The 288,358-nt window shown below is 41.0% G+C and overlaps 6 protein-coding genes across 7 annotated transcripts; 3 read left to right on the top strand and 3 right to left on the bottom strand.

Annotated features, from left to right (window-relative positions):
* The first annotated feature begins 56,028 nt into the window (after positions 1 to 56,028).
* Positions 56,029 to 62,438, top strand: LOC124283465 (peptidyl-prolyl cis-trans isomerase B-like). The gene is given in 5 exon segments (XM_046719528.1): positions 56,029 to 56,085; positions 59,004 to 59,049; positions 59,052 to 59,204; positions 60,101 to 60,220; positions 60,847 to 62,438. Coding segments are annotated over 5 exon segments (609 nt in total). The 3' UTR covers positions 61,080 to 62,438.
* Positions 62,439 to 70,879: 8,441 nt separating this feature from the next.
* Positions 70,880 to 87,987, bottom strand: LOC124283476 (peptidyl-prolyl cis-trans isomerase B-like). The gene is made up of 4 exons (XM_046719538.1): positions 87,684 to 87,987; positions 77,236 to 77,437; positions 72,452 to 72,571; positions 70,880 to 71,939 (listed from the first exon to the last, which is right to left on the bottom strand). The coding sequence occupies exons 1-4, from the start codon at positions 87,738 to 87,740 to the stop codon at positions 71,716 to 71,718; spliced, it is 603 nt and encodes a 200-aa protein (XP_046575494.1). The 5' UTR covers positions 87,741 to 87,987; the 3' UTR covers positions 70,880 to 71,715.
* A 2,061-nt stretch (positions 87,988 to 90,048) lies between these two features.
* LOC124283474 (ankyrin repeat domain-containing protein 11-like) lies at positions 90,049 to 136,516 on the bottom strand. 2 transcript variants are annotated; one of them, XM_046719536.1, is made up of 14 exons: positions 136,472 to 136,516; positions 134,734 to 134,890; positions 133,064 to 133,154; positions 131,783 to 131,962; positions 130,817 to 131,008; positions 130,078 to 130,220; positions 129,057 to 129,282; positions 126,887 to 128,668; positions 106,377 to 106,621; positions 104,987 to 105,115; positions 97,332 to 97,430; positions 96,238 to 96,381; positions 94,603 to 94,692; positions 90,049 to 94,178 (listed from the first exon to the last, which is right to left on the bottom strand). In XM_046719536.1, exons 2-14 carry the CDS (start codon positions 134,800 to 134,802, stop codon positions 93,999 to 94,001), a joined length of 3,570 nt encoding a protein of 1,189 aa, XP_046575492.1. In that variant the 5' UTR covers positions 134,803 to 134,890; positions 136,472 to 136,516; the 3' UTR covers positions 90,049 to 93,998. The 2 variants fall into 2 exon arrangements, with proteins under 2 accessions (XP_046575492.1, XP_046575490.1); XM_046719534.1 differs by lacking the exon at positions 136,472 to 136,516 and adding an exon at positions 135,954 to 136,121.
* Positions 136,517 to 136,583: 67 nt separating this feature from the next.
* LOC124283475 (paraplegin-like) lies at positions 136,584 to 211,603 on the top strand. Its single transcript, XM_046719537.1, is given in 20 exon segments — positions 136,584 to 137,209; positions 143,212 to 143,326; positions 175,064 to 175,156; positions 180,149 to 180,306; positions 192,883 to 192,963; positions 193,570 to 193,697; positions 194,737 to 194,839; positions 195,074 to 195,223; positions 195,850 to 195,994; positions 196,456 to 196,564; positions 197,415 to 197,541; positions 201,621 to 201,726; positions 201,729 to 201,788; positions 202,758 to 202,868; positions 205,056 to 205,171; positions 206,716 to 206,799; positions 207,161 to 207,233; positions 207,496 to 207,656; positions 208,911 to 208,988; positions 210,186 to 211,603. Coding segments are annotated over 20 exon segments (2,412 nt in total). The 5' UTR covers positions 136,584 to 136,990; the 3' UTR covers positions 210,381 to 211,603.
* Positions 211,604 to 219,889: 8,286 nt separating this feature from the next.
* On the top strand, positions 219,890 to 230,276 carry LOC124283472 (ATPase WRNIP1-like). The gene is given in 9 exon segments (XM_046719532.1): positions 219,890 to 220,567; positions 221,313 to 221,453; positions 221,455 to 221,508; positions 221,978 to 222,219; positions 223,618 to 223,850; positions 226,883 to 227,038; positions 227,610 to 227,689; positions 228,370 to 228,535; positions 230,016 to 230,276. Coding segments are annotated over 9 exon segments (1,824 nt in total). The 5' UTR covers positions 219,890 to 219,913; the 3' UTR covers positions 230,114 to 230,276.
* Positions 230,277 to 238,860: 8,584 nt separating this feature from the next.
* LOC124283473 (sodium-coupled monocarboxylate transporter 1-like) lies at positions 238,861 to 274,815 on the bottom strand. The gene is made up of 11 exons (XM_046719533.1): positions 273,134 to 274,815; positions 253,989 to 254,054; positions 250,946 to 250,997; positions 247,350 to 247,417; positions 246,999 to 247,156; positions 245,242 to 245,382; positions 244,478 to 244,607; positions 242,355 to 242,443; positions 241,501 to 241,628; positions 240,174 to 240,330; positions 238,861 to 238,997 (listed from the first exon to the last, which is right to left on the bottom strand). Exons 1-11 carry the CDS (start codon positions 273,467 to 273,469, stop codon positions 238,988 to 238,990), a joined length of 1,335 nt encoding a protein of 444 aa, XP_046575489.1. The 5' UTR covers positions 273,470 to 274,815; the 3' UTR covers positions 238,861 to 238,987.
* Positions 274,816 to 288,358: the final 13,543 nt, after the last annotated feature.

The raw sequence follows: 288,358 nt of genomic DNA, 5'->3' as shown, positions 1-288,358 counted from the left end.
CCCGACGGTCGGGTTAAAATTTAGACATGTATATAAAGATATTCATCATATTTCAGGATAATAAATCATTATTAATTCACAAAATAGAGTAAATAAGTAAATTAGTATTTTTTGTAGGCAGGTAAGTTTTGGTCAGGGCTGGCAAGTTTTACCTCTAACCAGCCCTGTGGACTGGCTGAAATTTTTGGGAGTTTCATACCCTGGGTATATAAACAGAAGACACTATGTGTATGTATATTGAGGAAACATTGTGTGATTATATAAACGAGAGACAACGTGTATCTATATAACCAGGAAACATCGTGTGTCTGGCGATATTGTGTCTATCTCACCAGGAGACGGTGTGAGTCTATGTTACTAGAGTGACTGAGTGAGTTTAGTTTTACGCCGCTTTTTAACAATGTTCCAGCATATCAGGGCGGGGGACACCAGAAATGGGCTTCACACATTGTAACCATGTGGGGAATCGAACCCGGGCCTTCGGAAGGCGTGACGAGCGAACGCTTTAACCATGCACTAGGCTACCCCATCGCCCCTATATCACTAGGGGATACTGTCTCCTAATAGGGGCGGTGGGGTAGCTTAATGGTTAAAGCGTTGGCTCGTCACGCCGAAGACCCGGGTTCGAATCCCCACATGGGTACATTGTGTGAAGCCCATTTCTGGTGTCCCCCGCCGTGATGTTGCTGGAATATTGCTAAAAGCGGCGTAAAACCAAACTCAGTCAGTCAGTCAGTCAGTCTCCTAATAACCACGAGACACTGCGTGTGACTATACAACGAGACACTACGAATCTATATCCAGGATACACCGAATCTATCTAGACATCGAGACACTAGGAGACACTACCTTTTGATAATATAAACAGACTATTAAATCAGCATGTCAAAAATGATTAGAACACAGAAATTGATAGTGTAATACAAGATTTTATAGTCTATAGGTTCGTCTACGGTGCCGGTAAAAGAGGGTTTCAATGATACATGTCATGACATTCAGATTTTCTAATTTCTGCAGATGGATGGGGCGATCCGTTCCTATGATTCATAACGTTTCATTAATTATCCGACTAATACCGGGGCCAGTTTTTAAGCTATTAATATTTGCTGTTTCCTTTGAAACCCAAGTATATGACCATAGTGCGTAGATGGGAATTGCCAGTGTACTAGAATGTGCTGGTGTCATTAACGACGGGGTATATTGTGACTGATTAATCCATTTGTAAAACAATACATCAAACGATCACATACGTCAGTCTGTGACATCGCGGTAGATTTCTTCACGGAATAAGGCATCACTTGTGGGCCTGCGTCAGAAGCAGGTGACGTTTATTGCTCAATTAATGTCATAATTCAATCAGGTTCATGGTGATCAAAGTTGGAAGATATAGCGTTAAAGCATTTCCCAATATTGGGAGGAGGCCCTGTCATCTTATCTTATGCCTCTTAAGACAATCTTCTCCTGGGAACCTGTTCTATGCTGGGTCGGATTTAAGTCAGTGGGTGAGAGAACAATTGAGTTTCACGCTTGTGAGTAATGCCTCTTGAGTAATGAGTAATAGATGCGGATGTTTTGTTTGTTTGTTGTTTAAAGCAGTACTTGGCATCTATCCATCCATCAGTCCATCGGTCTGTCCGTCCGTCCATCCATCCATCTATCGATCTAGTCAAACCGACCGTCGATCTATCCATCCATCAGTCCATCGGTCTGTCCGTCCGTCCATCCATCCATCTATCGATCTAGTCAAACCGACCGTCGATTTATCCATCCATCAGTCCATTGGTCTGTCCGTCCGTCCATCCATCCATCTATCGATCTAGTCAAACCGACCGTCGATCTATCCATCCATCAGTCCATCGGTCTGTCCGTCTGTCCGTCCATCCATCCATCAATCGATCTAGTCAAACCGACCGTCGATCTATCCATCCATCAGTCCGTCTGTCAAACCCATCATTAGTCGGTACATCAGTGCATTAAGCCTTCTGAAACGTACAAACAAACACATTCGTAGTTAAATAAACTCACAAACCTTCACCGCGATCCACGCCCCATGTCAGTGTATGAAATAAGCCAAAAATCCAGCCAGACATCAGCCCCAAATGTATTTAACCAGACCAGACACCAAGATATGGGTGAATTTACCCAGATGTATGGGACATCTAAAAAAAATTACCAGACCATCGGGCTGGCTAGCTGTAAAAAGAATTTCGGTTTGGTTGCATGAAGGCATCTCGATGCAATTGCTCGCTATGTTATGTTCACAAGTTTACAAATCAAACCTGTATAAAGGGTTGAACTACCCGGCTACAGGGGTCTAGATTTCGTTACCCGAGTGAGTGAGTGACGAGGGTGATTTACGCCGCTTCACCTCCTGAAACAAAATTCCAGCAATATCACGGCGGAGGACACCAGAAATAGCTTCACAGTTATTGTACCCATGAACCTGGAGAATCGAACCCGAGCCTTCGGTGTGGTGAACGATTTGGGTTTTACCGCTTTTAGGTTACCCCATCGTCCCCTATTCCTTACCTAAACATATATCTAACTCCCCAGGGGCGGTGGGTAGCCTAGGTTAGTGGTTAAAGCGTTGGCTCGTCACGCCGAAGACCTGGTTCGATTCCCGAAACCACATGGGCACAATGTGTTAAGCCCTATTCTGGTGTCCCCCGCCGTGTTATTGCTGGAATATTGCTAAAAGCGGCGTAAAACTAAACTCAGTCAGTCAGTCTAACTCCCAATAACAATACTTATACCTGAACTGATTAAAAACTAACAAATACAACAAACTAAATTAGCTAATAAACTAGCCCCAAACTACCTGGCCCACCTCTTACATCGCTAGTACTCCCCTATCAACAATAAGACTACACAACTAATTTTACACATATACAGGGGATAGTAAAATTAGAACTGGGATATATTGGAAGTCCAGGTGATTGAGATGAAATAATTCCACACCATTCAAATAATAAGATGACCTACAGTCTAGCGGTACATGATTAACCTAATCACACAGAGACAACGTCTCGCTTTCACACATGACACTAATTACTACGCGTCTAGATCAAGATTGGTTATTAGATCCAGGCCATAAAGATCAGTCTCTCTCGAAGTAAGATAGTGTTCATTTTCCTTGGTTTCCCTAAAATCCTGGATTTTGGAACGACTTTAATGTCAACCATCGACATTACTGCCATTGTCTATCCTGCGGGGCTTGATGACGTCAGAGTAGAACCAAGTGTTTGCTTTACATGCCACCAAGCTGTCTGGTGTGCCGCAAACTGGTCGTAAGGAATTACGACATAACGTCAATTAGCACCATATCCTGTGTGAACTTTTGAAACATTTTACAAATTTCCGTTTATCACATCCATAACGCTCCCTCTTCAAACAGAATTCAGGTTTCTGTGATTTTCGCTCGGGTGCTTATACGACAGTGGACGTTAGTGGTAATTCCGAGTAATTATTTCTACTTCAAAACCCTCTTTTCCTTTGTGCTAGGATTAATTGCAAGGTGTCGACGGAAGATTATGAATTTTTTATCGTTCTAAAAGCGTGTGTATGATATATACCTATTTCCACGTCGGGTTGAGGGTCTCATTAATTGCCGAGTAACACAATTACAATGTAGTTATGGACGTGCGTGCCATGCGCAGTGAAGCCAGCACGACGCCAATGTCCGAAATATGCTCAAGGCACACGTTCTCGCGGTCATAATTTTGTCCACTTTAAAGATAATCGTGGTCACTCCTTTTACAATAATGAGGGTCATCATTATCACCCTTCCATCTTAAGGACTGGTCACTTCGTGTCGCGTGCCCACAGGCCACCGATTGGACTTTACGTGCCCATGTGCAACATCAAAGGCACCGCTGTTCCAAGATGGCTGCCGAACCGTTTGATGACGGAAGACATGACGAGGCTATTGCTTTGATATACCGAATTAGCCCCAGTGATAGATTTGTGCACGACAGCGGGATCAGAAAAACTACCAATAATGGTCAATCCTTGTCACTTTGCAAATCAGAGAGGTAATAAAAAGATGCATTTTCCGAGGACAATGAGTGATCATATATCTATCAAATCCAGGAAAAGTGATTATGATAATTGAGTTTCGGGAATTGTCGTAGAGATAAAAGCAGTTTTCGATGTGTTATGATGCCCGCCATATTGTATCTCCTCATCAATCAGCACGATTATAGTCGTTTGTTTGATCTACACATGCACAATTTACCTTAGAAAGGCTAATGCGGACACAGCACGATATTTACCTTAATTACATCGCTTTAAACATCTCTGGCACTTCTTGCAAGAAGAAAGCATTTGCAAATTATTGACAGTTATAACTAGAAGAAAATGGGATGAACGAACTGATGAAGGTTATTCTCAAATGCCAGTACACCTGGCTATTTCCGTGCCTTGGTTGCTTACAGTGAAATTAGTCAGTTTAATACCTCCTTTCCGTGCTGGGAATAGCTTATGACGGAATGTCTACATATCAGTCGGTCGTGCTTTTGAGAGCGCCTCCTTGGTCGAGTGGATAACGCGGCCTATAATGGGGGAAGGCGGTGGTTCGATCCCTATTGTTACCCGGCTTGGAGCGAAAAAAATGGTTCGGAGTCAGTGTTCTGTGTTTATCCATGTTAACCCGTGGCATGGAATCTCGGTAGGCTAGCATTTTTGTTTGTGTGTTTGTTGCTTCACGCCGCACTCAGCAATATTCCCGCTGTATGGTGGCGATACTTAAATAATCGAATCTGGACCAGACAATCCAGTGATCAACAGCATGAACAGCGATCTACGCAACTGGGATACGATGGCATGTGTCAACCAAGTCATCGAGCCTGATCACCCGATCCCGTTGGTCGCCTTTTACAACAAGCATGGGCTTCTGAAGACCAATGGGGAACATTCCTCAGTTATCTCCCTTTACTGCTTCGCCAATAGATGGCGCCAATCACTACGGTCCTAAGTGTACTTCCGGCATAATGATGGCGTTCAAAGTTTGTTGCACGGTCGATTTCAAATGCGCAGCAATATTACGATGCCGTGCCTCGGGATGCTGCAATAGAGGTTCGACGTGTCCGAGAGGTCAAAACTTGCTGAAATGGTGGTTGACTATCTTCATGGGTCAGGCTGGAATTTAAACAGGTATTAGTCCAGACTAGTACAAGCCGGCACACACGCATGTGCATACACTTCGCTATAATTACCCGTGAAGATCCGGGTTAGAATTGGTCTTTAGCAACCCATGCTTGTCGTAAGAGGCGACTAACGGGATCGGGTGGCCAGGCTTGGTTGACACATGTCATCCTATCTCTGTTCCGTAGATCGATGCTCACGACGGCAGTCACATGATTAGGGTGCCCGGATTGGAATGTTTACAGATCGACATTATATAGCTGTAATGTGTGGCGTTAAACAACAAACAAATTTGGTTATATCATAATATATATGTATATTCAACAGAACCCAAGGAAGTTACTGGTATAGACCAGGGCGCCGCTTTACCAAGCTATCATAGCGCTACGACTATCGTAGGTATAGGTTACAATACAGGAGTCACGAAGCATGGATCTACGCCATTGGGACACGATGACGTCTGCTAACCATGTCAGCGAGCCTGACCATCAGATCCCGATCCGATCCGATCCCGAGAAGCCTGGGTTGCTGAGATCAGTTTTAACACTAGTCTTTAATACAGACCCTGAAACGAATATATCCAATTAGCCCACATTAGCCTTAGATGTATGGCAAGTCTAGATGTCTGCAGTTTCATAATTAAGGTTTCTAGGATCCTTTATACATTTTATCAAATAATTCAAGAACTTTGTTTCCGTAAAATGTGTTCATGCCATGTACTATAGATGTTTGCCTGTTCTAACCCAGAATCCGTACGGGGTCTGAGGGACAGTGAGTTACTCCGCGGTCTGTATGCGTTACATGAGAGGAACCCCAAAGTGGTGGAGTTTGTACATAGGCAGATCCAAGGGGAGTTTGGGGTGGGAGTGCAGGGGTGCGCACCCCACTTTTGTGCTGAAAGTTTGTTAAATGACCATTGAAACTCTGGTGAAAATGAAGTGTGCACCCCTCCTTTTCTCAATAGTGTGCACCCCCCCTTTCCTTTTTAAAATAGCTGTATCCGCCCCTGTTGTATCTGTTAACCATTTTAGTAAAAGCCCCGAAACCGATATGCATGGTGCCAAAAGACCCAGGGTATGAACACATAGGATGCCGGAGAGATAAACGACATTTAATCTCCGATTAACTTGTCTACTTTAGAAAAACATGTCTGCCAAAGTAAAGAATAATGAGAACAAAAATAGGGCAGTATTTCTACATTTCGGGCTCTAGGCTTGAGTTGGACTGGTTACATATCCACTTCCGGTGACAGTTATAGTCTTGACCAACCCGTGAAGGTCCGGGTTAGAATTGGTCTTCAGCACTTCATGCTTGTCGTAAGAGGCGAACGGGAGGCTAACGGGATCGGGTGGTCACCCTCACTGACTTCGTTGACACGTGTCACCGTATCCCAATTGCGTAAATCGATGTTCATGACGTTGATCATTGGATTGTCTGGTCCAGACTCGATTATTTACAGACCGCCGCCATATAGCTGGAATATTGCTGAGTGTGGCGTTAAATAATGCACAAACAAACAAAACAAACAAAACTAGTTTGACGCTACTCAAGTCTAGAATGAATTGACAAGTCTAGATTGCCTAAGCAAAATTAAGGATTGCTCTGGTCTCCTTTTGGATTTGTTCAGTTGGTTAATTTATACCTTTTTTAAATACGATAACTTAGTTTAGACCAGTGTCAGTCTAGAGAGAGTACCAGCATTCACTGTCTGCTAAGGGCATGCGTGGGCACTGAGAAATACTGAACAATAGTATAATGCTGCAGAAAGAAGCATTTTCTTTTGTTCCATTGTGTCATTTAATCCAGAGTATTTCTGTAAAACTTTGACGGCGTACTTGTGTCACGTGTCGTTTTTAAATGAATTCGGTTTTTAAAATGTATTTTTGGCGATAAGACAATATATCCATGCCAATGTATTATTTGAATGAAACAATTCAAGTTGCTGAATGAAATGTACATGTTGTATTGTCTGTTCGTTTTACCCTAACATTTGATGTGCACAGATATTTAAAATATTAAATGATAATTTTCGGTTTTACGTCTTTGCAATAAGAAATTCAGAGATAAGGTTTTTGTCATTTGGAGACTTCCTACCAAATTGGTTAGATTACTCTCGATCTTAAATTAATCACACATTTAGGAGAATATTTTTCTATCTAAATGAAACAAGGTGCGACATAATCAACAAACTCGTCATATTTGAGCAAAGCTTGATTAAGAAACACGCCCCCGAGGAAATTAGATCCATGTATTTAATTCAACAATAATCGCTACATGGATTTTAATATTTAATAACCGAAAATTAAGCTGCAATTCGTTTTTCTGAAGCCCAAAAACACGACGTGGCAAAGTATCGCATATTTATGGCGAATTCATCTCGAATTTCAATTAAAGCTGATTTTCTTAATTCGCTGCGGTAGTTCCTCCAGGGGCAAAGCAGAACGCCTTCCGACCATTTGCTGGCGGTTCGTCACCAGTAATTATGTCCCAATCTGTGCCCCGATAATCAATGCTGACTACGGTTAGGGGGGACAAATCCCCCTAAAAGGTTTTTCTTGACGTAGGGCGTAACAGCAGCTGCTGGTTTCACGGATGTACGCAAATGTCGACAGGGACGCCCTGTACTGGTAACGGATAATGAGTGCTGTTCAGACACATGAGGCATGTTAACAGTTTCCAAGAATATAAAAGAACACATTTTGGTGTACACGCCATATCGATGTGTCATTTACAGTACGCTAAATGTAGTAAGTGAGTGAGTGAGTTTAGTTTTACGCCGCACTCAGCAATATTCCAGCTATATGGCGGCGGTCTGTAAATAATCGAGCCTGGACCAGACAATCCAGTGATCAACAGCATTAGCATCAATCTGCGCAATTGGGAACCGATGACATGTGTCAACCAAGTCAGCGAGCCTGACCACCCGATCCCGTTAGTCGCCTCTTACGACAAGCATAGTCGCCTTTTGTGGCAAGCATGGGTTGCTGAAGACCTATTCTACCCCGGATCTTCACGGGTTCGCTAAATGTATATCCAGAGACCATATAATAGGTCTATCCTATGGTCTCTGGTATAAAACAATGTGTGAAGCCCATTTCTGGGCTAAATCGGCGTAAAACCATATTCACTCACTCTCTGGTATAACGAACACATTAATACAGAGCTGGAGGATATAACGAACACACAACGAACTGGGTGCCGTTGTACAAAGCGATCTTAGCGCTAAGGTTGTTTGTACAACAGCACCCTGGACGATATAACGAACGGGATTGTTTTTGTCCCGATCACCTGCTTTATAATGCTGTAAAAATGCTGAGTGAGGGAGGGAGTGGGGGACATATATCACGTGAGCAATATCACGACGGGGGACACCAGAAATGGGCTTCACACATTGTACCCATGTGGGGAATCGAACCCGGGCCTTGTGCGTGACGAGCGAACGTTTTAACCACTAGGCTACCCCACCGCCCCCTATTCGTTACCTTAACATATATCTAAATCCCAATAACAATACCTACACCTGAACCGATTAAACACTAACAAATACAAGTGAGTGAGTGAGCGAAAGTGAGTTTTCCACACCATGGATATTAACATTTTCAAGGGCTCAAAAGATTACTTTCCTATATCTAAACAATGTTGCAGAAGGGAACCTCCGAGTAACTTCGTTTGTTAAAGACCCCGCGTCCCTGTGGTGACTTTTACAGTTAGACAAAACACTGGGAAATATTTTTTAAATAATCTGGAACTCCCTGTATCCTGTGGTTCCGTCCTATTGGGCAACTTAGTACAATAACCAGTCCAGAATTTTTAGACTGACTCATTCAGCTGGATATATAGATATTAATCCGTATTATTTGATACATCTAATCACTTGTATATTGCAACACTACGGTCCTTCCAATCCTTGAAAACACGTCGTGCATCGTGTTCTGTCGTACAGCATGCTCTGACAAAAGGAGATCTGGAAATCGTGGAAATTTCAAAACGAGGCTCGGCCGCTAGAAATGTTTGGTGGTCTGGTACGGACTTGATATTATATCAATCACCTTGTACGTTAAAAAAAATACACTTAATAAGCGCAAAAAACAGGTGTAACCAGTGAGTCAGATGGATTGTGAATCATTGTACGACCTCTTCAAACAGGGGCAGTCTGTGACGTCTTAGTTAACGACATGCTGCCTAAACCGCGCAATAAAATATAGAAATACGATTTTTTTAAACTTTAAATTTAAAATTAATTTGTAGATACTATTTTCTTATGAAACAAGAAATTGGAATTTAGTGTAACCATAGTTCTTTGTAGTGTCTTTTTTCACTTTCACACGAGAAAATTCGGATCCGCTGAAAAGTAGGTCATAGTCTGAATTGGTTAATGATACTCATGTTTCGGTTTTTTCAAAATTTGAAATCATTCATTGTCAAAATGAAAAAGAAATACTTCGCCCATTTCAAGCGTAAATTGAGAGAAATGTTTCAACATAACTTGACAAACAACTTTCTATCCCTGACAAATATTGGAGCGTTTCAATAGTAGAATGATGTCACAATCTTTATGTTAATTGTTTTTAATCGTTTGATTCTATTCTGGAAACTTTATAATTATGAACAAGGTATTTCTTCTCAAAGTCAGTCCAAGCAAATGTGGCCACGCCTATATTCACAAGGTCAAAGGTTATTTAACTGGCTCTGGGTGACAACGTTGAACCCGTTGACCTTGACGTTACGCACGTGAAAGGACGCCGTATTTTGACATTGGCGTTAATTAAAACTCCCAGCTCACATGTATAATTTAATTATTACAAACGGAAGTGGCTGGGTGGTTTATGCATTGAGAATGAACAGCTTACGCAAGAATACCCACGTGAAGTAATATCCCTCCGCAATGTGACAAGTGACCGCGTCACTCGCACGACTCTGCTGTTGTTACGTAATGGAGCGAAGTGGTCCGAAAAATAGTGCACATTACACGTGGGTGACTCTATAGATAACGCGACATGGGCGGATATGTGGGGGACGTGAATGGGGTGACAAGGGGGTCACAAACGCTCCGTGAACCGGCAGTAATGGGCTCGGCGAATGCGGGAACACTCGTGTGAACAAGTGCGCGGCCTTCGCCTTGAAAGGCGATTATGTAGAGTAACGGTATGACAAGGGTTAACGCGAAGACTGGGTTCAGGTGACTGATGATTAAGTGATGGCTGTTTGACAACATGGTGACACGTCTTGACACCTCTGACAGATGGGAGACGGCGGATGAGCGTTAATTATGTAACGCTGACAAATAAAGACATCACTGCGCGCTTGACGTGTTACCTGTTTACCTTTACGGCTACGCATGGCACAGGTGAGAAACTTTTGAACATTTCTAAAGGTGTGAACGAGCCTTTTCCAAAGAACACAGGTGGCGAACGGCTGATAATTTGTATCATGTTCTTAACATCAGAAAGACATTTTATATACATTTTTTTCAAATATAGTTAAGTGTGTTTGGTTGGAGCATGCCTAAATGTGGCATATTGCTACAACGAAAAAGAAGTGTGTTGTTTTGTATTCCACCATTTAGATATGAATAACTGTCGTTCATTCGGCAAATAATGTTTTGACAGGAACAATGGAAATACGGAATCGGAAATCTGCTTCAAATATAACGTATTAATAATGTGTCATTTTCAGCGTTATAAGATCACTCGTTGTGGAGTGCATTGATACACGATGCCAGGATGAATGGTACTTAAAGGGGCACTAGAGCGATTCATGTTTCGTGCCGATAATCAACCCCTTCGTCAACCCGGTCAAGAAGAATTGTGGGATATCATCCTCTTACTCGCGGGGAATAAACAATAACAAAAGCAACAACCAGTCCCGGGGAACTGGTCTTGATCAGTGTCCCTTTAAGACTCACATAACCCCGTGATTATTCGGATTGCAATTTGTCTTCAGCATCCCATGCTTAACGGGATCGGTGGGCCGACTCGCTGACTTAGCATTTGAAATAGATCGATGTTCATGACGCCAATCACTGGATTGTCTGGTCCAGAGTACTCCAGACACATTCTTCTCACACTGCCATCATACAACTGCGGCGTTAAAAAAGAACCAATACCGCAAAACCGCGTCAGAAATCCCGTCTACCAGGCGATAGGGAACGTTGTGTGGGTTATGAATTATTCGTAAATCTAGACAGTTTCTCTCTGACTGTTCTTACCCATCAGTTCGGGTTAGAATTGATCTTCAGTAACCAATGCTTGTCGTAAGAGACGACTAACGGGATCGGGTGGTCAGGCTCGCTGACTTGGTTGACACATGTCATCGGTTCCCAATTGCGTAGATCGATGTTCATGCTGTTGATCCCTGGATTGTCTGGTCCAGACTCGATTATTTACAGACCGCCGCCATATAGCTGGAATAGTGTTGAGTGCGGCGTTAAACAACAAACCAACCAAACCTTACTTAACTGCAATGTTAGGAATGTTCTTGGTGTTGCTATTCAGATAATTTCAAATGCAGATAATAAAATATACAACCGAGCTCAATATATCATTACTTTTATGATACATGATGAAATTCACAGATGGTTTGAAAACCCTTATATTTCACGTTTATGATTATTGCAAGTCAAATGGGGAAAGGGGAAAGCCATTTTTTGCACTTTCAAAATGCCGTAAACGAGCAGCAGCGCTTCTAGACCTTTCTGAACGGAAAATGAAGTACTTATAGAACAAGAAAGTTCCAGTATTGAACAAAGACAGCCTGCAAGGGACCATCTCAAAGCCTATTAAAGTCGAAAAGATGGACAGTTTTCAACGAGAAGTTACATGTATTTTCTGTGAAAACAATACCTTTGCATCTGTTGAAGAAGATACATGGTAACTGAGCCTTCCTTCATTATGTCCTCGAGAAACATTTGAACCGTTTTGGGTACCGATATAAGCAGACACGTGTTATGTGAACAGAAGGATGTAGTGCCTCCGAGAAACAATTATGCCTGCGAACCAAGAACGGGAACAGGGATATAACGTGATTTACCTGGATGAAACATGGGTCAACACATGTCATACTGTGCAACATCAGTGGATTCAAAAGATGTGGATTCAAAACCCTCTCGTGAACTACCTTAAGGTAAAGGTGAGAGACTGACCTTCTGCATGAGGGATGTAAAATCATACGATTTCTACCTGCATGTACTGTCGTATTTCGTGCCAAAGCAGCCGCTTCCGGTTCTACCTCGGTCGCTGATCGTTTCTGACAATGTAGCCAATCACGGTGCTCAAAACCAAAACAGAAGGGTACCTACATCCAATTCCAGAAAGGTAGACATGATATCTTGGATGGAGTCAATAGTGTCATCCGTTCCCCACAAAGAGTACCAAATCTGTGTTGTACGACGTAATGAACGCCAACAAATTAAAGCCTGTGTACAAGGTGGACATTGCCCTGCAATCCCATGGACACGAGGTCCTGAGACTACCATCTTATTATTGCGACACAATCCCATAGACCCTGTCTGAGGCATTGTGAAGGGCGATGTTTGCAGAAGCAAAGGTGTCCGCCCGGGAAAGTCACATTTGAAAAATACCAATTGCCGCTAAAGCCACATTTCAAGTACAAACCTCGGTGCCGCGAATCGCCGCGAAAGCCACAATGAGTAAGGGAATAAAGCGTCACCCATTGATCACAATGGATTGAAATTGTTGTCCTTTGTTTGTTTAGTTAACTTGATGGGCGGCTTCTTTAATCTTTAGTTTTTAGTAACATATGATAGCATTCATTTTTTATGTAAATTTTGTTCTTTAATAACCCATTCTCTGCTTTTATTGTAGATTGTATTATTTTAATTTCTAACACACAAATTATCCGATGTGGAGAAACTGCTCAGAAAGATTTTAGACAGCATTTGTATAGACACCTGTGCCAAGTGTTTTGACAAAGTTGAGACCAAAATCGAAGCTTTATAATGGGAAAGAGACGGTTTACATCATGCCAGCGTCAGTCAAATTGTTACTTCAGTTGACAGTGACAATATTTTAGAATAGAAGTTTTGAGACTATCCCTGTGCTTCGCGAAACCCCCTCATCTGTTCCGTTTACTGTGCAGAGCCCCTTACAACAGTCATTAAACACCAACAATTACATGATCGTTTGTTAGACAACTTTTCCTCTTTTGCCATATCATACGATTTTGCAGGAACGGACTGTTGTCCCCGTATGTTTCTGAGCGTTTGAAAGGTGTCATCATTTGTGAACATCGCTAGTGAACGGTCCAGAGTATCTTAGGGTGAGTTTTGTTTTACGTCGCTTTAAGCTGTATTCCAACAATACCCATTCGGGGGATACCAAAAATGAGCTCATCACATTGTACCCATGTGGGGAATAGAACCTGCGTTTTAACCACTAGGCTAACCCGTCGCGCCTCATTATCTCAGTATGGTCAATGTATTGGTAGACTAAGGATGGCTTCACACAATATACGTTTTTGAGATTTAAGTTTACAAATATGGAAATATTGCAAAAACAGTTTTCAATCAAGTCTGTGAAGTTTGACAAATTGTAGGTGAAATATAGAGTCTGTCTCTATATACTTAATGTTTCGGTATTCAGACTTGATGCTGACGTGATAATGTTTATTTTATAGGTAGGCTGCTTCCAACCAATCAGACACTGCGTCACGTGATTTTTACTACAAGATGGCGTCTGCTTTCGGAAGAATTGAACAGGAACTAGCTAACATCATAGATGTTTGTTTTGATAGTTTAACATGTGTATATTCTAAATAAAATAGTATAAATTATATTTTATATAAATGATTCTTACGTTTTGAATTGATCTGTCATGATAAATGCGGCTCTTGTACATCAATGTCTCACAGAATTTACGTAATGAAATTGTAATATGTCTTGTAATATGAGACAAAGAATGGGACTCTTTGTCTTTGGGGGGTGTTATCAAAATGAAAAGGCATAGACTTTGTGACTCAAGGTTTGCCCCTGTAGACCCGTCTCAAGACTTAATACGACGAAGATTTAGATAGAGAGGCCCCTGTTTCAAGTACAACCACCGACTGTGATGTGAAACACTTCACAACAGTCTCTCAGCCTCGAGGTACTTCTCGATGTGAAATGAAAACCTTTTTGTGTCTCAGTATCCACCAGATTGCCCACATATTGCCAACATATTGCCACTTACGTCCTAGTTTTTGCCATTGGTCCATATTAGTGTTGTACGCATCGGTTTAATCTCAGAATCGAATAAAACGCCTTTTCTGGCGGCGCTCTCTCGAGTTGCTACAGGACCTCAATAAAACCGAATTGAATCACTGATAGGGAATATGATTTACTGTCATGAGATGACCCCGGATAGGGATGAGGAGGGACAGGGAGGATGTGGAGGGATTCTCTATACACAGCGTCCCCTTTGATGTGTGTGGTGTTTAATGACACGTGATAGTAATGGACAATACATTAGCTAATCGCTTTAGAGTTTTCTTAATTCAGTTAAAATTCATTCTCGTTTACGTTGAGGTTTTTTTTCAAACAGACTCAGATTAAAAGAGGCTTTTGTAATTGACAAATCGCAATTCCATTGTAAATAAAGAGATCGCAGTGACATTAAACAAAAGGCCGCCTTTTATATCTTAATCATCATCGCGATTAGACCATCCAATCACGCGCATGGTTGCTCGTGTCGAAACACAATATTTATTGAAAGTCCTCAAACGCTAAATGTGTCGATATTGAATGGAACACAGTTCCAAATTTCATTTGCTTTTGAATTAGGAATGGTTTGGAAACACAACTAGTTCCATATGTATACGATGTAATGATGGGCCACAAGCTAGTCGTAAGGTAAACAGCATATAAAAGCTTGAACAATGTTAGTCAAACATGCATCGAGAAACTCTCGCGAGAACGACGGGGATCTCGCTTGTTACAAAGGCTCTTGAACACGAACGTTCCCTCTGAACAAACAAATATTGGAACACAAAAATCTCTAACGCTAGGCACTCGAGATAAGCAGGCATGTTTCTTTAAAATGTCGATTAAATCAACAAACCGTTGTTGTACATTCGAATGCTAATTAAACGCAATATCACTGCGTCTCGCTCACGAAGACCGTCGACGAGGTTGAAGCTGGTATAGGCTGACGCGTGTAATTCAACGTAGCGGGTGTGCGTTGAGGAAGGCGATAATTAAATTCATACAATCATGGCAAAACGCACATGCACTCCGGCACATAATTCACCGAGCTAATGTGACCATAAAGCGACGGGAAATTGACGCTAATAGTTTCAGCGGCTCCCCCAAGGGTAGACAACTCTCACCATATTATGATTTGACATGCGAGCAGATTGCAATGCGAAGTGAAGGAATACTTTAAGTTTATTCATTGGCCATATATTCGGTGAGAGTATTCGGGAGACGGGCAGACGCCGGGATGTGAGAGAGTTTGGGTTCATGCCATTGCTAGGTCGATGGGGTAGCCGAGTGGTTAAAGCGCTCGTTCGTCACGCCAAAGACCCGGGTTCGATCACCATATGGGTACAATATGTGAAGCCCATTTGCACAGTCCCCAGCTGTGATATTGCTGGAATACTGCTAACCGCGGCGTAAACCATACTAACTCACTTATGAGGGCGGTGGGGTAACCTAGTGGTTAAAGCGTTCGCTCGTCACGTCGAAGACCAGGGTTCGATCACCATATGGGTACAATATGTGAAACCCATTTGCACAGTCCCCAGCCGTGATATTGCTGGAATACTGCTAACCGCGGCGTAAACCATACTAACTAACTTATGAGGGCGGTGGGGTAACCTAGTGGTTAAAGCGTTCGCTCGTCACGTCGAAGACCAGGGTTCGATTCCCCACATGGGTACAATGTGTGAAGCCCATCTGCACAGTCCCCAGTCGTGATATTGCTGGAATATTGCTAAAAGCGGCGTAAAACAATACTCACATACTTATGTCACTGCTATGCACAGAAGATGGTAGCGTCTTAAACGACAGACTCAACTGCGCCCCCAGATAACAGTATATGCATAGTGCTGATCAATATTGATCTAGTAAGAAATACTAAGGAAGGCACCAATCCGATTACTGTCCTCGCTAAGCAGCAATTTAGACCAAGCCGCCTCCTTATCTTCCACAGTGCTGTGGTCGTTGTTTAAACTACCGAGTCACTGTCGAAATGAGGCCCTATCACAAGCAAACCGGAGACGTGAGCAACGTCATCACTACTTGGTGACGCGCTGTAGAGTCTCATAAGATGCATTTTCATGAGACAAACGCTTAGTCTCTGAATATATGTAATTTTAACAGAAACAAATACTTCTTTTAAACTGAAAAAAGCCCCAATTGGATGAAACTTAAGAAAATCTAGACTTGCTTCATTTAAGGCTTCAGCACTCCAGAAAGGGCTAGGCGAAATTGAAATCATGCGGTTCAGGAACTGTGAGACACACTACAGATTCATATACCCAAATCATCCAATGCTGTACAAATGTACATCATAAAGCGAATCAATATATAGTATTGAATATATTGTTGAGTGGTAGAATATTGAACATATGTTTGAAGATAAGAAAGAACCAAACAAATTATTATGTATATCACAACTGACACCTGGATAAGGAAGAATGACGATAATTTCATGGATATACATCTTCTTTATTCTGTGGAGGCGACGTTTCGACATAGATTCTAGTGTCGTTGTCGTTGTCGTCGTCAAGCAACTGATGACAACGACACTAGAATCTATGTCGAAACGTCGCCTCCACAGAATAAAGAAGATGTATATCCATGAAATTATCGTCATTCTTCACACCTCAACTTCTAAAATACCCATCAAAGAAACCACGATAAGGGCTTGAAATAGTTTATTTGAACTGATTTAATGTTCCACGGTCCAAAACACAGGTATAATACGCGAATCAAATACATCTGAAAATATATCCTTTTCTTGCTTGCTTTATGTTAAGCCTCCATCAAACAAGGAGGAACACTTTCCTTTTGCCTCAAACCTAAAGTAAGCAATTCAGCGTTAACAGAGTAAGGTTTATCGAAGTGTTACATGAACCACAAGAGTTTCCTGTATCAATAATACTCCTATTTTTTGCCAATATGTTTTTCAAATCATATTGAAGATAAGTTTCGCAGAAGCTTCGCTGAAAGAGGAAAGGCGCTGCCGTCCGTTAACTATAATAGTTTCTATGAAGATTAGTCTCAGCAAATACACAATTTTGAGAGAAAAGATCATCTTCATTTAAATTCAAATGGAGACCCGGCCAAACCGGAGATTCGGAACTTGGGTAAATCTATAGACCTGCTTCATTTAGAACTCTTGCATTACAGGCAGTGATGTCCCGATCGGAAAATAACATGGTTCAGGGTCTGCGAGATGGACAACAGCTAGATACAAGTTTCTGTTTCATACCAAAATGGAATCATATCTTTCAAACAATGTCCATATTGCTACATTCACCGAAAGTCTTACAGTCTTACCGCGGGGCTCCAGATAGAGCCGTATCGGCGTATGTACGGATAGAAAGTATGCACGATACGGTAGGAAATAATTTTGAAAACGTAGCAGATACGCACCACAGCAATGGTGTACGGTCTTAGAATCATTTACAGACGTACTTATCTGAAAAAGTATTGTTTTATTGTTTATTGACCTGTTTACACAAGAGTAGCAATGTTGTGGTGCATATATGAAACGAAACATAAGATTACTGATTACTAATTTCCATTCAGTACTCTAAATGTACTCTTAAGTTTTTCCAGTACCCCTATATTGTAAAAATAAGGAGTACGTACTCCTGATGTTGAAAAATTATCTGGAGCCCAGCTTACCTTTTGTTTCCCCATATTCTACAGCCATATTATAGGTCAATCGGTGTTACCATGGGAAACAAACGAATAAGACAGTATTTGGTACTGTGTGCAAAATCATACCCCCGGAAGTCTTACCCGGAAAACGATGGGAGACATACCCCCGGAATACCAGGGTGGTAATATGTATCAAGAAAAGTCTGATAGAAAAAGTGTGAGGTGAAAACGAACACCTCTTTGAACATTATAACAACGTATGGTATGGATTTACCACTTCTTTAATATTTATAACACGTTTCTGGGCTACTTCTTGCCCCTTCATCAGGTGAATCATTCATCTGATGAAGGGGCAAGAAGTAGCCCAGAACCGTGTGTTATAAATATTAAAGAAGTTGTAAATCCATACCATGTGTTATGTTACCTTCCAAATTCTAAATGCCTATCAAGCATCTGATCCTTGTACACTATTTGGTAACCCATGTCGCTCCGGGAAGTCCTGATGTGATGATGTCTGCTGTCGTAGCTTTTACACCGCCGGCCAAACACGTGTACGCTGCAACATTGGACTGGCCACAAAAGAAATTAAAGTTATAAAAATGTCACGAGGCTGAAAATATTCTGAAAAACTACATCAACATCGAGTAATCATTGGTTGTGTGACTACGCCACTTTGAGGGTTTTTCATGCGAGGAATCAAACCTGGTACTTCAGCGTGAAAAGCGAACGTTTAAACCATTAGGCTACCCCATTGGCTACCTCGATAAAGGCCATTAATACAACAAGGACTGGTTGGCTTGGAGTCAGTATAATGTGTCTGAGTGGGGTATTCATGCTTATCTGCGGCATGGTATCTCAGTGAGCTGGCACTATAAAACCAGTTTAAGTCTGGGATAGTACAAGTAGCCACACATACACACGCATGCACGTCGTCATGTGAGCGAAATATTCTTAAGTATGACGTTTAAACCCCATTTCACGTCAGCGATAAAGGCTCTGAGCAGTCTAAGTAAACTTAGACTCAGTGGGGCGGTGGGGTAGCCTAATGGTTAAAGCGTTGGCTCGTCACGCCGAAGACCCGGGTTTGAATCCCCACATGGGTACAATGTGTGAAGCCCATTTCTGATTTTTCCCGCCGTGATGTTGCTGGAATATTGCTAAAAGCGGCGTAAAACCAAACTCAGTCAGTCAGTCAGTTAGATTCAGTATTATTCGTTACACTGCTATACTGATCAGTATAATACTGAGCCTAAGTTTACTTAGACTGAGGCCCTGAGAAGACAAGGGTTATAATTTACTTTCAGCAAAGCAGGCTTGTCGTGACTGATGCCAATCACTGTATTGTCTAGTCTGATTATTTACCGCCCCCACATAGATTGATTATTGCTGATTCTGGCGATACACAACCAGGAAATATACAAATCTGAGTAAGACTACTTCACGCTAATCGGTCATACGAAAACATTTATCAGCAACTCAGTCTTTAAAATACCGCCACAATGAATCCCCACATCGCGGGAGCTGACCCGAGCGCTTAATTGTTGCACCCTGGGGATATTTATAGCACCCACCTCAAGGAGGTGGAGCAAAGGTTAGCCCTGGCGGATAGTGGGTTCCGGGGGTGAAATAACTGGATTGATTATAATTCCTCATACCCCCGGGATCAGCCCAAAGGTTTGGCTTGAAATAGACAACTCTAACAACGTCAAGAAAATGACCTTTCCTTTCGAGCACTTGTCAATCGGAACTACAGGTCAATTCGTTTTCCACTTTTTTCTCATTTCATATTTTACAAGCAATTTGTTCTACTGTGATATAATATGAACAATGTAAGCCGAATAACGTCTCATAATCACCAGCAGTAGTTTGAAGCTGAAATCATATACAGTCAGACCTCGTTAATACGAACACTTTGGTTTTTTAAAAAAAACGTTCGGATAGTGAAACGTTCGTACTGCTGAAACCACAGTATGCTAAACAGTATTCATCCGGGCTACAAAATATTCCACGTGTATACGTGTCATGGTTCCTCAAAGCACATGCATACCATGAAGGTCCATAACTGACATACCAACCTGCACATGCACATCGGGAATGTACATAACTGGCATAGCAAGGCTCACGTGAATACCGGGGAGGTTCATAACTGACATATCAAGTGTACGTGCTAGGGATGTTGAACATCGTATGAGGAGACGGTTTTAATTTTGACGTTCGAATACATTTGTGATACCCAAAGTCTCATGTTTCTGCTGAATATGGGTCAGTGACCGTGTTATTTTCCATTCTGCCCACACCTTTCTGCAATACTACAGCCCTAAATGAAGCAGGTCTAGATTTCCTCAGGTTCTGAATCTCCCGTCTCCCTGGCCTCCTTTTCAGTTTAAAAGGAATAGTTGAATAGTTTGTTTCTATCAAAATTATATATATTGGGATGAGCGTTGTTTGATGCCGCAGCGTGCATATTCCAGTCACATTATGGCGGTTTGTACAGAATTGAGACGAGACAAACCAGTGGTACTACTCCACAGAACAAAATGGCTGATCTTTTTGTTGCGAGGGGCGATAACTCTCCTTGTGAAATGACATAAGCGACGGCCCAAGTTCTTGCTTCCGGTCTGGCAAAGTGCTTGTTTGTTTGTTGAACAAGGTACTCAGCTGTAGGACGGCGTTCTGTAAATAACCCAATCCAGACCTAACAATCCAGCGATTGGCGTCATGAACATGGATATACGCAATTAGGATATGCCAAGTCAGCGAACTTGATAATCCGATCCCGTTAGTTGCGTCTGACGACAAACACGGGTTTGACAAATTCCAAGTCGTATTTGTATGGGTTTCTGACAGACTTATTAAATATAGTTGACTCTTGAAGTGAGTGAGTGAGTGTAGTTTTGCGCCGCTTTTCTGTTGTCCCAGCGTAAATCTAAACTCACTTTCGTCGTCTCTGTGGGACAAACTTCCTATCGGTATAAACCACAACGACACACAAGCAAAACCATGCGATGAGGTAGCCTCATGGTCAAAGCGTCCGCTCGTCACGTTCAAGACCCGGGTTCTATTCCCCACATGGGTACAATGTGTGAAGCCCTGGTGTTCGCCGTGATATTGCTGGAATATTGCTAAACGCGGCGTAAAACCATACTCACTCACTCACTGATGTCAGGGACAGTTGACTGTTCCGACGGTGAGTCAGTCTGTTACGCACACAATTACTGTTTCCTTCATATCGCACACCGCAATACTTTAATTATGAGTGCAATACGAATTTCTAACAAAATCGATATCTGACACCATCGGGGAACGATGACACACTACCGGATAAATCATCACATACCGTGGTCATCCAGCCCAGATTAGTCATGTTGCTCGACTCTTGATCAAAGTTGTTTGATCATGTTTACAACATCCAGAACCTCATTAAATTTTTCTAGGAGTGTCATGGTGGACATTTGGAGGACATTTCCAGATTCATCGCATTAGTGAGTGAAAGTGTCTGATGCAGTAACCATTTATACTTACTTAAAACCCGTGAAGGTCAGGGTTAGAGTGAACCTTCAGTAACCCATGCTTGTCGTAGGAGGCGACTAACGGGATCGGGTGGTCAGGATCGCTGGCTTGGTTGACACATGTCATCGGTTCCCAATTGTGCAGATCGATGCTCATGATGTTGATCACTGGATTGTCTGGTCTTGTCTATTTACAGACCGCCGCCATATAGCTGGAATATTGCTGAGTGCGGCGTAAAACTAAACTCACTCACTCACTTACTTATTACATTTCGTGTTTTATCAGGGCAAATATTGAGTTGCCTTGTCATGTGTTTGTGACGTTTCGCCACTGGTTGGGCAGGATACGCTCACGTTTTCGAGAACACCTGTTTAAATCAGTGTCATAGAGATTCTTAAACACATGCTGATAATATAGGCCGACCCGTACAACGGATTTTCAAAGAAATAATACTTGAAATATGTTTTATTGCTTTTACATAATTTACTTCAGGTAAGGGATAATCGGGATCAATTCTCTACCGCAATCCCCACTAGGTTATTCAGTCAATAGGAACATGTCAACGGTGAGTAAGTAATGTTGTTTTACGCCGCGTCAACACTATTCAAGCTTGGGCGATTAGAACATATTCACATCTTGCCCAGGGTACCGTTGTACAAAGCGATCTTAAAGCTTAGGTGACCGTAACTCCCGTACCTTGACATAGACATACGACAGTCGTAGGGTGTGAAGTTTCCTTCACACAAGTTTAACTCACTAGATATGTGATATGCACTAAACCATAGCAATCCTTCGGGTCTACACTCACGGGACACCGAGGATGTAGCTTTGTTTGTATTTTTAACACCGCACTCAGCAATATTACAGCTATATGACAGCGGTCTGTAAATAATCGAGTCTGGACCAGACAATCCAGTGATCAACTGCATGATCATCGATCTACGCAATTGGGAACCGATGACATGTGTCAACCAAGTCAGCGAGCCTGACCACCCGATCCCGTTAGTCGCCTCTTACGACAAGCATGAATAACTGAAGATCAATTCTAACCCGGATCTTCACGGGTCAGACACCTTGGAATTACTGAAAAGCTGAACGAGAATTCTCATAAACCAAAAGCATAGGACACAATTTGACTAACCTCTTGTGATCAAAATTGTTTAACAAGTTTAATAGTGTAAAACCAACCTGACAGGAAAGTGTGTCTGCGCATATGAGAGAAAAGATCACTGTCGTTTTGATCTCAAACGTTTTAGGTTTTTCTTACAACTTTTAGTTAAAGGAAATTATTTTACGTGTTTTTTAAAGACATACGTAGAATGTCTGGCGTGTAATCTCCTTAACACAGCGGAAATTCATTGACTTGTCCAAAATTCGTTTAAAAGGCTACTGAACATATCTTGAAAGCGCTACTTTATGTGAGAGTTAAAAAAATAACTTCTAATAATGCAATAAAAATATCAAAAGATAACACTATCCCATAGCAGACCACCTTTGATGGGCAAAAAAGAATAGAAAGTGCGAAATCCTATTATGAGAAAAATAAAAGAAGCATTCAAAAGGCGTTCCAAATTGGCAATTTGTAGTTTTTGCATCGAATAGAGATCGCTGGTCGGATAGAAATGATTGTTGATTATAATCAAAGGCAATTTCCAGTCATATGTGATCATCTGTATTCAGGAGAGAATCCCAAAGCTAATCTGGAAGGTGCTCGATTGTTTCGAGATGAAACAAGGAGGTAAATCTGGGCTTCATATTCAGGACCAGGCCAGTGTATTGATCTCCAAACAGCTGTGATAAGGCGGAAGGCGCATGAATCAGATGTCCGCCATTGCGGCGCCAATACCCACTCGTCAAATTCTGGACACTGGTGTATATGATTCATATTGACCTCCGAAAATTATGATTTATTTGTGTTTTTATCACTGTTCCTAATCTTCCAAGCTCCATCGGTATTCATTAAGGAGCCATCTGTAGCGGTTAGAACCGTCAGACTCGCGGGGTTCTGGTACAGTTGCGACGTTGGCACGTCATGGCTTTGTAATGGCTCCCGCTTGTGTGGTCATTTTACTTTGATGTGAAATATTCGGGATTAATTTTGTTCAGAATAATACGATGGATATGAAAGCTCAACTCTCGCTTGTGTCCATATTGGCGGGCTTACTTTGATGTGGGGATAATATCGTTTGGTCTCAGGATCTGCTTTTATCACCTCAATTTCCTCAACAATACCGGCGATATGCTATCTTTCTCCCTCATGAACAATTACCCCGTACACAGTTTTTTCTCTCTTACACAACGATCACACCCCGCAAACATACGTCACACAGGATCTATGGGCGCATTTGTTCGGGGTCACCAACATCCAATCAATCACTCAATTCCTCCCATGTCTCGGTTTTATTGGCAGACAACCTTCATCAGAAATTTAGATTTAGCCAGGGTCGATCTGACTGTTTAACCATCAAACAGCTCACAACTATCCAACTTTCATCTCAAGGGGATCGGATTAAATTCGCACTGTAGTTTGTGGGCTCTTTTAAATCACTCGATACCTGCATCAACAAATTATATCAAATTACAGAATCGAACAATTAGCTCCACACAGTTAGTGTAAAGTGAATAAAAGGATGGCCATTCAAAGCGGAACCGGAACAAACGTTCGCGTTGCACTCTGGTTAACGTTCTCCACACAGTGTTTCTCATGCGTATCCTTTGTAGCGAGCTCGATGGAAATGGAATTTTTCTTTCAGGAATCGAGAGGTTTTGCCGGTAATGACACTCATCGCCTTCTACAGCGAGATCTGTGGGAAAGGCTGGTTACAGCCTGTGATGTTGAACACGCGACAGGATCATCAATGTGATCTGTATACCATAAACCCCACTAAGATGGACCTCGGTAATACAGACCTCGTTTATCCAGCTCTCTTCATGCATAATGACGTTTCCAGTTAAAGTGATTAAGATAGTTTATTGTGCATGAGGCCTGCGGCCCGTATACATAGTGTTATAATGACCGGCAAAGTATGGACAGTGCAAACAGTGGAAAGCATCATAACATTGTGAAATCAATTGCCAGGAGAAACCAGACTCGGCGCAAGAGACCCATTGGCGCCACAGTATATGCATTTTTCACGAAACGAATAAAACAAATCGTTATGAAAATGTTCTGATGTGTTTATATGAGTGAGAAATATATGACATGTTTGGGACTTAATAACAGGACTATATACATAGGTAAGGCGAAAATGTGTCGAAAAGGCTTTGGTTTTCAGGAAGTGAGTGGGTGTAGTTTTACGCGGCACTCAGCAATACTATATGGCGGCGGTCTGTAAATAAACGAGTCTGGACCAGACAATCAAGTGATCAACAGCATGACATCGATACGATGCAATTGGGATACGATGGCATGTGTCAACCAAGTCAGGAGCCTGACCACACGATCCCGTTAGTCGCCTTTTACGACAAGCATGGATTGCTGAAGATCAATTCTAACCCGGATCTTCTCGGGGGTCTTGATGAAGCGTTTTTCCAATATTTGAATATGAGCACGTGTGTGACGCAAAAGGATTATTTCATGAGATGAAGGCAGGTATAGTAAAACATATATATATCTACGGTGCCGTACTTGCTCATAATTAAACTTTCTCTAAACTTGAGAAAATCATCCATTTCATTCATTTTTGCCAAACCTATGTACCTATTGATGCCAAAAATCGAAAACATACAAGTTTAAGAAAGGAAAAGATATCACCCACTTACACGAATGTTATACAGTTTTCAAAATTCCTGAACTTCAAATTTTGAGGGGCCGTGAGGTAGCCTAGTGGTTAAAGCGTTCGCTCGTCACGCCGAAGGCCCGGGTTCGATTCCCCACAAGGGTACAATGTGTGAAACCCATTTCTGGTATCCCTCTCCGTGATATTGCTGGAATATTGCTAAAAGCGGCGTAAAACCATACTCACTCACTCAAATTTTGATATTTTCAAAGGGCAAAAATACGCCTGACCGTTTATGGTTTCTGGACGCTGGGTTCGTAAACTCCAGACGGTAGGTCAAAAACAATTAAATATAACATTTTATATCCTCTTTTTTCGCCATTATTCAGATTCTTTTCATCAGATAGCATTTCATCAGGTTTCAAAGCAGTATTTTAAATAATTTATTTAGATTGATAGTAATAGTAAATGAGACGTTGTTATTAACATTTACTTATATCTGATCGGCGGAGACTAGACTTTGTTTTCTTCATTTTTTTTGTGTGGCGATTTTCACAATTCTATTTCATTTCGTGGGACTTAATAAACCAAGACTTAATGAAAAGGTCTGGACTACACCTTCATCTGCTCTTCTAGGTTTGTATCATTATCGTCGGATCTTTCAGAAATGGCGAGTTGGACAAAATTTGTCTGATCTTTAACTCCACATTCAATTCTTTAGCTATATGGCCGCGGTCTATAATTAATCAATTCTGGGCCAGACAAACCAGTGACTGACTTTATAGGCATCCATCTATGCAACTGGGATACGATGACATGTGTGTGCCAAGTCAGCGTGCGTGACTTCCCGATCCCGTTATAGTCACCTCTTACGAAAAGCAAGGGTTACTGAAGATCAATTTTAACTCAGATCTTATCGGGTTGGAAGGTTAAAAATACATTTTACTGTAACAGCAAATTGATAAGAGTTTATGCAGGGTGAACAAAAGCTCACATTTACATGCACAAGTTTCAGCGGAATAACAGTTTCATATCACCATTTCCGGTAGGTATTCTGTCTGCACTATGCAAGTAAACACATCGCATGCCATGTAGAAAGTCTCGAACCGTCCTTGTCTTACACTTATATTAGTACCGTCAGTATAGATCTACTTCTCGAACCATACCTGTCTGAATAACTGTAAACAAAATTTTAACAGCGATTTCCTCACAGCGAATCCGTCTAGACCGAGGCACTGAGGGTTTCAACCGCTGGGATGGAATTTGGGAACAACCAAGGGAGGTCACTCTACCCTACCTTCGAGTATGACTACAGACCACGTGGCATTTTATGAGCGTCTCATTCTTCTGCCACTGACAATCATCGGAAGTGAACTGAATCTATTTCGCAAAGTTTTTCTGTAATTATAAGCTTCGGAATCTCCAGGAGTCGTACTTCAGAAATATCTACCTGTATTTCCCGTTCCATCGATCACTTGATTGTCTGGTTTGTTTACAGGCGCCGTCGCATGGCAGGAGTACTTCTGTGAAGCGTCAGGCAAAAATACTTCCATGTGTAGGCAAAGTTTGTGAATCGCGGGGGAGGACATGCCAGCCCTTTTCGCAAACACCTGCTGTCATCACTGTGATCCATCCATAAACGTTTCACAGCTATTTCTCCTTTACACCAAACGGAAATTGTTTCTTATGATCATCAAGACTGGGTATTCTTTTGCACTGACGTTCTGTATTATATTACGACAAACACTACTATATAGCAATATCACAGGACAGGCAGTACCATGGTATCACATTTTCAGAAAACTATTTTAGTTATGCAATGGACAGTGTTATAACAATATCATTTGACAAGCAAACTTATCACATTATACCACTTTCAGAAAGACTTGTATTACTATGTAATTCACAGTGTTATAACAATATCATTGGACAGGCAGTACATTTTCAGAAAGACTACGTTTTATGTATTGGACAGTGTTATAACAATATTTTTGGACGTACAGTACCATGTTTACTTTCAGAAAGACCTGCATTACTATGTAATGATCAGTGTTATCGTTCTGATAAACCAGTTTAATGTGTAATGTGCGCACGAGTTGACTGGCAGGAGTGCCTTCCTCCTCAATAAACAGGGCGGGGTAGTCTAGTGGTTAAAGCTTTCGCTCGTCACACCGAAGACCCAGGTTCGATTCCCCAAATGGGCACAATGTGTGAAGTCCAATTCTGGTGTCCCCTGCTGTGACATTGCTGGAATATTGCTAAAAGCGGTGTAAAACCCAACTCACTCACTCCTTAATGAACAGCCTACAACGATCCTGCTATAGACCATTCTTAGCCAATATGCGATTGTGTCCTTGCCCAATTTAGCCTCGTTTTGGTACAGATATGAATATTCATGAGGCCTCATTAAGAATGGTCTATAGTTACGGCTAATCAGCTTACACAGTCGATGCATGTTCGCCGATCACTGCTATACATAACTATATACATTCTCACATTCTAGGTGCCATCACGTGACTGAATGAACTGCATGGATTCCGGACATTTTATCATTTTAATCTGTAACTCATCAAGTACTAAGATAGCGTCTAAAGGAGTCTGAGTTAATATCTAGAAACTTTGTAATAGGAGATTATGGAGATAAACCTTTTCGCTTTTCTTTAATGTGTATGTCTAACCTTCAGTGTGAAGAAGTAAAACGTTAAAGATAAAGTATTAAATATATCTGTCTTTGGTGTAACTTAACTTGAAGATGTTTCTTGAAAAGGTTCATCTTGACATGATCTATAAATATCATTATATTTTGTTTTTTTGTTTGTTTTTTCTTTACGCTGACGACTGTGTAAAGGTCATACTCGTCTGTGCAGGTGTTGTTTAAAGCCGTACTCACCAATATTCTAGCTGTATGACGGACCAGACGATCCTGTGATCGATATCATAAGCAACAGTCTGTCAACAATGTCACTAAGATAACCAGCCGAGACGGAGTTGCTTTGAGAATACACTGAGGTGTTTGATTACATATGGTGCATATATGGGTCGTTGGGGTATCCTCTAAGTGGTTAAAGCGTTCACTCGTCACGCCGAAGACCTAGGTTCCATTCCCCACATGGGTACAATGTGTGAAGCCCATGTCTGTTGTCCCCCGCCGCGATATTGTTGGAATATTGCTAAAAGCGGCGTAAAACCATACTCACTCACTCACTCACTCACTCATATGGTGCATATAGAAATGACCCGTGGATACACGTGTTAGTGTCACCAGCAACTCAGGCAACCCAAGAGGGAACAAACAGGATCGGGTGGTCATCGTTTCCCAATTGCGTAGGTCGATGCCCATGCTATTGATCACTGGATTGTCTGGTCCAGAAAACGCACATATAGAAATGGAAACTATGGTAGCCTGCCAATACAGACCCTGTAACAAATATACCCAATCCAGTTGAGGCAAGTCTAGAATATGTCTAGATTATCACAGTTCAAGTCTCTGGGCTCCTTTTTATTATATTCTATGAATAAAATTTAGGAAACATATTATCTGTAAAATATGTTCATTTTGAACAGAGACTACATGTTAGTCTAGTGTTATGGCGCAATCAGCGGAAATAAGGAAATAATATAAACCAGAGGTTGATAGCGTGAGCGCGTGTGTGTGTGCGATCAACCACTAATCTGCCCCTGCACCCATGAAATACAACGTATCCACTTGGTAATTCACGATAACAATTATAGGTACCCGGCAACCTAAGCCTGTCGCAAGAGGGGACAAAGAAGCATGGGAATTTCGTCATTTAGGTGGGATATTGCTGAATATTCACAGACCGTCGTAATATAGGTGTAATATTGCTGAATATGTACAGACCCTCGTAACATAGGTGTAATATTGCTGAATATGTACAGACCCTGTAATATAGGTGTAATATTGCTGAATATGTACAGACCCTTGTAATATAGGTGTAATATTGCTGAATATGTACAGACCCTCGTAACATAGGTGTAATATTGCTGAATATTCACAGACCTTTGTAATATAGGTGTAATATTGCTGAATATGTACAGACCCGCGTAACATAGGTGACATATTGCTGAATATGTACAGACCCTTGTAATATAGGTGTAATATTGCTGAATATGTACAGACCCTTGTAATATAGGTGTAATATTGCTGAATATGTACAGACCTTTGTAATATAGGTGTAATATTGCTGAATATGTACAGACCCTCGTAACATATGTGTAATATTGCTGAATATGTACAGACCCTCGTAATATAGGTGTAATATTGCTGAATATTCACAGACCCTCGTAACATAGGTGACATATTGCTGAATATGTACAGACCCTCGTAATATAGGTGTAATATTGCTGAATATGTACAGACCGTCGTAATATAGGTGTAATATTGCTGAATATTCACAGACCGTCGTAATATAGCTGTAATATGGTTGAATATGTACAGAACCTCGTAATATGGCTGGACTGTTGCTGAATATTTACACATCGCCGCAATGTGTCTTGAATGTTGATGAATATGTACAGACCGTCGTAATGCGTCTGGAATATTTCTGAGACTTACAGACCGAAGCCACACATTCGGACCATTGCTGAATATTCACTCCACCGTCAGGAGCAGGGTTCTAGCTGAGCGCGAGGTTCAGCAACAAACATGCAAGATGAACATGGTCTTCAAAAACCTATTCTAACTGTGCTGCGAGATAATTTTTGAAGTCTTATATGGATCAGATTAAATACCATGATTTAACCTGTTAGTTGAGACTCGCCCTGTGGCATAAAGACTAATTGTCACTTTACAGGTGATGTTTTTCAGAAAAGGCCTCAGTTCCGCACTTCTTTCTCTCTAAATCATCTGGGATTGCCTCGCAAAGAGCACACGAAATAATCCTTTTCACAAGTCACTTGAAAGTATAAGTTATACTTTGAAGTGCTGTACTAGCAATTCACTTCTGGAAAGACCTAGGGCTGCGATTCACGGGGTGAGCTTGGTAACCAATAGCGACCGGAGAGGGATGAGGAAAACGTCCATTTATCATCCAGGGGATTCAAAGATTGTTGAAGGAACATTCAGTGCTCATTCAGACGGATTCCTGTCGGGCTCACTCATTGAAATGCTGCGGTAGAAAGGTGAGGTTCAACGTACAGCACCGTGTAAGGATCGGTCGTATGAATACCTTGGTATGTATTCTTGCACGTCCAAATTCACCGCCGCCTTTTTAATATCCGGGTCAGCAGACGACACTCGGAGCAGCAACAGTAGGCACGCGGTCATTTGTCTCCGTCAAGATGGCAGCCGATGTTGGCCACGTTCCTGCTCCATTGGTAAAAACAGCCATTAATCATGCGCAATTTCTTTCCCAATGACAATCGGTGAATCTAGCCCTTTATGTCCGACTCGGCGGCACCGAGGATGTCGAATGGACAGCGTTGACCTTAGGTCAGCCACGCGAGCTGAGTGCGTTCGACCGTGCTGCACAGGATGCAGGGGTCAAATGAAGGCATTGTCTATTGTGGAAACGGACTGCTACTGAGCTACTGTATGAGCCTCACGTTGTCTGTCATATCCCCACGGAGATGCGTCTACGCGTGGCCCGGTCGTGTCTCCAGAACAATTAGATTGTGTTGAGTGGTGACACGGGGCTTTAATATTTGAGAAAGTGTTTAACTAATTGAAATACAACTGATAGCATTAAGATCATTCCCCGTGTCCTGACAAAATAATTTTATTTATTTTTAAATTGATAAAAAGACATTTGATCCATAAATTATTAAACCTGCTTCAAGTGCACTTACAGACTCAACAGTCTGTTGCCCATTTCAAAGGAGGTCCATGTTTTCCATATGAATTCTGCTGAGCAAAGAATGTATATACCCTTGGTTAGTGGTGGGTAACATGAAACAAACAAAACTAGTTCAATCAATCAATCAATCAATCTTTATTTACAGTACTGAAGAGGCCGTAGGCCTATAGTACATTTAACATACAGTAGCAGAGGGTGCAATATAAATGAATATATAGTAAATAATATCACATCTGTAATGCAGAGGATCTCATATTCATGGCATGGTATATATACATTGCAAGGTATTTTGTGGCTGTTTGATTTTGGGATGCCATGAGGGTATAGAATTTGTCTATTCGGGGGTTCAAGTAGAAATATTTCTTTATGTATTCTTTTCTGATATTTGCATACAATGGACAAACAAGCAAGAAATGATATTCATCTTCTAACTCCTGATAAGTACAATATTTACACAATCGTTTTTCCCGTGGTATCCCTAAATGCCTACCTTTTTCTATTAGAAGAAACTAGTTATCCATTGATGATCTGATATCATGGCTGTGTTGATGGATTTTAGTGAGTGAATTACGTTTTATGCCGCTTTTAGCAATGTTCCAGCAATATCACGGCGGGGGACACCAGAAATGGGCTTCACACATTGTACCCAAGTGGGGAATCAAACCTGGGTCTTCGGCGTGACGAGTGAACGCATAACCACTAAGCTACCCGACCGCCCCGTTGATGGATTTTAAGTTTGCAGCCAAGTAGTGTTTGGATTCCGTTTGTAGTTTACCAGACAAATTTAATTTTCAAGTAATATTGTTGTACACGGGGTTACATTTCCCGTTAGCATTGCGACCCGTGAAGATCCGGGTTAGAATTGATCTTCAGCAACCCATGCTTGTGTAAGAGGCGACTAACGGGATCGGGTGGTCAGGCTCGCTGACTTGGTTGACACATGTCATCGGTTCCCAGTTGCGTAGATCGATGTCCATGCTGTTGATCACTGGATTGTCTGGTCCAGACTCGATTATTTACAGACCGCCGCCATATAGCTGGAATATTGCTGAGTGCGGCGTTAAACAACAAACCAAACCAGTGAAGATTTTGCACTGAACAGATTTGTATGATCTAGGAATTTGAAACATGAAACAAATAGCTGTTCTCGAAAATCCAGCAATTACATTATTAGTTCCCAGATTCCCCCCAAACCTCAATTTGTGACTAGACATGGTGGGTGTTCTGTGTTGTGAGTAAACGCAAGTGTATATCTTGAAGCAGTCACTTCAGAAGTATCCAATATCAAACAGTCTCAAAGTTTCTGTCGGTATTGTTCATGGTAGTATAGCAAAACGTTTCATCATATTTTTGAGTCCTCTGCACCACCTCGGTGGTGTAGTGGGTGGAGCGTCCGCCCGGAGAGCGGAAGGTCGTGGGTTCGATCCCCGACCGCGTCATACCAAAAGACGTTAAAATATGGTACTTGTTGGTCCCTGCCTGGCGCTCGGCATTAATGGGTACAACAAGGACTGGTCGGCTCGGAGTCAGTATAATGTGTCTGAGTGGGGTATTCATGCTTCACTGCGGCATGGTATCTCAGTGGGCTAGCACTATAAAACCAGCTTAAGTCTCGGCTAGTACAAGCAGCCGCACATACACATACACACGCATGCACGTCGTCATATGAGCGAAATATTCTCAAGTACGACATTAAACCCAATTTCACCTCACCTCACCTTGAGTCCTCTGTCTTCAGGGTAGGTAGAATGCCGGGGAAAAGAAACAATACACCTAGGTGTTAGTGTGGCTAAGATGAAACAAACCAGACATGCTTGTATCCATGGTGATTCGTTTCATACGGGTATCACAGTGGTGTTTTGGCCTATCGACGACTGTTTTCAGTCCAGTTACGTTTTAATACCGTTAGAAGGGCGGTGGGGTAGCCTAGTGGTTAAAGCGTTCGCTCGTCACGCCGAAGACCCGGGTTCGAATCCCCACATGGGCACAATGTGTGAAGTCCATTTCTGGTGTCCCTCGCCGTGATATTGCTGGAATATTGCTAAAAGCGGCGTAAAACCATACTCACTCACTCACTTTAATACCGTTGGTAACCTTTTGTCAAATCCAGTTTTCAAGTGTATACATCTTATTTGGCCGGGGCGGTGGGGTAGCCTAGTGGTTAAAGCGTTCGCTAGTAACGATTTCCCAAGTGGGTGCAATGCATGAAGCCCATTTGCGCAGTCCCCCGCCGTCATGTTGCTGGAAAACTGCTAAAAGCGGCGTAAAACCTCACTCACGCACTTTACTCACTCACTCACTCGTATTAAAACGCCAACCCTGGTCATTGTCATTAATACCCGAACACGATTGAATAACATGAATACACCAAGATAATCGCCTTACATATCATTGTTATGTATGTGGTGTATTGTTCAAGCAGTGATAAACTAAACTCACCCACTCAGTGTTTACTTACGTTAAAGGTATTTTTTCGTCCTCCATACATAAACGTTCAGGGGGAATTTCTTCTGCTCTTCAAGGAACAAGGGTGGTCCAGCAATTAGGGAGTGAGTGAGTTTAGTTTTACGCCGCACTCAGCAATATTCCAGCTATATGGTGGCGGTCTGTAAATAATCGAGTCTGGACCACACAATCCAGTGATCAAAAGCATGAGCATCGATCTGCGCAATTGGGAACCGATGACATGTGTCAACCAAGTCAGCGAGCCTGACCACCCGATCCCGTTAATCGCCTATTACGACAAGCATGGGTTAACCCGGACCTTCACGGGTCAGCAATTAGGGATATGAACCGTACGGCAAAGCTGTCTCCCGGCAATACCAGGAGTGTTTTGATTCCATAGGTTTGAATTTCTCACATCGTGACCTTTTCGGGCTCCAGGGTGCATGGTCAACAAGTCCGGACTGTCTAGGGTGACCTGATGCCCTGGAATACCATTAAAAGCAGTTCATGACCTTTTCGGGCTCCAGGGTGCATGGTCAACAAGTCCGGACTGTCTAGGGTGACCTGATGCCCTGGAATACCATTAAAAGCAGCGTTGCGATGAGCTGTTGTTGTTTGTTGTTGTTTACCGCGGCAATCCATATATATGACGACGGTCAGTAAATATTCAAGACCAGACAATCCAGTGATTGACATCACGAGCGTCGACCTACACAACGGGGATGCATGCATCAGGTTTTCTGAGTCAGGTGTTTAGCGGGTGCTAATGTAGATCTTCCCCATGAGGCAACCACAAGCGTTCGACAGTCAACACCCGAATGATATGTTGGTCCTTCAATGGTCCATGTAGGTAGAGGGCGATGGCGTAGCCTAGTGGTTAAAGCGTTCGCTCGTCACGCCGAAGACCCGGGTTCGAATCCCCACATGGGCACAATGTGTGAAGCCCATTTCTGGTGTCCCCCGCCGTGATATTGCTGGAATATTGCTAAAAGCGGCGTAAAACCATACTCACTCACTCACTCCATGTAGATAAATGAAGAGAAAAGTATGTGGTTTAAACATATTTTTATTTCGTCAAAGCAGAAGCCTGGATAGGCGAACAAGCCTAGTGGCTTATATAAACGCCGCTCCAGTACACGGTTCCAATAGTTGGATACATAATTGAAATAATCTGACAACAAAAGAATAATACTGAGACAAAATAACAGATAAATGACTAAATAATAAATATGTTCGTTATGGTGTAGGTTACGGCTAGCAACGAAATGAGCTGCCGCAGAAAATCGAGTTATGTAAAACTTGTCTTACATTGAATATATATGTAGAGGTGATAATCACTGGAAGCGGTTACTTTTAGAAATGAACTTGTGTAATGAGTTGAGAATGTCACTATTTGTTGAGTTATCCAATGCACTTGGATTCAGATGAGATAAGAAACTGCCCGAAAAAGCCCATAATGTTCTATTTCCACTAGTGCGTGACGAAAAACGTGTCATGTTTCGAAAAGATAGCACCAACGGCGTTTAATTAGATACCGGAAACAACCGAGGGCTGTTATCAGAATACAGGTTATTCTCGTTTTCACACAGGATACACGTCGCCTGAACTCACAGGGGTGATAGAGTCACGAACAATATCTCCACAACATTGCCCATGAGTGTGCGCGCGTGCGTGTGTGCGTGCGTGTGTGTGTGTGTGGCTGCGAGCGATATATTCTGCGATGACTACAAGTATGATACCATGTTATGCAGTATCAGTATTAAGTATTGTTTGCACATGATTTTACAGAAGTGGGATAAGTTTCTCAGAGTTCGACAGGGGCGGTGGGGTAGCCTAGTGGTTAAAGCGTCCGCGCGCCACGCTGAAAACCCGGGTTCGATTCCCCACATGGGTACAATGTGTGAAGCCCATTTCTGGTGTCCCCCCACCGTGATATTGCTGGAATATTGCTAAAAGAGGCGTAAAACTAACCTCACTAACTCAGAGTTCGACATCTTCGATCTTCACAGAGCAAGTTCATTTTATAAACATGGTTACATAACTGACGACATACCGTGCCGTACCATGTTTTCGGGGGAACCATGTTTTCGGGGTATGTCTTTTCCCCGTAATTTCTCGCGTACAGACAGATGACAGCGCCACCTGTAAACGCCGTCTCCAGTGCAGAAGCTTCCGTGGCAACCGGGACACAAAATGTTTGAAATATCCAGCTTTCACGTAAGTTGTGACCTAAATTTCTGTCAAAGTACTAAAAGTCTACCCTAGAACGTAATGCACTTTCAGAACCTTCATAAATGTGATCATAACTTTTGAAATAAAGCTCGTAACTTGTCAAGCGGACCATCGTCTGCTAGAATGAAAAGCCAAGCATAAACATCACGTGACTCTAATGAAATGTTGCCGACGTAATAAAAAAACTATGGAAGACGGAATTGGTCATCTCTTACATATATTTTTTTTTCGTGGTGCAGAATTCGTCTCGGTTTGTGACCACTGGGTTCATTTAAAATACTGCTGCGATGTCACTGTACTGCGCAGACAAGACGTGTTTTATCATGTTTATTGTCCCTGCCATGGCGTGCCAAGAAGAATATTATGAATGTGCACATGATTGAATATTAACTTACCTGTAAATATGCCACTCAAACAAGTTACCTGTAAATATGTTTATTTTTAACAATTTTCAACAAGAAACACTCAAATAACCAAAAGAAAATGACCAGTTTGCTTGACTTCTTGGGAGAAGAATGCATCACCTGGGCTTCCATACTAGGTCGTAACCCCGCGCTATAACGAGTAACCCGAAAACATGGTACGTCACTTCTCGCGCTCGCACTGGCGGACAACCACAAAATGTTCGCTGCATTGGAAACGAGCGGACGACAGAACATTCTGACAATAAACTTATGAAAGGTGAGATGATATTTTATAACGGAATTACAGTTTTGATAATCTACTGATACGCAATCATTTACATAATCATCTTTTGCGTTATTACCCCGAAAACACGTTACACCGTGGTATACCAGCGTGAACTCAGAAGCGATTGAGAGTGTTTGGTTAAACAGCGCTTGTATAACTATACCGCCGTGTGTCGGCCGAAGTGATGCACGTTTCAAACATCCAGCACTTGTTGACAAATACCACGATCCTAAACAGGACGAATCTGGGATTCGAACCCACGTACATAATTATTCTGTCGGACCATTCTGCTGAGAGAATTGCCCCATTTGATAATAGTCTGTCTCAGAGTCCCTGAACCGCATTTTACTCCCGTCCGCCAAGTGCTTTTCAAATCAAAAAGGAATTACTTGCTTCTATCAAAATAATATGTATTCAGAGATTTGGTTTGTTCTTGTGTAACGCCGCACTCAGCAATATTCTAGCTATATGACAGCGGTCTGTAAGTAATCAAATCTGGACCAGAAAATCTAGTGATCAAACAGCATGAGCAGCCTTCTACGCAATTGGGATACGATGACATGTGTCAACCAAGTCAGCGAGCCTGACCACCCGATCCTGTTACTCTTCACGGGTATATATTCAGAGATTATAAGCGTTAGTTACTAGTTGGTCTACATTTTGATGACAGTGTCACCCGCTTCTGTCAAACACCGTACAAACAAAAATACTTTGTGTTCAGTGCCAAAAAGCAAATGGAATTCCTCGACCCGGTCCGATGTATGAGCTGTTTCAGTAATTGTGTTCCTGCCCAGGACGGAAGCAATACGTGAAGCCAATCCCTGGAGTCTCCCACAGGAATAGTGCTACATACAACGTTAAACAATACTCACTTACTTGCCTGACAAATTTCTTCAGTTGGGCATATTGCGTAGTATCCTTGGACAAGATACTTAGATCCACATTGTCTCAGTTCACCCAGCTGTAAAATGGGTACCCGTGCTGGCAATGTCAGTGTTTAATTCATTACGCCTAACAGGCAGCATGGCTGTATGCTCCCCTAGGAGGTTGAAAAAGTATCAGAAAGTACGATAGTGTCTTATGACGGGGGATAGTAATGTACGTAGCGCCGTGAGCAGGCAATGTGCCTGGATATGAGCGCCATATAAGCGGACTATTACTATTACTATTATATTTAATAAGTTAAACCTTCAAACTGGAGTGGACTGACATCTGCGTCCATCAGTCAGTTTATCTGTGATAGGATTCGAACCCTTTAGCGTAAGGAACCAACCCTTGAACCACCAGGCCACCAAGTACTGAGGGAATCATGGAGTCAACAATATGAGTAATTTGTGTTAGTCGAGCAGCCTCGCACTCAGCAATATTCCGGCTACATGACTGTGGCCACAAATATCCAAGTCTGGACCAGACAAACCAATGACTGATATTATGAACAATGCCTTGCGAACCGGGGCAAGATGACACACAACCAGCCAGTGACGAACCAGATCCTATCCATTAAGTCACTTCTTACGACAAGAATAAGTTGTTAGGGATTAGTTCTAGCAAGGAATCCCATGGGATGCGGACCGCGGTCTGTCGCTGAAGCAGCAATACCGTTGCCTATCAGGACCCTTTCAGATTAAAAACCTTACATACAAATTGTCTGTCTTTATATCTCAGTATTGATCTGGTAATCCAGCTGTCACATCCTACATACTCGGTAATGCAACAGCGGTGCGTCTGAGCACGTGTTACTGCCAACATTACCGTGCATATATGCTATATCATCAAGGAAATCATACCCATTAGTGGTGGAGAACATAAAGGTTCGCGTAGTGCCACACAATATTTATTCCACAACATCAAAAGGACTGGTATATATTGTTCATCCCGGCCGGGAAGAGATCACACCTCGCGATGTAGATCAAAGCCTTGCTACTTACACATACACTCGTTTAATTGCTGTCCTCTCTTGTGTGCAATGTTAATTTTGCTTTGTTACTCATAGCTAATTCGACTTTGGAGAAGTGACATTCTTTGATGTCTGTCGGCCATTTCAAGCCCTCTGGGAAAGTGTCGTCTGCCGCGGATTAGTTTAATCTGTTTTTGGCGCGAAATCTGTCCATGTTGTCAGAAATCGTACGAAACAGTGACCTGTTCTGTACCTGGTGTAATACGGCGTCTGACAGGTGTGTTGAAGACGTTAACAAACTTCTCCGTCCGTGCCACGACCTCACCGTGAGTAAAGCCTTTGGCGATTACACCTAACATGGCGTCACCATGGCGGCGCGGGGGAGCGATCAAAGACTTACAGTTCTCTCAGCCTGGTATACTAATCCTGGGCCTCATATGATTTTGTGCAAAGACTTGACGAGGTTGCGATAAGCCCTCGGCAAGTATGTGCAGTGTGAATATCTAAGATTTATGACAATTATCATGCGGTGAGATCCCGAGAGGAGTTGTGCGTGTGTTTTACCTACTGTACCCCATCAAGACGAGTACATTTTAATATAAATCATATACAGATAAAAGGAATAGTTTCTTTTGTGGAATGCGGTGTAAACAAGACAAAAAATTCGTCTTTAGGTCTTTCCAGGTTATCAGTTCACCGAAATTTCAACATTCTTTTGTACAAAACAATATATAGAAATATAGCATTGCCATGTAAAACGTTACTTCCAAGGTGACTGCTGCACACTCTCTCACACACACGCACACACACTGGCGCGCATAGTTTTCTTAACATAGCTCTAGTAATACTACATTGGAAGAGGTGCATATCTCTCTCTCTCTCTCTCTCACTCTCTCACTCACTCACACACTCTCTCTCACGCGCGCGCGCACGCACCACAAACCGATCATGAGTCTCATTAGCCTATTCAGACAAGGACAACTATGGTTACACTGAATTCCAATTCTTGTTTCATAAGAAAATGGTATTTACAAGTTAATTTTAGTTTTAAACTTTAATAACATCGTATTTCTATATTTTATGGCGAGGTTTAGGCAGCATAACCTTAGCTGAGACGTCACAATTCATCTGGCTCACTGGTTACACCTGTTATGTGTTCTTTGTGCTTATCCAGTGTAGTTTTGTAACGCACAATGTGATTGATAAAATATCAAGTCCGTACCAGACCGCCAAACTTTTCTAGCGACAGAGCCTTTGAGATTTCCACGATTTCCAGATTCCGTTTGTTAGAGCAAGCAACATACGGCAGAGCACGCTGCACGACGTGCTTGCAACGATTAGAAGGAGCGAATATACAAATGCTTAGATATATCAAATAATACTGACAAATATTTATGCATCCAGTTGAATGAATTGGTCTCAAAATTCTGGACTGGTTATTGTACTAAGGTGCGCAATAGGACGGAACCCAGTCAACAGGAAACGAGACTGTTGTGTAATGAATGTTTTGACTTGAAAGACACGCATGCATGGGGTCCAGACAATTCCTCACACAGACATTTTCCCCACACAGATAATTCCCCACAGGACATTTCCCAACACATTAAAAGTATAAATAACAAACAAAAGTGATACTGACTTTTGGGAATTGTCTCTGTGTGGGAATTGTCCTACACCCCGCACGCATATACACCCTAGTTTACTTATAATGGTACTAGTACCATCATGGAAATATATTAATATTTATCCTTCCCATATATTTTTTCATTATTTGTCATCCGTTTCTGGACCAAACCCGTGTGTCTAAATAACAGATAAAGGTTATTTGGTCAGAGCAAAAAAGAAAGAAGAAGAAGTAAAACAGAACTGACTGGGATGGGTTCTTGTTCCGAGTTCAGTATATCTGGCAGTCTTTCAACTATTCACAGAATGGCAGATTGTTACATAAGTTTGTCGTTAGTCATCTCGTCTCGGCCAAATACATGACACGAAGTGTTATACAGGATACGTTCTATGGGTTTACGCCGAGATGGACAGAATTCCATGGAGATCACTTACAGGGTTACTCATGCGCCATTTGAGAGTCGAACCCATTCTTTTACCACTAGGGCGGTGGGGTTGCCACAACCCCTTTATGGTTAAAGCGTTGTTTCGTCACGCCGAAGACGCGGGTTCGATTCCCCACATGGGCACAATATGTGAAGCCCATTTCTGGTGTCCCCGCCGTGATATTGCTGGAATATTGCTAAAAGCGGCGTAAAACAAAACCAGTCAGTCGGTCTTTAACCACTATGTTAACACGTTAACCGCTGGACTAACTCACAACCCCTTTATCAAGAAGGGTAGTTTAAAACTCCGGGCAATTAATTTTATAATGGTCATAATGAAAGTAACCTCTCGTGTAACGTTTGAGAATCAAACCCGATCTTAAACACTTTAACCTCTGGGCTAAAGCACAATCTCTTTATTAAAAGAGGCATTTTTAAACTCAGGGCAATTAGTTTTATACTGCTCATAATTACTGAGACAATTAAACTGGGTCTTTTGTTTAGACTATGGTCTTTTGTTCGGTCTGAAAAACTGTCTTTTTATACTTTAATCCAGCTCATAGGGCTTTTTTTTGTTATCTCTTTCGTACTGGTTGCTTTGTCTGTAAATGCGCAATATAGAATTAATTGGGTCTTTTTACAATGGCAATAAAAAAGGAAATCTGCATGATGACTGATATCACGTTTTTATGGACGGGGAACGGGAGGCGTTTGGTGTAGGGCCGATAACAGTCTGGAGTTGGGAAGTCACGGCACACTCGTTCAAAGGGAGGTAACTCTGTATATCACTAGTGTTACTGTTAGATGTGTTTGTATCTTGAGCGGTTTGTGTTCGAGTCGTAATTGTGCCAGTTTTGTGTCTCTTTGTTGTTTCATCATTCTTTGTAAAGCACAAGAACCTATCAAATCATAAAGGGAGAGTAATTAATTAATTTAAGAGCGTTTGTTAACTAGAATGACTGTGAGCGAGCGAGTCGTTATAAATTAATTTACTGAGCATAGGACTGGGTTGCAGGTGGGGTTAGATGAAATCCTGATGAGATGAGATGAGATACAAAATTGCACTTCTATAGAGTGCGTTTATAGCACGTGTTTGTGTGCGTGCGTGTGAGTGTGTAAAACTCGTACTTCTTCGGACTAAAGTCCGTTTTAAAGTCTTGTTCTCGAAATGATCCTTGTCCTTGGATATCCTAAATTTACTCCTAGGGTTTATGATAGTTGTCCTATCTTATTCTCAAAAGGTATCCTAGCGCTAGGATATCCTAACCTACGACAAATACTAGGGCTGCGCAACATAAGCGGTTTACCGGTATTTACCGGTTCACACATGAAAATGATACGTATTGCGATACGCTGATCGAAAACCGGTATTTTGACATGCATTCGGAAAACTTCGTAACACTTGGTAATCTTGATGATTGTGGAAATTGTGGTAAGGGTGGTGGGAATGATCGTGGTGAAAATTAAATTTAACTGGATTGTTAAGTTCTTTTCCTTGTTTCATTTGTGCCAAATATTATTTACATTTTTACTTTGTCATCATAAAATGTTTTTATTAAGGTGAATCAAGCATAGTGATTTTGTTGTGGTTTTGCTTTATAAATCAAACATATATGCAGAGTATGGCCTTAAAGACCCATTCCTTTTTCGAGTGCAGGAAGCTGAACACATCAAACCCAGTTCCGCACCAAATGTCACCAACTTCAGCATATTTCTGCACGCATCCAGTATAAGTCATCGTGTTAAAAAAGACAGCACTAAATATGGAAAAATATGGACAGTTTTTATTACTGGATGGATGCACAATTTAAAAAAACACACACAAATCTTTCACAAAATCATCCAATCACAGCTGTCAGATGATTTATTTACTTTATTTCTCCTACTGCCAAGCCATCCCTGCAATGCTAAATCCCTAGAGAAAGGAAGTATAGATTTTCTCGGGTCTCCCTGGGGCTCTTTTTCAATTTAAATGGGTTTGTTACTATTACAATTAGATATATTCAGAGACTAAGCGTTAGTCTACAAAATACCAGACGTTTGTCACACATGGCGCAATGAAGTTGCAACAAGCTCAAGCGAATTTTAGCACTTGCATTTGAAGCACATAACCAGTTTTCAAAATCAAGAATTTACAACATCAAAGCACAGCCAACTCCTGGAGACTGGAAGATGCAGCAATACTCGTAGAAATATCTGTGTTAACTATGTCATTCAACAATCATTGCAGACGAGTCAATAGTGGTTAACTGTGAGGTGGGTTGGCCTGTACTCGTTAACTGGGAGGTGGGTTAGACTGTAGTGGTTAACTGGGTGGTGGGTTAGTCTGTAGTGGTTAACTGGGAGGTGGGTAAGTCTGTAGTGGTTAACTGAGAGGTGGGTTAGTCTGTAGTGGTTAACTGGGAGGTGGGTTAGTCTGTAGTGGTTACCTGAGAGGTGGGTTAGGCTGTAGTGGTTAACTGAGAGGTGGGATAGGCTGTAGTGGTTAACTGAGAGGTGGGATAGGCTGTAGTGGTTAACTGGGAGGTGGGATAGGCTGTGGTGGTTTACTGGGTGGTGGGTTAGTCTGTAGTGGTTAACTGGGAGGTGGGTTAGTCTGTAGTAGTTAACTGGGAGGTGGGTTAGTCTGTAGTGGTTAACTGGGAGGTGGGTTAGTCTGTAGTGGTTAACTGGGAGGTGGGATAGGCTGTAGTGGTTAACTGGAGAGGTGGGATAGGCTGTGGTGGTTAACTGGGTGGTGGGATAGGCTGTAGTGGTTAACTGGGTGGTGGGTTAGTCTGTAGTGGTTAACTGAGAGGTGGGTTAGGCTGTAGTGGTTAACTGGGAGGTGGGATAGGCTGTAGTGGTTAACTGGGAGGTGGGATAGGCTGTAGTGGTTAACTGGGAGGTGGGATAGTCTGTAGTGGTTAACTGGGAGGTGGGTTAGTCTGTAGTGGTTAACTGGGAGGTGGGTTAGCCTGTAGTAGTTAACTGAGAGGTGGGATAGCCTGTAGTGGTTAACTGAGAGGTGGGATAGGCTGTGGTGGTTAACTTGGAGGTGGGTATAGTCTGTAGTGGTTAACTGAGAGGTGGGTTAGGCTGTAGTGGTTAACTGAGAGGTGGGATAGGCTGTAGTGGTTAACTGGGAGGTGGGATAGGCTGTAGTGGTTAACTGGGAGGTGGGTTAGGCTGTAGTGGTTAACTGGGAGGTGGGTTAGGCTGTAGTAGTTAACTGGGAGGTGGGTTAGTCTGTAGTGGTTAACTGGGAGGTGGGTTAGTCTGTAGTGGTTAACTGGGAGGTGGGATAGGCTGTAGTGGTTAACTGGGAGGTGGGTTAGTCTGTAGTGGTTAACTGGGAGGTGGGTTAGTCTGTAGTGGTTAACTGGGAGGTGGGTTAGTCTGTAGTGGTTAACTGAGGTGGGAGGTGGGAGTTAGGCTGTAGTGGTTAACTGGGAGGTGGGTTAGGCTGTAGTGGTTAACTGGGAGGTGGGTTAGTCTGTAGTGGTTAACTGGGAGGTGGGTTAGGCTGTAGTGGTTAACTGGGAGGTGGGTTAGTCTGTAGTGGTTAACTGCAGGGAGGTGAGGTTAGTCTGTAGTGGTTAACTGGGAGGTGGGTTAGTCTGTAGTGGTTAACTGTGAGGTGGGTTAGTCTGTAGTGGTTAACTGGGAGAGGTGGGTTAGTCTAACTGGGAGGTGGTTAACTGTAGTGGGAGGTGGGGTTAGTCTGTAGTGGTTAACTGGGAGGTGGGTTAGGCTGTAGTGGTTAACTGGGAGGTGGGTTAGTCTGTAGTGGTTAACTGGGAGGTGGGTTAGTCTGTAGTGGTTAACTGGGAGGTGGGTTAGTCTGTAGTGGTTAACTGGGAGGTGGGTTAGTCTGTAGTGGTTAACTGGGAGGTGGGTTAGTCTGTAGTGGTTAACTGGGAGGTGGGTTAGTCTGTAGTGGTTAACTGAGAGGTGGGTTAGCCTGTAGTGGTTAACTGGGAGGTGGGTTAGCCTGTAGTGGTTAACTGGGAGGTGGGTTAGCCTGTAGTGGTTAACTGGGAGGTGGGGTTAGTGTTAACCACGAGGTGGGTTAGGTTGTAGGTTGGGCTGTAGTGGTTAACTGGGAGGTGGGTTAGTCTGTAGTGGTTAACTGGGAGGTGGGTTAGGCTGTAGTAGTTAACTGGGAGGTGGGTTAGGCTGTAGTGGTTAACTGGGAGGTGGGTTAGTCTGTAGTGGTTAACTGGGAGGTGGGTTAGCCTGTAGTGGTTAACTGGGAGGTGGGTTAGCCTGTAGTGGTTAACTGAGGAGGTGGGTTAGGCTGTAGTGGTTAACTGGGAGGTGGGGTTAGTCTGTAGTGGTTAACTATAGGAGGTGGGTTAGTCTGTAGTGGTTAACTGAGAGGTGGGTTAGGCTGTAGTAGTTAACTGAGAGGTGAGTTAGCCTGTAGTGGTTAACTGGGAGGTGGGTTAGCCTCTAGTGGTTAACTGGGAGGTGGGTTAGCCTCTAGTGGTTAACTGGGAGTAGGGATAGCCTCTGGTGGTTAACTGGGAGGTGGGTTAGCCTCTAGTGGTTAACTGGGAGGTGAGTTAGCCTGTAGTGGTTAACTGGGAGGTGGGAGTTAGCCTGTAGTGGTTAACTGGGAGGTGGGATAGGCTGTGGTTAAGTGGTTAACTGGAGAGGTGGGATAGGTCTGTAGTGGTTAACTGGGAGGTGGGATAGGCTGTAGTGGTTAACTGGGAGGTGGGATAGGCTGTAGTGGTTAACTGGGAGGTGGGATAGGCTGTAGTGGTTAACTGGGAGGTGGGATAGGCTGTAGTGGTTAACTGGGAGGTGGGATAGGCTGTAGTGGTTAACTGGGAGGTGGGATAGGCTGTAGTGGTTAACTGGGAGGTGGGTTAGCCTGTAGTGGTTAACTGAGAGGTGAGTTAGCCTGTAGTGGTTAACTGGGAGGTGGGTTAGGCTGTAGGCTGCAGTGGTTAACTGAGAGGTGGGATAGGCTGTAGTGTAGTGGTTAACTTAGAGTAGTGGTGGGGTAGGCTAGTCTGTGGCGGTTAACTGGGAGGTGGGTTAGTCTGTACTGGTTGAAGGGGAGGTAGGGTAGCATGTTGTGGTTGTAGTGGAGGCGGGTCGACTTGCAGTGGGTTGGTGACGGGGCCTTCTGTGGTAGACTAACCTTTAGTTATTAATGAGATGGTTAGGTAGACTAGTTATGAAATAGGTTGTGGATTAGCCTAAATAGCTCACATGAACGAATGTCAGAATTGAAGTATTGCGTGGTTGTTTCCACGCAAAAAGCTTCAGATGCATGTTTAAGATAGTGGTTGCATGCCGTAATAAATTTAATCTTCAGTAAGAACAGATAATGTCACAAGTATTATTTAAGTTAGAAGATGAAAGTATAGTATTGGGCGTTTCCGGTTCGAAGTTAATTTACATCATTCACTGCAATGATTCAAACAACACTTACAGCAAGATCCTTCATCAATTCCAACTGGTGGTATTGGCTCGTGTGATGTTATCCAACACTTTTTACTCATTAACACAAAGTTCCTGCAGTGTGAAATGTTGTCAAGACAATGTGAACAGCCTATCCGGCAGAACATGTGACTCGCCATAGTTGTAGAAGCGCACATAAAATACATATCAAGTCCAGGTTTCCCTAAGCCTTCATGCTCGTGGCTGAGCAGGTTAGGCGGCTGACATTGTGTGCTGGCGATAAGGTGCCTTACTGTGAGGGTGTGGGTTAGAATCCCGGATGGGAGTCAACCGAACAAAAGTACTAGAATCTGTACTGTACTAAGAAAATATAATCCCAAATATATTATTACATATGTCACATTTGACCACCGTCTAAGTGGCATTGTGTATTCATGCTCATCGCCTTCCAAACTGTTCAAGTATGAAGTTGATCTCAGGGGGTTAGTATACAGGGGCGTGTGTGTCCAACTGGCGTCTATCAGTGGGGTTATGCATCACTGTGTGTGCCACAGTGTGTGTCCACAAATGAGGCTGTGTGTGCCAGTGTGTGCCATTCAGTGAGGTTGTGTGTGCCACAGTGTGTGTCCTTCAGTGAGGTTGTGTGTGCCACAGTGTGTGTCCATCAGTGAGCTTGTGTGTGTGTGTGTGTCCACAGTGAGTGTGTGTGTCCAGTGTGTGAGGCAGGTGTGTGCCAGTGTGTGTCATGTCCATCAGTGAGGTTGTGTACCAGTGAGGTGTGTGCCACAGTGTGTGTCCTTCAATGAGGTGGTGTGTGCAGTGTTGTGTGTGTGTCCATCAGTGAGGTGTGTGTGTGTGTCTTCAGTGTGTCCATCAGTGAGGTTGTGTGCCACAGTGTGTGTCCATAAGTGAGGCTGTGTGTGCCATGGTGTGTGTGTCATTCAGTGAGTGTGTGTGCCACGTGTGTGCCATAAATGAGGCTGTGTGTGTGTGTAATTCAGTGAGGTTGTGTTGCCCAGTGTAAGTCCATAAATGAGGTTGTGTGTCAGTGTGTAATGCCAGTGAGGTTGTGTGCGCCCTAGTGTGTGTCCTTCAGTGAGTTGTGTGTGCCAGTGTGAGTGACCATCAGTGAGGTTGTGTGTGTCACAGTGTGTGTGTCCATCAGTGAGGCTGTGTGTGTACCCAGTGTGTCATTCATTGGGGTGTGTGTCCTTCAGTGAGGTTGTGTGTGCTTCTGATGTGCGTCCATCAGTGAGATTGTCTGTGCCAGCGTGTGTCCTTTAGTGAGGTTGTGTGTGTGCCACAGTGTGTGTCCATCAGTGAGGTTGTTGTGCTACAGTGCGTGTCCTTTAGTGAGGTTGTGTGTGCCACCGTGTGTGTCCTTCAGTGAGGTTGTCTGTGCTGCAGTGTGTGTCCTTTAGTGAGGTTAGGTGTGTGTGTGTTTCTACAGTGTGTCACCTCCTTCAGTGAGGCTGTGTGTGCCACAGTGTGTGTCCTTCAGTGAGGTTGTGTGTGCCACAGTGTGTGTCCTTCAGTGAGGTTGTGTGTCCATCGGTGAGTCATGTCACAGCCTTCAGTGAGGTTGTGTGTGCACACAAGTGTGTGTCCATCAGTGAGGTTGTGTCAGCAGTGTTTGTCCTTTAGTGAGGTGTGTCTGTGCCACAGTGTGTGTCCTTTCAGTGAGGGTGTGTGCTCTGGTGTGTGTCCTTCAGTGAGGTTGTGTGTACCAGCACATGTGTGTCCTTTTGTGAGGTGATGTGTTGTGCGTCCTTCAGTGAGGTTGTGTGTGTCCTTCCAGTGAGGTTGTGTGTCCTTCAGTGAGGTGTGTCTACAAAGTGAGTCTTGTGTGATTGCACATTGTTTGTCCTTCAGTGAGGTTGTGTGTGCCACAGTGTGTCCTTCAGTGAGGCTGTGTGTGCCAGTGTGTTCCATCCTTGAGGTGTGTGAGGTTGTGTGTGTGTCCATCAGTGAGGTTGTGTGCACCAGTGTGTGCCATTCATTGAGGTGTGTGTGTCCTTCAGTGAGGTTGTGTGTGCTTCGGTGTGTGCCTTCAGTCAGTTTGTGTGTGCCACAGATTGTGTCCATCAGTGAGGTTGTGTGTGCCACAGTGTGTGTCCTTCAGTGAGGTTGTGTGTACCACAGTGCGTGTGTCCATCCGTGAGGTATTGTGTGCCAGTGCGTGTGTCCTTCAGTGAGGTTGTGCGCATCCAGTGTGTGTCCATCAGTGAGGTTGTGGGTGCCACAGTGTGTGTTCTTCTGTGAGGTTTGTGCAAAGCTCCATAGTGTGTCCTTTTTAGGTTGTGTGTGCTTCCGTGTGTGTCCTTCCAGTGTGGTTGTGTGTGTTACAGTGTGTGTCCTTCCAGTGAGGTTGTGTGTGCTTCAGTGTGTGTCCTTCAGTGAGGTTGTGTGTGCCACAGTGTGTGTCCTTCAGTGAGGTTGTGTGTGCTTACCGTGTGTGTCCATCAGTGAGGTTGTGTGTGCCACAGTGTGTGTCCTTCAGTGAGGTTGTGTGTGCCACAGTCTGTGTCCTTCAGTGAAGTTATTATTGTGTGTTCTTTAGTCAGGTTGTGTATTGCTACAGCTGTGTGCCCTTTAGTGAGGATGTGTGTGTCACAGAGTGTGTCCCTGTGAGGTTGTGTGCGCTACAGTGTGTCGTCTTTAGTGAGGTTGTGTGTGCTTCGGTGTGTGTCCTTCAGTGATTTTCTGTCTGTGTGCCACAGTGTGTGTCCATCAGGGAGGTTGTGTGTGTGCCACATAGTGTGTCCTTTAGTGAGGGTTGTGTGTGTGCTTCGGTGTGTGTCCTTCCGTTAGGCTGGTGTGTGCTACAGTGTGTGTCCTTTAGTGTGGTTGTGTGCGTTCTTTAGTCAGGTTGTGCGGTGCTACAGTGTGTGCCCCTTTAGTGGAGGTTATGTGTGCTACAGTTTGTGTCCATCAGGAGGCTGTGTGTGCCACATAGTGTGTCCCGAAGTGAGGGTTGTGTGTGCTCTCGGTGTGTCCTTCCGTTAAGTTGTGTGTGCTTTGTGCAGTGTGTCCCAGTGAGTGTGGTTGTGTGTGTTCTTTAGTCAGGTTGTGTGTGCTACAGTGTGTGCCCTTTAGTGAGGTTGTTTGTGTCACAGAGGCGTGTCCTGTGAGGTTGTGTGTGCTTCTGTGTGTGCCCTTCAGTGAAGTTGTGTGTGCCACAGTGTGTCCTTTTTAGTGAAGTTGTGTGTGTCACAGTGTGGTCCATCAGTGAGATTATGTGTGCCACAGTTTGTGCTCTTCAGTGAGGTTGTGTGTGCGACAGTGTGTGTCCTTTAGTGAGGTTGTGTGTGTCCATCAGTGAGGTTGTGTGTGCCACAGTGTGTGCTCTTCAGTGAGGTTGTGTGTGCGACAATGTGCGTCCTTTAGTGGGGTTGTGTGTGCCAGTGTGTATCCTTCCAGTCAGGTTGTGTGTGCCACAGTGTGTCCATCAGTGAGAGGTTATGTTTGTCACAGTGTGTCCATCAGTGAGGTTGTGTGTGCCACAGTGTGTCCATCAGTGAGGTTGTGTGTCACAGTGTGCGTCCATCAGTGAGGGTTGTGTGTGCCACAGTGTGTGTCTATCAGTGAGGTTGTGTGTGCCACAGTGTGTCCATCAGTGAGGCTGTGTGTGTCACAGTGTGTGTCCATCAGTGAGGGTTGTGTTAGCCACAGTGTGTCCATCAGTGAGGTTGTGTTTGTCACTGTGTGCGTCAATCAGTGAGGTTGTGTGTGCCACAGTGTGTCCATCAGTGAGGTTGTGTGAGTCACAGTATGTGTCCATAAGTGAGGTTGTGTGTGTCAAAGTGTGTGTCCATCAGTGAGGTTGTGTGTGCCAGAGTGTGTGTTCTTAAGTGAGGTTTGTGTGTGCCACAGTGTGTCCATAAGTGAGGTTGTGTGTGTCAAAGTGTGTGTCCATCAGTGAGGGTTGTGTGCGCCAGAGTGTGTGTTCTTAAGTGAGGTTGTGTGTGCCACAGTGTGTCCATTAGTGAGGTTGTGTGTGTCAGTGTGTGCGTCCTTTAGTGAGGTAGTGTGTGCCACAGTGTGTCCATCAGTGAGGTTGTATGTGTCACCGTATTTGTCCATCAGTGTAGTGGGTGTGTATGTGTTGCAGTATTTGTCCTTCACTGAGGCTGTGTGAGTCAGTCAGTCGGTGACTTAGTGTGTGACAGTTTGTGTGACTTAGTGTGTGACAGTTTGTGTGACTTAGTGTGTGTGACAGTTTGATGTAGCCAACAAAGAAGACAAACATTTAATCTCTGAAATAAACATATTTTACAGAAGAAATAGGTATTAAATTATATTCTTAAAATATCATACCAGGGAATCCGGAGTTTCATTCTCGGAGTTTTACTGTGTACTCTAGACTTGCCTTATACTCCAGAATAGCATGGGCTATATTGGTTGTATTTGTTTCAGGGTCTGTATGACAGACTGTCAACTAACAAAACCAACGAAATCTCTACCAAACATGACAACATCATGTTCCTGCGGTTAAACATGAACTTTAGTTTAGGTTCCAGTAGAGATTAAAATGATGTATAATAACGTCAATGACAATTTGAAAGGGGGTCTAGCCAAACTCATTTGTTTTCTATTTGCTTACATATTCCATTTCTTTGACATCTTATTTTCCTCATGCATGTTCGTTTATTTTCATTCTCTTTTTCTCCATCTGTCTACTATTCTCCCTCCCTCCATTCGTCTCTCTCACACGCTCAAAAATAATTTCTGACTAACGGGTCTTCTGACATTCGGGCTTTCTGACTACCGGACCTTCTGATAAACGGGATTCTGTCTAACGGGACTTCTGACAATTGGGCCTTCTGACTAAAAGGGTGGCCCCCTTCCCATCCGGAATTCGATCCCACACCCTGAGAGTGGGCGGGCATATCCGACACGTCCGGGTTCGAATCCCGGATGGGACTCATCCCCCAAAAGTACTAGAATCTGTACTTTACTGAGAAAGTATAATCCCAAATATTACATATATGTTACATATGACCACTTTCTAAAAGGACCGCCTCCGTGGTGTAGTGGTTAGAGCGTCCGCACAGAGAGCGGAAGGTCGCGGGTTCGATCCCCGACCGCGTCATACCAAAAAGACGTTAAAATATTGTACTTGTTGGTCCCCGCCTGGCGCTCGGCATTAATGGGTACAACAAGGACTGGTCGGCTCGGAGCCAGTATAATGTGTCTGAGTGGGGTATTCATGCTTCACTGCGGCATGGTATCTCAGTGGGCTAGCACTATAAAACCGGCTTCAGTCAGGGCTAGTACAAGCAGCCGCACATACACATACACACGCATGCACGTTGTCATATGAGCAAAAAATATTCTAAAGCACGACGTTAAACCCAATTTCACCTCACCTTCACCTCACCTCACTTTCTAAAAGTCATTGTGTGTTCATGTTAGAATATAGATGATATATGTACAACCCGTTCCTCTTCTAACCGAAAGCCAAAAAAAATAGACTTTGAACAAATAGACAATACATGTATTGTATTTCAATCCGCCTAAACTCACAAAGTTAGCAATAATAACCGCCAGAAAACAAAGAAGTGGTTCCAGCTGCTTATTGAGCAACGTTACACCGTGTCAAGCTGGGATTAGTGACAGATACTGCTTGCGTCATCGCTGAACGTTACGTCATCTAATGTTTTAGTAGTTAGCCTTGTAATCTTATGCGTACCTAATACGTAATAGCTAGGTCCTCCCAAAAGTTAGACGTCTAACTTTTGGGAGGACACCATATCTATGCTTGTGTGTGTGCTGGCACTGATTCGACCTCCATTTTTAAAGTTTGATATGACAGACACTAAGTCGTCACATTTAACACAGGCGTTACCGTACTACATCCCAACAGAATACAACTTAAACAGAATAATAAGAATACACAAATAATATAAATGTTCAGTCTGCTAGTTGAATCATATGACCACATCTGAATAATTATCTAGACTATCGTGATTTACTAAAGATCATATGCCGAACGGCATGTTATTGAAAGTGTCCAACGTATACATAATTAGAGTGAGTGAGTTTGGTTTTACGCCGCTTTTAGCAATATTCCAGCAACATCACGGCGGGGGACACCAGAAATGGGCTTCACACAATGTACCCATGTGGGGATTCGAACCCGGGTCCTCGAGCTTAACGATACTGAGAACGTAGCAATATGTGAGCAACAGAATGAAACAACAAGGTTTATGTGCGCTCAATAGTTTTGCGTGTACCATATAGTAACCTCACATAATATGTACATTGTTTAAACATCGGTTGATGAAAGGTAGCATGGAACATTTGAATTAAACACATATAATAATAATTTAGAAATACATTCACTGGCATACACTTTGATTGTAAACACGCAATAATATATACACATGTGCACAAGAATTACTTTGCTTCCACGAGCCCGATTATATGTAATCTTGATTTACTGAACTTATATAATGTCTAAACGTTACTATATTATACTGTAAACTATTTTGATGTACACTAAATTGTTAGATTGGTTCTACATGGTCTGACCTAAGTATGATACAGATATTCACTGTTGTACCTAGTCAATACTGCATAGTTTAAATGATAATATTGGTATAAACTAACAGTATGGAACGCAAAAGAAAACAGAGAAAATATGAACATAATTTAAGACATACAATGAATGAATTGAACATGGCTTACCTTCAATAACCAAGAGAAGCATCGATTAGTGGCCAGTCTTTATTCGGTGCATTTCATGAGTGAAATACCCGAATAAAGGCCATTATATATACCACCGATGCTCTCAGAGTTCGTGATATGGTCGCACGTTCAACGGTCACTTTAAACAATACTTACACATGCTGCTAATCTACACTGCTGACTATCTAAATCTTAAGATCACCTCGTAGTTTTGAAAGAATTGAGAATGCAGAAATTAATAAATTATCTAACAGTTTTCTCGGAGAGCGTGTTATCATAGAGTAATGTTTACTTCTCTCTCCGGTCATGTCGTCTTAACAATTAGTACGTAAAGCTTATCAAAAAACTTGGGGACAAAGACGAGCGTATATCGATACTGACAGATTATAGACTTGGGCCGGACCATGCATGTAGTCTTAAAGCTTAACGCATAATGCTAATTATCTTACAACTTGGAAAATGAAGATCAACACTAACTGAGACAGCGTTTAGTATTCTCGATATTGAATAAAATATACAAAATGTGCTGTTTAGTCCTATTTTATAAAGTCACAATTATTTATATAAGATTGAGGAAAATAGGACGTATTTTAGAACTATGATAGCATGATAGGATTTTTAGATATCGATAGAATTTTCGTTGATGCTCTATTTGAGGACGTTCGAATATAACCTGCCATTTTTCTGAAACAGACGCAGTTTGAACTTCGCTATTGCATGTCTTAGCTTAAAACAGATAGAGGATCTAGTTCGTGTTTCAACTGAGCCCATGGTTTTGACATTCTAGTAACAACTGAGCAAAGCATTCAGGATGATTCCAATATACGATACCTTGTTAAAATGCTTTCCGTGATCAAGCCTGAGGCTACATTTCATTTTAGTATGAGAATGGCTTTCGTGGATTTTCGGTTGAATTTTTGATAGTCATATGCAGATCTTTCTTCCGTTACCCACCGGACTTGCCATTTTGGGGTTATGGGTAATTTGATTTTGATCTCCTGTTTGTTGAAGGGACTGATTGGGTCGTCTTTTGCTTTGTTGTGTTGTTTGGTTGTTGTTGTGTGTGTTTGTTTTGTTTGTTTGGTTGTTGTTGTTTGTTTTGTTGTTGTTGTTGTTTGTTGTGGTTGTTTCTGTGTGTGTGTGTGTGTGTGTGTGTGTGTGTGTGTCTGTCTGTCTGTCTGTCTGTCTGTCTCTGTCTCTCTCTCTCTCTGTGTGTGTGTGTGTGTGTGTGTTTCTTTGTTATAGTTGTTTGTTTTGGACAGGGGGAAAGGTTTTGTTCATTACTGATTGGTAATGGTCCAGCTGTCTCTAGGGGTACCATAAGAAGTGCCTGGAATTGCCTGCCATACTTTCAGATCTATGACATCTGTTTTCACCAGCACCGTTCGAGGCGAGACGCTGATCTGGGATATCAGATATTTTGCGTATTTTCGAATTTGACTCGTTTACTTTCTATGGGTATTCGAGGGGCGATGGGGTAGCCTAGTGGTTAAAGCGTTTGCTCGTCACGCCGAAGACCCGGGTTCGAATCCCAACATGAGTACAATGTGTGAAGCTCATTTCTGGTGTCCCCCCGCCTTGAAATTGCTGTAATATTGCTAAAAGTGGCGTAAAACTAAACTCACTCACTATGGGTATTCGGGGAACAGTCGAGATTATCCGAGGCAAAGTCTGAACATTTGAACGGTGTACATTCCTCCATCAGCCACTGCATAGACCAACATGGGATGAGGATGGGGTGGAGTGTTTTTCTAATTGTAAAGCGCTACCTGTATAGGTGTGTGAGGAAGGTGGTTACTTTTCCAAGTGAAATGGAGTTGCCACCGCAATGTGAGGCGAGGTTCACAGCGGCAAAAAGTGAAGACAATTGAACAATTGCTGACATGGACAAAAGGTGTGGGACCTCCCTGTTTTAGAGAAATGAAATGGTCGGCTTCAACCCATTTCTTTAATATTGTGCCGTATTTGAACCAGCCGTTCATGTCTTTTATGAACGACTGTGAACCTTAATTATCCCATTTTGCCTCTTATTGAGCTGGTCTTGATCTTTCATGTGTTTAATGGGTAACCCTTGGTTTGCGTTTACTATGGGATATGCATTGCCATTTACCAATTTTAAGGATGTTATTATGGTTTCAAGGCTCCTAAATATATTTCTATATTTTTTTCTTTATTTTGGGAAGTACAAGTGTCATGGGAAACAGTGTTTCTTTTTCTGCTTTTTTTCTATATTGTGTGTATCAAGGTAAAGTGAATTGGGCATTTTCGCTGAGTTTAGTCACATGCGGCTTTACCAGCTGTTTTTGGTTTATTGCCGTTAGTTTCAATGCCCTTTGAGTTCCACCGCATCCAAAGCAAGACCATGACTGGCTGGACGAGCAGTAATCGAGTTTTATGGTATACCCCATATTAGAACAGTTTCTTTGTTCCTTTGCCGTTCAGTAATTTATGTGACAAACCAGAGACCATATAATAGATATGGTCTCTGGACAAACGTACAGTCGCTGAAAATATTTCATCTGAATAAAAACAGATTTAAATTGAAAAGGAGCCCACGTGAGATGAGAAATTCCCGACCTTGATGGAGACTTTATTTATGGCGTTTGCATTACAACTAGTACTGAGCTGGAGGAAAATAATATGGTCCAGGGACTGAGACAGACAGTTTTGGAGCTGTCTCTGAATATATATATATATACTCATGCCAATAATGGTTGACGCCAAATTTTTTTAATTGGAGAGGGTGTGTAGGGTGGGGGTGTGAGGTGTGTGGGGTTGGGTTGGGGAGGGGGGTGACAACCATTATTGGCATGAGTATATATATAATATTGATAGTAACAAACAAACCCATATAAATTGAAAAGGAGCCCCAGGAAGACCAGCAATTCCTGAACCTGAGGAAATCTAGACTTGCTTCATTTAGGGCTTAAGCATTGCAGGGAGAGCTAGGCTGTAGGGGAAATAATGTGGTTGAGGGTCTGTGAGACTATTTTGGAGCCTGCTTGAGGGTGCGAATGGTTTGCGTTTTGACTCTCATTTCCCTGCTCGTAATTTGAATCAAAGCCATGGCTACGAACTTAGTAATATGAGCATTTTGTATAACATGAGCTGATGTTCTCGTTTGATTGTTACGCCTACAGATATTGGGTGTTTGAAACTGTACATGCAGTTTATACCTTTCAACAGAAAAACACCCATATCCGAGTTACAGACCTCGAATGGGGGGTAGGGTTCATCTTAAGATATTTTCACATGGGTGTTCCACAAACCCACGGTCAGTTATGCAGGACAAATTGTAGAATGCACACTGTGACTAACATTAGTGTAGAGCTCGTTAAACAAACACCCACCCTTTGTGGCTACACTTCCTATGGACATAGCTGAGGTGTCACGTCATCTCCCATCGCGATTCCAACTTACAATGAGAACGTCAAGCGGAACCCGATACGGGAGGAGGGGGAAGGGGGTTGCGGAGGGGGAATCGGGAGGCATAAAGCAGGTCAAGATACGAAAGGATGTGCTAGCTCGGCACCAGCAACGTGGCAGAGAAACCGTGGCACCGTAAGCAGACGAACGTGGAACTCTCTCAACTTGAACACTCACATCACCAACACTGACCATGGCTGCTGCAACTCTTGTCTCCGTGCTCTTGTCCGCCCTGGTGGCCTGCTGCTATGTAAGTAGTGTTTAACATTGTTTGATATGGGTGTAGCCTAAATGTAAGCGGTTCATCCACACTCCTCTTCGCTATGTCGGTATCCTGGTGTAGAAAGTCAGGACGCTCTCCTTTGTACAGATTGTTGCACCGTGTAAACTTCATGGCGACACCAGCTAAGATTGAATCATTCAGTTTGAATATGTGCACATACGTTTTTAAAAGTTATGAGCATTGTATAAACTTTCTGTTGAACCTTGGTTGATCATGTCATTTTAGTTTTAAGAGAGCATTAGTAAATTAAAATAATGTAAAGTGTTTGGCAATGTCTGCACTCTCAGGACCAACACGAATGTCCGTGGACTGTATTCGTGTAGTTTTAAACACGTGTGTTTCGAAGGCAGATATTTGATTGTTTTAGTGTAATAACGAGGGAATGTGTAACCCATTAACCCTTTGTGCGTGGCAGTTGGCGGCCATTTTGAAATTGGAACCAGAACAGGTTACAAGACGTGAATGGCATGATTCATAGACTAACAACTAGAAATGAATATATTTTACAGAAAAAAAGCTCATAATAAAAAAAATAAAATATAATATAATGAAAAGGAGCCCTGAGACTTTCTTCATTTTCAGAAGCTGTGGAAATCTAGACTTGCCATATTTTCTACTTGCGTGGGCTTTCTTGGATATATTTGCTTCAGGGTCTGTATGACAGACTAGCTTGATTCAGTACAGTTGTTCCACACATTACCGTATTGACCCTTGCAAATCGGTACTACTACCATGGGTAATCATCAAAACTGCTGTACAGTAACTATTGCTGTTACTGGGGTGATAGGGTAGTGTAGTGGATAAAGTGTCCGCTCGTCTCACCTGAGTACAATATGTTATTGCTGGAATATTCCTAAAACCATAACTCACTCACTCACTCACTCACTCTTGCTGTTGCTGACAGGGTCATGGTTGATAGGTTGACCCTCAAATATGTACCCAGCTTACAATATGATGTATCGGGAAAATAGTAATCCCAGTCAGTATTATATTAGTATATAAAACACAGTTTTGTATCGGTGTTCTGGTAAGTCCGTTGAAACATTTAACATCAATGTCCTTCGGTATGCCACAAAACAACGAAAGTCTGAAAAAAAATATAGGACCCAATGGAGAGTGAGTTAAGTTTTACGCGGCTTTCAGCAGTATTCCAGTAAGACCGGGTTCGATTCTCCACATGGGTACAATGTGTGAAGCCCATTTCTGGTGTTCCCCACCATGATTACTGGAGTAATGATAAAAGCGGCGTAAAACTAAACTCACTCGCTCATCTATCATTAACGCAACAGACAAGACGTGTAAACATTGCAAGGCGGGAATTAGACTGACTCCCAGAAGTTATTGAAAAATATGTCTCCGAAATGGAAAAAAGATCAAAGTGGATTAGCATAATTCTTCAATCTTGACTTGCCAAATCATTCAAGACTTGTTATGGACTTCTTTTTTATTTAATTTCTAGAGTCTGGTAGACGGACTGGGCAGGAAATCCCGTCCATGCCGGTATATATGTAGGTGTAGTCTGTCTCACAATCTCTGAACCACATTAATTTCCCTACTGCCAAGCCCTCTTTGCAGTGCTAAAGCCCTAAATAAAGCAAGTCTAGATTTCCTCAGGTTCAGGTTCTGAATCTCTGGTCTCCCTAGGGCTCCTTTTCAATATAAATGGGCTTGTTTGTTCCTATCAAAATTATATATATTCAGAGACTAAGCCTTAGTCTAATGTAGGTAATGTATGTAGGCAAAGTAACACATGGCCACCAGATGGTACACACGTCAACAGGTGGTTACTCTCACTCCAGCTGTTCCGAGTTTACTAGTGACTCAATGGTTACGTCAGGGTGACCGATCCACCAGCTTGGTCGTCGGGCCTGTGGCGTGGGGGTACCGGGTACTTGTAATTCATGGAGGTCTCCACGGGGGATTTTGTGTCACACCACACTTTTCATCTGTTTATCATAGGAAGGCGTATTCATTTTTTGTTAATTGAACTGAATCGTGATGTACGTTTTTGAACAAATATTCATGTGAAATGAATTGTTATAAGGTTTTCGAAGATGGACTTTGGGTGCTGATGGTTGAATATAATATGTGCAAAGTTGCGCTGCGTTCCTTGTTTTGCCAGACCTTACGTGGGTTTTGTAGTGGAATAGAAATCTATACTGGGTCTTTATTGTCAGTATATGTTACAATGTTACCCACGTTTGCTGGTTTCAGGACAAGTAAAAAGGTGCCAAGATGGTTGAATATAAAAGTTGCGCCCTTGTTTTGCCCTGGTATGACGCACTTGTCGACCGTGAGTGAGTATGGTTTTACGCCGCTTTTAGCACTATTCCAGCGATATCACGGCGGTGGACACCAGAAATGAGCTTCACTCACTGCACCCATGTGTGGAATCGAACGCTTTAAGCACTAGGCTAACCCACCGCCCCATCTGAAATGTAGTTAAATCATGGGGTGACCGCTTTAGTTAAGTCAGTATGGTAAGGTGCTGAAAGACCAAAAACGATCATGGAGCCGAAACTGGAAATAGAACTGATGGCCAGATCCTGGCAATTCCTAAATAATAATATTTGTAGGTTTAATTCGTTAAATTATCTTTAACGCATATCTAAAGAAGCCCATAGAATATGTTCATTTTCAGAGACCATGTAATTGAAGAAACCTAACCTGCCCGTTAATTGCAGACTTGCTTGGTATTTTGTATTAGGGTATGTATAAGAGACTATTCCGAGGCTAAACTTCCTTTTTTGCTTCAGAGGAAAAAAAACGGCTTGGAAGGTGTTTTGTAATTTCTTAAACCACTTTTAAAAAAGCGAACAAATTTAATTGTGTCACGGAACGTGGTTCTTCGTCATCATCACAGTCGTTTTAATGTGTATCTACAGGCAGGGGAGACAACCGTGACTCACAAGGTGTACTTTGACATCGCTATTGGGGGCAGTCTGCTGGACGGATTGTGTTCGGTCTGTTTGGAGAGACTGCTCCTAAGACGGTGGACAACTTCTTCACCCTATCCACTGGCAGTCTCGGGTTTGGTTACCAAGGCAGCAGCTTCCATAGGGTCATCAAGGACTTCATGATTCAAGGTCAGTTGCAATGCTCGAATCTTTTGTTGGTCTGTATGTACGTATACAGGTGATTCTGTAGCATTTGATTGGCTGAACGAAAAGTAGGCTACACTAGTGCCGCCCTCTTGCGGTCTACTGTTGATGATAGCTCATAGGTTGTGCGAAATAAGCATATCTGAAAGCGCATGTAAAATCACAAATTAGGTTTAATATAGAACAAACTTTATGGAAACAACTTCTTTTTATTCGTGAGTGCGACGTTTCGATACAGATTCTTGTACCGTTGTCAAGCATAATGGAACATGAAGAAGGGGGAAGTATATATATACTGGATGTAACAATGTAACAAAGAAAACAACATAATTAACATAATTGGCTAGGCAGAAAGCTGATGAAGCCAGAGAGTAGACAAAGAACAGGCGTGGAAGCCAATGATGTACAAATAATAATGAGATGTTTATACAGCAGAGTTTATACAGTAGATTGGGCTTGGTGGATGAGTGCATCATAAGCTGATGGAATGAAGTATCCTTGGTCTCGGTTGATGGTTGTGTGGAATTTTGGTTGCATCATTTGAAGCTGTTAACAGTAGTTTCTTAAGCTGTTATCAAGCTCGAATGAGCATGACGTAAGAATCTACATGGAAACGTCCCTGAATGCAATAAACCAGCATTTGCTCTCCATGAATTTGAACGTTTTCTCATTTAAAGAGTAACTTGTAGTATACCAATCAAACTGTCACAGTCACTAATTCTGTCATTGATTTCGAATTGTGTATATTTTTTGTGCTTGGAAAATACATGGGATTTTGCCTTCGAATTGGGCCAAACATTGCGTACTCCGATGTTTACAATAAAGGGTATATGGGCATCACTCCAATATTGATCAATTTTGTACACGTCTTCACGTTACAGGAGGCGACTACGACAAGAAAGACGGCTCCGGCATCAAGAGCATCTTCGGGGGCTACTTCGACGACGAGAGATTCACCCTGAAGCACTATGGCCCAGGCTGGCTCAGCATGGCTAATGCCGGTAAGCATGGGGAGATAACTCCAGCCAGGACACAAGAACTGGTAGAAACATGAAGATTATCTAAACTTATCGTCCAGCCCAATTTGGTTTTTAAGACTGATTTGTTAGTAACTGAAATAATCTTTTTCAAGATTCGTTCAAGTTTTATATGGGCTTCATTTTCTTTGTTTTTTTACTATAGTAGAAGGGCACAGTAATGTCATCTACTTTTGTTTTATTATAAATAAATATGTGTACTTCGAAACTATAACACCATATACATTGTACTGACCAATGCTTCTCTTGCGAAATGAAAGATGTAATGATGAAGTGAGAATAGTTTTACGACGCTTTTAGAAATATTCGCAATATCACGGCGGGGAACACCAGAAATGGGCTTCGCACATTGTGGGGAATAGAACCCGAGTATTCGGCGTGACGATCGAACGCTTTAACCACTAGGCTACCCTACCGCCCCAAAGATGTAATGCACCCCCAGTTTGATCTGTCATGTGTGCAGCGGTTACGCCGGTAGCGAGCACTAAAGTTCGATATTAATTTAATTAGAGATTTGATTCCCCTCTGATTAATTTGTATGATCAACGTTAAGTCTGAACGTCATGACAATCACAACTCTTATTTCACAGGTCGCAACACAAATGGCTGCCAGTTCTTCGTCACCTGCAAGGCTACCCCCTGGCTGGATGGTAAACACGTAGTCTTCGGGAAGGTTCTGGACGGTATGGACGTTGTGGAGGAGGTCTCCAGCGTGGAAACCGACGACAACGACCACCCGTTGAAATCCATCATAATAACAGAGTCCGGAGAGATCGCACTTGGTGAACGATTTGATGTATCTACCACGTACCATGCTGCTTAGGATGTCGATGGGGTTGAAATCTTCCACTATTGGAATTTGTGTTCATGTAAACGCTTAAAGATGTAAAGATTGTGGTTGGAAAATAATATGGCAAGTTTCGAACTGTTTATGGCGATGTTTAAAAGTCCGGCCAATAATTTAGACTAAGGTGAAGGTCACAGAGGCCGCCATTACAAAACTATAAGCTCTCATCATCACGCATTCAATTGAATATGCTTTATTATTAGATTAGCCAAATTTATGACGAAATCAAAACATAGGTAAACTTTATAATAGTGTTTGTTAAAATAATCTGAATTTGTTGCGAAAATATTTGGTGCTATTTACGTCATCGGTGACACCGGAGAGTATCTATTTTACCAGCCTCGATTATCCAGCGACAGGAAGTAATGCCATACTGGATAGTCGAAGATACTTTTTGACAGGAAATGATCATGTTTGGAATTGTCTGGAGTTAATATGTGTGTGTGTGTCTTGTGAGAGAGAGAGAGAGAGGCGATGTATTTGAAGGCTGTGTATCTACATTTATTCATCATTAAGATGTATGATCTGTGTCTGGGAGCATGTGTACCATTGTTGTTGAGATATATGGGGGATCAAAGGGATAACGCGTTTGGAATTGAAACATTCCCATTTTAGTCACCCAAATCTTCGTATGTTCGATTGTTTCATAACTCCAGGCACTAGGAGAAGGTCCTGTAAAATAACAACGCAGGGCCTAGATTTTCGAAGCTCTCTTAGCGCTAAGATAGCCGTATGTGCCATACATTAACTTACGTTTATCTTAGCGCTACGAGAGCTCCGAAAATCTAGGCCCTGGAAGGTAACTTATGGTTTTAATGATAATAACGGCAAGATGTTTTATTGATGATAACGCTTTCATCACATTTGATGGCCGTTTCTGTGTCGTTTCAAAACCGTCTCACGCAACGGTAAGAATCTATTCGGAAACGTCGTATCACGCGATAAAGAGGTTGATGAAAAGGAATGGTTTACATAAAGGGGTCGAAATATGGCCGATGCCGTTCACTGCAGCCACAGTGCCCTTCGTCACCACACGTCTCTATTCGGAGAGTACTCGGCAAAGCCCGGAATGGTACGAAGTATAACTGCGAAAAGAGCCGTAGTGAAGAATGTTTACACAAATCAAATCCGTCCTATAAAGTTCTTTATTGATTTGTTAGGATTTCAAATATTTTATAAATGACCAGTAATCTAATAACGATAATAAATGCTATTCACAATGTATACTACTCAAACTTTGCTAAGGATCACAAACATTCGCAACTTTACTTAAAAGTAGATTTATAATTTGAACTTATATCCATTTAAAACTGGATAAATAACGATATGGTAACACATCTTAGGAAAACATCCACTTTAAGCTAACCGTATGCTCTTGATACATGAGTAACCATAAAAATGGTTTTCATGGCACCAATCAACCATTTTGCAAATCATGGCACGGGTCATTGACAAGTACACAACACCTGTCAATAGTAGGTATGGGATCCACTAGATTAAATGACAAACTGAAAACTAGGATCCATGCTTTCAATAGGCTTAGATATTTAAAACCAAATTTGCCCCACATCATAGTTTTCTGTTGCATCAATGATTTGATCCTTAGCAAAGTGTGAATAGTATATGAAAGAAGTGGATGCACGTATCCTATATATGTGTGTGTGTGAAAATACATACATGTTATCAGATCGTATCTATGGTTTTGTATGACGATAAGCAGAGGCAAAAGAAAAGGGCAATGAAAAAAAGGACCTTTCTTAAGTTCCCAATGGCAGAGAGCCAAACAAATACATGTACATTCTTTTTGGAAAATAATGATGCTGTTTGAAATCCCATGTTATTATAGATATCTTGTGAATTTACTGAAAAGCCCTGAAGTCGAAGTATGAATGGATGTCGTTCACAAACATGAACTCGATAATACAATTCTTCTAAAAGTGCCAAAATATGAGATAATTTTAATGCAAATATTGCCATTCATATTTGAAAGCTATTTGCAATTTGATTTTTTTTTAAATATTTGAATTTTTTTATTTTGCAATTTTTTCAACATTTTTAAAAGTATTTTTTTATTGTTGTTCTTTATGTGATATGTATTGATATTGTGCAATTTAACATTACCTTTCTTGTGGTATTACAGTGGGTGATATTACCTGTTCGATAATGTTGTTTTGTATATGTTTTACATTTCATTTTACAATAAATGATTCAACTGCCAATGTTTTTCATGTTTCCTTCTGTTAATGTACATATTTGGGGCGATTGGGTTGGCTAATGGTTAAAGTGTCCGCTCATCACGGGTTCGATTCCCCACATGTTTACAATGTGTGAATCCCCTTTCTGATGTCCCCCGTCGTGATATTGCTGGAATATTGCTGAATGCGGCATGAATCCATACTCACTCACTCACTTTGTAAATTGGGTAACCTGGTGGTTAAAGCGTTCGCTTGTCACACCGAAGACCGGGTTCGATTCCCAACAGGGGTACAATGTGTGAAGTTCATTTCTGGTGTAGAACAAAAGTAACCATAAGTAATTACTGGATGTTAACATTACGAGATGGGACTCGTGCGATCGCTCGTTTACTGTTAATTGAAGTACTCGCATGGATATCGCTGACTGTTGCACACAGCAACACCACCCACTCGCTTTTTGCGACAAGCGTGAATTCAGTTCTGACCCAGATCTTCACCGGTGGTGGTAAAAGCAGAGCAGTACTTGCAGCTATAACGCTGAGACGGTCGTGTATGAAAGGGGGCGGTGGGGTAGCCTAGTGGTTAAAGCGTTCGCTCGTCACGCCGAAGACCCGGTTCGATCCCAACATGGGTACAATGTGTGAAGCCCATTTTTGGTGTCCCCCGCAGTGATAATGCTAGAATATTGCTAAAACCGGCGTAAACCGAAACTCACTCACTCGTGTATGTAAGGGCGTTAGTATCAATTTGTGCAGGTGGGCCCAGATTACACGTAGCAAAATGAGTGATTGAGTGAGTATGGTTTTACGCCGCTTTTAGCAATATTCCAGCATTATCACGGCTCAGGACACCAGAAATGGGCTTCACACATTGTGCCCATGTTGGGAATCGAACCGGGTCTTCGGCGTGACGAGCGAACGCTTTAACCACTAGGCTACCCCACCGCCCTCGTAGCAAAATGAGTATTTGACCATAACTAAAACGACAAAACACTGCCCAAACAAAAAAGTATGTCCCCTAAAATAATGATAACGAAACAAATAACCCTTGCATGATGCAGTTGTGAGTTATGGTCCTTGAGGTTTCAGACAGGGGTCAGACACATGGGGTGTCGTCGTAAATATGAGTGAGAATTGCTTTACGTCGCTTCTAGCAATATTCCAGCAATATCACGGAGGGGGACACCTGAAAATTGCTTTACGTCGCTTCTAGCAATATTCCAGCAATATCACGGAGGGGGACACCTGAAATGGGCTTCACACACTGTGCCCATGTCGGGAATCGGACCCGGGTCTTCGGCGGGACGAGCGAACTCATTAAGCGCTAGGCTACCCCACCGCTCCACATCGACGTGAAGCTGCTTCCCTTGTAGAGACCGATTTACGACAGGTTTTCACGCTCCAGGGTCTAGATTTTTCGAAGCTCTCTTAGAGATAAGATAGTCGTAAGTTAATGATAATGTATGGTACTTACGACTATCTTGGCGCTAAGAGAGCTTCGAAAATCTAGGCCCAGGGAATTATTCTCGAAACGTTCGTAGCCCTAAGAATTCTTAACTTTGATCGTAGCCAATGTGTTAAGAATGGGCTTAAGAAGTTCGTAGGGCTACGAACGTTTCGAGAATAGCTAGCCAGGTACTTCTCATCTTTCGTACATCCGCTTTCACGTCCTGTGCGATATGTCGTCACGTTTTCCCACCCGAAGGCAAGTCCCGGCGTGGCGGGCGCCAGAACAGATCAGATTTGATCAAACGGGTTTGATCAGTGCATAATGTATGAAAATGTTGCTATGTGTATGAACTACCTGAGATTGTGACGGGGTCGACGTGGGGCACATGGTTGAACGTCCACGGCCATAATGCCATCTGTTATAGACGGGTCTCTAACACCGGAAATTGGCACATTGTACCCATTTGGGGAATCGAACCCGGGCGTGACGAGCGAACGCTTTAACCACTAGGCTACCCCATATGGTTGTAGAACGGGAGTGAGTGAGTGAGTGCAACATGACGCTAGATTAGGTAGGAGTACTGACTGACTGACTGAGTTTGGTTTTACGCCGCTTTTAGCAATATTCCAGCAATATCACGGCGGGGGACACCAGATATGGGCTTCACTCATTGTACCCATGTGGGGATTCGAACCCGGGTCTTCGGCGTGATAGGGAGGAGTAAAGCCATGTAAAAGGCTGTAAAACAGGAGTGAGTGCCATACAGACAGAGACAGAAATTATGCGGCGGTAAGTCTGGGCTAGTACAGCAGGGGTAGCCTAGTGGTTAAAGCGTTGGCTCGTCACGCCGAAGACCCTAGTATAAACAACCTCGGTTCGATCAAGAGAGACAACTCTGTTAATCCCACATGGGCAGTATGAATGTGTTAAGCAGGACATTTCTGGTGTCCCCGCCGTTTTGATATTGCTGTATTCTTGTTTCTAAAACAAAACGAAGGAGCTTAGAAAAGTTAATATTGCGAAGGGTTGAACTGAGTGCATGCACAGCAGATAAAGAAATTTTACTGGGACAATGTTGAATTTTCAGCAGAAATTTTAATGACAAGTTCTGTGTGGCTGTTTCCTAATACACTGAAATTCTGGACCAAACAAACTGAAAAACCTTTGTATCAGCGCCCAAAGTACAGTCCGAAATTTAATTTGTGGGGTGGCATATCTGTGTTAGGGGCAACGCCCCTCTGTGTATTTGAAGGGAATATGAACAGTGAGCGGTACACAGATATTCTCGAGGGACATTTACTTCCATCTGCTCACGTGTTCTTTGGACATTTTTGGATTTTCCAGCAGGACAACGACCCAAAACATCGTTCAAAGCATTCACAGGCCTGGTTCGGACCCAAAATATGATATTATTAGATTGGCCAAGCTATATCCCCGACCTTAATCCAATAGAAAATGTTTGGGGACTTATGAAGGAAAGTGTCAATAAGAAAAATCTTACAAATATTGCTGAAATGAAAGAAGAGGTGGTCCGATATTAGGACAGCATGGAACACGACTTTCTAACTTATTTGATCAGTAGTATGCCCCGCCGCACTGAAGCCTGCATTGCTGCCCATGGTGACTTGACAAAATACTAACTGTTCACCTGTCTTTGAATCTGGAGTTATCTTCTGCTAATATTCACATTTAATACGCGAATAATGAGTGGAAAAAAATAAAATTACAATCTTTAAATTCTCAATAATTTCTGGTTGTACAATATTATTATATTAAAGTGCATCTGATGTTCACTTGAAATTCAAGCATAAATGGGAAGAGTACGTGCTTTCTGAACCAGAATGGGAAAACTATTTGTAAAACCTTTGAAGATCACAGTGGATACACAATTGAGATGGTTTCAGTTCAGCATTTTACACGGTATTCTATCAACTAATTCCCTATTCAAGATCAAATTAGCTGAAAACAACTTGTCAATGTGAAGTGAGACAATTGCACACCTTGTTTGGGATTGTAATCATGTACAAACCTTTTGGCAGGATTTTCTTTAAAAAAAAATGTTTACGCGTTCACAACATGAATTTTGATCAATACAGCTTATAATGTTTGGATTGAGAAAAAAATACATAGGCGTATACATGTACTGATGAGGTTTCTAACGTGATGCTGTTGTTAGGTAAGTTTTTAAAATATGGCCTAGTGGTTGAGGCTTTGGCTCGTCACGTCGGAGACCCAGGTTCTATTCCTCACATGGGTACAATGTGTGAAGCCCATTTCTGGTGTTCCCCGCCGTGATATTGCTGGAATATTGCTAAAAGCGGCGTAAAACCATACTCACTCACTTCTGTTACTATAATATGTTTGTATCTATGTAACTATGGGAATGAATTTTCAAAAAAAGAAAAAAAATGTTTTTAAAATATAGATATAAAGTATTAAAATCAACTCAAAGTTTTAAAGCTTTCAGACAGTATATACATGACAGTATATGTCATTGAAAATGATACTGAAAATATAAATTAGCTTTAAGTAAAAGCCAAGAATATAAGTTTTATGCATGCTATATCATGATATTGCAAATTTTAAGTAATCTTCACGGAATTGTTTCTTCTTGCCTCTTCATGATGATGTTAAACACCAAACAATTTATTGTAATATTATGAAAAGTTCTTTGAGCGTGCGGTGAGCGAAAGTACTGTGATGTTTTGTCATGTCGGTTGGAAAATAAAATCCTCTATATTCCATTACTTTATACACATCTAACAGCGTGTACCAGACTTTGCTGTCCCCGGGCTGTACTGTCGAGGGGGGCGGTGGGGTAGCCTAGTGGTTAAAGCGTTGGCTCGTCACGTCGAAGACCCGGGTTCGAATCCCCACATGGGCACATTGTGTGAAGCCCATTTCTGGTGTCCCCTGCCGTGATATTGCTGGAATATTGCTAAAAGCGGCGTAAAACCATACTCACTCACTCACTGTAATGTCGAGACTGCACTGTAACAGTGAGTCAGGAAATCAATAAATAAATAAAAAAAATTAAAAGTCCGTTCAGATTCACTAGCACTGTCGCACGTCTGTGTGTGACCTACGCACCCGTGAAAATCCGGGTTAGAATTGATCTTCAGTAACCCATGCTTGTCGTATGAGGCGACTAACGGGATCGGGTGGTCAGGCTCGCTGACTGGGTTGACAAATGTCATCGTATCCTAACTGCGTGGTTCGATGCTCATGCTGTTGATCCTTGGATTGTCTGGTCCAGACTCGATTATTTACAGACCGCCGCCATATAGCTGTAATATTGCTGAGTGCGGCGTAAAACTAAACTCACTCACTCGTGATCTACGCATATCATCCTGGGCCTGCCCTCAGTGAATGGTGGCCAGTCTCACGGAGACGAATACACACTGTCCGAGAAGAAACATTCACGCCACTGGCGTTCCGCAGGTCATTTCTGAGTGTGGTGGCAGTCATGACAAAAATTCGTCTTACTGCAATCAGAAGCAACCAGCATTGCCGCAGTGTGGTGGAACATAACCTGCATATTCTTCAGCAAGCCATGTTTGTCCTTGGATGCAGGAATTGATCGTTTACTAGTTTATTTCCTTTAACCTTAAACTAGTTAAAACACTTTGTGTAATCTAGTTATTATACTGCCCTCTGTCGACAGAACTGTATATTGTTGATATATAATTGTCATTGATGTATGGCTTCTCTCGTCAGATATGGGGGCGGTGGGTAGCCTAGTGGTTAAAGCGTCCACTACGTCACGCCGAAGACCCGGGTTAGATTCCCCATGTGTGAAGCCCATTTGTGGTGTTCCCCGCCGTGATATTGCTGGAATATTGCAAAAAGCGGCGTAAAACCAAACTCACTCACTCACTGGAGGCAGCTAAGAGGATCAGGTGGTCAGGCACACCGACTTGGATGATGCGTTCCTTTGTATCCCAGCTATATAATTATCAATGAGCTTGTGGGTGAAATGAATAATTGTGGATTAAGAGGAATATTTGTCAAAGATGGTTTAAATGATATTCTATTACTGCTTTTTGCAGATGACGTTATCTTACTTGATGACACTGTTATTGGTTTACAAAGAAAACTTTATACATTGTATCGTTTTTGCTTAAAAGTGAAACATTTTAAATATAGGGGAACGACGCTTGATATTCATGTGATACAACATTGTTTGGTTTCCATTATAGAGCCATTTTTCTGATTTCTTGAGATAGCCATCATTTCTAAATACTGCTATGCAAGATTTGTCAAGATTGACTTCTAAATCCCAGATTTTCCAAATGTATCTTTAAAAGTTGCTTCAGCAATATTTAATAATAAAATATCCCCAATATTATTGTACGGTAGTGAAATCTGGGGGCATTCATATCGTCCTCACATTGAGAAAATCCAATGTTTCTTTTTCAAACGTTTTTTGTGTGTTAATAGAAATGTTTCTTCCAATGCTAATATTACATATGGACGATAATCTACATCCCAAATCATGTTATGAAATGTTAAAGCTGCAACACGATAGTGGCACCTGCAGCTGGGTTACTTGTACTTTTATTCCGAACTGGATTTACTTATGTTTGGATTACACAGGAATGTGGGAATATTGAAATGTTTATAAGTGAATTTAGAGTGATTTAAGATTGAAATTGAAAAATTGAAATTCAAAATTGGCATTCTAGGATAACATCATCATCTTTTCTAAAAGACCATGGAGCAATCAAGTCCGCCCTGGAATCCGAAAAATACATATTGGAACTGTCATAACAAGGACCTTATAGCAGTTTATGCAAATTCCGCTGTTTAAGCCATAAGTTGTTGTTCAACAACAACGTTATAATAATGATATAAATAAAATACTGATATGTGACAAATGTGATTTTAATGTTACACAAGATGAATTTCATTTTTTACTTGTGTGTCCATTCTATTCTGTACGCAGAAAACTGCATTTACCTAGTTATTACCATACGTTTCCATCAAGATTAAAATATAAATAACTTTTAACAACAAATGCACATCTATTGAAGTCTATTGCAATATGTCTAAAGCGTAACTTGCCTGTATGAAAATGAACTAAATACACTGTTTTATCTGTCCATCCGCACAACATTGTGTTGAATGTTTGTACTCTTGGCCATGTGGCCTCAAATACTGAACCGGAGAGCGGAAGGTCGCGGGTTCGATCCCCGACCGCTTCATACCAAAAGACGTTAAAATATGGTACTTGTTGGTCCCTGCCTGGCGCTCGGCATTAATGGGTACAACAAGGACTGGTCGGCTCGGAGTCAGTATAATGTGTCTGAGTGGGGTATTCATGCTTCACTGCGGCATGGTATCTCAGTGGGCTAGCACTATAAAACCAGCTTAAGTCTGGGCTAGTACAAGCAGCCGCACATACACATACACACGCATGCACCTCGTCATATGAGCGAAATATTCTCAAGCACGACGATAAACCCAATTTCACCTCACCTCAAATACTGAAATATACTTCTTCTGAATAAGAAGATGTTCATGATGTCAGCTGGATTGCCTGGCCATGGCTCACTGTCCAATGGGGGCCTGGGCTCACTTCCACAAAGCTATCTTACCACTGTGACGATCTCATACTCTAACATGGCATCGACTCCCAACTGAGCAGATCGATGCTCATGCTGTTGATCACTGGATTGTCTGGTCCAGACCCGATTATTTACAGACCACCGCCATATAGCTGTAATATTGCTGAGTGCTGCGTAAAACTCAACTCACTCACTCACTCTAACATGGACTAAAGATAGCCATAGTGCTAAGATTGTTTGTGCGGGTGGGCCCTGTGTGGTGTGCTCTTCTTGTGTACCTAGCTAGAATAAGACAACACAGTAGAACATGGTTTTGAACCAGCAAGATCATCAGACAACACTCAGGTTTAACTCAGGGTATTAAGAATTTTGTCAGAAATTTACAGCAAATGAAATCAGAAACAGAACAAAGAATATCAACTGAAAGTTTTTTATTGTTCCTACAGGTTTTTGAGTATTTGACAATAATGTAAATAAACAAAAAATTTATACAACTGAATATTGTAAAAAAACAGACTTTAATGTAATGAATAGAGATTCTTGAAAAATATTCATAAAGTCAGCATTATTTAAGGATGTGCTTTATTACATGAACAAATACATGAACACATTTGAGACATTGCATTATATTTCACACGTTCACACCATGTAAAGTAATACTAATTTAAGAAACACCAACAAGAAGCCATACATTCAAATTCAGCAAACTTAAATATACCAGTATTGGCTGATATGTATGTGTGATATAACAGTCTTAATATAATTGTTGAGTATATGGGTGATAACAGTCATAACATCATTGTTCAGCATAACTTGTGAGACAATGTTTGGCACAGTTATTTGGCACTTTACACTTGTTCGCATAGTGTTTGTCATAGGAAGCCTTTGCTCAATCTCTGCACAACAGAAACATAATACTCAGAATAAATAAATTCTTATTAACCTACATCAATTTGATTGGCTGAGAACAGTTCATGGCCTACATAACATGAAAATATAAAACATTATTGCCAAGACCACTTGACTACTTATGTTATGCCTCTTAGTTCCATAAACAATGGTAATTTGGTTCCTGTTGATTCACAGTTTTCATGTTTGTTTTCAATTCATTTGAAAATAATGTCAATCCTTAAAAAAGTTCTGTAACTGACACTTAAACAGTAAGTTAGTTCATAAATAGAAAATAAAACATTCCAGCTGAAATCATGTATATGTCATTTATATCTTGCGATAAAAAAAGAATAAAGGGGCAAAATATAGGGGAGACAACTCTTGAAAGCATAGCAGCCCTTAACCACAGCACATACACAGACACACGCTTATATATCATTCACACGTATGACAATGATCAAACATTATCTTGCATAGGTAAAGATGGAGGGATTTCATGGCTTAACCAGTCTATACTTTCTCTTCATCAAATGGTCCATCGGTCAGAGGTAGTTCTCCACTTCCAGTAATTGTGACATCTTCTGTGGGCTTGTCATAGGCATCAGTTGCTGTGTTTTCAATGGCCCTCACAACATTCATGCCTTCGATGACCTTGCCAAACACAACATGGTGGCCATCCAGCCAGGGGGTCGTCACGGTGGAGATGAAAAACTGGCAGCCATTAGTGTTAGGGCCTGAAAGGGTAACACAAAAACGTAAGAGTGAGTGAAGGAAGGAGGGAGCAAGGAGCAAGAGATTTACCCACTGCCCCTCAAGTGAAAGCAATTCTTAACAAATCATAATGATCCCACCACTCAAATAATAATGATCTAAATAACTCAAAATGATCTGCCGAACTCGTAATGACTCACCAAAATCGTAATAACCCACCAAAATTGTAATGATCCACCCAAATCTCAATTTGCCAACAGAAACATAAGAATCCATCATTGTGATCATCATGATCCAATAGAATAAAAATGATCCACAAAAATCATCATGCTCTAACAGAATCATAATGATCCACCCCAAATCATCATCTCTGCATGACACCCATACAATCTGACACTAATCTGCTCATCACAGACAGACCTGCTGCTCGAGTATTCTCCATACAACTACTTATAACTCTTACACAGACCTGTTGATGACATATTCTCCATACAAGTTACAACTACTCTTTATAACTCTTTATGTATATACATACCTGAGTTAGCCATGCTGACCCAACCTGGACCGTAGTGACGTAATGTGAAGTTTTCATCCTCAAAATTATCTCCATAAATACTTTTGCTTCCAGATCCATCTCCATTCACAAAGTCTCCACCTGCAACACACAATGTGACATGTCAACCTACGTAAAGGGAAAAATCACTCTTATCTGTCAATTCCAGGAGCTTATTGTTTGTACTGCAGGATTCAACAGATTTAAAGTTTCTTCTTTCTTTCGAAATTCAGACTTCTCTCATTTCAACCATGGTACAGTACTGTATAATTTTTCTATAATTTGGCATAATGATAAATTATTAAAAATTTTGTTCTAAATTGTAAATCAATTTCTGGTTCATAATCAACCACATCAACATCATATGATCAGACAATCCCATGTTACTATAAATAGTTCAATAACTTTCATATCTAAAAACCTCCCCACAAATATTAAAAATTAAAAAACTGATTAAAAAATCTTTGAAATAATGCAATTATGTGTGTGTTTTCATTTAAAAACACATCATGGTAATATACTTTTCATGTTCTCCTTGCTAAATCCCTGGCAATTATTTTTATCTTGAAACGGAAACTTGACTAATATCTGTATATTGAACATACATACAAATGGGACCGGTTTACTCCCATAAGCACTACATCCCATTTGAACTACATCCCCAATTAACCACAGGGATTAATTAGGGATTAATTATCTGAGTAGAGGCACCCCCATGGCATGTAATGAGCACAGCCCATCAGCTCTCCCAGAAGAACTACATGCTTAAAATCATATTGACCAGTAATTATGTTGTTGTAAAGGTAATAACCAGAAAGTAAAGGACAAAAGAGAAAGGTTTGTAGTTAGTGAATGTTCTTGTATTCATATGATAGAAGAAAACAAGCAAAGCTTAGTATATTGGAGTAAAGGTATATTGGAGTAAAGGTGAAATATAAACGAATGAGTTTTTAAGTTAAAATAGTATTGTTTATAGATTGCACTCCAGTACCACGATGCAGTTGGCTACTTATTGAAGCTGGGCTAAACTAGTTCTACATGGATCAGATTGAACACTGAGGATGAAAGTGACACTAAATTATCACAGCATAGGTAGCCTTGCTGTGGCTCTACAGAGTTTATTACAATTGAGTAAACCTTAATATACTGAATATCATTGAAAACGCACCAGTCTAAAATTGTCCATATTTCATCAAGATAGATTTCAGCATGACAATGATCAATGAATATAACTAACATGAAGTCGAAGGGCATGTCCAGTTGAAAAAATGCTTTAGAAACGAATTCCTGTCCACAGTATGACTCTTAATTCCAAAATGCATCAACATGCTGCCACGCCATGAAAAAAGTGCAAATTTCATTCTGAAATCATACTGACTGTGACATTAAAAGCAGGTGTATGAGAACCGATTCTCATTGCTTCACTAACGATTGTGAAAGGAGGACAGAGATGCCGAGGTTAACACCTCACGAAGAGAACTTGCGCTATAGTTTGGCATGAAATGCATGTGGACCCGTTTTTTTGTAAATATCTCTTCATCCAATGACCGCTGTTACAGGTCAATGGCTCCCTCCCTCTGCAAGCCGTCTGCGTTCTGCTGTTTATTTTGTTGACAGTGACATAGACAGATTCTTTAATACAAATGCATAAAATCGGTGATTTACAATGTGATTAGGTTGTCTGACAAAACATCCACTTGCACAGTTTGAGACCGATTGGGTCATTGGATGAAGAGATATTTACAAAAAAACGGGTCCACATGCATTTCATGCCAAACTGTAGGCATGATTCAGGTTGGCACCAGCAGCAGGGATATTGCTCAACAAATTGGAATTGGCCACTACACCATCATTACGCTTCATAGACGACATCAGTAGACAGGCAGCAACCGTGACCTTCAATGACCTTGGCAACAACATGTTACGACGCTCCATCAGGATCGCCATATTGACCTTGTCCATATCAGTGATTGAACACTGCCGACTGCCAGGACTGCTGCACTAGTTCAAGGTTGACTTGGGGTCATCAGCGCTGACCCCATGCAACGCCGTCTACACGCTACAGGGCTCCATGCTCGACATCCTTATGTTGGACCAATTCTGACTGACAGACACCGTAATGAGCGTATACAATGGGCTAGCAGGCATTTTCAGTAAAGGTTACAACAATGGCATGGTGTGGTAGTCACTGGCGAAGTCACGTCTTCATCTCACGTAACGCTGGACGGCCGATTACGTGTTTGGCGTAGGCGTGGTGAGCGTTATGCTGATGAGTGTGTGGTTCAGACAGACCTTTGGGTGGTGGGAGTGTCATGGTCTGGGGTGGAATAAATTACAATCACAGGACTGCCTTCATGTCTGTTAAGGGAGAGTTAATGCCCTTTATTACCATGAGCAGATTCTTCAGAATCACATCGTATCTGTCTTCAATCACCACCAAGATGTCCATACTTTTCAACAGGACAACACACGGGCAACAAGACTTTCCATGCAGTATCTGGCCCAGCAACACATCCAGGTTATTCATTGGCCATCACAGTCGCCAGATGTATCCCCCATGGAGCGCTTGTGGGATGAAATTGGTCAAAGTCTTTCGCGGCAACAACAGATGCAAAACATCTGGGAACTTGAGGCTGCACTACTGCAGAAGTGGAATGCCATCTTCAAGAACTGTTTTTCGGACGCTTATTGACTCAATGAGGAGACGTTGAGCTGCATGTGTCAATGCAAATGGCGGTCACACGCGATACTGACTTTTCAATTTGACCCCATGTGTGTTTGATCCTTTCTGACTGTGGAACATTTCAATGAATGAGCGTCTTTTCTGCGTTGTTGTTTTTGTCAGTCGTCCATCTGTTATTATCCACTCAAAAAATATCAATTCCTTACACATGCTTTTAATAATCTGAACTTTTATAAGTGGTGCGTTTTCAATGATGTTCAGTATATAAGCCTATCTGTAGATGAACTATCTATACATCTATATATAAACTCCAGACTTTATCTCTGCACAAGATCTTTCGCCGTTCAACGGCTCTTCATGTGTACAATGAAAACTAAGTGTCATCCTAGGCGACGCATAACGGTAGTAGCTATGTCGTCATCATGCGTATGACCTTGCAGTTAGTAACAATAGGTAATGTGATATATAAGACATAATTATGTTCTTAGATAGTTGAAAATGCTGTTCATAAAGCCGTAAAGGTCACACACAAAAGAAGCAAATACAGTAATGGACATTTTTCTATTTGTTTGTACCTACAATCCTAATAACTGTACAATTATGCCCATTATATAAGCAAATCTTCCAATTTTGTATAAAAGTGATACTATGAAAAAAGGTTTATCAGTCAGTGTAACAAAATGTCAAACACCTCGATGTGGAACTTGTTCACTGAAGACTGCAAATTTACATTTTGTGAAGGCAAACTACTTACTTTCAAAACTAACATGAACTGCCGCAGCAAAAATGTTATATATGTTTTATTTGTTTTCTGTTGGGCAAATCCAGATGCAGGTAACAGCATGTAGTTAATCTGTGCACCGGACCATAACATATGTTGTTTTAAGCTTTAGTTCTTACGGGATGTAGTTCTTTTGGGAGGACACCATGGGACCCATGAAGATCCGGGTTAGAATTGATCTCCAGTAACCCATGCTTGTCGTAAGAGGCGACTAACGGGATTGGGTGGTCAGGCTCGCTGACTTGGTTGACACATGTCATTGTATCCCGATTGTGTAGATCGATGCTCATGCTGTTGATCACTGGAATGTCTGGTCCAGACTTGATTACTTACAGACCGCCGACACATGGGGCATTAAACAACTAACAAATGGCTCCCTCAAGTATGTGCCATAAGTGACTGTATATGTTATAGTGAATTGGGTTTAACTGGACTTTTAACAGTATCCTAATTGTTATATCATAACATGTAACCTTGATGCAGGTCGAAAACCTGAAGTGATGAAAGTTTCAGACGTTGATCACACTTGTGAAAAAAACCATGCAAACAACATCCTCGATAATCTCCTGAGTATAAGTTCCGATAAATCTCCACTATACCCTGGATGCCTCACGGCTTGGCCCGATAATTTTATTACCTCCCTTTGCTAGCTTTTTATCCAATCAGGCGTCTAGGCTAGGAAGTTGAGCATACCAATCACAAGGCTTCTATCAGAACTCACTTTGGCTTCTTTTATCAAACCGATTAAACTTGGCAACACAATTGTTGCAGAGGTACTCTGAAAGAGGTAGAAGGGGTTCTTGCATATATTTTTTGAAGGTTTCAGACCAGTCAGTTTGTCTGCATCAAAGCTCGCTGATGCGGCCGTTATCTTTGTTGACACTGGCAATGTCAGTTGTAACGGCTTGTCTGACTGGCTACTGTAAGAAGGCGTATCCAGCAAAGGGAGGTAATAAAATTATCGGGCTGAGCCGTAGATACATAGAGGGTACTAGTGGAGATTTATCTGAACGTATACCCTGAAGATTATTGAGGACGTGCACACAACAGCCCACAACCATTGGTCCCTGGCCTCCCAAGGGACACAACTCTGCACAATGAACAGAGGCGCTTTAAAGGGGATGGCCACCTGCAATCCATGTTTTTGTATCAACCATGAAATATCACACATAATTCATTGTAGGCCAGAAGTTATTCTCTAATAATGTTCAAATTCTTTATTTACCTTCGGGTTTAATAACGTTTTCCTTTTCTCTTAAAACCTGACATTTTCCTTTCACTAGTATATTAACGCCAACAAACCTTGAATCATGAAGTCCTTGATGACTCTGTGGAAGATACTGCCAGAATAGCCAAATCCTCTTGAGCCAGTTGCCAATTGTAAAAAGTTGTCAGTCGTTAAGGGTACTGTTTCTCCAAACAGACCAATAACAATGCGACCAGCTGATTCATCCCCGATGTTGATATCAAAGTAGACCTTTTTGGTAACGGTTGTTTCACTAGCCTGAAGAGAGACACCAATTCAATCATCTGATCATCTACTTTGATCACTATGTAATTGTAATTTATATTTTATCTAAAACAATGAAAAGTCTGTTTTGTCACCAGCCTGAAGAGAGACACCAACTCAATCATCAGATCATCAACTTTGATCACGATGTAATTGTAATTTATATTTTATCTAAAACAATGAAAAGTCTGTTTTGTCACCAGCCTGAAGAGAGACACCAACTCAATCATCAGATCATCAACTTTGATCACGATGTAATTGTAATTTATATTTTATCTAAAACAATGAAAAGTCTGTTTTGTCACCAGCCTGAAGAGAGACACCAACTCAATCATCAGATCATCAACTTTGATCATGTAATTGTAATTTATATTTTATCTAAAACAATGAAAAGTCTGTTTTGTGTAATTCATCAGATCATTTTGATCGATGTAAAAACATTTTATAAAACAATGAAAAGTCTGTTTTGTCACCAGCCTGAAGAGAGACACCAACTCAATCATCAGATCATCAACTTTGATCACGATGTAATTGTAATTTATATTTTATCTAAAACAATGAAAAGTCTGTTTTGTCACCAGCCTGAAGAGAGACACCAACTCAATCATCAGATCATCAACTTTGATCACGATGTAATTGTAATTTATATTTTATCTAAAACAATGAAAAGTCTGTTTTGTCACCAGCCTGAAGAGAGACACCAACTCAATCTCTCTTCATCAACTTTGATCGTGATGTAATTTAGGGCTGGGACAGGTAACCCGGATACCCAACTCATTTGGGTAATGAGTTGGACCTGGTGACATAGATGAAACAATGTAATATGTTACTCTTTTATGATTAAAAGGTTGTATTATCTTTGAAGAGATAGACATAATTTACAGTCACTTCTGTTGAATACAATACACGGTTAAGATATTGAAAAACTCGAAATTTTAGCCTCCGAGCTGAAGAATATTTTGCCATTTTTTTGCAAATTTGATGTCAGGAATTAACATATATTATATGTTATCATATAATATATATTATATGTTACCTATTATCAGCTTTTATCACGATGTATCTGCACTCTAAACCACAAGTGTTCAAGCAGAACAGTGAATTTACAATTGATAAATAACTGAATAAGCAACCTCTAAAGTAAACTATCAGAACGCATAGTGTTCCTTTACATTTGATATAATGAACACTTTAGGACGATATCTGTTCTATAAGATTTGATTAGATATCTTTTCAGATGGCGTGTGTTCTGATTAGAACACCTGATGTTCGAACTAAGTGACGTCATGATAAGCATGCGCAGTTGTCTCTTCCCCAACGCTACCGAAAGACGTTTGGCGCTACAGGTCAAAATGAAAATGCTGCCTGTGATTCAGCTTATCAAAGACAAACCAAGACTCCATCAGGGTGGCAAAGACCGCAAAGAGGTCAATAATAGAAGTTAAAAGGGTGAGTGGTATATTAAAATTCATGTGTTACATTATTTTATATCCTGTAATGTAAGGAAACTTATCATTAAGTAGGTGGTTACAAAGATTCTTCCACCATGTACAAACGTGAATTGCATATTCTTACAAAATGGAACCTGTTTTGTATTGACTGAAACCGTTGGATAAGCGTTTTTCATATCTGTTTGTGGGTAAAATAAAACAGTATTTTCATTCAAATTTGTGTGTCATGAAATAGAGTTCAGTTGAAATTTGAAATCATCATATCTTTCAAATGAATTATTTAGTGTAAAATTGTATTATTTATTGTAAGATGTGACCGTTGATCAGATTGACGGAGCTCTGAAGACAAAAGCCTCAGAGGGTCCAAAAATCGTCGCTTTCATCAGGGGTGATGCTCTGGCCGGCCTCCACATCGCCCTCGACACTGTATCATGCGAGGTGAATGTCGAGGTGGCATCATGGCCGCGATCTTGAAACTGATGGCGATGTACTACATTTTCCAGGGCATACTCGGTGATTTTGTAGGTTCAGAGAAATCGGGGACATTATCTCATCCTTGCGCGACCCTGAGATGTATATGAGCTCTTTATTCAACGATTTCTTCAACTTTAACTGCATATGTTATAAGATGTGCACGAGTTGTTGGAGTTAAAGTTAGCTTCTTCTCCTACACTCCATTTAGCTGTCCGCGGTCCATCAAACGGATAATAACACGTCTTCGTATTCAGTATAGGTGTTAATAAAGTTTTGAATCATTTCATATTCTTGTGTTTTTTATTCGTTCATGTTTGGCTGGTGGAAGTGTGAGAACACCAGTGTTCTGAAATAAGGCTCAGAACACTCAAAGGGCGTTCTAAATCTGTTACAGCGTCCGAGGCGTCCGGGGGTGTTCTGAATTGAACACATACAGAACACACAAAGAGTGTTCTGAAATCTAGAACACGAGCGTTCTGTAAGTGGAACACGACTGTTCTGAAGGCAGAACACATAGTGTCTAAATCAGAACACTCCGACTGCGTTCTAAATCTGTTACAGGAAGGGTGTTCTCATAGTGTTCAGAACTAGAAAACTTAGATTCAGAGTGTGTAATTCATATTTTATCTAAAACATTGAAAAGTCTGTTGTGTCACCAGCCTGAAGAGAGACACCAACTCAATCATCTGATCATCAACTTTGATCACGATGTATCTGTAATTCATATTTTATCTAAAACATTGAAATTTTTGTGTATACATGAGCTTTAGTAAACATTATTATTGAAATAATGACATGGCAGGGTCCAGCATATGTTTGACCATCAAGAACATTGATACAGAGTAGTCCAATCTTCTGTGTTTCAGCACCTATATTATCAAAATATTCTAAGTGTTAGGTTTGGGCTCTTACTAAGACTTGCAGCTTTTGTAAATAATATGTTTAACTGTCTAAAACAAAATGTATTGATATAAGAACATTGTTGCAAAGATAATAAAATTCAAAACACTCAGTCAAAGAGTTGGTGAAGAACTTAGTTACAAACTGCCAACAATGTATCAAGATATGTGACATTATTTGAATAAGCCATTGCTATCCAGTGTGTTATTACTAGGGCTGTGCAATATAACCGGTTTACCGGTATTTACCGGTTCAGACATGAAAATGATATATATTGCGTTACGCTGATCGAAAACCGGTATTTTGACATGCATTCGGAAAACTTCGTAACACTCGGAAATCTTCGGATGTTTCCATTTTTTTTCTAATTCCTTTCCTTTTTTATTTGTGGCAACTATTGTTTATATTTTTATTAAAGCTTAATCAAGCATAGTCATTTTTTGTGTTTTTGCTTATAAATCAAGCATTAATTTGATTATAAGTAGTTTTTTTTGTTAAAAAAGAACTTCATGCAATATATTGCAATACATATCGCAATATATGCTTTCGCATCGCAATATATCGCAATATGAAAATTCTCTGCAATACCCATCCCTAGTTATTACCATACAGATAAATCAGAATACACAAACTGGTTGTGTTGATACAGACTGACTGTTTTATTGTGTGCTGAACATCAAAAATGAAACATTTATTGCTTTTCAAAGTTAAAATACTGACACAGATTACGGGTATTTTAAAATGAAATTTGATTTTTATCTGCAACCTAATCTTCGTTATTTTAAAAATTATTTGATTAAGGTCAGCAAGCAACTGTGAGGGAGTCAATATGGTGTAAACCACATTTAACAATATTCCACCTGTATCAGTCCGTTACCAGAAAGGGGTTGCACACAATGTATACAGGTAGGGAATCACATCTGGGACTTCGGCATGATGAGAAACATCTCCCAGCTCAAACATCAAGAAAAACAGACTTAGTGGAGTGAGGGTTTGCAAAAAGATCTTTCTCATCTGTCTGTACCACCAAATTTACTGCCCCTAGCCCCCTGCAGTTCTTGAACCACCCCTGAGTGTTTTTATAAATAACTACTGAGTATCCAATCAGTATATATTCAGGCTGTATGATGAATTTGTAGACGTAATTGTGCTCTTATTCAAAACCAGCAAACTTTCATGGAACTTTGACACGATTATGATATTTGTTTACCTATACCCAGAAAACTTACAAATATATCAGGACAGAGAAGATGGTATGGTTGTTCTTGAACAGCATCTGGAAACTACTGCAAGTGACCATAATGATAACAAAATATATATGGCTGGTGATTTTAATGCCAGAACAAAAGACTTTGATGACTTCATACAAGATGACAATATTAACTTTGCCTATAGGTAAGGTGATGACATTGATGGATATCCATCAGACGAATTTTGTATGCCAAGAGCGAACAAAGACACTGATTATAATAATTACGGCATAAAACTGACCGAATTATGTTGTACTTTTGGGATACATTTATTTAATGCCTGACTTTTTAATGATAAAGATGGCAATTTTACATGCTTTACACAATGGTCAGAGTGCTGTTGATTATATGCTGGCATCAACAGATATATTTCCAAAGGTAACATCTTTTGGTATAGCTGTGCGTGATGAGTCTAACCATTTTCCATTGTAATGTTCTTTAAGAATTCAACTGGATAATGGTAATGTACAGGACTGACTGACTGACTGTGTTTGTTTTTACGCCGCTTTTAGCAATATTCCAGCAACATCACGGCGGGGGACACCAGAAATAGGCTTCACACAATGTGCCCATGTGGGGATTCGAACCCGGGTCTTCGGAGTGACGAGCCAACGCTTTAACCATTAGGCTACCCCATCGCCCCGGTAATGTACAGGAAGGATGACCAGGTTGATGTAAATGTGTCTGAAAATGGCACTGATGATGTCAACGAATGGTCAAAATATGTATGGATAGGAAATGACAGTCAAATATTTACTGATAAATATTTGTGTAATCTATCTGAAGTTTATGAAGATTTGTGTGAGCAGATTTATACGGACACAGACAAAGCTTTAGCATCTATTATTAGCATCTACCAATCAACAGCAGTCAATTCTAAAAGGATTTATCGGAGTAGTTGGGGTAGAAGTAATAGTCAACCTCCACGGTGGGATAGGGATTTAGAAGATCTGAAGCAGAGAAAGTATCAGGCACTTAGGGCTCATAGACATAATGGCAAGGATTTCTGTGAGTTCAGAACATTAAGAAATCTATTCAAGGCCAAATTTAAAAAGCAAAAGAAATATTTTCCAGCTGAAAATGAAAACAGACCTAATTGAAATAATGCTAAATTATTTTGGAGAAAGCTAAAGCAAGGTCATGTGTGTGATGGTATTTCGCAGAAAGTTGGTAGTGAAGATTGGACACGTCATTTTAGCAATCTCCTATGTGTAGATGATATTACTAGAGATTTCAGTTACGATAATTTGGAGAGTTATGGAGATGTAAATATATTCAGTCTTAATGCTCCTATTACCGTCAGGGAAGTTTTGTTTCATATAGATAAGATTGAATTAAACAAATGGTACTATATATTTAAGGCGACTCTGCCTTTTTAGCCTTAAAGATGGATTATCTTTTGTGGAAGACGAATACCATGTATTATTGGTGTGTAAACAATATGCAACATAAGAAGCACATACATTTTCAAACATATAACATCAGTATCACAGCAGTCTTTTATAAATAAAGATCAGGTAAATGTAGTGTTGTCTATGATATTGGTCAGTTCCTACTTAAGGTGTATAAACTTAGACTGACTGACTGAGTTTAGTTTTACGCCGCTTTTAGCAATATTCCAGCAATATCACGGCAGGGGACACCAGAAATGGGCTTAACACATTGTGCCCATGTGGGGAATCGAACCCGGGTTTTCGGCGTGACGAGACAACGCTTTAACCACTAGGCTACCCCACCGCCCGTATAAACTTAGAATTGCCCTTACATGTGAAATGGGTGTGTGATATGTAAATCCATGTGCATGACAACTCTTGCATGGAATAATTCATGGACTCTACAGTGTATTTATGTGCAGACTGTGAAAGTTATTATATGACCGTATTTTGTGCCAAAGGCCTTGGTACTGGAATCAAATGTCTGTCTGTCTATCAGTTATACTGTGGCTAGACCAACACCCAGTCTCTGAAAATATATAATTTTGATAGAAACAAAAACTTCCATAAAAGTGTGAAAAGGAACCCTACTTAAGTGGGAAATTCTGATTTATGATACTGAAGAAAATATATACTTGCTTCATTGTTTGCTACAGCATTACAGAATTGGCTGTGTGGAAGGTAAAATAATATGGTTCAGGGACTGTGAGATTGAATATAGTGCATTTTTCAGAATAGGTAGCCTTGCTGTGGCTCTACAGAGTTTATTACAATTGAGTAAACCTTAATATACTTAACATCATTGAAAACGCACCAGTCTAAAATTGTCCATATTTCATCAAGATAGATTTCAGCATGACAATGATCAATGAATATAACTAACATGAAGTCGAAGGGCATGTCCAGTTGAAAAAAATGCTCTAGAAACAAATTCTTGTCCACAGTATGACTCTTAATTCCAAAATGCATCAACATGCAGCCACGCTATGAAAAAAGCGTGAATTTCATTCTGAAATCATACTGACTGTGACATTGAAAGCAGGTGTATGAGAACCGATTCTCATTGCTTCACTAACGATTGTGAAACGAGGACAGAGATGCCGAGGTTAACACCTCACGAAGAGAGCGTGCACTAGGCATGATTCAGGTTGGCACCAGCAGCAGGGATATTGCTCGACAACTTGGACTTGGCCACTCCACCATCGTTACGCTTCATAGACGACATCAGTAGACAGGCAGCATCCGTGACCTTCAATGACCTTGGCAACAACATGTTACGATGCTCCATCAGGATCGCCATATTGACCTTGTCTATATCAGTGATTGAACACTGCCGACTGCCAGGACTGCTGCACTAGTTCAAGGTTGACGTGGGGTTCATCAGCGCTGACTCCATGCAACGCCGTCTACACGTTACAGGGCTCCATGTTCGACGTCCTTACGTTGGACCAATTCTGACGTAATGAGAGTATACAATGGGCTAGCAGGCATTTTCAGTAAAGGTTACAACAATGGCATGGTGTGGTAGTCACTGACGAGTCACGTCTTCATCTACGTAATGCTGACGGCCGATTACGTGTTTGGCGTAGACGTGGTGAATGTTATGCTGATGAGTGTGTGGTTCAGACAGACCTTTGGGTGGTAGGAGTGTCATGGTCTGGGGTGGAATAATTACAATCACAGGACTGCCTTCATGTCTGTAAAGGGAGAGTTAATGCCCTTTATTACCGTTAGCAGATTCTTCAGAATCACATTGTATCTGTCTTCAATCACCACCAAGATGTCCATACTTTTCAACAGGACAACGCACGAGCACACACAACAAGACTTTCCATGCAGTATCTGGCCCAGCAACACATCCAGGTTATTCATTGGCCAGCACAGTTGCCAGATGTATCCCCCATGGACTGACTGACTGAGTTTAGTTTTACGCCGCTTTTAGCAATATTCCAGCAATATCACGGCGGGGGACACCAGAAATGGGCTTAACATATTGTGCCCATGTGGGGAATCAAACCCGGATTCTCGGCGTGACGAGACAACGCTTTAACCACTAGGCTACCCCACCGCCCTATCCCCCATGGAGCACTTGTGGGATGAAATTGGTCAAAGTCTTTCGCAGCGACAACAGATGCGAAACACCCGGAAACTTGAGGCTGCACTACTGCAGAAGTGGAATGCCAACCTAAAAAAACTCTATTCGGACGCTTATTGACTCAATGAGAAGACCTTGAACTGCATGTGTCAATGCAAATGGCGGTCACACGCGATATTGACTTTTCAATTTGACCCCACGTGTGTTTGATCCTTTCTCACTGTGGAACATTTCAATGAATGAGCGTCTTTTCTGTGTTGTTGTTTTTGTCAGTCGTCCATCTGTTATTTATCCACTCAAAAAACATCAATTCCTTACCCGTGCTTTTAATAATCTGAACTTTTATAAGTGGTGCGTTTTCAATGATGTTCAGTATATAAGCCTATCTGTAGATGAACTATCTCTACATCTATATATAAACTCCAGTTCAGTATATATGTATGGCTACATAATTCAGTTTTATTTCATCTCAATATATCAGTTGAATGCTACTTATTTTGTGGCTACTATCACAATATACATTCTTTTGAGCATGCATATAACATTGTAATAATTTTATTTCATTTTTGCAAGTGCTCTTCCTAATTACCTCTATTCTGAGCAGTTGGTCATGTAGTCGAAAATATTAATAGTAATGTGATGACGAGTAACCAAATTAATGCAAATTAGTAAGGATGGTTTTATGCTGCTTTGAGCAATATTCCAGCAATTTGCAAGTGTTCAGTATATATGTATGGCTACATAATTCAGTTTTATTTCATCTCAATATATCAGTTGAATGCTACTTATTTTGTGGCTACTATCACAATATATATTCTTTTGAGCATGCATATGACATTGTAATAATTTTATTTAATTCTTTGCAAGTCCTCTTCCTAATTACCTCTATTCTGAGCAGTTGGTCATGTAGTCGAAAATATTAATAGTAATGTGATGACGAGTAACCAAATTAATGCAAATTAGTAAGGATGGTTTTATGCTGCTTTGAGCAATATTCCAGCAATACCGCAGTGGGGACCCCAGAAGTGGGTTTCACACATTATACCCATATGAGGAATCGAACCCTGGTCTTCAGCGTAACAAGTGAACACTTTAGTCATTAGGCTACCCCATCACCCACTCACTGCAGGTTTTGTCCCATGACTGAAAATGCATTATTAAATTTATGTGAGCAGCCCTGAACCCAACCCCACCAATTACTTTTGATAATTATTATTTCCTAATTAACTCAGGGAAAAAGGTATGGAGATTATAAAGATTATTTCTAACATTTGCATTGTTCAAGAATAATGACAATTATTATGGATATAGAACTTCTTTTATTCTGTGGAGGCGACGTTTGGACATAGGTTCTAATGTTGTCAAGCAAGTGTCGTTGTCACTTGCTTGACAACGACATTAGAACCTATGTCGAAACGTGTCGCTGTCACTTGCTTGACAACGACATTAGAACCTATGTCGAAACGTCGCCTCCACAGAATAAAAGAAGTTGTATATCCATAATATATGTCATTATTCTTCATCAACTCAACTTTTAAAATGCCCATCAAAGAAGTTTGCATTGTTCATAAGATACTTCTTCTGTTTAAGAAATGACAACATACAAACATGTAAAATTAACTTTTTACTATTTGCATTATTTTTGTATTATTTTGCAATCATTAAAGAAACTTGATATGTTACAAAATGTCTTGTCCCTATTCTTATATGTAGGCTTTTAACCGTTTTGTTTTGTTTTCACCTTGGAATAGTGGCTATCTCGTGCCCAGCCAGAACCATCTGGCTACAATTAAGCATAGGCTGGGGGTCAAGGACTGGCCAATGCCTGGCAGTGGAATGGGTCGACTAAGGCTTAGTCTCTGAATATATATAATTTTGATAGTAACAAACAAGCCCATTTAAATTGAAAAGGAGCCCTAGATAGACCAGAGATTCAGAACCTGGGGAAATCTAGACTTGCTTCGTTTAGGGCTTTAGCACTGCAGAAAGGGCTTGGCAGTAGGGAAATTAATGTGGTTCAGGGACTGTGAGACAGACTATGGAATGGGGTACAGCAGTTCCAATAAAACCACCTTGATCACTTTCAGCCAACTTCTTACCCTGTTCCAAATACCAGTAGTACACACTAACAGCCTGATAGGCATTTTGCTTTTCTTTTCTAAATCCTATACAACATGTTTATTGAAAAAGAGACACCAAATTTAGGGAATTATTAATTAAGTTTGACTGAAATATGTTTGATATGAAAAAGAAATCTGACCTCTTACAGAGAAGTTGCAAAAAGAACCAAATAATGCTTTAATGATCCCTCTTTTAATTTCAATAACAAATATTTTCAAAAAGGCGCCCCATTAAACACTACAAACATAAGCAAATACTAACTCAAGTCCCTCAATTGCATGTTTGGCAAATCTAATTGGCAACTTCTGAAACAGTACAGCAAATAAATCCAGGCAAATAAATCGTCTGCTTGTGCATCAAATCAGACGACATCGGATCGATAACGCAAAGTTCACGACCTTTGACCCTGATCACGAGACCCGGGGGCGATGTTTGTCTGCGATCTGCTTTCATTGGAATTCACGGATATTTCAACATTCATACTTACGCAGACTTGGATATGCGATGTGAACTAACCTGACAAACAGTAATTACGCCGATGGCGACGACTGCAAGGATGGATATGCTTTCCATAATTCCCCTTTCTTGTCTGCCACGTCGGCCACTGGAGCTGTTCCCTTGAGTGTTAGTTTCGTACTCGGCTTCTGACTCCTTTGTCCCTCCCCAAAACGGAAGAGCGGCATCGAAACAACAGGAAATTCCAGTTGGCAGTTCGTGCACACGTGGAGGGGGTTTCACCGTTTCAGTTACAATTAGGTCATTGCTCTTAAACCGACTACTTTGACACGTAATATTGCACTCCAAAGCAGATGACACGATAATGAAACAGGGCAACGTTGTATTGATATTTTGTGTTTCTACTTTTCTCGTACACAACGTGTAAAGCGCTTAAAATTTACTCATAAAGTTGTTGTGGACGAAATAAGACGTTGTAGTGATGTTTATTTTTTAAAGGCATTAAGGGTATTGGTATTTTTTTTAATGAAAAGGATTTATTTTGGGTCTCTGAAAATTATATGCATGATGAATCACATGGCCATGAAATAACATGTGCGTGTTGAATTTTTTCCTCAGCGCTGAGTGTGCAGTTTTCTGTATCTAGCCTTTAGCCAATGTTTTGATTAAATAAAATGAAAACAATCTGTAAAGTGACATACCACTGTATTTTTCAATTTTAAAACCCTTTTAAATACAGCTACATAAAGACCACCACATGACAGTGCACTCGAACTAAACAAGTCTTTAAAAACATGCTTAAACTGCAGGTATGCTTATCTTTATTGTCCACTTAACACATATTTTATCTCCACATTATGAAAAATACCAAGGCCATTGATCTTATTCCACAAAGAGAAATACTGTAAGATAACAGGTGCATTATGTTTTTCCTGATAGAGATAAAATGCCCAAAATAATTGATAATGAGGTGGAGAGAGTTAAAAATAACCTTGTCATTTAATTAGTTCATTTTTCAAAGGACTTTCATATAGTGTGACAATATATACCTTGATGCAAGTTCTTTGTTACAAGACCCTGTGGTCTGGTTTAAAGTTCAGGTTGTGTAAAATTTTCACAAAACAATCTTCTATGCACTTATAATTAGGCCAGACCAATTTTATTTCTTGTTTTACGGATCCGCCGGTTGTATTTTTTTCAAGAATAAGAAAAAAATACTTTTCCTCGCTCAAAAAATAAAATCCTCCTGTTGTTTATTATTGGCCAAAAATGTAAACTTTCAAAAAAAAATTGGGGGATTGTTTTTTGCCCCATGTACACATCATAAATTGCCCCCAAAAATTCTTTTATTATTTAAAAGGAATATTACTTTGACTGGTGATTTATATATTTTATTTTTTTCTCTCCTGCCTTTAGGTTTTCTGAGGACAAAAATCGGTAAATTAAGAACTAAAATTCGTCTGGCCTTATTTATATTATTTGGAGTGAGTTAAGTTTTACACCTCTTTTAGCAATATTCCAGCAGTATCACAGCAGGGGACACCAGAAATGGGCTTCACATATTGTACCCATGTGGGGAATCGAACCCAGGGCTTCAGTGAGACGAGAGGATGCTTTAACCATTAGGCTACCCTACCACCCCATACTATTTGGAAAGTTAATACCAGTAGATTGAACATGTACACTTTCTGTACTCATTATCTTATTTTTGTCATCAAATGGGATTTTCAGGCCAAAAAGGATCGGCCTTAATTATTTGTTGTATTCAGTGATCAGATGAATTTTTAAACGCAAATAGAAGAGGTTCCATCTACATATCTTCAATAGTAGGACCTAATATAAACAGTTAATGGCTCACATCAGTCCAAAATGTATTGGTTCATGTAGATAAGAAACCCCACTGTGTTGCTAATAAACATCTTATAATAAATAGCTCGAATGAACATACAGGAAAGATCTTGGTTGAAAAAATGAGAGTTTGGTTTTACGCTGCTTTGAGCAATAGTCCAGCAATATCATGGCGGGGGACACCAGAAATGGGTTTCACACATTGTACCCATGTGGGTAATCGAACCCGGGTTGTCGGCATGAGTGAGTGAACGCTTAACCACTATGCTACCCTACCGCCCCGGTTGAAATAGTGAGGTGGGTGTATTCATCTTTGAACAGCATTCCAGTTATATCACAGCCTGTCCGCTTAATGTGGGAGAAAAGCCCAAAGCAATGCAGGACTCTCATGTTTACCACAAACCCACAAGCAAGGGTATTGTGTGATAAACCTAGAAATCTAATCTGGGCGAACCACATTGAACCCACACCAAAGGGTTTCTGTCACACCCAAGGGAGGCAACTAAGTACAGTTAAGTGTAGCACTTCAGACCACAGGGCCATTCCTATTGATTGAAATAAAAACAAACCACTGATATTCATTTACTTACACATTTATTTGAACACGGGCATAGGCAATGTTTGACAATTTCCATGTATGTACCAAGATGGATTCAAGCAAGCCACGGACATCGTACTAACCATGCTAACAACGGACAGTAAACATCCAGAACTCAACAAATAACCAATAACACATTCATAATCTACACTTACAAATGACAATGGCTTTACAACTCAAAACTGAGAGTGATAATCCGGCCATAATAAATACTGTTTCATCCGAACAACAGATAGCAGGAACGGAGGGAGCAAAGATGGAATTGTATTCTTTCAACAAATCAAAAACCAATACTAATAGCTCCAAACAAAACTCATAAAATACCCCCTAAAGATGTTTCTTTTACTAATCATTAAAAGCCATTCGTAACTCTTTTGTATTGCTCCAGCACGGAATCAGAGTCTAGTTACGAGGTTAGACCTATCATTCATAAAGCAAGCTCGGGAAGCTTAAAGCAAGACCACTGGTGAAACATCACAGCAAATATTCAAACGAGTTTCAACAGGTGTGTGTGGATGATTGGTAGTAATTTATTATGGCCTAGTAATGGAACAAATACTACGAGCTAGTCCGGGCTGATCAAAGCTATACTGGTACCAAGAGAAGGAGAAAGAGAGAGCAAGACTGACGGATGGACAGGCAGACAGACTGACTGACAGACAGACAATATGAAGACTGGAAGCATGTTTTCTGTATTGGCATCACATGTCTAAAATAGATCGAAAGTTATCTTTAATTTTAACTAGTTTGAATCGGTTACAAAAATGAATAAGAAGTCATAATAATATTTAAGTTCTCCACACCATAGATATAAAGTGTATTGCATCAGACTCCAGAACAAACTTTTCATCAAGGTTACCGTATAATTATTTACTTCAATTTGAAATGTTTATGCTTATTTCTATGTTGGAAGAATTGGCATAATTTCTACAGATACTGTGGATAAGGGCAATTCTTTCAACACATATTCTGATAAAGATATAGTTTGAAATTAAGAAAACAGTAACTCAGCCCTAAATGTGAATTTACGAACTGAGAACCTTGGAGCAATACTTTCGTTATGTTCACATATGTTCAGAATATCTGCCACAAAGTTCAATCCCAATAATGACCACATTTCTTGATGACTATCTGTGACACATCACCATATATTTACTTTGAGCAAGTCAATGTAAATTCGAAGTATATTTAAATATATACTGACACAGTGGAAATCGGGAAATAGTTTTCAGTGAACTGACTAAAAACACAGTAGAGAGGCCTGAAACATGTTTGTATCCTCATTCCTGTTGTCATATCTGATCATAAGCTTCAAGTCACTTGTAACTTATCAATGAGTGAGTTTAGTTTTATGCCGCTTTATTCCAGCAATTTCACGGCTGGGGGCACCAGAAATGGGCTTAACACTTTGTATCCATGTGGGGTATCGACCCCAGGTCTTCGGCGTGACAAGCAAACGCTTAAACCACTGGGCTACCCCCCACTGCCCTGTTACTTATCAAGATGCAAGATCCATAAGTGTTTTCAAAATGTTCCAGGATACCAAATTCTGCACAAACCAAATATGTTGATAATACTAAAAGTATTGACTTACCAAACCTGTGCAGTATTTATTGTGTCTATATAAAGCTTAAAGACAACAGAAGCAAGCAATAATCTCCCTTAGTCTCGTGGATGGTAGTTACTTTAGCAAACCCAACTTCAGATGTTGCAAAATAGGCATCTACAGTATAATGAGCAAAACATAGGCTTAGTATAACATAACTGTTCCTGAGAGTGAGTGAGTTGGGTTTAAGAGTGCTGTTAACAGTATTCTTGTCACATCATGGTGTCATCCCAAAGTGATGCAGGTCACAGACGTTAACCACTTTGGTGCAAACAGGGATTCGAACCATGAGCATAGGTTTATGGCCTGCTCAAGGTATACACCTCAGATGACTGGGACACCTGGGACACACTGCTCCTATGAACATCACACTCTGGAAATTCTGCAGTTTTTTTGAGTAGTGATATCCAGTTTACCGTTCTCAAAATCTGGACTTATCTGGATTGATCTTTTTGAAAATATTTATGAATGGCGAGTTACGGTATAGGCGTATGTTGTATCTGTGATGCTAGTACAGAGAACACAGTTGAAAGAGAGATGAAGGCGAACAGAACTGAGAGATGAAGTAGCCCAAAGAATGACAATCCTAGCACTTTCAAACAATACTGAAACAATGCAGTACTTGGCTGAGAACCTAGAACAGGTATAGGATTCTATACCGTAACACCTCATGACAAATAGGAATTAGTTTGAAATTTCGAAAATCTCAAATTGTAAGTTTGAATTCATACACTCACTATGAAAACAACAACCAATATTCTAAAAAAAATGTTTGATTCAGAATGCTGAGATAAAGCCTACACGTCCCCCCAAAATCCTACCCGTCAAAAATATCTGTATGACTTTTGTATAAGGACTGTAAGCTGTGCTCGGACACAGAGATACAATATCCAGAAAGACGAAGCTTCGAAGTGATTGTTGGGACTGCTTCCCGCAGTTCACTCATGACAAGTGAATCAATGTCCAACATCATAAAATACCTAATATTTTTCATATGTACAATTTTACACCACGTTGCTCACACTATAGGCAAAACATATGTACAACTTGAAATACACGTGGGTAAGTATATACTGCTTCGTCATTGGACACGAGCAATCCCATAGGAAACCATATCAGTAGGTCCCAATGAGACTTGGCAATACGATACATACCCCATGTTACATACCTATGTATACTTATGTATATATGTATATCTGAGTTCTAGCATGCTAGTCAGCGATGCTATTTCATAATGGCGATCAATGGGTGTCTATAACATGAGAGATATGTTGTGTGAGGTAATTCAAGTCCTATTTAGTCTCCTCTCATGGGTGGTACCATCCAGCTACGTTTCGCTGTGACGTTGTTACAGTGAGAGTTGATCATTGGTGTCAGTTGTAACAGCACAATCAGGTCATCAGATTATTTCGGTAATACTAGACAACAAGTTACACTGAACAAGACAGGTGCTGTCTCTGATGTTGTAAGATCTTTCAGCCATCCTTCAAGGAGTTCTTTACAGCCATAATATTGTGCAGGATAGCTTAATGGAAGTCTATTTTAAGATTGCTGAAATAGAACCAATTTGAAAATAGTTTATCCAAAAGAACCATGTGATGACTTGAAACATTTCAAAACACAGAAGTGAAATTCCTGTTTTCGTATAGCTACACAATATGCCCTTTCTCTGGGATGAAGGACCACATTCTTGACAAGCACAGAATATCAACACCAATCAGTTTAGGGGAAACTGATACAATCAGCATTTCTGTTTCACTGACCCAAGGGAATCTGATCCAATCAGCATTTCTGTTACACTGACCCAAGGGAAACTGATCCAATCAGCACCTTCGTTACATCCACCCAAGGCACTTTCCCCTTCTCAAATAGCACTAATCCTCTCCGAGCCCCATGTCCAGGAACGACTGGGCACAGATGCAGCACATCTACTGATTTCAGCAAGCTTCAACAGCGGCATATTGTGATGGCATATCTCAGAGCGATGCTATGGTTATCCTATCAGGCTTGATGCTTGTCAAATCATCGGAAAATGATTGCCGTTCCCTCCTTGTGGCCATCCTAGCAAAGCTGTAAAGATCTGTCACTCAGTGAAAATTCAGCACGACTTGCAGAGCCCAAATACTGACCAATCAGAATTCAGCAAGGTAGAATCTTCTGCTTAGAGCATTAAACCATTTCCTACGTCAACTGTGACTGTAGCAGAACATCGTTCCATGATGAAAACATGCGTTCCTTCACTTTGAGCTGAAGAGAGCAGTCTTCACTGCTGGTTAGCCTTTTCTTTCATGCAAGCAATTATGATTGCTCCCCACTGTGGATTCTACGTTGGTAGTAACTCAAATTCATCGTTTACATGCACCATGGGTACGTGCAAATCGTCTATAACAGGTGTTGTATTGTAATCACATAGTCCACACGCCTTCAAGCGCCATTCCCAGTCCATCTTCTGAACAGCAAACAAAGACTCCGCTTCGTGGTGGTGTCTCATTAACAGGAACTCCTGCAAATGTCCAGAATTTAAAGATCATAACAGAACTGCTATCAAAGCTAATGTGATATTACAAATATTAATGAAAACGTATTGAATAGTAAGCATTAATAGAAATAACAACTCTTCTTATGTCAAAGCAGATATTTCTGAGAATATATTTTTCTCATTGTTACAGTGTTAAAAGCCAGGCTTTCCATGCTGTTCACAACAGTTTCACAACAGATTTTGCATAATATTTCGAGTTTCATGCTTAACAGATAGTTACACCCAAAGTATGCTCAACATATAGCGTATATATAGGTGTGCACATGTAATGAAAATGTATTCATATATTCAAAGCATCGCGTGAATAAAACATGTTACAATGAGTGTATAATACAATCTATCAGTGCTGAAGTACTTGCGTTTTACAGATGAGAACTTGACCTCTTACCTTTATCTTGTCATACTTGTCCCCGACATCTTGAATCCAGGAAATAAACTGCCTGCCATTGTACCTGGACCTCACGTGCTTATCTTCGGCCTGAAATACAAGGGGCAAACACACTGATCATTGGGAGCAATTATCTAGGGCTTGATGTGGTAAGTGAGTGAATTGAGTTTTATGCCGTTTTTAAGCAATATTCTAGAAATATTATGGCGGTGATGTGATAAGCATCATCTTAAACTGAAATATTTAACAGCATGTATCGTGATGCTGCCCCTGCAAAGACTGAAATTCGACAATTTTTTTTACACACTATCAATCAATCAAAACTATTCCGTACAAAGGCCATCGGGCCCATATACATACAATTTCATACATTATAATACAATTTGCATATATGTGTACAGGTAATCTGAACATACGATACAGGTTAATATGGATAAAGTAGATAACGATATGATATGATAATACAAAAGTATAGTATGGTATTTAATACTATCATTCTTGTAATAGCTTACATCTTCGTTCATAAGAATGCATTATATATAGGCTGAGCATTTTCAAATTATGTACGTTCTTTGTCATAAGTAGTTTCTTAAAGTTATGCATATTCGTTTTGAAATCACTTGGTAAATATTTACGACGTAAGTCATCATATCTAGGACAAATGAAAGTAAAATGGTATTCGTATTTTTCAGGGTTTAATCAGCTTTTGAATTCTCTATACAAAACATAACGTGTGCTATTGTCAAGATCGGATCTCCAGTTTTGTTTTAAAACATCCACTAAACGCGTTTTAAAGATTCTGATAAAACTTACACTAACCAATGTACAAACAGTTTGTGCATCTCAATCCCTCCACCAGGGTCTGTCAGTGCATTTTAATCATTTCCACATTTAGGACATTTACAAGGACCCATTAAGACAATGCATCATTTCAAACTGTGTTCAGCATGCTAAGAAATACAGATTCTTAGGTATCCTTCCTTCTCCAGACCACCCCCAATTGGTGTTCTGAACAATGCTCTGTTCGTTTAATGTTGGTTATCAGTAGTGGTGTCACGATACACCAATCTCACGATACGATACGTATCACGATTTTAAGGTCACGATACGATACGTATCGCGATACATAACTTTCGCGCCTTTTCATAGCATTACCTTACCGGCAACGTACGCGCTCGCTGATTGGTCCATCAAAATAGTCTAGCCAATCACAAAAGCTGTTAGTTTCCAACCTATTTTTTAAGTAAAGCTAGCTACATCTATTTATCGGAGCGGTCTCGTATAATTTTACTATCAAGACTTTGAAGGAGATGGATATAGCATAAAAATTTGAATCGATAAAGTTTTAAAATAGGAATCGATACACGCAAGCATGTATTGCGTATCGTATCGTCAGTAAAAATGTATCGATGCATCGATAAATTCGCGTATAGCGACACCCCTAGTTATCAGTATATCATACCACTATGGGATAACTCATGTGACTATTAACCTTCTAGCGCCTCACAGGCAGCTTGGGTTATCTGGGGTAACAATAATCAGATTGTGATTTCAGCGCCATTGAGCATGGTATGGTGGAAATAAGGCGCTATACAAATCCATTATGATTATTGTTATCATTATTATTACACCAACCTGTTCCAACTCCTGCATGTTGTAGATTTCTTCATCCTTGAGAATGGTACACACTGAGAGAGGCAGACTCTGATTGGCTAATGCCCTGGCTGCCCTCCCATGCTCCCTCAGAATCTCCTGCTCTATAGACAGCATCAGCTTTTCCTGGATAAACAAGACATTCAATTATTCAGTGACAATTCTAATATCAGTGAGGTCCCTATAGCTACCAAAATGTGAGACTAATGAATATTGACATCGGCTGTATCACTGACCCAAATTTATCTCGAGGTATCAATAATTGCACTATGATAATCTTAGCTGTATTTTCACTTTATGCAAGCCCCAGAATTGTTGCTGTAAGTATTCGTACCTTCAATTCCTTTATACAATATCTGTTGAAATATTCAAGATTATTTCACTTATATCATGAAGTGCATTCTCATACACCAGTCCTCAGTGATGCCCATTTAATAGTGCAAGCCTTTGAATCAGAGTTGAACATCAGAGGCGAGGTGCAATTGGGTTTAACATCGTGCTTGAGAATATTTCGATCATATGACAACATGCATGCGTGTGTATGTGCAGCTGCTTGTACTAGCCCAGACTGAAGCTGGTTTTATAGTGCTAACCCACTGAGATACCATGCTGCAGTGAAGCATGAATACCCCACTCAGTCACATTATACCGACTCCGAGCCGACCAGTCCTTGTACCCATTAATGCCGAGCGCAGGGCAGGGACCAACAAGTACCATATTTTAACGTCTTTTGGTTTGATGCGGTCGGGGGATTGAACCCGTGACCTTCTGCTCTCCGGGCGGACGCTCTAACCACTACACTACGGAGGCGGTTAATTTGAACATCAGAACCCCACTTGGACGCATAATACTGACTTGCAATAAAAAACAGTACATGTCTCACAACCCAGAGCCAGGCAGGGAAACAACAAGTACCATCTCCTTCAACATAATGCAGCCAAGTCATTGAACCATAGACCTACATTTTCAGGCCTATGTTATAGCACTATAATTTATAAGTTCATATACTTCAATCTCAATATTGATAGTAAGACTGGCCAGCCCAGTGAGTAGGCTGCCTCTAGCAGGCTACTGACCCTCTCGATGAGGTGCTGCAGTCGGAGGTTGTACCGAGCCTTCTCCTGCTCCTGGAACAGTTCCCGCATGGGTCCCTCCACAGACTGAGGGGGAGACAACTGCAACACAAACACAGGAATATAATCAGCTGACTGCATACAAAACTACTATCACTTAACAAGGGGAGGCAACATCAAAGAAATAATTTAGTCAGCCCCTAACGTAAACATAATAGTACTCATCTGGAGCAGATAACTCGGACTCAAACAAAGCACTTAGCTGCTTTGTAAACAATGTCATTACTTCAATCATCTCATTTGTTTGTGCCCTGTTTAGTGCCTCACTCAGCAACATTCCAGCTAAAGGGCGGTGTTCTGTAAGTAAAGTCTGGACAATAGAGTGAGTAACATCAAGAGCATCCATCTACTGGGATACGATGGCATGTGTCAACCAAGTCAGCGAGCCTGAAAACCCGATCCCCTTAGTCGCCTCTTCCGACAAGCATAGGTTGTTACAGACCAACTCTGACCCGCATCTTCACGAGTACTACCACTAAACAAGATGTTTTGTTCAGCATTACATGTTATTGTGATAAAGTGTGATACATAATCAAAATTTTGATTCGGTTGCATTGAGATTCCTGGAAATCTAAAAATGTAATTTTTAGAGTAAAATTGATATTTTATACTTATCCTGACTCATGCTCTTTTGCTTGTCTTCTTCTTCTTGCGAACATAGTGGAACACTTGTATCTCCTTATTTGAAGCTCCCTTCAAAATAAAATCACTAATTGGTACTCACCACGAGTTGCTCCCCTTTGTCTCCCCTGGCGGGAAAAGGTGTCGCCACCCTCTGGCCATGTGCTCCACTCTCTCCTGATTTAGCGAGCCCAACACTTGAATTTACAGGGAAATCCAAAGTGTTATGTGGGGAGGATGGGAGGGCTAACCTCATGAGTCAGGATAAGTATAAAATATCAATTTTACTCTAAAAATTACATATTTTTCCTTATCCTGACTCATGCTCTTTTGCTTGTAGCATCCTACGGAACGGAGGTGGGTAACAGAATACTTTGGATTTATAATTAGTGATTTTGTATAGATATACTGTAATATCCCCTACGGGAACTTCATGAAGCCTTAGATTTAGGATGTTTCCTGTATAAAGAAAACCATAGGTTATATAAAGCCATTAAAGGGGAATTACATTATGAATATATTGAACAATACATATAAATTATATATATATATATATAGGTGACTCTGATAGAGGCACTGAAATTGACTATATCCAAGTATATGCTTAAGGTAGAATACTTAAGCTGAACATATATACATAGCCCTAAAACTCCTTAGAGTTATAAGCTAGATGAGTATGTATAAAATACATATTAATCTTGTGAGGCTAATATTTTAACGCTTCACGAGGGACTGTCAGTTGCTGAGCGAGGACCAGTGGTCGAAATGGTGAATGCCAGAGACATCTTCTGTAGTGATGTCTCTTAGGTAGTGATTAGCAAATACCATGTTAGATTTCCAATAGCATCCTTCCATAATCGTGTTCAAGGAACAGTTACCGTGTAGGGCGAGGGTAGAGGCCAGTGCCCTGATCTCATGTGGATTTGATGCTGTTGGTGGGTCCAAGCCTGCTGCCTTGTAGGCAACGGAGAATGACAGTCCTTATCCAAATAGATATTGTGGTCCGTGACACTTCTGTTTGATTCGTAGGCTGATAATGGGATGAATAAGCGTTTGAGAAATCTTCTCCTTGTTTTGGATCGTAAGTAAATAAACTTTTTGGCTCTTACCGGACACAGTGATAGGTCTTGTGTATCTTGTGATCCGAGAATAGAGGATAGCGCCCGGATGTGGAATAATCTGTCTGGTTGACCTGGCAGTTGATTCTTTGCAATGAAATCCCATCTTAATCCGAGGTGCGCTGTGTTATGATTGTCATCAAACTGTATCCTCTCGTAATCCAGAGCGTGAATTTCAGACATTCTTGCTGCTGTGGCTAGCGATATAGCAGAAACAATGTTTTCTGTGAGAGAAATTCAAAGTTTAATCGATTCAAGGGTTCATAGACCTCACTTTCGTGAGGTGTTGTAACACTACATTCAGATCCCAAGCTGGGAAGTGGAACTTCCGCTTTGGTCCTCCAATCGGAAGCTCGTGAAGTAAGGCCAGTAACTCTGGAGATCTTGTCAATTTGACACCCGTTCTCATGGTGATTACAGAGCTAAAAGCCGCAAGATATGTTGATATCGTTGAACCTTTTAAATGTTTGTTTTGGCGAGGTAACACAAATAGTCTGCCACTTGAGGTTGTGAAGCCTCTCTTGCTGTAAACCCTTTCTTTGTTGCATAATTTTGAAACTGTGCCACTTGTCGTCGTACAAGTTACTGAGTTGAGTAACGTAAAGGCAAGCGTGACTGCTTTTGCCGCCCTGGCAGAATATCCTCTCTTGTTTAAACACATTTGTATACAGTCCATACGTGTAGTTGGAACATTGCTGGGTTTCCGTGCACTTGTTTGGTGTGAGGATGAATTAACAGGTTTGGCGCTTGGGTAGCTCCAGTGTTGGTTGACCGATTTCTTGAATTAGTATGGGAAACCACGCTCTGGCCGGCCAGTAGAGGCTGACCAAAGTGAGTTGTAGGCTCTGTGTTTGTCTGATTTTCTGTAATACTTGAGGTATTATTGCTGGCGGCGAAAGCTTGGCGACGCATTGAGGCCTTCCCATGATAGACTTAAGCGTCCGTTGCCCAAGCTTGGGGATCTGGGACTGGTGACACTTAATGTCGGTAGCTGATTGTTGAATCGGCGTGGCGATAATAGGTCTATTAGCGGCTCCTAATTGCTTGATTATCTGTGCAAAATTTCCCGGTTGATCATCCACTCTGTCGGTGATGGTAGATGAGGCCGAGAGAGAGCGTCTGCTAGTATATTTCTGGCTCGGGAATGTGCACTGCTCTGACATGTAGATTTAGATCTTGTATTAAATCGAACAGTTGAAAGCTTAGGTTCAAAAGGTTCATCGATCTCGTTGAGCCTTGCTTGTTTATGTAGAACGCCACTGTCGAATTGTCTGTATGGATCATTAGGCGCATTTTGTAGAAATGTGCTCCAATGTAGAATGGCGTTGATTACAGCTTTCATTTCTAGACTGTTTATATGGAGTTTGCATTCTTGCTGATTCCATAACCCTGATATCGTGTGGTTGGTGAGATGAGCTCCCCAACCTTGGAGTGACGCGATCTACATACAGATGGGTTTTGTATTCCTGCTCTGCTAAACAAATCCCTTCGCAGACATTCGATTTCTTGGTCCACCATAGTAGATGTGGTCTGAGATGTTTTGGTAGACTGAATGGTTGTACATCGCTTGAGATGTGCGTTGATGAGGACCTGTAGGGGACGTAACTGTAATCTGCCTGTGACAGTCATGTCTTGGGCTGATGTGAGAAGACCTAGTAGGCTCTGCCATTGTCGCGAAAGTGGTAACGGAGAGAGTAGAGCTGGTGGAATGGTCTGTTGTATCTTGAGCCAACGGTCTTCTGGTACCATAATACGGTTGCGATTTGTGATGAATCGAATACCTAGGAACTGTAGGTCTTGGCGATGGTACTAGGTCCGACTTAGCGTAAGTTTACTAACCAACCTAGTTGTGTTAGTAGCTTTATGATGTAATTTAACTGTAGTTTGAGACGCAGTGGATCTTGATCTACTTGTATCCCGTCGTCGAGGTAAAACGCGCCGCGTAGCCCTTGTGACGATGTAGAAATTTGATGTCGGTTTTCGTTATCCTCGTGAATAGCCAGGGGCTGATGATATTCGAATGGGGAGTACTTTCCACTGGTAATGTAGCCCTTCTAGAGTAAATCGTAGGTATTTCCTGGAATCGGGATGAATGGGGATGTGCAAGTAGGCATCCTGTAGATCTATGCTGCCCATGTAGTCCATAGGGACGAATCATCTGGCGTAACTGAGGTAAATGTATCATGCGAAACTTCGGTGGTTTGCGTAGATAGTTCTTGTTGAAAAAGCTCATGTTGTAGATGAGTCTGTATTTCTCCGTGGAGTTTTTCTTGGGAACTAGGAAAACTGGGGAGTAGAAACCTGGTTCGACATTTGCTTGATCTATTACTTCTATGGCCTGTTTGGATAGGAGTGATGAGACAGCCTCTTTTATCTTTGGTAGTTGTTGCTTTGTAAATCGAACTTGGGGGTTTGATTGTCAGCGGAGGCTTGTCCTGTAGAGGGATATCTAAATCCGTGTTGAATAATGTTGGAGGCGTAAGGATCTTGCAGTATTCCCCCAGTTTTCCCAGTGTAGTTGGAGGCGTCCACCCACTTGAGCTGGTTGTACTGGAACGGCTGGGGGTGGAAGACTCCAGTCGTTCCGAACCTGTGTTTCAGCGTCTATAATTCGCGGGAACCTCTGGGTGTCCTGCCTCTTCCTGATCCCCTCTATAGTTGCCATATGGGCTTAACGAAAAGAATCTTTACCTCTAGAGCTGGCTATCTTCCTGTCTCTTGCTCTTTGTAGGCCCGTGAACTTAGATCTGCCTGAGTATCTTTGTGAAGTCTGACGAATGACGCTGGCTAGTGTGTCCATCGATCTAATCATAAGGACTTCCCTGGAATCCTTAGAGACTTCCTTGGCGACCTTGTCGATTTCTCCGTCAAAGATGGATGTTTGTCGACCACGGGGCTGTATAAAGTGGGGCTGTAAAGTTCTCCCCAATTACAGGAGGCGAGGAGGCCTTGACGACGAGCTAAGGTCAGTGCTGCTGAAACAGATGTAAGATGATCCGTTAAAACTGCTGATCTTTCTTTTGCATAAGTAAGGCAGAATAAATCATTCTATCATCTTCCGTCGTGGAATCCCGAATCTAGTAATAAGAGTCTCATTGATCGTCCCTAGATCTATTTAACCCAAAGAACATACGTCTCGTCATGGTTTCTATATGAGCCAACTTGCGATCATCCATCTTGTAAATCTTGTTCTTTACATCGCTGATGATCTTATAGTTCTCATCGATGTCCTGGGGCCTTGTAGAAGGAGTCCATGTTATCGCGTGGAGAACTTCTTGGCTTGAAAGTTGGGTAGATGTGGTATCTGAACTTTAGTAGCTTTCTGGAAAGCTGCATCTAGATTCTGTGGCACTGCAATCGGTCGATCGGGGTAGAGTGATTGCATCTGGATCATCTTCCTTCATCAAATACGTCTGAGCTGTATTGCCACTTTTAGATGGTGATGTGAGATCTAGGTTATTGACCATCCAATACCGTGATTCTGCATCAGAAAATATGATTCCTCCATCATCCTCAAAACCATCATCATTAATAAATTGTAGATGCTCTTGGGACTGCGTGTAGCTGTCTGTATATCTGATGAGGTTTGTGGCGATCTAGTTGACTTGGCGCCGCTCTATGTGGAGATCTGATGGGTGATCGACCTGGTGATGAACGGAGTGGAGATCGCCTATGGGATGATCTTCGGAGACTTGTGAGGTGAATGTTGATAGCTTCGCGAAGCTCTTCGGCAGTCCCTCGATGTTCTTCTAGGACGATGAAGATCTGGAATCATATGTCCTTCGCGAATGCCTCGCGAAGCTTCATTTAAGCGTCGGTCCGGGGATCGATGATATGACCTTCGCGAAGGCTTCCGTGATGTCTGATGGTCTGAGTCCATATCTAGAGATGAAATCGAAGATGGTGATGATCTCCCCGCCGCGAAGGCCTTAGCGAAGAGCTGTACATCTAGGTCGCCGTCCAAGGTGGTGCGGGACTTCCTTGGCGAAGGTGACATCGCCTTGGCTGCTACGCTGACGGGGGTGCCTCTGGGGTGCTGTCTCACGTTGGAGCCTTCGAAGGCGTTCGGACCCTGCTTGCGCAGTTTGTAGTGGTCCTCCATGATGTTCATAATCTGCCGCATCATGTCTTCTGGGATGATCTGTGGCGAAGTCGTCGGCGTCTTTTCTCGCGATGGGGTTCACATCAATGACGCCTGGACGTCGGTGTAGAGGCATCAGGCTGCATGGAGATCTCTGCAGAAGTCACAGTCGCTGACACCGGTCGCTTCTTCTGCCGTAAGTCGGGGATGATTATCGGCTGATCATCGTAGAGGCCCAACTCTGCTGCTGGAACGATCTCGGCTGAGAAAGTTCTTGCTGTCTTCGTAGATTTCCCTTTGGAAGTCTGCGCTGCCCTGGGTGTCCTCAATCTGCGTTGAGACGCACGATGAGAGCCCTCTTAGACTTAGTCTGCAATGACGGGATGTCTGGGGAGGCCGGTCGTTTCTTCGAGGTAACGGACTGCGTCCCACGTTCCTCTGCCGCAGGGGTCTCTAGCAGAACACCAGACGGGAGAGGGTCGATCGCTAGCAGCTGACTGGAAGGAATATCTGGACTCTCTGCCATGTTTTGCCCTTGTTTGCGTGATCTATCTGCAGCACGTCTTTAAGGCATAAAGATGATATTTATTAAATGCAGAATGAGATAAATTAATGCAGTAACTGCAACGTGAATTAAACGCACACGCGTAGAACAACTAGGGCATATTACATGTGGATCGGAGGCAGAAAAGCGTAATCTACAAATCGTACAGATTTTCATGAGCGTAAAGCTAGCTGAACAATCACGCGAATACACGCGTGAATAAACAGTAGAAATCACGATAATTAATCAATACAAATAGTAAAGGATACTAGCTATACCTCTATAGTAACCTATGAGAGGTAAAAACTAAGAGATTATCAAAGGATATGTGTGTAAGGAGACACAAGGCGCTCTCACATCCTGCTCACTGGGCGAAGAAGGAGAGAGTGGAGCACATGGCCAGAGGGTGGCGACACCTTTTCCCGCCAGGGGAGACAAAGGGGAGCAACTCGTGGTGAGTACCAATTAGTGATTTTATTTTGAAGGGAGCTTCAAATAAGGAGATACAAGTGTTCCACTATGTTCGCAAGAAGAAGAAGACAAGCAAAAGAGCATGAGTCAGGATAAGGAAAAATTATGTTCATTTTTGGTCTTTAAGCACCTAACCCTAACCCTGAGGTTCCATTTCAGAAAAGTGAGTGAGTGAGTTTAGTTTTACGTCGCTTTTAGCAATATTCCAGCAATATCACAGCAGGAGACACCAGAAATGGGCTTCACACATAGCACCCATGTGGAATCGAATCCAGGTTTTCGGCGGGACAAGCCATTTCAGGAAAGGTTCACACACAGTGCCTTTTGCTGGGAATAAAAGTAACTAACATTTTGAACTGATGGTCAAGCTCGGTGACTCTTCAACGACATGGGACATCTTATCAAACATGCTCATACAATTTAACATTGGTTTACCTTGCCTAGATTACATATTTCACTAGCTGCCATGACAAGTAAAACACTGCATATTAATTAACCAAAACAAACTGATAAGAAGTAAGAGGTACCTTGAAACTATACTGATCTGGGCCCCGTTTCACAAAGCTCTCCTAAGCCTAAGATCTGGTAACTTTTCTCATAGCAATCGTACCTCCTGCACTGCAACATTGACTTACGATAGTCGTAGCGCTACGAGAGCTTCGTGAAACGGGGCCCTGGAATCCACATTATGTAACCTATTACAGGAAGAAGGAGCGAGTGACTTGGGTTTGAATAATCCTCATCATTTGAGAAGTAGACCTACCATTGGCACAGAGAGAGTACTGGTAGCATTGCCTTGTAGGACATAGGTACAGTTGACCATGAGGTAGTCCTTGAAGCCACTGGGAGCCTTTGGATGTACTGCACTTAGTGACTGCTGCTTGCTGGCAATCTGTGAAGGAAGGTGGATGGTTAGCTCAATCACAGAATAATACATCAGGAAGAAACATTCAGTAGAATCTGCAATGAATGTGTGTGGTTTTACGCCACTTTTAGCAATATTCCATCATTATCCCGGAGGGGACATCAGAAAAGGGCTTCACACATTGTACCCATGTGGGGAATCGAACATGGGTCTTCGGGGTGACAAGCGAACGCTTTAACCACTAGGCTACTGCCCTGTTTGCAATGAAGGTGGTTACAGAGCTCCTGTGGTTTATTGCTGTAGCATATAAATCTAAGGACCCCCTCAATTTAAAAATTTTAAAATCAGGGTTATGATTTTCATTAGTGTTCAAAATTAGGCATGAAAATCACCAAGTCCTAATGAATGTTCCAAAGTCAAAAGTAAATCATTTTAACTTTGGTTAAACTATAATACGAGCAAACCTCCAAGACCTAAGAGCCAGCTTATTTTCAGACACTTACATCTAAATACTGCTGTGATGCTTAATTTCCATCTCTGCTTTGATGCTAAATTTTGAACACTGCTTTCATGTCTAATTTCAAATACCATTCAGGTACACCACATCAAGTTCCTGGAACCATACATGTAGCAAATTATAGTTTGACACAAGCAGAGTGTTGATGTACCACAGCTGAGACAAAGGTACTGCTCTACCCACTAAGTAACATTTTCCTACATGATATATCAAGTAAAGAATTTGTTTAAGAGTACTTCACAATCTATTTTGGACTAGTTGTTTATACATATATTACTCTAACCTTTCACTAGATTATGACCAGGGGCTCCGTGGACCCAGGTTTCATTAGTGCATTTAAAAATTTGATTCAAATGACAATTCTTGAAATTGGTAAGATCTGCACTAAATTCTAGAAATTTATCTTACATAAAAACATTTAAGCACACCATCACTAACATTTGAGCTTAAATTGTCTACATTTACATTAAAAAATAATATACTGTTTGAAATCCACATAAGAGTCTGGGTACATGTGTACTGGAGACCTCTACTGCATGACAGAACACTTCAGCACTGGCGTCACAGTGAGTCAGTGAGTCTGGTAAGTTTTACGTTGCTTTTAGCAATATTCCAACAATATCACTGCGGAGGACACCAGAAATGGGCCTCACACATTGTACCCAGGTGGGGAATCGAACCCAGGTCTTCTGTGTGACGAGCGAATGCTTTAACCACTAGGCTACCCCAGTGGCATCACAACATTTACAAATACTGCAGCGGTGACCTTACCTGTTTCCTGATGTTCAAGTACAGCTCAAATGGGTTTGGTGGTTTCTCGTAGGATGTTGCTGGTGGTGGGATAGGGATGGGCGCAGACAGTTGAGCTTCACCTAGTTGTTGAGTGTCTGGCTTTGGCCGTAATTTCCGTTTACGAGGATGTATATTCATATAGTCTATTTCCTCGCCTCTTTGTGACCGGATAGAGCTGCCATTGTCGTGTTGAGAATTGTTAGTGGGAACAGGTTCTGGGCCGCCTGCAACAGCAACATCATCATCTATGATCTAATCACAGCTTAATTCCACCTGTTTATCCTGATATCCAACTTCACACCAGTCGGCTTTGACTGGCTGTGAAATGTTAAAACACCAGGTACCTGTCTCTATTACAATCGGACGACCCACATCTGTCAGTGTGGCAATTTGCTGTTCAAGCAGTAGGTGCATGTCAAAAACTAGTGTTCAGCTTTGGTTAACATTTTAAAAGAACATGTGATAAAAGAAAGACCCCACCCTACACACCACTCCCTCAACTGACTGACTGAGTATGGATTTACACTGCATTTAGTAATATTCCAGCAATATCATGGTGGGGACACCAGAAATGGGCTTCACACATTGTACCCAGGTGGGGACTTGAACCCGGGTCTTCAGAGTGATGAGCGAATGCTTTAACCATTAGGCTAAACCCACCCCTCCCACCCCACAAACCCCCAACAAAAACAAACTAATCCTGAATAAGAGTACACCAATTTAGCACATCCGTTCTTAAATTAATAATTCATTCACCACTTTTGGTTCTAACTTTCTCTGTAAGTATATTGTGAGAATGAAAATAAAAATTGTCATCATTCTTCATCAACTCAACTTCTAAATGCCCATCAAAGAAGATATTGTGAGAATGTTAAAGATCACAATTGAGCTTCTATTACAGGTTGATCTAAATATTTGAATAACATTGAAAGTATGAAGATTTAAAAAACCCAACATCCAATTGTGACTCGTTCACTGCATCATCACATGAAAAGATGAAGTAAGATTGGAGTATGAACCAAAAGGCATGTACATAAACACACAACAGTAAAATATATAATTCAAGAATTCTTCATCAATATTCACATAGAAAAGGTGTACAACTAACAACAATATAAACCTTACCATTCATAGTTGAAAATTACGTCTGCTCTTGAAGCCAGAAGCAGACATGACTCTAATCCAATTAGTCCACAGTTCATTTTGGACTAACGATTATGAAACATAACCAGATTTGCAGACAAATCAGCAAGTTATATCAGATTTGCACAACTTAAGAAACCAGCACAGAAGTTGCTGTGTCTAACCTTGGCAACAGAACACCATCAAATGTTTATGAACATGGCAATGATTTTAATAAAAGCTAAAGAAATGGCGCAACATCTACTAAAACCTGTCTCTGTGATGATATGAAGGAGGCAGACTGTCTTGAGTAGCCGTGGTATAGCTGGCTACAGTGTAATGATGCCATCCCTTATGCACTAATGAGAAGTCTTCATAAGAAGGGTCGACAATATGTGACAGCAGTGTTTTGAATCACTAAGTTCTAGTTCAACATGGCCAGTGTTGGGAATTGGTTGAAATTTCAAGATTGATCATGATCATCAATACAAAGCTGATTCTATACATCAGAGATACCAACCCCAAAGTGTTGCAAAAAGTATTTCAAGGATCAAAATTAGTAGTTTGACCATAAAATTAGTAGTCAACTATATACTTAAAATCATGATGGATTCTGAGAATGATAATATGACACTAATCAAGAGTGAAGCTTTCAAGAGTGAATTTCACATACTTCCAACAGCAGACTTCCAAATTGTCAGTATTACATATCTTCTTGTTGCCTCTTTTGGGGAAAAATGTATTTAATCAATATATACAAGTGTATATCTTTGTCTATATATCCGAATTTTAATGAATTTTCTTCAAATTTCGAAGAATTTCTAGTGCAATCGTATACTACTGGCTTAGCTGGAGGCTAAAATTTGTAGTGACTTGGATAAAATCGTAGAGGTTGGCATCTCTGCATACATGTATAAAAAGGTTTTCAATTCTGTAACCAGTAATGGAGTCAAGTATATATAGACCTAGTTCTTATTGTGTCGTAAGCTTCATTCATACCAGTTGAATATTTTAGAGTGTTGCCTAATATAGACCAACCCTGGAGGAAATATGGTATCCACATATTAAGGTTTACACTTTAAATATAGGCAGAGTAGTCATCAAGAAGGTGGGAAATTTGGGTCACAACAACACGGATATTTCAGGAAGAAACCCATCAATAGTTTACAAACATATTTTGCACATTAGAATAAAAAATGGCCCATTAAAATTTTAAAGTTTACTATTGACACAAGGGCATTGGCCCATTCTAAATTCAGGAAATGGCTAATAATCCTGAAAATGGCCCATTGTCAAAGTTCTCTATCCCAAACCCTGTACTTTCATACTGATGTCCATGCATTATGAGGGTATATTCTGATCACTCGAAAGAGCCACAAGATCGACGAATCTACTGAAAACAGCTCAGAATCACAAACGGTTCTTTAACGGTAGCATGGACTTAAAGCCAATATGATTAACAATACCAGAACCTTGGAGGTAATTGATGACTATCAGATATCCCGTTGAAATATGAAAATAGGTCACCTTGACCTACTTTCATAATCAGTCATTAAACAACAATTAGTCTTTGAACATCAAACTATTTCTCACCAATGCCATCCAATACTTACTTCACATAAATCTCCCTTTCTCCTTCATCTCTTAATGTATAAGGTCACTGTGACCTAACCTAGTTATAACAGTAGCCTACTTGAGCTCATTCAGATGTGAGGAGATATCAAAACTACTGAACCTGCTGTTATATTATATGAGGCAGCAGCATCAACCACATCCTCATCCTCATCACCACCATCATCATGCCCCCAAACCAGCATCATCATCATAATTAGTGTCACCATCATCATCATTAGTATCACCACCATCATCATCATCATCTCCCCCAGCACACACATATAGCTTCATGTATATACACTGTGACTTGAAATAGGACAGAAGCTCACAATAACCTGCACAGACCTGAGCATGGTGAGTGTAAGCTCAAGAAGAGAATTCCATCCCAATGAGTATGCACACATGACTGTCAGTAGTTACTTCTTTATGCACACTGTTCACACTCACATTGTAACAGATACAGATATCTGGTTCATACGAAATGGTAAAATAATCCCCAAAGTCTAATGTACGTTTTTGAGGTGTCACACATTTTATGCAGTACCTAGTCCTGTTACATAAATGGATTTCATCAACATTGTTGATTCTGTTTCTGACAAAATGAATCAATTATGAAATCTGTGATTAACTTCTTATTTCCAGTAACTGAGGTCTATTTAATAGAGCTGTGTATGATAATCAACTTACAAAGCATCACAAGTCTGAAAACAGAGATGGATTCAAGAACTGAGGATTTTCCTGGTAGACATGACATATGCATTTACATTTTATAACATAACGTATTGTTTCTCAGATAAAGGTTGCCAAGGATACTGAGGAAAAGATTTGAGATTTTTCAGTTGTCACTCAAAATTCATTATTCATGGATTATCAGTTCCCTTTTTCAACTGTTACCCAAGGATCCATCTTGAGTTTTTAATGCTGTGCAGTGGAACTACCAGTCTATTAGTGTATGTAATCCCTGATGATGTTGCTCCAGATTATACCATAAATTAGTCATTATGTTTTTGTCCTCATTATGCCAGATATGCTGGCATTTTCAAATATCATTTTAACAGTTTTGTTTTAATTTTACATCGTACTCAGTTATGTTGATGACAATTAAACAATATAAACATATAAAACTAACAAATAGGTTAGTCAAAGTCTACAGGAGGGCAATGACAAACAATATCTTTATTCTGGAAATGGACCCATAGACAATTTCAACCATCTGATGTCTAAAATCACATAGCAATAGCAACATTCTCTTGAGGGTTTGACAGTACTGGTATAAAAAGTTATCATTCCCGGCAATTCTATATTGATGACACTGATTCTCATAGATTAGTTTTCCTCACTCTGGAGTGATGTTACACAAGCACAAGCCCGCTTTTCTGAGTCAGGCACTGATGAAGATCCCTTGTACATTAACTATTACTATAACTATCACTATTGGCTTAAGTTTTTTTGTTTTTTTTGTTTTGTTTTTCTTATTCCAACAAATCTGGTTACAAGCATGGCTGTATTCAGAGACAATGGCTACAAATGAGTAGTGTATAAGCAATAGTTCTCAGACACAGATAAACAAACAATGACGGTATTCTCATACAAATAGTTTTGACACTATTACAAATAGGGTTAAATTGAGATTGCAAAACAAATCACTGTCAAAGTATATGAATAATATTACAAGGTTATGACAAAAATGTTAAAAGCAAATGACACAGAAATCATGGAATGTAAAGGAGATAAAAAAAAAGGGACTAAATTGTTAATAACTATACTGCCAGAGCATATAGACGAAAAGCATAATATATAAATAATCAAACCGAGATATAATGTTTTTGGAAAACATGAAGTCAAGTGACTTCTTCATAAATACCTGACAGAGGAAGCCATTTTTTTCCAAACGCAGCCCCTTTATTATTCTTGCGGCAATGAATTGTAATTGATGCTAATCTAAAACCGTGCCGCCAATATCATAAGTATTCTTCAGTTTTGCAAAAGTCATTAAACCACTTTGTCTTTTACACTTTACAAAATAAATTCCTTTAATGTGCTAATGTTTAATCAAAAATATTTTATGTGTAAAATGATGATTGAGCCATAGGGGTTGGGACAGAATGTCATTAATATTAAGGGAAATTTCTTTTTCTTTTCTTACATAGTTTGTCCAAGCCTTCAAGACACTTTGCCAGTAAGGGTTCTTACAGTGAATATAAGTATCAACATTGGCACCTGAATATTTCACCTATAGGAAAGTAACTTGGGTTCTTGAAATTAGGACTTTGAATACATCTATTGGCTTAAGTTTGTTTGTTGTTTAAACCTGCAATCAGCAATATTCTAGTACTAGTAGTAGTTTGAAATGTGCAAAGAATCAAGGGCCAGAAACACGTATGAATCGAGATTATGCATGTCATGAGGAACATGTATGAATCAAGACGATGTACAGTGGAGCCCCGTTAGTCCGGACCCCAATAATCTGGATGTCTCGCCTCCCGGACGATTTCAGCTTGTTACCAATCTATGCCTATTTAATTTGCCTTGATAATCCGGAAATTTGGTTTTCGGAACCGGATGGTAAGTAGCTGTAACCAATCAGTAAAATAAACAGTAAATTGCTTCACAGTCCGGACGCTGTAAGTCGTGTTCACGAACTGTTACAACACCTCCGCAAACACAAACAATTATGAAAGACTTTTTGCTATGACTATAATTTATTGTTGTGCTTGCTATTCATCGTTTTATAAGCTTTAAATTAAATGCTTATTTGTTTTATCCAGGGTCGTGTCGTTTTTGTAATAGTAAGGGAAGCAACTCTTGCTTGAACTTGGGTCTTGATTCAGTAGTCCGGACAATTCGCAATCCGGACGAATTTGCTGAGAAACGCAACCGTCTGGATTAACGAGGCTTCACTGTATGTCCAAGAGGAACATTGTATTAATAAAAAAGGTGCATGTCATGAAGAACATGTATTAATCAAGATGATGCATGTGATGAGGAACGCATTAATCAAGATGATGCATGTCATGTAAGGAGCATGTGAGATCATGCAGGCCATGTGAAGAACATTTATGAATTATGATCCTACATATCATGTGAGGAAGACACATTAATGCAGACTGTGCATTTAACACACACGTGTCCAAGCTAAGATGTGTCAGCACGGGAAGACACCATGTCAGGGGTGGAAATAACCCATTGCCCGACGTCCGAGTCCAGTGTTTTTTTCTGTCGGGCAAGCAAATTTGTATATCACACTGTACCGGTGTCCAGTTGACTTTCCAATGTTAATTATGTTGTTTATTTAAAAAATCAGCAAGAAAACGGTCGGTATAGTGGGACAATTATCAGGGCAAGTGACTTTACATGTGCCACTGTACCGGGGTACACTATCAATTTTAAAGTTATTTCCACCCCTGCATGTGGACATCTTGGTAGTGGTCAAGTGTCAGGTCCACCTGGTCTTGCCAACAATACAGAAACTTGAACGAGCTAAGTTCATGTAGCTGAGGAGTGAGTCAAGCCCATATGGTTTATCTCTATACAGTCAGGGATAGAAATGCAAATCTTTCAAAGGGTGGAGTTGGACACCAGACAGATAATTTAGGCGTGCCCATGCAGTGTTCACGAATGGTGTTTCAAAGTAACAGGACATTGGACAGTTTCAGATGTCTGTCTGACCCATTGAAAATTCACAGGACCCATGGAATAAATTTAAACACACATTTCAGATCTAACATTTCTTATAATTGGCATTGAAATTATTAACAAACATAAGATTTATAAACAGCAACAAAGTGTGACATGTCACATATAACAACTTCAGTCAAAGTCATTGTGAAGTATGCAGTCAGACACTGGGACCGGCAGGTTGTAAACTTCTGTCTGACTGTTTGCGAATCTGCCAGATTTGTCAGAGGGTCAGACGCTATTCGTGAACACTGCCATGCCTTTGGACAATCCAATTAAACTTAAAACATCACAACAATTATGCCATTTCAAGTCATTGTTCAATAAATCAGTAAATACCATGTATACCAGGAAACTTTAGAGCTGGATTTCCTTAACTCTATCATGACTGCAAGAGCAGTTCAGGTTAATTTATCATAGGTTTTGGATTATTTGACTTGGTCAGATTTATCTCATTTTCCATTAAACAAATCATGGTAAGTATTATTTTTATAATATTAGTCATACTGCCAGGGCACATGGAAAATATTTCATCTTTGCCATTCTAATATTTACCATACCATAGCATGCAAATTAAGCTCTATGTCAATCCCTGACAATGGTTACAACTTACTGAAAAATGTCTCAGAAGGTATGCAGTATACATGTTGTGGTACGTTATTCAATCTTTAGGCCAGACCAATTTTGTTTCTTGTGTTACAGATCCACCGGTCGTAGTTTTTCAAGAACAAGAAAAAAAACCCAACAACTTATTTTGATTGTTTTTTGCTCCATATACACTTCATAAATTCCCAAAAATATAATCCTTTGACTGGTGATTTTTATTTTTTTCCAACTGCCTTTATGTTTTCTGAGGACAAAAATCCATAAAACAAGAAATAAAATTGGTCTGGCCTTAGAGTTTAACATTAAAATTACTTTTTGATTTATGTCAGGATATTGTGCCTTCATTACTTTTGATATAACTTCTATGAATCTACAAAATCAAGCACTGACCTATATTCAAACTTGAAAACCTGTCCCTAAGTACACTGTACGAAAACAGGATCAACATTTAACATAATGCTTTCATGCTGTATTCAAGGCACACAATCAACCCAATTTCTGAACCCATTCCAAACAAATGCAACATATGTATAATACCCTCAATAATTATTGCTGATTCATCAAAGACGTAAAAACAAAACAAGAGTTGCACCAACTGCTTAGTACAAAAGCTGGAAACTTTGGACTGATAACAGTGACCTCGTGGACCCCACTTTTCAACCTGCGATATTCGTGTCAAGTTTGTACAGCTCAGGTAATCTGTCATTGTCATGACTAACATATAACATGACCTAAAAAACTGGCAACAACTAATAGAGGATACTGAAAGACTAGGCTTCTACCAAATGAAGTCTGTTTCATAATTCGAGTTGAAACGTATTAAACAGAATGAAGAGAAGACAGCAGCAATGTTAGTCAGCACTATTAGTAATCATGAGCAAGGATTAAACTGGTCATTCTGAATGTGCATTTTAACAAATGAAAAAGACTGGAGCGCAGTAGTGCAGTGGTAAGGCGTCTGCCTATCACGCTGAAGGCCCGGGTTCGATCCCCGGTGGAGGCACCTCGGGTCCCAAGGTAGGCACATTTGCGTAGTATCCTTGGACAAGATACTTAGATCCACATTGTCTCAGTTCACCCAGCTGTAAAATGGGTACCCGTGAGCATGTGCTGGCAATGTCAGTGTTTAGTTCATTGCACCTAACAGGCAGCATAACTGTATCGTCCCCAGGGAGTTGAAAAAATATTGGAAAGTATGAGAGTGTCCTATGACCTGGGATAGTAATGTACGTAGCGCCATGAGCAGGCAATGTGCCTGGATGTGAGTGCCATATAAGTGGACTATTATTATTATTACTACTACAGGCAGCGCGCTCGAAATACCCGCCTGCCCGACCACCAGGGACGGGTTATTTTCAACACAGGCTGTCAGATTCTCAAATACACCTGCCCAACGGTGGGGTTAAACTTTAGACATGTATATGAAGATATTTTGTGGGCAGGTAAGTTTTGGTCTAAAAAGCTCTGTCTGGCTGAAATTTTTGTGAGTTTCATACCCTGCTATAGGTCATTATATAAAGTTTTATAGAAGTATATTGATCATAACATGGTTTTGTTGTGTAGAATCAAAAGATTCTCATGAAATCTGAGTTTATTTACGGTACCAATATTTGATGAGACCTACAAAGAACACTAGTCACAATTGCCATGGCAGTCAGCAATATTACACAACATCGGCAGTAGTGCTGGAGCAATTAATCGTAGGTTCGGTTAATCGTTCGATTTAAGTCAAAATAAACGATTGTTGATTACAAATAAACTGCAGATCGATAATCGGAAATAATCATTATTTGGATGCACATACATTAAAACGTTTTATTCTACCTTGTCATGTTTTCTTATACCGAAGACCCAGGGCCCTGTTCCTCAAAGCGATCGTAGCGCTACGACAGTCGTAAGTCTATGTTAAAGTATGGGAGTTACGATCACCTTAGCGCTACGATCGCTTTGAGGAACGGGGCCCTGGTCGTCTATTGCTTGTTTACCTCTTAAACAGAAGCTGTGTACTACATAAGTGCGCATGCCTCCCCTGTCAGCCAATGGCAATGCAAGATATATTTAGATTGGTGAGTCCTAATTTGACATTAAAATACTACGGGTTGTAAAGTGGTTTATAGAAATTAATCAATATTCATGAGCAGAACTGTGCAAACTCATTCGTCCAATCATGCAACAAAACGTCACAATACGACCCGGTAGTACAGGTTAGCTACTTTCTAATTGGCTAAAAGAGGGAATTCCTTGAGTTGCATTTGCATACAAACACGTGACTTACGCAAGGCGGGTAAAATAGAGCTATTTTCAGTTTCATGAATTCTCTTGAACTTTCGATACAGCGCTAAATTATAATACTTCACAAATTAAATTTTGTGTTCAACCTTAAGGAAATGTCTTTGTTCACTCTTCAATATAAACAAATATTTTTTCTAAAAATGGCATGCCATGAAAATAAATCTACCAGCGAGGTCACATGACTAGTAGCGTGATCTTGTAAGGTCGGGTGTCAACTGAGCAGGCGAAACATTAATGGCATCTTTGGAGTAAAGATTTAGGATTTTTGTGCATTTAATTATGAGGTAGACATTGCATTAAGGATACCCGAGTTAAAATATATCTTTCGTGGGTTTTTATACTGTTGCCTACGCATGGAAACTTGATTCGTAGCATATCGATGTCAGAACGAAAGCGGGGATTGCCTTGTTGTCATTCAGGATGCTTCTCATGGATTTTCTCGCATCTTCGCGCTATAAACGATCGGAAACGTAAGATGATCCAAAGACGCTACAAAAGTAAGTTACTTGCTAGCGTTAACAATTGGCACGTGCTGACAACATGCCGGAAGTTAGTTCACTAATGAAGGTATTTGACTATGAAATGACCGTCCAAACGATTATAATCGATCGATTATCGATCTGACACTAGCGATTGTCGATCTAACAAAATGTAACGATAACCAGCTCTAATCGGCAGTATGAAATATCAGCGTTATATCACGGAAGTAATCAATATTACAGTTACATCATGGCAGTAAGCAATATTACAGCAATGTCAAGGCCGTCTGCAACATAACAGTTAAAGCAAGGCAGTCTCCTAAGCCTGGAACTGGCAATACAATCAATAGCTCGCATTGATCCCCGACAGGAGATATCCCGCTTCCAGTGATGAGGGAGTTTGCTGACGGCTGGGATCCAGCTCCACTCACTTCTCATCGTCACTGTGTCACTGGCCTATAAATTAACATTGTTATTCGGTCTAGAAAAACAGGGCACAGTTGGCCGAGAAAAACAGATTGAGTTGGATATTATCCTGTGTTTCTGGTTTATTGTTGTAGGTTTTGAATTTGGGGACTCCTTAAAAATTAATTTCTAAAAATAGGGTTAAAATTAAGTTATGACAAACATGGGATACTGGGTGATTCTCTTTTACCCTGGACCTATTCTGGAGTGAGTGAGTGAGTGAGTAAGTGAGTTTAGTTTTGTGCCGCACTCAGCAATATTCCAGCATTATGGCGGCAGTCTGTAAATAATATAGTCTGGAACAGTCAATCCATTGATCAACGGCATGAGCTTCGATCTGCTCAATTGGGAACCGATGACGTGTCAACCAAGCCAGCGAGTCTGACCACCCGATCCTGTTAGTCGCTTCTTACACACATGGGTTACTGAAGATCAATTCTAACCCGGACCTTCACGGGTCCCTATTCTGGAGAGGATTTTAACCTGTTTAAGTTTGATATGTGTAATTCCTTCTTAGTATAAGATGTACAATGCTAGTCAAATGATGTTTTTGGAGGAGGATCTTTTAGATATTATATTAATGCATTACCATGTTTACAAGAGGAACATTCAAGAGTCAGTAATTTTTATCAGTTTATCAAGAGTTTTATATAGAGAATACACACTTTTCAACATGTCACTTATCTGTCACAAGGCAGAGATACAAATAATAAAACATAGTTTTCATCCTTGGATACTGATGCAAATAACAGTAAGGTCATGAGCGTATGCATATGAAGTACACATAGAGTGAGTGAGTGGGTACCTGGAACAAATTTTGTGCAGACCAGGATTTGAACCTACAATCATAAGTTTCTGTCGATCACGGCAATATCCAGCAATGTCACAGCGAGGACAACCAAACATGGGCATTGTACCCACTACCCAGGAGGGGAATCTAATCCAGGTCCTGAACATGAGGAGTCAATACTTCGACCACCAGACTACCCTACCGCCTCTAGGTCAATGACAGGGGACCCTTGAATTTCATGTCTATATTTAAACCCTGCTGGTGAGTGAGTGAGTATGGCTTAACGCCGCTTTTAGCAATATTCCAACAATATCAAGGCAGGGGACACCAGAAATGGGCTTCACACTTTGTACCCATGTGGGGGAAAATACTGCCTGGAATCATAAACAGCATTCAGTTTCACATTTGATCAACCAAAATATTGTGTCGGTTAAGCAGCGTCAGAATTTCAAATATCTAAATATCATGGCATTGGTAACAGCATCAGAATGGTCATATTATAAGAATGAGCTGACTTGATGCCACTTAGATCAGTATTTCAGTAAAATCATGGCGAATCAGTTCAATGTGTGAGAAAATCCCAAGTGACCTTGACCTTCACAAAAAGTACTACTATGAGCATAGGTATGGCTTGAAGACTCAGGGATCACAATCAGCGTAATAAAGTCCCATATAATCATAATGTCAAGTCCTTATCACAACTTGAATGTTAAAAAATGTCGAAGATTGAAGAGGTCCTCACGATACCAAATTTAGACCTCATGGACACAAGGAGCTTTTTCAATTTTGCATAATGATAATTAAAGCGATCCTGGTATTCAAACCCACATTAAGCAGATCCTGGCATGGCTACTAAATGCTGATCTCCTCAAATAACAGGAAACAACACTTTCCCCATTGTCATGACATTATAATTTTTTTATATAAAGGTGAGGTGAAATTGGGTTTTACGTTGTGCTTGAGAATATTTCGCTCATATGACGACGTGCATGCGTGTGCGTGTATGTGCGGCTGCTTGTACTAGCCCAGACTTAAGCTGGTTTTATAGTGCTAGCCCACCGAGATACCATGCCGCAGTGAAGCACGAATACCCCACTCAGACACATTATACTGACTCCGAGCTGACCAGTCCTTCTTGTACCCATTAGGGACCAACAGGTACCATATTTTAACGTCTTTTGGTATGACGAGGTCGGGGATCGAACCCGCGTCCTTCCGCTCTCTGGGCGGACGCTCTAACCACTACACCACGGAGGCGGTCTTTTTATATAAATGTTCCTGTGGTGAAGATAACCTCACAATATCATCTACTTACAGTGTTGCATATTGTAAGTAGTATCACTTCCAGACATTTCTTGCTTGATAGTGGTGTATTACAATACCAAGACATTGTTTGCCGTATTGCTAAAGACTAAGACCATGGGATGATACAAACACAAGTTAGCATTTCAGTGTCTACATATGGGAATCTTCGCCTAACAGCAGTGAGTCATGTGTCTTGATAAACATCTTCATACAAGTATCATGTGAACGATTTAAATAGATTTGTGATAAACCTTTATCTAGGGCAATGACCTTAACTTAGCTGTATCTAAGACTTTCTAGAAACTTTGCAAGTACACATGAAATATTCATGCAGAGTTAAGATTTCATGTTTGAAATTCTGGAGTGCTGAAATACCTGACATATTTCATAAATATTAGGGAACAATGACTCACCTACACATGTAAACATCTAGGCTATCAGAAATCAGATATTTCCACTCAACACAGAGCACTTTAAACACAGGGCAAGTGCTTGATAATATGATATTCTCACCGTGTTTGAAAACACTGAAGGAATGTTAGAGCAGCAGCAATTTAACCTGCAAGGACAAACTAGGAAACTGAAGCTGGAATGACTACTACATGCATTCTGCCAGTGAGCTGCCATAGCCTGGACAACTAGGCCACCCGTGAGCCCTGGTAGTGGCGTCTCACCCTGTTATCTCTCAGTAGTGGAACAAAAGTAGAGCCACAAAGCACTGTTGCTCACCTGACTGTTCTAGAAGTGAACATCTGCTGTAAAAATTTGTCATATTTTATTTGGTATAGTCAGTGTATGAAATAAGCCCAAAACCCAGCCAGACATCAGGGCTGGTAGCTTCAAAATGTTACCAGCCCAAAATGGATTTAACCAGACCAGACAACCCAAAGAAAATTACTCAGATGTATGGAACATGTTTTCTAAAAGTTTTACCAGACCATTGGGCTGGTTAGCTGTAAATGTCGTCCATCAGAAATCTAGCCCATCTTTCGCGGTCGGACTGGCCTTATTTCATACACTGGTATAGTGCACCCTCTTCTTAAACGATTAATGGTTATAACACGTTACCACACGGCTCCCCAACATTATGAATATTTTTAAACTTAGCTTTTATGCTGACATAATGTTTTTCCTCCACACAAAGACATTAAATGTTGATCACCATAATCTAGACTAACGATTGGGAGATGAGAGACTCAGAGCCTGAGGAAATCTAGACTTGCTTCACTCAGGGTTGAAGTATTGAAGAAAGGGCTAGGCAGTAGGGAACATAAGGAGATTCAAGGACTGTCAGACAGACTAACCAAAAGCATGTCACACTGGAAATAACTGTGAATAAATCTGAATTGATGTATGCAATTTCATCCTGTTGTTACACCATCTGCTTATAAAAATGTTCACGGCATATTTGGACTTTGTAATATATTCTAGCACGACATTGTGTGATACTCGATTCTGATTGGCTGAAAGCTCATCCAAACCGTACTTAAATGGCAGTTTAAGACCACTAATCAAAGGGACCGATTCACCGCGTATGAATACAACGAACTCGTTGACCATATTGTTTGTAAACAAACATGTCGGACATCGGCAATTTCTACCTCGGCAGCATCTTTGGTGTTTTTGAAGTAAAAAGCGAATGGTTTGAAGAAGAACTTCTTGACCCTAATCCCAGTGAAGAAACTACGAAGCTTGAAAATCCGTCAGCAGCGCAAAAGCGGCAGTATATTCAAACCGGGTCCAGATCGAGCGGGCATGACATCGACAACAAACGTCGGCCCACACATCCTATCCTGACCGCTTCCGTCCCGGCCGTAATGCCCAGTCCTTCCACTTCGACTGTCCATGTATCCCACATAAAACATGGCATGTCAAGTCTTTTCCAAATTGGGAATAGTAGGGTGGTTATCAACAATTATTTCCGTGAATAAACTTAGCGGCGACTAAACTTAGCGAGTTCACGGCTTAAATTGGGGCGAGTCGATTGTCATACAGTAGGGGAGATCAATAATTCGCTTGAGAAAAATCAAATAATTGTACTTGCTAATAAGCTGTATTGTTTTTATTTATGTATGCTACTTGTTACAAATACAAGCATACTGGTTCCAGAAATATTGCATTTATGTTGTTGAAAATGTTTTATTTTGTTCATTATGCAACATGTCCCTCAACAGGACGATTCCAAGCAATTTCCAGGAAAAAGGACCCTTCACGCCTTCAAATAAATAGTTTCAGAAACAGTGTGTTGTTTTATCACTGCACCAAAATGTTTTGAATTTTGTTGTTTTTAATTGAATGCTGGCTTCACTGGGAGAGAGTATGCATGCAGCTGATTGCTAGTAAGGATAAATGGTTAAATGGTAAATCATCATGCCCAGTGAATACTTTAATATCACAACACACTTTTTAAAAACAAGTTTGTTATCCCCAGTTTGATTGCCGGAATTAGCAGCAGGTTTTACTGCAGACAATACTCAACTCTTTTGTTGACGATGAATCATACACAGCCAATAATTTTGATCTTTATACAAACTCTGCTATACAACGAGGCTAGGCGTAGATTGTGTTGGGCACAGCCTTTACTGTTGTGTTGCTATTTACTCCATACAATTTCACCTCAGTAAACAGGAACACTCATTAATCATGTACCCCAAATGTAGTGTTCTAGCAAGGGACCACTGAATCTAACTAACAAAAACTTTCTGATAAATTCTTTGTACCTGATGAATCAAACTCAAACATTATTCATCGACTAACCTTTGGTCAATTAATGACTATCATCTTGACATACATGAACACATGAAAGGTGACCTCCAAAGCAAAACATAACCACGATTTAGTGAATTTCTATCCACATCAAGTGAGGTTATGAAGTCTGCAAAACACCATGATCATGTCAGTATTTCATTAATTATTTGGTTCATAAGTCTGTTGCAAGTGATAAGACGTGATATTTACCTTGACATTTGGAATGAGTAAAATATGAGACAGTTACTGTAAAGGAATGTGCTATTCACAACAGCTAATGAAAAATACATTGAAATAACCTTCGCTTTTGTGGTGAACTGTCAAAAACATATAAACAGAAAAACAACTTCAGAAATCATGTAAGACATTAGATGATATTGGTGAGTTTTCAGTGTGTATTTTTCAACAAGATATGATTGTGGAATAAATACAATACAATGCCCAGGGCTCCAGATAATTTTTCAACATCAGGAGTATGTATTTCTTATTTTTTCAATATATGAGTACTGGAAAACCTTAAGAGTACATTTAGAGTGCTGAATGGAATTTAATGGTGTATCAGTAATCTTGTGTTTCGTTTCATATGCACCACAACATTGCTACTCTTGTGTAAACAGGTCAATGAACAATAAAACAATACTTTTTCAGATAAATACGACTGTAAATGATTCTAAGACCGTACACCATTGCTGTGGTGCGTATCTCCTACGTTTTCTAAATTATTTCCTACCGTATCGTGCATATGCATATTTTTTATCCGTACATACGCCGATACGGCCCTTATCTGGAGCCCTGATACCCCACTTCAGAAATGTCAGAAATTATAGTACAGATTCAAAATATAACTTTGATGCTAGTTTGAAGCAGTCCTGTTTTTGGTCACTGAGGATGCTGACCTGACACTTGTGTTTCACAACACGCCACAGTAATGAAAAGCCACCTGGGATTTATTGTCATGTCAAAAAAACAACATCGTTTTAGTTAGCATATTGACACAGAGCTACAGATAACGTTTTGGGTCATGGAGTTATGTATTTGCTCGTGTTCATCTCAACTGGGCATCCTAATTTTCCTTTGAGCAACCAAATAAATTGTACAGACCTCACTGAAAATCATTTGGGTATTATGCCATTTTCAATTTATTGTAAAAATATAATAAAGTTTAAATGTTGGTTTTCGTGTTTGTTATATATTTTGATCTGTAACATGAGAAACGATAAGAAGGACTGTAAGTTGCCAAGTTCCTGTGCTGAAATAGAACCTCTCAATATACCACAGTCATTTTATCTATTTTGTGTGTACACATGTAAGATCAAATTTTACCAAAATTCAAGTGTAACAGACTTAATAGCAATTGAGTTTTCACATAATTATATGCGTAATTTACGCAGATACACAGCTTATCTGTACCTCTGTGACAGTAAGGTGAGAGTAATTGAACAAGTTATCGAACTTCACATACATAGTCTGACTTCTATTTAACGTCTTCACATCCTTGTTCTCATTCACCAACAAAATGAAATGACAAATGATAAAATATGGAGTTATTCTAATTTTTCGAAATTGAATTAAATTATATCAAGCATTATGGCAAAAAGGAGCCATGAAATTATGTGCATGTATAATGAAGTTGTTATTCATTACACATCTTGTCATAGCATGTTTAACACAAACAAGAATGCTAAAGAATGATTCCAGTGTCAGAGAAACCATTCAAAATTATGAATGAAAAAACAAAATCAAAGATACAACTGGATTGTTTTCCAGTTAATATTGCCATATGAAACGTGTAAGTACATGATGTAAGCAAATCTACGGCATTTGTCAAAGAATTTAAACCTGCTTTCCCAATCATGATAATTACCATATTTACAAATTACTTGACGACAGTATTTCAGAAAGGATGGACTTAATTAATTTGCTGTATTTTCATAATTATATCGGTAGATAACAGGTGTATGTAGTCTTCAAAAACAACATGACTGAAAAGTGTGTTTGAAAAGTATTTCCATACTTTGAAGAGCCTACAGTGATTCAGACCTGACCATTCTGGTGAAGCTGTGTAGTGATCATACTCAAAGCAAACTAGCGACTTGAACCCATAACCACAGGAATTTGGAAGACATTTGAAATTTAATATTTGTTGTAAACTTTAAAAACAGGTAAATAAGTTGCTTCTTGAAAGTATAGATTTACGATATAATTAACCTACTTTAACCAAGAACTGATTGGTACAAATTGGTCAGAACCAATATACAATGATGAAATCACATCCAGTTCCCAAGAGTACTGTTACTAAACACTACTACAGCATGTCCATGAAGTAGGACAGAGGGTCTCAGGTGTTAGCCTACATCCAAGTACCATCTCCTCCCTTCTGCCCCTGTACCAGCCTGATCCCAAACTAAGTGACTTCTTATGAATGTGTGTAGTTCTTCAGTTTTATTACACTAGAGAGTTTTCAATTCATTTGAAACCCACATTTGTTTTTAAATAATGGGCCAAGTGACCCACTTACTAGGAAATGATAGGGTCAAAGGTGAGGTGAAATTGGGTTTAACGTCGTGCTTGAGAATATTTCGCTGATAGGGTCAAAGGACCCATATTGGTCAAGATGGTATCATCCTTTATCATCTTTGTTCTGAAGCATTGCACTGAATTCTGAGCTATCTACAACATACTAACAGTGGTGTGTCATCTTGCCAAGCACTGTACAATATCAACAATGACAAATAAAAACAAAAATATGTCCGATTAGGTAAGTTTGTTTTAAAGCATCAATATTTCAGTGACATGACAGTCAAATAACCACCTCACACCAGCTTTAGGTATTTCTAAAATAAAGTAGTGTTTTATAACTCCTTCATGAGTCAGTTAGTTGCACTGCATTTTGTCCAATATGATGCATAAGATAGGTATCAATATGATAATGCTGTTTTTCCACATAAAATACACTTCTAAACAACATTTCAACATGTTCAAGGCAAAAAGTACAAAACAATAAAGGTGCTAAAAGGATTATAATTGCACCCAAGCAAAAATATAGCAGTGCTAAGAATATGAAATATGATTCCCTTTGACAAGCCTTAAATCAGTGGCAACAAACATTGCCACTACTTTGCATATCTAGATAATAAAACCAACCTTCTCCGGTGGTGGTGGGGTAGCAATATTTCAGCAATATCACGGCGGGGGACACCAGAAATAGGCTTCACACATTGTACCTATGCAGAGAATTGAACCCAGGTCTTCGGAGTGACGGGCGATTGCATTACCCCACTAAGTTAGGCCAAATAAAAAATATGTTGTGGTTCCCATTACACCTCCTTAAAATTTAGGGTAGGTAGGGAGGATTTTTTTTAACATTTTTTTTAAAGAAGTCAAGTACAAACTAATAACACATTTATCAATGTGTAATTGTTTATTCAATCAATTGCGGCCATCATGTTGACTTTCTCTATCAGAATGACAGATGTCTGCTGGCATCTGGGAAAAACATTGATATCTGAAAGCTTATTTTGCTTTAAAAAAATAGGGATGGCACCACAATTCAAGGGTCGCTCAGGTAATCGGAACCACAACATTTTATTTTAAGCCTTACCCGACTGCCCCATGCCGCAGTTTAACATGGATATGCCACTCAGACATTACATACAGACTTTGAGCTAGCCTAGTTTATACCTGTACAGTCAGGCTGGGAAACAAGTATCAACTTATATGACGCAAAAACAGGGCTTGTCACAGACCTGCTATCCAGGAAGATGCTCTATCCACAAGACCTGGTATGCGGTCTCAACTAGCAAAATGGCCATCAAGCTGTTAGCATGATCAGTACATTGGTGTAAAGTTTAAGACTTGACAATAGTATTGGTTGATTGGTGATCATGCTGAAAATGATGACTGATAAAGCACAATGTATCTCCTGGAGACCTGTGTTCATTCTGCATTAATGTAACACAAGAGATAGTTACAAAATTAGTTCCTGGAGAAGGAATATATTTCATAAGTATTTCCTGATTTCTTTTGTTAAGCACGAAATTGAAAACTATGCCAACATTTAGGGACATTGATAAGATGTATGTTCAAAAGCAGGAACTTGTCAAGACCTAATATATGGCCCAAAATGTGTCGCACATAAGAGTAAATACTCCCAAGTTCAAAAATAAATTTCCGAATTTCTCAGAATGTATGAATAAGAACATTAAGATAATCAAATTTGAGTTAGTATGGCTTTTAACAATATTCCAGCAATATCACGGCAGGGGGACACCAGAAATGGGCTTCACACATTGTACCCATGTGGGCTACCCCATCGCCCCCAAAATACTGTTATAACCAACTCAAAGAGACCACAAATTTTAGTTTCAAATAACTTCAGTTTACACATTTCAATTCAATGTATAGCAAGTGGCTAGTACCAAAATCGAAGTTTGTTATATCCATTTGTTCTTTGTAAACATGTTTACATACTTCTTTGATGGACCACCTCTGTGGTGTAGTGGTTAGAGCGTCCGCCCGGAGAGCGGAAGGTCGCGGGTTCGATCCCCGCCCGCGTCATACCAAAAGACATTAAAATATGGTACTTGTTGGTCCCTGTCTGGCGCTCGGCATTAATGGGTACAACAAGGACGAGTCAGTATAATGTGTCTGAGTGGGGTATTCATGCTTCACTGCAGTATGGTATCTCAGTGGGCTAGCACTATAAAACAAGCTTCAGTCTGGGCTAGTACAAGCAGCCGCACATACACATACACATGCATGCACGTCGTCATATGAGCGAAATATTCTCAAGCACGACATTAAACCCAATTTCACCTCACCTCACCCACTTCTTTGATGGGCAATGACAACAACATTAGAACCTATGTCGAAACGCCGCCTCCACATAATAAAAGAAGTTGTATATCCATAATAATTGTCATTATTCTTCATGTTTACATAGTCTACTGTATCTGCATCTTACAACCTGTGCACACTGCTGTCGGCATCAAACCCAGGTCTTCAGTGTTTGAGCGAGTGCTTTAACCACAAGGCTACCCACCGCCCTCTAGTTCTGAACGATATATACATGATTTTTTCCTCATTGCTGGACAAAGGCACTTGGTAGTATGTAGGTTAATTCCAGAAAAGCTGTATGGATAAACAAACAGTTAAAGGTCTCAAGTTAGCAGTTTACCATCAACACCAACAAACACACTGCTTCAGACACATCAACCAAGGCTATATCTAACATGTGACCCATATAACAAATAGTCCACTTAACTAACACTCTTATCTGACATACTTACCCTACCTACCTGCTCAAACTCACGGCAGTAATAATCTCCAGTACTTATCCAACAGAAACACACACCGTAATCCAATCAGAATATCACAACATAGATGATTACCATTTTTCTCTTGTTTGTCGCCCTTTTCTGTTTTATCCTGCTTCTGTTGTTGTTGTTGCTGTTGTTGTTGCTGCAGCATGGCAGTGTGTGAGCGCAACGTCCTCGTTATTCGGCGTTCTTCCTTCTCCTCTTTCGCTTCTTCTTTCTCAACCTCTTCTTTCACTTCATATTTCTCCTCCTTTGAATCTTTGCCGTCTCTCGAATCCTCTTTAACAGTATCGTCTATTTGAGGCTTTGGGGCTGCCTCCCGAAATAATTTTTCTCGTTTGCCCTCCTCTGATGGGGCAGCACTTGCTCGAGAGGACGGCCGAGAGGATGCGGGACTAGAAGCACGGGATGTGTTGTGTGATGGTTGACACATCTCTGTAAGGACAGCCTCAGCCTCTTTCTCCTGTGTAGGGTTCAACACGTAAGGCAAGGCTGGCTTAGTTAGCAGCAGTTTCAAACAATTCTCATCCATGGAGGAGGAGGGGGCAGTCTTTTGGGGGATAATAATTTTCAAAGGTGGTACTTTCGGAGATGATGACCGACTTCCTTTCTCTGACTTTGGTCGAGGTGAATTTGGTCTGCCATCTTTACTGTCTCTTAATTCTGACCTAGTTTTCGGAGATGACGGCCTGCTCTCCTTACTGTCTCTTAACTCAGATCTTGTTTTTGGAGAAGACGGACGACTATCCCGACTTTCTCGATCTGACCTTAACTTTGGGGATACTGGTCGACTTTCCCTACTCTCCGATCTTGTTTTCGGAGAATTAGGTCGGTCCTGCCTAGACTTGGGAGACAGAGGTCTGGAATCATGCTCAGACCGTGTTCTAGGGGACAAAGGTCGACTCTCTCTACTGTCCAATCGAGGTCGGGGTGAACCAGGTAAGGACTCCTGATCCACTTTTGGCGACACATTGTCTTTTTCTCGCATTGCAGAATTAGTTTCTGAACCATCCAATACTTTGAATTTGTTTGACTGAGAAACACTCACATCACCATCGTCTCGATTTGGCGAAGATTGTAGTTGCCACCGAGTCAGAGGTTTATGCATTCCAACAGAATCACTTAATGTGTTGGAACCCAAACTACCTCTCCGTTGAGAGTTATGATGGGCATGTGAAGGAGTCCGGTCAACTGACGAAGAAACAGAACTAACAGAACTAGAAGGGAACAAGTTGTTGGCCCCTCCAACTCCTGACGAGGACGAGGATGGGGGCTGAATATTTTGGGATGTGGAGTCTGAGCTCAACCGGGAATCACCAGGATCACCAGAATCTTGTGGAATGTGTTGATTATTTTCAACTTGGTTATTTTTCCCTACAGTGTTTTGTATCTGATCTTCCTCTTCCTCCTCCCCATCACTTATATCCTCAAAATCGCGATGGGGGGAAAAAGCTTGTGTTTCCTGAGACCTCAGTTTATACCGATTATCCTCCTCTACACCAGCTCCTTTCTCTGTGTTCTCGTCCATTTTCAACCAGCTTGTCGCTGCTGCTGTCTCGTCTGTAACTGCTTCTTTCCTTATTAACGTTGGTTCTAAGTGTGGGTCATACAAGTCACTATCTATACTCGACACTGGACTACCTGGTGGCGAACTGTTTTGATCGTTTGTTACCACTGTTAAACTATAGGATTGGTGCCTAGGTAGTCCTTTATACTGTGGCTTTGTTGGCTGAAATTTAAGACACAGCCGCGGGGAGCCAGTTTTCTCGGGAGACTTTGGTAGAGCTGGTATGAGAGTTCTACGTGTACTGCTGCTGGAGCCTATTGCACCTATATCACCATGCAACTCCAAATCTGAAACAGCAATAACGACAATGTCAACGGGCAATGAAGTGAGTGACAGAGTATGGTTTTACGCCGGTTTTAGCAACATTCAACCAATATCCCATCAGGGACACCAGAAATGTTCTTCAAACCATGTGTGGAATTGAACCTGGGTCTTTGATATGATGAATGAACGCTTTAGGCATTAGGCTACGCCACCAATCCCCATTGGCCATAAAACACTAGATAAACTGTCTCAAATCACATGACTTTATTAACCTTGTTTGCTCACATATTTAATGAAACTACATCACTATCCCTTCCAATATAAAAAACACAGAAAATTATGTGTAGACTTTAAGAAATTCTTAAAAACAAACACAGAGATTTGTCTGAAAATATAACCAACATATCATACCTTGAATATCCTCGGGGCGAGAATCTTCATCCTTGTTAGATGAGGTACTTTCTGGCGAGGTAGGTGAGCGGGCATCATCGATACTGGAGCTATCGCTACTTGAGGAGATGATCTCCTTTCGGAGGACTTGTTCTATCTCGGCGGATGCAGCCACGTCCAGGGCTGTCTTACCCTTGTTGTTGGCCTGGAGGGGGTTGGCACCGTGCTTCAGTAACAGTTCCACAAGCTGGAAAAGTTCTCAAAGTCAGCCATTGTTTGTAAAATATCACTTGTCCGATTGTACCAATCAAATGACATAATGTACATCCATAGGATTTCATTTCAGTTGAAATTGGCTCTCATGTATTTAACATATAAACAGAGTAAGTGACTAAATTAGTTACTTTCTGATGCTAATAAAGAGGTTCAATGCAATATCCAGCTCTTACTTAGCGCCACTCTATAGTAATCCAGCTATATGACGGCGGTCTGTAAGTAACTAAGTCTGGACCAAACTATCCAATGATTGACATCATGAGCATCGATCTACAGCTGGGTCACAATGACTTGCAGTGAGCAATCCTGACCACTTGATCCTGTTAGTCGTCGTTTATGACAAACATGGGTTTATTGAAAACAAAATCTAACCAGGGCCCTTATTCTCAAAATGTTCGTAGCCTTAAGAATTCTTAACTTTGATCATAGCCAATGTGTTAAGAATTGGCTTAAGAAGTTCTTAGGGCTACGAACGTTTCGAGAATAGCTAGCCAGGTCTTTAATACAGTTGCCAGAAATCAAGAAATCAGAAATTTAATACAGTTGCCTCAAACTCCCCATTGAGTATGGAATAGGACAGCAAGTGAGAAACAAACATGACCCAACCTTAATCACATGTTCTGGGAGAGAACTGCACTTAATTTTTCTTGATGTCAATTGCAATTCACATCTAATTATGTCAAATTCTTCTAATACAATCTACTGTGTGAAATTGTATCCTCATACAAATAGTCACATCTAAAATTGAAGACTTGATTTGTCTCACCTTTGGATGTCCGTTTACAGCTGCGTCATGTAGGGGGGTGTCATCATCAAAACCTTGTACGTTAACATTCGCACCTGCTTTCAATAGTTGCTTGGCAACAGAAAGCATACCTTGATTACATGCTTCATGCAGTGGTGTCCACCCTGTCACAAAACAAATATCAATCTAAACAATATGCTCAGAAACCAGAGGTGTTGTGTGAATTTAGCTCAATCAGTACTCCTTGACCTTTCACATACCCAGAGTGCACAACACTTTATTCACTCCTACAATATTTTCCTGACAATAATTAAACTATAAGCTACAAAGGCTCCCATCATAATATGAAGTGCTGAAGACCGTTTCTTATATATTTTTCTATTTTTCAGACAGAGACACTTGATGCTTGCAAAGCAAATACCAAAAAACAACATTTCTCAAGGTGACTACATAATTGAAACTGTTATTGCCCAACTGCACAGAGATCTTACAGATACACCCCACAAAGGGTGTGAAATAATAAATCTGGGCTTCAAGGAAGCAGTATTTAAATTATGACCATAACAATTTGATACAATGTCATTACACAGCACAACTAGTCTTCACCATGTTCAACAACATAATCACTTATCCACTAAAGAGCTTCAAATTCCTATGCCTAAATCACCAGGTACATACTGAACATGCCATATATTTGAGAGATCTTTGCATCAGTACACATTTATAGAACACTGGGGAGTGACTGAGTAGATGAACCAACCTGCATAATCCTTTACATTAACATTAGCCCCAGCTTTGATGAGCCTCTTTGTCTGCTTGACATCGCCCCGTTTGGCAGCAGTATGTAGAGCTGTTTCACCACGATCATTACGCTTATTAACTTTCTTATCTATGGGAGTTCGCTTTGATGATGATACAGGGGTGGTCGGAGATGAAGGTTTGGGTGAAGATTCTGAAAGTGAAAAGCATTAAGGAACTGTTAGATACCGTGCACGTGTGTGAACACAGATCCAAATTACATTTGTGACAAAACAAAGATAAAAGAGATCTCCCAATCCATTACATCTTCACTTCACACAAAAGAAACAATGCTGACATAACAGATATATAATAATAGAGAAACAAGGTCAGCATAATCATTCACTCCATAAAACATATGGAACATCAAAAACATAAATATGACAGGTGTACTAAATCAATAAAGCAACATGTTTTAAGTGCTGATGTACTATTGAATACATTGTCCAGACTGTCAACAGGAAGTGGCTTACAAATATAGGCTAGCTTTGCATTTCATGTAAGGGAGATAATCCATGCTGTCTCGACAGCCATGTTGTTGACAAGCATAAAATATGTGAAGCCAGCATACCTCAGAAAAAAGCTGAATAAACAATGAACAGCCCTTTGTAATAAAGTATCACTATAGAAATAATACTGATACTGTGAGTCACCTGCAGCATGGTTAATCTGACTGCAAAATAAACAAAGTCTTTTTCCAACTGACTGTTAATATATTTATAAGCATACATTTAAACACTCCAGAAAATATTTGATGAAAAGAACAATGACTTTCATTGTTTCAAAAATGATTTTTGACTGATACTGTTTCAAAGTGAGTCAACAAGACAAACAAATTCCAACATCTCTCACACAATGACACAAGCTGCAGAAATAACTATTAACATGAGTATTGTGTAGAAGAATTATTTGTAGAATAGAAACAAACCTCCTTGAGATGCTCCATCAGTCATTCTCATGAGCAGTGCCATTTGTTGTCTCTCGGAAAGTGGAACCGTAATACGTGATATGTTTCCTCCTGGAGTTCGAGGGGTGGGCATATTCCCAGGCTCAGGAGAACTGTCTGGTATTAATAATGCTCGCTTCCGTTTTGAAGTGATTCTCTTCTCTAGTAGGGAAACAATTCATCAAATAAACAAACGTTCTAAATAATGCTTTTTATAAAAACTATTAATTAACAACTAACTAGGAAAATACGGACTAACTTTGAACATGCCTACGCTGATGTATTCATTGCGTAAAAGGGTCAGAACACATATGAATTCAAATCACCAAAACCATCTGATGAATATACTTCTCAACATATGTTAAGGATGACACCTTTGATGAATATTTTGATCATGAGCTGATGAGTAGAATATATATTTGCTTATGTTTCTAACAACCAACACAGGTCTGTAGTTAACTTACACAAGATTCAATGTAAATGCAACATGAAAGAACAGACATGATTTGAGCATGTGTACTTGGATGAAGTATTGATACCCAAATAACGACAATACTAAATGATACACATTTTTTCCTCTGACATTATTATATATTGATAGAATACTGCATGGTCAGACAGTGCAAGCAATGAGAGTGACGATGTCAAACATATTCTGAATTTCAAGTATAGTTCAAATTGCTGTAGAATCAGACTTTGACGTGTGCAATGGCAATATTTTGTCAAGAATGAACCATTCACAGTTTCATCATCATGATCTATTTCACATATATGACGGCAGTCTGCCATGTTAGTCAATAGTCTGAACCCTGTCTAGTTAAACAGATTTCAGCCTAATCCACTCAGCTAATAATCATGATCCACATACAAAACACGACTGAAATTTAGGATAGAGCCGACTGGCATACATATTTATATAAATGTTTTGAAATACAAAGATGCATTGTAACAGTAACAGACATCAGCACAACATTGTGGAATCAAAGTATGCGTCAATCTTTCCTATCACCACTCACTTGTCATTATTCATGGACATGGAATTAATTCATCCCTAATATGCATCTGAATGTCATGGGCAGACATAATTCCCATAATTCACCAAATCCAACCGTCAACAACTCGGGGACTCATGTTTTTTTTCAAAGTAACCAGATTTGACATGGAGGAAACAACTTGTCAATTCAGATTTTTCACTTGTCTTGGATAAACAGACAACATGTTTTGTTTAACCTAAATGTACAACAAATTGGAACTCCAACTAACCATCGTCTTCCGGAGTAGCATCAGTGACCATCAGCTTCCTCTTCATGCCCTTCCCATCGGATTGAGGCGTCTTAACATATTGAGACTTCTCCTGGTGTAGCAAATACAACACACATACTGAGACAGTGCACACTCAAGAACAACATGATAGTCGCAGGGTGGACAACATTGGTAATACCTACCTAGTCACCCAGTAAACAGGTCATTCCAGACAACTACCTTATGTAACATACCTAGATCTGGTAAGAAAATAACTAGTCTCTCTAATTTTTCAACAGTCTCAGACAAGTGGCCGTGTCTGTACTGGCCTATGGTGGTACAGACTATGCATCAGCAAAATTGAGAGACATTACAAACCACAGCTTACACACCATCAAGAGAGACAGTAAATAGCTAACCTTTCACTCTTGTTGCAAGTTCACATCTGGACCATCTCCATTACTCACATTGACTTAAGTTACAAATCATCAGAGTGAGTGAGTTGGTGTTTTCGCTGCTTTTAGCAATATTCCAGCAATATCATGGGGGGAGAGAGAGAGAGAGAGAGAGAGAGAGAGAGAGAGAGAGAGAAAGAAGTAGAGAGACACCAGATATGGTCTTCACACATTGTACCCATGTGGGGAATCATACCCAGGACTTCAGCATGACAAGCGAACACTTTTTAACTTCTCAGGTTCTGGGCTACCCCACTGTCCACATGTCATCAGAACAACATTTACTTTTAGTTAGCCAGGAAATTCACTACAACAGCAGAAATGACATATCCACATATCCATTCTCCATCACATTATCTGGGATGCATTAATCTTCTAGTATGGACTAATGGGTGGAGATCATGATCTTTATTTCACTTCACTGACAGTTGTAACCCTCATTTTACAACATACTACAGTATTTGTTCAGTAAACTTAAGAATAGCACTGGTTAAGTATCAATGTATTAAATCACACCCTTACCTCAGAATATGTTTAGAAATTGTAATAAAAATATGATGAATATTATCAGTTATCCGACCAGAAATTAATAATCAAATAGTCATGCAAATCCCTATGGAATAACTTTTCACCTACCAAGTGCAACAAAATACAATCATAAAATACTTCCAGTCTGTCAAATTTTATGGAGTGATATTGTCTACATGAAAGTTGAGGTCAAGGTCTTGGTATGAGTCATCAGGATAGTGAATGTGGTTACAACCTACATGTGGCTCGGTGAAATCAGAGATGTCTAACCCATATTTATCAACATGAAAAGCCACTTGTACTAATTACATGTTTTGTAGAAGTAGTGCACGAATATATCCATTTGTTTTGACAAATCAAGGATTCATGGCTGACCTTCTGAAGTATACTAGGTGCCATCAAAACATGTGCAAAACGTGTTATGACAGTCTTATACATTAACGGTTAGGTGTTAAAAACAACTCTTCATCACAGTTTGCATAAATTTGACATAGGTAGATTTTTTCTACATGTGCATAAAACAGTGTTTTTTTCAGCTGTTATGTAAACAAATATGAAATTTGGGTTCATCATGTTCATGAAATGCATATTTTTGAACACAAACGTCTCATAATTCCTGGTTTACTTAGCATGGTTAGCTGAAAGTGGAGTAATGGGGGAATCAAAATCAATAATTGTTTGTTGCAAATCTTGTTCAGCAATACATACCTTTCTAGGAGGTGATTTCTTCTCTGACATGTCTGGCATGCACAGTATTTTATACCGTAAACCAGGCATGCAGAAGCTGTCATTAATAGTTCTTGTATCACGTATCCAAAATATAAAAACATCTGAAGACTGCTTGTGTCTTTCTTATGCTTGGCATCTGTGTTGAAAAAGCAGAAGCCATATTATGAAATACGAACAGCAGAAATATTTACAATTCATATAGCAATTTCCAATTTTCTTATATCTAGAAAAGACTGAGCTGAGAAGAAACACACATGATGTTATTTCATATAACATGATGTTATTTCATATAAAAACATCATTGTGGAATGATAATAACCCACATTTTAGCTAATTACACAAGAATGAACTCTACACAACATATGATATACCATGTTTGACAATGTACACATCTAGTAATGCATCTAATATAACTGATCACAATGATAACCACATCCTTAGATGAAACATGAAAAAAGCAAAATGTAAACAAATGATGACTTTCTTGAATATGTAACCTTTATCGGTTCAGGTGAATAATAGCCCACAATGTCCATGTTGATTGACTTCCATAAGAATCAACAAAGATGATTCAGTCAACAATACACAATAAATACAAATGACTGATTTCTGCAGTACTTACATGAAATTAACATTTACCCAGTATTACACTAAATAGTATCCTGAACAAAGATTGTAGGTAGAGAGGTGGAAGCATGAGGTGAGGTACACATGTATGATTGACATAATCACATTTCATGATATCACAACATGCACCATGATCAAGAAATGTCATTGTAAACCAGCCACAATACTCCCAAAACTGGAAATTCTACTTTACAGACATTATAACAGATGGATCAACAAAACATCATAAACAAAGGGGTTCAATCAAAATGATGAAAAGACCTGTAGAATATCCTTAGTCTGCACCAACATAAAGGAGGCAGATTGTTTATCTTCATCTATTTGAAAATGGCACACACCAGGCATATTTCACTATTAACTTAATAAGGACAAACATTATCAAAAGTTATGAAGTTCAACATTACATTATCATTCTAGAAAATAATAAAACTTGCAGCAATACAGATTATGTAACCCAATTCGTACTGTGTTCTTCATTTCATTAAACAAAAGATCTGTACACCGAACTGCACTGCAGTTTGTCTAGTCATGCAACTGACATACACGACTGTCATTCGGCGACATCAACTTACATATGCACTCTACATGTTTCGAATCACGATACATCAGAATATAGTGGACATGTATGCTTGGGTTTTTCCTCTAATATCACGAAAACAATAGAAATATTGTGTAAAATAAGGAATGAGTGATGTCACTCATAAGCGCCATGTCTTTGCAGGCACGCCAAAATAATTACATGAATAGCAGTAGAATTGTCGGGTCAGACAGAATAAGATAAACACTAAAATGTTTAAAAGTTTAAACACTTATATTATCCATATGTATTGGGGATTTTTGACGATCCTAAATTATTGAATAAAAAAAGTACGAAAACAAAGAGGATATTCATGGCTTCCTCAAAAACAGCATGGCGATATAGCTCAACAGTAAACAAACTTTTGACGTTATTATTGAATTAATTTCATGCAAATTATAAGAAAAAATATAGCATCTAACAGAGAAATCATTCAGGATTTGTGTACAGTTGTTATTTTTGCATTATAACAAAGGATAACAAAAATAATAGATCATAAAGTGAAGTACTCACCTTCGAAGGACGCGAGGCTTTTACTTTACGCGGGGTGAATAGTCTTGTTGATTGGCTAAGACGCAACTTCCTTTGCACTTGTAATAACATCTGTCATTGGTCAATTTTCGGTCATTGATTTTTCTACGAAAATGGCCATATGATTGCAAAACATGGGATAGTCAGTGACACCGTTTCGTTACAAGGGACTACAATACTGCAAGTGTTTCTAAACCTGAACCGCTTAGCCAGCGATAACATAACTGATTTGACCTCACAACTCATATGTTAGGTTAAACGAAGAATGTTTTCATCATTACCAGCTGATGACATCGTACACATTTTACGCTGGGATGTGACATTGAAATAAGAAAGAACGCATGTCCCTTGTCTACCAACACTGTCACTGTGACATTACCGCTAGGAATATTATTGTTATATAATTGCATGACCTTGCCGAGGGGTAGGGTCATTTCATTAATAAAAAGGGAACGTGAAGCCTAATATTTCGCATTTAGCATAGGAATCTCTTACAGGAAAATGAATAAAATTGGGAGAATTTATCCCTGGAAAGACGGGCTATTTATGATCAAAAGACATCCGAAAAATATATTTTCTAAAGGACCATCAAAGGACATAGCTAATCAGCAAAAGGAACATGTGTTTCGTTGTCATCAGTGTAGGAAATTACGAACTGTTGCAAGCCTACATTCATTCAACATTACAGGATCACATGGAATCTTCCATTCACCGAGAAAGGTTTGTGTTATATGACTTTTGGAAAAATGTAACAGTTTACAGTTTGAGTGAAAGTTCAGTTTCCCTGACCAATAGGGATTTAAGTGACTGGTCAGACTATTTGATTTAAAATGGCAGTGAATATCAGCCTGCACCATAATGCATTGAACTTTCTGCACTGAAGCACTGCACTCTGTTTTTTCTGTTTTATAAAGTGATTGTGAAATTATTTGATATATTGAAAAGGAACTGTTCAAATATAGAAAGATTTGTTTGTACTAAAAATACATGTATAATAAAAACATATATCCTTTGCTCATGCTGGGTTCGAATTGTTTCCCAGTAACCTATTCAATATGTAAAAAGTGATGGAAGGACTTGGACGGTTAGGCTTAGTGACGGGGTTGGTTGGAGTCTTACCCCTGACAACATAAATCATTGGTTCTTTAAGTTTCACTCACCGGATTGTATAGTCCTGATTTGTTCTTTTAGAGGCTGCCATCAAATAGGTGTAATATTGCTGACTCAGGAAAGAAACAACTCACAAAAATGTGTGATAAACTTCTGATGAATGAGTTGTTGACTTGTCCTAAAGGGAATATGACTTGATGTTCCCTCTGTGTGTCTGACTGTACAGTAGGGCGATAAAAGGCCAGACTTGATGACTTGGTCGACTGCAAGTCATCACACACAAACTGTAGATCAGTTCTCATAATAACAATCAGTGAATTTTTATTTACAGGCCACAGTGACGTAGTGGAATATTGTTTACTGCTGTGTTAAACACAAAAAAAGGAAATGCAACAGAATTCTAACATATACAGAGGTACAGATAAGCTGCGTATCTGCGTAAATTATGCAAATATTTATGGGAAAACTCAATTCCTATTAAGTCTGTTGCGTACAAGTACGCTTCAATTTTTGTAAATACTCAAGAGATTTGATGTTACATGCATACAACCAAAAATAGATCAAATAACTGGGGTATATTGAGAGTTTCTCTTTCAGCACCTGGACTTGGCAAGTTGCAGTCGTTCTTATCGTTTCTCATATAACAGATCAAATATAAATAACAAACACGTAAACTAACATTTAAACTTTAATATATTTTTACAATTAATGGAAAATGGCAAAATACCCTATTGCGTTTGAGTGAGGTGGGTAAAATATATTTGGTTACTAAAAGGAAAATTAGGATACCCAATTAAGATGAACACAAGCGAGTACATAACTCAATGACCCAATATGTTATCTGTAGCTCTGATATATCAGAAGTTTTAAGCTTGTCCAAAGCTGAATATAGTTTGTTGTACCCTCTGTATGGCCATATACCTAGACCTCTCAATAATATTTTCTTTCTGCAAAATGAAATAATTACCACAAGAAAAAACATGGAAATTTGATGCAGAGTGTTTTTTGCCACCATAATGGCATGTGACCTCCAGACTACGATTTGTTGATGTAAGGTTGGTGTTTAACACAGCACTCAGCAATATTCCAGCTATATAATGGCGGTCTGTAAATAATCAAGTCTGGACCAGACAATCCAGTGATCAACAGCATGAGCATCATTCTATGCAACTAGGATATGATGACATGTGTCAACCAACTCAGCAAGCCTGACCTCCCAATTCTGTTAGTCGCCTTTTGCGGCTCTGTGCATCACATATGTATGATGTCAATGTGAATGTGAGTTGCACTCCAATGTTGTTTGTATGTAAGGAGCTGAACTAGTTGAAGTACAGGTATTTATCGAGATCAGCAAAATATCTGTTGCAATGATGACAACATACTTTTATGTAGTATTACACATTGTACCAAACCAGAGGTAATGGATGTTGCTTTAGAAATACATGGTTGTCTAAAAGGGTTTATTTCTTTTTTTCGTCTTCCTGAAAAATGCAATGAAGGATGTTGCTTTTGTTTTTGCAAACACTTGCAAAACATTTTATAATTTGCCATGTGTTTGTTAAAGTACTTTTATCACTGACTTCATATAAAAAGTGTCATGAGGCATTTAGAATATTTCTTTAACACAGTGTGCTCCTGAGGCACAAATAACTTACTTTAATATGCCATTTGCACTTTAATACAAGGACTTTCAATCTACAGACTCACATGTTTGCAGTTACTGAATCACTCATTAACTGCTCTCATTAATTGCCTTAGAGTTCCCATGTTGTCCAACAATAGCACAATTAATCAGCCAGGATAAACTGACAGGCTAATGATGTCAGCAGTGCGCAGATAATTACTGGAGTGGAAGGATGGTGCATTCCAAATTGTTATGTTGTAAAAGCCCAGCACTCAGTAGTCAGTGGACCATGGAGTTGGGATCCCAATTACAGGACTATATAGACAGTGTTTGTGTATGGGATTACATCAGCAGATGAGAGAACATCATTATCTGGACTACTAATATGACTGGAATACTGGGGTGATTATCACTTTAGGTGGCAGATATTAATTTGTCTCCAGCTGTGAGCACAGGTTGTAAGATGCATATACAGTAGACTATGTAACATGCTTATAAAGAACAGATGGATATAAAGAACGGATGGATATAAAGAATGGATGGATATAAAGAAAGGATGGATATAAAGAAAGGATGGATATAAAGAACGGATGATATTGGTACCATCCACTTGCTGTATATTTAATCAAAATGTGTACTCTGAAATAAGGTTATTATGAACTAAAATTTGTGTTCCCTTTGAGTTTGCTACAACAGTATTTTGGGGGCAGTGGGATAGCCGAGAGGTTAAAGCGTTCACTAGTCTGAAGACCCGGGTTCTATTCCCAACATGGGTACAATGTGTGAAGACCATTTCTGGTGTCCCCAGCCATGATGTTGCTGAAATATTGCTAAAAGCGGCATAAAACCAAACTCACTCACTATAACAGTATTGTACTGTACACATCAATCTAATTGTGTCTTTGAAAGTGATCACGTTCATCCGTCTTCAAAATTAGTTCTCCTCAGAATTTGTCTCGAGTACTGTGGCCATGTATGTAAGGTGCAGTTTATACATTGTTCAGATTGTATATGACAAACATCAGTTTAATCAGTAATGAATGATGCTAATCCCGTAAGGTCTGTGTATTTAAGCTTGGTGTTATGATAATGACAATAAAGAAAAAATCAAAAAATCTTGTAAGGTCAATCAGTCAGCAGTACCATCAAACCTGGCTATAGCAGCAGGGTTAATTGTTGTTTAACACACTCAGCAATATTCCAGCTGTATAGCTGTGGTCTGTTGATAATCAAGCCTTGACCAGACAATCCAATGATTGACATCATGAGCATAGATCTGCTCAGTTTAGATATGTTGACAATCCACTCTCATGGATGCAAGGGTTGCTGAGCTAATCAGATGTCACCTTCTGAAACCGTTTGGTTTCGTTTCATTACCTTCTTGCTTCGTCCAACAACAGCCCAACACAGACCACAAATATTTCTTTGGTAGTATTCGACCCGTGAAGGTCCGGGTTAGAATATTGGCCTTCAGTAACCCATGCTTGTCGTAAGAGGCGACTAACGGGATCGGGTGGTCAGGCTCACTGACTTGGTTGACATGTCATCGGTTCCCAGTTGCGCAGATCGATGCTCATGCTGTTGATCACTGGATTGTCTGGTTCAGACTTGAATATATATAGACAGCCGCATAATAGCTGGAATATTGCCGAGTGCAGCATAAAACTAAACTCACTCACTCACTTTGGTAGTATTCCCTTTTGGGTGTAGATGTCTTGGCACTCAGAAATGACAGGGAATGAAATATTCACAGCAATAGAATGGGATAACTTTTATTGCCATAATTTATGGCAAGGAGGGGTGATGATGATTTTTATGCTGGAGCATGAACAATGTGAATGCCCCCACCCCCTAAAATTTACATACAAAGAAAGCGACACCCCCCTTGCATATCATGTACAAAATCAATGACCCCTCCCCTTTCCCATAATTTTTAAGTATAAAATATTAATATTTGTGTGCACAAAATTGCTGACCAACCCCCATACATGTGTACAAAATTGCTGACCTCCCCTACCTCCCCAGAACAAAATGGGTGACCCCCTAAAACTTAAAATCATCATCACCCCCTAGCCATATATTATGAACGGTCCCTTATCTACATTCAGAGCTGTATGTTTTTGATATACAGAAATGAAATATACTATTCTGAGTGTTGTCATTTGAGGTATAGACAAGGAACATCTGACTTTAATGTAGCATATGTTGTATATGGGAGAACACTTTTTCAGTATGGTACAGATGATATTACTTTATATGTAACATTAAGCCTTCGTTCTTTTTTGGTTTCTGTGGAATGCAAGTCCTTGTAAACCAATCCATTACTTCAATTTTTGAATTTTTAGTGACAATTGCTGGAGCCTAATATCTACATCTGAACAGGTCAAGATCAATATTTGCAAAGATTGGTAAAACTGCTTCCTTGTGGGCAAAGTTACAAACTAATCATGCTTTTACATATTACTCATGTTCATTTTTGAAAAGTGGAAAAAGTCCTACATGTTGTTTCACTTTCATTTCAGCGATATACATTCATGGTTATTTTTGTGTGTGGTGTATTTACATTACAGCTGACTGGGAGAGTGCATGTGTAGGGTCAGATGATAGTTGCAAGTCAAAAGGTATACCATGTTTCAACAGACACAGGGACCAATAGCCTTTGAACTTGCCCTTGACAGCCATATTTGTGACGGTCAATGCTGTATGAATTGATCATGAATATCAATCTCTGCAAATAGAATAATCTGCTCATAAGCGATGATTGTGGCAGTTACAATTACCTGTTCATTAATGATAATCTCTTCTAATATTATGACCTGTTTATGAATGTTAGTCTCTGCAAGAATAATCACCTGCTCATAAACTAGGATATCTACAAGTACAATCTGTTAATGAATGGCACACCCTGTATTAAACTAGTACAATAACTTGTTAGTGAATGACAATCTCTACAGCATCTGTTCATGATTGGTAATCTCTAAATACAATGCTCATGGATGATAATCTCTTCAAATACAATAATCTGCTCAAGTACATGTTCATGAAAGATAATCTCTTCAAATACAATGACCTGTTCATGAATATTTATCATTTTAACAAGTACAATTTTCTGTTCATTGAATAATTCCTTCTAGTACATGTTCATGAAAGATAATCTATCAATACAATAACCTGTTCATGAATCTTATCTTCAAATACAATTTTTCTGTTCATGAATAAATCCTTCAATTACAAGCTGTTCATGAATAAATCCTTCCATTACAACTGTTCATGAATAAATCCTTCCATTACAACTGTTCATGAATAAATCCTTCAATTACAACCTGTTCATGAATAAATCCTTCAATTACAACTGTTCATGAAAGATAATCTCTGCAAATACAACCTGTTCATGAATATGAATCTCTTAAAATAAAATAATCTGTTCATGAATAATCCCTTCAATGTACAACCAGTTCATGAAAGATAATCTGTACTGGTAATTATAACCTGTTCATGAATATGAATCTCTTGAAATAAAATAATTTGTTCATGAATAATCTCTTCAAGCACAACAACCAGTTCATGAAAGATAATCTCTGTAGATACAACAACCTTTTCCTTATCAGAGTTAGGAAGGGGAAGATTCCACCCCTAACTTAGTTGTGTGTGAAACCCTCTTCACTTGCCGCAGGATTACGAATACTCTTTAAGTAGATAGCATCAGATTATGGAGTCACAAAGTAGTGCCTTCATTCAATCTGAAATCATTAAAAACAGGTTGGACAGGTTAGTCATTCCTTAGATGACATTTGCTAAGTCTCTTCTCCTTTGCTCTAGGGAAATGGACTGGCACTTGTTTGACCTTTTCATCAAGGCAAAAAGTTACACCATGTTTTTCCCGAACAACGTCAATGCTACATTTTACAGGTTTCAGCAGTGTCTTTGTTTGGTTCCAAAGCTAAAAGACTTTCATGATAAGAACTATAGTTTTGTGTTTCTATTGCAGCAACCTCCATTTGGAATTTCGAAATGCCTCAGGACAGAGATCCGAGCTTTTTCTCATTTGTTGAAGAGATCTGGTTTCCATAGCAACCATGATTTAATGCAACTGTTTGGATTAGGTGAGTATAGTGCAGTTAGCATGACCAGTGTTGACAGACTGACAACTGAAACAACAGCCAGGTCAATTATCAGAACTCGTCTAGATGTGATGTGTTGTGTGGGTTTGGTGGTTGTTTATGGTTGATAAACTTACATTTCCTCTTTTATTGTTGACGTCCATTCATCATGACTTGTGTTAGACATTTTGGGACACTGTTGACATTACCTACAATACTATTTTGTTTATAATCATTGGACCTGCATAAATATCTAATGTTTGACACTATGGTTTTGATGGCTCCCAAATATGGCATAGTAATTGATGGAGGCCCATTTTCGTTTCCAGGCGATGATGGTAATTGTTCTTCCATAACTTATTTACAGACCGCCGCCATATAGCTGGAATATTGCTGAGTGCGGCGTAAAACTAACCTCACTCACTCACTCACTCTTCCATAACTGTCTAGCACAGGATATATCGCTTAGGTAACAGATTCAGATGAGATTCTCTTTACTTCTTGTGGAAAGGCATTTTTCTGACTAGAAAAATCTAGTTCCCCCTTGAAACTAGGTTGGAAATTTCCAGTCATGGTGTGGTTGGACTAACGACTCCATGCATAGTCCTATCTATATTGGGTAACAAATTAGACATTGTACTGTACATTTCTGTTGATTGCATGATTTACAAAGCACATGTACAGTCGATGGGTTTCTTTTCATGCTTTTAAACAAAGTGCTCAAGTAAGTTGATACACTTTGGAAGGGGTATTGATTTTTTTATTACACCAAAGATTTTATTCATCAATCAGATTGTCTTGACTAGACACCACCATTTTGTTTGAAGCAAACACAAATAATGTTAAAGGTGGAATCTAATCAGCCAAGGACATAGGTAGGTCATAAAAGGAACATTAGTTGTAAATACCGCTGGTGACACTCAGATCAGGCTGCCAAATTTCTGCCTAGTTTTTCAAAGGTGGAAAATGATGGTGTGTTATAGTTATAGTTTTAGGAACGGCCAAAAGAAAGGCCCATTTGCGCCCGCCAGTCAGTTAACTCCCTTGCCCAGAGAAGATTTACAGCTCGTAACAGCTGAACTCCATCTCCACTCGTGAACTCATGAAAAACAAATCTGTATGTCATAATGACTCTGTCATGCCTCGGAGTCGGGCATAGCGACATCAGATTTTAACTTAACTTTGTGACGACAACGGTGCCTTAGGTGATAAATGCTCTTGACAATCCCTTTTACGTCAGCAGGTGTTGCTTCACCCTGTGTTAACAGGTGTGTACAGGTATGTACATACCCTGACGACCTTCCCATCCGGTGAGGCTGTGGAAGCATGCATACCTAGTCTTCTAGGCAGGTTGATATTAAGGAATAGGATTGGCTGCTATTACATTGAGGAAACTGTTTTTATGTTGTAAAATTAACTTTTCTCAGAACGTCACGGTAATGGAACAAAGTTCATTCAGATTTGGACAAACATTAAGTTGAGGTTTCCTCTTGAAAAACATTAATTTTAAGAGTCATACTTGAAAAGCATGAATATCACCAAAATTGCATGAATTTGTACTAAAGGATGTATATTTTCTTATTTCTCTTAAAGTCATATGACTGGTGTATATAGTGCTGGTATTTAAGATCATTGACACGCTTAAGCTAATAACCGAACTTTAAAGCTTTTGGAAAGGCAATAAATTTAAATGTCCCAGTTCTGTATGAACTTTGCAAAGGATGAAAACTGATAACGGATATGGGTCAGACTGCAATCTGCATACCATGATGTCATGTATTTGAGATGGAAATGTTACCCGCTGTGCCAGTTATGTTTCTCTTTGATGTGGATCATTAGTATTATTACCATGAGCAACATTAAGCTTGTGCTTTTGATCATACATACATATTCTAATCTTGACGGAAGATGTTTATCGTTGCACATTTTTCACAACAAATATTCAACTTCACTCACCAGAAGCAACCCTACTTACTCACTCCCTACCCTCCTTACTCACTCCCAACCCTCCTTACTCTTCATCAACAAGCCTCCAATCCAATAATGAAACCATCTTTACCCACACCCACTAACCATCTTACACACGACCCGTGAAGGTCCGGGTTAGAATATTGATCTTCAGAAACCCATGCTTGTCGTAAGAGGCGACTAACAGGATGGGGTGGTCAGGCTCGCTGACTTGGTTGACACATGTCATCGTATCCCAATTGCATAGATCGATGTTCATGTTGATCATTGGATTGTCTGGTCCAGACTCGATTATTTACAGACTGCCGCCATATAGCTGGAAAATTGCTGAATGCGAAGTAAAACTAAACTCACTCACTCACTCACTCCTTCTGACACACCCTCACTTCGTCATATTGCATACCTGAAATATAGCTGGGTGTGGTGCGTACATGCATGCATGCACACACACACACGCACGCATGCGCACACACACACATATCTCTCTCTTACTCACTCTCACCAGCATCTCATCTTTAGCCTCCACCCAAACCATTCATTCTTCCTTATCCCCATCAACATACCATCATTAGCAGTCCTCATGAGCGACCAGTTACCCAATCCTGCAACCGTCTACCTCATCCCAAACTTTGTACCCTAATCCACAATTAATGCATCTTCCTTTCACAACCAGTTACAACCATCTACCTAAATACAGTCACCTTCCTTCATCAAAGTCCATCTCCATTCACAGACAACCATCAACCCTTATCCACAGCCATCTACTTCTTCAACAAGGCACGACCATTTATCTTAATCCATTCCAATCTTCCCGCAATCAACAACCATCTACCATTACAACACCTAATTCTTCCTGATTCCTATTAATTACACTACAATCCTTAACCCCAACACATACCCTACCAAACCCCCTTCCCTGTGGTTCACCACACTCAACCCCACGCAGCGCCACGCCGCGCCATGCCACACCATGCCATTGTTACCATTATCACCTTGTCTATCATACAGACCCTGAAATAAGTAAATCCAAGAAAGCCCGTGCAAGTTTTGAATACGTGGCAAGTCTACATTACCACATTCTGAAAATGAAGAAAGTCCAGGGCTTTTCTGTAAAATATGTTCATTTCAGAGACTAGACGTTAGTCTGCATTATAGCCCTGTAAGTCAGAATACCAAATTAAAAAATGAAGTACTAAATAAAAGTCAGTTTCCTGATATTATCCCTGCTTTCCATTTATATCCATTGATACACCATCTTCATAATGCACTATAGGAGTTCAGATGCCCTCCAACAGGGGTTAATAAAGCCCACATGGATTCATGCACATGGGTAGACTAATGCTTAGTCTCTGAATATATATAATTTTGATAGTAACAAACAAGCCCATTTATATTGAACTAGCACATGGGCACCAGTCTGACTTCCTGACCTGGTCAAACTGTCAACTCACGCCTTAATCAAACCAGTCTGCTTCTCCATGTTTCTCCCCCAACCTACTATCTGTGGGTGATGGCCTCCTCCCCTATGGGGTGAAGACACAGTTGTCTGTCAATAACCCCTTCCGTCAACATGGGATGTGGCCAGTATACATGTGGAGCTGCCGGGGTCGTTGTCGGCACAGGTACGTCACTGCCGCTGTAGGGGTCGTTGTCGGCACAGGTACTACAGATATGTAACCCAGGTATGTTTCTGTAGACAGACATGTACCCTAAACAAAGACAAACTACAAAAACGTACCCGGTACCCTAAACAACTGACAAGTCCATATTCCGCAACCCAAAGCCGAAACCGTATGTAGTTGTTCCCGTTCAGCTGATTGCGAGTGGTGTACGTTGTGCACCGTGACATATTCGTTACTGTGTATGCTCTTATATAACGATATCAAATGCATCTAATACAACAGTATGACCGTTCCGATGAAGAAAACTCCACAATGCAGAATGGAATCGTCCAAGGGTACGTTTCTGTATTCTGATTTTGGCTAGGGTACATTTCTGTATACAGAAACGTACCTGGGGTACACTGGGGGCCCGGTGGGCGAGCTGGCTAAGGAGCCAGGCTACTGATCCAGCGAGGTTGAGGTGCCGGGATCGAGCCCACCTGTGACCGGGTGTAAAAACCTTGGAGTGAACTTTGTGTGCAGACTCTTCCGTGTTGTCACAACCCCTAGTGTACAGTACACAACCCTGTGCACTAAAAGAACCCACGAATCCATTGGTATATGACCAGATGGTGGCCACATGAATACACGCAAACACACCTAGTTGCGGGTACAGCAACATGCAGTGAAGTTGGACAAAGTGCACCCAGCTGTGAATGGGTACCTCGTTAGGATGAGAAAGCCACAATAACTCTGGTGCGCCTAGTGGCAGCAAGAGTTGTATACTCCCCAGGGAGTTGAGATTGCTAATACGATGTGCAGTTGATATTGACATCCAATGATCGAGGGACAAAATACCAGCGCCTTGAGCATGCACTAGTGCATGGATATGTGCGCTATATAAATATCCTATAATAATAAATAAAAATATAATCTGTAGTACCCGTGCCGACAACGACCCCTTCAGCGTCACTGTCAGGGCCTGTTTGATTTCAACAAAAATGGATTGGTTAGTCATCCTTGTGTGAGAAGCTGTATAAAACCCTTGTACGGTGTTGATGCTTTGTCTCAGTTGGGTAACTGCGGCATCAAACTTATTAGCCTTAAACATTATACAGGTGTACATTTTACAGGGATGAGAATTTTCCGCGGATCAGCGGAATTCCATGAATTTCATAAGGCCAAGGGTCATTTTTTTTAATCATCTAAATCCGTTGAGAAAGGTTTAGGGGGGATGGTGTTGCTGTGTACATGATATTGTCATTTCTGAGCCAGTTTTAAAGGTCTAAAATGCCTAAGTATCAGTAGCTTCGTGTCCCCCCAACGGGCACCGCCCTGGACCCGGCTAGTTTTCAGAGTTTTTCTCAAAACTTCATTCTCATCACTCATTATGTCCAAACGCTGATAACACAATGTACAAATTACACATCGAAAAGTCAAGGTGAGTTTGAATGTCAAGACGTGAACTTTTGATAAACAGATATGTGACTCACGTAGATCTATGTTTAGTCTCAGAAATGACAGCATCGGAAATTTGTTTTTGTTAAATTGTCTTTTGATATGGAATATAAATGAGGGCAAAAAATGTCTTCATTTCACGTTGTTGAGAAATCAATATTTCTAAGTATTGTAGTCTTGCTGTCAATGTTTTGTGTAAGTATCTATTTAAGAGACAACAAACCCAGTGAGCATGTATGTCAGACGATGGGTACATCCTTTCCAGTTTTAGTCCCTGCTCTGTCGCCTCCATATCTCAGTGCTCATCGGCAATCATCGAACGTTCACGTGATATGTCAGTTTTGTAAATATATCTTCACCTATAGCTCCAGGGGAGTGGACATGTTCTCAGGCTGATAGTACATGGCTGATGTTTGGCTACCAGGATCCACACTGTCATAACATGAAAAATATCAAATATCAGTGAAATATTTCCTGTTAGACGGTCTGTTTTTAATATGCAGAGATGACAAACGTTGTAAACAGAAATCAGGTGTTCACATTTAAATGTGGTCAAAAATAGCCAGGTCAAGAACTTAAAATAATTGTGTCAAAAATAACGAGTTCAAGAACTTAAAATAATTTTGGTAATAACAAAGATAACACTGTGATACACAACTGGTTAATTTTTTCGGACAGAAGAGATTCCTGAATCACCCTTGGAAATAGACCAAAGAGTGATCAACATGAGGAATCACCCAGCAGTCTTCCTGTTTCAGGCTCAAAAACAAACTTGTCATTCGACAGTTATGACGTTTTATTAGTCAAATGTATGGCATTTATGATAAATTAATTTTTTTCTGAAAATTAAGATTCATTTCAAAATGTCAAAAGCAGTAAGCTGATCATGGATACGGTAGATGTCGGTGACTAGCCCAAACATGGATCATTTCGTACACAATTTCTTTTAATGTAAACAATAACGTATTACATATTGAAATCAGTTTGATCAGAAAAGCAAAAATGCTGGTTATCCAGTGAACATGACCTTTTTACATTAATGTCTTTCCTAACGAGAAGATGAACTCATTGGCTGTATGTTGAGTCCTGCTTGACTGTCCGTTCCACTGATATTTATCGACAACTTGGAAGTGTTTTAATATGTTACATGTACATTTTACAACTGAATAAAAACAGCAACTAAGAAGAAATAATTGCTTCATCATTTACAACAGCTAATGGTTGGGTGAGCTGCATTCAGGGCTCTCTGATCACAAAGCTGTTTTTGCAGGTGCTTTACAGAGTGAGACAGCCAATCAGTATATACATATGGGGTAGGTTAGTGCTGGAAGATGACCTGCTCTACTGAACTAAGCTTGACATTTGTATTTTTGTTTTTAGTCCATTTCTAGTTTGACCCATGAAGATGTGGGTAAGAATTGGTCTTCAGTAACCCATGCTTGTCTTAAGAGGCGACTAACGGGATCGGGTGGTCAGGTTCACTGACTTGGTAAACACATGTCATCGTATCCCAATTGTGTAGATCGATGCTCATGCTGTTGATCACTGGATTGTTTGGTCAAGACTCGATTATTTACAGACCGCCACAATGTAGCTGGAATATTGCTGAGTGCGACGTTAAACAACAAACCAACCAATCATTTCTAGTTCCTGGGCTTACTGCATCTAACATGACCTTAGGGCTACGATCTATCTTGATAGTTAACTTCTAGTTCTAACACATTAATGCAGGTTGAAGTGGGATTAAATACACACATATGGGCCAGACATGTCAGTGGTTGACTGCACAAACAATGATCTTATTTGTGGGGTTGTGGCTGGGTAGCCTAGTTGTTAAAGCGTTCACCTATCACGGCGAAAGGCACGGGTTAGATGGGTACAATGTGTGAAGCCCATTTCTGGTGTCCCCCGTCATGATATTGCTGGAATATTGATAAAAGTGGCAAAAACCCCACTCACTCACTCACTGATTGTGGGGTTAAGGTGACACAATATAGACTTTTTGTGAGAGAAGCAATCCATCTTGAGGAAACAATGGCCACATCGGCAATGTGTTAGAGACATGGTCCCAATCATTTGGGAATGCTGACACAAAATTTTCAATGTGTTACAGAAACAAAATCGCATTCTTGAGGGAACGATGACACAAAATTGACATTGTCGTATAGAGAGACGATTCCAGTTGTGATGAAATGATGGGACAATATCGACAATATGTTGGAGGAACGATCTCAGTCATGATGGAACGATTACATAAAACTGGAGAAACAATCCCAAATGTGAGGGTAACAACAAATGTGAGGGTATGATGATTCACAATCAATCAGGTGTTTGAGCAACGAGCCTGATTATGCGGGAACAATGACACACAGTCAACCAGGTCACACATTGTTACATAAGTAATCTGTATTTTAACCAGCACATGGAATTGAATCAGACTATATTGACATGTAATCCCCATGGTAGGATTAAAACTGAACAAATGGGCTTTGGACTGATAATTGATAGGAGTGGGTGTGGATTAGACTTGCATAAATCTCTAAGGTAATAATTAACAGGTTAAATGATAATTTCTAAAAATATACTCATGGAAATGAATCAGGGAACACATAAAAGTACAATTGTTCCTCTATTCTTTTCCAGGCTTCTTATGTTCCCTTATGCATTTCCATGATTATATGAAGCCCATTTCTGGTGTCCCCTGCCGTGATGTTGCTGGAATATTGCTAAAAGCGGCGTAAAACCAAACTCAGTCAGTCAGTCCATGATTATATAAATATCTCTCTAACAGACTGGCATCCTTGTACTGTCCACTAGACTTGCCGGCCATTGGGGTAGCCTAGTGGTTAAAGCGTTGGCTCGTCACGGCGAAGACCCAGGTTGAATCCCCACATGGGTAAAATGTGTGAAGCCTATTTCTGGTGTCCCCCGCCATGATGTTGGTGGAACATTGCTAAAAGCGGCGTAAAACCAAACTTAGTCAGTCACTAGACTTGCCTCTTTAAGGATAGATTTGCTATACATCCATGGGCTTAGCCTTCAGTACTGCCTTGGAGCAAGGCTAGGTGTAGATGTAAGGTTTATGGGACAGGATCTACTGATGTAGTTCATCAGTTAGGTGACATACCATGACATCTCAGTTGTGAATACAAGTAAGGTTTGATATCCGTCAAATCTGATCGACGAAAAGATTGAGGTCAAAGATCAATCATATGACTTCCCCATGGCTGTAACCTGAGATTAAATTTATAAAAAAAATTAAAAAGACTTAAAAATACTTTCAACACTTGTTTTGAAAAGAACTTGACACAATGACAAGAACCCATGCATTCATCATGCAATTTTTCAGTAAGAAAAGAAGCCAATTTTCTATTTTCAGCTTTTCATGCAAGCCTGAGGCAGAATATAGTTTAAGGAAATACATGTCAAATCAGTGATAACAGGGCGGTGAAAGGTCACATGATGTTGTTGTGTTATGTATTTCGGCCATAATCAACATTATTTATCTTTCATATTTTCCATTATCTTTCATCTTTGCTCCTTAATTATTTCTACTAATTAGCTCTCTACTTAATTATCCCTCCAGTAGGGATTCTAGATCAGATGAAGTCCCAGCATGCCATGTTTGTCATTACAGCTAATATGACTGAGGATCGGGCGAACAAAGTGTGTGTCATAGTAACTTGACATTGAAGACATTTTCTCATGCTGTCAACCACTGGTGCTGCTTGTTTTTATTTTGAAACTACAGCCATCACCATATAGCTGGACAAACAGTCTGTCTCACAATCCCTGAACCATATTTTCCCTACAGCCTAGCCCTACCTGCAATGCTAAAGCCCTAAATGAAGCAAGTCTAGATTCTGTCTCACAATCCCTGAACCATATTTTCCCTACAGCCTAGCCCTCCCTGCAATGCTAAAGCCCTAAATGAAGCAAGTCTAGATTCTGTCTCACAATCCATGAACCATATTTTCCCTACAACCTAGCCCTACCTGCAATGCTAAAGCCCTAAATGAAGCAAGTCTAGATTCTGTCTCACAATCCCTGAACCATATTTTCCCTACAGCCTAGCCCTACCTGCAGTGCTAAAGCCCTAAATGAAGCAAGTCTAGATTCCGTCCCACAGTCCATGAACCATATTATTTACCCTACGGCCTAGCCCTACCTGCAATGCTAAAGCCCTAAATGAAGCAAGTCTAGATTCTGTCTCACAGTCCCTGAACCATATTTTCCCTACAGCCTAACCCTACCTGCAATGCTAAAGCCCTAAATGAAGCAAGTCTAAATTCTGTCTCACAATCCCTGAACCATATTTTCCCTACAGCCTAGCCCTACCTGCAATGCTAAAGCCCTAAATGAAGCAAGTCTAGATTCTGTCCCACAGTCCAACAACCATATTATTTACCCTACCGCCTTGCCCTCCCTGCAATGCTAAAGCCCTAAATGAAGCAAGTCTAGATTCCGTCCCACAGTCCATGAACCACATCATTTTCCCTACTACCTAGCCCTCCCTGCAATGCTAAAGCCCTAAATGAAGCAAGTCTAGATTTCTCCAGGTTCTGAAGCTCTGGCCTCCCTGGGGCTCCTTATCAATTTAAATGGGTTTATTTGTTACAATCAAAATTATATATATTCCGAGACTAAGAACAAAATGTGTGTCAGACATTGCAGAACTTAACATTGCAGCCATTAGCTCATGCTGTCAACCACTTGGTTGCTTGTGTTTATTTTGATGATGATGATGATTTGGGGATTCTCACAAACTAAATTTTATCAATATACGTTTTTTGTCCTTTGTATCTTGTAAAGATAAAGCTTCTTTCATTTCTACCTGAAGCATGTGATCATTAGATACTTCCTTTTGTTCTCATGGAAATGATTGTCAGAAGAACATCAAACAAGGAGAGAATAGATTCAATTGATATGTATTTATTTCAAGTGTCAAGTCTGCCACATAGATGACCTGATTGAGACTGTTTACGTGGTATACGGAGGTATATTGCACAGCTCCAGTGTAATAAGGACATGTATTTGTGTCATTCTGTTTGTAGAGCTTGTGCCTCACGTCTGAGCTCTTACTCAATATGGCTGGTCAACAACAAGCTATTTCAATTGTTAAGCTGTAAAGTAGTCAAGCTTTTACATGGCAGCAACAATGACAGGGACCGTACCAACATTTTCAGTGTGTTATAAAAGTGACGTTGCATGTTGACTACAGAATCTGATTTGATTTCCAGTATTGTTATGTGAAGAATGAAACCTCCCCGGAGGCCGGGAGATGACACTGTTTGTGTATGTTTTAGTTCAGCAGGTTCTAATTTACTTAAGCGTTCGATTAAATGATTTGTCTGATTCAGTGACTCGGTCGGTTTGTTTGATCAATAAAAATTGTCAAGCTTGCCAGTTTTGCCAGCATATAATAATATTGATAAACATGCAGGTCAGATTTTAGACCTGTTTCCCTTTTGAAAGCTTTTTTATGTATCGCATTAGTCTTAACATTCCTTGGTGTGACTGTTGTTCCATAAGTTCATTTTTGTGGCTGTTAATCCATAGATTTGGGTGTGTGTGTGCTCAACGTTGGAAATAATTCGGCTGCTGAAAATTAATTTGGTGACTTAAAAGTATGACTCACTGTTCAGCATCTAAAGTTAAAACTGAACTGTGAATTAAACTATTTGTTTTTAAAATAACTGAAAGAAGTTATTCTTCAATGTGACTGTTGGTCCACACATTCCTCTGGGTGAGTGTTACCCATGAAGATCCGGGTTAGAATATTGATCTTCAGTAACCCACGCTTGTCGTAAGAGGTGACTAACGGGATCGGGTAGTCAGGCTCGCTGACTTGTTGACACATGTCATCGGTTCCCAACTGCGCAGATCAATGCTCATGCTGTAGATCACTGGATTGTCTGGTCCAGACTCGATTATTTACAGACCGGCACCATATAACTGGAATATTGCTGAGTGCGGCGTAAAATTGAACTCACTCACTCGCTCTGGATGAGTGTTGGTCGAGCCTTGCTCCAAGGCTGTACTGAATGCTAAGCCCATGGATGTTTAATAATTCTATCCTTTATAGAGTCAAGTCTGGATAAGCGGACAGTCTAATATTTGTTTCGAAATTCTCATTTAAACTATCAATTATTACCTTGGAGACTTGGGCAAGTCTAGTGTTGAACATAGAGATTTTTCTGGGTTGCATCTTCTTTTTTTATTTTTCTATTTTTTGTTTTATGTATCCAGTGATCAACAGCATGAGCATTGATCTATGCAATTGGTATATGATGACATGTGTCAACCAAGTCATCAAGCCTGACCACTCGATCCCGTTACTTGCCTCTTACAACAGGCATGGGTTGCTGAAGACCAATTCTAGCCCAGATATTCCTGAGTCTTTGACCTTCCAAGAGGCTTAGGTTGAAATCCAAAGTCACCAATAACATGTGATATGTTTTCAAGTCCCAGGCATTGATAGCAAAGATTACCATGGATATAGATGGAAGCCGAGACATGGCCTGGAGTACTTACTTACACTGTGTGAATATATCAGCTGGAGTACTCTCCTAATAGGTCTCTATATTCCTGATTTGACAGGGAGGAATCATTGTCCTATATTGCAGAGACCCATGAAGATCCGGGGTAGAATACGTCTTCAGCAACCCATGCTTGCCACAATAGGCGACACCAGAAATGGGCTACACACATTGTAGTAATTTGTACCCATGTGGGGAATCGAACCTGGGCCTTCGGCATGACGAGTGAACGCTTACAGATTAGGAACCCGGTCCCCTGCCGTGATATTGCTGAAATATTGCTAAAAGCGGCGTAAAACTAAACTCACTCACTCACTCTCACTTCCCTCTATTATCTTTTCTCCATCACCCCTTTTCTTCCTCTATCCTTCTCCCCTTATCCTTCCTGACATCCCTCTACCTACGCCATCCTTACTCGCCTCCCACCTCCCTGCACCCATTGCCTCGCTCCTCATAACATTAAATGACAGGAATCAATTCTCACTCTCAGTCAGTTGAGAGAATGTATAATTTGAGACTGTATCCCACATGAACAATTACAAAAGAACACTATGTGGTGATCACCAATATCATTTAGCAGTTTTGTTTGCAATGAACACAAGTGTTTGATTGATCCGATTCTGCTGTTGTCAATGCCCATTTGATCATACATCATTAAAGCCCACTGTGTTTTGATATGATCCCTTTTTACAAACAGTGATCAGTAGGTGTATGTTGACAATGATTTCAGCTGAGCCTGCCTCAACCTAGTGAGGAAAATAGTTCAAGGTTATAACTGTAGATTCTAGGTAATGCATCTTCTCAAGCTGTGGGAACTGTGGCCACCTCCCTTCCCACAGATCCACAACGGACATCTGCACCTACCGTCAGGCTAAAAATTTACATATCCTTGCATGCATATTAATGATGATTTGTTAAAATGTTATTCTAGCTAGATTGTCTGGCATGGCTCATTGTGTGAGTGATACTGTCAACAGCCATTGCAGATCGGGCTCCACCATTGTTTGTTGAAGTCCGAGAGCTGCAAGGAAATCTATATATGTTTTAGCTGACATACAGATATCTTTACAATGCTGCAAGTGGAATTGCGTCAAGTTTGGAGTCTGCTTGTCATGAATTCACTTTTTGGATTTAGATGATGTAAATCGGTATTACTTTATTGAATGTTTCAAGTACAACATCAGTAGTGGTCCAGGAAGCTGCGGAGTGATGGGGTGGAGGGAACAGTGGTGGGGTGGAGGGAACAGTGATGGGTGGAGGGAACAGTGGTGGGTGGAGGGAACTGTGATGGGTGGAGGGAACAGTGCTGGGGTGGAGGGAACAGTGATGGGGTGGAGGGAACAGTGATGGGGTGGAGGGAACAGTGATGGGGTGGAGGGAACAGTGATGGGGTGGAGGGAACTGTGATGGGATGGAGGGAGCAGTGATGGGGTGGAGAGAACAGTGATGGGGTGGAGAGAACAGTGATGGGATGGGGTGGAGAGGAACTGTGATGGGATGGAGGAACAGTGATGGGATGGAGGGAACAGTGATGGGGTGGAGGGAACAGTGGTGGGATGGAGGGAGCTGTGATGGGGTGGAGGGAACAGTGATGGGATGGAGGGAACAGTGATGGGGTGGAGGGAACAGTGATGGGATGGAGAGAGCAGTGATGGGATGGGAGGAACAGTGATGGGATGGAGGGAACTGTGATGGGTGGAGGGAACAGTGATGGGATGGAGAGCTGTGATGAGGGTGGAGGAACAGTGATGGGGTTGGAGGGAACAGTGATGGGGTGGAGAGGAACAGTGATGGGGTGGAGAGAGCTGTGATGGGGTGGAGGAACAGTGATGGGTGGAGGGAACAGTGATGGTGGTGGAGGGAACAGTGATGGGGTGGAGGGGATGGATGGAGGAGGGTGATGGAGGAGGAACAGTGATGGGTGGAGGGAACAGTGATGGGGTGGAGGGAACAGTGATGGGGTGGAGGAACAGTGATGGGGTGGAGAGGACAGTGATGGGGTGGAGGAACGGTGATGATGGGTTGGAGGGAACAGTGATGGGGTGGAGAGGGGGGTGGAGGGACGGTGATGGAATGGTGAGGGGGTGGATGGAGAACGGTGATGGGGATGGAGGAGGGAACGGTGATGGGGTGGAGGGAACGGTGATGGGGTGGAGGGAGCTGTGATGGGGTGGAGGGAATAGTGATGGGGTGGAACAGTGAGTGATGGGGTGGAGGGAACGGTGATGGGGTGGAGAGGGAACAGTGATGGGATGGAGAGGAACAGTGATGGGGTGGGAGAAGGAACAGTGATGGGATGGAGGGAACAGTGATGATTGGATTGGAGAGGGGTGGAGGAACAGTGATGGGATGGAGGGAACTGTGATGGGATGGAGGAACAGTGATGGGGTGGAGAGAGCGGGGATGGGGGGGAAACTGTGATGGGGTGGAGGGGAACAGTGATGGGTTGGAAGGAACGGTGATGGGGTGGAGAGGAACAGTGATGGGATGGAGGAACAGTGGTGAGTGGAAGCATGGACAGTGATGGGGTGGAGGAACAGTGATGGGGTGGAGGAACAGTGATGGGATGGGAGGAACGGTGATGGGGTGGATGGTGATGGTGGAGGGAGAACGGTGATGGGATGGAGGAACAGTGATGGGGTGGGAGGATGGTGATGGGATGGAGGAACAGTGATGGGTGATGGGGTGGAGGGAACAGTGATGGGATGGAGAACAGTGATGGGATGGAGGAGCAGTGATGGGATGGAGGGAACAGTGATGGGGTGGAGGCGGAACAGTGATGGGTGGAGGGAACAGTGATGGGGTGGAGAGGAACGGTGATGGGGTGGAGGGAACAGTGATGGGGTGGAGGAACAGTGATGGGGTGGGGAACGGTGATGGATGGAGGCTGTGATGGGATGGAGGGAACAGTGATGGGGTGGAGGAACAGTGATGGGGTGGAGGAACGGTGATGGGGTGGAGGGAACAGTGATGGATGGGTGGAGGAACAGTGATGGGATGGAGGGAACAGTGATGGGGTGGAGGGAGCAGTGATGGGGTGGAGGGAACAGTGATGGGATGGAGGGAACAGTGATGGGGTGGAGGGAACAGTGATGGGTGGAGGGAGCAGTGATGGGGTGGAGAGGAACAGTGATGGGGTGGGAGGAACAGTGATGGGGTGGGAGGAACAGTGATGGGATGGAGGGAACAGTGATGGGGTGGAGAGGGAACAGTGATGGGGTGGAGGAACAGTGATGGGGTGGAGGGAACAGTGGTGGGGTGGAGGGAACAGTGATGGGATGGAGGGAGGGGGTGGAGGGAGCAGTGATGGGGTGGAGGGAGCAGTGATGGGGTGGAGGAGCTGTGATGGGATGGAGGGAGCAGTGATGGGATGGATGGAGCAGTGCTGTGGAGGGAAAGGAGAGGGAGAGAGCAGTGATGGGGTGGAGGGAACAGTGATGGGGTGGAGAGAGAACAGTGATGGGGTGGAGAGGAGCTGTGATGGGGATGGAGTGAGTGGTGGAGGGTGGGAGCAGTGATAAGGATGAGTGAGGCTGTGAGTAATGGGGGTGGAGGGAACTATGATAGGCTTTCAGGGAGAAGTGATAAGGTTGGAAGGGGCAGCCCTGATGTTGGAGGGAGCAGTGATACAATTATGAAAGCAGTAAATCGGTCAAGGAACAGTAAAATTCATGTATGGAAGAGTGATGGTATGGATGAAGCATTACAAGGGTTGGAAAAAGCCTTGAAAGTGGATCAGTGATGAAGATGTCACCAACAGTGATTCTGTTGATAATTTTGAAAAGTGTGAGCGCAACATTTGATGCGTAATTTATACCTTAAAAATATACACATTGTGGTTACAGTTCATAATATAGGTACAAAAACTGTTTTATCGGTACAAAACTATAGGTATAAAAATGAACATATTCACTGTATCATAACAAAAGAAGTTTGAACATATACGTTAATGCAAAAGTAAGGATTGATGAATCATGGTGCAAATCCTATTGTGATTGTATGTAGGTTAAAGCGATAGAGTAGGACCCTGTCACTGTTGGCCTCAGTGTCTATAGTTGTATATTCACTTGCCACAATGTTTGCCACAATGCCTTGATTACTTCCACAGTATGCAATGATGCATGAGTCAAGCTGACGCAACCAAGGTCGTCATGTTTCACTGAATTGTGTTGATCGTGTACCTGGTGAAACAATATGCCCTACCTATGTATTGTTCCATGTTTTTAAACTGTTTCCATTTTCTGAGAGTATTATTTGCAATGTTTTGAAATAATTTGACCTGATAACAGGGACTAGTGTTACTTTACACACTATCAGAAACATATACTGTCATTGCCTTAAACTATAAGAACAAAGTACCCATGAAGACCCGAGTTAGAATCGGTCTTCAGTAACCCATGCTTGTCGTAAGAGGCGACTAACGGGATCGGGTGGTCAGGCACGCTGACTTGGTTGACACATCGTATCCCAGTTGTGTAGGAAGATGCTGATTCTGTTGATCGCTAGATTGACTGGTCCAGACTCGATTATTTACAGACCGCCACCATATAGCTGGGCTATTGCTGAGTGCGGCTTTAAACAACAAACCAAACCAAAACCCGTAAGAACAAAGTATAAATTTATGACAGTTAGATGCAAACTGGCTGAGAGCATCAACCTCATGTCAGCAGGATCGATTTAGAGAAGTTCGAAACAAATTACAAAATATTTTTCAGCATCCCTTTTTTACTAGTTATTTCCATGAACTTACTCTATATTACCAAACTTGTTTTTGATAATCTTGAAATTACATGCGAACCCCATTTGGCAAAGATTTCTTGTTAAACAAATATTTTGTAAAATATCTACCAGTACTTAAATAAAAGAGAATAAGTGCTTTCTGATAATAGTTTCTTTATAATGTCCCATATGCATACAAATGTAAACTCTGGAATCTAAACTGGAGCAGTGGAAAGATTGATGAGTTGGTGGTTTGTGACTTGAGAACAGGCTTTCCTGTTCCATACAAAGGGGCACTTGGGCTAGCCCATCACACTGAAGGATTGAGTTCTATTCCCACAATGAGGACACCTTGTGAGGCCCATTTCTGATGTTCCCAAGGGTGGTGTTGCTGAAATATTGTTAAAACACTTTACAGCTCAACATCACTTACACTCACTCACTCATTCACTCTGATGTACAAGGGGGTGATGGGGTAGCCTAGTGGTTAAAAACGCTTTACACTTGTTCCACAGAAAACCACTGAAGGTTCGATTCCTCACATGGGTACAATGAGTGAAGCCCATTTCGAGGTGTCCCCCTCACATTGATTTTGCTGGAATATTGCTACGACATGATTCCTAAAACTAAAACTCACTCACTCATTCACTAAAACTCACTCAACAGAACAAGCAGCAAGTATGGTGAATACTAAGGTTATTCACATGGAAGATAGATTTATGATTAGATAGTCAATGTCAGGTTATCAATTTGAGAAAGCTCATCTGTCAGTAGAAAATCCTGATATAAGCTGCAAATCAATAACAAGGGATGTTACATCTGCAACCATCTTCATGCCATCTTCATGATCCTTTTTCTATGTCTCTGCAGTTTGCTGTCTGAACAAAGTTTGCAAAGTTTAATATGGTTAAATAATTTTCATGATTTCATTTATAAAATGTAAGAATAACAATATTCTTTAACTGGTATTATGTTTCATAGAGGTGTCAATTCTTAAGCTGATATATATACCAGGGTTTCAGATTCTCAGCGCCTTCGGTCATAGTCCGATAACATTTTCAAATGACCGACTACTTTCTTACTAATTAGGACACTTTCGGGCCGATCGATAATTTCGATGTTATTTTCACATATTGGATCTAACAAATTACTTAACATTATCATTTACAAATTCATCAAAAACTAACCCACCTAAACCTTGATCATGTTTCCGCCGGTGTGTTTGTATTTACGCATCCATTTTATCACACTACGCTACCAAATGTACAAGTAATGTATTAGCGCGATTGGCTGCTATTTTAAGCATTGGACAACTCAAACGGGGTTTCCGACCCCACCCGCAAGATGTAACAATGTTTCAAGGAAATCATTAAATAATTTGAATAAACTAATGAATAAAATCAACAATAGCATTCATAAAAGTTGTCAAACGCACATATAAAATTACTATTTCCATCTTATTGTGCTATCATGTAATGCAAGTTAAGACACTGACAAGTGACATCTCGGCTTCACGCCTCAATCTTCACGCTTGGACACGATGTTTAAAGCGAAAATATATGCATGAAGCATTTTGTCACAGGTCATAACCTAGCATGATACGTCCAATAAGTTCCATAATTTACGTATAGATATCGATTTCGGTGCTTAATATGTCCCGAATAGCATTATTTTACCCAAAACTTTTGTCAAAATGTAAACGTTTTGTTTTACGAGGACGGTATCCATTGCCGTAATATGATTGGCTGTCTCATGTCAACGCGGTCTGATTTTGGCCAATCACGACCCTTATAGCAGACTGTGGTGGAAAAGCGTCATTAGAAACCAATCTTTATCCAATAAAATTGCTTCTACAACTGTGAAAATACTCTCAGCAAGGGTATAGTGATATTGTTGATGTTCAGAGCTTTCGAACGATACCCGCCATCAAACGATTAGCCTCGCATGTTATTCATACGAAGCTTCGAAAACGGAGGTATTTTCCGTTGTTGTGTCATGTTACCGAGCGGAAAGCCACTGATATCGGGAAATAGGCGACCATACATATTATTTAAGAAATCTTTATATAATAATTTTCTGATCACGTAAAAATGAAAATATAAAAGAAAAAGGCACAGGGATGTTATGACATGTCACAAATGGAAAAAAATCGCCATAGTTTTTCCTTCTTTTGTGATATTTCTGGACATTATAAATGCTTGCATTTTAATTAAAAAATCAATTTATTTAAGTTGTAGTTGTATTATTTGAAAAATATTAGAAAAATATATTTATTTATCAACAGTGGGATTAGATCTTTTAATTTTGCTGTATATCTAGAATCCAAGTTGCAACATTAAATGTCATTAACAATTTAGTTATATGATGGCATTGGGATTTAAAAAATGTCAAAAAGAGCTTTAGGTCAATGGCCTATCGCCAGACACCCACTCAGGACATTTGTCCTACTGATTTTTATAGGCTTCAAAATCACTGTATACAACTGCCATATATATATTGCCATCGCTAGATTCTGTCTACTGTTTCCATGGAAACTCTGACACCTGTATGTAATTTTGCTTTCATGATAAAAAAGTTACCCAAATTTTATCCAGTGTCGTATGTAATAGTTACCTTTTTAAAAATCTAGATTATCATTTTTTGTGTTATTGTCTGAACTTAACATTAGCCCAAAGCTCAGAGTAATTCTGTGTTTCAGATGAGTCTTCAAAGCAAGCGCTGTTTTGAGTCATATGGCAAAAACAACTTCTCAAATTTAATGCCTAGCTAGCTATGTTGTAAGACATTTACAATTTTTTAATATTTCTTTTTAAATTGGATGGATGTGTCCTAAAATTTTCCATGTTAAAGTTTTCAGATGATTTCATGATTTTTATATTTGAAAAAATGCAATGTTCTTCAAAATCTGATCTTCTTGAATATGAAAAGATTCACCTTGGTACTTCTGGTGGAATTATGTATCAGATAAACTAGGTTCAAGGGTTTTATCCTCAGGGTTTTTATCCTCAAAAAACACCCACAGTACAAGAACATGTATTTACAGCAATATTACAAGTAATATGATCGACATGACAGTTATTGGCATTTTGATCTGAGAGTACAGTTTATTATTGCAAAACATGTAGACTGTTTTTTAATACTGACAAATTGTTAGGGCTAAGCAGATTCTTAAATTTATACAGGTTAAGCAAATCTATACTGATGTGAAGTAATTAGTGAGAGAGTTTAGTTTTACGCCGCTTTTAGCAATATTCCAGCAATATCATGGAGAGGGACACCAGAAATGGGCTACCCTTGTACCAATGTGGGGAATCGAACCCGGGTCTTCAGCGTGACGAGCGGACACTTATACCATTAGGTTACCCCAACGCCCTATGTACTAATGAATTTTATCTTGGGTCTGTAAAGGCTGAACATTGAAAAAGATCATGAAATTATGTAAGAGATCTTGCTATAGAATCATCTCATGTTTTTAGTAGTGAACTTGAAACACCAATTACTAAACATTTTTCAATATTTGACTGACTGAAAGTTCCAGTTTGACAAGGTCATGTCAGGGTAAGCGTTATGTGTGTGACCAGCTTATCGATTCCCAGTTCAAGATTGCATAACTCAATGTTGAGACCTCACATTTAGTGTGGGTGTGGATAGAGGGCAGTATAAGTAATAACAGTAATCTTTTCTCAGGTTAATACTTGGCTTACTTGACTCCTTTGCTTCTTTTAAAAACGATGTGTTTCACCAGCATAATTTACTGCGAGAAATTGTGTTGTTTGTGTTAACTCCTCTTTATATTCAGATTAAGAATTGACTTACATTCATTTGCTTCTTTAAAAAATGTGTATTTTAAGTGAGTAACGCCACACTCAGCAATATTCCAGCTATATGGCAGTGGTTAGTCTGTCTCACAGTCCCTGAACCACATTATTTTCCCCACTGCCAAGCCCTCTCTGCAGTGCTAAAGCCCTAAATAAAGCAAGTCTAGATTTCCTCAGGTTCTGAATCTCTCAGGTCTCCCTGGGGCTCCTTTTCAATATAAATGGGCTTGTTTGTTACTATCAAAATTATATATATTCAGAGACTAAGCATTAGTCTAGGCAGTGGTCTGTAAATAATCGAGTCTGGAACCGACAGTCTAGTGATCAACAGCATGAACATCGATCTACGCAATTGAGATACCATGTGTCAACCAAGTCAGCGAGTCTGACCACCCGATCCTATAATAGTTGCCTCTTACTACTAGCATAGGTTGCTGAGGATTAGTTCTAACCCGGATCTTCCAAGGTCTGTATGTTAAGAACAACATGATTACCATGAAATGTATGAGTTATTTATGTTAACTCCTGGTCTTGACTGAGATTAGTGGTTGGGCAACTAACGCTCTTCTTAAGTGTGTACGTGTAAAGGGGATTAAGGTTATGGAGTTAACGTGCCTATCTGTCTTACAAGACAACGGGCTGGTATAATCTATTCAGCTTCTCAGGGCATACTACTTTTGTTTTAAATAATCTCATTTTTCTCTGTGGGAGTGTGGCAGCATGGCGCATGACAAATGGGGCACGACCAGAGAAACCGTTCAGCTATTTTGGAACCTAACATCATTGTTGGACTATTTTCTAATTCAGATGGTCAAACATTTTTGGTGAGAGTATTGAAAGGTTAAGATAGGATAATTGTCATAGATAAGAGACATCACTGGGTTGTGTGCAATACAGGGTTATTCACTTATATCTGATATTCTTGAGAGGCATTTAGAAGTTGGTGAATATATAAGACGAGTATATGGATGTCAACTTCTTCTTTATTGTATAACATGACGCTAATTTTAGCCCCTTAGGTGATTCAGGTGATCACCTGAAGTCGGGGCAAGAAGTAGCCCAGAAACGTCATGTTATACAATAAAGAAGAAGTTGCCATTCATATACTCGTCTTATGCACTTATATCTGTTACAAGATTTATGAGTGAGTTTAGTTTGACACCACTTTTAGCAATATTTCAGCAATATCACGGAGGAGGAGACCAGAAATTGACTTCCCACATTGAACCCATGTGGGGTGCAGCATGAAACGAAAAACTAACACTGTCTGTGACTCCTCTGAGAGGTGCTTGACTTAATCCACTGACCTGTGGCTCAGATGTTGTCAGTCTTTATCAGTCTATATGCTAGGTGCTTCTACTTGTTCCCATTGCAATATTACATGTGACACCTTTTATACAATATTCATGAAATATCAATGAACCCAAAACGCTGTTTTATTTGGGATTTGTTTAAACCTTTGAGGCCAATATTAGCATGAAGTCTACAGCAAATGCCAGTAAAAATTCCCAAATTGGAATTAAAAATTTCCAAAATATGTTAATATATTTATAGTACATGTATAGATGACTGATGCAATTGCCAATGTCTGGAACCGTAATAGGGACAAGGCTTTAATCTTCAGTAATTGTCCCCCGCCGCAACTCGGAACGGTGGACTATGTATTAAGCAGTGTCCGTACGTACATCCTGATTCTTGTTAACATGATATCTCATGAACTGTTGTTCCCAATGTCTTCAAATTTCGTGACAGCCTACATTTGGGGATTATGCAGACACCAGTGGATTTTGGTGATCTTGACGTTGTTTTCAAGGTCACCACAACACTTCGACCACTTTTCAAACTCTTGTTAACGCGATATCTCATGAACTGTTGTACCCAATGTCTTCAAATTGGTGACAGCCTACATTGGGGGATTACGCAGACACCAGTTGATTTTGGTGACCTTGACCTTATCTTCAAGGTCACCATGACACTTTGACCACTTTTCAAACTTATGTAAATGCGATATCTCATAAAACGTTGCACCCACTGTCTTCAATTATGTTGACAGCCTACATTGGGTGACTATGCAGACACTAGTCATTTCAGGCATCTTGTATGTGACCAAAAAGTATAAAGTAGTAAATATGTTACAAATATTTCATTCTTCTTTAGCGGTGGACTTTGCCATATTAGTGGCAAACACTTGTTTGTTATTGCAAGTAACTTGAATTATATTAAAAACACATTTTTGTACACAATATCATTTTCACCCCAATTTACCTCCTTATTTAGCTTAGAATCCCAGATCCCAAAGCAGCTTAAGGAAATTGTGTGTTTTTTTAAGACTAGTCCAGAGGTGTTACGTAAATCCTGTTTCAGTGTTCGTCCGTGATTGTAGCTAGCCTAGCCCAAAGTGTGTCTAGGTTGACCTTTTCTGTCAGTTTTATTCAAGTCCAAGTTATGTTATAAACTAAGTAAAGCTTTGAAAACTGTGAAATACATAATGCCATTTACTAAGGTGCCAGACTCTAAGGGTGTGGGTTCGAAAGTACTAGAATCTGTACTTTACTGAGAAAGTGCAATCCCAAATATAACCAAATTGAAGGAAAACCAAGTTCTGTGGCTAGTCAACTTCTTTATTGCAATGAGTGCGACGTATTTATATAGCACTCATTGCAATAAAGAAGTTGACTATCCATAGAACTTGGTTTTCCTTCATCTATACAACTTTTAAAATGTCTCTCAAAGAAGTTATAACCAAACTGGCTTAGAATTATGGCCTTCAGGTACTAGACAGTGAGGACTACCATCAGTGGTTGTTAGTTGACCTACAAGACAGAGGAGGTTATGACAAGCACAAGTACGATAATAAATGATATAAACTTTCTCCAGAACAATACAGTCCACATATGCAAGGCTGCTGACAGACATGAAAATTGCTTATGTATATTTACAAGGCTTCAATGAACATGGCTGACCTAGTATTTGTATGGGTGTTAGTGTACTGCTAAAAGACCTTGACTGTCATTATTGCAGAGTGCTTGACTTGTACTTATAGTGCATATCTGTTACAGTACACAGGAGGGAAGACCACTTCATGCCATTTATTACCTTCAGTGTTCATGTCATTGCCGTTTTCTAAATTAGAAAGTTGGAACAGACAGAATATCCCTTTTATTATTATATGGGTGTTTATATAGCGCTATAGTCCATCCCACATGCATGCTGAAAGCGCTTCTTTGTTTTTCTCTCAATCATTGGATGTCAATCTCAGCGGCACATCATATTATCAATCTCAACTCCCTGGGGATCATACAACTCTTGCAGCCACTAGGAGCACTGAGTTAATGTGACTTTCCCATCTTTTCAAGGTACCCATTCACAGCTGGGTGGACTGGAAAACATAGTCACAGTACTTTGTCCAAATTTACTGCACTTTGCTGTATCCGCAACAAGGTGTTTGCACGTATTCATGTGACCACCATCTGGTGATTTACGGATTTGTGGGTTCTTTTAAGTGCACAGGGTTGTGTACTGTACACTAGGGGTTGTGACAACACTGAAAGAAACTGCACACAAAGTTGACTTCAAGGTTTTTACGCCTGGTCACAGGTGGGCTCGATCCCGGCTCCTCCAAGCTCGCTGGATTACTAGCCTGGCGCCTTAGACAGCTTGCCCACCACGCCCCTATGGTTGGCTGATTGGTTGGTTGGTTGGTTGGTTATTTAATGCTGCACTTGGCAATAGTCCAGCTATATGGTGGCATTCTGTAAATAATCGACTCTAGACCAGACAATCCAGTGATCAACACATGAACATTGATCTACACCTCTTCCCATGGTGATGCAGGGTTCAAATATGTCCCCAGCAATATAGACATCACTAAATGAATCACTGGATTGTCTGGTCTCAATTATTTACAGGTTACCAGGGGTGGAAATAACCCATTGCCCGACGCCCCAGTCCAGTGTTTTTTTCTGTCGGGCAAGCAAATTTGTATATCACACTGTACCAGTGTCCAGTTGACTTTCCAATGTTAATTATGTTGTTTATTTAAAAAATCAACAAGAAAATTGGCCAGTATAGTGGAAAAATTATGAGGGCAAGTGATTTTACATGTGTCACTGTACCGGAGTACACTAGCAATTTTAAAGTTATTTCCACCCCTGCTTACTACCGTATGCTGGAAATATTGCTAAGTGCGACATTAAACAAACAAAAATAATACATGTATATATTCATAATGTTGAATGTTATTTTCCATGTACAGATAAGTGCCAAAAGTTACGTAAAGTTTATAGACATCCTCGATAACAATATTTGTCCAAACTTTTGCATGCCATTTTCCCCTCAAACAGTACATCTTACAAGACGACAATGCCACAATACATTGAGCTATTATTGTGCAGGACTTTAAGGTGTACAATAATCTTAAGGCATGGCATGGTCATCTCAGAGAGATCAATATTCTTGAAAATGTGGCATCGCCAGTATAGAGAACTTTAGGGAATTGTTAATCTTCAAAGCAGACCAACACAGATTTGGTTGTGACAATATTTGATTTTTCCCTGATTGTGTTAACTGTTGCTCATACTGCCAACCACTGCCTGGCTCGGGAAGCGTGAGTGAGTGAGTTTAGTTTTACGCCGCACTCAGCAATATTCCAGCTATATGGCGGCGGTCTGTAAATAATCGAGTCTGGACCAGACAATCCAGTTATCAACAGCATGAGCATCGATCTGCACAATTGGGAGTCAGCGAGCCTGACCACCCAATCCCGTTAGTCGCCTCTTACGACAAGCATGGGTTACTGAAGATCGATATTCTAACCCGGACGTTCACCGGTCGGCTCGGGAAGACTGCTGACTGTGTTGTTGACTCAACCATTCAGGTAGAGACTTTCTTTGGGACTCTGACCTGGCCTGCATTCTCACCTGCATGAATATGAATGAGGGTCATGATCTGCACTTCAGCTGAGTGTCACAGTCACCTTGTAACATAGAGTGCACATGGTTGCTGGCTGTTTATGTTCCGCACAAACCCAGCATGCATTGTCGCGAGCATGCGTGGAACAGAATTTTCAGGAATGCGTCTCAGCGCGTCTTCTACAGCTCTGTCCTCCAGTATCCCTGTAGTAGCATAGGCTAGTTTGTGTATGATTTATAAAAAGGTGATTATTTCCAAAAGTCTTGAAGGCCCACGTTAGGCTTACAGATCTTCTGTCAGTTGCATAAATATCGGATGTTCAGGCTGGGTGTGATAAGTGAATAGAAGGATCAGATGTTCAGGCTCGGTGTGATAAGTGAATAGAACTATCGGATGTTCAGGCTCGGTGTGATAAGTGAATAGAAGGATCGGATGTTCAGGCTGGGTGTGATAAGTGAATAGAAGGATCAGATGTTCAGGCTCGGATGTTCAGGCTGGGTGTGATAAGTGAATAGAAGGATCGGATGTTCAGGCTGGGTGTGATAAGTGAATAAAGAAGGATCTGATCGGATGTTCAGGCTGGGTGTGATAAGTGAATAGAAGGATCGGATGTTCAGGCTGGGTGTGATAAGTGAATAGAAGGATCAGATGTTCAGGCTGGGTGTGATAAGTGAATAGAAGGATCGGATGTTCAGGCTGGTGTGATAAGTGAATAGAAGGATCGGATGTTCAGGCTGGGTGTGATAAGTGAATAGAAAGGATCGGATGTTCAGGCTGGGTGTGATAAGTGAATAGAAGGATCGGATGTTCAGGCTGGGTGTGATAAGTGAATAGAAGGATCGGATGTTCAGGCTGGGTGTGATAAGTGAATAGAAGGATCGGATGTTCAGGCTGGGTGTGATAAGTGAATAGAAGGATCGGATGTTCAGGCTGGGTGTGATAAGTGAATAGAAGGATCGGATGTTCAGGCTTGGTGTGATAAGTGAATAGAAGGATCAGATGTTCAGGCTGGGTGTGATAAGTGAATAGAAGGATCGGATGTTCAGGCTGGGTGTGATAAGTGAATAGAAGGATCGGATGTTCAGGCTGGGTGTGATAAGTGAATAGAAGGATCGGATGTTCAGGCTGGGTGTGATAAGTGAATAGAAGGATCGGATGTTCAGGCTGGGTGTGATAAGTGAATAGAAAAGAAGGATGGATCGGATGTTCAGGATCGATGGTGTGATAAGTGAATAGAAGGATGTGATAAGTGAATAGAAGGGATGTTCAGGCTGGGTGTGATAAGTGAATAGAAGGATCGGATGTTCAGGCTGGGTGTGATAAGTGAATAGAAGGATCGGATGTTCAGGCTTGGTGTGATAAGTGAATAGAAGGATCGGATGTTCAGGCTTGGTGACTTTGTTGATTCTTGATACTCTTCCGAGGTCCACACCTTTCTCCTGACAATGCTGGATTGCTTGGATCCAACTCATGGGAAGACTTCCTTCTGAGCAAAGTAATTTGGGTTTTACTCCACTTTTAGCAATATTCCAGCAATATCACGCAGGAGACGACAGAAATGAGCTTCACACATTGTATCCATGTGGGGAATCAAACCTGGGCTTTCAGTGTGATGAGTGAACGCTTTAACCACTTGGCCAACCTCAACCCTTCCACAGCAGAATTAATGTCATCTTTAATTGCATAATTCTTGACAGGCAGTTCTTCCAAGTTTGTGAAGAAGTGAAATCTGATGGTCAAAGATGTCAGGCATGCAGACGATGTTAAATGAGTATAAAATATTGTTGCAGATATCAGACTTGTTTAGTTTCATTGGAGCAATATAGTTTTATTGAGTTTACCACAAAATTTAGCCTGTTCTGCAATGATGTTGCCTATGCAGTTTACCAATACATTGACCATTTACGGTCTGATCTTTCTTGAAGTGACCCATGAAGGTCTGGGTTAGAATGAACCTTCAGTAACCCATGCTTGTCGTAAGAGGCGACTAACAAGATCGGGTGGTCAGGCTCGCTGGCTTGGTTGACATCAGTTCCCAATTGTGCAGATCGATGTTCATGCTGTTGATCACTGGATTATTTACAGACCGCTGCCATATAGCTGGAATATTGCTGAGTATGGCGTAATACTAAACTCACTCACTTTCTGGAAGTAGTCCAGCCATAGGACACCTTCTGAATCCCAAAAAGATTAACTGACCTTGCCTTCCTTCTCGAGGGAGATTTTAGATATTCCAGCAGCGAGTCTGATGTTTAGTCTCTGGTTGCTGGTGGTGTACCCAAGACTCATCTGTTCTTACAAATTGCTCAACAAAATCAGTGAGATGTGATGACCTTGGGGTATTTCTGATCAGGAGTGTGAAACCTTTGTTATTATTTCCTGAAAATGTTTTCAACTATCTCATTAGAGATGCCCACTGCATTGGTCATAAAACATGATGAGTTGTTGATCATCCGTAATTGAATCATGTGTTTCAACATTTTCTTTAGTGATCTTCCTGATCTTGTATGATCTTCAGTAATCCCATGCTTGTCGTAAGAGGCGACTAACGGGATCGGGTGGTCAGGCTCGTTGACTTGGTTGACAGATGTCGTATCCCAATTGCGTAGATCGATGCTCATTCTGTTGATCCCTGGATTGTCGGGTCCAGATTCGATTATTTACAGACCGCCGCCATATAGCTGGAATATTGTTGAGTGTGTCGTAAAACTAAACTCACCCACTCACTATAGATGACATCATATCCTCATGGATGGCTGTTGTTAGTTTGAAAATCTTCATGACAGTGTCTTGGCCAGGTTTGTCATTTTCAAACGATACCTGCAGAAATATTTTGCTTGGATGTGTACATAGTCCAAATGTACCCTGCATGCTTGGAAAGTATTGCGATTAATACATGCAAGCTATTATGGTTTACCATTCATTCTTCAGCATTAGATTCAGAATTTTTCAGGCAGACAAAGTCATTTCTTTATTGGCATTCTAGAAGTTGAGGAGATGAAGGATGAGGACATACAACTTTTTTATTCTGTGTAGGCGACGTTTCGATTCTAATGACAGATTCTAATGATACTTGCTGACAATGACATTAGAATCTATGTCGAAAACGTCGCCTATACAGAATAAAGAAATTGTATATCCATAAAAATTGTCATTCTTCAGACAGAGTGATTGTTATAATAAGGGCCATGTTATGAATGTAAATAAATGGAAGAGCAAGTAAAATTATTTTCTCATAGATGGTTTGTTTAGTAATAACAATATCTTGTTTAGCTTAAAAAGAGAATCTTGTAATTTGCTGTGTCCTCATAGATGTCTTTTGAGAATTGAGAATCATGTTTACCATTATACCAGGGAATGTCAAGATTCTCAAGGAGTAGTGATTATCAAAGATTCCCTTTCATGAGGTTACTATGTCATCATGATAAGAGCTAAAGCAGCCACAGTAGGGAAGGAGTTTTGGTTACACATATCATATCCTGAACAAAATAGGCGATGTGTATCATATCAGGAGATAGTTGTATCTTGATAACCCTGATATCTGATTTCAAAACACCTGGGACCTTGCTGTATCAAGATGTTTCAGTCTCATCTTCAAACACTCTTCTGAAAACTGGGACGGTGGGGTAGCCTTGTGGTTAAAGCGTTTGCTTATCACGCTGAAGACCCTGGTTCAATTCCTCACATTGGTACAATGTGTAAAACCCATTTCTGGTGTCCCTTGCCATGATATTGCTGGAATATTGCCAAAAGCGGCGTAAAACTAAACTCACTCACTCACTCTTCTGAAAACTGGGTCAAGTCAAGTTTTGTTCAGTTCTGTAGGCTTAGCTTGTAACATAGCCCGATCCACAGAGCGTTTGTAGTGCTACGGCATTCGTAAGCCTTTGATTAACTATAGAGTTACGACAGGTTGTAACATTACGACTGCTTTGTGGATCGGGACTAGGTACTTTAGAGAATGAATACAGTATTTTACATGGAACTGCCTGAACTGGCTTCAACCCCAAGGTGCAGTGATCCTGTTATCTGAGGGAAGAAAACCTTAAGAGGGACTTTGTACACAGCTGCTTGAAATCAGATGAAAACAGTATTGTTTCTTTTATTTAGGAATATTGCACTTAACCATGCAGAATATAATATTTTATTTAAGTCAAAACCAATCGAGGTAATAGTAATATTATTATTATTACATGTATTATCGCCCTCTCATGTCATTGTATTCCAAGTGCATAAATCGATGCCCATGCTGTTGATCACTGGATTGTCTGAAAGCCCACACATTTCTAGAATATGTGGCAAGTCTAGATTTCCACAGCTTCAGGCTGAAAATGAAGAAAGTCTCTGGGCTCCTTTTCATTATATTTTTTTTTTTTTTTACTATGAACTTTATTTTCTGTAAAATATGTTCATTTCAGAGACTAGTTGTTAGTCTAGGTAACGTGCAGACATACAAACACCACCGAGATTCAACTGGGTCAGTACAAGACCTTGTGATCCACAACTATGCCCAGATAATAGCTATATGTGCCAGGCATGCGTGAACCCTTGCGTGGATGTGTTTTGTATTGATTTCTTGTGGGTTTATAACATATTGATGTGGCCTGTCCAAGTTTTGTAGTCAAGTCAGGGGCTGACATATTGATCACAATGTCCACCTTATTCACCTCGACATGAAACAAACAATAAATGCAGCCCAGAATATAGCTTTCATGGTGAAAGCACTTTAGTTCAGTACCGTATATCCTGTATTTGTTGCCAGCCCTCCAATACACACCAGCCTCTGACGTCAGGTCATTTACTCTGTCCAAATCACCAAAAACTCAAGATGACATTTCCGTATCTTATCCTGTGATATGTTTTTGATTGACCCTGTTTCTGCAAATGTACCCATAGTATGACTGTAGGATTTGTGGGGCGGTGGGGTAGCCTAGTGGGTAAAGCGTTGGCTCGTCACGCTGAAGACCCGGGTTCGATTCCCCACATGGGTACAATGTGTAAAGCCCATTTCTGGTGTCCCCTGCCGTGATGTTGCTGAAATATTGCTAAAAGCAGCTTAAAACCAAACTCTCTCACTCACTCACTCACTGTACGATTTGTGATTCAGTAAGGTAGTAACAGCATTTAACAGACTGGATACCATGCCCCTGTTAGACCCGTGAAGATCCGGGGTTAGAACTGGTCTTCATCAACCCATGCTTGTCGAAAGAGGTGACTAACGGGATCTGGTGGTCAGACTCGATGAGTTTGATGACACATTGTATCCCATTGGCATAGATCGATGCTCTATTTGTTGATCACTGGATTGTCTTGTCCAGACTCAATTAATTACAGACCACCGTCATATAGCTGGAATATTGCTGAGTGCGGTGTTAAAATACCCACCAACCAGGGATCTGAAAGATGTTTCAACTGCTTGAGAAAATTTAACAGATGCCTGGATGTCAAATACAGGCCCATTTCTGGTGTCCCCCGCCGTGATATTGCTGGAATATTGCTAAAAACGGCGTAAAACTATACTCACTCACTCACTCACTCAAATACAGGTAATATGGTAGTACAGTTGCCTCTATGTGACCATTTCTGATAATTGCTGCTCTTTTGTTTTGAATTGATTTGTCAAGTTTAACAGGTCAAAGGATGATTGGAACTCTCAAGGGAAAAAGTTATTGGTGACTTTCTGTCATCCATGATTATCGAAGATAATGTGTCTCCATTCTATTATGATAAAAACCGAGGACCCTTTTCATCACCTCGTTTTGGAAGTGATGTCACCATCTCCATCTTTCTCATAGTTAATTAAGTGTAGAATTTCTCATGCTTACATGCTTGAAATTCACTGGACTTTAAGCAAATCTATGTTGGCGAATACTTCTGGGGTAATTAGTTCACAAGCTAGTACATAGTCAGCCCGGGGAACAGGCTGTTATCTTCTACTGTTGTAGTAATTTGATGAAAATTATTTTACTTCACTTTTTGCCTTTTACCGTGACTTCCGAGTCTATTATCAAGCTTCATGCAATTTCGGTTGTCACCAATGCATAGAGACAACAGCCAACCTTGATGCATTTTATTACAAGCATTTTGGAGGTTGAATTTGATGGGGACAACCTATTTTCAGTAAAGATATAAAATTAGTATCATTTTAGAAGGTTTAGATGAGCGATACTCATATAATGCCAAGACACTATAAATGCTGGACGGCTCAAACTGTCTTGGGTGATGGGTCAGGTGGGATAGCCTTGTTCACAAGAACATTGTCCATTGTGTTTGTCCACTATCATCTCGCTACAAGGCATGTACAGTGAAATCATTTTGGAAAATATTCCAGGTTAGATAATCAAGGTGGGGAGTGTTTGTGTAGACATTCACAACAGGTGAGCCACAAAGGTAGTGAGTGAGTTTGGTTTTACACCGCTTTTAGCAATATTCCAGCAATATCACAGCGGGGGACACCTGCAATGGGCTTCACACAATGTACCCATGTGGGGAATCGAACCCGGGTCTTAAGCGTAGCGAGCGAACGCTTTAACCACTAGGCTACCCCACCGCCCCCAAAGATAGTGTTTCAGGCATGTCCAACAGCGTTCTTTTGGATTTTTAGAAATAGATATTTAACCTTCCTCACCTTTATTCAATCTGGTGCTCAGACACAGGATATGAACTGAAACAGGCATGATGTCTGGAAAAATGCCCTTGTCATTGTCTAAGACTTTTCCTTGTCAGGAGGGGCCCGTCACTTCAGCACCTCCTCTGGTCGCCAGCAGCAGCAGCAAGATGGTGACAAGGACGACAAGGATGACAAGGACAAGAAAAATGGTGAGACTGCCGTCTTTGTTGCCATATCATAGCCTACACTCTCCCCTCATTACACCATGATTATTACCTATAAGGGTGAACATATCGGGGTTTATATTTTTCATACGATGCCCTAGGGCAAAATATCACTTTGTCATGTTGACGTGACGTCATGCACAATGCTATCACGTCACGTTTCTTGGGTGACGTTGCGTTCTACATACGGCAACAGCGGGTACCCAGCCTATGTTTGAAAGTAGATTTGGGTTTATTTTCCTCAATTTGACGACTTCGGTAATAAACAGAATATTATATTTGTGTCCATATCATACTATGTTTACGACACTCATGCCTAAATATCGGTATATCCCTTGCTCCGCTCGCGAAATGCCAACATTTAGGCATTCGTGTCGTAAACATGGGTACTCATATATTATCCTCTATTTATTTTCTCCCCACATTACTTACACTTTGCCTCATATCACACTATGCCTATTGTCTTCCACACTATGCCTATTGTCTCCCACTGTCACACTATACCTATTTTCTTCAATACATACTATTTCCCCTGTATTACAGGGTGCTTACTTCTCTTCTCCCAGTATTGTCTTAAGAAATGCCTATTTCTCTCCCAGTATTAAGAAATGCCTACTTTCTCCCAGTATTAAGAAATGCCTACTTTCTCCCAGTACTATGCCTAGTCTTCCATATTCCTACTTTCCCCAGTATTAAGAAATGCCTACTTCTCCCAGTATTAAGAAATGCCTTATTTCCCTTTCCCCTATTGTTCCTCTCCATTAAGAAATGCCTATTTCTTTCCCAGTATTCACAAAATGCCTACTGTCTTCCATATCACACTATGCCTATTGTCTTCTACTATCACACTATACCTATTTTCTCAATACATACTTTTCCCCTGTATTACAGGGTGCTTACTTCCTCACAGTGATACACGATGACTGCTCTTATCTCACCATTAAACAATATTTACTACCTCTTAGTATATGAAGATGCCTACTCTCTCCCCATATGACATGGATGTGTTCTGTTTCCCAGTATTACACTGTTGCTTGCTTTCTTCCAGTTTGACATGATGCCTATGCCTCCTTCATCCCCTCCCATCTGTGGATGCCTACTTCTTTCTCCCAGTATTAAGAAATGCCTACTTTCTCCCAGTATTAAGAAATGCCTACTTTCTCCTGTAGCATTAAGAAATGCCTACTTTCTCCCAGTATTAAGAAATGCCTACTTTCTCCCCCAGTATTAAGAAATGCCTACTTTCTCCCAGTATTAAGAAATGCCTACTTTCTCCCAGTATTAAGAAATGCCTACTTTCTCCCCAGTATTAAGAAATGCCTACTTTCTCCCAGTATTAAGAAATGCCTACTTTCTCCCAGTATTAAGAAATGCCTACTTTCTCCCAATTAAGAAATGCCTACTTTCTCCCAGTATTAAGAAATGCCTACTTTCCCCAGTATTAAGAAATGCCTACTTTCCCCAGTATTAAGAAATGCCTACTTTCTCCCAGTATTAAGAAATGCCTACTTTCCCCCAGTATTACTTGATGCCTCCTTTCTCTAGATATTGGAAGATCATACTTTCTCCAGGTATTACCACAATGCATGTTTTCTCCCAGTGTAAGACTGGACACTGTCTCAATTACCCTGTATTCAGACAGGCTTCAAGCATCGTGCAGCTGGATCCATCTCTGTGTGATCCATCACTTCCTCTAGACAGGTATTTGTCTTGTGACAGGTCCTCAGCTCATGGCACGTAAACATTCATAGATGAACATCCTTACACAGACAAAACATGGCTGCTGTACACCATCCAGTTAACTGTATATTGGCAATAAGTGGCATTCATGCAATACCCGGCATCTCTCTTAACTGTGATATCTTTTCAATTGTGCCTTCATTACATTGGCTCGTTGAAGTAATTTATTGTGAGCTTTCACATCAATGTAAAAACATTAATGCTTTCACATGTGTAATGTGTTTCCTGTGTCAATTCAATTTGGCAAAAAAGCTTCCATGTAAGAAAGGACTTGTGGTCGTGAGTAGAAAGCAAGTGTACCTACCCATATGTCCATTACCATGTTACCCTTCGGGATGAAGGTGGACATTGCCACTTTAATGGGAAAGCACAGTGCAGCACACATGAACTCACAATGTGAATACTCCATCCTAATAGAAACATGTTAGTGCTGGGCTGTATGGTGATGAGTAGTACCATGGCAGATCAATACATGCTGTGATGCTTTGCTTGTTTGTGTCAGTGATTGGGAATTAAAGAGCCAGATTGTTAAATGACCACACCTGAGTTTGGCTGTTGTCGGCAGTAATCCACTTGTCAGGGGATTACACTATCACTGTCACCGGGCCTTCTCAACATTATGGCACTGGTTTTGTTCATAGGCAAGTTCAGTGATGATGATGATGATGATGATGATGATGATGATGATGATGATGATCAGTAGGCACACCTCACAAGGATGACACTTTTTTCAGTAGGCACATCTGACAAGGACAATGCTAACATGACACTATCATTGTCAGTAGGAACACCTAACAAAGACCAAACTTTTCTCAGTAGGCACACCTCACAAGGATGACACTTTTTTCAGTAGGCACATCTGACAAGGACAACACTAACGTGACACTGTTATTGTCAGTAGGAACAGCTATCAAAGACCACACTAGTGTCAGTAGGCACACCTCACAAGGATGACACTTTTTTCAGTGGGTACATATGACAAGGACAACACTAACGTGACACTGTTATTGTCAGTAGGAACACCTATCAAAGACCACACTAGTGTCAGTAGGCACGCCTCACAAAAATGACACTTTTTTCAGTGGGTACATATGACAAGGACAACACTAACGTGACACTGTTATTGTCAGTAGGAACACCTATCAAAGACCACACTAGTGTCAGTAGGCACACCTCACAAGAATGACACTTTTTTCAATAGGTACATCTGACAAGGACAACACTAACGTGACACTGTTATTGTCAGTAGGAACACCTATCAAAGACCACACTAGTGTCAGTAGGCACACCTCACAAGAATGACACTTTTTTCAGTAGGTACATCTGACAAGGACAACACTAATGTGACACTGTTATTGTCAGTAGGAACACCTATCAAAGACCACACTAGTGTCCGTAGGACAACCAGCACAATTATTGCCAGTAGGAACACTTACGTAGCAAAGACAAAACTAGTGTCAGTAGGCACACCTAACATGGATGACACTGTTTTCAGTAGGCACATCTGACAAGGAAAACGCTAACACAACACTATTATTGCCAGTAGGAACACTTATCAAAGACCACACTAGTGTCAGTAGGCACACCTAACAAGGATGACACTGTTTTCAGTAGGCACATCTGACGAGGACAACGCTAACACAACACTATTATTGTCAGTAGGAACACTTATCAAAGACCACACTAGTGTCAGTAGGCACACCAAACAAGGACAACACTAGCACAACACTATTATTGTCAGTAGAGACACCTCAGACGGATGACACTTTTTCAGTAGGCACATTTAACAAGGACAACACTAGTACGACACTATTATTGTCAGTAGCAGTGTATGAAATAAGGCCTGTCCGACCGCCTGAGACAGGCTAGATTTCTGTAGGACGGTCTAAATTTACAGCTAGCCAGCCCGATGGATGGGTGAAAAAAATATTCAGATAATGTGTCCACTGGCACTGTCTATTTAGTATTTAAGAAGGACTGGTTAAATCTCTTCTGGGCTGGTAAGTTTTTGAAGTTACCAGGTCAGATGTCTGGCTGGGTTTTTGGCTTATTTCATACACTGTCAGTAGGAACACTTAGCAAAGACAATACTAGTCTCAGTAGGACAACCAGCAGTATTTTGTCAGTATTAACAAAGGACAAGGACAACACTTTACTCAGTAGGCACATCTGACAAGGACAACACATTCATTTTGAATAGACATATTTTACAAAGAAAACAATATTGTTGTATGCAGACATCAAACACAGGGGCAACACTATTATAGTCAGTAGGAACACCTAACAAAGACAATACTAGTGTCAGTAGACACAACTGACTAAGATAAAACTATTATTGCACATAAGCCATGAGGGTATTACATACCAGAATAGGGCTTAAGAGCCAGCACAAGAGGTCCTGGACCAGACAATCCAGTGACTGACATCATGAGCATCAATCTGCACATTAGGGAAATTATGACATGGATCAGTCAAGTCAGTGATCATGTTAAATGTGTTCCTTTAGTCGCTACTTATGACAATCATGGGTTGTTACGGCAGATAATGAGTCATCGTGCCATATTGGTTGCTCATGCTGTCAACCAGCCTAGACTTTACAAGTTGATATCATACAGCTGAAATGTGGCATACCACAGCAGGTAACAATATTCACCCTCCTTTGGGACTAGTGCAGATTCTGTTATAACATACACCAAGATGTTTATATTGTTATTATTGTGCACTATGTTTGGTTACTTCTGTGTCAATAAGGGGCTGTGGTAGCCTTTGGGTTAAAGCATTTGCGCGTCATGCCAAAGACCCAGGTTCGATTCCCTACATGTATGCAATGTGTGAAGCCCATTTCTGGTGTCCCCCGCTTATTGCTGGAACATTGCTAAAACAGTAAAAGCGGTGTAAAAGTCACTCACTCACTCACTCACTCACTCACTCACTCACTCACTCACTCACTCACTCACTCACTCACTCACTCACTCACTCACTCACTCACTCACTCACTCACTCACTCACTCACTCACTCACTCACTCACTCACTGTGTCAATAAACAATTTTTCAATTTGTTGGAATGCTTCTGCAGCATGAAACAATATTCACTCAACAACTCACGTTCGGTACCTGCACAGGCTATGTTGTGACATGCTCCTCTGTTTTATGATAATTATTCTGTACCCAGTTCACTTTCCTGCCTGTAAGTAGTTTGTGAAATTTGTCAGAATGCTGCTGTTTACTACTTCCAGAAAAAGATAAGCTTCCCCCACTACCACGACTCCTGATCTGGTTCTGGGTGGCGGTGACGGTATACACTGCGATGCGCATGACGCAGGAACAAGACACCAACTACTACAGATACATCTCCTGGAATGAGTTCTACCATGACATGCTGGCCAAAGGGGAGGTAACTCTAACTTCTGGCTAATATTGTTATATATTGATATAGAGCCCTGCTTCAGATCAAAAAGTCATTTGGGGTATGTTCTGGAATCACCCCTGTGTGATGCCGTTTTCATTCCAGCTGAAAAGGTTGGACCCAGAAGGATGAATTTCTGTCCCTGATTTGTTCGTGACTTATAGAAGATGCCACGATAAATTCAAAACAAAATATCAGTTCCAGAGAGTGTATTTCAAAAGAAGTGCACATCACCAGAATGTTGTATTGTGACAAGGATTGATGAAGTAGACATGGTGTAATACAGGATACTGTTGACTCATGTGTGATATTGCTTTCACTTGAGAGGCTGTTGGGTAGTCAAGTGGTAAAAGCATTCACTTGTCACGCCAAAGACCCGGGGTTCGATTCCTGACATGGGTACAATGTGTGAAGCCCATTTCTGGTGTTCCCTGCTGTGTTATTGCTGAAATATTGCTAAAAGCTGTGTAAAACCTCACTCACTCACTCACTCACTCACTCACTCACTCACACACACAACATGTTTGGTATTGACTAATGGTAATGTTTGTCAGCTCTTTGAAACTGAAAATATCAGAATACAACATTTGATCTTGTGTCCTCAGGTGGTGTATTCTATAAACATCTGATTATGTGTGTATAAGAGGAAACAAGCTTCATGGTGGGCAGTGATTAGGAAAATACTATTTTCTAATTTTTTATGAGACACAAAGTTATTTTTGACAATAGGGAACAGGATATTTGTTAATTGAACCTCAGTGACTCCTAATGAGTGTCTAGTTTCATGTATTTGTAAGTCACGACTTCATTTGGAGTGTAGACAGAATAGCTGGCCCAGTCAGCGATAGCATGTGGGTCCTATAATCATCAGATTAATAAACTGAGATTTGTTCAGATTATCAGCCTTTGTTTATTTTCGTCAACTGGGATCACATGTTTTACCATTATGTTAATCATCGTAAGATCTGAATAACTTGAGGCTTTCCTGCCACATTAAATTCACAAGCAACAAATAATGAAAAAAATCTTGAAAACGGTACAATGTGGCATCACAACTTACTCATTGAAGTTAATCGTGTTCATGATAGGTGTTGAGGAGCTGGGGTAGTCCAGTAGCAAAGCATCTAATTACAAATTAACATGAGTGATCTGGAAATATACTGGATAAATAAGTTAGGGATATTGGTATTGCTATGATTGATATTTTATCAGTGTCACAATGAATAAATAGATCATTATTCATAATTTCAAAATTTGCATATATCCCTAACTAATTTTGTCCAGTATCTAACTTAACACTCAAACAATCAGTAAGAACTGTAAATGGAATATAATTCTGTGGTAATTCGTTTTGTTTTCCTTTGTTGCATTAACTGAAGAAAGAATAGGCCGCACCTGCTGACAGACAGTGAATGTTGTTTGTTGTAGTACTGAGCTTCAGGTCTCTGACCTTGTGTTGTTGTCCACGGCTATTTTTGTGTTAATTGTTGAAAAAGCAGTTTGACAAGTTATTGTTATTGACAACAGCACTAAAAATATGGACAAGTGACGTCTTTGGGTGGTATTAGAAGTTGGTGTGATGAACATTGGGGAGAGTTCTATTGATATACGACTTTTTTGTTATTAATATGAGCAACATTTCGGTGAAGCTACGTACACACTATAGCCTTTTCTACAGTATTGTAATCACTTGCTTGATAGGTACACCGAAACTTGGCTCATATTGATAACAAAGAAGTATATCCATAGAACTATCCCCTGTTGAGTGAGTGAGTTTAGTTTTACGACACTTTTAGCAATATTCCAGCAATATCATGGCAGGGGACACCAGAAATGGGCTTCACACATTGTACCCATGTGGGGAATCGAACCCAGGTCTTCAGTGATGATGAGTGGACACTTTAACCACTAGGCTACCCCAACGCCCCTCCTCACTGAATTGACAAGTGATCTTGTCAAACAAACACTACAAGTGAGTGAAGCTTCAGTCTATATTTAAATGTATGAAGGTCAAAAGAAGTCAGGAAGAAATGTGAACGTCACTGACATGTTGTGCAACCATGGAGTTTTGTGAATTTCTGTCATTAAACAATGTATCACACATCTAAGCCCTGGTCCATGTAATCTTGTGGGTACTGGGTTCCTAATCTGTAAGCGTCCACTCATCATGCCGAAGGCCCAGGTTCGATTCCCCACATGGGTACAATGTGTGAAGCCCATTTCTGGTGTCCCCCGCCGTGATATTGCTGGAATGTGGCTAAAAGGGGCATAAAACCCAACTCACTCACTCACTCACTCCTAATATGTAGACACCTGACCCAAGTACCCGAGTTATCCATACAGGCCCACTGACATATTGATTTGTAAGATATCAACTTCAATATATTTTTGTGTTTTGGGAGAATTAGACACAAATTGGTGTGCACACTTTATGCATATTGGAGACAGTCATTTAACACTTTTCAAACCAGTTGATATTGCCATAAATGCAAAGAAGTCGGTCCTTAAATAACCTTCCCTGTTCTTAAAACTGAGCAACTGATGACCCTAACATGTAATTGTGTGCCCTTGAACTGCAGCTTGTATGTTTGTATATTTCTTGTTGTTTTCTTGTCTTCCATATCCTATTTTTCTTCTTTGATTGACAATATAATTTAAAAATATATCTGCTTCTTTATTTCAAGTTTTATACTGTATTGTTTTTCCCCTATAGTTAAAACGTTTTAGATTTAATTACTAGTTTTACATACATATCTGTGATATTCTAGTTGTTTTACTGTCCTTCGTCGGCAGGTTTTTTATAATATACATATATTTCATTTCAATATCAAATGTTCTCTCGTCACGATATGGCTGAAATATTGCCAATGTGACGTTAAATATTAACTCACTCACTCACTCACTCTTTATTTCAAGAGTTTGTTTCTTTTTATGGAATTAACCTCAACCAAAACCTGTTTACATTGTTATTTGTTTTCCTCTGCCTATTTGAATGCTGTAATAAGAAATTCAATTATTCTGAGATAAGGCAGTTATTAAGTACATCTTCATTATCTGCAGCATGGCAGCTGGTTTTATATCTTTAGATCCACATGTGATGTGAGACCTAAGTCGGCAGATAAACCTATCTCCTGAACAGCTCGGAGTCATCCCTTGCAATAGTTTCCAGTCGACGCCAACCGATCAGTCATTTACCATGACAGCCCTTAACTCTTCAGTGGAAACAAACGCTACATCATCTCCAGAACAAAACAAATTATAAGCTGGATACACCAGATCCAAGATTAATGCTACTTCACTTTGTCCAGCAATTTATCAGCATCCAGATTCTGGGCATAATTACAGGTTATAAGTTGTTGCACCTCCTGCCTGCATACGGTTGGTCAGTGGATATTAATATCTGTGCTTATGGATGCCTGTCTCAGGTGATGTAGTATAACAGGTCAATATTCCCTGGTAATATTCCCTCTGCCTCTGTCTGTAATTAATGGAGAATGGAGTAGCTAAGGCTGCCGGGTTTCAACATTGATGTTTGATTGTGATGAAGCTGTGGTCCATTAGTCAAGGTGGCATTCTGAGGGTGGGCGGGTTGTTCATGAGGTCGCAGTGTTGATGAAACAAGGTTTTACAATAAGATGTAATGCTTCGTGGTTCCTCCTGTGTTGGAAAAAGTAATTCCCAATATCTGTTGAAATAATCGATATGATATTATTGTCCTTCGTTTCTGTTTCATAGAGATGACAAAATAATTTCCAGAGTATTTTTTTATATTTTTTATATTATTAGATGAAGTTTTATTTATTTATCAGTTATTTTTTTCATTTATTATATATTTTGTGTATCTTTTTTATTAATAGGTCAGCATGATCAATACAAAATATTAAATCTGTAAGATTTTCATGTATGCAAATAAAAAATCATTTTGAATATTTTGAATTAAGTACATTGCAAATATTGCAGGAACCAAGAAAATAAAAAAAACCTCCGTCTTCTGGAAGTCATTCTTAATGGATGACATGTTTTTTGTTATATCATAGTGCAATGTTTCGGTACAGATTCTGGTCATCAGATGCTACTGGCCAGGTGGTCAGACTTGGCGACTTTGTTAATTGTGTTTCATTGTACCTTGCGGCATTGATCATTGATACTAATATCAATGTTTGGCCTGTCTGTTCCAGACTCATTGTTTACAAGCAGCTGTTATGGATGGGCTGTGGTAGAAATATTGCTGAGTGTTTTAAGCAAGAAACGGATTCCTGTTTGAAATACTTGCGTGTAGAAAAAGTGACGTCACACTCAAGGTTTATCTGTCCGAACAATGGGAACACTACTGTTTAGGGTTTAAATAGGGTTTAACCTCACCACAAGAGATGATTTAGCATTGGGTGAGTGAGTATGTTTTATGTTTAGCAATATGCAAGCAATATGACAGGGGACACCGGAAATGGGCTTCATACATTTTACTTATGTGGGGAATCGGAACCCAGCCTTTGGCCTGTAGAGTGAACGCTTTAACCGCTAGGCTACCCCACTGCCCTCTCCCTCATGGGCTTCACACATTGCACCCTACACTGATGCTTAGTCTCTGAATATATATTACTTTAATGGAAGCAAATACTTACTTTCAAATGGTAAAGGAGAGTAACTGAGATGGGAGATTCAGAAACTGAGGAAATATAGACTTCTTGGGCTTAAGCATTGCAGAAAGGGCTGGGCGGAAGGATTGACTGACTGACTGAGTTTGGTTTTACGCCGCTTTTAGCAATATTCAAGCAACATTACGGCGGGGGACACCAGAAATGGGCTTCACTCATTGTACCCATGTGGGGATTCGAACCCGGGTCTTCAGCGTGACGATCCAACGCTTTAACCACTAGGCTACCCCACCGCCCCTGGGCGGAAGGAAAAATAAGGTGGTTTCATTCACTGTGAGACAGACTAATTTTACCCACATGGGGAATCAAACTCAGACCTTTGGCATGATGAGCAAACACTTTCACCACTAGTCTACCCCACTGGCCCTGGATTTAGGATGGAAATATCCAAACCTGAGTCTTCCAATATTGGAAAAGATATTATTTGAAACATAGTTTGCTTTACAATAACAAACACCATGATGAGCTAACATCCCAATATGCACCACTATGGACCTGTCTCCCACCGTTAGCTATCATTTTATGATATGACTGAAATACTGTTGAGAAAAGTATTTTACGTCCTTCCTCAGAGAAAAACTCTGAAAGAGAGCTTTCATGTTTGTTCTGCACAATAGACAAAGTTTGCTGTGTTGTGTGTGGAGATTTATCGTGAATAACCCAAATCCCCGACACAGATTCACAATTATACTTTTGAGACGTGTCCTCATCCCTGATAGTGTTTAAAGTCGCTGTCCAGATGATGAATCACTGACACATTTCAAAAATCATATGGATAAATATCAAAGTTTGAATTTGATGCGTGATATTACATTAATCTTTTTCAATCTGCTTTGATGTATAAGGGTTTTTCTGTGTGGAATTACTAGAGCCACTCTCGGATCATGTTTCAGCTGTTTGTGTTAAATGTCATAGCATTGGTGGTGTGTGAGACGTACTTGTACGGTTTATTGACTGCTGATAGCACTAGCTGAGTATTGTTAGACTAATGCCTCTTAACTCTTGTCATCCATCTTGTCATCCATCTGGCTAGGTCGCTAATAGGTCAAACAGATTCTTTGCCAAACAAGTTGTGGACATTGTATTTTCTGAATGTGATTTCCTTTAAAACTATTTACACTTGGTTTTAAAAATAATAATAATTGATAATTTTTAACTGTTCTATGACTTTTGTAAGAGAGACAGGTTTAGTTGAGTTGAGTTGAGTTGAGTTGGGTTTTGCGTCACATCGGCATTATTCCATCCATATAGTGACAAGAACAAGTTGACAGGTTTAGGGTTAATGCTAGTTTTAAGGGCAATGTCAGATGCTTGAATTTTGCCATTGTAAGCTGCAGCACAAGGAACTGCTGTTGATCATACTGTCAGTTTTTTTCAGTGAAGGAGTAATTTCCTTTTGTCATCTTGTCTCAATTCCTCGTATTTGTTTGGTCTAGAAAAGCTCACAATACACATAAAAATCTTTAAATGTGTGATAAATGAATATTCATCTGTATTTTCATTGATATGGGAAGTTTTAGTAGGATAATGGACTTTTTCAGATGTTCTATTTATGAAAATAACAAGAATATAACAGGACATTGCTTTAGTTGATCATATAGAAGTTTGTTTTATTTGTCAATGGACAAAATAAATAAAAAATTGCAAATGGTGATTGTTTATTTTACCATTAGTGGTTGCCAACATTTTATTGACAGTTTCTTTCATGGTCCCATAAGGAATGCTTTGCTGCTAAATGTTACTGAAGTGGTTTCGATGTATTACGCTTAAAGGGACAATTTTGTTCTTCAGAATTGACTTACGTAAACATTGATATGAGTGTTGCAATTTTGCTTTAGCATGTTGCCGAGAAGAATGGGGTAAGAGGTACTTTTGTTGAAATATTTTTTAAAATTATGTCAATTTGTTTTACTTAAATGTTAGAAATTTTAGGCTTCCAGGCTGCAAATGCTACATAGGAAAACCTCCATATCTTTGTTTTCAAACACAGTAGAAAGATAATAATAGATTTATCTGGGCTGTATTTCATCTGCAAATCTGGCCATTTCAATTTGTTGTCATTTTTTAACTTCGTCTGAGTATTATATATTGTAATGTAACAAGACGAACTCTTGAATTATTTCAGACTACAAATATTTCAAATATTATATCAGTGGTGGGGGAGCTAAATAGTTTGAACAGACTGCTGGTAGAGGACACTACTTAATGTGTCTGGTGAGCTTGACCCTGGTCAGTTATTAACAAGTAGTTATGGCCATATGGTCCACTTCACAATCTCACATTTCCTGGATATCTTGAAGTTTGGGTAAAATCCTGCTATTTGGCTTTCCTCTTATCTTGGGATGTCAGGTTAGGGCTTTCTTGTAGTTTAGTGCTGATAGCAAGGTTGATATTGTAATAACAAGGTTCAACTGTGCTTCTGGTGCCTAGTTTCACATTGGAAATTGTGGCAATGGGTGGTCCAGTTTGCTTAGACGCAGAGTTGTGTACCTTGGGCACACCTGATCGGCTTACTCACTCACTCTACCGCGCAAACACTCAAACATTCAACCACTCACCCACTCACTCACTTAACCACTCACCCATTCACTCAACCACTCTCTCAACCACGCACTCTACCACTCAACCACTTAACCACTTAACCACTCACTCTACCACTCTCAACCACTCACCCACTCACTCACTTAACCACTCCCACACTCAACCACCCACTCAACCACTCATTCTCTCAACCACCCACTCAACCACTCACTCACTGAACCAATCACTCTCTCAACCACCCACTCAACCACTCACTCACTTAACCACTTACTCACTCAACCACTCACTCTACCACTCAACCACTTAACCACTTAACCACTCACTCTACCACTCTCAACCACTCACCCACTCACTCACTTAACCACTCCCACACTCAACCACCCACTCAACCACTCATTCTCTCAACCACCCACTCAACCACTCACTCACTGAACCAATCACTCTCTCAACCACCCACTCAACCACTCACTCACTTAACCACTTACTCACTCAACCACCCACTCTACCACTCAAACACTCACCCACTAACTCACTCTACCACTCACTCAATCAACCACTCACTCTACCACTCTAACACACAAACACTCACCCAGTAACTCACTCAACCACTCACTCACCCACTTACTTAACAACTCACTCACTCAACCACTCACTCTACCACTCACTCTACCACTCAAACACTTGCCCACTCACTCACTCTACCACTCACTCTACCACTCAAACACTCACCCACACACTCACTCAACCACTCACTCAACCACTCAAACTCTCACTCAACCTCTCAACCACTCACTCACTTAACCACTCACCCAAACACCAAACCACTCACCCACTCAGACATTATTTTTTTTTACAATACCTTTATATAATAATGTACAATGATGTTTTTTTACAATACCTTTATATTAATAATGTACAATGATGTTTTTTTACAATACCTTTATATTAATAATGTACAATGATGTTTTTTTACAATACCTTTATATAATAATGTACAATGATGTTTTTTTACAATACCTTTATATAATAATGTACAATGATGTTTTTTTACAATACCTTTATATTAATAATGTACAATGATGTTTTTTTACAATACCTTTATATAATAATGTACAATGATGTTTTTTTACAATACCTTTATATTAATAATGTACAATGATGTTTTTTTTACAAAACCTTTATTATGATAATGTACAATGATGTTTTTTTACAGTACCTTTATATAATAATGTACAATGATGTTTTTTTACAGTACCTTTATTATGATAATGTACAATGATGATTTTTTACAATACCTTTATTATGATAATGTACAATAATGTTTTTTACAATACCCTTATTATAATAATGTGTATACTTATCTTTCCTTGGTAAGCATGCCCAAAGCACTTCATATGTAGTATTATACCATATGATAATGTATATTTATGTAAGTCCAGTGATCAATTGGCTTTGCCAGAAATATATGTCACAGGGACAATGATGAACATCCAACATGCTTATTATCATTTATAATGTAAAAAAGGTATTATTAATGTCAGTGAAAAGGAACAGGGCATTCTTAATGGCAAGTGCTTATTATCCAGCATGTGGTGATACCAGCTTGACTGATGAATCCAAAGCTTTCTCCTTGTTGACACACTGTACCAAAGCTGTTGACACATAGTAATAAACTGCTCTACTTGTTGACATACTTCTGTTCCAGTGGACACGCCAACCCATCTGTGGGAGAACTTGGTGACACACTTGAAAACAAATACATTTCTATTCTTGTTTGGAAGCTGTCTTTGTTTTGTCCGCATAAATCTGAGTGAAGTGTACTCTTGCATCATCTTTGGTAGGACAACACTCCACTTGCCATGTGTGATGACTGCTTCAGTGTCTGGCAGAGTGAGTGAGTGAGTTTAGTTTTACGCCGCTTTAAGCAATATTCCAGCAATATCATGGTGGAGGACACCAGAAATAGGCTTCACACATTGTACCCTTGTGGGGAGTCGAACCCGGTCTTCGGCGTGACGAGCGAATGCTTTAACCACTGGGCTACCCCACAACCCCTCATGGTTGGAGACTGTGATGGCTGCCTCGGTGGTCTATCAGAGCTGAAGGTTGTGGGTTTTCTCCCCTGTCACCTGTAGCGTACCAAACAATGTTAGAAAGGCATTGTTAGCCGGTTTGGCACTTCGCATTAACCTGATATAACAAGGACTGGTGGGCTTGGATTCAGTATACAGTGGGATGGCAGTGGACTGTACACTTGCATTCAGTATACAGTGTAGGGTATTCATTTTTAAAGAGTGGGATGGTAGTGGACTGTACTATTAAACCGATGCATTCACACATGCACATATACTCACACAATCACATGCTCACAAACACAAAAAACAAGCACACACAGATGCTCACACAATCACATACTCGCAAACACAAACACAAATGCTCACACATTCACATACACACACACTCACAAACACAAGCACACACAGATGCTCACACAATCCACAAGCACACAGATGCTCACACAATCACATACTTCATACTCAAAAACACAAACACACACAGATGCTCACACAATCCGTACACAAATGCTCACACATTCACATACACACACTCACAAGCACACACAGATGCTCTCACATTCCACACACACAAACACAAGCACACACATATGCTCTCACATTCACATACACACTCTCACAAGCACACACAGATGCTCACACAATCACATACAAACACACAGATGCTCTCACATTCACACACACAAACACAAACACACACAGATGTTCACACAAGCACACACTCACAAACACAAGCAGACACAGATGCTCACACATTCACATACACACACTCCACAAGCACAAACGCCAGCACATGTACATGTTGCTATAGAAGCATTATAATCTACAACACACCGGTAACCTCCTATTTGCTTCATCTCCAGGTTCTGACAGTCCTTTAAACCAAGGCACTTCTGTAAGTGCTCCCATGAAGAATCGGTTTAGTGGTCCAGGGGGGATTCACTATTAGCTGGAACAACATTGAGATTGAGGGCAGTGTTGTGAAAATAATTGCAATAGTGTTTAGAGTAAAAGTGATGAAGACTGCCTTGAGGAATATGGTGCTCAGCCCTAAAAACATGCCAGAGCTCTAACAACATGGATTTCTATATTAAATGTGCTTGTAGGGATGTATATATTTTTTAAATTATATATTTTTAGGGAAGTGTCTGCTTATGTCAACAGAATGTTGAAATTGTTAATTAAGTTTTAAGAAAGAAATGTTGTTCAGGTGATTTTTTTACATTTTGTTGGACAGAAGCTACATCATAGTGATGTTCTTGTGAGAGATAGAAATCGAATTTAGTTTTCGAAACATGACCATGAACACAAAAAATTGTTCAGTGAAATAATAAAAAGATGGAGGACTTTTAGCTAGGATTCTGAACTACGTGCCATTGGCAGGCAGATTAGTAAAAAAATATGATGTAGTTGGAAAATATGGACGTTTTGTTGAAAAATATAATAATGTTTTGAAGATTTCAATTTTCTAATTTTAGGTATTTTTATTTTAATGTAAATTGAAGTGTAAAGTATACACATTTTCTGTTGCAGATCAAGTTTTATGGAAACCCCTTTTCTTAAGCAATTAGTACAAAGGATCACTTTCTCTTTTGCAATTAGGTTGATGACATCCAGTATTAGGAGTGCCGGTACCATTTCCTGTTGCAATTAGGTTGATGACATCCAGTATTAGGGTGCGGTACCATTTTCTGTTGCAATTAGGTTGATGACATCCAGTATTGGGATGCCATTTTCTGTTGCAATTAGGTTGATGACATCCAGTATTAAGGATACCACTTTCTGTTGCAATTAGGTTGATGACATCCAGTATTAATGATACCATTTTCTGTTGCAATTAGGTTGATGACATCCAATATTAAGGATACCATTTTCAGTTGCACTTAGGTTGATGACATCCAGTATTAAGGATACCATTTCCTGTTGCAATTAGGTTGATGACATCCAGTATTAACGATACCACTTTCTGTTGAAATTAGGATACCATTTCCTGTTGCAATTAGGTTGATGACATCAAGTATTAAGGATACCATTTTTCTGTTGCACTTAAGTTGATGACATCCAGTATTAAGGATGCCATTTGCTGTTGCAATTAGGTTGATGACATCTAGTAATATTGATACCATTTTCTGTTGCACTTAGGTTGATGATATCCAGTATTAAGATACCATTTCCTGTTGCAATTAGGTTGATGGCATCCAGTATTAACGATACCACTTCATGTTGAAATTGGGATACCATTTCCTGTTGCAATTAGGTTGATGACATCCAGTATTAAGGATACCATTTCCTGTTGCAATTAGGTTGATGACATCCAGTATTAAGGATACCATTTCCTGTTGCAATTAGGTTGATGGCATCCAGTATTAACGATACCACTTCATGTTGAAATTAGGATACCATTTGCTGTTGTAATTAGGTTGATGACATCCAGTATTAACAATACCATTTCCTGTTGCAATTAGGTTGATTACATCCAGTGTTAAGGATACCATTTCCTGTTGCAATTAGGTTGATGACATCCAGTTTTAAGGATACCATTTTCAGTTGCAATTAGGTTGATGTCATCCAGTATTAAGGATACCATTTCCTGTTGCAATTAGGTTGATTACATCCAGTGTTAAGGATACCATTTCCTGTTGCAATTAGGTTGATGACATCCAGTTTTAAGGATACCATTTTTCAGTTGCAATTAGGTTGATGTCATCCAGTATTAAGGATACCATTTCCTGTTGCAATTAGGTTGATGACATCCAGTATTAAGGATACCATTTTCTGTTGCAATTAGGTTGATGACATCAGTATTAAGGATACCATTTCCTGTTACAATTAGGTTGATGACATCCAGTATTAAGGATACCATTTCCTGTTGCAATTAGGTTGATGACATCCAGTATTAAGGATACCATTTCCTGTTGCAATTAGGTTGATGACATCCAGTATTAAGGATACCATTTTCAGTTGCAATTAGGTTGATGACATCCAGTATTAAGGATACCATTTTCAGTTACAATTAGGTTGATGACATCCATTATTAAGGATAACATTTTCAGTTACAATTAGGTTGATGACATCCAGTATTAAGGATACCATTTTCAGTTGCAATAAGGTTGATGACATCCAATATTAAGGATACCATTTTCAGTTACAATTAGGTTGATGACATCCATTATTAAGGATACCATTTCCTGTTGCACTTAGGTTGATGACATCCAGTATTAAGGATACCATTTTCTGTTGCAATTTGGTTGATGACATTTAGTACTAACGATACCATTTTCTGTTGCACTTAGGTTGATGAGATCAAGGTCAGCCCGGAGTCAGAGACCTGTATCATACAGTTGCATAAAGGCGCTGTTGTCAAGGGAAAAAAGGTAAATTATTGGGAAGGAGCAGTTAGATTGTCACCATCGTCATGAGTAAAATAATACCGTGGAATATTGTCATGTACATTGCTTCATTCACAAGAAGAGAACCAAGAAGATCCTGGTCATCAGTAACCGTTAGTTGTAAGAGACGACTAATGGGGTTGAGTGGTCAGGCTCACTGACATGATTGACAAATGTCATCTTATCCCAGTTGTGTAGATCGATGCTCATGCTGTCAGTCACTGGATTGTCTGGTCCAGACTTGATTATTTACAGCCCGCCACCATAGCTGGAATAATGCTGACCGTGGCGTTAAACAACAAACCAATACCAACCAATAGAGGTGAGGGTGAAGTGGGTTTCACGTCGATGCTTGAAACAAACTATTCTTAGTGAGGATCTGTTGTTTTTGTGAATTCATGTGAGAGATGTGGTTTCAGACTTCATGTAAGACCTGTTGTTTTAAGCGTGTTCATGTGAGCTGTGGCTGTGGTTTCAGAGTTCATGTGAGACCTGTTGTTTTAGTGTGTTCATGTGGAGAGCTGTGGTTTCAGAGTTCATGTGAGACCTGTTGTTTTAGTGTGTTCATGTAAGTGAGACCTGTTGTTTCAGAGTGAGTTCTTGTACTACACTATGAAAGTGCCAGATCCCTACAAGTTTGAAGAGAAGGTGAGGAAGGCAGAAGCTGAGCTTGGCATCAAACCAGAGCAAGGTGTGCCCATCTCCTATGACAGGAACAGGTAGGTCACGTTCACATTTAACCCTGGGCACCAGCCTTCTCTCTCTTCAGCTCTCTTGAGGGCGGTGGGGTAACCTAATGGTTAAAGTTGGCTCGTCGTCGGAAGATCCGGGTTCGAATCCCCACATGGGTACAATGTGTGAAGCCTATTTCTGGTGTCCCCTTGCATTGATGTTGCTGGAATATTGCTAAAAGCGGGGTAAAACCAAACTCAGTCAGTCATTCAGTCAGCTCTCTTGTTCACTATTCATGTGTTTTGGACTAGGACAGAGTTGGGTGAAATACATATCAATTCGGGCTGTGGGTAGCCTAGAGGTTCAAGATTCCCCACATGGGTACATCTATCAAGCCCATTTCTGGTGTCCCCATTAAGTGATAAACCCGTGATGGTTCGGATTAGAATATTGATCTTCAGTAACCCATGCTTGTCATAAGAGGCGACTAGCGGGATCGAGGTGGTCAGACTTCGCTGACTAAGTTGACACATGTCATCGGTTCCCAATTATGCGAATCGATGCACCGTGCTGTTGATCACTTGATTGTCTGGTCAGACTCTATTATTTACAGACGCGCCGCCATATAGCTGGAATATTGCTGAGTCGCGGCCTAAAACTAAACTAAACTCCCTACTAAGGGCAGTGGAGTAGCCTAGTGGTTAAAGCGTCCGCTCGTCAAGCCGAAGACGCAGGTTCGATTCGACAAATGGGTACAATGTGTGAAGCCCATTTCTCGTGTCCCCCACCGTGATATTGCTGGAATATTGCTAAAAGCGACGTAAAACCATACTCACTCACTCATTGTGGTCATCTAAAACACTTTGACTTGCTGTGTGGAGTTATGTCCCTTTGGTATGCCAGAATCTTGTGTTCCAGTTGGGGTTTGTCCTGGTTTTTGTCCCCCACCGCAACACGGAACAGGGGGACTATGTATTCAGCAGCAGACTCAATTATTTACAGACTGCCGCCTTATAACTGGAATATTGCTGAGTGGCGTAAAACTAAACTCACTCACTCACTCATGCCCTGATGTTTGTGTTCCAGCTCCTGGTTTGCCTTCATCTTCATGGCTGTGATTGGCCTGGCTCTCTTCCTGTTTCTGCGCAGCGTCACAAAGGTGTCACTACCGAACCCCTCCGACATGTTTGTAAGTAAACCTGCACTGATAGGATAGTTTTACCATGCTGTTTCAGCTGTCACGTGTTGACACTGATGCTCTGTCACTGTACTAGCTTTATTTTGTGTTGTCTGAGAATGCATTCTATTTAAATCCAAGGTCTTCTGCACATTACTGTCCAGTCAAAAGAGTTTTTATTGAGAGTTATGCTGAAGAATCAAAGCACACGCATCAGATGATGTGCAGTTGTAATTTATTCTGCAGGCCAATGAGCGTAAAGCAAAGTTCGTGCGCGTGGATGTCATGTCCCAACAAGGCAAGGGTATCAGCTTCAAGGATGTGGCAGGGTTGAAGGAGGCCAAGGTCGAGGTCATGGAGTTTGTGGATTACATGAAGACCCCGCAGAGATTTAAGGTAAGACGCCATGCTAGATCAGTTTGAAGCCACCACAGTTGTGTGTCTGGGAAGTCTTCAATCATCTTAGCAATAAAATATAGATGAGATTGTGTATCCTTTGGACAGGGGAAAAAAATAGCATTTAGCAGTTATACATACAGTGATCCATGAACATCTGGGTGAGATTTTCTTTAGCAACCCAGCTACTAACAGGATCAGGTGGTCAGGCTTGCTGACTTGTTTGACACATGTCTCGTATCCCAATTGTGTAGATTGATGTAGGGGCGGTGGGGTAGCCTAGTGGTTAAAACATTGGCTCTTCACGCCGAAGACCCGGGTTTGATTCCCCACATGGGCACAATGTGTTAAGCCCATTTCTGGTGTCCCCCGCCGTGATATTGCTGGAATATTGCTAAAAGCGGCGAAAACTAAACTCAGTCAGTCAGTCAGTCAGTAGATTGATGCTCATGCTGTTAATCACTGGACAGACTAGTCCAGACTGGTCCAGACTGGATTAATTGCAGACAGCCATCATATAACTATATAGGAGAACCTTTTAAGAAATGAAACATTTTCTTACATGAAGATTTGCTAAGGTCACAAAATCGAACTTTTTGCTAATATGTTTTTGTCTTTGATTGCAGGAACTTGGGGCAAAGATTCCCCACGGAGCCCTGTTGCTGGGTCCACCAGGGTGTGGCAAGACACTGCTGGCAAAAGCTGTAGCCACTGAAGCAAGAGTCCCCTTCCTGGCTATGGCGGGGTCTGAGTTCGTGGAGATGTTGGGAGGTCAGGGTCGATACATCTTGTTGGGAAATCATAAGTCTGTCAGCTTTGGGCGTCTGAGGTCACTTGGCCTTGCTGGGAGGTCAGGGGTCGATACATCGTTTTGGGAGGTCATTGTGTCAATCAGATTGGGACATCTCAGGTCACTTTGTCATGTTGAGTGATCAGGGTCATAAAGTCACGTTGAGTAATCTGGGTCACTAAGCCATGTCAAAATGTCAACAAGTTAATTTCAGAAACCAGGGTCACTGATTGTTGTTGGGCATCACTGTGTCAAGATGATTAACAAATGTTCTACTTCGCTCTTGTCAAGTCAGGCCCCCCCGTTCACAGTATTAATATGTTTGTTATTTTATTGGTTCAGGTATATTACTTTCAAACCTGCTGTGATAAAGTGTTAATATTATGAGCTTCAACATGACTCTGACACTCTTTTATCACACACCTTTCTTCTGTCTGAGCAGGTCTGGGAGCAGCAAGGGTGCGAGACTTGTTCAAGGAGGCCAGGAAGCGAGCTCCATGCATCATCTACATCGATGAGATTGATGCCATTGGGAGGAAAAGGAGTGGCAGGTAAGCTAAAGGGGCGGTGGGGTAGCCTACTGGTTAAAGCGTTCGCTCGTCATGCCGGTGACCCGGGTTTGATTCCTCACGTCGGTACAATATGTGAAGCCCATTTCTGGTGTCCCCAGCCATGATGTTGCTGGAATATTGCTAAAAGCAGTGTAAAACTAAACTCACTCACTCAAATGATTCTCAAATTGTCATTAATGTTGAAGTAATGTATGGATTATTAATGAAACAATAATGCTTATTTTACACTGATGCAGATTTGTTGTATAATTTTTGTCTGTCACTAATTTCATTCAGTATATAAGCTATAACATTTATCCTGTGTCTTCCTGCTGCTCTTATTTGGCAGTGGTAATAATTCAGAGAAGTCATAGATGTACTCATTAAGTATGTCTTGAATCTTCCCTCTGTGATTTTAGCCTATACAGTCCTCGTTCTACTGTGATTCGGTTTGTAATAGTTTTTGGAAAATGCTGCAGGACTTATGGAAAGTGAATTGAAAGTAGTGGCATTTGTATTTTTCACAAGCCAGATAGAGCGCTGACCATATAGACTGAAAAGGCTGCTGAGATCATTTACTGTGTTAATGAACTTCAGAATGTAAGGGAGGTACTCGTTATCAAACACATGGTGTAAGACACCAACCAAAGAATAAATTTAAACCGGTATTGATAACATTGTTTTAAACATGCCACAAACCACAGCTCATTAGCTTGAATGTCACATTGATTGGTTTGTCCAAGGTGGTACAGTGTAAAACCCATAACCTTTGTCTTCTTCACACAATCGTGCAGTTGGGAGTTGACTTACTGTTGAGATCAGTGTTCACCCAATAGACTGACTGTTGCAGCACCATGGGCGGCAGCGCAGAGGAGGAGCACACCCTCAACCAGCTGCTGGTGGACATGGATGGCATGGGCACCATGGAGGGCGTCATTGTCCTCGCCTCCACCAATAGGGCTGATATACTGGACAAGGTGAGCATCGTACTGCAGTATCTAGTCTCTTTGGTCTATGTAGCATCTGGTAGAACTATGGTGAGTCTGGTTGATCCGTGTGGTGTCTCATAGAATCTCAGGGATCCATCTGGTAGGACCATGTAGTATTGGATTGATCCACATCTACTCTCACAGATCAAGTTAGGGACTCGTATATCCATATCTCGCCTCATAGATCAATACAGATCCATGTAGACTATGATAGATCCATGTAGTCCGATATATCCATGTAGAGTCTGATAGATCCATGTAGAGTCCGATAGATCCATGTAGAGTCCGATAGATCCATGTAGAGTCCGATAGATCCATGTAGAGTCCGATAGTTCCATGTAGAGTCTGATGGATCCATGTAGAGTCTGATGGATCCATGTAGAGTCTGATGGATCCATGTAGAGTCTGATGGATCCATGTATAGCCTGATGGGTCCATGTATAGTCTGATAGATCCATCTCGTCTGATAGATCCATATAGTCTGATAGATCCATGTAGAGTCTGATGGATCCATGTAGAGTCTGATAGTTCCATGTAGAGTCTGATGGATCCATGTAGAGTCTGATGGATCCATGTATAGCCTGATGGGTCCATGTAGAGTCTGATGGATCCATGTAGTCTGATATATCCATGTAGAGTCTGATGGATCCATGTAGTCTGATAGTTCCATGTAGAGTCTGATAGATCCATGTAGAGTCTGATGGATCCATGTGTAGCCTGATGGGTCCATGTAGAGTCTGATGGATCAATGGAGAGTCTGATGGATCCATGTAGAGTCTGATGGATCCATGTAGTCTGATGGATCCATGTATAGCCTGATGGGTCCATGTATAGTCTGATAGATCCATATCGTCTGATAGATCCATATAGTCTGATAGTTCCATGTAGAGTCTGATGGATCCATGTAGAGTCTGATAGTTCCATGTAGAGTCTGATGGATCAATGTAGAGTCTGATGGATCCATGTATAGCCTGATGGGTCCATGTAGAGTCTGATAGATCCGTGTAATCTGATAGATCCATGTAGTCTGATGGGTCCATGTAGAGTCTGATGGATCCATGTAGAGTCTGATAGTTCCATGTAGTGTCTGATGGATCCATGTAGAGTCTGATAGATCCATGTAGTCTGATAGATCCATTTAGAGTCTGATGAATCCATGTAGTCTGATAGATCCATGTAGACTCTGATGCATCCATGTAGAGTCTGATGGATCCATGTAGTCTGATAGATCCATGTAGAGTCTGATAGATCCATGTAGTCTGATAGATCCATGTAGTCTGATAGATCCATGTAGTCTGATAGATCCATGTATATTCTGATAGGTCCATGTAGAGTCTGATAGATCCATGTAGACTCTGATGCATCCATGTAGAGTCTGATGGATCCATGTAGTCTGATAGATCCATGTAGAGTCTGATAGATCCATGTAGTCTGATAGATCCATGTAGTCTGATACATCCATTTAGAGTCTGATAGATCCATGTAGTCTGATAGATCCATGTAGTCTGATATATCCATGTAGAGTCTGATGGATCCATGTAGAGTCTGATGGATCCATGTAGTCTGATAGATCCATGTAGTCTGATAGATCCATGTATATTCTGATAGGTCCATGTAGAGTCTGATGGATCCATGTAGTCTGATGGATCCGTGTAATCTGATGGATCCATGTAGTCTGATAGTTCCATGTAGAGTCTGATGGATCCATGTAGAGTCTGATAGTTCCATGTAGCGTCTGTCGGATCAATGTAGAGTCTGATGGATCCATGTATAGCCTGATGGGTCCATGTAGAGTCTGATAGATCCGGGTAATCTGATAGATCCATGTAGTCTGATGGGTCCATGTAGAGTCTGATGGATCCATGTAGAGTCTGATAGTTCCATGTAGTGTCTGATGGATCCATGTAGAGTCTGATAGATCCATGTAGTCTGATAGATCCATTTAGAGTCTGATGAATCCATGTAGTCTGATAGATCCATGTAGACTCTGATGCATCCATGTAGAGTCTGATGGATCCATGTAGTCTGATAGATCCATGTAGAGTCTGATGGATCCATGTAGTCTGATGGATCCATGTAGTTTGATAGATCCATTTAGAGTCTGATGGATTCATGTAGTCTGATAGATCCATGTAGTCTGATAGATCCATGTAGAGTCTGATGGATCCATGTAGTCTGATAGATCCATGTAGAGTCTGATGGATCCATGTAGTCTGATAGATCCATGTAGAGTCTGATGCATCCATGTAGAGTCTTATAGATCCATGTAGAGTCTGATGGATCCATGTAGTCTGATAGATCCATGTAGAGTCTGATGGATCCATGTAGAGTCTGATAGATCCATGTAATCTGATAGATCCATGTAGTCTGATGGGTCCATGTAGAGTCTGATGGATCCATGTAGAGTCTGATAGTTCCATGTAGTGTCTGATGGATCCATGTAGAGTCTGATAGATCCATGTAGTCTGATAGATCCATTTAGAGTCTGATGAATCCATGTAGTCTGATAGATCCATGTAGACTCTGATGCATCCATGTAGAGTCTGATGGATCCATGTAGTCTGATAGATCCATGTAGAGTCGGATGGATCCATGTAGTCCTGATGGATCCATGTAGTTTGATAGATCCATTTAGAGTCTGATGGATTCATGTAGTCTGATAGATCCATGTAGTCTGATAGATCCATGTAGAGTCTGATGGATCCATGTAGTCTGATAGATCCATGTAGAGTCTGATGGATCCATGTAGTCTGATAGATCCATGTAGAGTCTGATGCATCCATGTAGAGTCTTATAGATCCATTTAGAGTCTGATGGATCCATGTAGTCTGATAGATCCATGTAGAGTCTGATGGATCCATGTAGAGTCTGATAGATCCATGTAGAGTCTGATGGATCCATGTAGTCTGATATATCCATGTAGAGTCTGATGGATCCATGTAGTCTGATAGATCCATGTAGAGTCTGATGGATCCATGTAGTCTGATAGATCCATGTAGAGTCTGATGCATCCATGTAGAGTCTGATAGATCCATGTAGTCTGATAGATCCATGTAGTCTGATGGATCCATGTAGAGTCTGATGGATCCATGTAGTCTGATAGATCCATGTACGTCTGATGCATCCATGTAGAGTCTGATGGATCCATGTGGTCTGATGGATCCATGTAGTCTGATAGATCCATGTAGAGTCTGATGGATCCATGTAGAGTCTGATAGTTCCATGTAGGAGTCTGATGGATCCATGTAAGAGTCTGATGGATCCCATGCAAATCCTGATAGATCCATGTAGAGTCTGATGGATCCATGTAGTCTGATAGATCCATGTAGTCTGATAGATCCATGTAGAGTCTGATGCATCCATGTAGAAGTCTGATAGATCCATGTAGAGAGTCTGATGGATCCATGTAGTCTGATAATGAGTCGTCATGTAGGAGTCTGATGGATCCATGTAGGAATCTGATAGTTCCATGTAGAGTCTGATGGATCCATGTAGAGTCTGATGGATCCATGTATAGCCTGATGGGTCCATGTATAGTCTGATAGATCCATATCGTCTGATAGATCCATATCGTCTGATAGATCCATGTATAGTCTGATGGATCCATGTAGAGTCTGATAGTTCCATGTAGAGTCTGATGGATCCATGTAGTCTGATGGATCCATGTAGTCCGATAGATCCAGGTAGAGTCTCATAGATCCATTACTGATAGAGATATGATAGTCTCAAAGACAAACTTTAACGCATGTAGCATCTCATGTATCAGGGAATATTGCTAAAAGCGGCGTAAAACTAAACTCAGTCAGTCAGTACAACTGTAAGGCAACTACCTGATGACACGGTGTGTTGCTCATGATACCAATCATTTGTTGGTCAGTCTCAGACTTGCATGCTACTGTGCATGAGCTGGAATATTGGTAAAATCAGCTTATGGATTTAAGAAGCAAAAACATCTAACATTCTTATTATGATAGCAAGATCCATGGGATGATAAACAAAAAGTAAAGGATTAAACCATGTACAAGCTCATGCCACGGGACAGTGAATCTGTTGTGTGAATATTACAGGCCCTGCGCTTCGACCTGGCCGAGTTGGTCGTCCACATCATGATTGACCTCCCAGCAGCTGAAGAGAGAGGCGGGGAAACATTTGAGATGTATCTGAAGAAACTGAAACTAGTGAACCTCCATCAGTGTATGCTCGAGAACTGTCCCAGATGTCACCAGGGATGAGTAGTGGGTGTGTCAATACCTCACTTCAGAGGGTCTGCAGCGTTTGAAAAATATCTATGATGGTTTCTTTAAGTGATTTAACTTCTTAGAGATTGAAAATTAGGGTGTGTCAAGTGAGTTTGGTATGGCTTGTGTGGCTGGGTGAATGGCGGCTTTGGCAGGACAATATATCAGGGTTTTGGTGCAGACTATGGTGGGTGTAAGAGGCCCGTGGTTTGACAGGGTTGGAGTTGTTTAGGGTGCTTGAGGTAGAAAGATATCCTGTGAGTTGTCAGGAGTGGTTGGAGTGTATGTTGGTTTTCTTTTGGGTGTTGTGGGTAATATCTTGAGACACATCTAACCATTTAGTATATCAACTGAGCACTTAATGTGGGATGCTGTGTGGTGAAAATTCAAAATACACATTTAAGACAGGTAACATCCATTTTGGTTAGAACCATGCTAAATGTATACAATATTCATGTATTCATGTGTAAAGGGAGCCAGCTAACTTTCAGCTTAGGTGGGATTGTCTAATAAACCCTTATTACTCCCCAACTTGAGGGTGGGAATTGTAAAGTAGTTAAGAGCGTTTGCTTGTCATGATGAGAACTCAGGTTTGATTCCCCAAATGGGTCCTATCAGCATAAAATTGCCAATGGATGCAATGAAATTTATTAAGCGCATCCACAGGGACATGAAAAGTCCAAATACTTTTTGTAAAAATTCAATCAAGTAACAATAAGTTATCACTGAGTTTGCTGCTAGCTGAGTTATGGTATCATTTGCAGTTTGATTACTGTAACAATTTAAGTGATGATCATGATACACAATACAATAACAGTATTAGTAATAATATTTAAGTGTCTGGGACCCCCATTTTGTTTTTCAGGACCCCTGAGGAAATTATGAGCATGAGTCCCAGGGTAAAATGAATTAAAATGAACGTTTAGCAAAATTGTCTACACCTCTGAGTGTAATATGTTCTTGCAGGTGCCGACATCGCCAACATCTGCAATGAGGCTGCCATCCATGCTGCCAGGGAAACCAAGAAACTGGTGGATGCTGCTGATTTCGAGTATGCCGTGGAGAGAGTTGTGGCTGGTGAGGAGATAGATGTAGTTGCAGATGGAGATGTGGGTGGAACCTAAAACAATTACCGTATACTACCGTCTATAAGCCGACCCCATAGATAAGCCAACCCCTAAACTTGACCCTTAAATCAGTGTCAAAATGGTTTGTTTCGTACATAAGCCGATCCTCTGCGATGGGGTCCTAATCGCGGCTAACACAGACCACAGACAACTGGCAGTTACCAATAATTATAATTTTGGTCCACATTATTCAAAGAATTCACAGTCATAAACATTGCATCTACTCACGCATCAAAACGAAGTGTAGCTGACAGAAAATACATAATATATTTTGTTCTCTAAATATAATACTTATTGTAGCAAGAAACTGGCTGGCTTATTTTACCCCATTCAACAATCACGAACTGATACAGGTGTGCTATTGATTCATTTACCTGTGCTGAGCCTTTCTTGCTCACCTGGCTGTTCCTCTCTCTGCACTCCTCCCTTGTATCACATAGTGAACTGTGTCAGTATTTTAATGATAGTTATTATCCCCCGCAACACGTTTTGCGGGGGGTATTAAAATGGACCCTGTCCGTGCGTGCGTGCGTGCATCCGTCCGTCCGTCCGTGCACATTTGTCTTTTCCGGAACAGAACTCTAAAACCATTCAATATTTCTTCACCAAACTTGGCACATAGATAGATCTGGTGGTGTACTGGTGCCTTTTGGTAGTTTTGGAATTCTGAATAAAATATTTTTGGCGTTTCCATGGCAACAAGTTCGACTTAGACTGAAATTGGTGGTAGTGCTCTTTTCCGGAGCAGAACTCTAAAACCGTTCAATATTTCTTCACCAAACTTGGCACATAGATAGATCTGGTGGTGTACTGGTGCCTTTTGGTAGTTTTGGAATTCTGAATAAAATATTTTTGGCGTTTCCATGGCAACAAGTTCGACTTAGACTGAAATTGGTGGTAGTGCTCTTTTCTGGAGCAGAACTCTAAAACCGTTCAATATTTCTTCACCAAACTTAGCACATAGATAGATCTGGTGGTGTACTGGTGCCTTTTGGTAGTTTTGGAATTCTGAATAAAATATTTTTGGCATTTCCATGGCAACAAGTTAAACTTAGCCTGAAATTGTGGTAGTGCTCTTTTCTGGAGCTGAACTCTTAAACTGTTCACTATTTCTTTACCAAACTTTGCACATAGATAGATCTGGTGGTGTACTGGTGCCTTTTGGTAGTTTTGGAATTCTGAATAAAATATTTTTGGCGTTTCCATGGCAACAAGTTCGACTTAGCCTGAAATTGTGGTAGTGCTCTTTTCCGGAGCTGAACTTTAAAACTGTTCACTATTTCTTCACCAAACTTGGCACATAGATAGATCTGGTGGTGTACTGGTGCCTTTTGGTAGTTTTGGAATTCTGAATAAAATATTTTTGGCATTTCCATGGCAACAAGTATGACTTAGCCTGAAATTGGTGATAGTGCTGCTTTCTGGAGCAGAACTTTAAAAACCTTTCAATACTCTCCTTCCACTTTTCTGTATACACACCTAAATATTTGACATAATCATAACTCTTAGACATAATCATGAAGAGTATTTTGCCCATGCGGGGGATATTGATGACTTTGTCTTCTTGTTTATTATTAAGTCATAATTAATGAAATTCAAAATTCACAATGGTAGAACAATTATAATGTGTCATGCCAAATTGGAAAATGATTGTACTTGTAGTTTTTTAGGTAAAGTGATCAAACACCATCACGAACAGTTTTCTGCCAGACTGTAGAACTATTGACAGAAAAATGGTTGCCCAAAGTTTCAACTCCTTCCAGACCTGTTGCATCAGTCAAGTTTGGTTCAGATATGTTGTTGATTAGGTGTAATAATTACTTTGTGTTATTGTGTACACATGCAGCAGAATGAGAAGGGCATGTTTACACATGGATATCGTTCAGGTATTAATCTCTACAACTGTGATAGAAAATACTAGGATTCTGGAAACAAGTCCAGAAGTAGGATCCAATGACAGATTAGGAGACATTTTTGCAGTTGAACACATCTGATCATCAATTGATCCAGCACAAGAAAACCTTATACATAGCACATGGTTGAACAGTAGCCAGATGTTCCTCAAGTTAAACCATCATGCTTTGCTCTGAGCAACGAAGTGGCCTGTTGGATCAGTGTGTCTGTTACTCTATTGCAGGTGTGGAGAAGAAGACTCGCCTTCTCTCCCCCACAGAGAAGAAGATTGTGGCTTACCACGAATCAGGTCATGCTCTGGTTGGCTGGCTCCTCAAGTACACAGATGCTCTGCTCAGGGTAAGTGGGGTTACACTGATGTTCTGCTCAGGGTAAGTGGGATACACAGATGTTCTGCTCAGGGTAAGTGGGTTACAGGGATGTTGCTGCTCAGGGTAAGTGGGATACACAGATGCTCTGCTCAGGGTAAGTGGGATACACAGATGCTCTGCTCAGGGTAAGTGGGATACACAGATGTCTGCTCAGGGTAAGTGGGATACACAGATGCTCTGCTCAGGGTAAGTGGGATACACTGATGTTCTGCTCAGGTAGGTAAGTTGGATACACAGATGCTCTGCTCAGGGTAAGTTGGATACACAGATGCTCTGCTCAGGGTAAGTGGGATACACAGGGTGTTGGATACTGCTCAGGGTAAGTTGGATACACAGATGCTCTGCTCAGGGTAGGGTACACAGATGCTCTACACTGATGCTCTGCTCAGGGTAAGTTGGCTCAGGGTATACACACTGATGTTCTGCTCAGGGTAAGTTGGATACACAGATGTTCTGCTCAGGGTAAGTTGGATACAGATGCTCTGCCCAGGGTAGATGTGAAACAGATGCTTCCCCAAGGGGATTATCTGCTGATTGTAGGTGACATGGTTGACACATGTCATTGTATCCCATCGATGCTCATGATGTCAGTCACTGATGCAATAAACAAACAAACAAATATCAACAAAGCATTACTGTTGTCCAAGGTGCTACAATTTGCTGTGCAGTGTTGTCTGGAACCTGTGATTGTGGGTTTGAATCCAGGTTTGCTGCTGATTATGTTTATTGGTTAGTCGACCTGTGAAGATCCGGGTTAGAATTGATCTTCAGTAACCAGTGCTTGTTGTGAGAGGCGACTAACAGGATCGGGTGGTCAGGCTCGCTGACTTGGTTTACACATGTCATCGGTTCCCAATTGCGCAGATCGATGCTCATGATTTTGATCACTGGATTGTCTGGTCCAGACTCGATTATTTACAGACCACCGCCATCTAGCTGGAATATTGCTGAGTGCAACGTTATACAACCCACCATACCTCTATTCTAGGTTAGTCTGTGCTATGTTCATGCTATGTTTCACCAAAGCTGTAAACGGCTCAGATGTACATCACCTCGGGCTCCTCTCCCACAGCAAGCTGAAGAGTCATAATGTAACTGAAATGATTCAAAGTCATGTTAAACTCAACCAGGGGTTCAAATTTTTTTTAAAAAGTCACTTGCCACAGGGCAAGATTAACCTGATTTTATGAAATAATCATGATGATGTAATTATGAAAGAATAAATCAACATGGTATTTGATGATAATGTTTACTGGACTATTTATTGAAAAGTGATAAATAGCAAAGAAAGATAACTCTGCTTTATTATCATTGCGAAATTTAACAGCTACATTTTGAGCAGATATGAAATTAAATCCAAGTTTATTTGCAGTTTGAAACCGTAAGTGGAAATTATCTAGTAGCCCACAGACAAGTAAGATACCATTATTTGATTGCCCGAAATGAAAACTGACTTGTCCCGGGCGTCGGGCTGTAGGATTTTGAACCCTGAACTCAACTCAACTCTTTCAGATATCCATCGTGCCAAGAACCAACAGTGCTTTGGGATTTGCTCAGTACATGCCGTCCGACCAGAAGCTGTATTCTTCTGATGAGGTGGGTGAAGGGGATGTCCCAGTATCAGTTATACAAATAATCCCCATTTCATTAAAATTTTCAGGTGGGGATTTTCAGCCAGAGTAACCCTCCTGAACTTTATATTTGTGTAGCGATATAATGGACACAAATCAAAATTATTGTAAACACAAACTTAAACATCGTCCGTCACAGATATGACTTTGATTTGCAGTTAAATAGACTGGCGTTGACATTTGCATCTTTATGGTTTCCCCAGAAGGGAAACAACAAAATCCTGATGTACATTTAGGGATTCCATACTCATTATTTATGCACTCATTTATTACCTTAGTTTTAAACTTGAGACAGTTTTCCATAGTGGTTATTGTGCGTTTTTCAGCTGTTTGAGAGGATGTGTATGGCGCTTGGAGGTCGGGCAGCTGAGGCAATCATCTTCAACCACGTAACAACGGGTAAGGGAGACAACTTACCATAAACTGTTGATTGTAAGTCTGTTGAAAATTCATCAAGTATCCCATTGTTCTGGACAGTTGGTTTGAATATTTTTTCGACCATACCAAGAAATATTACAGGTGTTTCTCAAATTCAAAATGACACTCTTATCTCAGTCAGTGAATAATTCACCCCACATTGACTTGTTATCTGATTAACTCAAACTACCTTGACTATTTACTTCTGGGACTGAATAACATCCTCCACTGACTTATTTTTCAGGAGCTCACGATGACCTCCAGAAGGTGACCAAAATGGCGTTTGACCAGATCCGATCGTATGGCATGAATGACAGGGTGGGGTATCTGTCTTTCCCCCCAGAGTCCGACGACACCCTCGGCACCAAGCCCTACAGCAAGAGGCTGGCAGCCATCATGGATGAGGTACAAAGCATGTCCCTGTATTTCCTACAGAATCCATTTACAGATCTGTTTACTCCTGCAGTTACGCTGTAGTTCAGGGGGCGGTGCATTCTCTTCCCACAGAGGTTACTTGTCATATCTTCCTACGAACCTCTGTTTTAATACGGCCCTTTCATGGTGCGAGTGTTCAGGATTCGTGATTGGTTGCAATCAGATTTAGTTGTGCAATCAGCGACGTTGTTTCAATGTGATCATTCACAAGGTCTCAGTAATTTCCGTGTACTTCTGAAAACCTAGAACCTCTTCCGCTGCGTGATGCGCAAACGTTTCTTCTAGACAGAACTCAGTTATGTAATAGCGGATCAATGGCGTCTCCATCGCCCTCGTTGACAACGGACAAGCTAGCCATTAAAAGCATTGTGTGTCACATCAACACAAGTCCCCGCAGAGGAGGGATATTTGTGACCCCACATTTGCTTGTATTAGTCAAGCTGGATCTAAGTGGATGTAACTCGTGTTCTAATTGGATAGAAAGAAGGGAGATACTTCGTGTTGCGATTTTTTGCCGCTAGGGTATTTTACGAGAACCGGGAAATATGGCCGTATTAGAACAGAGGTTCGTAGGAAGATATGACAAGTAACCTCTGTGGGAAGAGAATGGGGCCGGTGGGGTAGCCTAGTGGTTAAAGCGTTCGCTCTTCACACCAAAGACCCGGGTTCGATTCCCCACATGGGTACAATTTGTGAAGCCTATTTCTGTTGTCCCGTGATATTGCTGGCATATTGCTAAAAGCGGTGTAAAACCATGCTTACTCACTCACTCAATGTAGTTCAGATTTTGAATAAAAATATAGAGAATGAAAATGGTCTGTATGTTTTGTAGACCATGATGTTATAAAAGCTATCCCTGCACATATCTTAATTTGGGTTGGGATTATGCATTTCATCATTACTAACTGTGCGTCGATAGAGATAACCGCCTAGATGGCACATCTCAAAGTATTATTCACCACCATGACAGTTTCCATTGAAGTATCTGTTGTGGGGCAGTCCTGATCCCAGGAATCATTCATATTGCTGTGACTATATACCTTATCCTTTGGTTATTTATGTGATTTACGAAACTGGCAAGGTTTAAATCACTTGGTTAAAATAAAAGCCAATGATCCTATAAGGTGATGTATTGTCAGCTATATTCTTAGGTAGGACTTATGAAATGGAAGACAGATTATTTTTATTATATTAACTACAGAAGGAGGTTATGCTTGTTTCCAGGAGGCAAGGAACTTGGTGAACCGAGCTTACCATCACACAGTGGAGATCCTGGGAAACAACAAGGAGAAGCTTCACACTGTGAGAATGCATTGCTACTTGTAGAGCTGACAAATATGATGGCTTCTGATGCCCGGTGGGGTGGTGGGGTAGCCTAGTGGTTTAAGCGTTTGCTCATCACGCCAAAGACCCGGGTTCGATTCCCACATGGGTACAATGTGTGAAGCCCATCCTGCCATGATATTGCTGGAATATTGCTAAAAACGGCATAAAACTGAACTCACTCACTGACATGCCCGTTGTACACGGGGCTGTGGGCGAGCTGGCTAAGGCCAGGCTAGTGATCCAGCGAGGTTGAGGTGTCGGGATCGAGCCCACCTGTGACCGGTATAAAACCTTGGAGTCAACTTTGTGTGCAGACTCTTTCAGTGTTGTCACAACCCCTAGTGTACAGTACACAACCCTGTGCACTTAAAAGAACCCACGAATCCGTTGGTATTTGACCAGATGGTGGCCACATGAATACGTGCAAACACCTAGTTGCGGGTACAGCAACGCAGTGAACATGGACAAAGTACTGTGACTATGTGTCCCAGTCCACCCAGCTGTGAATGGGAACCTCGTTAGGATGAGAAAGCCACAATAACTTCGGAAAGCTAGTGGCTGCAAGAGTTGTATACTCCCCAGGAGTTGAGATTGATAATGCGATGTGCCGTTGAGATTGACATCCAATGATCGAGGGAAAAATACCAGCCTTTGAGCATGTACTAGGCGCGTGGATATAAGCCATATAAATATCCTATATATATATATACACTTCACCGCCATTTAATGATGTTGGGTTCAAATATGATTCTCAGTCTGTGGACTACCAGAACTCAGTGGTCAAGCCCACTGACTTGGTTAGTGCATGTCATTGTATCCTAGTGCTCATGGTGTCAATCACAGGATTGTCTGATTCAGGCTCAATTATTTACAGACAACCATCATGTAGCTTGAATATTGTCGAGTGAAGCATTAAACAACAAACAATCAGTCTGTGACCAGTGCTCAAAATATTTATTGCCTGTATGACTGTGCGCTTTCCTTGCAGGTTAAGCTGACAATGTTTATGTAACTGACATATTGTTAATATTGTCTTTCAAATCACACCTGTTTGTTGTTTGCAACCTAGCCCCATACTAAGAGGTTTCTCTGTGTAACATGTGATGTGCATGAAACGAGGATACTAAAACCACTTACTCACCCACTCACTCACTCACTCTAATTGTGTTTCAGCTGGCTTCCACACTGCTCAAGGCTGAGGTTCTGACATACGCTGACATTGAGAAGCTGATTGGTCCCCCACCACATGGGAAGAAGAACACAATAGAGCCACACGGCTGGGAGGGAATCATGCCTGAAAATAATGACGTAGCCCCCGAGAAACGGAGGAGGAATAGTGGCAGGAAATCCAAACGGGAACAGTTGTGATCACTGACTCAATCATACCGACAAACTTGCGCCATTCTCAGGCAGGCTGTGGAAAATGAGACTCGGTTCACACCTAATACAAGTATTATGGATTACCTTATACTGATGGCCATGGTGACAGGGTTAGACATAGCCTGTTATCCCTGGGATGAGCGAAAATGCAAACTGAACAAGCTTCTGGTCAGTATTTGAAATGAAACATGAAAGTCAATAGAACCCTTGTCAGAAAGCTAATCACAACAGCTCAACTGTTTGGCTGTTACTAGATTCATGAACCTGGTTCGTTCTGTAAGTTCAAACAGCTAGTTGTTACTCTCAAATTCAATCATGACACAGTGTGTGCGATTTGAAATAGCTGTACATCCTTAATTCTCCAGTGAGTAGGTTCTCCATTCTATTGTGGCAAATACAGTCGTGCCCCGTTTATCCGGACACTAAAGTCTTGTATTTTTCTTGAAATTGTCCGGATAAACGAATTTCGGATATCTGAACCACAGATGTCAACGACAAGGGGACATCTAGCATTGCCAAACACCACTCAAAATTAACTCAGTGTCACCTTGCTAATTAAGACTGCTGACTTCTGTATGTTAGGGCTCGCAGAAACCACTCAGTAAAATGCATGTGTAAACATACTGACAGGTACTCAGACATCCGGATATAACGGTGAAATAATGCATATAATTTAGCGTTTTGTATGTGAAAATGACCATCTGGTTACTGAAACCGGGTTTCCGGATAAATGAGTAATTTTACAACATTCGTTTTAAGGAATGTTCATTCGGAAGGCGAGTTTTCCGGATGTCTGAGGTTCAGATAAACGGGGCACGACTGTACACAGGACCCATTACTTTTGCTTGTTGGAAAACTTTGTGTGTGTATTTTAAGCACCATGTTGTTAGAATTGGGCTCAAAGCCATGGCAACAAATCTGTCCAGGGTGTTATCTTGGAATGGAGATATTACACCCTGCATCATCGAGGATGGGTCCTGTCAGCATCTGATATATCTGGTAAATGTAATCGTATATGCCACCTGAAAGTATACATGAAATATAAATATATCTAATTATCCAGCCTCTAACTGAAATCTCACACCCTGAGAACTGAATGATGCGTGCTAGCCATTGGCATTGTGTGTGCTTGAAAATAATTTATACTGTGTGCTGGAGATTTGTACATACTGAAAACTGAGACAAATATGAGAATAAATTTCTTACGTTGCTGCATTTGTTCTGTGTGTTCATTGTCTGTAGTGGATGAGATGTGCTGTAGATGGGAGATCATCTACTCTGAAAGTGGTTCTAGATTCATGTAGACTATGCTTAGTCTCTGAATAAATATATTCTGTTACAAATTGAAATTGAAAAGGACCCCATTGAGCTCAGAGATTCAGAACCTGAACCTGGGTAATCTAGACTTGCTTCAAATAGAACTTTTGCCTTGCAGAAAGGGTTAGGCAGATGGAAAAATATTGTGGTTCAGGAACTATAAGACAGACTATGGTTCATGCAGGGATGCCAACCTCTATGATTTTATCGTAGTCAGCTACGAATTTTAGCCTCAAACTACGCCAATACGATTGCACTAGAAATTCTACGAAATCTGAAGAAAATTCATTAAAATTTGGATATATAGACCAAAAAATATATCTTTGTCGATTAAATACATTTTCGGAATTCACTTACCCTCCATTCATCAAATTTAATGACATATTTGAACTGGAATCATTGCAAGTAACAAACGTAATTTTAATTTTTCCTTATCCTGACTCATGCTCTTTTGCTTGTCCCCTTCCTCTTGCGAACATAGTGGAACACTTGTATCTCCTTAATTGAAGCTCCCTTCAATGTAAAATCACTAATTGGTACTCACCCACGAGTTACCTCCCCTGCCGTAAGCGCGGGAACAGGTGTCGCCACCCTCTGGCCTCATGCTTCACTCTCTCCTTCTTCGCCCAGTGAGCAGGATGTGAGAGCGCCTGTGTCTCCTTACACACTATATCCTTTGGTTTTTCTTAGTTAGTTACCTTTTATAGTTTACTATAAAGGTATAGCTAGTATCCTTCAGTTATTTGCGTTAATAATTAATCGTATTTCTACTGTTTATTCACGTGAGTTCGTGATTGTTCAGCTAGTTTTACATTGATGAAAAACTGTACTATTTGTAGATTACGTTTTTCCGCTGCGGATCCGCATGTGGTATGCCCTAGTTGTACTACGCCTTGTGCGTTTGACTCACGTTGCAGTTACTGCATAAATTTAACCAATTCTGCCTTTGATAAATACCATCTTTGCGTCTTGAGACGTGTTGCAGATAGGTCACGCAAACTAGGTGTAGACATGGCCGATACGTCGGATTGCCCATCCAGTCAACTGCTGTCGAGTGATCCCCTCCCGTCTGGTGTTCTGCTTGAGACCCCATCGGAAGAGGGACGTGGGATGCAGTCCGTCACCTCTAAGAAGCGACCGGCCTCTCCAGACATCCAGTCATCGCAGACAAAGTCCAAGAGGGCCTCAACGTCTTCTCAACGCAGACTTCGTACCCCCAGGGCAGCGTCTTCCTCCAAAGGGAAATCTACGAAGTCATCGAGAACTTTCTCAGACGAGATCGTTCCAGCAGCAGAATTGGGCCTCTACGATGACCAGCCGATCATCATACCCGACATACGCCACAAGAAGCGACCAGTGACAGCGACAGTGACGTCAGCAGAGATCAACAAGCAGCCTGATGCCTCTACACTGATGTCAGACGAGATCGCTGAGGGCCCCACCGCTAACACAGCAGAAAGGGCACCATCTACTACGTCGCAGATCATCCCAAACGATCTTATGAAACAGATCATGATTATGATGGAAGGCCACTATAGACTGGAGAAGCAGCCATCCCAGGGTCCGAGCCTTCGCGAAGGCTCCAACGTAGACAGCACCCCAGGGGCACCATCTGTCAACGTAGCAGCCACGACAATGCAGCCTTCGCGAAGGAAGTCACAGACCACCTCGACGAAGGACCCAGATGTACAGCCTTCGCGAAGGCCTTCGCGAAGGCGGGAAGAATCATCACCTTCTTCGGCGTCATACTCAGATATGGAATCTGATCACCAGACCACACGCAAGCCTTCGCGAAGGTCATATCATCGTTCCCCAGGACCGGACGCATACGAAGCTTCGCGAAGGCGTTCGCGAAGGACACCTGAACCCAGATCGTCTTCATCTAAAAGATCAGCAAGGGACTACACAAGAGCTTCGCGAAGCTATCAGTCCCCTCATAGATCGCCAAGAAGGTCAACCTATCGATATAGATCACCAAGACGATCACCTCGCCGATCACCACGTCGATCACCTCACAGGTCTGCACATAAGCCTACAACTAGATCTCCACAAGCGTCAAACGATATAGAGATAGAGCCACACAGCCCTACATCAGAAGAGCAACAACCTCTTATCTATGATGATGGAATGGAAGATGATGGAGGAATTATTTTCTCAGATGCAGAGATAAGATATTGGATGGTCAATAATCTAGATCTCTCATCACCTTCCAAGAGTGGCAATAAGGCGCAGACTTATCTGATGAAAGAAGATGACGCAGATGCTATTACACTACCCCCAATCGACCCGATTGCGGCGGTACCTCAGAACCTAGATACAGCATTTAACAAAGCCACAAAGGTTCAGACGCCACATCTGCCAAATTTCAGCGCCAAGAAGTTCTCCACGCATAATATGGAACCCTTCTTCAAAGCGCAAGACATCGATGAGAACTATAAGCTGATCTCCGATGCCAAGAACAAGTACTACAAGATTGATGATCGGAAATTGGTTCAGATAGAAACCATGACGAGGCGTATGTTCTTCGGTCTAAATAGATCTAGAACAATAAATGAGACACTTATCTCCAGATTTCGGAACACGACCTCTGAAGATGACAGAATGATTTACTCGGCCCTACTGATGCAAAAGAAGGACCAGCAGTTTTTAACAGATCATCTGACGTCTGTCTCAGCAGCACTGACCTTAGCTCGTCGTCAAGGCCTCCTAGCTTCCTGCAACTGGGGTGAGAACTTTACAGCTCCACTATATACAGCCCCGTGGTCTTCCCCATCCATATTTGACGGAGGAATAGACACAGTCTCCAAAGAAGTCACCAAGGATTCTAGAGAAGTCCTGATGATTAAATCGATGGACACGCTAGCCAGTGTCATTCGACAGACTTCACAAAGATACTCAGGGAGATCTAAATTCACGGGCCTACAAAGAGCTAGAGACAGGAAGATTGCCAGTTCCAGGGGAAGAGATTCTTTTCGTCGCCCATATGGCAACTATAGAGGAGGGTCAGGACGAGGCAGGACACCCAGAGGTTCCCGCAACTATAAACGCTGAAAGACAGGTTCGGAACGACTGGAGTCTTCCACCCCCAGCCGTTCCAGTACAACCGTCACAAGTGGGTGGACGTCTTCAACTACACTGGGAAAACTGGGGAATACTTCAAGACACCTATGTCTCCAACATTCTTCAACGCGGATTTCGTATCCCACTACAGGCCAAGCCTCCACTAACAGTCAACCCTCACAAGTTCGAGGTAGAGGCACAACAACTACTAAAGTTAAGAGAGGCGGTTACATTACTCCTAACCAAGCAGGCCATAGAAGTAATAGAGCAAGGAAACATCGAACCAGGTTTCTACTCCCCAGTTTTCCTAGTACCCAAGAAGAACTCCAAGGAGAAATACAGACTCATTTACAACATGAGCTTCTTCAACAAGACTTACTTAAACAAACCACCCAGGTTCACTATGATACATCTACCGCAGCTACGGCAGATGATTCGCCCCATGGACTACATGGGCAGTATAGATCTACAAGATGCTTATCTGCACATCCCAATACATCCCGAATCCAGGAAATACCTTCGGTTTACGCTAGACGGGTTACATTACCAGTGGAAAGTACTCCCATTCGGAATAGCATCAGCCCCATGGTTATTCACGAGGATAACGAAACCGATTGTTATCTATCTACATCGTCAAGGGCTACGCAGTGCGTTCTTCCTCGACGACGGGATACAAGTAGATCAAGATCCACAGCATCTCAAACTACAGTTAAACTACATCATAAAGCTACTAACACAGCTGGGATGGTTAGTAAACTTACACAAGTCGGACCTAGTACCATCGCAAGATCTGCAATTCCTAGGAATCCGATTTATCACCAATCTCAACCGTATAGTCGTACCAGAAGACCGTTGGCTCAAGATCCAACAGATCATTCCACCAGCTCTACTGTCACCGCTACCACTTCGACAATGGCAGAGCTTACTAGGTCTTCTAACATCAGCCCAAGACTTGACAGTCATAGGCAGATTACAGTTACGTCCGTTACAGGTCTTCGTCAATACACATCTCGACGACCTACAACCATTCAGTCTACCGATACATCTCAGACCTCATCTATTATGGTGGACAAAGAAATCGAATGTCTGCGAAGGGATTTGTTTAGCAGAGCAGGAATTCAAGACCCATCTATATGTAGACGCGTCGCTCCAAGGTTGGGGAGCTCATCTCTCCAACCGGACGGCATCAGGGTTATGGACTCAGCTAGAAAGCAAACTCCACATAAACGCATTAGAGATGAAAGCTGTAATCAACGCCATAAGACATTGGAGCAACATTCTACAGAATGCGCACCTGATGATACATACCGACAACTCGACAGTGGCGTTTTATGTGAACAGACAAGGCTCAACGAGATCGCCGAACCTTTTGAATTTAACCTTTCAACTGTTCGAATTAATCCAAGATCTAAATCTACATGTCAAAGCATGCCACATTCCCGGAGCCAGGAATATACTAGCAGACGCACTCTCTCGGCCACATCTACCGTCGCCGACAGAATGGATGCTCAATACAGAGATATTTGCACAGATAATCAAGCAAATAGGAGCGCCGCTAGTAGATCTATTCGCCACAAGGTTCAACAATCAACTACCGACATTCGTGTCACCAGTGCCAGACCCACAAGCATGGGCAACAGACGCTCTAAGCATTTCATGGGAAGGCCTCAATGCGTACGCGTTTCCGCCCCCAGCAATAATACCTCTAGTATTACAGAAAATCAACCAAACGCAGAGCCTACAACTCACTTTGGTCGCGCCCTATTGGCCGGCCAGAACGTGGTTTCCCGCCTTAATACAAGATATCGGTCAACCGGCACTAGAACTACCCAAGCGCGCAAACCTGTTAATACATCCTCACACCAAACAGGTGCACAGAAACCCAGAAGTATTCAAACTTCACGTATGGACTGTATTAAAATGTGTTTAAACAAGAGAGGATATTCTACCAGGGCGGCAAAAGCGGTCACGCTTGCCTTACGATACTCAACGCGTAACTTGTACGATGACAAGTGGCAAAGTTTCGAAAATTATGCAACAAACAAGGGTTTTACAGCGAGAGATGCTACGCATCCTCAAGTGGCAGACTATTTGTGTTACTTACGGCAAAACAAACATTTAAAAGGCTCGACATTGTCAACATATCTTGCCGCGCTTAGTTCTGTGATTTCTATGAGAACGGGTGTTAAATTAACAAGAACACCAGAGTTACTGGCCTTACTACGTGCTTTCCGATTGGAGGACCAAAAGCGGAAATTCCACGCCCCAGCTTGGGATCTGAATGTAGTTTTACGACACCTCACAAGTGAGGATTACGAACCATTGGAATCGACAACGTTTGAATTTCTCTCACAGAAAACAGTCTTCCTGTTATCGCTAGCCACGGCAGCCAGAATATCTGAAATTCATGCTCTAGATTATGAGAGGATACAGTTTGATGAAAATCAAAAGACAGCGCACCTGGGATTAAGATGGGATTTCATCGCTAAAAAATCAACTACCAGGTCAACCAGACAGGTTATTTCACATCCCTGCGCTATCCTCAATTCTTGGATCTCAAGATACATTGGACTTATCTCTATGCCCAGTACGAGCTCTCATAATCTATTTACGTCGTTCCAAAACAAGGCGAAGATCGCTCAGAAGATTGTTCATCCCGTTATCGCCTACAAATCAGACAGAAGTCTCTCGTACCACCATATCAATATGGATAAGAACTGTCATTTTACGCGCCTATAAGGCAGCAGGACTGGACCCTCCAACAGCATCAAATCCCCATGAAATCAGGGCATTGGCATCCACCCTCGCCCTTCATGGTAACTGTTCATTGAATACAATTATGGAAGGATGCTTTTGGAAATCTAACATGGTGTTTGCTAATCACTATCTCAGAGATATCACCACCGAGGACGTCTCTGGCATTCATCATTTCGGTCCTTTGGTCCTCGCTCAGCAATTGACAGTCCCTCGTAGGCGTTAATATTCACCCCCACGAGATTATTAGATATATGATACATATATTCACTAGCTTATAACTCCATGGAGTTCTAGGGCTATGTACATATTTAGCTTAGGTTATTCAACCTTAAGCTCATACTGAGTTATATTCAGTGTACAGCTACGTTAGAGTAGCAGTTTATATATATATATTGATATATCAGTATATTAGTAAGGTAATACCCCACTTATAGTGTATATATCTATGGCTTATTATAAGGAAATATCCTAAGTCTCAATGCCTTATGAAGTTCCCGCAGGGGTTATTACAATATCACTTACTTAAATCACTAATTAATCCAAAGTATTCTGTTTACCCACCACCTCTCCGGTGGATTCTACAAGCAAAAGAGCATGAGTCAGGATAAGGAAAAATATGTAATTTTCTGAGTAAAATTGATATTTTATACTTATCCTGACTCATGAGGTTAGCCCTCCCATCCTCCCACATAACACTTTGGATTTCCTGTAAATTCAAGTGTTGGGCTCGCAAAATCAGGAGAGAGTGAAGCATGAGGCCAGAGGGTGGCGACACCTGTTCCCGCGCTTACGGCAGGGGAGGTAACTCGTGGGTGAGTACCAATTAGTGATTTTACATTGAAGGGAGCTTCAATTAAGGAGATACAAGTGTTCCACTATGTTCGCAAGAGGAAGGGGACAAGCAAAAGAGCATGAGTCAGGATAAGTATAAAATATCAATTTTACTCAGAAAATTACATATTTGGGCCCATTGGAATGTAAATTTGAAGGCCCAGACATTTTGTTTTATATCATAAGCATGGAATGTTTTATTGGTATCTGTGATTGTCAGCTTTGGTCAGTGACTTGCTGATGGTTAAATATAAGAAACTTCTTCCCGAAAAAGCTCTATCATCATGCTCAAACTTCAGTAGAGGAATTAAAAGGTTAGTTCTTATTCATATGCATATATCTGATAAAGTTGATAACAGTTTCTAAATATGTTTAACTTTTGCTTGGTCTTTATTTTTTGCAGTTTTTCATAGCCAATTACCTCATCCTTTCAGAACTAACAAAGTGTTCCGTGGTATTTGTCTTATGTATGTCAATGTTCAAAACAGTAAGAATCTGATGTAGTGTGGTTTGATATTAACAGGATCCAGACTAACAAGGTTTAATTGTAGCAGGAACTGTAACTTTAAGTTGTGTTAATTCCAACTCACTCATGCACTGTTCTACTGTAATTCAACTGTTGGTGCCAAAATACCCCGAGGATTGTGGGTACTTTCCCTGACCCTATTCTGATCTGAAGAGGTGACCAAATGAATTGGTTGTGACTTGGATGATTGCATATCGTTGTAATTTACCCTTGGTCACTGCTAGACTAACATCTTCTCTCGTATTCATAAAATATAAAAAAAGGAGCGCAGAAACTTTATTCATTTTAAGGAAGCTGAACTGTGGTAATCTAGACCTGCAAGGGTATACAGTGTTTCAGGGACTGTATGACAGACTAGGTCATTGCAAACAATGTTGATCACTGGATTGTCTCAACCATGCTCGATTATATACATCATGAAGCTGGAATATTGTTGAGAGATGCATTATACAAGGAACAGACATGCCACAGTATACTTCATTTACCACCTTGCACCACAGACAGGGGCGGATACAGCTTTTTGAGAAAGAGGTGTTTGCGTGCGTGTGTGTGTGTGCGCGCACGCACAGTTCACAGTTCATTTTCACGAGAGTTTCAATGGTCATTTTAATAAACGTTTAGGACAAAATGGGGGATGACAGACAGCTCGACTGTTGGTTTACAGACCACCTTGATAATATATACAATAAGCAGACAAACAACTAGGACCGATCGAAAAGTTGCTGTAAAAAGTCTCATTATATCATGGTCTGTATATTATTTTGACTCAGTCACACAACATTGCAAATTTTGAAAGGAAATGAAATTTGATTCATGCTGTAAGTTACTAAAAGCATATCCACATTTTTTCAAAAGACTTTGGGTAATTAAAAAAAAAGGTGAAATCACTTTGGAAAATCAAATTAAGTCCTGAAACTTGTAAAAAGGTATTTGGAGCGCACATAAAATATAAATATTCGCTATTTTGTTATTAAGGGGAGGTCACTCTAACATTCTGTATTTCTCATCCACAACATGCTGACATCGGGATATGGAAGCAAATTCAAAAACCGATTGTCCTGTTTGCGGGAAGTCCTTCCCATCTTCTTTCATAAACACACATGTGAATGAATGTCTGAATCTGTCAAATGTCGAATCAACAGAGGACGACACGATGTCAAAGTCGAACAAGCGAAAGTCAAGTGACAGGTCAGAAGACAAGGGATGGGGGTTTTTCAGACAGAGAAGTGTGTCAAAAAAGGCGAAACTTTCCGAAAGTACAAAAACTAAATCGAAACAAGAACTTGAACTGAAAGAAAGTGACAAAACTAATTATGACAGTGATGATGATGTCTCCATATTAATAAACGATGACGATGATCAACATTCAGTAAAATCCCCAAAGTTCAAAACATCGGCAACAACGCATCAGACATCGAACATCAAAGACATTTTTCATAGTTCAATTCCAAACCGAAATTCATCTAGTTCATCCAGTCATTCAAATACAACACAAGCCAAGCCGTCAAGCAGTAACAGCAGCAAGAACAAGTTTGCACCCTTGGCGGAGCGGATGAGGCCCATCAGCCTTGACAAGTACGTAGGGCAAACAAAGGCTGTGGGCAGAGACAGCCTTCTCCACTCCCTGCTGCAAGGCAATCACATCCCCTCCATGGTGCTCTGGGGACCCCCTGGCTGTGGAAAGGCAAATACCTTTTGTCTTTTATAAAGATTTATTGAGTGAATTAATGAGTTAAATTTTAAATTTGTATTCACATTATTTAAGCAATTTTACTCAATACATAATACATACAGAATGTATGCGAAACAAATTTACAAGGGACCATTCTTAATTTATGATGATTTTTATGGAGAAGCATGTACAATGTGAATTTATGTACAAGGCAAGTGACCCCGCCTGCATGTCATGTACAAAATCAGTACATGTGTACAAAATTGATGACCCCCTACCTCCACAGAACGAAATGGGTGACACGCCACCTTAAAATCGTCATCCACATCAGGATTGACAGACACAAATATGAACACAACAGTACAAAATGTGTGACATTATTGTGAGCAATAAAGTAAAACAAATCCCAGCCATTGTATTATCAGCCAATCAGAAACCTGAATAGTTGAATTTATTGAAACATGAACACAAAACCAATTGCTTGTTAAGCAATTACAATAGCACCAATTGCGTTGGCAATGTTAAGCCATTTCCATCAGTCTTAATGCCATCTGGGCATCCATGAAATCACTTGCTATGTATTTATATTAATGCATAATTTATGTCACAGTTTAATTCAGATTGTCAAGAAGGCTCTGGGTTGTTTTACTCACTGTTATATGCATATATTCTTAAGTACCCGGGTGAGCTACAGAACAGGCACTATGTTTTCTGTCAAATTCCAATTCCTGACTTTGATGGCGCCATACACTTTCAGACAACTCTAGCCCGGATTATCGCCAATAACTGTAAGTCTCACAGCAACGTCAAGTTTGTTCAGCTGTCTGCAGCAGCGGCAGGGATCAGCGATGTGAAACAGGTAGTCACCGTCGCCAAGAACGACCAGAAGATGTTCAAGAAAGAAAACTATATTGTTTCTGGATGAAATACACAGATTCAACAAAACGCAGCAGGTAGGACTTGTATTTGATTCACCATGCAGTTGTTATGTCATATCATCCCATTGTGTTCTGATAGGAAGTATATTCACACTAGTCTAAAATAAGTGCATATCTCTGAGATATGCCGAAACAATTTCACTAACCTTCAGTTTGTGTAGCTAGTCTGGAATGAGACACTATGTTTCCATTTTCTGTTAGTTTTCTCCAGCCCCAGTTTATAGTGACATATAATGCATTGAAAACCAATTCAGAATAATACTAATAGCCCTCAGATGTTACAACTGAATGAAGACCACCGTTGTAGGTTTTCTACCTGTCCATGGGCTTGCAGACCAGTGGGAGTTTTGAAGGCTGGTGATCAGTATTGTATCATGAATCAAATATTGTAATTTGTATCAATTACAATTCTCACACACTCTCTCTCTCACTCACTCACTCACTCAATCACTCTATCACTCTCTCACTCACTCACTGTTCCCAGGACACCCTGTTGCCCCATGTGGAGGATGGTACGCTCACTCTGATTGGTGCAACCACCGAGAACCCATCTTTCCAGGTCAACGGGGCCCTGCTCAGTCGATGTCGTGTGATCGTGTTGGACAAGCTGACTACAGAAGATCTGTGTGTGATTCTGTACAGAGCTGTAGAAGAGCTTGGTGGGAGGGTGTTTGAATCTCAACAAGATATAGAAGATTCCCACAATGCAGAGGATCACGGAGACAGGTTAGATGACATGATTCATATATTGTTTGGATTAAAAAGTTAAAGATGGTTAAGCTGGAGGGATAAGTAACATGTTTGTTTAGTTTTAATTTTGCCCACAATCTTTCAAGGAAAACCCAACATATTCATATTTTGTTAGCCTAATAATAGTATGATGGGTATAAGATGTTTGCATGTGCCCCAATATACGAAACCTTGTGCCCCTCACTTTGATATGGCCAAAATGTTGATGGCTGAAACATTCATTCACTTGCCATGCTAACTCATCTTGATCATGTCCGGACAGAAGACACAATCATCTGAGGTGCTGTAATTCACTGTGCAGAGTTATGTCCCTTGGGCTTGATCTCGACCAATGGTTGTGGGTTCAAATTTCAGTTCAAGTCCCAGATTATATTTCTCAGTTTGTCAGCAAACCCATGTCCTAGGGTTTCACCAAAGTGAGACTTTGGGCTTTCCTCCAGTATTAAGCTAACAAGAAATGATGTAACTGGAATCCTGTTCATATCAAATTCTTCAAAGGCATTTAGAAGTTGGTGATGCACCTGACGAAGGGGCAAGAACTAGCCCAGAACTGGTTGTGTAAAATAAATCAAGAAGTTGTTATCCTTAAGATTTGTATTACTGTTCATATCGGTGTTAAACCCAACTCATTAATTTTTATATTTATTCATTCTTTTTATCTGTTTTTCCATCATGACTGTTTTGATAGTCTTGTGTAAATTTGATTAGTGATAAAACTTAGTGTGTCACAGGGCTCCAGATAAGGCCCTTTTGGCGTATGTATTGGATAAAAAAATGTACCCACGCTTTCGAACGGTAGGAAATAATTTATAATAAAGTAGCAGATCGCACCACAGCAATGGTGTATGTCGGTCTTAGAATCATTAACAGGCGTATTTATCTGAAAAAATGATTGTTTTATTGTTTATTGACCTGTTTACACAAAACTAGCAATGTTGTGGTGCAATATATGAAACAAAACATAAGACTACTGATAATGCCATTTTAAATGTGTATTCCATTCAGTACTCTAAATGTAGGCTTAAGGTTTTCGAGTACTCCTATATTGAAAAAATAAGGAGCACGGGCCTCTGGTGTTCAAAAAATTATCTGGAGCCCTGGTATCAGTTGTTAAGTGTCCCAGGGCAGAGGGATAGCCTAGTGGTTAAAGTAGTCGCTTGTCACACATGGGTACAATGTGTGAAGCCCATTTTTCTGGTGTCCCCACCGTGAAAAGCAGCGTAAAACTACCCTCACTCACTCACTTTAAGTGTCCCAGTATCGGGAGCTGCTCATATTATCAATCACTAGTTTATATGGCCTAAACTTGAATACTGCTGAGGTTGGCATTAAGCATCAAACAAAACCTAATCTACATCTCTGTTTGACCATCAGCCCTCCTGTGTGGGTAGAGAAGAATGCCATCACAACCCTGGCTAACCTGTGTGATGGAGATGCTCGAGCTTCCCTCAATGGCCTCCAGATGGCAGTGCAGTCGCGAGTCAACTCATCCAAATTTGCATCTGCGACACAGAGCAACGGAGACGCGAACCAGAACATCGTCATCGTCAACACGGATCATGTGAAGGAGGGCCTACAGAGGTCACATGTTCTGTATGATCGGACAGGTCGGTGGTTGTCTTCGACAGAGGGTTAATTATACCTGTCAGAGTTGGCACAGTGGTTTAGTGGTTGTACTACATGCCACTGATTTGTGTACACTACAGAGTTATATCCCTTGGCTGTGACAGGATCCAATGGTAGGGTTTAAGTCCCGATGGTCTGCTAGTGCTATATTCAATCTTAAGGGTGATCCAAAAGGTGGAAGTCAGTGAGCTGATCTGCTTTGAACATTCTGCTGACTCATCAGGATCATACATCTTAAACACTCTGCAAACAGGCATTTAATCCAACAAATTCTCAACTTTAATATAAGCAGGAGACATATTTTGAAAAAAGCAAGTTTGTTCCTACAGTCCGTGTGAGTCAGAAACGGACCAATGAATTGCAAATTTTATCATTGTACAAAATTGCCACATAAATATAAATAGTACACATGTTTATCATTTACTAATACCCAACAGCTTTCTTATATTTGAAAATTGTCAAAATTGAAAATTCCGTTTCTGCGGTTTCACCCCTCCACGACAGATAACAACTTTTGCGTTTTCAATGATGATAGTTTCTTAAACAACTTTTTTGGTGGAGTCCGGACAATTTTCAAATGTAAGAAAGCTGTTGGGTATTAGTAAATGATAAACATGTGTACTATTTATATTTATGTGGCAATTTTGTAAAATGATACAATTTGCAATTCATCAGTCCGTTTCTGACTCAAACGGACTGCAGGTCTTAACATACTTGAGTGTGAAAACTTGTTTTTCTTTCTTCTGTAAACTACTAAAAATTTGTATTATTTTAACCTCAGGTTGCCCACTTTTCTACTTCGTGTGCTCAGAGTGAAGTTTGTTGGCCTTGGTTTCTTAATGTTAGCATGGGTGGCCCAGTTGTTAAAGGTGCAGAGTTACATTCTGAGGGCACACCTATGATCTTGGGTTCGAATCCAGGGTCACACAGATAATGTTTCTAATTCTAGATTTGTTGGCACAGGACCTTTGCATGTCTGTTTTACTAAAGGGGTAAATGTCTGAGACTTCACACTTCAGTGTTTGAGTATGGTTTTCCGCCGCTTTCAGCAATATTCCAGCAATATTCCAGCAATATCACGGCGGGGGACCCTCCAACATTAAGATGACATGCTGTGCTACATGTGGAATACTGTTAAAAGTGTTAAAACATAACTCATTCACACAGTCATGATGTGATTCCTCATGGAAGACCTGAAGAGCACAGGCAGTGTGAAGTGAGTGAGTGAATTGGGTTTTATGCCACTTTTAGCAATATTCCAGCAATATCTTTAGAGGAGACGCCAGATATGGGCTTCACACATTGGACCAATGTTTGGAATCGAACCTGTGTCACCAGTATGCCATTTTTAGCAATATTCCAGCAATATTGTGGCAGGAGACGCCAGATGTGGGCTTCACACATTGGACCAATGTTTGGAATCGAACCTGTGGCACCAGTATGCCATTTTTAGCAATATTCCAGCAATATTGTGGCAGGAGACGCCAGATGTGGGCTTCACACATTGAACCCCTGTGGGGAATCGAACCTGGGGCCAAGCGTGACAAGCGAATGCTTTAACCATTCGGCTATCACGCCTCCCTGTCCAGTGTAAAGACTATGTGATATATATCTGCCTGACTTCAGATCTCAGTTCTGCAAAATGATCTCAGCGCTGTGACTTTTGTATGTCATGGGGATTCTGGGTAAGAATAGTCACCAAGCAACCTTTCTTTGTCGTAATGAACTGTAATATGATAAACTGTGATGATGTAGATTGGTTGGTTGGGGTCATTTAACTTGATTTATTGAGTGTGATCTTAACTGGATGGTGTAGATGATAGCTGACTAAGTTAGTCACTGGATTGTTTGGTCCACCCTCTGTTACCTGCAGGATGCCATCCTATAGATGGAGTATTGTAGAGTTAGTCTGTCATAATTCAATGTTTGTGTTAAAGTAGTGGTGTGACGATTCATCAAAACGCATCGATGTATCGATTCATGGGCCGCCGATACAGTGAATCGATACAGAGTTTTACATTGTCGTATATCCCGATACGATACTTCAAATGGGCCACAATACATCGAACTTTGAATATTGCCGAATCGCGATATCTGTCAAGAAAAAAGACTTACTTTTGTTTGATGATTAAAATATTTGCTTACTTACTTACCTTCATAAGTAAACGTTTTTGTCGGAAATTCTTGCGTCAAGAACTGTGTCAGACATAACGCTCGCATGTTATTAACATTCACAAAGTCGGGGGTATAAACTTAATTATCTCGTTTCCGAATGAACATTAAAAACGCCAGCGGAATTTGTCGAAATACTTTAAAATGGATTTGTTTTGATCTTAAGGTGTTTTACAGTTGGTGTTAGAAATAAAGATTTTAGTATCGTGATACGTATCGTATCACCACCCTTATATCGGGATTCGTATCGTATCTGTTTAAGTGCACAATACCTTGGCAATATATCGTCGTGACTATAATTTTAGTATCGTTATGCATTGTATCGCAGGTTGTAGGCCAATACCAGCACTATGTTAAAGTATGGGAGAGTCGTATTGCTAAGACCACTTTATGGATCGAGGTCATGGTCAGTAATGGTCAGTTTTCAGTTTTCACTGCATGAGCAATGCCTTGTATGTCTTCTCACTGAGAGGTCATGGGATTGCTAAGTGGTTGAAGCGGTCGCTCGTCACACTGAACACCCGGTTCGATTCCCCATATGGGTACAATGTGTGAAGTCCATTTCTGGTGTCCCCCGCCGTGATGTTGCTGGAATGTTGTTGAAAGTGGTGTGAAACCATTCTCACTCACTCACTCTTCTCACTTCGGGATGATGGGATTGCCTAGTGGTTAAAACTTTGGATCATCACACCGACATTTTCTCTCATGGGGTATGTATGAGGATCAGTCATTGTCTTCCCCATTGTGGTACTGCTGGAATATTGCTAACATTTAAATAGGGCCAACAACCAAATCTGTTGAGTATAACATGCAACAACATTGCACTTCTCATCCTTCACAGGCGAAGAACACTACAACATCATATCTGCGATGCATAAATCTATTCGAGGCTCTGACGCCAACGCTGCCCTCTACTGGCTGGCCCGGATGCTGGAAGGGGGAGAGAACCCCCTGTATGTTGCCCGGAGACTTGTTAGGCTGGCCAGTGAGGACATAGGTAGGTGCATCAGTGCTTGCAATACTTGAAGTGATCAGTTGAGTTTAAGCTGTACCACATTATGGCACAGTTGCATGTATTCTGAGGGATACATTTGTAGCTTCTACTTCCCAGGAATGCACACTGTGTTGCCCATGATTAATTTGTATATGTATGGGATGCAGAATTTTGCATGTACATGTAGTTATATTCTGAGCATTTGAGTCCGACTTGCCTGCAACCCATGAAGATCCAGGTTAGAATTGATCTTCAGTAACCCATGTTTGTCGTAAGAGGCGACTAATGGGATCGGGTGGTCAGGCTCACTGACTTGGTTGACACGTGCCATTGTATCCCAATTGCATAGCTCGATGCTCATGATATGTTAATCACTGGATTGTCTGGTCCAGACTCGATTATTTACAGACCACCACCATATAGCTTGAATATTGCTGAGTGTGTCATTAAACAACAAACCAACCAACCAACTTCATCTGCACAGTAAAAACTTTGCTCCTAATAATTTTTAACATTGCGTATGGTAAAACACGGTGTTATTACTTCGTGTTTGACTGAGCATTCTGACTTCCAGGTTTGGCGGACCCGCTGGCCCTCAACCAGGCTGTAGCAGCATACCAGGCGTGTCACTTTATCGGGATGCCGGAGTGTGATGTGAGATCAATACTCACTTACTAGAAAATGTTGATTTATCATATGCCATGCATTGTCAGCCAGAAAATGATACACACATAGTAGTTTTATGATCCTGTGACCTTTCAGTTTACCTCAGGGCTCCAGATAAGTTTTCAACATCAGGAGTACGTACTCCTTATTTTTCAATATAAGAGTACTCGAGAACCTTAAGAGTACATATAGAGTACTGAATGGAATTTAATGGAGTGTCAGTTATCTTGTGTTTCGTTTCATATATGCACCACAACATTGCTACTCTTGTGTAAACAGGTCAATAAACAATAAAACAATACTTTTTCAGATAAATACGTCTGTAGATGATTCTAAGACCGTACACCATTGCTGTCGTGCGTATCTGCTACGCTTAATAAATTATTTCCTACCGTATCATGCATATTTTATGTCCGTACATAAGCCGATACGGACCTTATCTGGAGCCCTGTACATGTAAACAGTAAATTCAGATTTTGTATGTTTGACGCTTTAACATAGCGATATGTAGTAAAAATGTTTAAACGGTTATATGAATCCTATGAAAGCTCATCCCTGACATGCAAACTGACCTTCTGGTACAGTGAACCATGTTTGTGTAGATGTTCACGGAGTCATGTTGTTGTACTTTTGTAATGCTCTTATATAAATATTGCAACATTCCACAGGTGATACTGGCCCAGTGTGTGGTATACATGGCACGAGCCCCCAAGTCTGTGGAGATCTACAAGGCGTACAAGAATGCCAAGTCAAGTGTTCGGGAACACCAGGGGCCCCTCCCCTCTGTTCCTCTTCACCTGCGGAATGCTCCCACAAAACTCATGAAGAGCCTCGGTAAGTTGAACTCGGAGAGGTAATACTGGCCTCATAGCAGGATTCTACTTGTTCAGAATGCCGTTGTACAAAACTCTCTTAGCACTAAGCTCCCATACCTTGACATAGACTTATGACAGTTGTAGCTCTAAGGTGATCGTAACTCCCATACCTTGACATAAACTTATGACAGTTGTAGCGCTAAGGTGATCGTAACTCCCATACCTTGACATAAACTTATGACAGTTGTAGCGCTAAGGTGATCGTAACTCCCATACCTTGACATAAACTTATGACATTTGTAGCACTAAGGTGATCGTAACTCCCATACCTTGACATAAACTTATGACAGTTGTAGCGCTAAGGTGATCGTAACTCCCATACCTTGACATAAACTTATGACAGTTGTAACTCTTTAAGGTGATTATGATAACTCCCATACCTTGACATAAACTTATGACATTTGTAACACTAAGGTGATCGTAACTCCCATACCTTGACATAAACTTATGACATTTGTAACACTAAGGTGATCGTAACTCCCATACCTTGACATAAACTTATGACATTTGTAGCACTAAGGTGATTGTAACTCCCATACCTTGACATAAACTTATGACAGGTAACACTAAGGTGATCAGTAACTCCCATACCTTGACATAAACTTATGACATTTGTAACACTAAGGTGATTGTAACTCCCATACCTTGACATAAACTTATGACATTTGTAGCACTAAGGTGATCGTAACTCCCATACCTTGACATAAACTTATGACATTTGTAACACTAAGGTGATTGTAACGCCCATACCTTGACATAAACTTATGACATTTGTAACTAAGGTGATTTGTAACTCCCATACCTTGACATAAACTTATGACATTTGTAGGTGATCTTAACTCCCATAGGGTGATTTGTAACACTAAGGTGAACTCCCATACCTTGACATAAACTTATGACATTTGTAACACTAAGGTGATCGTCCATAAACTTATGACATTTGTAACTCCCATACCTTGACATAAACTTATGACATTTGTAACACTAAGGTGATCGTAACTCCCATACCTTGACATAAACTTATGACATTTGTAACACTAAGGTGATTGTAACTCCCATACCTTGACATAAACTTATGACAGTTGTAAACTAAGGTGATCGTAACTCCCATACCTTGACATAAACTTATGACATTTGTAACACTAAGGTGATCGTAACTCCCATACCTTGACATAAACTTATGACATTTGTAGCACTAAGGTGATCGTAACTCCCATACCTTGACATAAACTTATGACATTTGTAACACTAAGGTGATCGTAACTCCCATACCTTGACATAAACTTATGACAGTCGAGGCGCTATCATGATCCTGTGGGTATGTTTAGTAGATTTGGTGATGTATTTGAGGAGGGTTACACTGTGACATGGCTTGTATAGTTTCACAACCTGATGCTATGACTGTTTCTGTGTAAAACACAACTCACACACTGTTTCAGACTATGGGAAAGGCTACAAGTACAACCCGGACTACAGTGAACCAGTGGACCAGGAGTACTTCCCAGAGGAACTCAAGGGTACAGACTTCTTCACATAAGAGTTGCCTCCCCTGAAAACCTGGCACGCCATCACTTATATGGAACAGGTCACTTGTCATGATCCGTTTGTTTGTTTTTTAATGCTGCCCTCATATCAGCAACATTCCAGCGATATGGTGGCGGTCTGTAAATAATCAAGTCTTGGCCAGACAATCCAGTGATCAACATCATGAGCATCGTCGTACGATGCAATTGGGATACGATGACATGTGTCAACCAAGTCAGCGAGCCTGACCACCTATGACGACAAGCATGGATTGCTGAAGACCAATTGTAACCTAGATCGTCATGGGTCTGTCATGATCTGACTTTGGTTAGGACAGTGCTGCAATTAGAGAGGTCCTCAGCTGTTACTGACTTATGGACATACAGAGTGAGTGAGTGAGTGAGATGGGTTTTACGCCACATTTTGCCATATTCCAGCAATATCACGGCGGGGGACACCAGAAATGGGCTTCACACATTGTGCCCATGTGGGGAATCGAACCCCGAGTCTTCGTGACGATCGACGAACGCTTTGGCCACTAGGCTACCCAATCACCCCACCTACAGAGATTTTTACATCTTTTGTTTCAATATAGAGTTCAAGGTTAAAAATTCAAATAAAAATAAACTGCAAGAAGAATATTCAAAAGACATCCTTCATAGAGAATTGGAGATTTGCTGCTTGAAGTCTACTTTGAGCAAGTCATAAATGTTATTTTCCTAATCAATCTGGGGATGTGGGGTAGCCTAGTGGTTATAGTGTTTGCACATCACACCAAAGGCCCAGGTTCGATTTCCCACATGGGTACAATGTGTGAAGCCCATATCTGGTGTCCCCCACCGTGATATTGCTGGAATATTGCTAAAAGTGGCATAAAACCATATACTTAGTCACTCACCATATCAATCTATTTTGATGTAACTCTATTATACAAAAATCAAAACTGCTGATTGCAAAAGAATGAAAAAGTTTTACGTTCTTAGACATGTCTGTGTATATATGTAATTTGTGTACAACGATTTTGATGATTGAAACTCAAAATGAGACCATGCATGATAAAATCATGCTCAGTTTCTTTTGTATATTTGTCTCAGTGTGGATGTGTGTGTCCTTGACCAATCATAGGTCATAAAAAATACTTAAAATAAAACTTGGCTGAAACATTTCAGTCCCCAGTGAAACGCATGTCTTTCATCAGAGATGCCAACATCTACGATTTTATCGTAGTCGCTACGAATTTTAGCCTCAAACTACGCCATTTGCACTAGAAATTCTACGAAATTTGAAGAAAATTCATTAAAATTCGGATATGTAGACAAAAACATATATTTTCGTGGATTAAATACATTTTCGGACTTCACTCACCTTCCATTCATCAAATTTAATGACATATTTGAACTGGAATCATTGCAAGTAACAAACGTAATTTTAGCAAAATTGTCTATCAGAAATCTGAAGCTGATTTCAATACCTTTGCGATTTGCCCCACTTATTGTGTACCAGCGGAAAATGACGATCCTATCGGAATGATTTGACCACGTGACCGTACCTTCCGTTCGATTATACGAAACCGGTATGTGAAATTAAAGCTTCACTCTTGATTTTAAGTATTTAGAAGACTACAAATTTTATGGTCAAACTTCTAATTTTGATCCTTGACACTACTATTTGCAACACTTTGGGGTTGGCAGTTCAGCTTTCATCTGTTAATGAAGAGCTGTTGATTATTAACATTGTATAAAGGAGCACCGTGGAATGTCATATTGGCCAAATAGCAAATGATTTTGTTTGAGTTCATAACATAAGAATCTATCTGATTCACGAACACTTTAGGACACAATTTCTGGTAAGACTACAGAATACCGGATACCTTCCGCCATCTTTGAAAGCACGCGAGTTTACTTTTGGTTAGGGTTAGGGTAAGGGATAGGGCATGGTTTAGCGTTAGGGTTAGGGTGACGTGACACTAAACAATATGGCTGGTAGGTATCCGGTATTCTGTATGTGTACCCAACTTCTTTCAGTCACCTGTTCAAAATGACTTCACACCAGTTTGAGTCTTGCAGCCTGGGTTCCAAGCCGTAATATTGCTGGAATATTGCTAAAAGCAGCGTACAACCATCCTCACTCGCTCACAAAGCCTGGTGAAACAAGAGACACCCTGTTTTTTTATTTATAATCATACATGCTATCAATGACTTCACACCGGTTTACCCTGAGTCACCTTGTTTGTAACATCGGAACCTGCTGTCCATGATTTATAGGGTGGACACAATACAAGGTACCTGCTTTCAAAGGATTTATTTGTGCCCTCTCGCCATTTACCATATCTACGGGTACAATAAATAACAGACGTATTTCAAGCTTTTGGTGAAGGAAAACATTTTAATTTTTATTTGTGTCTTTAATTTTACCCTTGTAACATGCTGATGTCTGAAACTATTTGTGTAAAAGTACTTTTACATTGTCTGTGTTTTTACAATGATATTCTTATTATCACGTTAACAATAGAATTGCAAACAACAGGAACAACACTTGGACAACATAGAATATCTATTAAATATGACATGGTGATTCAAATGACCCAACAACATTGTGAACGACATATTCTAACAATATATGAACTTACATCAACAATGTTTAAATACGTAATAAAAATAGACATGATACAACAAAGAGGTATAACGTTTTCACATAGGAAACTGCTGCACTTACAAGCAATGCCCTCTGGGAGATTTTGATAACATACCAATTCTACGGTTACTTTGGAAACCACTCGATTCCACGTAGTCTTTAGTCACAGGTTTCAAATCGTCACAACCATGTCTGACTGCAACACCCGCATCATCCCAAAGCTGCCTTCTCAGTCATTGTCGGTAGTCATTATAAAATAAGCATTGGCCTACTCACAGGCAAAAGTTATTGTGACTTGAATTTATTTCATTCGGAATCTTCAGAGCTTCCAACCCCAAGAGAGAGAAAATCATGAGATGCCTGGGTCCAAGGGCCGCCTGCCCTGACCAGTCAATGGTGGAACCAGGTGGGGGCTTCCGACGCATAATTGCAAATTCCCTTCTCAGCTAATAATAAGTCAATGAAAACGATGTATTCAGACCTATTTGCGTGATTTAAGTTTTGTTTGAGATTTATCGCGTGAGAGTTGGCAGGTATGAATGTTATGAATGAATTTTTGGGGTGTGTTAAAATGGTCGAAAAAACGCAACCAAGCAGTGTTTGTTCGAAAGGCACGACATTTGCAAGAAGCTTGACATATTCGAGAAAATGGCCAGCAATGTTCACTGTTCCAAGGCCAGAGACGCTTATCCTTTCCAGTCAATACAGTCTTAAGAAGTTAGGAAACACTTCTTTTCTTCGTTCTGGAGCAAGTTCGACATGGAATATGACAGATGAAGGGGTATTGGTATTCTTCAGTCTGGTACCTCGCAGCGTGACGTTGCTCGTAAATTTCCGCAAAACAAATTATAGACCGTCCCCATAATGGCCGCCCAACAGTAACGACATCACGTCAAGACCAATGGATTCGAACACCACCTTCGACACAGGTTCCAGCCAGCAGCCCGCACAATACCCAGCAACGGAAATTTTTATGTATACCGCTACACTCGTTACATAAAATACATAAATCAATTCTACCGGTCTAGAATTTTCTTAAAAAATCATTTCTTCACCGATCTCGTTCCAATTTGAAATATAGGTTAATCATAACATACAAAAACAATATACGATTGCAAAAGTTTAGATTTTCATTTATAAAAATTATTGTCCAAACAGTGATTCGAACCCCTGTGCTGTGAAGTACCGAGATGAGAGTTTCTATATGACCGCTTTACAGTTTCTTGCAACCAGTGACGTTCCAGTATGATAACACCAGGCCACACGCTGTACAGAAGTATTCCTGTCAAAACAATATTACTGTGATACGATTGCCGACCTCCTGACGTGTCACCCACTGAACACGTCTGGGGTGACATTGGCGGATCCGGTGTGTGTGTGTGTGTGTGTGTGTGTTTCGACCCCGCCCCTTTTGAAAATGACTTAAGACCACTTAAGACCCTCCCTTTCAAAATTCCTGGATCCGCCCATGGGTGACACGGAACAATGTTTACCTAGTTATCCGAATCCCCCAACAACGCTGCATATCCTTCCTCGGAAATGGAATGATCGTCCCCAGGTATTTCATCGACGTTTACTGCCCTCAATGAGGCAAAGGTGCTAGGTCTGCACCAATGCACAAGGTGGATACACTTGCTACTGACCGTGCGAACTTGCTCATGAACCCTCTCTTGTGTCGTAGATCATTTGCATATGCCAGGTTGGGCTGGGACGAGTCCAAATTTTCTACCCGGGTACCCCATCCCCTATTACCCTACCCTACCTGGATACCCGTTATGTTAATTCCTGACATCAAATTTGGAAGAAATGACAATATATTCTTCAGTTCGGAGGCTAAATATTTGAGTTTTTCAACATCTTAACCATGTATTATATTCAAAAGAAGTGACTGTAAATTATGTCAAAATCTTCAAAGACAATACAACCTATTAATCATGAAAGAATGACATATTACATTGTTTAATCTATTAGTCACATGATCATAACGGGGAATTGAGACTGATACCCGGGTCCAACTCAATACCCACCCGACCCGGGTATCCGGGTTACCCTTCCCAGCCCAAATGTCAGGTGCGCTCTTCTATCGCTTCCATACCTTGAAACATTTGTCTTTTTATGTGATAACAGTTCATACGCAGCATTAAACGTTTAACACTGTTGTTGCTTTGTTATTTGTGAGTCACAATAACTTTTACCTGCATACCTATATTTTACCTACCTTTAATATAACAAAACATCGGACTCAACCCATGTCAACGCATGAACGCTCCCCAGACTAAATGGTAGCATTTGTTCATAGTATTGTGGACCATATTTCTCTGCAGATTTGTTCTGATTGATTTTCATTCTGTGTTTATCGCATGTGAGTTGCATCAACTATCGAACTGAAACAAAAAGATGGCACAACAGTTTAACAACATTGTCGAGCAGCGTCAACACCTGATTGGCTCCAGAGCTGCCTTGGTACAAAACGGCTTGGTACATACCTTTGTACATAAAGGTTATCTACAGTAGCCTACATATGATTATAATGAATAAACGATTGTTCATTGCCATGACCAGGCTTTTGATTTCGTTTGGAAGATGTGCACGTCCAATCCTGAAATTTCCAGAAACACCCAAACATCCTCTCCTCAGAGGAAGCGTTCTGAACAAAACCCGTCCTGAGGTCAATAGTTTCCATGACAACCAGCTGCTGTAACCAAAGTGTCCTAGCATCTGGAACAGTCCTGGTGGTATTCATGGGACGGATTACTGGGTAATGGAGACACACCATGATAGACACTTCTCTACACAGTGAGGTGGAGTCGTCGTCTTGCCCAGAGGAACAACCAGAGCTGATGCCAGTTCCTAAAGCTGTCATCGCTCAAGATGTACCGATTCTGGCAGACAGTGGGTCTGGAACAAAAGAAGCTGATTACAGACAGGGAAAAGGGTAACACTTATCTTTTCCAAATACATATTCTGTAGAATTTAGTACATATCGAAGAGGTCTTGCTATTTGCAAATGTCATATCAGAATGAGTATGTAGTTTCGAGGCAGGACAGTGTGTAGATATCTGAAGAGTGCGAAATCGGGTCCTCCGGAAGCGCTCGTTAAATCTCCATCATCATCGTCGACCCACATCACTGGAGAATGCAGGATGGTGGGGACAGCCTCGTGGTTCGATATCCTACATGGGTACAAAGTGTAAAGCCCATTTCTGGTGTCCCCTTCCGTGATATTGCTGGAATATTGCTAAAAGTGGCGTAAAACTAAACTGCGAGTGTTGGGAACCAATTACTGGGTTTAAACGATGGAGCAATTAACAATTTTGCGCACATTTCGGTCGTAGGATGAATGGTTAGACGACTATTTGAGGACTTCTTTGCATCATTTTGTAAGTCAAGGTCTAACACATGTGATAGTTGATTTATCAGTAGTTGAATCTCACCTCCAACTTGGTCGTCTCATCAGTGAGGACGTACTGCTGCTTGTTTCGAGACGCCAGGGTCTTCAGTTTCTCCCACAAGTTGATCACCAGCTCAGGGTTCACGTCCGGCTTCCTCAAACCGCCTAAAACACCATCACACCATAGGCAATGACCAGGTTATAGCACAGAGAAACATTTAAGCGAAAGCCCCTGGAATATTGCGGAAAGAGTCGTAAAATCATACTCGCCCTCGTCATACAAAATGCATGTACATATTCCCAAAGACTCATTGATATATTACACAGTCTCAAATGATACAACTAAATTGTTTTCCAACTCTATATTTGGTTAACATTCATTGAGACATACCTGCACCATAGGTACGTTTTTCAGCAATATTTTGAAAAGTGAAATAGATGTGAAGGACTCTTGGCGTGATAAGACCCGTGAGAACATAAGAAAAGTTGTCGAAGACATGACTCCGTCAATGGCCCCGGATGCGACTGGTAATGGTGCCTACAGTGATTGCATAACTCGTGACAAGGCTGGTGATGGTGGCTGGTGATGGGTGCCTACAGTGATTACATAGCCCGTGACAAGGTGGGTGATGGTGCCTACAGTGATTACATAGCCCGTGACAAGGCTGGTGATGGTGCCTACAGTGATTACACAACCCTTGACAAGGCTAATGAAAGAGCCTACAGTGAAGGCTGGTGACGGTGATAGAGGATACTAAACGACCTTCCATGTAATGCCATTTTTTATCAAAAGAGTTAAAGATTTGGTATCAAACGAGCGAAAGCGAGTTTGAGACTAAATCTTTCACGAGTTTAATAAAAATGGTATTTCACGGAAGCGAGTTTAGTATTCTGTTTATTACTCCCCCAAATATATTGATAGAAACTGCCTACAGTGTGATGTCTCTCAGTTTTCCGTGAGTCAAGCAAGGTCAAATACCATTGTGACAGAGGTATTAGCATTGTGACATCATAACTGCACACCATTATGACGTCATACGTCTAGCGGTATTACACTAGTGTAATATTGTCGTAAAAATATTACGCTGCAGTATTTAACAGGCGAGTAATAGCGTACAGTATTACACTGACCTGTGAGGATGCTGACGATGACGCCAACAAACAAGGCTACCAGGACCGAGGACCCGCTGTACCACATGTAAGAGAGGCGGTAGATAGCCATGGGTTCAGGAGGTGACCTGCCGATAGAAGCCGTGATAACACTGGATTATGATAAACATGAAGGCTACCCGTGGTACTGTTCTTCTACCAAAGCTTTCCATACCCACCCGTGAAAGTCCGGTTAGAATATTGATCTTCAGTAACCCTTGCTTGTCGTGAGAGACGACTAACGGGTTCGGGTGGTTAGGCTCGCTATCTTGGTTGACACATGTCATCGTATCCTAATTGCGTAGGTCGATGCTCATGCTGATGAACATTGGGTTGTCCGGTTACAGACCGCCGCCATATAGATGGAGTGCGGCGTAAAACTAAACTCATTCATTCATTCATTAAGCATGAAGGCGAAAGAATTCAGCCTCGACTATCTGACGAACATGATTCTTATGGCCGTGAAAGACATAATAGCGGTGAAGATTATATGAATGGATCACTGAAAGTCAGTCATGACACTTGGCGTTCGCATACAGGGTCAAGACGAACTCAACTGTTAAGGCGAAACAGTTCGCTGTGCAGAATTGAACTCCTCTGTTTTTCCCGAATCCAGCCGTGATTGTGATATTTTCTCTCTCAGCAGGATACCCTTGCTCGTGAGTGAGTGAGTTTAGTTTTACGCCGCACTCAGCAATATTCCAGCTATATGGCGGCGGTCTGTAAATAATCGAGTCTGGACTAGACAATCCAGTGATCAACAGCATGAGCATCGACCTACACAATTAGGAACCGATGTCCTTGCTCGTGTGTTTCACCTTGTATGGGTAAAACTCCCATGACCTGCATCACTTTGGGCTTCGTTCCCACCAAGCGGACACTCCGTGTTATTAGTGAAATATTGCTTTAAACCAACTCACTACACATCTATGTAATCAAAACGAAATAGTGAGTGAGTTGGATTTAAGGCCGCTTTGAACATTATTCAAGTTATATGAAGGTGTGTCAACACAATCTAGCAGCAAAGCCCGAGGTGATGCAAGTCTCAGACGTTTATCTGTTGATGAAACTAACGAGCACCAGTATGTTCCTGAAAAACCTAGAATCATAGGATTCTGGTATGCCAAGGGACGCAACTCTGCACAGCGAATTGTCTCGTCCTTGACGACTGGGTCACCCATAATCTCTCAAAACAGAGTACACATTGACTAACATGACCGTCTGCAATACAGGCCCGGAAAGAAATATACCCAATACAGCCCATGCAAGTCTAGAATATGTGTCAGGTCTAGATTACCACAGTTTCAGGTAAAATGGTGAAAGCCGCTGGCTCCTTTTTTGATATATTTTATAAGCATCATGTAGGAAGTGTTATTTATTTATTCTTTTTTTTTTTTTTTTTTGGAAAATATTCATTTCAGAGACTAAACAAGTAGTAACGTTCATATTTCTCCATCTAAATTGAACATATCTGTGAACCTTTAAGCTCTACTGCCATTACTCACCTGCTGGCAGCAAGGGTTGTGTTTACCATGACGACGGTCATGTTGCTAAGCAATGACTTCATAGTGGTAGCTGCGGTGAACGTAGCGTTATCGGCCGTCATGACGTCACAGTTGTCGGTGGTGATGTTAAGGATTTGTGGTCGAGATCCGTTGACAGTTGCGCCTATCACGACCCAGAAGCTGAACACAAGGCCCGATAACAGAGCGGCTACAGCACCCTGCACCAAGGCAATGAAATACAAGGGTAAGGGCACGTCGTACCTGGTTATACACAATTGCAGAAAACAAATCCATAGACTTATCATGAGTAAGTGAGTGAGTTTGGTTTTACGCAATATTCCAGCAATATCACAGCGGGGTACACCAGAAATGAGCTTCACACATTGTACCCATGTGGGGAATCGAACCCGGGTCTTCGGCGTGACAAGCGAACGCTTTAACCATCAGGCTACCCCACCGCCCCCATAGACTTATCATGAACTGCCCTGCAAGGTATCAGGCAAGATGTGGGCTACTGTAACTGCATGATGCCTTCACTTTCATAACGATGCCAAATGACGTCATATATAATCTGATGCACATGTAAACAAAGATCTGACCATCGGAGGCCAAGTAAGGTAGTTGGTCGGTTGGTTTGCTGTTTAACGCCGCAATTGGGACACGATGACGGGTCAAGCTCGTTGACTTGGTTCACACATGGCATCATATCCTAATTGCGTAGATTGATGCTTATGCTGTTGATCACTGGATTGTCTGGTCCAGACTCGATTATTTACATGTCGCCGCCATATAGCTGGAATATTGCTGAGTGCGGCGTTAAACAACAAACAAACCAACCTTGACAAGTAATTTACACAGGCACGTGTGTGTATGCAATGACACAGCACTTTAGTGAGCGCGTACGCAATAACCCATTCGTTTAAACCGATTTTTAGAAGAGAATTGTCGAGAAAGGCAATGATTCAGCATCTTTCATGTTTACTGCGACCTGGTACATTGTATGTACTGTACTCGCTGTGGTTGCCAAACGCACTCGGACCTGCCATGCCTCGAGACTATTGTGAATTATAACTGGACCGGGAGTACAAGTAGGTAGCCACATTTCTACTCCCGATCCCGTTTGTCGCCTCTTACGACAAGCATGGGTTAATGAAGACCAATTCTAACCCGGATCTTAACGGGTCTCCTCACAAGTAGCTTGGAACGCCGTATACTCCCTGGGAGAGAAGAATGAAAGTCGAGTAAATAACAGTCTTTGTAAGGAACACCATATGTTGATTGTATCAGCAAGAATATGATTCGTCAAAACCATCGGTTGTCAAATTTGATAAACTGAGATACTTACGGAAGAGGGGAATTGCAAGAAGACAACGGTTGGTGTACTTGGTACTTACCGGTGTTGTGGCGAAGGGACGAAGATGGCGAGGACAAACAGGCCGAGGAGGGGCCCGCCTGTCATGCCGAAGGAGCTGAGGGTGATCTGCAACATCGTGCCTCCCATCTTCCCCGCGAGGAACGCCAACCCCACCGTCAACAGTCCAAAAAGCAGTGCTGTGGAGATTGAACGTTAGAGAGAGTTAGTTTAGTTTTACCCCGCTTTTAGCAATATTCCAGCTTTATCACGGCGGGGGGAAGCCGAAATGTGCTTCACACATTGTTCCCACGTGGGGAATCGAACCCGGGCCCGTAATAGGGCTACGTCCAGTACCAGATTTCCGGTGACAAGCGTATATTCATTAACCAGTTCCGATTTTGAAATTGCGCGACCACCAAATATGACTTTACTAGACCGGACCAAGTGTACAACCACGCTTGGCTGTCACAGCTGTTGGCAGTCGTAATAGTTGGCTAATTTGGGGATGGTTATATCAGAAATATATTATTCCCTCAATGATTATCGGTTCCTTACTGTCAACCATGAGACCATTCGAAAAATTATGAAACGTTGTTTGTCACCGGAAGTACTAAACAACGTAAGGTCTCGCGAAGTGCCGTGACCTTGCGGGCCCTGCATGTATGCTCTCATTTGTAATGGTTGATTAATGTACATTGTAATTCATGTTGGATCTACTCAGCTCATGTCCTTGAGTCACATATTATCTAGTTCAACATGCAACAAGAACTGAGTTTTATCACGGCATGCTATAAATAACGGAACGGTGATACCCAAACAAGTCATTCATTGTAACCACCCGATAAAACTCAAGATTGCCGCAACACTCTGGTATTGAGTACTAGCCTTTAAACGTAGTGAGTGGGTGGGTGTGCGGGGGTGTGACCGTGTGTCAGGGGTGAGTGAGTGCGAGTGGGTGTGTCGGTGGGTGATTTAAACATAATGGTATTTCAGTTATATTTTGCGTTGCCTGCTAGCTATTCTCGAAACGTCCGTAGCCCTAAGAACTTCTTAAGCCCTTTCTTAACACATTGGCTACGATCAAAGTTAAGAATTCTTAGGGTTACGAAAACTTCGAGAATAAGGGCCCTGCTTCTTATTAAAGAAGGAAATCCATGTCACGCAGTTCTTAGACGTTTTTACTTTGATGAAACTAATAAACATATGAGAATCGTGCTAACAAACAAAGTATCATCAGCAGGTCAAACAGTTGGAACCATTTGAAAGGGACACAACTCATCACCGCGAATTGTGACGCCTTAGACAACTGGGCCACCCCTGCCCTTGTGGATCTATACTAAAATGAACATCATCCACGGGGAACTTACTCAACAGCTTGGAGATGACTGTCCCGAGCTTCTCTCTCATGGCGCTCCCTGTCATGATCTTGTACATCGGCTTGACGATGTCCTCAAGATGGACCAAGGCCAGGGCGTTCACGCCAGACGACACTGTACTGCACAACGTGAAGGTCAAGGTCATTTATACGGATATATTGATGTCAACTTCTTTATTTCGAGGGACACGACGTTTCGGAGTGCATTCTTACTCCTTCATCAGATGAATGAAAGACTTCTAATGGCGTTCAAAGACTCCACTTATACATACACAACATCAATGGATGTTTTCTCAAGGGTAAGGTCAATAAACATAAGGGTAAAATATTCCTGAATTTTGGTTTTATAGAAAGTCAAGGTCAGTTTTCTGATAAATTCCATGTATTTCTGTTTTGAAGAAGTAAATGCTATTCAGGAGATATGGCCGCTGAACATAAGGTAAATGCTCCATGTATTTAATCCTTTTAATGTCACTGAAACCCACAAGCGCAGATATAGCTGACAATTAAGTATAAAAGTGGAATTTAGTAGTGTAAACTGTCTTTCTAGGAGATATTGGTAGAATTGCATCATATGCTTTGCCTACCATTGTGATGTCATCGGTAACAATGACGTTACAATCAAATGACAAACGATTACTCCGTGCACACTTTATGTATCACTTGAAAGTGATATATTATTGAAAATACAAAAAATACCGACCTATCACATATATCCTAATTAAATTAATTTAACAGAAATGAGGAATACTTCATCCTTCTTTACTTATAACTTAAATGTAATATATGATGGGTATAAATCCTATTCCTTCCTGTGCAGTAGAGCAATGCGTGGTACACACTGACCTGAGAGCAGCGCTGAACACACACGAGATGAAGAGTCCAGCCAGACCGGGCACCATCCCCAGGGTCTCCATCACCAGGATCGGCACCAGCTGGGGGAACAGGAAGGTGGAATGAGGGGTGGGGGGTCCCATGGTTTGGTCCACATAAATACAGTTGCATAACACCGACACTTACAGAGTGGTTGCGAGGAATCTCAAGTTGTTCATTATTGCAAAGGGAAACCTTGTTAAACCGATCGATACCGAGGATTCATTAACACTTACCTGGATTATCGTCGGAGGACCGAAAGATGTATGTCGAACACTTATCATTTTTCCTGAAACTGGCAAGGCAGACCATGGATCGAATCTGGGATTTGAACCCACGGTCAGCGAATCCGGTCACAACTAAGGACTGTAACTCTGTACAGTAATGTATACACAGTGTCAATGTATAGAAATCAATGCACAGTAAGTTGCAACGTCTTTGATCACAAGGTCATTGTGGTTGAATGATTTTGCTAAATATCCAAACCAGAACTTGATCACCCTGATACATTCATTCGGTTTCCTTCAGACTGACATATAGTGTTACAGATATGTATGTTATATACTTTGCTAAGATAAAAGAAAGAAAAGAAAAAGAACAAAAATTGGAATATCTGACGGAGCTTTGATGATATTCATACAAAATGAAACTAAATATGAATTTATCATGTCTGCATGCACCGGGTGTGATATGTGAAGTACGGCAAAAAATACCGAAAAAGAGAGCGAAACGCAAAACTCAAAAAGGGAACGTGCCTCCAAAGACACAAACGTGAAATGAACGTGCAACGCGAATCTGGGCGCTATGACAACAATGGATTTTCATTTGTCTGTCATCACAGTTGAACAGCAGTGTAAAGTGAAAACATGCCACGACTGACAGAGCCTCTACACAACAACGCCATAGGCCGACTGCAGACCGGCGATTCCTCTTAGGCCGTAGTCAGGTTTTTCCACGTATAGCAAAACACCATTCCAAGACTATGGAACCGTTATTAGATACAGGGTCAACACGTGACCTACCCAGTTCCGATGGACCACATGTGACAACTGCAGCGCATGACAAGTTCATACGGCTTCGTCACTTTCGTCATAAACTCATTACGGCCACTTCTACAGCACTACCAGCACTGCGTAGGATTTCAGCCAAAACAATGAGGAACAGTCAACGAGCCGCCGGTATTCGCCCGAGACGACTAGTTTGAGGCGTCCTCGTCGGCTGGGATGTTAAGGACAAAGAGCATAGCCACAACAGCGATGGAGACGTTTTTAGTTTAGTGACGAGTCACGTTCTCCGTACAGACGTCGTAGGGAGCTTTATGCCCCAAACCGCCTACATGAAGTGGATAGGTTTGGTTCCGGAGTGTAATGTTGTGGGTACCCCATACCGGTAGAACAGACTTTGTATACGTCCAGGTTGTCGTTGTACAATACAATCTTACGCGCTAAGGTGATCGTAAGTCCCATACCATAACATTGACTTAAGACTGGCGTAGCGCTTAGGTTGCTTTGTACAACGGCACCCTGGGCAATATAACGGCACAACCTTACACATATGAATATCTTCGGCCACACGTCCGTTTCATTTTGCAATAAAAAAACGTCAATTTTACCACGACAGCGCCCGACCTCTCACGGCAAAACTGACAACGGGTTATATTAGGAACCATAACCATAGGAAGCAAGTTCCGTCATGGCCTTCAAGGTCTCCAGATCTGAACCCCATCGAACATTCATGGGATACTTCTGGGATCACGTCAGCAACAGCAGGTTCTGCATAAAGAGGGGGTAAACGGTCCTTAGGCCACAATTCGTAATCTAATTGGATCCATTGGGCGACGATGCCTGGCAGTTCTGGATTCTTATGACCAGACAAGATATTGAGAACAGATGACCTTCACCTTGATATTCGATTATTTTTCATGTGTGGCAGGGTGAACTTCGGTCAGTGACAATAACTTGTGCCATATTTCAACAATTTATCATTGTCTGTTGATTATGTATAGAAAGACATAATGTTTACATCTCAAAACCACTTTTGTGTTTCTTTTTTTCGCAAAGTATATTGGTAATTGAGGGCTTCCTGGGACAACGGACCTGGTCAAACTTGGTCATCTTGCCGGACTTGTACGGGTCGCAGTCCTTGTACTTGGCATACGTCACTAGTCCCACCGCAGTCATCAACGTCGTCGCGATGATGTTGGAGGGCAGGTTGAAGTAGATGGTGCTGAAGTAGAGTTGCCATATTTCAGTTCAGTCGTAGTCAGCGGTAAAACAATTCGTTAATATCTATTTGAAATCACGGGCGATATACAGAGGTTTATTGAAGAAGCCGTGAGTTTCCAGAACCTGCCCTACGTCAGTTTGTAAACCTACCCATGAGAACGGCCGAGTTTCTTCTTGACCTATTCCTGATTATCCCTGTGTCTGTCTAGATTTCAAGACTACACACGCCCATCTCTGATCATCTAGGCCTGCACCTGTGCCCATCTAAGTTTCAAGACTACACACGCCCATCTCTGATCTTCTAGACCTACACCTGTGCCCATCTAAGTTTCAAGACTACACACGCCCATCTCTGATCATCTAGGCCTGCACCTGTGCCCATCTAAGTTTCAAGACTACACACGCCCATCTCTGATCTTCTAGACCTACACCTGTGCCCATCTAAGTTTCAAGACTACACACGCCCATCTCTGATCTTCTAGACCTACACCTTTGCCCATCTGAGTTTCAAGACTACACACGCCCATCTCTGATCTTCTAGACCTACACCTGTGCCCGTCTGAGTTTCAAGGCTAACGCGCACACGCCTTAGCTTCCAGACCTACTCCAGTGCCCGTCTGAGTATCTAGACCTACCCTTGGGCATGCCTGAGTTTCTTCACGGCGAGGTAGCGCTGAACGAGGGCCTGGTTGATGGCGTAGACGCTGAGTGTCGTAACGGAACCTCCGAACACCAGAGACCAGAACGTGTGACGCTTCAAGGGATCGGGATCAAAACTAAAAATACTATACAGCATAAATACAAGATATAACAGTTAGTCTACGTGCCTTGGAGTGGAAATCACACTTTTAGCAACACACCATATTTAAGTTAATGCACTGTTTACTGCAGTATTCATGGCAACAAAACGTTCTATAATCTATACTAAAGCATTCAAAATTACCTGTCCAGGAAGGTAACAAATTAGTTTACTTACAAGATTATGCCACATATTACAAAGACAAAGGTACCAAGAAAATGCCTAAGTGATTTATTACAGAGAATCGTTTTTCATCTTTACCACTAAAAACTGAAAAACCCAAAACAATCTAATTCTGTACCCGATTTTCAGTAAAAGCAGACCGTTACGTCTTAGGGTGGGTGATTGGGTTGCAAGGTTGGTAGATAAGTGTATATAATAAACGCCGATTTGAATAATATTTCATTTGCATCACAGTTTTTGTTGTGTGACAAAAGCCTGGGCGGTGGGGGTAGCCAAGTGGTAAAAGCGTTCACTTGTCACACCGAAGACTCGGGTTCGATTTCCTACATGGGTACAATGTGTGAAGCCCATTTCAGGTGTCCCTCGGTGTGATACTTCTGGAATATTGCAAAATGCGGCGTAAAACTAAACTCACTCACTCACTTAGACGTGAGCCAGTTTGGTGAAAGCCGCGATCGCTGGGATGGTGCAGACAAACCGGAACCATAATCAGGGCGGACGGGGATTCGAACTCAATATCATAATTTTCTGGCATGTTCATCTAACACAAGTCTCCAAAACGAAGACGTCGTAGAAAATAACATGCTCAAAGCTGTTAGTCAGCAGACCAAATGGATTGGTTAAAAACTCTTAATTGAACTTTGTTGGGCTGTCAATTTGCACGAGTCTATATATATATATAAGTAGAAACATGACATAAATTATGAGTAGATACGCAGATTAACGGGTTCATGGAACAAAGATAGGAACGGGGACTCGAACCCAGAATCATAGGAACTGACATGTTTAACTACCGCAACTCTCCAAAACGAAGACGTCGAAGAAAGTAACGTGCCAACGACCAAACGGTTTGGTTGCAAAACCTGAATTTAACTTAATGGGAATAGAGAGTAGTTCCGCAGTCTGACGGGTTCATCTAACAAAGACAGGAAATGTATCTCATTAGATTTCCATATCCACGCGTGATTACCACATGTTTTATATCAAATACACTGGCATTTATATATATACCTTTTTCCCTGCCTGCTTATGTAATCTGCATGCCAATTCTTATCACTTGCATGCAATACCCTCATAAATCCATTATTCAAGCTATTCTGGAATAACACAGACAGCAATGGGTTTTCAAGAATTTGGACGATTCTTCAGATAAATCTCATGTTTAAGAACATGGAAACAAAAATGTTAGTCTGTCTCACATTCCCTGAATCACATTATTTACCCTACTGCCTAGCCCTCCCCGCAATGCGAAAGCCCTAAATGAAGCAAGTCTAGATTTCCGCAGGTTCAGAATCGCCCATCTCACTGGAGCTCCTTTTCAATTTAAATGGGTTTATTTGTTACTATCGTAATTATATATTCAGAGACAAAGCAGTAGTCTACATAAATGTCTGCGTGCATGTTTCTTACTCAAATACATTTTCCAATCTTCCGCCTTCCGAAGCTTTCTGCCAGACGGCTCTTGCCCCGCCTACTTCTATTGTTCCCTTGATGATCAGAGCGAGGATACCGGATATGACGATAATGATCTGGAAAACATCTGTCCACACGACTGCTTTCAAACCTCCCTGAAAATTACAAATATTTAGTCTCTGCATCATCTTCAAAACAATAAATACTATTTAAAGCAAATTTAAAATCATATTTAGGCATTTACGTTTTAAAATGTACAATATTCAACCATAGTGATTGTAATTGTAAAGTCCCCGCGGTTCAATTACAAAAGAGTTGTTACGAAGATAGTGAATCCATTCTACTTACCAGTGTGGTATATATCGTGCAGACGCCACCGATCGCCAATATAGACACAAGCATGGACATACCGCTCACTGGGGTTGAGAAAAAAAAAAAAAACAATTTTAATTTGATGAACCATTAACGTGATCGCCGATTTAGATCACAGTGGGAAATTTGCAAGTTGTGCGGGATATCCCAATATATACCGTGGGACAAAAGAAAGTACACATATGTCCAATGGGGACAGAAAATGAACCCTACAACAAATGGCTGTATTTGATACGGGTATCATATATATATTTAGTTAAAATTTGGGACTTAAGTTTGCAGTGTTTCGACAACTATTGTACAGTAATGTAACATTTTGATAACATTTAAGAAGAGAGATTTTATGGATGTCAACTTCTTTATAATGAGGAACACAACGTTTCGTAGCATATTATGTGTTCCTCATAAAGAAGTTGACATCCATCAAAACTCTCTTACCCGTGAAGGTCCGGGTTAGAATATTGATCTTCAGTAATCCATGCTTGTCGTAAGAGGCGAAAAACGGGATCGGGTGGTCAGTCTCCCAATTGCGCAAATCGATTCCCATGCTGTTGATCACTGGATTGTCTGGTCCAGACTCGATTATTTACAGACCGCCGTCATATAGCTGGAATATTGCTGAGTGCGGCGTAAACCTTAACTCCCTCACTCACTCACTCATAAAAACTCTCTTCCTGGTGTGTATTACTTCTAAATGCCATTCAAAGACTTGATAACATTTGTAATTAATATTTTTTGGTAAAAATAAAAAAATCCAGTTGTATGCCACCTTTAGTCCGGAAAATCATTAGACGTATTGATCAGTCCTAAAAGTTAACGAAAAAAGAAATCCCATCGAGAACGACTGAAATTAGATTCAACAGAACGCGAAATGGTAGACAAGTCTATACAGAACAAAAGAAACACGGAAATGACTCAACGTACATATCGACAAGAACTAGTTATTCTGACATAGTGAAGGACCATTTACCACAACCTCGTTGTAACCTCAGTACAGTCAATGAGCGGAAAGTGGAAAGTTTAGGTTGGTAATATACCATACCTAAACGTAATAACGGACACCACACTTTTCTTACCATACACAGATCCGCACATGTGTGATACTATGAGAGTGGGTTTTAGAAAGTCAGCAATACCTGCAAGTGTTATCACACCCCTTGTGTGGTTTCACCATATCGCTTACGTGAGTGAGTAAATTGAGTTTAACACAATGGGCGTCCGATATGTAAATGTAAGAGCCTTTTATCCACCGGGTTCACAAGTCTGAGAATGAGTGAGTGAGTGTGTGAGGATTAACACAACTTTGATCATTAAAATCTCAGAGTAACAGATACTTTTGAACGAAAAAAAGTGATGCAATTCTTAGATGCTCACCACTTTCGTGGAGTCACAAGCATGTATATATTACCATCACGCCAAGGGTCATTTTTCGTTCAAAAAGTATCTGTTACTCTGAGGATTTTAATGATCAAAGTTATATCCTACACACTCATATATATATATACATATATATATATATATATATATATATATATATATATATATATTGTGTGTGTGTGTGTGTGTGTGTGTGTGTGTGTGTGTGGTCCCTTCTTGCTGTGCAATCTTCGCAATGCAACCCAACCTTACCAATAATAAATGACAAGCCTCTCATTTACTTCCCTTCAGTACGGCAGTAAAACAGTAAAATATGGGTTTTAATATTTAGAACAAATTCCACTCCCAACCTTACTAGCCTCTAACCCCGAAATAAAATGGCTGCTCATTAATTGAGCAACAGATTATTTTGTGCGTGAATAATATTAGAATATGTCGACTTAATCTATTTCAGCTTTTTTGTGCTCGACTCACATTAAAATGACATTTATGAGCAAAGGTGCCATTATTTCCTTCGTTTATCACAAATGCAAGGCTTACAAACATAGATAGGTTTATCAGTTGACAAACGCTTCACGGATCCTTCCTAATCCTGCAGATACGTACACGTTGGGGCAATCAAACACAGCAGACCCAACCTTTTATAAAGAATAAGGTTATCAGTACAATCTTTGAAACACGTCAAGTAGATATTTTTTTCTTACAACATCAAACAAACACTACGCATGAGTTATAAACATGACCGAAATGTGAAGCTGATTTGGTGTATCTTATTCCCCTATATTGGGCCTCCCTTCACCTGGTTTTCTATTATCAGCGCCTGCGCGTAAGAGGGGCCCAAATTGGGTTAGTAATGAGGCGTAGCGGCGGGTTGCTGGTACATGATAAGCGGGACAGAAACAGTTCCAGATAGATACGGAGGTCGAAATCAGCTTACTCATTCCATTCTGCTAAGAGTGAAATTTTTGAATGGCCATCTGGTTTACACCTAAGCACACATGGGTTTTGTCGTTTATAAAAAAATCTTACAAAATAAAGGTAATTAGATTTACAATGACGTCATAGATGACTATTTGCGTTCCGTTGGGATCTGTTGAGTGTAGGTACTGAGCCAATGAGATGGTTAATGACACGGCCTCTTTAAGTACCCTGCAGCAATACATACTGAAGACACATCTATTTAACCGTTGCATGGAGCAATGGGTGTTAGCATGCCAGCCTGATTAAATGGTTTACTCTTTAAACACTATTTTTTTCTGTTTTGTTCCCATTGTGTTAAAGAAACATGACCGGTATTCGTCTCGTAAAGAATACATTTCGTAATTAGCTATTCTATCAGAACAAAATTCAAAGCGAATTCCTTTGATTAGCAGAGTTGGGTTTGTTTGTTTGTTTGTTTGTTGGCTTTTAACGCCGCTCTCAGCATAGGTTCCAGCTGGACCAGACAATCCAGTGACTGACAGCATGAGCATCGATCCACGCAATTGGAATACGATGACATGCATCAACAAGATTCGACAAGGATGTGTTGTTGAAGATGAATTCTAGCCCGACTGTTCACGGGTCGACAGCCTCTAAATAAAGTACAATCTTCTTTATGCCCTAGCCTTGCTGTAAGACTATGCTGAATGCTAAACTCATGGATGTATAGTAATTCTGTCTTTTAAAACGGCAAGTCTAGATAAGGGGAAAAGGACGCCTGTTATTTATATATTTTTTTAGAAATTTTCATTTAAACTATTAATTATTACCCTAGAGACTTATGCAAGTCTACATATGCCCACACATTGTTTTTGTTGTATACCATGCTAGCTGTATCAATCGGATATTCGGAACTTGGAGGCAGGTATAACAGTCAACATTTTAAAAAGTACGAAACATATTCCTTAACATAATTATTTTCGCTATTCTTTCCGTAATACAAGTTGACATATCGCCAATATGACCCTGGAACGTCTTTTGAAGGTTTTCTAGCATTCTACGTAGGAGGCTTTAACAAGCACCGTATGAGCATGCGCACTAAACGTAAGACGTCACCGTTCTCGGACAATATCAAACTGCTTGTCCATCCTTCAACGGACTCCCCGAGACGCAAACACAGTCAGCTTGTTATTGTGAAATTGTCTCGTATAGTATATATGATGACATTCCTAGGGATGGTGTTTGTGACGTCATCAACAAATCTCGACACGTACCTTGACTGAACACGAGAGCAGGGGCGTAGAACACAACAGCCATGTACACCATCTGTAGGGCGAGAAAATGGTACAAGTCAATACTTTATTCACTACGAAGGCCATAGACCGATATAAACATTTACAATTAACAACATACAAGTTTGGTAGTGGCAATGTTCGTTTAACAAATATTTAACGAATAGCCTAAAAAGTAGTACTTAAGGAAATAAACAATACATAAATAATATTAATTCTCTAGTCAGTTTCCAATGTATATACATGGATAGTTCGACATCTACCTCCATCATAACCAAACGCGAGAAGACCAACTCTAAAATACTTTCCTCAAGACCGGATATAACTTGAAAAGCCCCAATCCCTCGATCTCTTTAATAATAATAATAATATATATATATATATATATATATAGGAGATTTGATAAGAAATATCTGGACTCATATTTTATATATTTATTGCTTATACACCTGCAGAAATCACTTGTGTGTGTATATATATATATAAGCATTATATCATGTGTGTGATAAACATAAAATATAAAACATAAAATGAATGTTGTAATGTTAAAAATGGTGTCTATGTTTATATATATATATAATTTAGATATACTCCCGATTTGCTTTAATTCATCATACATGTTTGAAGTGCGTCTGTTTAGCGGAAGCAATGTTTTATTCATACCTGCATTTACTATAATGTGCTATACTATTCCTACAATACAGTCAAGACGTTTCCGTTTAGTGTTTGGCAAAGATAATGGGAAGAATTCCGTGCATTATAAATACCCGAATTTAATGGAGAAAATATGGTATACTACAATGCCGTTACCGATAACATTATTACATGATTTTTTAATGTCAACAGACACATTAGCAAATAAAATTTGGAGAATTCTGTGCATCTAAATAACACGAAGTTTAATGGAGAAAATACGGTACACTACAATGTCATTATAGATTACATAATTACATGATTATTAAATCGTCAACAGACAAATAACTTTCCCACAAGATAATTTCTGATAATGTTCTATGGCTGATCCGTAAACCAACACATGTGTATCTGTACTGGAAGGCTGCCGACTAGGACACCGTGTTGGTTATCGCACAGCGGGACCAGAAACAACCAGTCTATGTCTGGCATTTTTGTGATACAGGTTGCTAAGTTTGACAACAGCAAAGCCCTGTCTGTGGTGTGGGTGAATTAGTTCCAGCAATCCAGAGTGTGCGCTGCATGATGAATTTGTGCAGGTGCCTCTGAGGAGGTGTCAAGGATGAGAGGTTACCTCTTCATCACAGTTGAAGTGGTCTGATCAGAGGCGCCATTGTCGTAGTCTTTGCTCTTGTAGAAGTAATACTGAATTAGCTGGGACGTCTTCAACACGTTGTCGGGGCGGTGGGGTAGCCTAATGGTTAAAGCGTTTGTTCATCAGGCTGAATGCCCGGGTTCGATTCCCCAAATGTGTACAATCTGTGAAGCCCATTGCTGCTGTCCCCTGCTGTGATATTGCTGGAATATTGCTCAAAGCGGCGTTAAACCATACTCACTCCCTCAACACCTTGTCAATAGATCATGTGTCCTTCCTTGGCACAAACAGAATATCTTAAACGACATGATGGCATGGCTCGTTGTTTTTATTATCATCTTCGCCATGTCTGGCGAAATGTCTCGCCTGCATCCCAAGTACACTGTCATTCATCAGGATCTCAATTGGTTTCGGTGCCCTTGGTTTGGTACCTCCTGATCTCTTGAGTAACACCTCTGGTACTTTTTTTTCGACTTTAGTAGATATAATTTGTGATATTTCTCGATAAATTGATGATATCCAACTCTGCCCTGCACCTCTCCAATAGATATGGAGGGTGATATCCAAACAATCCATCCAAATGTGTTCGATTTATTGGTTTAACTTCAAAATATGAAAACTTACGCACTTCAATCAAAAATTAGAAAATCGGAAACGAACTTTGCACTGCGCCTCTACTTTAAACAAAGAAGAATATTTTCCAAATCTAAAAACATATTGTCCAATACTTTTCAAGTTATTCGTCAAACAAACTTTTCAAAGTTCAAATTATTTAATTGCAAGAATTCTCAATAAAATTAAAAAACTTATCACAGTCAACATTTGCTCTGCCCCTCTCCCTCAGACAATGAAGGTTGTCTCCAAATTTGAAAACAATCCAATCAATAAAGGAAAACAAGGTTCTATGGATAGTCAACTTCTTTACTGCAATGAGTGCCACGTTTCGGTGTAGGTACTAACACCGTTATCATACAACAAAAACGTCGCACTCATTGCAATAAAGAAGTTGACTATCCATAGAACTTGGTTTTCTTTCATCTATACAACACGCCCCTCAAAGAAGAAATCCAACCAGTAGTTTTCAAGTTTTTGGTTGGAGAAAGATGTCTTCGGATGGACGAACTAAGCGTGACAGCGTGTGACAATATGTGACAGCGTGTGACAGCATGTGACAGCGTGTGACTGAGTATGACAGAGTGTGACTGAGTATGACAGCGTGTGTGACAGCATGTGGCAGCGTGTGACTGAGTATGACAGCGTGCACAGCATGTGACTGAGAATGACAGCGTGTGACAGAGTATGACAGCGTGTGACTGAGTATGACAGCGTGTGACTACGTGTGACTCAGTATGACAGCGTGTGACTGTGTGTGACAGCGTGTGACTGTGTGTGACAGCGTGTGACTGAGTATGACAGCGTGTGACTGAGTATGACAGCGTGCACAGCATGTGACTGAGAATGACAGCGTGTGACAGCGTGTGACTGAGTATGACAGCGTGTGACTGAGTATGACAGCGTGTGACTGCGTATGACAGCGTGTGACTGTGTGTGACAGCGTGTGACTGCGTATGACAGCGTGTGACAGCATGTGACTGAGTGTGACAGCATGTGACTGAGTGTGACAGCATGTGACTGAGTGTGACAGCGTGTGACTGAGTATGACAGCGTGTGACTGAGTGTGACAGCATGTGACTGAGTGTGACAGCATGTGACAGCGTGTGACTGAGTATGACTTACCATCTGCAATGTGAACACCAAGCATCCTAAGACCCTAACACTGTAGTTGAACCTGAGTTCTAAGTACTGAAACAGAAGAATGAAAAACATCACCAATCATGAGTCGACAGTCATACACATCGGTATGCAATGCACGAAAAACATATCTCAACAGCGGCCTCACTTGTCATTCGGCATGGCTTGTCATTTCCACATTCGTCAAGCAGAGTTACCCTTGGACAACATTCAAGTTAAGGTTTTGCATTGGTGGAACCGGGGTTAGGGGTGGGGGGTGGTATAGTGTAACCGAACTCACTAATTTCATTGGGCATTTGAAGTCCATCACGCCCTTTCCATATTGGCATTTCACGTAGTGAGGTAACCGAAATTCTGGTCAATCGGCTATACTACATATATAATGGAGTACTAAGGGAATACAAGAATCCACGCCGCCAGGGTAGGTTGTCCAACATTGTAATCCCCACTTTAGGCTATGGCAACAGACATTGGGTATATCCGGCCTTGGAATCCCCTACACATGCAAGGGAGGCAACTCTACACAGCGAATTGTGGCGCATCGTTGGACTAAGCTCACCGAACTCTAAAAGAACACAGCACAATGGGTTACGTACTCTTCGCGCTTATCCATTGATTGACAACCTGTTTTTACATCTAATATTTATATTTTTGGAAATTGTGAAACAAGAAACGAAAAGCGCCAAGCATGTTGCAGGAAGGCGTCTCAGTGGCGTGAGTCTTACGTCGCCTAGCCAAAACATACGACGTCCTTGACCTTCAACATGGGTGTTCTCTAAGAGTTTGGCGCCACTGTTATTCGCCACGTTGGCTGTTTGTCCAGCCGCTTGGTGTGTCGAATTTCAACATTTTCACCACATTGGAGGCCAGACAATAATCTGAGGTACTTGAAAGTCATTTCATTGTACATTTATTTAATTAATTTCGTCTTGTAATTGTGTAGTTAAAATTCCTAGGTATATCGTTTTGGAAATGACTGAGTAAAGGCGTATGTATTCCAGGAATATCAAGGTAGGGATACAGGAAATAGATAAGTCTTTTATGTTCTGTGGTACTTCATGCTTGTTTGAAAACAGTATAGGTCTTCACCATTTTCTAAAATGCCAATCAAACAGACCTGGGGCCCGATCCACAAAGCGTTCGTAGCGACACTATTCGTAACTGTTCACGATCGAAATTAAGACGCTTTGTGGATCGGGCCCCAGGTCTGTATGCTACATGGCTATCTGTTGACAGTTTGGGAGACAAGTCTTCCTGATACTGTTCTTAATCATTTAATACTAAAATGATTATTTCTAACCTTAAGGTAGCCATGTGGTTAAAGTGTTACATTGTCACACCCTTGACCGGGTTCGATCCTCACATGGGTTCAATGTGTGAAGCCAGTTTCAGGCACATTCCTGCCCTGCTGTGGCTGGAATATTGCGAAAGATGAGAGTGAGAGAGTTGTTTTGGTCGTACTCCCTTTAACTCCCGTCAACTCCCGTCAACTCGAGAGATCCAACGCCATGCAGTAGCACGGATCTGCTGCTTCGGCTTTCTCGCCATACTGACGGGACTGTTATAGAAACAAATTCACGCCTCGATGATTTCAGTCGCTGCTGTATATTTACACACGCCCAGAATAGATAGGTTGCTTTGTCTGCATTCTACTTCCTCTTCCCTAAATTGCTGTTCTATTCCGTTTCGTTATGTGCTTGTGCAACCCTTTCTTACTTGTTAGAGTCGAATTTCCCTGGAACTGCCGCCACCACCATCATTCCATTCCGAACTTAAACCCCTACCCCTTAATTGTATTCTCATCCCCACATTTACACCCTTCGCCCCGACATTTGAAATCCCGCCCCCATATGTCTACCCTCAGTTCGACACAATCACTCTCACGACCCTACCCCTAGAATTTGACTCTCACCCCGACACTTATACCCTTAAACCAACACCCCTAACCTCAACCCCACACTTCTACCCTCAACCTCACTCTTTTACCTTAAAGTTCACACTTCTACCTTCAGCCCCACACTTCTACCCTCAACCCCACACTTCTACCTTCAACCCCACACTTCTACCCTCAACCCCACAATTCTACCTTCAACCTCACACTTCTACCTTCAACCCCACACTTCTACCTTCAACCCCACACTTCTACCTTCAACCCCACACTTCTACCCTCACCCCCACACCCCACCTTCTACCCTCAACCCCACACTTCTACCTTCAACCTCACACTTCTACCTTCAACCCCACACTTCTACCTTCAACCCCACACTTCTACCTCCCCCACACTTCAACCCCACACTTCTACCTTCAACCCCACACTTCTACCTTCAACCCCACACAATTCTACCTTCAACCTCACACTTCTACCTTCAACCCAACATTTCTACCCTCAACCCCACAACTTCTACCTTCAACCTCACTTCTACCCTCAACCTCACACTTCTACCTTCAACCCCACACTTCTACCCTCAACCCCAAACTTCTACCTTCAACCTCACACTTCTACCCTCAACCTCACACTTCTACCTTCAAACCCACACTTCTACCTTCAACCCCACACTTCTTCCTTCAACCCCACACTTCTACCTTCAACCTCACACTTCTACCTTCAACCCCACACTTCTACCGTCAACCCCACACTTCTACCTTCAACATCACACTTCTACCTTCAAACCCACACTTTTACCTTCAACCTCACACTTCTACCTTCAACCCCACACTTCTACCTTCAACCTCATACTTCTACCTTCAACCCCCCACTTCTACCTTCACTTGTACCCTCAACCTCACACTTCTACCCTAAACCCCACACTTCTACCTTCAACCCCACACTTCTACCCTCAACCCCACACTTCTACCCTCAACCCCACTTCTACCTTCAACCCCACACTTCTACCCTCAACCCCACACTTCTAACCTCAATCTCACACTTCTACCCTCAACCCCACACTTCTACCTTCAACCTCAGACTTCTACCCTCAACCTCACACTTCTACCCTCAACCACACACTTCTACCTTCAACCCCACACTTCTACTCTCAAGTGGCCTAAACCCCATACTTCTACTTTCAAACCCACACTTCTACCCTCAATCCCACACTTCTACTTCCAACCCCACACTTACACCATCACTCCCTCTCGTACACCATGTGTAATCTAAACACTTCTACCCTCAAACCCACACTTCTACCCTCAAACCCACACATCTACCGTAAACCTCACGCGTGCAACATCACTCCGACTAGTACACCGCAATATTAACACATCTACCCCCACCCCGTACTGACACCATCACTCCTACCCTCATAAACTCACCCACATACTTTCAACCCCACATCGTTCTGGTAGGCGTCTTTATAAAGAACAGCCTCTGCTTGGTTTTAAAATAGAGTAGCCTTGTGGCTTGAGTGTTTGCCCGTCAAGCCGAAAAGCCATGTTCGATTCCACGAGTGCTAAAATTTGTGAAGCCCATTCGGCATGAGACGGAACGGTTCTAAACACGGAGAAAACACGTAATCACACATGTACTTAACGTCTAAAATATCATCACATTCCTATTACATCATCGCAACTCAATAAAAGACCTTAAATACCCCATTTACAAATCATAATTAATTAATAATTTTCCCAAGTACCATCTGACAGAGAGATACTAAATAATCTACACTGTAATATTGATTTGTATCAGAATGACTCAAACGTCACCGATAAAAGCATTAGCAGTCGTACAGAGAACAGCATTGAATTGCCCCTGGGGACCACGGGTGTGTAAATCAACATTGAAACATCTGGGGCCGGTGTACCCAACCGGTAACAATCCGTAATGAAACCATTGTTCTCCCAACGGTGCAATAAAATAATTCGTGTACAATTTGTAACAAGTCAGAACACGGAAACCGCCATTTTAATCCATTCTGTGACAGAACGGTTGCAGATGGCGTCGAATGATTTACTGTCAAATAGCCGTAGGCAAACAGTATCGGTAAACAATTCGGCGACACACCTGCAAATCTCTGTTTGTTTCGGATGATGAATTGAATAATCGACATAATGAATAATACTCTTATCTACGGTCATTAACTGCCCATAGCATTTATATAACTCAACTGCACTTTACACAGAGCTCAAGTATCAGGCTCCTGTTAACGAAACACTCCTGCTGAAAAGTAACGAAACACTCCTTTCGCAAATTAGCGAAACACAACCGCTGTTGTGCTGTGCTGTGAAACTGATCCAAATGATTATTTCAACAAACACTATTCATCTTGCTGCAGGTGGTAAAATTCATAGAATTACTCTTTACCTATCCGAGGGAGTGACATATTTCTGCGGAATTCCGCAAATAGATCCGTCCGCAAAACTACTGCATGTTATTGCGCCAATTTATCAGTAAGTAAACTGCAGTTTTACTTCAACTTTACAGGCGTATGGATACATTTATTCGTAATACTTTGGAATGTGTGTCGCCCTAATCTTGATCGGTCACTTCAATGAGAAAATATATTTCATGTGGATAATATTATTTGTTTCTGAGTGAAACATATTTCAACTATTAACTGTTTAGCACGGAGTATGTACAAGGTTTCAATGAATAGATTTTATAAACAAAAGGGACAAAACCATTAAGATATACATTAAAAAATCTATGCTAACAGACTCGCTTGATCGATTCGGGCTGTATCAGGAGCAGGTGTTTATTAGATGCTATTAAATGGCCCTGATACAACATATTTGAAAAAGGTAAGCGTATCCTGCACCGTCGTCACCACCCATCACAAACATATGCAAAGCCAGGTCAACCGTTTACCTAAAAAACCCACGAGAAACCCTCAGTTATGCGTCGTTTGTAAGTTTTTATAACTTATACGAGTCCTATTTGCTGAAGTAGTTCCTGATGAAATTATGACGCCTGTTATACATTAATCTCACACTTGGTGTCATAAATTCACTGTATAGAAAGAAAACCCACATCGTTTTATAAGAAAAATGTGTAATATGTTTACGTTTAACCCACAAATGGATTATCTTTCACCTTTATATAATACGTAGCCCACCCCAAAGGAAACTTATTTCAAAAGAAACTTCTACACTCTAGATAAAAATTATGAATATTAAGCTTATATTCCTCCGAAATATCCCCCACCTACCGAAATTCATCAAATGTTGTCACCCCATGAATTACCCACGGGAATGTAGCGTTGTCTACTTGTAAGTGCTTTTTTGATCCCCTGCGACAGTGACAGCATTGTCTGTTGTCAGCCCCACCAATAGTAATATGTTAATCTATGTAAATGCGTTGTTAATAACATCCCGGTCGTGTTGTGTGGGAGAATAATATTTACCTTCAATGGAAGATTCTGGTGTGTGGAGCCACAAAAAAAATGTAATAATCTTAACGTAACATACTTCTCTCTCCAGAAACATAACTTTCAGTGTATTTATTTTTCTATAAAATGAACGGGTTTTTCACCCTGCCACTTGCTGTATATTTTAATCAAAGCGCGTATAACGAATACTAAAGTCCATATGAGTTCGTTATAACCGAAGTTAACTGCTCTCGCAACCAAAAGTAGAATCGTTAGTAGCCATGTTAGTGATATTCGCTGGCTTCTCGTGAGCATCTGGTATCAGCACTCTTTCATATTGATTCACTGACACATTCTGATTATATTCTGTCCGAGAGTCCGGGTTCGAATCCCGGATGGGGATCAGCCTAACAAAAGTACTAGAATCTGTATTTTACTGAGAAACTGTAATCCCAAATAGAACATGTTACGTTGTCACTATAGTCGATGCATGTCTGTATGTTGTAACTGTAGCGCAACGTTGCCTTCCCGAAGCCATGTGTGTATGTGTGATTCTGATCTCCTGTAATGTCGACTGCCAAGAACAGTGACACACGTGTCTCTGTACTAGTAACTAAATTACACATAGACGTATGTATCTGTAACACAGTCTTCAACACTTACGTATATGTCTACAGCATTTTACGCAATATAGGCACCGGAATTGCTGACATAGTTGATGTCAATGTTTTCAGTTGTTTATGCTTATAAATGAGGAACACGACACGTACCCATAGCCAGCGTTTGTGTCTGAGTCTGAAAACTTATCACATATCTATATGTGTGTCTGCAGCACAGACAAAGGTGTATATATACAAATCTGCAACACTGTCATACGGTCATGTATACAAATCTACAACACTGTCATACGCTTATGTATACAAATCTTCAACACTGTCATACGTTTATGTATACAAATCTACAACACTGTCATACGCTTATGTATACAAATCTGCAACACTGTCATACGTTTATGTATACAAATCTGCAACACTGTCATACGTTTATGTATACAAATCTGCAGTAGTCATACGTTCATGTATACAAACTTGCAACACTGTAATACGCTTATGTATACAAATCTTCAACACTGTCATACGTTTATGTATACAAATCTGCAACACTGTCATACGTTTATATCGACGAATGTGCAACACTGTCATACGTTTACGCATACGAATCTGCTACACTGTCATCGTTTACGTTTGCAAATGTGCAACACTGTCATACTTTTACGTATACGGTTCTGTAACACTGTCACACGTTTATGTCAACGAATGTGCGACACTGTTACACATGCATGGGTTAAGGTGCTTATTTATAACAGTGGCACACACGTTGTCTACGAATGTGCAACACTGTTACACATGTATGGGTTAAGGTGCTTATTTGTAACAGTGTCACACACGTATATCTACAACACAGCCACACACGTCAGCATGTTCCGCAACGCTGATACATTATCATACACATGTCAAGGCGATGCGGTCTGTTTCAATACATATGCTATGCACTTAATCAAGGATGGAATGTGACGGAAGAGATGTAATAGCTACCTGTATCTAATTAGACGGCGGCAAATCGGCTGTTTTATCAAGACCATGTTATTGTAATTTGAGACCTCTGATTGATCGTCAGTGTACAATTATAGCTCAGATCCCATCGCTCGAAATACGCGCCTAGTTGACAAAGCTCATCCGTGCGGGTAGGTACTGCCAGTTGTCGGGTATTTATCAAGATCATTCTCTATTCTACCTACGTGCCGTGGGCAGCAAACAGGTTCTTGACTACAGTCGATAGTTTTTCTTTCTCTCATTTTAAGCTGGTGATGTTTTTAACAAAGGTTTGCCTTTTGAAACCCCAGTTTAACCGGGGATTGTATGTGTTTGTTTACCTGACACCTGTAGGTCCCCCAGACGCTGGGACAGGTCAGGGGGTATGTAACAATTACAGTTGAACAAAAACATGTTGACTTGTACTCTGAAGTACTCAGGGCACATGACCTTACTGGTGTTGTCGCTGTTGCTCGTCTCGTCGACGACGTAGGTTCAATTCTCAAAGTGAGTGAGTGAATTTAGTTTTACACCGCACTCAGCAATATTCCAGCTATATGGCGGCGGTCTGTAAATAATCGAGTCTGAACCAGACAATCAAGTGATCAACAGCAAGAGCATCGATCCACGCAGCTGGGAACCGATGACATGTGTCAACCAAGTCAGTAAGCCTGACCACCTGATCCCGTTAGTCGCGATCGCCTCTCACGACAAGGATGGGTTACTGAGATCAATTGTAACCCACGGGTGTCAGTTCTCAAACTGTTGACTGGCTTCTTTTACCATGACATAGGTATGACATGGCGAAACCTGATGGCAAACGTGATCTGTCCCATGACATAATTTGTATATCATGTAATGTCTAGAGGGACTCGTTTGATACCATTCTTAGGAAACTAAATGGAAACAAATGGACTTTCTGTTATCTGACCTAACGAATGCGAGGCATTATATATATTACCCCAGATACACACGTATTTAGGAGGAAATATATAAATGTTTTCGCTCGTTTAACAGATCAAGCTGTAACAGGTTGGAAATTCGGATGCGCTTGACTTTTGTTATATGACCAAACATGAGTAATGTTGATAGTTTTTGCATACACGTCAAGAACATTATCCTGTTGTGTTCACTTATTGTGTGCGCTACCATAACAGCATGGACGCTCCAGATTTTTATTGAGTTTCTTGAATATGGCAATCCAAGCACATAGTTGTTTGTATGATGAAGTGTTGTAAGAAAATTTAAAAAGTAAATTAGCGCCGCCGTTTGAGTCCCGGAGCTGAGTTCGGTTGCTCCCCGCCGGTATACCATCCGTGCAATCAACGTGTGTCCAGTTCCTTGATCTATCAGCTGAACTATGATGCAGTCCGTAATATTTGGAGAAAGGGAAATCAAGAATCAGTGTGGTCGTCAAAGAAATTCATTTAGGTTGTGAGACCGCTTTTAGCAATATTCCAGCAATATCACGGCGCGGGACACCAGAAATGGGCTTCACACATTGTACCCATGTGGGGAATCAAACCCGGGTCTTCGGCGTGACGAGCGAACACTTTAACCACTACCCCACCGCCCCTAAGACATAAATTAATCCTACGGACGTTGGTAATTAGGTTCAACTGAACGTGTGTATTTTAGCTCCTCCTTGAGATCTTACCTGTTGCAATGACCCTATACTTTGAGAAAGAAAAATAATGGAACCCGAAGATTTTATTATGTAACCCCAACTTCAACAGTTCAAGTTCAAGTGTTAGCAAGTCAGCTTTCAAAACAATCTGTTATTTCAGTAACCTTACACTTGAAACAGTGTATGTGTCTGCCTTTGTGTGTGTACACTCCACTGTAAGTGTATTTACCTAAGTTGTAATTATGAAGCAGTTCTCTGCAACAGGTGAGTGCAGTCAAGCGATTGTGAAGCGGTATGATTTAACATGTCACTTATATACATACTAGTATATAACTAAAACGGTTAGTGGTCGTATTTGGGGAATATTTTTGTAGTTAAATTTAAGCAATTATTTGCACCCAAAATACACTCCCCTCTCAAGAAAAATAACCACGATCCCTCATGTTTGTGTGCTGCAGTTTACAGTCAATAGAGGTTCTGTAAGGGCTAGCCAGTAGGGCCTAGGCTAAACGCTGAACGAGGGCAATATAGCTGAGTGGGAAATCTTAAGTATAAAAGGGGCGGTGTGGTAGCCTAAAGGTTAAAGCGTTCGCTCGTCACGCCGAAAACCAGGGTTCGATTCCCCAATTGGGTACAATGTATGAAGCCCATTTCTGGTGTCCCCGCCGTGATATTGCTGGAATATTGCTTAAAGTGGCGTAAAACCAAACTCACTCACTCACTTAAGTATAACTGACTGAGTTTGGTTTTACGCCGCTTTTAGCAATATTCCAGCAACATCACGGTGGGGGACACCAGAAATGGGCTTCACACATTGTACCCATGTGGGGATTCGAACCCGGGTCTTCGGCGTGACGAGCCAACGCTTTAACCATTAGGCTACCCCACCGCCCCACTTAAGTATAAACGCTTAGTGTTTCGGTATTATTAAACTAAATTGAATGCTGAAAAAGAAGTGATCGTAATTCTGAAAGCTATAACATTTACCAAAACTTCCCTTAAAGAGCTGCACTGGCATAAAAGATCATGTCTGAGTTGTTTATCGCCGCAGGCAGCAATATCGCACGTTAGGGCGTCTTTCACTTTACTGAATCAGGGTGAGGAACCGCAGTGATTATAGACCGTCGCCAAATAGCTGGAATATTGCTGAGTGCGGCGTAAAACTAAACTCACTCACTCACCCACTCACCATAAGACCCGGGTTCGATACTCTACATGGGTACAAATTGTGGCCACTCATTGCCACGTTCAATTCGGTTCTTACGACAAACATGGAATAGTGGAAATCTATGCATCCTGCCTGCTTGAAGTTTATCACGGGCATACAATCCAGACTGTAGATCGGGAAATACAAACACTGATAGCATCTCTTTCACTTTAAAGTGAATGAGTGAGTTGAGTTTTACGCCGCTTAGCAATATTTCTGCAATATCACGGCGGAGGACACCAGAAATGGGCTTCACGCATTGTACCCATGTGGGGAATCGAACCCGGTTCTTCGGCGACCGGCGAACGCTTTGACCACTAGGTTACCCCACCGCCCCAAAAATTACAGGTCGATCTGAGCGGAAATATATGGATGGAAGGATGGATGACATGTTGTCTTTGGGCGAGTAATAGGTGGCATTTCTGTATGACTATTGCAGTTACAGGTCCCTTGTATAAATTGCATTGCAATTTGCAGAGAGTGCGTGATGCACGTTTTGACATGTTGCCATAACCATTTAATGAACACATTCCAAGTTACAATGTTTCTATCGAATTCAGGATGAGGAAGGTTTACAGTAGATACGGAATCAGGAATCCACATGGAAATCCTGAACGCATAACACACACTTACGTACAGGATATTTACCAAGTCGTATTGTGGAGGAATCTTAGAAATGTCTTGACTCTTAGATGCTTGGAACTCATGGTCTGGTGATATTCGGTCCTGGGTGCACTTGTACAAAGCGAGCTTAGCGCTGTACTCCCATAATCTAACATAGACTAAAGACGGTCTCAGCGATCTTAGTGCCATACTCCCATACTCTAACATAGACTTAAGACGGTCTTAGCGATCTCAGTGCCATGCTCCCGTAATCTAACATAGACTAAAGACGGTCTCAGCGATCTTAGTGCCATACTCCCGTAATCTAACATAGACTTAAGACGGTCTTAGCGATCTCAGTGCCATGTTCCCGTAATCTAACATAGACTTACGACGGTCTTAGCTATCTTAGTGTCATACTCCCATACTCTAACATAGACTTAAGACGGTCTTAGCGATCTTAGTGCTATACTCCCATACTCTAACATAGACTAAAGACGGTCTTGAACATCTTAGTGCTATACTCCCGTAATCTAACATAGACTTAAGACGGTCTTAGCGATCTTAGTGCTATACTTCCATACTCTAACATAGACTAAAGACGGTCTTGACGATCTTAGTGCTATACTCCCATACTCTAACATAGACTTAAGACGGTCTTAGCGATCTCAGTGCCATGCTCCCGTAATCTAACATAGACTTAAGACGGTCTTAGCGATCTTAGTGCTATACTTCCATACTCTAACATAGACTTAAGGCGGTCTTGAAGGTCTTAGTGCTATACTCCCATAATCTAACATAGACTTAAGACGGTCTCAGCGATCTTAGTGCCATACTCCCATAATATAACATAGACTTAAGACGGTCTTAGCGATCTTAGTGCTATACTCCCATACTCTAACATAGACTAAAGACGGTCTTGACGATCTTAGTGCCATACTCCCATAATATAACATAGACTTAAGATGGTCTCAGCGATCTTAGTGCCATACTCCCATACTCTAACATAGACTAAAGACGGTCTCAGCGATATTAGTGCCATACTTCCATACTCTAACATAGACTAAAGACGGTCTTGACGATCTTAGTGCCATACGCCCATAATCTAACATAGACTTAAGACAGTCTCAGCGATCTTAGTGCCATACTCCCGTAATCTAACATAGACTTAAGACGATCTTGACGATCTTAGTGCCATACTCCCATAATCTAACATAGACGTAAGACGATTTTGACGATCTTAGTGCCATATTCCCATAATCTAACATAGACTTAAGACGGTCTTAGCGATCTCAGTGCCATACTCCCATAATCTAACATAGACTTAAGACGATCTTGACGATCTTAGTGCCATACGCCCAAAATCTAACATAGACTTAAGAAGGGTCTCAGTGACCTTAGTGCCATATTTCCATAATCTAACATACACTTAAGATGATCTTGACGATCTTAGTGCCATACTCCCATAATCTAACATAGACTGAAGATGATCTTGACGATCTTAGTGCCATACTCCCATAATCTAACATAGACTTAAGACGGTCTTGACGATCTTAGTGCCATACGCCCAAAATCTAACATAGACTTAAGACGATCTTAGCGATCTTAGTGCCATACTCCCATACTCTAACATAGACTTAAGACGATCTTGAGGATCTTAGTGCCTTACTCCCAAAATCTAACATAGACTTAAGATGGTCTCAGCGATCTTAGTGCCATATTTCCATAATCTAACATACACTTAAGATGATCTTGACGATCTTAGTGCCATACTCCCATAATCTAACATAGGCTTAAGACGATCTTGACGATCTTAGTGCCATACTCCCATACTCTAACATAGACTTAAGACGATCTTGACGATCTTAGTGCCATACTCCCATAATCTAACATAGACTTAAGACGGTCTTAGCTATCTTAGTGCCATACTCCCATTATCTAACATAGACTTAAGACGATCTTGACAATCTTAGTGCCATACTCCCATAATCTAACATAGACTTAAGACGGTCTTAGCTATCTTAGTGCCATACTCCCATAATCTAACATAGACGTAAGACGATCTTGACGATCTTAGTGCCATAATCCCATACTCTAACATAGACTTAAGACGGTCTTGACGATCTTAGTGTCATACTCCCATTATCTTACATAGACGTAAGACGATCTTGACGATCTTAGTGCCATAATCCCATACTCTAACATAGACTAAAGACGGTCTCAGCGATATAAGTGCCATACTCCCATACTCTAACATAGACTAAAGACGGTCTCAGCGATATTAGTGCCATAAGCCCATAATCTAACATAACGTAAGACGATCTTGAGGATCTTAGTGCCATACTCCCATAATCTAACATAGACTTAAGACGGTCTTAGCTACCTTAGTGCCATACTCCCATACTCTAACATAGACTTAAGACGGTCTTAGCGATCTTAGTGCTATACTCCCATAATCTTACATAGACTTAAGACGGTCTCAGCGATCTTAGTGCCATACTCCCATACTCTAACATAGACTTAACACGGCCTTGGCTATATCTTAGTGCTATACTCCCATATTCTAACATAGACTAAAGACGGTCTTAGTGATCTTAGTGCCATACTCCCATACTCTAACATAGACTTAAGACGGTTTTAGCGCTCTTAGTGCCATACTCCCATAATCTAACATAGACTAACGGTGTTAGCGCTACGATCGCTTTGTGCAAGTACGCACTGGATCTTAAATTGCAGTATTTCAGCGTCTGTTTTCAGCCTAGTAACGTTTGCATAACGTTTGTAATTTTGGGGCCAAGACCCAAGTGTATACTTTCTTTTCCCCGAGAGTATAGTTATCGCACCTTACAGTTTGAATCAACATGGTAAACAACGCGGGTTGTTGGCCTAAGACAATCTCGGTTGAATGATCTGTCAGCTGAACAGTCAGATCAAACAGTGCACACCTTACAAGAGACAGGTGTGTTTCCTTAAACCCAAATGAAAAGAACATCGCCACAGCTGTATAACGTTAAATGCAGGGTGACCTCACACTGAAGACCTATTTGCAACGTCCCGCAATTGCGATGGGGTTGAAACGACACTCCCCGAGAGTAAAATCAGTGATGCGAAGCGTCTTAAGTTTGCGATACATTGTACCTGACAAATGCAACGTGTCTAGGCAAGCCCCTAAAACCAGACCCTGAACACCAGTTCAAGTATACTGAGCTGTAAATGAACTACACCTTTCATAATTGTTCACATGTATAACAGAAAATATCGGAAAACTTTATGTCCAAAATAAGAACCTTACCGGCGTTTAATCGGCACTCAAACAACAAAAGGTGGGGTTTTTAAAAAAGAACAAAACAACTTACAAAACCATTTACATCGCATAATACACAACTTCCGGTGGTATCACAGACATCTTACTTTTGAAAATTAATACATTTGCTGTACATTTTCGGCGCAAATTTATAACATTTCAAACAATGGTTATGTGGTCATCTGGAGTAAAATTTTAAACCAGGTAGTTACACCCAAAAACTATAAACACCTGCAAGACATATTTAGATCTAAACAGGTTCAAGATTGTTTAAATCCTAAACGGAATACATATTTAATGTATTCTATCCAAACACATCGAACAGCATCAACACCATCTGAATTGAGCATCTCATTAATGTACACATGCTCAGGATTTAGACATGTTTAGAAGACAGGGACTATACTCAGGCAAAATGTCCTTACTAGAAAGTTTCATTCAACTCTTTAATTCACAAATACTTGTTATATTTACTCAGAGACAATGTCTCAGTTTGACACAAACCAATAACCTTGAGATTACACCGGAAATGAACACCGGGCGGGTGGGGAAGGGGTACTAACTCTTCATCAACACCTCAACCCCACGTTATATTCTCGCAGTTGTAACTTCTATTTAATCAGTGTTTGTATTCAATTTCAAAACACCGGACGTCCGAGGCGAACACCTGTTGAGCACGGGATAACTATTGTTCTAACATGTTCTCATTTCCGTTATACTTACGCTAAACCAAAGTAGCCCATACTTTCAGACCCGTGAACGGAATCAGGTGGTCAGGTGACTCGCTGGCTTGGTTGACACACGTCATCGTATCCCAATTGCGTAGATCGATTCTCATACTGTTGATCACTGGATTGGCTGGTCCTATTCAATTGTTTACAGACCGCCGCCATATAGCTCGAATATTGCTGAGTGCAGCGTAAAACAACCAACCAACCATACTTTCTAAACACACGTTAACGTCACATAGTTACGTGATACAGCAGTGCGCATGACTGTGCTTCTTCTTCCGGCAGACATCTTGTTTTATGTCCATCAATGCACGTATGCGTTTTATTTTGTATACTGTCCTAAATTATTCGGGGCGGTGGGGTAGCCTAATGGTTAAAGCGTTGGCTCGTCACGCCGAAGACCCGGGTTCGAATCCCCACATGGGTACAATGTGTGAAGCCCATTTCTGGTGTCCCCCGCCGTGATGTTGCTGGAATATTGATAAAGCGGCGTAAAACCAAACTCAGTCAGTCAGTCAGTCCTAAACTATTCGTGATTAACAGAGGATAATCAGAGTGAATCCAGACAACACCGTTTGCCAGAAATGTAACCTTATATTGACTAAGGTCTTACAATTAATAATCAATTAATAATCGAATACACATAGAATAATAAATCACTATACCGAACGGAACAGATCGATAGTAATATTTCCCCTGGGCTATGTCACACGGCGGAAACAACGCTCTAATTCCTGCCTAGTTACTTCAGAAACGTATGGCGATAACAGTATTACAATATCCATCCAGTGTTCTTTTTTATTTCATAGGTACATTCAAAACTGATGTTTGTTTGTTTGTTATTCAACGCTGCGCCCAGCAATATACCAGCTATATGACGGCGGTCTGTAACTAATGGGACCGCCTCCGTGGTGTAGTGGTTAGAGCGTCCGCCCGGAGAGCGGAAGGTCGCGGGTTCGATCCCCGACCGCGTCATACCAAAAGAACGTTAAAATATGGTTCTTGATGGTCCCTGTCTGGCGCTCGGCATTAATGGGTACAACAAGGACTGGTCGGCTCGGAGTCAGTATAATGTGTCTGAACGGGGTATTCCTGCTTCACTGCGGCATGGTATCTCAGTGGGCTAGCACTATAAAACCAGCTTAAGTCTGGGCTAGTACAAGCAGCCGCACATTCACATACACACGCATGCACGTCGTCATATGAGCGAAATATTCTCAAGCACGACGTAAAACCCAATTTCACCTCACCTCACCTGTAACTAATGGCGTCTGGGCCAGAAATTCCGAAGATTGATATCATAAACATTTATTTTAATTGACGTAAATGGGCTACTATGACAGGCATCAACCAAGTCAGCGAGCCTGACCACCCGATCCAACAGGGTTGCTGAAGTCCCGGATCTTCACTGGTTGGTTGGTTTGTTGTTTAACCCCGCACTCAGCAATATCCCAGCTATATGGGGGAGGCCTGTAAATAACCAAGTCTGGACCAACAAATACAACAAAGTCCAAGTAGGATTGGATCTTTTTCTGGCGATGCAAGGGCCATGGAAGTCTGCAGTATTCAAAGTTTCAGTAAATCATTTTTCCTTTAACGTCGAATGTTGTTTTCGTTATACGAAGAAATCACAGACTCTGATTCTTGTGTATTAAAGTATGCTCCGTCATCGTGCTCGATCTGCACGTGCACCATGACAGGGCATCTGAGAGTCGTTCTTCATACGACCCGTGGAGATCCGGGTTAGAATTGTTCTTCAGTAACCCATGCTTGTGTTAAGAGGCGACTAACGGTATCGGGTGGTCAGGCTCGCTGACTTTGTTGACACATGTCATCGTATCCCAAATGCGTATATCGATGTTCATGATGGTGATCACTGGATTATCTCGCCCAGACTCGATTATTTACAGACCGCCGTAATATTGCTAAGTGCAGCGTTAAACAACAAACCAACCAACCAACCAACCTTCTTCATACATTGTTTTCAGATTGCCTGTTATAAACCTGTGGTCGAAATAAAATAAGAGAGTCTGATCTGGTCTAAAGTTGTTTTGAACAGGTCTATATCACAGCGTGACTGATTTGAAAGGAAAGCTAACGAAACGAAAGACACGCCGAGCTGTATTTGAAGGGTCCTGAGAATTATGTACGAGTTGCAGTGATATATATGAGATATTTGGGGCGACTCTGGTCGCCGACACTAGTCTCGCCTCAAACCAAAATGATCATAGCAGCCAGCATTAATTCCATGTTTGAACTTATTTCACTAGTTCAGGTGACTATCACATTTCACAACTCAATCTGATAGCAGCCTTGATTCTTGATTTGTTTTCGTCGGTATTAACATTTTGCAACAGATATCTATTTCGTTTAAACATTTTGTCGAATTCGTACGGACTATACGCGGAGAGATGCGCGGAGTGATACGAGTGTTGTTTACAGTGAAATTATGCAGTATCACTACTCCTTCGCTGACCCAGGGCCCAGATTTTCGAAGCTCTCTTAGCGCTAAGATAGTCGTAAGTTAATGTTAATGTATGGCACTTACGACAATCTTAGCGCTAAGAGAGCTTCGAAAATCTGGGCCCAGGTGTTAAGCAGGTATTGGAATAAACCGAAGGCACCCCAAATGGGGTCGCCAATTTTTCTGAATGACATCTGGTCAACCAGCATGCCAGAATATCTTTTTACATTAAAACATCAACAGATTTGTTCAAGGAAAACAAAATAGTCTCTACACTTTTATTTAAACGACACTTGTGATATGTTTGGTGTTTGAGATTAAAACCCCCCACAAAAGCCTGTCTGTCTTCCTCGTGATTAGATAAGGGCGGTGGGGTAGCCTAGTGGTTAAAGCGTTCGCTCGTCACGCCGAAAACCCGGGTTCGATTCCCCGCATGGGTACAATGTGTCAAGCCTGTTCTTTTGTCCCCACCGTAATAGTGCTGGAATATTGCAAAAGGCGGCGTAAAACTAAACTCACTCACTCACTCGTGATTAGATAACAGTCACAACAGGACAATATCGCTGCGACAAACGTCCACGATCAACTGATCGTCGGTAATAGCCACACGGTCAGACATTATATAGACACCCACGCGACTGACACAGATCCCACCATGAAACCGTGTCATATGGGTACATGTACACCCACCCTTTCGTTCATTACGTAGCATTCAATAGGTGCCGGATCAACAATTCAATGTCATCACAAATCCCCGCATGAAATATATTTCTAAAGTCTATTACTTCCTTAAATAGATCTGACGCGATTCTGTCATACTCTGAATGTGATCGTGATGCAGCTCCCTAAACATTACCTATTACCGTGAGCTATAGAAAACCAGGCTACCCCTAATGTCATTTCACATTGTGGGTGCACGTTGGCCTTGACCTCTGCCCTTTTCCGAGAATCATTACGTCGAATCCATTATCTATACATGTTCCCGTCAGTGCGGAGGGAACGCAATATTTGCCAACGGTATACATTCAAATACAATTGGTTTTATTGAAGTCGTTTAATGTATATTTACATTATTAAAAGCGTATAGAACTCTACGACTTAGGAGGACTTTATAGTCTATGAAGAGCCGATGTTGACAAAGTCCCGCGCTTAATGTGACAGCGCTTTTTACTAACCCACGTGAAGGGCCTCTTGGTGACCTCCGCTCGTTTCCCACGTGCTTTTTGAGAGACCTTACTGCGATAGAACGTTTAACGATGCTACGGAGAGTGACGGCTTCTAAGCTCTTGATATCATTGATATCATGATGGATGTTTCTTTTTTGTAATTGGTCTTTTCTTTGCTTATGTTTAATATTACCGTCACATAATACCATCTATGTATAAATCCTGTCTTAATTATGAAATTTAGCATGCATCACTGAAGCTCACCTGGATAAGTTACAACAGCACGGACCTTGCGAATTACATACCATTGCTACTTTAGTGTGTTTAGTTTTACTCCGCTTCAAGCGATATTTCAATAATATTACGGTAGGGGACACCAGAAACGGGATTCACACTTTGTATCCATGTGGGGAATCGAACTCCGGAAAAACAAACGCTTTAACCACTAAGCTACCCCACCGCCAGTTGAGAATTACATCGCTATCGCAATCATTATAGCACCGACACGACACCAACCTCAGCATATTAGAAACATTAAACACTCGTGCCGATATGTGAGTGGGTGAGCAGGTAACGCCGCTTTGAAAAGTGAGTGAGTGAGTGAGCGAGCGAGCTTTTAGCAATATTCCAGCACTATCGCGGCGGGGGACACCAGAAAAGGGCTTCACACATTGTACCCATGGGTTATCGAACCCGGGTCTTCAGCTTAACGAGCAAACGCTTTAACCACAAGGCTACCCCACCGCCCCTGATTTGAAAAGTACTTTGTGTTCAAGGCGCGCCATCATAATGTGTGATCGGAGTCCTGGATTGTGGACTTTGTACCACTTTGATGAAAACCACGAGCACGGATATAGAACTGACGCGTTGGATAATAAGTTACGTGAGTCGCAGATTCGAACTAACGTTCAACGGATCATGGCAGGACCAAGGGACGTAACTCTGGTAAGCGATGTGATGTCTGAGACTTAAGACCACTGCGCCTCTCTTACATTCAAATACAGTCTCGCAATAATAAAATCATATCTAAAATTTAATAAATATAATAAAATTATATTATTAAGTTTTCATCGCAGCAATTTGATTTTTAAAAAGCACTTACGGAAAGATGGCTTATAAATTTGGACATTTACCTCGTAAACGCTCCTGAGCTTGAGTCTGTGGAAGAGTGGGATGAACACATGCGCTGTGATGGGGACAGATATGAAGTACGACAGAGCGTTCACCCAGAAAGCAGCACCAAACAAATAAATTTCCACAGGAACTGCCAGCACCGTGATGGCGGACAGGAAACTGGCCAGGACAGAGAAGGCGACCGGAAGGAACTTCATGTCCCGTCCCCCCAACAGGTACTCGTCCGTTGTCTTTTGTCCCCCTCCTCGGCAGCCATGATACAGCCCTATCGACGCCGACACCACCAACATCAAAGTCAGCACCAAGTAGTCGTGCCAACCGAATCTGTCCGACATTGTCACAAGTGTCGTCTGCTACGGTAACACTTTTTGGAGATCCTTCAGGTTTCCTTTGAAACTGTCTCCCTCATATGTCGTCATATATCGGATAACATCTGCCAGAGATGAACACTGATTGGCCGAGCCAACTGCTTGTGAGTTATGACTCGGTTCCCAAAGTTTCAAAAGTTTTAGATATACCTCATCATTTTAAAACCGCACATTTCCAACGAGGCTGCAAATGAGCTGGTATTCTAAGGATACTGATTGGTCGCCTGTTCTGTCTTTCTCGTACTGACGTACTCTTCTCCAATGATACAGCATTAAGACGAGCTGAGCAACAGGAAATCCTGGGCCTTCTTTAATATATAGACACAGAATACTTTGTAATCACTACATGGTAATTACACATTTTCCTTTGTAACCACAGATGCAATCATATCACATGTATCCGAGTATAATTTCTCAAGAGATAAAGTCCGATTAGCCTTTGACAAATAGCGGTCTTTTCACCGACAATAGTACAATGTTATTTGGGCTGTGGAACACAAACATGTAACAAATCGCCATGTATACTCGTTGTGCCTCTGTCGCAGGACCCCATCCCTACACACAGGTAAAAGCTGATTTAGAAAATTCCGAAACCATAACAACAGATGAGATATCAAAGCACTATTTCAACGTATGAATTATCCTTCTTCCAAATCCTTTCGTCTTCCCACGGTATCCACCCGTCGTAAAGAAATACATTCACTTTCAACAAAACTCGCGTTAAAACTTGTTCCTGTTCGAAAGGTAAACACCGTGTTTCCTCACAAAACTGTATAAAATCCTTCTCTTGAATCAACAAGTCCTGGTCTTCAATGAAGAGAGTTCAAAAATACAAACGAAATTTAAATGCCATGTGGACAGAGACGATAAAAGCACAAACCAGGCGATATAACCAACACCACTAAGTGTTCCAACTTAACCTCTGTGCACGGAACACCAGTGTGGCTCCGACGAATCCAGCAGTATTCCTCCTCTCATCCGCACCTCTACTCAAACAATCCCGTCCGTGTTACTTGCCCTGGGGGATTTCCCAACTCCCATCTCCATTATTACTATAACGCACTCAATCCTGCACCAAAAAGTTCATCCTCGCTTGACCGCTTGACATGTCGTCTGCTTCTAGTGTGTGAATACGGGTGCTCTCTGCCCAGGCTGTAGTATCGTGTACGGAAGCAAACAGTTGTAATATTCCGGTGAATTGCACTCATCTGCGTACTTCGAATGGAGTCACTCCACCTGTGTCGTCTGCTACGGTAGACGTGATTCGAGCACACCTGTCGTCTGCTGCGTGTGGACAGTTAACGGCCTGCTCTGAACACCGCGCGAGCGCAAGCTCTTAACACTACCCTGCTACACGGTCGAGAGAGAAGGTTTATTTGGCAGTCGGTGTTATATCCCAATTACCTGGAGGATATTTTTTAAGGTGTACGTTGTGAAGAAGTGAGTTTATTCGCAATGTTTTCAGATTTTCCAATCAACAGACGAAGTAAGAATGAAGCGTTTGGTCAAGATTTACTTACATTGTAGTCCATGCTACAGCCCCATTCCTTTGAGTGATATAGAAGTGGTGTACCGCGACTGTCCCCGAATTGTGCCAAGAGAATGGGCTTATTAGGTGATTGTACGTAAGCTTAGGCGGATCCAGAGGGGGTGCGCAAACCCCACCTCCCCATTTTGTCCTGAAAGTTTATTAAATGATCATTGAAACTCTCGTGAAAATGAAGTGTGAAAACGATGTAAGGATCTACATCGAAACTTCATTCCATGCAATAAACAAGAAGTTATTATCCATAAATGTCACATGCTACATTAAAAACTCAATCTATTGTTCCCGAAATGAGTAGACTAGATGAAGCCCCATTAGTTGAAATTTTGTCTTGATGCCATAATTGTTGTGTTTTGCCAGTGTACGAAATAGGCCAAAAATCCAGCCAGACATCCGGGGTGGTAACTTTAAAATGTTAACAGCCCAGAATGGATTGAACCAGACCAAATATGGTGAATTTACTGAGATGTATGGAACATCTAAATCTTTTAACAGACCATCGGGCTGGTTAGCTGTAAATTTAGACAGTCCGTCAGAAATCTAGACCGTCTCGGGCGGTCGGACGGGCCTTATTTCATACACTGGTTATGTATTAAACCATTATATAAACATAAACATAAGCTCATACCATCTTGCATGCGAACACAACATGGACTTTCAAAGTGGCACTTTCTGTATAAAAACTAACTTTCATTGATGTGTGTGTGTGTGTGTGTGTGTGTGTGTTTTGTTTTGTTTTTTCAAAATGTAAGGGAGGTTAATGCGTAACAATTATACAATAAGTTAAGTATACAAATTTCAAAAATGAATTCCTGTAGTAAATCAGTTCTGATTTAACAGTATAGCTGTGAGTTTGGATTATAAATTCTGATATGGTTTGGTTGTACAAGCACCTGCTCCTGCACATGCACCTGCGTTGATACAAACACCCTCGGGCCAGATTACAGTATACTGACATAGTCCACTTACAACCGAGAAACCCATGTTCACCATGGGCTGTTCCGATCGTATATCAGTCCATTCACACGTAGGGTGAGGGTGTAGAACGTAACGGCTGGTGTCGTGCTGTTCAGGTCGATACACGCGTCGCCGAGAGTAAGAAAACGACAGGTACATTGAGGCTGGGAGGATACTGATACCTGGATCGAACCTCAGATGTTGGGATGTTTTAGGGAGGGTGCTGAATACTATTTCAGTAATTGGTACATATATCCAGAACCGTCTGTTTAATAGAGGAGGGACACCCGAAGAGAAGTTTGTCTTGAGTATTTCACATTTGAAGCAGGTAAATCAGATTAAGAATAGCCCTATGCATTCTCAGCGTCAACTAGGCTGTTGGGGTTAGCTTATTGGGTAAAGTGTTCGCTCATCACGCGAAACACCCGGGTTCGATTCCCCAAGGGGCGGTGGGGTAGCCTAGTGGTTGAGGCGTTCGCTCGTCACGCCGAAGGCCCGGGTTCTATTCCCCACATGGGTACAATGAGTGAAGCCCATTTCTGGTATCCCCCGCCGTGATATTGCTGGAATATTGCTAAAAGCGGCGTAAAACCAAAGTCACTTGCTCACTCGATTTCCCAAATGGGTACAATATTTATTTCTTGTGTCGCCCGTTATTGCTGTTGCTGATATTGCTGTGATGTTGCTGAAAGCTACGTAAAACCATTCGCACGCTTGGTGTCAGTAGCTGTCATATCGATAAAACACTTCTGAGTGGTGAAGAACACTGTACGCTGTACTCGTTACCTGTGAATAGAAGTTACATCACTCGAGTGAGTGAGTGAGTATGGTTTTAGCAATATTCAAGCAATATCACGGCGAGGGACACCAGAAATGGGCTGCACACATTGTACCCATGTGGGGAATAGAACCCGGGCCTGCGGCGTGGCGAGCGAACACTTTAACCACTAGGCTACCCCACCGCCCCTACATCACTTGAGAGAAGATTCCGTGCTTTTGGTTAGTTGAAATCCCTTCCTGAGTTTGGGTAAACGGCGCTCGCAATGCACAACGCCATTTAGAAAGTTGTCAAATATAACATATTTACTGAGAAAGATTAATCCCAAATATGACATGTTACGACGCTCTGAACAGTTTAACTATACCAAGGCATGTCAGCTTAGATGCAAGTGACAAATTCGCATGCCCGGATGTAGTGCTGACAAACCAGGAAATATATTTAGATTCAGCATCGTGACCATGCTTGCGTGCCTGTATTATTCCGGACTTCCGTCGCCCACTAAAATTCCATATAACAGTTTAACATGGATACCGTACCACACAAAGTACACTGACTACGACACAACAAGTCCTTATGTCTAGATTAATATCAAAAGCCAGGGTGACAACATGTACAATCTTCTAAATGCCTTTTATTTGTCTGTTTGTTGTCAAACGCCGCACTGAGCAATTTTCCAGCTATATGACGGCGGCCTGTAAATATTCGAGTCTGGACCAGACAATACAGTGATTGACATCACGAGCATCGATCTACTCTTACGACAAGCATGGGTTGCTGAGGACCAATTCTAACCCGAATCTTCATGGGTTTTACGCCTTTCAGAATAATACGCCCTTGGATCGAGAATAACACCCTGGGACGTCTTCAACACTTTGTCGGCGCGGTGGGGTAGCCTAGTGGTTAAAGCGTTCGCTCGTCACGCCGAAAACCCGGGTTCGATTCCCCACATGGGTACAATGTCTGAAGCCCATTTCTGGTCTCGCTTCTGATTTTGCTGGAATATTGCCAAAAGCGGCGTAAAACTAAACTCACTCACTACTCCACTAAGCCACGGAGGCCGCCTTACTTGGGAGTGAACATAACAAGGTTACAAATGAAGGAAGACATTTGCCAACGTTAAATAACAACTCCCTGCTCGCACTGTGCTGTGGTACCAAGAATAGCTTTTGGATTCAAACCCAAACAACCAGTCGACCCTGTCACCTTCTTCTCAATAATATTCATGTTTTCCCTACATACGAACAAAGACGCTCGTACGAATTGTAACTTGACAAAACTCATACGAAGTTCGTTTATTTGTATTCTTTACCCACAACCGTCGGCACACTCTCTAAAGCTCAGACGTCATCCGTGGTCCCGGGGGGGCAAATTAGATGATAGATAACAAAACCCCTTGGCCCTATGAAAGGTCAACACGGGGAGAAAGCAAAGCAACATATCCCTTTCTTAACCTGTTTATTTATCCCCGCAATCCGCTCACAAATGCGTAAAAGTGGGGATCGCGAAGGGGCATAATGTATGTCAGCCCGAGTCGGTTACGACGAAAAAACATCGGCGTGTATTGAAACACAACATGGTTGTAGAATGCCTCGCGCCTTTCTCTTAATGGATACCATTTGTTGTGACTTCATTATACAGTCAAGATGGCGGTACTACATCAAGGAACAAAAACTCCAACCGTCTGTCTTTGAGTTGCCGAACTCAGGTACTCTGTGTTTGCTGATATTTGTCTAATGTCTGGTGGGATGTAGAACGACCTGGCCGCTGGAGCCGTGCTGGGCCCACTGCAGCGTTACGTCTGAAGATTACTTCCCAAAGGCTGTGCATTGTTGAAGGGTAAAAGATGAGATGGGTATTTACCAAGTTGTTTGAATTGCTCCTAATTGCCGTTATATTTCCGTTGTTATGGAACCTCTCAATGAAATGGTCGTTAACACGATATCGTGGGGTGTGTTCAACTATCTGAAGCCCATTTCTATCTAGGTCTCTACGGGGTAATTGGAACTCTGCGTGAAGCGGGGATATTGCCCCTGGCTGGTTGGGGTAATCATGAACTGATTGACTGTATATATATATAAGTCGTCAGTCTCACCTAGTTTCATTCAGTGCTATCATAAATATATATACATCTATAAAATGAAACCAGGCGAGAATGACAGCTTGCAACTCTTTAAAACAGACATAGTTTTCTTATGAGGTGAAAGATGATATTTCGCCGACAGCGAAGGTTTTGGTTCGCAAAACAAACTTCAAGTAGTCTTGAAATATATGCAAGTGCCATTAAATGTGCTTCGCAAGCTTTGAATTTCTATTTTCGTGAAGATCCGGGTAAGAAATGGTTTTAAACAAACCATGCTTGTTGTAAGAGACGACGATCGGGACCCGATGGTCAGGCTCGCTGTCTTGGTTGTCTCATGTCATCGTATCCCAATTACGTAGATCGATGCTCTTGCTGTTGATCACTGGATTGTCCGGTCCAGGCTCGGTGTGTTTAGACCGCCGGCATGTAGCTAGAATAGTATTGAGTACAAACAAATCCGATCTCATTCAGTGTGTGTGTGTGTGTGTGTGTGTTTTGTGTTGGTTTTGTGTGTGTTTTTTATTGGGGGCGGAGGGGGCGGATGTGCGTCCGTTCGTAGAGATAGAAACCAATCATCGTAGGGTTCGAATTTCAGTTCGCACTGATTTTAAGGTTTGTCAGCACCATACACGTGCTGGCTGAGTTGATCAAGGTGATCAATTAAAAGATCTGCATCACGACAAGCTGCATGTGGTATAACTGCAATATTTTCAGAGCGGCGTTAAACCATAGTAACTACAACTCAAATCTGTCTCACAGTGGGGGTTGGGGTGTGGGGTGTCATCTCAAAGTTATATATACTTTTTGAAAATATTAGTAGTATATAGTAATCAGTTTCGGACATCAAAGCATTCCTAAGGAGAACAATAGCATTCCTAAGGAGAACAATAGCATTCCAGGGGAGAACAATAGCATTTTTTAAGGAGTACTCCTACATACCAAAGGAGTTTTCAGGAGCACATTCCATAAATTCCAGGAGCTGTCCTTTGAACCCTTAACCCTGTTGTATACAATGATAGCCTACACTATGGTTCTATACCAGCCGGTAAAGAGTTAAGTGGCGTCTTTATTTAACATCACGACTCACGGAGATGGGAATGTGTATTGAAATGTTATGAATATGAACCAAGCAAATTTAATATATTGAAAGCATTGCTATTAAATTTGAAATCGGTGGAATGTTGGCCACCTTTATATAATGATGTCATGGAATAGGTTCAAAAGACAGCTCCTGGAATTTATGGAATGTGCTCCTGAAAGCTCCTTGAGTATGTAGGAGCGCTCCTTGAAAAATGCTATTGTTCTCGCTGGAATTTATGGAATGTGCTCCTGAAAACTCCTTTGGTATGTAGGAGTACTCCTTAAAAAATGCTATTGTTCTCCCCTGGAATGCTATTGTTCTCCCCTGGAATGCTATTGTTCTCCTTAGGAATGCAATTGTTCTCCTTAGGAATGCTTTGATGTCCGAAACTGATTACTTATATACTATTAATATTTAATACTCGCAAAGACACGCGGGTCTGTGGTTGCACTCCCTCCGAGCCCCGGAGTTTAGTTGTCAACCATCAGTCTCCGGCTGTCCCCAGGCCCAAAGGCCACAGGTAAGATGTTACAATATCTGAGTACAGATATGATAGCACGCAGCTGAGTGTAGTGTAAATACAACATTGGAGTAATTAGGCTTTTTTTTCATTTGCAAATTATAAACATTCAATAAACGAGTTTAACTTTACAAAACCTGATCGGTCGTTAAAGTGAGTGAGTGAGTTTAGTTTTACGCCGCTTTCGGCAATATACCAGAAATATCACAGCAGAGGACACCAGAAATGGGTTTCACACATTGTACCCATGTGGGAAAGTCGAGTCCATGTCCAACATTCTCCGCTTACATAAAAACTTAAGTGACATGTTTGAGAAAACATTCTTATTCTAATAATAAAAAACTAATTACTTGTGAAAGGAGTCAATTAGACACGAGTGCTAGTGTCAAAGTTATGTACCTTTCGATCTGCACCAACATCTTTTGAGCCACTAGAGTCTCAGCTGTCATTTACTGTCACCCAGTTCAAGCCATGCAACGTTAATAAATGTAAATGTAAAATTGAAGTAAAGAGGCCATAATCATTTGTATATACACTTTTAATAACGAGTTTAACTATTCCCAAAGCTGATTGGTCATTAAAACCGATGACGTCATTTTGATCTATTGGGGAAACAATGTGGTTCACGTTGTCTATTGTAAACGATGTCTCAACATGCGTTTTTTTACATTTTCGTTTTGTTTGTTCTCGAATTAAAATGTTTTATACATAAAATGGCATGCCTACTCGAAACTGATAGAATGACATATTATCTGCCATAGGTCACACACTATCGTTCTTATCAGCAAAGAGGCATCATACAGACATGAGTGTCAAAGTACGTCATACCATGTTCTTGGGTCGCAGAACCTCACGTTGGTTGTTTCAAACTTAAATCACATCATGTGTGACGTTGTTTAATCATGGCATGTTTTGAGTACCTCGCGTCTGCAGCCTGGTTCCCTGGGTCTGTTGCGTTAACAGACCCAGGGAACCAGGCTGCTCGCGTCTGTGGCTACATCATCCCTTCAGAAGGATTGTCTTAAAGTTGAGTGAATGAGTGAGTGAGGGAGTTTAGTTATACGCCGCTTTTAGCAATGATCCAGCAATATCACGGCGGGGAACCCCAGAAATGAGCTTCACACATTGTAGCCATGTGTGGAATCGGCGTGACGAGCGAACGCTTTAACCATAAGGCTACCCCGGCGCCCCTTAAAGTTGAATTGGCCATCATTAAAAAGTATCAATATGAAGCTGTGTTGTTGGCAGTGTGCGAAATAGCCACTCGCCCGCTAGCCCGTGGCTAGTAAAAATCCAGTCGGGCCAGTAAATCTCCACAGTTACTGGCCCGACTGGCTGGTGAATTAATTTTCTTGGGGTCATTTTGTAAATATATCACTCTCTCCGATTTGTTACGTTATCATACACTTTTAAATCAGGCAAGGTTATGGCCTGGTTAAAATGTTCATCATATTAGCAGCTAAATGCTGAAACCCGTGACCACATTTCAATTTCGGGCTAGTGAATTATTTTGTGGGCTAGTAACTTTCAGGCATAGCTATAGCTCGACTGACAAGCAAAATTTGGAAACAATTTCGCACACATCCTCGATAATCTCTAGGGTATACGTTCCGATAAATCTCCACTACACCCTGGATGCATCTACGGCTCGAGCCGATGATTTTATTACCTCCCTTGGTTGACTTTTTATCCAATCAGGTGTCTACGCTGGGAAGTTGAGCGTACTAATCACAACTCACTTTCGCTTTTTAAATTATCTAACCGATTAAACTTGGCAACATAATAATATATTGTTGCAGAGGTACTCTGAAAGAGGTAGAAGGACTTCTAGCATATATTTTTTAAAGATTTCAGACCTGTCAATTTGTCTGTATTATATACATCATGATTATGTATACTTTAACACTGAATTACTGCAGGTTCTATAATATTATTTCTAATGCTTGTCATGCCATCATATTCTCTTGAACAAAAAAGAACCCAAAACTGGTTGGAGACGATTCTTATGGGGATTTTGGTTAATGACGAACACGGGATTTGTTGGCCAACGATGTTGCTTGTTTGTCCGTTGTTGTTTAATGCCGCACTCAGCAAAATCCAGCTGATGGTTGATGTTAATGACCATCAAAGACTTTTTCAAGTTATAAATTATAAATGTTATGATAAATGCCTGATTGTTCACTAGACGTCCACATGTTAGTATGGAACTGTAACATATACAACATCCGGGTCATAATGGCTGCTGATATGTGGTAAAAACAAACGCGAGTTTTGTGCCGATGTGGTTATGAAATAGATATGAAACTGATTGCTTATGTGATTATATTTGTATGTTATGTCATCTGTGAATGTTAATAAAGGATGTATTGTTATTATTTTTTATTTCTGTGAATATGAAGATAACTAGATCTACCATTTCTGATAATATGCATGCAACAGTATGACGATCATGACATTTAGTAAACATTGATATTTTCACACAAATACATTAATCCGACATTTTTTCGTTAATCCTACATATTTCTCTGCAACCACGAGTGTCGGATTAACGAGAGTTGACTGTATATGACACCTCTGCTCATCTAATGGAAGCACGTGTACCTCAGACGATTAGGTCGTCACTCCCCCACTTAATGAGATCGGAATTGTTTGTTGTTTAACGCCGCACTCAGTCATATTCTAGCTACAAGACGGCGGTCTGTAAATAATCGATTCTGGACCAGACTATCCAGTGATCAACAGCATAATCATCGATCTACGCAACTGGGACACGATGACATGTGTCAACCAAGTCAGCTTACCTGACCACCCGATCCCGTTAGTCGCCTCTTCTAACCCGGATCTTCACGGGTGGGCCAATGATGTATGTTAGGTACGTTGGTCAATGACTGATCAATTGGTCCGTCACTGGCTGACGCGTGGATTGGTTGGTCAGTGTATTACACGGACACTGATTGGTCAGTGATTTACATTGGGATAGGATGACCACTGACGCTGGCATTGGTCCGCCAATGACTGACTCGGTTAATGTGTGTGCCCGTTAGTTAAAACAGCAAGTGTTCGCATAAAAAAACAGAATTTTAGTTGCTACTGTTTCTACATACATTTAAAGAAAATTGAAATCGTGATGTTAGCTCCGCTTTAGCTCCAAATGCAAGGGGAACGAACATAGGGATACGAAAATATCACTTTGGTATCGATGGAACGTGATGTTTGGAAAATGCCTAACTGAAGTATATCAGATGACCGTGATTGTCATTAGGAGGTTCAGTGGCTCACCGGCAACCTGATCCGCCATTGCGACTTCAAAAACCAACATGATTAAGGAACGAGAACATAGATGTTGAACGCCCTTCTTTGATTGGATTTTGTTTACTGCTGCATCAGCCAGTTTGAGTAATTTGCCTCGCCAACGACGCCCAACCTGTGAAAACCGCCACACGATAACGGTAGTTTGTAAACGGGATTCTTGACATTAGAAATGTTTAACACAACAAGGTGTAATTGCACCATGACTAGTAGACATCAATCCTTGTCGTCCAGGAATGTAAACTATCTTGTTCTGTTCCCACAATCGTGTATTATAACACGTTTGGGGTAATAACCTCACTGGATATACAGTGGAGCGTCTCGGATAATTGCTCACCATTAGGTGAGTGAGTTTTGAGTGAGTGAGTGAGTGAGTGAGAATCATATTTGATCTTTCGGCTCAATACATGTATAATCTTACCTTTTAGCGGACACAAAAACCTCAGGTTTTATCTGAAATTTTGTTTGCTAATTAAACTCTTTATAATTTGACAATTTCCTTTTCCACTGCTTCAATCTAGATCCCTGTAAACCAAGCAGACAAATATAACTGAAGGTTATATACTTGTGTATAAGCCCTATACCACTCCTATATCTCCTGTATATCCCGGGGACAGAGTGGCCAGCATCTGTATATCCCGGGGACAGAGTGGCTAGCATCTGTATATCCCGGGGACAGAGAGGCTAGCATCTGCGGCTAGCATCTGTATATCCCGGGGACAGAGTGGCTAGCATCTGTATATCCTGGGGACAGAGAGGCCAGCATCTGTATATCCCGGGGACAGAGCGCCTAGCTTCTGTATATCCCGGGGACAGAGTGGCTGGCATCTGTATATCCCGGGGACAGAGTGGCTAGCATCTGTATATCCCGGGGACAGAGCGGCTAGCATCTGTATATCCCGGGGACAGAGTGGCCAGCATCTGTATATCCCGGGGACAGAGTGGCTAGCATCTGTATATCCCGGGGACAGAGTGGCTAGCATCTGTATATCTCGGGGACAGAGAGGCCAGCATCTGTATATCCCGGGGACAGAGTGGCTAGCATCTGTATATCCCGGGGACAGAGCGGCTAGTATCTGTATATCCCGGGGACAGAGTGGTTAGCATCTGTATATCCCGGGGACAGAGAGGTTAGCATCTGTATATCCCGGGGACAGAGCGGCTAGCATCTGTATATCCCGGGGACAGAGAGGCTAGTATCTGTATATCCCGGGGACAGAGTGGATAGCATCTGTATATCCCGGGGACAGAGCGGCTAGCATCTGTATATCCCGGGGACAGAGCGGCTAGCATCTGTATATCCCGGGGACAGAGTGGTTAGCATCTGTATATCCCGGGGACAGAGTGGCTAGCATCTGTATATCCCGGGGACAGAGCGGCCAGCATCTGTATATCCCGGGGACAGAGCGGCTAGTATCTGTATATCCCGGGGACAGAGTGGTTAGCATCTGTATATCCTGGGAACAGAGAGGTTAGCATCTGTATATCCCGGGGACAGAGCGGCTAGCATCTGTATATCCCGGGGACAGAGAGGTTAGTATCTGTATATCCCGGGGACAGAGTGGATAGCATCTGTATATCCTGGGACAGAGCGGCTAGCATCTGTATATCCTGGGGACAGAGCGGCCAGCATCTGTATATCCGGGACAGAGTGGCTAGCATCTGTATATCCAGGGGACAGAGTGGCTAGCATCTGTATATCCCAGAGTGGTTAGCATCTGGGGACAGAGTGGCCAGCATCTGTATATCCCGGGGACAGAGGACAGAGTGGCCAGCATCTGTATATCCCGGGGACAGAGCGGCCAGCATCTGTATATCCCGGGGACAGAGCGGCCAGCATCTGTATATCCCGGGGACAGAGCGGCCAGCATCTGTATATCCCGGGGACAGAGCGGCCAGCATCTGTATATCCCGGGGACAGAGTGGCTAGCATCTGTATATCCTGTATATCGGGGACAGAGTGGCTAGCATCTGTATATCCCGGGGACAGAGTGGCTAGCATCTGTATATCCCGGGGACAGAGAGATTAGCATCTGTATATCCCGGGGACAGAGTGGCTAGCATCTGTATATCCCGGGGACAGAGGGGCCAGCATCTGTATATCCCGGGGACAGAGCGGCCAGCATCTGTATATCCCGGGGACAGAGTGGTTAGCATCTGTATATCCCGGGGACAGAGCGGCCAGCATCTGTATATCCCGGGGACAGAGCGGAGAGCATCTGTATATCCCGGGGACAGAGTGGCCAGCATCTGTATATCCCGGGGACAATGGGGCCAGCATCTGTATATCCCGGGGACAGAGTGGCCAGCATCTGTATATCCCGGGGACAGAGCGGCCAGCATCTGTATATCCCGGGGACAGAGCGGCCAGCATCTGTATATCCCGGGGACAGAGTGGCTAGCATCTGTATATCCCGGGGACAGAGTGGCTAGCATCTGTCTCTGCACGTCGCTCCACAAGCGATGTCACTCAGCACTTATAGCATAATACAGAGCGGCCAGCATCTGTATATCCCGGGGACAGAGTGGCTAGCATCTGTATATCCCGGGGACAGAGTGGCTAGCATCTGTATATCCCGGGGACAGAGCGGCCAGCATCTGTATATCCCGGGGACAGAGCGGCCAGCATCTGTATATCCCGGGGACAGAGCGGCCAGCATCTGTATATCCCGGGGACAGAGTGGCTAGCATCTGTAAATTGCGTTTTTTCTCAATGCACTTCTAAGGGGGTTGATCGGTGGTCATGCACTCAGACACTGGTTTGCATGAGTCAAGACTCAATTATTTACACGTGATTATACCAGAGCTAGACGTCAAACAACATTCACTCAAATGGAAATATTCGAATACTTATTTTTCCATTCAATTTCGTTTCCATTATTGTTAATGTGAGAAATAAAGTATTAGTTTGGCAATTTAGAAGTTTGTGAGTAACAGTAAAGGTAAGAATTTCCCCAAATTAAACTTGTAGATGAAGTATTATTCAAAGAAAACTCAGTTAGATACTTTGGGGAGGCGGATTGAAATTTGACACTTTATTTGACATATAGTGGAGAAGCTCGATTGTTCTGGAAGATAAGTCTCTACCTACACACGAAGCTATTATAGTACTGTTACTTGAAGATGTAAGAGGAAATGAGATACAGCAATGCTTTTTTCGGAGAGATCACTGGCATCAATATAGAAATTGTTCAGGGGAGTGTAATTAAGTGGCAAACAAAACCATAGAGGTCGAGAAAAAACACTCTGTAATTTAAAATTTGTGTATTTTTGTATTGTAAATAAACAAGAATAAGTAGAAAGGCCATCACTTATAAATGTCGCATTTTCGTAAAGTTTTATGAAGTTAACATAATTCCCTTTAAAACAAAACTAAGACCACTTTTGAAAATTCAGGGGCGGATACAGCTTTTTGAGGTGTGTGTGTGTGTGCGTGTGTGTGTGTGCGTGCGCGCACACACTATTCATTTTCACCAGAGTTCCAGTGGTCATTTAACAAATTTTCAGCACAAAAAAATGATACATGTATTAATATAGCACCCGTGACGGTCCGGGTTAGAATAGTGATCTTCAGTAACCCATGCTTCAATGTCGTAAGACTCGCTGACTTGGTTGACACATGTCATCGATTCCCAATTACGCAGATCGATGCTCGTGCTGTTGATCACTGGATTGTCTGGTCCAGACTATTATTTACAGACCGCAGCCATATACCTGGAATATTGCTGAGTGCGGCGTAGAACTAAACTCACTCACTCATGTAATTTCGCCTTTGATATCCATATATCAAATACATTACCTTGCCGTCAACATTTCTTGTTAATTTCATTCTTTAAAGTCATCAAACAGAGATGGAATTGTACCTCTGTGGTGTAGCAGTATACATGTGATGAAATGCATAGCAAAGACCGAATGTTATTCAAAACAACAGTCAATATTCCAGCGATATCACCGTGGTTTATGAATAGTCGAGTCCGACTAGACAAACCAGGATGTTACGAACAAATCTCCGTGCATTGAAGGCACGCAATCAACCATGTCGCGGAGCTTTACTATAACATGAAGTCCATTTTGTCACGGTGTACGGCCAGCATGGGTCCCTGGGACCTATCCAAGAATCACAGAGAAGGAGTGATAATGAACACATGTACAGCAATTTATCTTGATTCTAAATATTTTCGTTATATAACATTCACGATACTCTTGTAATATTTTAAGCCTCGCAAATGAATGACGCAACAGCAAAATACGTACCATTTCTAAAAAAATCATTAGATGCTTTTTTATTTTTCGCGGAAAGGTCGTACAATGCCAAGTTACAAGTAAATGTCACTTGAACCATCATTATAAGATATTTCTGAATGGGGTTTTTGAAGACGGTGTCATTTGGCATATTCTTTTTTATATTACTGATACGATTCCAGATATTCAGATGCCATAAACCTACTCCAAGATCTTTACGACGTAATATAAATGTTAAAGTGTATGGACTTTACTTCCTAAACCTTTGCGGGGGAAATATAGGCTGAAAGTTAACCTTCACAACCTACTGCCCTGAACGAGTTAGTAAATTGTTGGGTTT

The sequence above is a fragment of the Haliotis rubra genome, unplaced genomic scaffold (genome assembly GCF_003918875.1).
Source record: "Haliotis rubra isolate DU_JTF1 unplaced genomic scaffold, ASM391887v1 Scf317, whole genome shotgun sequence".
NCBI classification, from domain to species: domain Eukaryota; kingdom Metazoa; phylum Mollusca; class Gastropoda; order Lepetellida; family Haliotidae; genus Haliotis; species Haliotis rubra.
The sequence above is the reverse complement of the archived record's forward strand: the minus strand, read 5'-3'. Positions and strand labels throughout refer to the sequence as shown.

Excerpts from the sequence above, each read along its gene's own strand:
- LOC124283476 (XM_046719538.1), bottom strand. The coding sequence starts at position 87,740 with ATGGAAAGCATATCCATCCTTGCAGTCGTCGCCATCGGCGTAATTACT. Across the intron at positions 77,438-87,683 it reads GCGTAATTACTGTTTGTCAG|GCTAGTGAAACAACCGTTAC; the intron begins GTTAGTTCACAT and ends GTCTCTCTTCAG. Across the intron at positions 72,572-77,235 it reads CAAGGACTTCATGATTCAAG|GTGGAGACTTTGTGAATGGA; the intron begins GTTTGTTGGCGT and ends TGTGTGTTGCAG.
- LOC124283474 (XM_046719536.1), bottom strand. The coding sequence starts at position 134,802 with ATGCCTGGTTTACGGTATAAAATACTGTGCATGCCAGACATGTCAGAG. Across the intron at positions 129,283-130,077 it reads CTGTAAACGGACATCCAAAG|CTTGTGGAACTGTTACTGAA; the intron begins GTGAGACAAATC and ends GAACTTTTCCAG. Across the intron at positions 94,693-96,237 it reads ACATGCAGGAGTTGGAACAG|GCCGAAGATAAGCACGTGAG; the intron begins GTTGGTGTAATA and ends CTTGTATTTCAG.
- LOC124283473 (XM_046719533.1), bottom strand. The coding sequence starts at position 273,469 with ATGTCGGACAGATTCGGTTGGCACGACTACTTGGTGCTGACTTTGATG. Across the intron at positions 245,383-246,998 it reads AGATTGGAAAATGTATTTGA|TTTTGATCCCGATCCCTTGA; the intron begins GTAAGAAACATG and ends TAGTATTTTTAG. Across the intron at positions 241,629-242,354 it reads GTGTTCAGCGCTGCTCTCAG|TACAGTGTCGTCTGGCGTGA; the intron begins GTCAGTGTGTAC and ends CACGTTGTGCAG.